The sequence below is a fragment of the Opisthocomus hoazin genome, chromosome 3, assembly GCF_030867145.1.
Source record: "Opisthocomus hoazin isolate bOpiHoa1 chromosome 3, bOpiHoa1.hap1, whole genome shotgun sequence".
NCBI classification, from domain to species: domain Eukaryota; kingdom Metazoa; phylum Chordata; class Aves; order Opisthocomiformes; family Opisthocomidae; genus Opisthocomus; species Opisthocomus hoazin.
This window is the reverse complement of record NC_134416.1, coordinates 86882025-87146467: the sequence shown is the minus strand read 5'-3', so window position 1 is coordinate 87146467 and position 264443 is coordinate 86882025. Positions and strand designations below refer to the sequence as shown.

The window sequence follows — 264443 nt, the reverse complement described above, 5'->3', positions numbered from 1 at the left end:
CTGAAATGATTCGTCCTTGTCTCTTCCTCTCAACTTTATCTTTGCTTCTGTTGTCCGGTACTCCAGGCGTTACTTTTTCTTTATGGCTGGTAGCGTGCTTAAAATTGTGCTATACAACATGAATGCATCTAAAAGTCAATATAAAAACTGCAAGCGCAGGTGAGGAAATCCAGAGCTGGAACACTTCTTTAAATGTTTAATTACTCTTTGTATGACTAGCAAAATACAACAAAAACACTAAAGACCGTGGTGTGAGGGGGGTGGTGGTATTGTGTGGTTGTGGGTTTTTATGTGAGTTAGACTTGTATATCCCATTCCTCCCACCACCAGAACTGTGAGATTCCTGTTTCAGATAGGGGATACTTGAGGAAGAAACACTTTGGTGCCGAGAGAGTCTTGCATTTTAATCCTGCAAAGGGCTTACTATGTGTTTGGTAGTCAGGGTAATTTCTTTGCAGACAGAGAGGATCCTGATCAATTAGTGCCTTGAGTGGCAGGTCTAAGGAAGGTCAGCCTTAAAACGACCAGATCAGTCAAAATTACATTAAAATACCAAAGTCAACTGTGAGAGAAACTTACCAGTTCTCACTGGAAGTAGAGCTATTTCGCAGGACCTTATCTCCCACGGGAAAGATTCCAAACTGTCCTGTAGTGAACTTCAACTCCACCAGCTGTTACAGTGGAGAAGGAAAGTGCCTGAAATTCCTGGTATAAACAGTAAAAAAATCCCTCATACTTTCACTTATCTGCCTAGACAGTCATATAATTGTAGTGATTGCATACGCCCAGGGCTGAGCCGCTTGTTTTCACATTTAAGATTTATGACTTCAAGTCTGACTCCACCTCCCAGAAGGCCTGTTGAAAACAGATATTTGAACCATTCACTTGGTGTGACTTGGACTTGATGATCATAATTTTTCTGCTTGGTGTTTTCCAGAGTGAGTGATCCTTTTGGCAGATTGGTTTCAGACAAACATGGTGATTTGAGGATGCAGTGCTGTAAAATATAGTTTTCTTTATATATACATTAAAAAAAAAAAAAAAAGGAGAAATACCCTATTTTGGAGCAGAAACACGAATGCTAGATGGCTGAATGCAGAAGGGACTTCTCTTCAAACAATTTTTTCTAATGTGGAAACCCAGTCTTTATTGAAAGTGTTTGCCACTATCGCAAGAAAAGTAGCAACACTTACATTGCCTTCTGTATCTGACAGCTTAAACCCTGACTGAGATGTATGCTATGATATAGTATTAACAAACACAGCAGACAAGTTCATGCTATTTTTATTTATTTTATGATAGTGTATTATCCTGCAATGAAACAGAGCGGAAGAAAGGACTTCAGTCTTTGGCGCTCCTCTGTGTTTAAAATTAACTCCTTTTTGGATCAGTAAGACAGTCATTCCTTTCCGTTTAACTTTGTTGGCTTCTGAGTACAGGTTCCAAGTAGGCCAATACAAAGATTTCTGAATTTATAAAATGTGGTTTTTTTGGTTTATTTTCAACCAGGCTAAACAGTCTTTGGAGAGTACTACTGCTAACTGAAGTCACCCAACTAGTTATTTCAACAGGGTGAACACTTAAATCTAAGCTATAAACAACTTTTGGATATCCTGTGGAAACTTCCAGTTGAAAAAATTAATGGCGAGTCCCTGTTGTAAACTTTCAACAACACCAATGACAGCAATATTCTGCCCTTTACCATCGGTCGGAGGGGTGAGTTTTCTAGATAGTTTGCAACGCAGTAGTTGAATGCTCTTGCCTTTGCTGTGGGGCCTCTGAGCATGTACAACGTAGTGTGTGGATCGTGTGTTTGAAAGGTACTTTAAATAAATTGTAAGGGAGAGATTTATTACTCCAGTAATTAAACAGAAAGAGTAAAGCAAGCATTTATTAAATGCCAGAGATTGCATGATGGGGCATTGTTCCTGCTGTCAAAATACTAACTTAGAAGTGGTACAAGATTAACTGAATAAGTTCAAACAGTTCCAGTGTTGACCCTGAAACTTGTAGAGCTGTGAGTTTTGAAGAAATAATGCCTTTGTTTAAAAGCAAAACAAGCAAACACACACACACACCTAAATAGCCTGATCGTTTGCAAAACAAGTCCATACCTAATGGTCAGACTGAGTCCTGGAAGTGCAGGAGGAATGAGTACAGATAGCCATGCTTTGAGACCAAACAGTCCAGTGTATCCCTCTGAAAACCCAGTACCCATCAGCTCTGCAATCAGTAGGAAGGTAGGCAGCTGTGGCTGGTCTAGAGATTGCTGCCCCTGACTTTGGATGTCGACATGAGAGGAGGAGACAATCTCCTTTAGTGAAGACCCAGTGTCAATACACAATGAACCCTATCCAACTGTAAAAATGTGCTTTTGAGGCTTTAAAGAGTATAGTTGCTGTTTGATAAAGTGGCTATTAGAAATCTTCAAATAAATGTCTGCAAGGTACAGCCTAGTATGAGGCTTCTTCAATCTTCTGCTGCTCTTCCTCCATGTGTTTGACACAGGTCTCCCTTGGTTCATAAAGGTTCACCCTACTAATTTCACCCTATACCTAAATTAGGGACTTAAGACTGAAGGCCTAATAGCCCCATGCCAAAAAAGAGCAGAAGCAGATGGTGCTGCACCTGTGTGGAAGTATGAGCGATTGTAACACTATCTGCCCAATTACTTCCTCTGAATAATAGATGGGTCATGACCAGGTTATATCAATTCATCTTTCCAGCTACTCTTCTATAATTGTTAGGAAATTTCCCTTTCCAGGCTCAGTTTCACAAACATGTAACTTAATAGGGGCATCGTTGAATTGCTTGGCTTGTATGGTTATAGGAAAATACAGGCTGGGAGTTCAAAAACAGAAGAGCGTGCACAATCTGGGGGGATGGGGTGGACATTTATTGCTAGTCTAGCAGAAAAGAGCCCTGCAAAATGTGAACTAGTTTTGGGTGCACCTTTCTACGGCAGTGAATATTCTGTGAAATCTCCCCAGCGCTTGCACGCTCTCTGCTCTGCTTTTGTATAAACAGCATAGGGAGTGGTAGTATGTCCTAAATGGCTGACCGAAGGTTGAGGTGTGAACAGCTTGAAGGGTGGCTTGCTTCTCAGTACTTTCAATTCATTCATAGGTGCTGCTTTATTGCCTGCTTGCTCACAGGTTCTTCGCGTGGTTTTTGCCACAGCACTCTTCTGCAAGGCGGTTATTACCTACTTGCGCTGGTCCCTGCTCCCTGCTGGGTCCCCTGGCCTCCTGTAACTCACTTTTTTCAGTGAGTATGAAATAAAGTAAAAGTGAGGTATATTATTTTCATTACTGTAGTTGGATGAGGTATTTTCATACAAAGCAAAAATCCTCTAGGTATGCCTTGTCTCATACATACACACATACATATTCCTATTACGATGATGCAAGCTGGAGTGAAGGAGTAACTCCTGGTGTGTATCACTCCTGCAACACACACGATGCTGTTCAATTCCTCTTAACAAGCTTTTAAGGGTTTCTAAATTTCAACAGTCTGCCATGCCAATCTTCAAAAAGGGCAAGAAGGAGGACCCAGGGAATTACAGGCCGGTCAGCCTCACCTCCATCCCAGGAAAGGTGATGGAGCAGCTTATCCTGGAGGTCATCAACAAGCAAGTGGAAGAAAAGAAGGTTATCAGGAGTAGTCAGCATGGATTCACCAAGGGGAAATCATGCCTGACCAATCTGATAGCTTTCTACGATGACATGACTGGCTGGGTAGATGAAGGGAGAGCCGTGGATGTTGTCTACCTAGACTTCAGCAAGGCTTTTGACACAGTCTCCCATAATATCCTCCTAGGGAAGCTGAGGAAGTGTGGGCTGGATGAGTGGTCGGTGGGGTGGATTGAGAACTGGCTGAATGGCAGAACTCAGAGGGTTGTCATCAGCGGCGCTGAGTCTAGTTGGAGGCCGGTAACTAGTGGTGTCCCCCAGGGGTCAGTACTGGGCCCAGTCTTGTTCCACTTCAACGACCTGGATGAAGAGTTAGAGTGTACCCTCAGCAAGTTTGCTGATGACACCAAACTGGGAGGTGTGGTGGATACACCAGAAGGCTGTGCTGCCATTCAGCGTGACCTGGACAGGCTGGAAAGTTGGGCAGAGAGGAACCTGATGAGGTTCAACAAAGGCAAATGCAGGGTCCTGCACCTGGGGAGGAACAACCCCATGCATCAGTACAGGCTTGGGGCAGACCTGCTGGAGAGCAGCTCTGTGGAGAGGGACCTGAGTGTCCCAGTGGACGACAGGTTAACCATGAGCCAGCAGTGTGCCCTGGCTGCCAAGAAGGCAAATGGCATTCTGGGATGCATTAGGAGGAGTGTGGCCAGCAGGTCGAGGGAGGTTCTCCTTCCCCTCTACACTGCCCTAGTGAGGCCCCATCTGGAGTACTCTGTCCAGTTCTGGGCTCCCCAGTTCAAGAAAGATGAAGAGCTACTGGAGAGAGTCCAGCGGAGGGCTACAAGGATGGTGAGGGGACTGGAACATGTCTCCTACGAGGAAAGGCTGAGGGAGCTGGGCTTGTTCAGCCTGAAGAAGAGAAGGCTGAGAGGGGACCTTATAAATGCTTACAAATATCTGAAGGGTGGGTGTCAGGAGGATGGGGCCAAGCTCTTTTCAGTGGTGCCCAGTGACAGGACAAGGGGCAATGGGCACAAACGAAAGCACAGGAAGTTCCGTCTGAACATGAGGAAGAACTTCTTCCCTCTGAGGGTGACGGAGCACTGGAACAGGCTGCCCAGAGAGGTTGTGGAGTCTCCTTCTCTGGAGATATTCAAGACCCGCCTGGACAAGGTCCTCTACAACCTACTGTAGGTGACCCTGCTTCAGCAGGAGGGTTGGACTAGATGACCCACAGAGGTCCCTTCCAACACCTACCATTCTGTGATTCTGTGATTCTGTGTATTCATGCTGTATGTTTGCTGGCACCTATGCTGACCATATGCCCCTTTTTCAGCGAGGATAATTTTCTTTCAAATACCTTTTAATTCCTGCTGGATGTTTCTCTCTGACTTCCAATTTTTTAATTAAGATTACACTTTTTTTAAATGTTTTGATTTATGTTCTGATATGAAGTTACAGCTGCTTTTGTATGTCCCTGCCTCATTGCCCCTTCTCCCCTAGTTCCAATAGAGCTTGCCTCAAAATATCCAAAATTATTTGTCTGGAACTGCCTGGGACAGTTCATATTACAAATATGATGTTATGCATAAGCACTGTCAAATATTCCTCTTCTCCAAGATTTGCTTTCGGCTGCGCTTTACTGGCTGGATTCCTTAAATGGACTGTGGAAAAGAGAAATTTTCATTCACGCAGCTTGAGGCAGAAATTAAGCAGCCTAAAAATAACTTTTAAAAATAAAATATATGAAAAGTATGAATTAAAGGAAAAAAGACTAGGGGCAAGCAAAATTACTGTTTTCTCCCCTACCCATGGGAATCTTTTTCCAGATGCTCTAAGGATGTGCAGTAGCTGTCTGAGTGCGTTTATGGCTCCTTTTAACTCTGTAAGAGAAATGTGATAACGGAGTTATGCCAGTCAAAAGGACATCAGTACAGAGAAAGTGGTTCTTGGGTTTTAGGAGCAAGGGGAATTGTACAGGCACACCGCAGTAAAATCTCCTCTCCTCTTTGCTCCTTGCTACTTTAGGAAAGGCAATCTGTGAGGGAGCAGTAGGGAAACTCAAGCTGAAGATGCGTAAGATTTGTGCAAGGGTGTCTACTCTACAGGACATTGTTGGTCCTTTGCTTTTCTGCCGTGAGGACTTTGTGTTGCAGCTGGACTGGAGGAAGGGGAAAAGGCATATTAATGTAATCTCACCTTTTATTCTGAGGTCTGGGGTTATTTTAGAAAAAAACAGTTCTAGGATAATAGCTGAAATTGACAAACTTCCTCAGCTAGATGAGCACTACCGCAGTTTTAGTTAGAGAATATATAGAGTTCAAAATTTACATTTGATGAGATGCATATCCTAAAATATCTGGAACATATTTCCTAAGTCAAAAGACACCTGAAAAGGAGAAAAAAAACAAACCAATCAACAACAAATAACCCAGACACTCATGCCATTTCAAAACTTTTCAATGATCCAGGATGTATCTTGAAATACATTAATGATTTCATCCTTTGCAGATGACTGTTCATGTTGCAAATGCCACCACAACAAGCTATTAGTATGTTCTGAAAGATGACGTGTATTGAACGGCCTTGGCAGCAGAACAATTTTCTTCCTGTAAGTATTTGTCATTTTCCCCGAGCAGTGGTATGGTGAGAGCAGGGCTGAAGGGGTAGGGGAGGAGAACATGAAGCAGTCCTACTGCGATTTTCTGTGTCATCTCTGATTTATGGGTAGAGAAAGTGTTCCCTGTCTCGGTACGGAGTAGTATTTGTAAGCCCTTCAGGAGAATTGCTGTTATTTTAAACATGCTTTGATTTATTTTCATAGAATAACTTTGGCTAGATGTTTCCTGCCACTGACTTCTGTAAGTAAGCATTCCATGTTTCGCTGAAGCAGCAGTAAAAGCAAACCGTACGTTAGTAAATGCATTTCACCCATAATTCTTTGTCACTGCACACTTCGTGGGTGCATTGATCCAGTGTCAAAAGAAGGGGTCAATTTAGTTTTAAATCATTAATCTGGTGATAGTGGTTTGGGCTCTGATGAAGGATAAAATATACCATGTGCAGTGGCTATGTAAACAAATTGCATACGGACAGGCACCTTCTCAAACTCTTCAAAATACAGCGAGGCTTGCAAGGCAAGACGTGTGGGGCCTGGCTTCCTATGGCTGCTTTCCATAACATGAAATTTAGGTGAAAGTATTAATTCTGAAGTAAGAAGGTCCACGAACACAGTGAGATGGGAATGGTTAACCTGGGCTATGTGTAGACAAGTGGTGTTAAAACCAGCCTCTAAAATTGGTGTGTTCAAGGTCAGCATGTGGAAGGCTTAACTGATGGTGCTTGTGTGGTGCTGACAGAACTATCGAAAGACCCAGATGCCTTCCAAAAAGTGCTTGATGATACCAATTACTGGCTAAAGCAGCAATGACGTAGTACTAAAACTTTTCGCCCCTCTCCCCTCCCCCGATCACAATATTTAAAGAATCCCGTGAAAGTGAAGTGGTGGTCATTCAGCACCCCGCCCTCCTGTGCCTGCCACGTGGACGTGCTGCACAGCCCTACCACCCTTCGTCTACACAGAGCAGCGCCTTCTCCTCCTCCAGAAGTGACTTCTGCTGCCAACAGCAGTATGCTGTGTCGATATCTGGAGAGAAAAATCTCCAACTGTCCATTAAGATATGTTTTTTTCTGGGCAAATGAACAACCGGTGAGAGGAAATGTCCTGTAGAAGAGGTTGCTGGGTGATGTTGGATGGCGAATGGAAGCAAAGGAGCAGTTGGTGATTTCGAGAGTGAGCAAGAAAGGTGTTACAGGTCAGTTATGGCAGAGAGAAACAAGGTATTTCCAGATAATTTGCTGAAAAATAATGACATGTTTTGATTTCCTGAACAATTAGGAGGAATAGAAATGTCTTCTGCTTTCTTTGGAAATTTTTTTTTTTTTGAGTACGTTGTGTTAGGGAAAGAATTAAGGATCTGCAATAACAGAAATGGGAAGTCTAATAATCAGCTAATTAAACCTAGACAATAGATCCAACCCTCATAAATAAGACCACTGTCTGTCTTCTTGTTGGCACTGAATGAAATCAAACCTTTTGCAAAACATGTTTTGAATGAAGGCTAATTCACTTCCACAGAGTGGCCGCTTATTTTCTTAGAAAAAAAAAAATTATAGTTAAACAAAGCACCAGGGCGTTAATCTTGTAAGCTGGAAAGGGATGTGTGAAACCTCAGCAGTGAATTTTTAACAGAGTGCCAGTGATCCTTGGGGGAGCAGTCTCCAGCTGGTACAAATAATCAGAGCTTCATTATTCAGCCTCATTTTGTAGGTGGCTTTACAGAAGCTGTAGGTTGCCCCTGGGCGACTTAGCTGCCTAGTCAAATCGCTTCACAAATTGCATAAATGGAGAAAATCTTTAGCTGGATGTTGAGGCTATGTGGAAGGGAAGCATCGCTTCCGTTCAGGATCGAGTGGCTCATCCCCCCTTTTTATTCTCAAGCCCCACAGCATCTTCGTGGCAACCTCATTATTACTCGCCTGGAAGTTAATCGTAAGTATAAGTGCGTGTTTTTAACTTTTTTTGGATATGATCAGCTTTCTGTGCTTGCAGGACTGTCAGCTCTATCACCGTAAAGCAAGTGGAAAGCAGAACGATGCGTGCGTCTCTCTGTGCCGTATCAGGACTACCGGCCCTGCTTGGAGGCCCCTGCACTGGGCCCTTTTGCTCTTCTTAAATTAATCATTTTAGGTTAGGCTTTGCCAGAGTGAGTTCCTGGGATAGATTTTGTTTTTCACCTCTGAACAAGAACAAAACTGGCGCACTACCAGGAAGGGCAGTGGCTAGGGTGGGTAGGAAGGAAAGAATCATATAGGAAATAATTGTGTAGGAGGTTTTGGAGTATGAAGAAGTAGAAACCAAGAGTCAGGTCTGCAACAGGTTTGTGAAGAATACACACGTTCAGCTACAAGCGGTATCTGCATAGAAAATTGACCTATCTTTTGTTTGCAGGCTGTGTATAACCGTTCTAACCTGCTGTTCTTGTTTTTCCCAAATGTATTCATCTCTGCGGGTAAGTCTGAACTGGAAAATTAAATGTGAGCAACTCTGAATGCTGGGGAAAATTCAGGCTGCAGATCCCAACTCGTGATTCATGCTCGTCTTTGGTGCGTGTGAGACTCTGAGGGAAGGAAGCACCTGGAGATTTGAACTTAGGTGGAAAACCAGCTGACCGCCCAGGAGCTGCGGAGTCAGCATGGGATGGAGGAAAGGAGACCCGTGATTCCTGCACGGCTCACGTACTCGCCAGGACCACGTGTTCTCTAGAGATGGAAGCAACAAAATGTCCCAAGTTCCCAAGCAGCCTTGTGCTCGTAATTGTTGGATGTCTAGGGAAGGGAACGGCTGACATTACAACTGCCCTTTATTTCTGTGTGTCTCTGTTTCCTCAGAAGCATGGAAGGGGGGCAGAGGAGAAGGGAAAGCTTTGTCAGGGTGTGGATTGCCAGTGAAGCAAAGGGCTGATTGTCTTAAACGTGCTTCTGAAAACAGAAAGGGAAATTAAAGGCAACCTTTGGGTTTTTCTTCAGAAGACAGTTACGCAGGCAAATTGCACTTGTTAAACAGCTTTTTAGCGCTTTCTCTGATGAGGTTGACACTTTCTGTATACTTAATTAGAAGCTGCTGGAGTGCTTGAGGATAATTTTCCATCCTTGCAAGATGAGAATGGCTAGTAACTTGTTAATCTTCATATAATTTTTAAAATACAGTGGTCTAAACAGTGCTTTCTGACGTCTGTGAGAGGTCATCACATAATTGAAGTTAGAAATGGAGCACTACATGCAAAGCAATACTGACAGCCAGGCAAAAAGATACCCTAAGAAACAGTGCCAGAAATGTAAATTATTGTCCAGGACACCTCCCTGAACCTTGATGGTTTTCTGGTCATATGGTGTTATCCCCTTGCACAGCTGACCCTTTTCTAGAGGGTCTCTTCGTAGCTGCTTGCGGCTGTGTCTCTGTGTTTCGTACTCACCCACGTGTAAATTCTGGATGCCTTCGAGAAATAAGGAGGTAGTGCCTACCTCAGCCTGCCTGAACAACTCTGCCGATGCTCGGGGGACCCTGTGGAAGACAGAGCCTTGATGCGGATAGCTCAGCTGCTGCCTTGGCACGCTTCCCAGCACTGTCCTTCTTGGGACACGGCTTTCCTACCGGGAACAGAATAATTTAGATGCTCTCTTCCAAAATGTTTTTTTCCTGCTTTTATGCTCTGCTTTTCTTTGTTGTTGTTTGTTACAACTCAGCAAATCCTCTCTGGCTTTAGCCCTTGGCATCAAGGCCTTTATCCCGCTGTTGGAGTGGTGTGTTGCGAGGCGCGCTGTCATACGCTGCTAGGGAGAAGTCATCGGTGATGATATCAAAGAATTTTTACAAAGCAGCACCACACAGACCCGTAGTGTTTGTACCGCTGTTGGCAGGAATGTCTAGAACAAAGCAGCAAATGGGCTCTCGGGTGCTTCAGATCTGAAGGAGCAGCAGCAAACCTCACGTCTGAAAGCAGGGTGAGGTAGTAAGCTCCATCTGGTTCGCAGAAGTGCAATTTAGTCGCTTTCTGAGTTGTGGGGCACTCTTGATCTTTCCTGTCTCAGTTCTGAGAAGGACACTGTGAGTTGTGCTCCTTCTGTGAAATCTCGTGCTGTGTCACATACTTTGCACGAGCAAGACAGAGTTTTGTCTGTCACCTTAGCAAGGTGTTTTGTTGGGTCTCCCATTCCTTCGCCCCCTCTCCTGCAGCCTGTGGGACTCCCCCAGTCAGGCATCATCAGTAACTAAGAGTGAATAACAAACACTCGCTGCAGTTGTTTGGTGATCTGTTTGTTTGCACAGACTAGTCACTGAACGATGGCAAATAGCAGGAGTAAGTATCTCGGACTGTTTATGATCAATTTACAAGCAGCGACGAAGTGACTACTTCTCTATGAAAGTAGCACGGTGCTTAAATGAAAAGGGTAAGGAAGCCAGTTTAAAGAGATGGGTCCAATCTTCCCAGCTGGTGGCTAACACTGCATTCAGACAGGTAGTTATTTGTAGTATACTATGGAAATATCCATTTACCACCTCCTTATGGTGGCATTTACTTTATTTTCAATACCTCGTGGGTACATACGCGTGTTTAATTTTTTAACATGTTAAAGATTAAGATTCTTACAACTACTTTCTGCTGTCACTTTCTTCAGGGTTAGTCCACCTCAAAACCCTGAACTGTTCTGTTTTGTTCGGAGAAAACAGCCAGAAGTGACCAAACTTGCCAAATCTTTCCTCTTCCTTGAAAGCGCAGATGTCTAAGGGAGCACCGCTGTGCAAGGGCTTTCACAGCCTTTGTTTTTGAGTCCTCTGGAATGTGACACATTGTTATCGCAGTTGCCTAAGAAGGCTTTGGTTGCAGGTTTATCATATACTCCAGGCTCATGAACTATTTCCCTGGGGACCACGCTGCATTCTTGATTTGCATGGCGTCTCGTGGCCAGCCAGCACCATTCAATTCCCGTCCTCTCAGCATCCTGTCTTAGAAAATGACCTGCTATTCTCCCTCAGTATCTCCAAGCTGCTATTGAAAAAGTGCCTGCTGTTCAGGAAGACCCACAGGAGTGTCTGGCAAGAGAAAACAGCGTTCAAGTCTAGGAAGTTTCAGCGATGCACATACATACGCATACACAGACGGTCATCTCAGGAAAAGCAGACATGTTTGTGTTCCTGTCTTTGAAATGATAAAGAATACAGAAAAATTCCAAATATGTGCAGTATGAGACAGGTGCAGAGGAGCCCAGTGACACACACAGGGCAAGGCTTAAAACCACAGCTTCCAAAACATGGGCTGAATTTGTGCTTTGCAAAGTGCGAGTTCGTAATTTATTTCCAACATACAGTTGGGCAGATGCCAGGAGTTTTTTTGTGTGCCTTTTTATTTTGTTTTTTTAGAGAATTCAGTTTTGAGAGGAAGAGAATAAATAATCTCTTTTTAAGAATTCTTTGCCAAACCATCTTGTGGTTCTTGAACGGTAATTGACATCAAGACATTTGTAGGCTTGGCAGGATCCTTATAGAACAACACTTTTAATCCAATATGCACTTAATTGATTATCTTCATAGAGGACACAAGTAAAGCTGTTATATTTTTGGGAACAGGTGCCCCCTATCTCCCCTACACAGAGGAATGACCATATAAAAATCACATTTTTGCTTACAGGAAACACTCCTATTTCCTTATCCATCTCAGAAAAAAATGTTCAAGTGTAATTTTTTTATCCATAAGAAATTTCGTAATGAAATAACATCAGAAAAATCCCAAACTGTAATTTTTGTTCTGTTCAGATATTTATCGTCAGCACTGACAAAGCTGATACGTAGAGCAGGAAGCATATGCCCCCAGGTAGGTGCTTTTCTGGTCTTCTTGGTCTTAGCAAGTTTTAGGGCTGAATGCAACGTTGATGGTGGTGGGCAGGTTTCGGGGTGGGAAAGACGTGAAAACTACAAAGTCTTTCCCTGATTTCAGGCTTAGAGGGCATCCTGTTGCTGCTCCATGTCAAGCTGAGGCCAGGGAGGCCTCCTCACCTTTCTCAATAGCTCCATTCTTGACATTATTCTCAGGTCTTTGCCTCGGATATTAAAAGCCGGTAATGTTGTATGCCTATGGTCTAATGTGGTAGTAGTCTCTTGTGCTGATTTTTATGTTAATCCTTTGATTTGGTTTAACCACATAGCTTTACACTGATTATACAACAAGCTTCTCAAGTAGGAACACTGAATCTAATTGCAGTCAACTATCACCACTTTAGTGCTGAGTAATGTTTGTTCTGACAAGTCCTCAGAACTTGATATTGAAACAAAGCAGTTGTGCCTTCTTATTAAAAATAAAGCAATAAAAATGTCAGTAATTCCTTTTCTCTCTCAGGAAATGTTTAATGGATGTGGTTCGAAGTTTGTTGTCATTTTTCTAATCTCTTATGACATTATTATGTGCCTGTTGAATATGAAGCTGTAAACAAACTTACATATAATGTTGCTGAAAATCTTTGGTAACAATTGTATATTTAAAAAAAAAATTTCTTTGTTATTTGAAAACCAAGCAAAAACGGAAGTATTTTTTCCAAAAGCTTTCTTCGCAGCTAAAAATTTTCCAGCAGACAGCATATAAATATTTATAATGCTGCTTGAAAATTTGTTTTTTGTTTAAGTAGTGTTAAAAATAGGAGTTCAATCAGCCCTAATTATTACTACAGTCATTGATTTTTGGAGGGCAGGCATACTCAGTGAAGAGAATATCTGAAATATGCTGTAATTTATTCCCAAAACAAGCTTTTTCTTATCTGGTAATGATATGAATTTTAAAAATTTGATTATAAAATACCACTGAATTAAACTGTTAATATGAACTTTAAAAAGATTTGAAATCTGGGAGGTTCATTGCTAACTGGGATAGAAAACCTAGTTGAAATCGATCACCTGTATTACACTGGGGCACCACTGACGGTAATTTTAAAAAAAAATTTTAAAAGACAAGAAATTGCCCAACTGGACAAATACTGGCTCTGTGTACAATATCTTTTCATTCCTGACTAGTTAGATGATGTTTCTTTGCTGGAGCAATTATGCATTCTCCTCCCCAGGGGCCCATGTCCTCACGTAAGTGTTAACACACATTCCTCTCTCAAAGTTTTTGGGCATGTCCAGCTGAGGTCATGGTAATTAGAGATAGAAAAGGCCCTTTGGATCACCATGTCTTTCCCCCTGCCAAGGCAATTCTGTTTTTTTTAGGAGGTGTATTTACAATTGATTTAACAAAGCTTTTGAAAAGTGATTCAAGATGAGGCAAACACTCTTTGCTAGTCAGATGGTTCCACATCCAATAGACCATAAGAATAGTCTTTTTTTTCTGATGTCTTATATTTTCCTTTGCTGCAAATACTTTTTCATCTGATAGGCACCTGAGAATCCCCAGTAACAATTCAATTTGAAGCTTGTCTGTCATTAGCAATTTCCTACTTCATCGTGTTGCGCATTATCTCACTCCCTGAGTAGACATTCGGTTCGGAGCTCAGCACATGATTCGGGCTTCCTTAGCCTTTTATGACTCTGTTGTTGAGCCACTTCCATTCCTGGAAACTCTTTAGATCTCCTGGGCTTAAAGTCAAGTTTGCTACGTGTGAACAACATCATGTCAAACGAAGTCAGACCTGCAAGTAAAGATTTTGGTTGGAGAGAGGTTTGGGTTGAGGGAGAAATGTTTTTCCTGAGTTCTTCTGCTACTTCTTGTTCATAATACTCTCTCAGCTAAGCTACAATTACTGGTCAACACTACCTCTCCCCAACACCTCTTCTGACTTGGTTTAAAAGATTGATTATGAGCTCACTTCATCTGGGCTTACGTCGTCACAATTCCATATGGTAAAACTCTAACTCTGTTGAAGGCAATGGCAGTTGTTACCTGTTTCCCTGGAGTTAATTGGTACAAGTCAGATGTCGACGTTTCCATTGTCACCGTATGTCCTCTCTTCTATGTGCTACTGTATCTGTTTACCAAGAGAGGTTTTTCTTTCCATGCCTTCTTCACTGGGTACTGGATAATGGGAAAGCTCCATGTTTTGTCATCTTTAAATAAATACTCTTGTATTTAAAAAAGGGGAAAAAAATAGGATGTAATTGTGTTCAAAAGCTTGATGAGCAAGAGGCTACTTTCCAGTTACAAGTGGTGTTTAACATATAGAAAAAAAAGAATTGGGAGCTTTCTTTTTCAAAACCCCCATGTTCATAGCTGACTGCTTTAGCGGGAGGGTGGGCTGGGTGATCTCCTTAGGTGCCCTCCAGTCTGGGTTAACCTGTGATCCTATGAACCTGTCTGCAGTGAGAATGGATAACCTAGGTACGTTGCTTGAGGGAATTTCAGTAAAAAATGATTCAGTGGATATTAATTGTCTGCTGCTTTCTTGCACAGCTTTTTTTCACAGAAAGAGCCACAGAACTTCAGAATTAGGTATTTTTAATAATTCTCAAAATTTATCACCATATTTTCTTTGCTCTTTTCTGGTATCAGATACTGTAAGAGACCAATGCTTTGTCACTGGTAAGCTAAATCGCTGCCCAAGCTCTGCTTTACAGTTGAACTGTTGCTTTTTCAGAGGAGATAAAAGCTAAAAAAAATTTTAAAAATTCCCACAAAACCACAGCAACTTTCAAATAACATGCAGGCAGCAGGGTGCCTTGTAGACATCCGTGTTTACGCAGTCACCTTTGGAAACACCAGCAATTATACTGCATGAGGCACTGTTGCTAATCATGTGCCAGTTGTTCCTTTTTAAAAGATGGCTATTAGTTATATTTCCTCCTTGCGAGACGCTATGAAGTTGCTTAGCATTTTGAGCGACCAAGCGTGTTTTCTAGAACACATGTGCCTTAAAAAAAAACCCAAAAAACAACAAAAAAACCCCCAAACAACTCAAAAAACCACAAATAACTTGGCATCTCCGAGTGGCAGAGGATACTTGTGGCATAAATAAAAGCTCACTTTCTGTTGTAGGAAAGGGTTCCTGTCCATACTGCCACTGCAACCACTTAAAGAGCACCATGAATGTGCGTGACTCATAGGAGATCATAAGGGAAGAAAGCAAAGGCAAGTTGTGGAATAAAAAGTAAGTCTACGTCACCAAATACAGTGCTAAATATTTTGTATCCATTACACAGAGTTCTGATTCTTGTCCTTACACCACAGTGGGTTTTTTAAGCACTTCTTAAAATATCAAGTAAGAAATGCTCTTTTGGGTTCACTGAACTCTTTCACACAAAGAGGAAGAAAAGAATTGAAAAACTGAATCAAAGGCTGTGAAGTAACATTGTGCTGTCTAGTCCCTTAGTCCTTGTGTTGTTCTCACCGTGTAATCACAGAAACTGGGAACTGAGATTTAGACTGGATGTTAGGAAAAATTTCTTTATTGAAAGAGCGGTCAGGCATTGGAGCAGGCTGCCCAGAAAAGTGGTGGAGTCACCATCCCTGGAGGAGTTCAAAAAATGTGTAGATGTGGCACTTCGGGACATGGTTTAGCAGGCATGGTGGTGTTGGGGTGATGGCTGGATTTGATGATCTTAGAAGTCTTTTCCAACCTTAATGATTCTATGGTTCTTGGGGGGGGGGGGAGAACAACAACCAGCAAACAAACAAACAAAAGAGCTTTCCAAAATATCAACCAAGGCTTTGAATTGTTGTCCCTTTCTTCTACTTGCAAAGCATGTAACAGCAAGCCAACTGAACAGAAAACAAACGGGACTTAGTCTCATAAAGGTCCTTGCCAGAAGGAGCAGAAGGTGGACGTGATCTTGTCACTGTCCGTGTTTCAGTTGCAGAGTGTCCTTGCACATTCTAGCTGGCTCAGTGACAGCGTCCTACCTCCTGCGTCACCTTTCCCTGCGCTGCACGGCCTTGCCACGACTGGATACCTCGCGGGAAGGCAGACCGAACCAGAGTCGGGAGTCATTAAGCAAATAGTACTCGTGCAATAACGAGCTCTTTTTGCTGTCCGCTGAGGAGCAGAAGAAGCCTGAAGCAGGAGTATCTGATGTTCTGGCCTTCCTCAGAGGCTCTGTGTTGTGTGAGCCCAATGTTAAGTAATTTCTTGTGCCTGTCAGATTTAATTACAAGCATTTCCTGAGCACAGCAATGAAATAGCTAGTGACAAATCTCCAGTGCAAAACTAATCTACACCACTCATTTTTCATTCTGATACGGATTTGATACAGTGACAGACCAATTGTATTAGAAATTATGCTCAGCAAGGAGCACTCATTTCTTTCCATTAGTGGCACCGGTTTTAACAAAACGCAAACTGTTCTGTGCTCTAAAAGAAACACAAAAGGTTGCTCAGGACAGGTAAACTACCCATGGCTTCTCTCACACGGAATCAAATGAAATATGGTTGATGTTTGCCACTGTGAATTGGTTCTGAATGTACTTGCTGTCTCCATCAGCTTCCCGGTTTAGATACCTGCAGTCTTTACTCGTATGAAAGTTAGGGAAGGAATTAAAAAAGCAGATAGTAAAGGGAGTACTAAAATTTGGTTTTTATTAAGAATAAATTATATGTTTTATTTTAACTTCTGAACTGTCAAATTCCAGGCACAAGTCATGATATGGTTTGATACCTACTGTTTTAAAAGAATATCGCTTCTTTTTCGCATTTGAGGGGGAAAAATCTTCATTGTTATAGGTGAGTAATCACAGGAAAGCTTGCATTAAACCAAGGCGAATCGACACTGTGCTTAAAAACACATTACCTGCGAAAACAAAAGGGATGCTTGAGAAGAAGGATATCAATTACCATTCGGTTTCCAAAGTAAGTTAGTTCTTGCATAAATTTTTTGTGGAATCCTGAAGAGATTGTCCCCCTTGTTTTTGAGAAAGAGCAAACAGACAGTTTTTGTTCTATCAGATCTGACCTCTCATCTCTTATCAGAGAATTGCCTGCATCTTTTTCCTTAATTTTTTGGGGGGTGATTACAAGAGTAGTTGCCTTGGAGAACTTGGTCTAAGATCTGTAGAAATCTAATTTCACCACCATATTTGAAACTCCTTTAGTTCTCTAGAAAAGGACAAATCTTGCCATTTAGTTAATCAGAATGTGATTTTTTTGTCTGTGGTTTCATTTACGAAAAAGAAGGTAATCCCTCTGCTACAGGCACAAAGTGTTTTGCTAACAATAGACTTGTGTGGCCCATGAATAACCCTTGTGTTAAACAGGTGTGGATGAAGGGATCACTGCTAGATATGAGGATAGCTGGCACCCTTTGCTTTCAGGCTAAAGAGCTCAAGAAAAGCTACTTAAGGTTCCTCTGTACGGAGAAGTTGTTGAGGAGTAAACTAGTGGGAGGAGTTAAAGAACAAAAGCTGGTCTCTGGGAAGAGGCTATTGCTCCAGGAAGACACCTGTGCTCACCGCATAGCACCTTTGGCTCACCTGGTTTGCTTCTCTTCCAGACATCCTTAAGGGCTTTAACAACTGCCCTGTGCCACCCCAGTACCTAGCCACGTGTGTAGTCTTAGCCTGCCACTGAACTAAGGTCAAATGTGGGCTTACGCATCCTTGACTCTCTGGGCATGAGACCTGATTGCGGGCTGTGTACCGGACTGGTTTTATGGAGTACAATAGCTGTGTTGCAGCCTTCTGCTTTTTTTGCTGTGAATCATGGTGGCAGCTTGGTTTAGGCTCTGCTGCTCTAGTGTCACTTGATGATTTTTCATAAATAGAGCACAAAATGCAGAAAAATAGATTCTAGTCTGCAATTTGCTTCTGAAAACAGCATAGGACTTTATGGGTCACTTGGCAGAATACAAACAAAAAAGCCCCAGTTGAAGTGCTCTTAATGTCATGTTTTTTCAACATGGCATTTAAGGTCAGGGAAAAGCAGAGCGTGGTGGCAAACTACGCTTACCTGTAAGCTGAATCCCTAAGAGGCATATCTAAACTGGACCAAGCAAGGCTTAAATAGGTAAGACTATCCTTACAAGAGTTTCCAGGTATTGAATTAAATCCATTAATAAGACATTTTATGTTAACCTATTGCAAATTTTTAATCTCAGCATTCATGGCAGTGATCTAAACATAACCACCCCGTGCTAATTCCTAAGCACCAAAAAATGACAGGCTGAATATATAAGTAAAATGGACTTGCTCATTGACACAGTCCAAGCTGGGCGAAATGTAAATAGGAAAGCAGCCACAAGGAGTGACGTGTCAGGTAATAATCACTTGATGTAGATCACCAGACATAACCCTTTTCACCAGTAGAAGATGAAACTTCTATTAAATTACAGGGGCCAAAATTTTGAAGTAGTTTAGTTTACACAAGACTATTGCCAGTGCAACTAAGAGCAGAATTTGTTCCACAATTTCAGCCTTCTCTGTGCACTTTTGTTTCAAAATGCCTGATGGCGTGCATGTGTGATGAAGCTGTTTGTTTCTTTAGAGTCTGGATGAGGGTGAAAGGGGAAGAAAGTCCAAATCCCTTTTTATCTCTCATTATTGTTTTGGTGTAGGAAGAGCTCTCAATCAATGACGGTATTTGAATCCACTGGCTAAGAGCAGGCTGGCTTGAGGTTGAACTCCATGCAGCACAGCTACAAACAATGAGCTTTGTCCATTCCAATGGTGTCTCCTTGCTGTAACATCATTCACCACCCCACCGTTGCCAAGGCACACCCATGTCGCCCCTGTCAAAATGTCAGTTTAGATCGGTACAGCGATAGGACTGAATTCAGCTGTCTCCATGATGCAGGGTCACCGCCCGCAACAAAGCAACAACACTGCTCCAAGCCGGTAAGTCAGCTGGCAGTACGGCTTGGGAGAAGGGAGGGCAGGGGAAGAAGGTGAGTGTGTGTGAATAAAACAAATAGGGAGCTGTAATTACAACAAGTACGCTTAGCTTGATTACTTGATAACCTCGGTTTTCAGCTCAGTATGACCACGTGAACTTTGTGGCCAAAACTTTACTGGAACAATAGATCTAGCTGTATAACCTTTACTAATTAATACCATAATAATGGCACGTGACTGTATGGGAATGCATAGTTGAGTGGATGGCCAAAGGTAAAGCCCAGTGCAGAGGAAACATTTTCTGCATGCATTGATCCAGAGCCCAGTAAAGACAAAGAGAATGAAATGAGGATCTTTTGCTGGGAGCCAGAAGACCCAGATCCTCTGTTGATAAGCCTGGCCAGGCTTTTTACTTTCACATGTTTTAAAAGTGGCTTTTGGTTTACACGCTTTTCTCTTTGAGGGTAATCCAGCATGGGACCCTTACAATCTGGCCATCAAAAGTACTGTCAGGCAACCATTTCCCCTGACTTCTGCCGTGCTGAGTTGTACTGAAAATCCAGACTAGACACACTTTCACATGCATCTAGCCAGAAGCACTGGGTATCGTGGAGTACCTGTGTCTTCTCTTTTCAAGACTCAGTTTCCCTGCTTGTAAATACGATATTAGAGTATTTATCCCATTTTTAGGCTTCATATTTTGGGGATATTTAGATTTTCTTGCAAGACAATACCATAATAGAGATTTATGTTCTGCCAGGTCAGCAGCTCCAGGCTTAAACTGACATGATGCCACTAACTTCAGATAAGAGCTATGCTGACACCGAAATGAAGTTCCTACCCAAAGAACCTGGAGATCTGTTCAAACAAAGAATTGTTTAATATGCTCTTAGGAGGAAGGTCAATCTGCTGACACAGAACTTCTCATCATTATTCTCTGACATTCGCTCTCGCTTAAAGCTGCAAGGAAGCCACAGCCTTGGGATACCCAAATCTCTGTTGATCTATGGCATACTATACACCTTTTTCTGCATAACATTTCATTAGCTAGGACTAATAACACTTTATAAAGTTTCCTTGTCTGCTTGGAGCAGAAGTTTGGAGAAGGAAGAGGGAAGGTGCTTCTGGGAGGTCCTAAGGGGAACGAGGGAAGGAAATTTTGAGAGGGAATATGTTTTTTTGTAGAGGGTGGGTGATTGGCATCTGCTAGGGAGTCAAGTCTAGGAGCAGACAGAGGAGGAAATAAGAGAAAAAGAGGTAGAAAGGCTTCCTGTTAACTCAGTCTAAGACAGACATGCAAAACTTGAATGACAGGAGAGAAGAGAGGTGGTTTTAACATTTCCAACCCCTCCAGCGGACAAGGCGATACCCCAGAACAGAAATTGAGAACCAGTTGCAAAGGCAAAACTTGGACTCCGATTGTAGTGCTTTCTTCAGTATTTTTTGGAATGCTTTCATGAATGGACAGAGGGGTAGATTGGATGGGAGAAGCTGAAGTGGAGATAGTGACCTGTCCTTGGATATCAGCATCCTTGTCACGAAAGAAATTGTAGTTTCTCTCATAGGAAGGCTGGGGAACAAAGTGAGGCAGCTGGAAGACAATTGTAATACTAATCGGTGATTACTCTGTGTTATATGAAATGTTGTCACACATTTTTGAAGCCTAGTTAGAAGTAAGAAAAAATGAAATCTTGGCAGGACATACTCTGGTACATATACGAGGGGGAAAACAGACGGAAATGTTTGAGAACAGGACAAAATTGTTTGGTTCTTTTTTTTAGGAGTGTGAGGATCAGAAAAAGATAAGAACAGGAGTCACCCTTGGTGTGGCCATATCCATCCAATCGAAAGGCAAAGACAACCTAGACGTATTCTTGCGGAACGGAACCAGAGCATCATCTGAGATGTCAGAGGCTTAGTGGCAGTGAACTGTTATGACAATCAGCTCTCCCGCAAAGACAGTTTGCAAAAGGAGTATTTCTCGCAAGCAGAAACCAAGGCCAGAGGAATGCTGTGTGAAATCAATATGAAGTATGCGCAGAAGTAAAAACTACATGCGAGCATGGCGAGGCATCATGACAGCCTGATAGCTGCGCTGTAGGAAAGTGCGATGCATTTCAGACTTCAAAATTTGAAGTAACAACAGATTCTTCCAAAAGCACAGGACATAAATGACGCTTGCTAAATTTGTAACACAAGCAAGTTCAAGCCAGGTGAAGAACTGCATCCTTCGTGTTATATTTTTCTCTCCCCTCAAGCAGCTGCTGCTGATGGAGTACACTGAGATGCACAGGTCAGCTCCCCATCGGATGGGTGAGCTGAAGCTCCTCAAAGCCACACACCAAACCAGGACTTGGGTGCATAGCAGCACCTTCCTGTCGCTTTGGCAGGGACAGAGCAAGCCACCCTCCTTCCACCCACCCCCCCGCCCTGACTCCATCCGCTCCTCACGCGGGAATACCCTAACCAGGGAAGTACGCGTGGGCTGTTAAGCGAAGGGGTCAAATCCATTTGGACGAGATTCCAGGGCTGCCGGGATAACAATGGCAGGAAGCGAGGTCCTTGAGCTGGCCCAGCTGCCTGCCCAGAGCAGCGCGTTGTTGGCAGAGGTGGCCCGCTGCCAGCCACCCCGTGCTGCCCACCCTTGGAAAGCCCTGCCTGCTCCCAGCACCACGGGGAGCCGCAAGTGGAGTTAAACGGCAGGAACCCCTCCGTTAGTTGTACCTAAATGTCCTCTTCAGCCTTTTGGGAGTTTTAGGTGTTTCATGGGATGGGATGTCAGCAAGCGGTGAATTCCCCTTTGCTCCTTGCTTCTTTCCCACAGGAAAACCCTCCCATACGAACCCCAGCGTGAGCACGCTTTGCATAACAAGCCCAGGTCTCGGGTATTTTCGGTCTGTCCAAGGGAAACTGTGCTTTACTGATTACTCCTCACAAGCATATGAGGCAAAACATAAATAAGACACAGCATGTGGGTTTTGCGAGCTTATTACTGATGTTTGATACATCAGCTTATTTTCCATTCCTTCAGCTACTGTTCTTTCTGCTTCGTTGAAACTCCCCATCAGTTAAGGTAGGTGTGCGAATGAACCAAACCCAGGGCACGAGGCCACATCTGGCACAGCCTGGGAGATGTTTCTCCGTCTGGCTCTGAGCCTGATACGGGGAGGGAGGAGGAACTGGAGGGCTCCTCCAGGTTAGAAAGAGCGTTAAGCACGTTTTTTTTTTTTCTAACATGTCATGCAGTGCTCCAGTTGCCTGAGGGTGACTGTATAGGAAAATTCCATCTTATCAATCTGTTAAAAATGTCTTTCTCATCGGGCAATAGGAGACAGCACTCACACGCACAGACAGAGAACGTAGGAGTGCTTTGTGCATGCTCTGATAATGGGGAAACTCCAAATCCTAGTAACTGAGCAAAACAGACCAGAGACTCCTAAAAGGCACCACCACCACTAAAAGGAAATGCATTTTTTCTGTCAGCCTAATGATCGGATCAACCTCATTCCTGTTGTGACTCTCTTGTTTGGGGTTTTTTCCAGCTGATGACAAGAGCACACTGGTGGAACGGCATCCCGCGCCTTTTCCTCCAGGTCGTTTCCTTTTCCTTCAGCTCTGGAGGTGGCTTGCAGCTTCTGGACTCGGGTGGTTGGACCCGGACCCATGTGCTTGTTCCCCTGGAGGTATGGATGCCGGCTCCCCCCAGGAGGAAGCCGCTCCAGCTGTACGTTCAGTGGAACATACTTTTACGATGAGCACATAGACACGTCACCGGGGACAGAGCTTGGGGGATGCATCCGAATGGTGCAGGCTATGCCTACGGAGCGTGCTTTACATTGGTAATGTTTTTCTCCTTTATAAGGGATGGTCATGTTTGAAGAGAGAGCATAACTGAGTCTCTCCCACAGTCTGGTCTTGCTGGCCACTGGGGGTTTGGGGTTTTTCTTTCTCCACCCCCCATGTTTCTCTACTGTTCTCCTGTGACCTTCTAACACTGCAGATCATTTATCAAATAGCCACTAATGGCTAAACAGAGGCCCATTATATCAGGCATTTGCAACATTTTCTTAGCAATAAGTATGCTGTGGTTAGTAAATCTGTTGTGATTGGATAGCATTACATGGAGAAATGAGCTTCAGTGTTTGCCAGAATTTCAAACTGGACCTAAAAAGACTTTTTAAAATTAGCTTTCATCTGAAATTGTTAAGGTGACTTTTGTTAGCCCATTTTTGTTTTCCTGCACCTTTGATTTGGGACTTTGGTCAAAGTTCAGCTCTAAATTTGTGTCAGGATCTAGAACTAAGACTTGGAGTGATTAAGCAGACTGATGACTGTGAGGGGAAATGTAAAAGAAAACTTGAAAAACAAACTTTCACATGAAGTACTGTGGATTTGTCCTTTCTTTAGGGACTTTCTTTATTGGTAAGATAAATGTATTACTGAAGGAAGATGAATGATCTTTATTTTATATCAGAAAATGTACACGCAGACAACAGTGAAGTTCCACTGGTTGACTGAGAGGCCTCTGCTGTGGTCTGGCCTATTGATAGCAGAAAAGCTAAGCTGATCCTTCACTGGTATTTTTTGAACTACAGGTAGGAAACAAATTTGGTAACTAAGGAGGTACTTTGGAACAACTCTGTTTTTTTCCTGTAGGCTTCTCTGTAAAGTTTTGAATTCAGTACAGAGCGCCTGTGAGCCACAGGCTGCGTATATTTAACTGTGTGTCTGTGATGCCTACAATTTCCAGATATTTCACCTTCAAATAACTTTTTTTATCTCTGCCAGGAGGGGTAGCAATTTTATGTTCCTTCATAAATTGTCATTCAAACTGATGTCTGTGTCTTGAGAACCAGCACTGGCAAAGTTGTAGTAAAAGATGAAGAAAGTGAGGAGGGCGGACAGGTAGAAGAGAAAACTACTTCAGCCTTCTGTATCTTTTCCCCTGTTTGCAGCTCATTTTTTTTCTGAAATCAGAGCCTCATAAAAGCACCATTTAAGCTGCAATCGCACGGCCACTCTGCTCAATAATCATGCGTCAAGTATTAATAATCAATAATATCAAGTTTTTGTGATATGAACACATGGACAGAATACTCAAATATTTGTCTATTATTTTCACTTACACAACAACATGGAAACAGCTGCTTCACTTAAACACTTCACTATCTTTTAATATAAACTCTTCCTCAGAATGTTTTTTTTCTCTTCCATCCCCACTTTCTTATTCCTACTCCATGCACTCCCAATGTTTCTCCATGCTTTTCAAGTTGTTCTGCTCCTTTTTGGTTTATTTGTGCTGTGCACCATCCATAAAGTCATCTCTGGAATTTAGAAGTGCTTTTGCAAAGACAACAGTAGGAAGGCAGTTGCACGTGGTGTTACTTTTGGCTAGATCCTCCAGGAACAACGGCTATTGTTTGGCAGCCAGCAGCAAGGAGGCTGCTTCGGCGATGTAATGGTTTAGAGCCTGGGGGTTGTTCCATAAAAAGGTTGTGAGCCTTTTTAAGGTATGTGTGATTCAAGGTCAGAACTATTTTGACAACATCTGTTTTAAAAGGAAAAAAAAAAAAAACAACAAACAAAATGAAAAATCCCAAAGCAAAACAACGCCAAACCTGAGACTGTGGATAAAAACAACGTGCTCTGCTAACTCTTGTTTCTTTCCCCTTGCACGTGGTTGTTACATGTTACGTGATCGTCTTTCTATTCTCCCTGGGATTTTAACTTGCCAGCGCAGCGTTGGCTGGCCATGGGATGGCACAGCGAGACGGAGCGTGGGTTTTCCTTTCCCCTGGGGCCGTTTGGTCTCCCAGATGTGCGGGTGACGCAATGCCCGGGCCCCAAGTCCCCGCCGGTGCCGGGGGACCAAACGCTGGCGCTCCTGGGGTAGGTTCAGGCCGCCTGCCTGCTAATGAGATATTAATTAACCCTGCACGTAGAGTCGAAGCCACCCCACGCTTGCAGCATCCCTGAACGCCGCCGTTAATGTTCAAACAACCCCCAGCTGCAGTTTTTTTGTTCCGCAGCCGCGTACAACGCGATAAGGACCGGGAACGGGGAGGGGTGGGGGGAAGCAGCCATATAACGCCGTAAGGACCGGCAAGGGGCGGGGGGTGGGGCAGCCATGTAAAGCCGGGGTGGGGAGACGACAGCCCTATAACGCTGTGTCGGGCCCCCCCTCAGGGCTCAGGGCCCGGCGACCAGCCCACCCGCGGGCGTTCGCCCGGGGGCTTCCACGGCGCTGTCCGCGCAGCCCCGCGGGAGAGCGGGCGGGCGGCGGCGCCCCAGCAGGTGGCGCTGCGGCGCCTCGGGAGTGGAGGGGGCCAGCCCCGCCCTCCGCTCCCCAGGCCCCGCCCCCTGCGGCCCCGCCCCCTGGGAATTCCCGCGTTGGGACCATCAAGATGCCGCACCCCGCCATGGGGCGAAGGAGCTGAGTTTCGGTCCCATTCTCGGGGTCTTGAGAGCCCAGCAGAAGCGACGCGCCCCCTCCCTGCTGAGCTTTGCACCCCGACGAGGAAGCAGAGCAGTGGCAGCCGGGGAAGCTGGCGTTCCCACGCCGCAGGCGCGAGCGGCAGCGGTGGCGTGGCAGGCGAACTTTCTGTCAGCCATCGCTGCCAGGTGGTACCACACCATGGGCTTGAACGAATGCCGCCAAACGAAGAGCAGGTGTCGTGCTGGCCTGCGTAGGGTTTTATTGTGAAACTGCGTGGGTCGGTTTCGCTGTGAAACGGTGACAGCGGGTCACCCGACGTACTCGGAGGAGGTAGCTCGGTGTGTCTCAGGTGTAGGAAAAAAGCGTCGTTTTTTTAGGTGTGCACTGCTTGCTGGGTAGCGAGGGAAGTCGTCCTCTCAAGGTGGAAGGAACTTGAAGGTTTGCTGGTTGTTTTGGGAGCGTTTGATAGACGGTGACATTGAAATACAAAGTATCATTGTTAAATGTTACAGTTCAGAACTATTGTTGGGCCCTATTCTAGAATTTTTACCATGTTTTTAAACACCAATGTCTGGCAGTGAAACTGAAGTGTGCTAACATCAAACACCTTCGGTATTTGGCTTGCTTTTCTGAAACACTGAACTCCTTGCAGGGTAGGGCCTCTGGAGACTTTAGGAAAGCAAAAATTTCACTTTCAGAGCTTTCAACCACTGCTCACGAGGTCTGACCCGTTGTCATTGCATTTGATTTTTACTTGCTGTTTTTCCCAAACAGTTAATCCGATCACAAACAGTTCTTAGCTGTAAGCAGTCGCTTCAGTTCAAGAGCAGAAGTTGATACTGGGGTTATTCACACAAATTCACACAGACAGTAACCTCTTCCTCTGAGGTAACCGGATAATCAGTAAGGTTAAGCATTAACAAAAATTATTATGAACCTATATATGAATGCAATGATTTTTTCCAATATTTACTGAATAACTTGCCTGGGAAATGGGTCTTGGTTTGGCTCTCATGGTTGACACTAAGCTTTCTCTCACCAATACCCCTGAGACTCTCTGGTTGATTTTGTGGCACAAAGTATTTAATTATGTGCTCTGCCAAGTGAATGCGAGGTCTCAAATTGAATTTTAGCTTCCCTGGGCAACTATTTTAGATGCTTTGGTAGAATGCAAATGCATATTTTCTGCATGCCAGATCCCGGCCCCATATCCATCAAAGTAAATCTTCAGTAGCTCCACTGAAAGCTTGGAACAATCCAGGGTTATGTTATTGAGGTCAGATTGTGACCCTGAAGCTCTGGCAAAGACCCAAACCCAGAAATTTGTGTGGCAAACTGGGGAGGGAATAAATTAGCACTTGCCTGTGCTTTTTGCAGGAGTAAACTGTTACAAAGGTGTGAGCTGAGATGAAGGCTCCTAACCATGGAGGATGTTGCTTTCCAGCTGTTTCTGCTGCAAGTAGCCCGCTCTGTATGGAATAGTCCTTATTTTCTGATGGCACTCTGTCTCAAAGAACAACCAATTTTACTTATACTTCCCCTGATTGTCCCTGTCCCCCTCACTCCCTCCAAATAAATAATCACTGTGTTGTGTAAAAAGAAAGTCCAGGAGTAGGTCCTAGTTTAGGATTTTTTTTCTCCAGGGAATTTCAGCCTTCATTTTCTGTCTCTGCCAAAAAAAAGCATCAGGTCTAAATAATATTAGGTAACTGTTGTTGTCATATTCCACAGCGTACTGCGGAAAAAATTAATTGTTGCTTTTTTGCCCGAGGGTTTAAGCAGCGGTCCCTGCGTCTGACTGGGAGCATCTCATTTCCCTCCTAATTGGGACTGCGTACCGTCGAGCAGCATGAAAGGATCCCTGTACAGCTGTGCTGGGTGAGTAGGCGGGCATCTCATTCAGTAATAACATCTAATTTATACAGCCATGAAAATCTCCAGCTATAAATAAACAGTTCTGACTGGCTTTGCGTACTTACTCAAAATAAAATCAGAGAGAGAAACAGACTGGAAAGAGAAATTTAGTGTAAATGTCGTAAAGGCCAGATCCTTACTCAGACTACCTCAGTAAAGCCTTCGTGAAATCGCAGGGAAAATGTCATTTTGCGAACAACGCTGCACGCTTTCTTCCCCGCAGAAAGAAGCAAAGCAAACCCAAGATACCAGCAGTTGTGTTTTGGGGACAGGCATGCCTGAACGCTTTCCAAACGCCGGACTGGGATCCAGCCTCTTGATGCAGGACACAGCAGAGAGGAGGGCTGCTTCTGAGCCCTTGTTAAAGGCAGACAGACACTCCTGACCCCGGTGCTCCTCAAACCCCTGCAAGTCCACCAGCACTGTCACTACACTGCATCCCGAAGGTAATCTCGGCGCGAGCAGGAGCCAGGGACGAGATCTGCCGTTCAGTTCCTCTGGCTGGATATGGAAAGAACTGCCCCTCCATGTTGGGGCCCAGGCTTCGTTTTGAGTTTCTGACATTTAAACTGTTTGCACTGAACTATCAGTGCAAAATAATTAAAATATATATATACGGAGAGAAAAATACCCAACAAACCTGTACAGGGAGTCTCCTGAGCTCTCTCCTCTTCCCTCATTCCCTTCATGGTTTTTCTTATGTCTGTCTCTGAACCGTTTCCTTTGACCAGCATCCTTCAGCTGAGTTCTTTCCATGTTCTCCTTTAGCTTCAGCACAAAAGGAGGGAGGGGGGGTGCATGCGCGCACAATGGCTTACGTTCCCCTTGCAAAGTTAGCTGGAGCGAGTTATCTGGATAAGCTGGGAATTATTGAATGCATGCACGCCTTTCGTGGAGTTAACGTAGTTTGCTGTCTAGCCCTAGTCTGTCAACTTCCCAGACTAGAATTTTATCAGGTGCTTAACATGAGAAGAACAATCTTATATATACACATTATTTTTTTTATTGCTCACAGGCAGCTTACAACATGCTTTGTTTTTACTAAGTTCCAGCAGCATTCAAAAGATGAAAATAACACCCTGGTGAACTGCCTGCACAGTAGCTCTGAGCTATGGGTTTTGGCAATGAAGATGGAGTTAGACTTAAAGTACTGCAACTAGTTGCAACTCCTCATTTTAATGCAAGGCTAGTAACAGAGATCTCTTTTTCATGTTGACCATTAAGGAACACTTCTGCTACTGTCGGTTTTGCCTGTTTATTGGAGTTTGCAAAGCAGATCTCCGGTGTTTTAAATGTTAACGAGATGTTGAGGCTAATAACAGAAATCAACTATATTGAGCAAGATTAGTAAACATGTGAATGGACTGTAATTATATGGCAGGCAACTTTATGTTAAACAGTGCTTTAAATTAACATGCTTTCTGTTAAAGCAATCATACAGTCAGTATAATTAGGTTACTTTTGCTGCAAGATTAACTGAAACCAAGAAAAAGGAAGAAAGTGTTGTGTTCAGATTTCCTGTTAAAATGGAGGGGAGATATTATGCATATTAATATTCCAGAATGTTTCTCGTTAGAGGAACTTGGCTTCATGGTGAACTTTCTGAGCAGACATTCCTAATTACAGTCCTTGTTAGCCCAATTTGTTATCTAGCTAGCTTGGAAGTCACAGAACTGTTAAAATTATCCCTCCTATTAATTTTTTCCAGACTTGACACAGGACAATCCAAACAAGAGCTGGCTTGCATTCACAGGTCTTTTACAGAGTGGTGCCAAGCTCATGAGGGAGTTCATTTACCAGTGACGAATTTTAACCATGGACACATCCTCAAGTACATTGTGCAAGAGAGAGGAGAAATCTGTGTAAACAAGTGAACACAATTTTCTTATTCATAGCAGTTGCAGAGTTATCATGTAAGAGGCAAACATTTCATATTTTCCACCAGTTTTCCGTATGTCTGATGACATAATGGCTTCACCAGAAGCTGCAATGCATTGGAGAAAGGATTTATCACAGCTGCATTTATTTTCCTCTACTTCATGGCTTCAGCGTTCATGGAGAGATTGTTTGGCTTGGAGAGGAGGATTCACTTGCCTTTCCGCCCGTAGTCCAGTATTACTATCGAATCTCCTGTTTGGAGGCAGAGGAGAAGACTATAAAAAAAAAAGCCACAGCAGAGAAGTCCTCTCGCAGCTCAAGCGCACTGCTGGGAGGAGGATGCGAACCCGGCCCCAGCCTCCCAACATCCCTGGGGATCCGAACCCGTCCAGGAGTGGCAATAAGCTGTGAGTGCATGGCTTGGGCCAGCTGCTGATGCCCAAGTGCTGCGCAAGTCGAATGAGCAGGGGGTGTCCCTAGCAAGTAAGGGATTACTCAACTGCTGAGGAATGATTTGAAATCAGTCATGGGCCACATCCCTTGAAATAATGGTTCTTTGTTGGTGGGGGGAAAAAGTATCTGCCACCAAACAAACTTAGCTTGGTGCAAGAATATGTGAAAAACTTTAAAAGCAAAGCTCCTCTGAAAAGGTAGCAGGTGATTAATCCTACAGCTAAGATATCTGGAGAATCCTCACGTGTCTGGCCAGGTTGGCAGAGGACCTATCAAAGACCCGCAGCTTTCTGAAGCATCAGCTAGAGACCAGATGTGCTATGGTGGGGCACCAAGTGTGGCAATAACCAAACGTATTTGGGTACCCTTGTCTAAAGCACTGTCTCAGCCTCTCCTTCCCTGTTGATGACCACTTACTCACGCAGAACCCTGTTTTAAAGGTGCTTTCCTTGTTATGGACCTCAGAGGCTCTGAAACACTAATTGCTGTATTTTATTTATCTCCATCCTGCACAGCATTTGCCAGATGACCTCATACAGAACAAAATGCTATAATTTCTTCCTTCCCAAATGGTCCTGTAAGTATTTTGTACTGACCGCATAGAAATTTTAAAGATGAGGGAGAACAAACTCCACCCACCCACGAAAAGGCTAGCCTGTTAGGCCAGGGAGAGCATTTTAACAAGCACCTGTTAATGTCTGGTCTCCAGTGATGAAATCGTAAGCCCTGGGTTGCCAGAGCTTCCGATCCGGTTTCCCTCCAGTGGATCATCAGATAAACTTGTCAGCAAGAGTAGGGCATGTGACAGATAGTGCAGTTTTCCTTTAAATAGCGAGACTCCTCTACCCAGGGGTAAACTGCAGCTTGGGGGAGCGACAAATATGAAGGATATAAATATGGCATCACAGGTTTGTGGCACGACTAGGATGAATGGATGAGGCAAAAGTAAATATTCGTATTTAGTTTGCGAACTCTGGGCTGTAAATCCTCTTAAATTTGAGTTCCATTTGTCGCTGGCAATATAGTGAAATTGTAGATATAAACATTGTTCACTGAAAGAAATAGATATACCCTGGACTCTTCTTTGTTTTTAAAGGCGTGATAGAACAGATGAAGATATCTACTGGAAAGGACGCTCAGTTTAAAACTCCCTCCTGGACACCGTAAGAACGAGGGGAGGAACCTGTGTCTGGATTGATAACTGCCTGCAGACCGTGAGTATTTTAACACTCATACCAAAACGGCTGTTCATAAGCCTGTACCAGCACAATGGTAGAATGACTTTGTACCCCACACAGTCGCCCTTTGCATCCCTGTATTGCCACTTGGATTTCGGCAATCTCAACAGCTGCTCAGAAGAATGACAGCATTGAGGATTCAGTCGTATTCTAGTGTTGCTTGGGCTGCAGATTCACGTGCTGTCACATAGGCTAGGTTTCCCAGTAGCTGACTACAGGGTGTTAAGGGAGCCTGGCTTCATAAGCGCATAAATACAAAATTAAAACCCAAGGAAAACAATTGGCTGCTGGAACTTGTTATATGTTTCTGGAAAATGCATTTAATGCAAAAGTACTCCAAAAAAGAAGAGGAAAAATACGTTGAAGAGAAGATTGCGGTCTAACTTTAGCTCAGCCTTAGGTGAATGGTTTTCCTCCATGTCTTTGCAAGATATTCGAGAGCTTGTAGAAGATCTGGAGGAGCACATCCATCCACACACTAGGCACGAGAAAGCTACTCCACCATGTTTCCTCTTTGTCCTGAGAGCAACCCCTATTACTTTTGTTGTACTGCCTTTTACTTTAGAGGAGTTCTGGCTTTGCCCCCTGCCCAGTGCTCCTGGCCAAAGCTTTGCCTTCTGGAGGACAGCGAGCATCAAGGCTGGAGCTGCTGCCCACTGCGGCAGCCAGCCTCCCTCTCTGCCCCAAAGGACAGTTCCACCCTTCGGGGGTGAGCAATTATCTGGAGTTGGTGGAGGCCTCGTGGCTGTAAAATCTCACAAGCGGCTTGCCCAATACTTTGAAATGCAGCAGCTGACTCATGTTGGTTTGGTTTTTTGGTTTGTTTTTTTTTTCAGGTTTGTTAGATGGAAGGCAAATGAATCTGCTCCATCTTCAAATGCTGGTGCCAGAGAAGAGACCTCACCTGAGATGTTGCTCTGTCTGATGTGGAGAACTTTGATCTGAATTTCTCCTGAGGATCTGGTTGTCTCACCATGAGCAAAACCCGAGGGAAAACGACTTTGCTTTATTTTTGAGGGTTCTGCTTTGACTGGCCAAAGTAACATGAGATCAGTTGCCTGCATGATGTTTTCTACACATCGAGAAAGGGAGAAGCTATCACACAGCTCATCTTTGGTACTCAGACCCTGCAGCCACATTCCTGGCTGAGGTAAATTTATGGCAGTAAAAGAATTGGCCTATTGTTTCCAATTATCCGCTTTGGAGTTTCTGTATTGCTTAACATTGTCTAGTCCTCTAGAAGCTCTGGGATTTAAAACAAAAAAAAGTCATTACTGGTACTATTTTCTGTGCCTCTCGGGTTGTGCAGCTGGGTTGCCGTAGTTACCACCAATCCAACTGTGCGAGGGGAGGGAGAGGCACAGGAGAGATAATACATTTTTAAAACCTCCAATACTGTCTGAAACAGTTCATCTATAAATAATAAAACAAATCTAGGGTCTGGCATCTTTTGATTGTTCTGAATAGGAAAAACAAGGTTATATTATTTGACAGCCTAGATTTTCCAGCTCTCAGAAATGATACTACATCTTTTTGGTCAAGCGCGGGTTATAGCTTTAAAAATTACTCGCTTGAAGCTGAAAGCTGCCATCCATAGACTTTGGAGTAAGTTGGAGCTGAATATACCTTTAAGGGTGAAAAAGAGTAAATATTTGTGTAGCTGCCTTTGGGAAAAGTGATAGTGGCCTGAAGCTACAGAGGGACATGGAAGAGAGCCCATAGGGTGCGTGGTGTGCTGGGGGACAAGCTTCGTTTGCAGCTCACAGACTGCCACAGGGTGCAAGTCCAGAAGGAGACCAGGCTTGCCACTCATGTGGAGCTGTTTGTTAATCGCTTCTTCCACCTTCGAATAAACACAACTTACCTGGGCACAAACTCAGCAAGCTTTCTTCCTTCAAGAGGAAAAGAAACAAAGAAGGAAAGAGAAGCAGCTGCCCCGGAGCCTTTCCCTTTGGGGTGAAGTCTGGTTGCAGCAGCCCAGGCAGGGCTCTCTGCCCTCAGCAGATGCCATCAGCACAAGGTCTAAATGCTTGGTGGCTACAGGTGGTACTGGAGGAGGTGTTTCCAGATGTGCCTATAGGAACCTAGTGGACAACTGCATTGCTCTGTAACTCAGACTGTGCCTTTGGGGGACTGAGCAGGAAGCAAACGAGAGGGCAGAAGTGCCCTTCCACGTATATGTTCTTTCGGAGGAGGAAGGAGGTGGGCAGGGTGGAGGGCACGGGGAGATGAAGAGGTGCATCCTCTACTACCACATATTGTTTTGCTTTGTTTGTGTTCTTCTTTCTGCAGGGTTTTTTTTTTTCATCACCTCCCTTACTGTGGTGGGAAGGTGAGACAGGAAAGGGTAGGATGAAAAAAAAGTACATGGAGTCATTCTGCGGTGAGAAGAAAGGTAGGTTGGAATTGCGCCTGTTCGGTTTGCAGCTGTTTTTACTCTGGCAATGCTGAGCCAAAGGTTTGTCTCGGTCAGGAACATATTAAGACTCTGGCACATTGCAATTTGGAATAGTTTCCCTCTGGCTATGTTTCGGTGCTTATTGGGACCTTGTTATCAATACCAGCTTCAGGAAGTCCTACCCTTCTCCTGGGTGGAGACGGCTGGGAAAGCGATCCGAGTTGATAACAGCCCCTGCTCGCAAGAAACAGGTGCGTGAGGTGGAGTAGGAAGGAGCGAGGGGTGGTGGGCAGGAGCTTATTGAGAAGTTCTTGCTGCCAAAGTCCCCGTGTTATCAAACTGCAGCCTCAGATACCGCAGAGCTGCCAGCTGTCGGGGCGCAGCTTGCAGCTTCTTTTGTCGGTGTACAGCAAATCCAGGGAATGCTGCCAGGCCTGGGGATGAGGAGCTGAGGATGCACGTGAAGCAGCAGGCATTTGCACAACACGGGGAACTCGGGGGGGAGCGTCCTGCACGTGGACGAAGACACCGTGTAATTGTTAAGGCCGTGATTTCGTGGCTCCTTTGAACAAGACCAAGTATGCAGGGAGAGGCAGACCCACTGCACGCAGGAGGCCTCCACGGTTTGCAAGAGCACACCAGATATCCACGGATTGCAAGAGGATATCGCGTATGCCGTGCTTATATATAGTCTGAGGTTACACTCCTGCTGTCATAGCTGGGGGTGCTTTTCGACCTTTCTGTGTGCGCAGAAAAGAAAGTTGAGTGCTTGCCCCCGTTTCGTTAGAAAACTCTTAAATTAACATCTCTTAAAATAATTGTATTTAGTCAGTATTTGAAACGCGTCTAATTTTTGCACTTATTTTGATCTCTGCTTGGGATGACCCTTTGTCCAGTCAATTAAAACCTTGGAAATCAAATTGCTTTAATTCTGATCATCTCCAAATTATGCATCAGGCATACTCTAGGCCTGAAATTGCCAATACGTACCCAGTGATGAAAAAACCTGATACCTAGATGTATCGAATGTCAGATTTCATATAGAGACCTTGTAGTGATGATGTGGTCTTTGGTTAGCAATAGTCACTATTTGTGTGATGCCTCTTACACTAGAGCAGAGAGGCTGCAGACCTGTTTTCATTTAGCAGCAGTCCCCATCTCATATCATGTTTATGCAGGAATAGAATTCAGCCAAAATTTCCAAACATGGACATGTAGAGCAAGCGTCTTATTTGCAAAAGTATCAAGCGGTGAAGTTGGTTATTCAGCACATTCAAAAGTCAGTCTGCTGCATTTAGGTAGCTGAGTACAGGTGGTGACAGACGAGCTACAGACACTCTACATTGGCTTGACAGGCATGTGAGACTTCACAAAATGGATCAGGCATCAAATGTTCCCTGAGAACAGAGGGAGGTTGTCTTATTTATTTTCAAATGTGTTTTTGCAGGATATTTTCTTTCATCAGAAAGCTTGTTTAAGGAATTGCAAATGTTCACACATTTGTCCTAAATAAAATACACACGTTTTCCTGACAGAAGCACTTTCATCCTCAAAAACTTGATCTTGAATGAAAAAGGAGAGAGGAAACCAGAAGGGCTAATAGTAATAATAATAATATCAATAATTTTCCATGCCAAATCCCCGAAGCTGCTGCATCAGTTCTTTCTTCCACCTGTTGTATGTTTCCTCCTAAACTACAATTTTTTTTTTCTAACTGCCCATTTGTCCAAAGAAGCTTTTCTTTAAACCACTACTGATTATACCACTACCAAGGCAGAAGGGAGATGTTCTCAACAGTTTGTAAAAGTTTCTGAAGTGCACTAGTGCCTTCCTAGAAAATGTCAGTAACCAGTACCATTCCCATGTCTGACAAACACCACATGATGCAGCTAGAAGAGTTTTAGCCAGAGAGACTTGGCTTCTCTGGACCCTTGTTTGAGAAGGAATTAGAAATCCAGGGATTATGCTGGTAAGAGGTGCTTCTTGAGCCACGTTAGAGAAACCTGGCCCAGCCTTTTATCTGGTGGGGTTGGGATTCTTGCTCTGATTTGTTCTCTGTCTGTTAGTAAGCGGTTAGGATCTGGCAATCTCTATCAGACACCCAAATGCCACCCCGCGGGGTACAAGGGCCCCCTTCCTCTCACCACCTGCCCAGGCAATCACAGGAATTCATTTCAGATACGTTTTGTTTCATATGGATAGAAGTGAAAAACAAAATTTGAACTGACCCCATATCATACGGTTGAGGAACTCCCCGAAGTTGTAGAAAGAGATGATGACGGCAAGGCTACCAGCGAAAAAGGCTGCTAGCCCGGCTGGGCTGAACAAAGCAAAGAGAGGATATACCCACTCTCCGGTTACCGAATAAATCCACAGGACCCTGGGCAAGGAGAGAAATGACCTTTGGTTAGGACCATTCAGTCAGAAGAACCACTTCATGTTTTCTAACGCCTGAAGGGCCAAGTTATTAAAACAGTCTTGATACGGAGAAAATTAACTCAGCTGTCTATACATCTCCTCAGCATTTGGGCTATTTGCTGTGAAGCACACTTGAGCCGCTGCTAAATTAGATGGGTTTCAGCAGAGGCTGAAATGCACACGGCGTTCTGCTGTCATCCTTGTGGCACTGACTGTTAACAGCAGTCAAATAACAGTAAAATAGCAAAATGCTCAGAAATCGGGATGTGCACTTGGCTATTCTAAGTGAAGCTTATTCAAAGAAGCTCTTATGTAGGTGTTTGCTCATTAGTTACAACAGCTTTTGAGCCCCTATCCAGATCTCAAGGGTCCGTGGAGACAAAGTGCAGTTTCTCAGTGTCTCTATCCTGCCACTGTTGACTGCTGTTTCGGGGAGTGGAAAGACATTTTCAGGAGGTGAGAGGGTAAGGGGAATCCTACAGCATGTTTTCTCTTGGTCTAAGAGGAGGAGCAGGTAGGTAGGAAAGACATGAAGCTCCTTTGCTCCTTTGTGCCACAACCATTTACAAAGCACTGTTTGGAAAAGGGAAAGAAGGAAAAGGATGAATATGCATGTTTTATAGGGCTTCTTTTCTTCTACTCAGGCCCTCTCTTTCTGCCTTTTTCTTCTCAAAAAACATCTTGTAGTGGCTGTCAGGTCACTGATACTGTTTTCATTGTTCATGGCTTGTAAGAGTGGCTGGTAGGAAATGCCTGGACTTAAGGATATAAAAATGGTCTTTATATATTAAATATAGGAGAAAATATATGTTTATGGATCAGATTATATATATTTGTATTGAATATGTAAAGAATATGAAAAATAGGGCAGGTGTCCAGTGATTGTGATGAGGATGTGCCATTCTAACGATGAACAGCACTTCCTTAAAAAAAACCTTTGGGTCCAAAGAGTCCTAAGGTTCAATTCTAGATCAAAAAAACCACATCTGAGGAGTATGCCATGCTTTCCACCACCAGTGCTAACATGGGAATGCAATCCCACTCTCTCTGATGGCACCCAGCCTGCCACCTTACACTGAGCATCGTGCCTCAAACAGAAGTGACAAACAGGCTGTGCCACCAGCCTGAAACTGTGTCACAAAACTGAGGAATGGGAGAGCACAAAGAAAAGAAAAAAAAGACTGAAAATATGATTTCTCCTTTCTCTAGTTAGAGAAGGAGGGGGTAGGCCATGAACGAGATGGGGTTTTACCTTGCCTGTAAAGGGAATTTCACTAACCCCCACCTAAGGGGTAGAGTGGAGAAGTGGAGGGGGTTGGTAGTGGAGCTGTCTGGTATGAGCGTGGAAATGTTAAGTGTAGAGACTCATTCTCATGATTTAAGGTTCTTTCATTGAGCCAACGGGGCTGTGAAACATCTAAGTAATTAAAATTAAAAAAAAGAAAGCCTGTGCAAATGCCAGCCTGTGTTCATTACTGCAGAGGGCTACTATTTTCTCAAAGTGTCTCAAACAGTAAACCAGAGAGTGACAATTGCCTTTATTTTATAGAATGAGGAGCTAGATTTTCTTGATGCAACTGGGCCAGCTGGCATGCCTCTCATGAAACACTCCAACCCCTATTTTTGAACCTAAACAAACGACTATGCAGGAGCACTAAAGCACTGTCAGCTTTCTGGCTTGGTGGGAGCTGGGTGTTTGCCAGGTGTTTCATCTTGGGGCATACCTCTAGATTCCTGAACTTACTAATTTTGAGCACAGAATGTTTGACATTTTTTGGTTTTAGTTTTCGGGTGGTTTTTTTGCTAGGGATTTCATTAAATGCACCCCACAACTTGCAAATACATATTGGTCATTTCTTATGAGTAATTACCTGCTAAATACACATGCAGGATTCAGAGGCTTATTATTCTGAAGATTTCATTTTACCAAGTTGTGATTTTTACCAAGATTTTACCTTGGATACCAGTTGAGTGAGTCAGAAGCAGGCAATGAATTATGGAGAGGACAGACTGAGATAACAGCCCCAGGTATAGCCAAAGTTGCCAAACTGCTACAGGGTAGAGGACAGCATATAGATACCAGAGAGAGGTGATGTGCTGTCATAGCATAGCTGAATGCAGCTGGGGGATTTATCCGGTCCTGTCATTACCTGTCCGTTAATGTCAATGGGACCACCACATTCATTGAAGAGAAAAAAAAAGTATCTCTATGGAATTACTAAATGGGAAGATCCAGAAAGGAGAAAAGAACATATTGGTGACATATGAGATCTCTGAGACTGTGGTTAATTCAAAATTAAAAGGTTGTGAACTGAAAATGCGCAGGCAGTGAAGGAAAAATATTTTGATTCCTAACACAGGTGGAATATGGTGATATATTACAAGACAGTCATCAGTCTCTAGATTTAATTTTGTTAGGGATTTTTTTTTGTATTTTAGTTTCATATACGGAGTACGATCTATAATGATTTGTATTCCCTCGCACAGGTAGTTTGAACTTTTCTCCAAAGACACATGCAAAAATGTGAAGATGAAGATTTATTTTATACTGATTTATTACCACTGAAATGGGAAAGGGAAATCTATTGTTACTTCCTTTTTAAGCCTTAAAATGCCACTTCTAAAATTTATATGTTCTTCACTGTTTTCAATGGGATGACTCCAGGAGTAAGGCATTGCTTAATGCAACTAGGAGATGCAAGATCCATCCTTGGAAGAGGGAAATAACATGCCTAACTGTTTTCTTAGCCCTGGTGTCCCAGAGCTGAAAGCCACCTTCCCTTTCCTTTGCAAACACTGTGGGTATTCAAAGCTATCGTGAAGCCCCGCTCAGTGGCAGGTACCTGGTGCAAGGCATCACCGGCTGCTCGGTTTCTCACCGCCTTGCAGGGACGTGTCAGTTCTCAGCCCATCGACGCTGGGGAAGGGGAAGAGCAGCGATGACAGTGACACTTCAAGGAGAGGCTTTTATGAAGGATTCTGTGTTGCTTGCGAAACACAGCATGCCCAAAAGGGGCTGTTAAATCACCAGGCTGCAGCACCGACAGTAAAATGCGTACACGAGTTAAGATTTCAGTGCACAAGCTAAAAAATCGTTCTCTTAGTTGAAATCTGTTGCCTGTGGTTGCAGGGAACCAAGACAAGAAGGCAAAAAAAAAAGTAGAAAGGAGGATCTTTGCTGCCTCAAAAGGAGAGAAAGCAACAGTACTGAAATCCTAATATCTTTTATCCAGTTATTGAGACCCTGGGACACAGGGGACAAGCGCTCTAAGGGACCACCTTCCACTCAGGACCCCCGCAGCCCCACGCGACATCGATGCAGAGAAGATACTGGGAGGGCTCAGCTGTGTTCCTGCTTGTGTTGATCCCCATCTTTTGATGGGGATTCAGGTTCTAGCATGAGCCGAGTCTCCTGTGGGGTGGAATTGCTCAGCTGGCAGGGGCTTTAGGGGAAAGCATGGAACACACGGCTGCGATAACTGCCTGGAGAGCCACCTGGTCTCAAAGACAGTAAAAAGCAAATGCTGTCAGAAGACAAGGGAACAAAAGCTGGCGTTAAGCAGCTGAGTGAAACAGAACATAGAAAAGGAATTTAGGAAGCCGTGGTCATAATCCTATTAGGCTTTGGGCTGGATTAGGATAGATGGTTCCTGACTTGGTTACCTAATGCAGCAGCGAAGTCCATTGCTTCCACAGCCGCTCCGATGGGTTTCAAGTCACAAGAGCGTTTCATCCATGCAGCTTATTTTCCATTCCAGATTTTTGTTCAGTGGGCTGAAGGTAGTCTGTAGCTGAGAGCAAGAACTGGTGCGTAGGATTGGGAATGATGGGCTCCCTTGTAGTCCCAGTGAATTCTCAGAATCTTTGCATGAGGACAAGCCCCCTCCCTGCTGACCAGTTGTTCTGTATCCTCCACTCTAGGGCCCAGGTGTTTCCTGAGCTCTGGAAAGTGATATCGCAGCACACCCTGAAACTTTCCAGACCCGTTCCTGAGCTGAGCCTCAACATAAGGCATCCTTAGAGCGGTCTGAGGTGTTGGCAGCTGCCCACAGTTAGAAGGAGCAGGCAGTGCCTCCAGACCCCGGCTCTGCAGCCAGTGTCCAATGAGCAGGAGCGGAAGCAAGCACAGCTCTGGGGGTGCTGGTGGGTGGGTGGCTGGGGCTAGTTGCATATGGTTTATCCTCTCAGGATCACCCTCCAATAGGTTGGAGGTCAATTGCGGCACATTGCTGGAAATGTAGGCGGTGTCCACCAGTGGAGTGGGAGGTGGTGGTGGGGCAGATGCCTGCTTGCTACCCATCAGTTTGCACCTGGCTCTGAGTATCATTTTCTATCTCAAGTTTCTAAACTCAGCCACGTGTCCCTGCCAAATACCAAACCAAGCTTTACTCCTCTTCTGCTCCTGTGACCCCAGACCTTTGAGATTTGGTGGTTTTGCAGTGAGCAAGACAACCAGCGGAGGTAAATTTGATGGTAGAAAGAAAAACTCCAGCCCAGCAAAAATAACTCGAAGTACTAGAGTTTACAGCAATTTGGTTACTTTTCTGTAAGAGGTCTCAGAAGAGCAGGAGGTACTACGTGTGGTCTCAGGATCTGTATTGTGTTTGAAGAAACCTGCTCTGCCGACGTGTGGAAATAGTTTTCATGGGTCTCAGCTGAAGTTTAAATGACTTCTGCACAGAACAGACTGCTGTCTCCCGTGTGCCTGGGAGGGAACTGAAGTCTAAAAGCACTGCGTTTGGCCTTGTTTCACAGAGTAGATCACTTGAAGAAAATGTTTTAAAGTACACAATTCTTACCAACTGATATACAGAAAAGTGACAAATCCTAATAGGATCAATCCCTTGTTCTTGGCTGGGTAACGGTGCGGTGTGGCAAGGATTTCCAGGACAGCAAATGGCAGTACAGCTGTGTGCTGAGGAGAGAAGAGAGCCCGTCACTGACCGGTCGCAGCCCCTCACCGATGGTCATTGCTGATCATGAAGCTCGAGAGCCTGCCCGTGAGCAAACGATTATTTAACAACACTGTATGTAATTATATACAAATACAAATACTTCATTGTTTTCTATAGTGAAGAAGTACCCCCGCAGTAACAAGCATGGGAATTTTCTTATCAGCCTGCTGTAAGAAGTACTGTAATGAAGACTGCCTGTAGAACAATCTGTGTTACTTTATAATAGGTGAGTTTTCCTTTTACATTTTATAATGCAATAATATTTTTGGTAATTCCTATTAGAGTACAAGAGATATTGAAGTCTACTGTTATGTGCTTTTGAGGACGTCAGAAGTCTGCTCCTTGAACTCATTAAGCAATTGCTGAATTGCCTTCATGTTCCCTTCATGTTGTTATGGTATTTTATATATTGTCATTTATTATTGACTTCAGTCCAGTTGCAGTATGTCATGCTTCTCTTTGTAAACTGAAAAAAGCAGTGGTAAACATACAGAGGACTTAAGTTAGCTGTGATTCAAGACGATGAAGGAACTTCAAACAAGCTTAACCAAAAACCAGTAAAGAGTTAGCTTGCTGCAGAAGCTCTTTTTTCTTCTCTCCTTTTTTTTTTTTTTTTTGGTCAAAGAGTTTGAATTGTATTAAGCAGGACAGCCAGCTTGGCGGCACTGACTTTTGTGGTGGGGAGCTGCCTCCAAGAAGGATGCTCCTTGCTGCGGGGAGGTTGGGAGCACAGCAGAAGTCCTTCTGGGCAAAAATGCAGGGCTCTTGGGATGCTCACACCTCAACCTGTTGGCTGATTTGTGGCAACTTCAGAAAATAATTTGTTGAGGTGAAATGTCCCCACTAAAAGTTTTGTAATACTCCCCATGCAAACAAACAATAGTTTTAAGTTGCAGTACCTAGGACAGAAAGCTTAAAAAACGCTGGGGAACAGCACAGCAAAAACAGTCAACGAGGTGCAAAGGGAGAAAACTACAGCAACAATTGTAGCTGGCTAGTTGGTTAAATTCCTATTAATTAAGCAAATGGTTTCACAGGTATATGAGGGAGGAAGGACAGTGGAGAAAGACAGATAGACAAACAGAAAAAAACACCAAACCAATGATTTTTGGTTTTTCTCTGAAGGCACAACCTGCTGCATGTATGGCATGAAGTTTCCTCTTGTCCCAAGGAAGTGGTTCTAGCACCTTCAATGCACATATTTGTTAGAAGCTGTGCTGAGTATCTAATACGGTAGTATGGCATCAAAGTTTTCTTGTTGTATATTTATAGTATAAGTTGCCACAAATCCACATGAAATTCTTTACATGCACATTGAGCTACATACAGCGTGCATGAAAATGTTCTTTACCTATTTGTTGAAGCGGCAGTCATCCATTTTTGTCTGCCTCTGCCAAGTGACAGCTCACTGGAAGCTCCATGTCCTCCCTCAGGCCCCCCGGCGCACCCCCAGGAGCTGCTACTCATACCTGGCTGTCCTACTACCAAAGTAACCCTTCCATCTTGGTTATCATTTTTCAGAGAAAAGAGACAGAAAAGATTCATTTGATGTTTCAGTTCCTCTCACTCGTTGGCACAGAGATTTTCCTCTGTTCTGTTTCACAAAGATATTCTTCACCTCTACAACCCGCTTGGTTGATAGTGGAGGTCTCGTTGTATCAGTACAAGTGATTCCTGGATCCATTTAACCAGAAAAATGTCTTTGGTACACTCAGTTTTCTTATACAATCCCTGTAACTGTCTTTTAGTCAGAAAACTGTGTTAAGCTGCTTTTAGAATGATTTTTTAAAAGTTTATTTTCTATAGGTGGTCAATAATTTGTCTTTGAATAAAACCAAAATGCCCATGCAAGACAGCAATAATAGGAAACTTGCACTTTGTCCTCACTTCTAGGCTTTAGCTTTTCGCAGTGGATTTGTCCATTATGCAAAGTGGATATAAGTCCTGGTTTTCATCTGACATCCAGTGGGCTACAAAATTCCTTTGGGATACATGAAATGTCCTTGCTAGTCTTTTAATTAATTTAAACACTTTTAACAACTATAAGCTGGTTGTTCCAGCTGTATTATTGCTGTCCTAAGAGGGATTTAGTAGGAGAGACCTGGTGAAATAATCCTTTGTTGAAGCTTTTTAGGTGGGGGTTATTCTATGTACTTATTTCCTTCGTTTAGGGCTTTTTGTTCTCAGAGTCAATGTTAAATAAGTAGAAGACAACAGTATGGTGCTGCTTTACTAGAAAAAGCGTGGGGCATTCCGGGATGGTATTGACAGGAATATTGTGTGTAAGAAAGACCTGGGAAGTAGCTATGCTGCTCCGCTTGGATTGATGATGTTTGGACTGGCACTCTGTCTTTGATTTAAGGCACCTCGTTTGGACAGGTGGAGATAATTTGGAGCATGTCCAGAGAAGGACAGGACAAACAGGAAGAAAGTACAAACAGCAAAGCAGTCCAAAGACAGGCATAGAAAGCAGGCCTGAATGCATTGTTGCATCTAGAGAGAAAAGGAAAATGAGGGAGGTTTCAACAGCTTGAGAGGCTGATACAGTGATGACGGCGATGGGTGAGTTCTCCACATCCGTTGCGGGTAGGACCAAGGGTGATTTAGCTCGGTTTACCTCAAGAGAGATGTAGCTTTATACTGGGAAATACGGAGCAAGGGCAAGCATGGAGATGACCACCTAAGGGAGCTGGGCCAGGCCTTTACAGGAGAAGCTAGGCAAGAATTTGAGTGTGATTCTGTCAAGCACCCTCTGGACACCTCTGACCCAGACTCAGTTTTCCTCTGAACTAGCTACCAAGGGCCGTGCAGACTCTAGAGCTGGTGCAAGGGCACACATCCAGAAGCAGAGGATGAAAGCATGGAGAAATGGGGGCTCTGCTTTTCTCACAGGAGCAAACTATCGTGACTAAGACCACCAACATCTCCACTCGCTTACCCAACTTCTCTTTCTCAGTACATACATCTCTGCATCTCCTAAACAATTTCTCATTTGCCTCAAGAGAGCGAGCGGCACTGCACAGGGACGATGGCTGGAGGCACCCTGCAGCAGCACACTAATGTGAGGACGGCATGATATGGTCACAGGGACCAAAAAGCTAGGGGTGGTGAGGGGGACCCCGCTGCTCTAACACATGTATTGGCACTGCAGATGAGTAGCAAACTGGTAGTGGTTGCGAAAGACAGCTGGGAGCTGCTTTTTTTATTCTGTGAGTACTTAGTTAAGGAAATCAGCGTTTTCTAGCCATTTCTTGGTGGGCTCCTCCTCTTATGGAGGAGTTAGAGAAAACACTCAGGGGCCCCTAAATCAGAAGAAGCTTGAAAGTCATTGACAAAGTTGAAAATTTCACTGCTTTTGGAAATAACCAAGAGTTTAGTGGAAGGGGTAGGTTCAACTTTCTGCTCTGTCTGATTCGCAGGGGCTTGAAGCTGAGCTTCCCACTGCCTGGAGGAGTGCTTCCAACTCCAAGAGCAGCAAAAGTGTTCAGGAGTGGAGCTGTCTGCCTCTTGTTTTGTGAACAGTTTGTTAAAGGTCTTGGATCTATCCTGATTTGGAAAAAAAAAAGGAAAAGAAATTATGCTGCTTTCCTCCCAAGTCCAGTGATGACAAAGGCATATGACTTATTAACATGTCTGATACCTTCTGTACAAATAATTGTATCTTTGTAAAAATATTTTGCCATCTATTAATCCAGTTTTGTTCATTAGTAGATTATTGGTTTATTCCTAGTTAGAGAAAATCACTGTGTATGTTAGCTAGGTGTGCTTTTTGTAGAGCCGTTTAAGCTTGCCATGAAAATGCTGTCTTGAGACAGATTTCTACAACAGTTCTCAGCTACTTCATGCATCCCCAGGATGAAAATTTTTTGGTTTAGCATTTTTCCTTTGTGGATATAAAGCTTCTTCCCTCCTCCTCCTTCTCATGTACACGTGCACCCCAGGCCCAATAAAGACATGGGATAATGTTCCCCTGGATTTTTGCTGTCCTGGAGTCTGCTGGTGACTTCATGTATTTCATCCAGCTCCAGTTTGTCCATTAATGGTAAAATTATGGTGGAATTTCTACTGAATAATAGAGCATATTTACGAGAGCAGATGCGTATTTACACAGCAGACACCAGAGGAACACGTGGTTGGCTATGGGATGCAAAGCCTGCCCTTTGCCTGCGATGTGCAGTTGGCTTTCCAAATGATTTCCCTCTCACAGCCGATAGACGTTGACTTTGGCAGCGCTGTTTGTGATAGACCATATATCATCGTTAATCATAGCTGCTGAAAGGCTTTAAAGACTGCTCGTATCCTTCTCAATAAAAAAGATGTATTTTCTCATTCGAGTTATTTTTGCCATAGGTCTCTAGTGCATGGTCATTAAATATACTTTCAACCCTGTTTATCTGCGCTTTATATCCTTAAACTGATGTATGTCTGAGGAGTGCAGTATTTGTATGGGGCCAAATTAAAATATACAGTTTTGCCTCTTGCTTTAAAGAAAACTTAATAATTAAGCTCAGATTGACGCAGATCAAAACATTGGCAAAAATTTCTGGAAACAGTGACTCATTTTTTATTTCAATTAGCAGTTTCTCAGTTTCACATATAAACAGTGAAACTGTCAAAAATAATTATCACAGAGGGAGAAAAAGCCCATTTCACTCCAAGGTAAGGAAAACAGGCTAAAACAATAGCTGTGTGTACTGATCAGGCCATCAATGAACCCAACTGATTCAGAGAGCTTTTTTTCTTCTCTTGGCAGGAATCCTGTTAGTACTTAGTTTTGTGTTCTTTGAAATAGTAATCTATTTACTTTTCTAATAACCTCTGTTTGTTGAGGAAAGTTTTCAGCTTACAAATTTTGTAAGGACAGAAGTATTTTAAACGCCCCTTTTTAAAAATTTATTTGTACAGTGAAAAGATGAAAGTTATGAGACTTTCAAAATTATCAGAGACATTTTTTTTTAACTAATCACACTTATAATCTGAATTCTGATGCCAAACATTCAATTTAAAAATCCCCTGTGGCTCTTTTTGGCACTTCTTATGACTTTTAACTTGGGTTTGGTTTCTTCACTTTTTCCTGAGAAACTCAAGTGAATCTGAACTAGCTATAAAATTGCAAAATTCTTTTCACTGCTTATAAACTCTGGCATATAAATGGGGGGAAGAAAGTTTCTGAAGTGTATGCTGAACTTCATCTGAAATATTGGCATGTTAACTCATGTCCTGTGGAGAAGAATGAAATTGTAACGTTCTCCTGCTTCTTTATTTTTAGTTTCCCACTGTATGTTGTATGTTTCTCAGGATATGTTTCAGGTTCATGAGTTTAAACTGAGTAAATAGTCCAATCTGGATATTATTTACTCAGTTTGGTAAGACCATGTTGAATTTTTACTTCCCATATTTTGAGTAATTTGAGTATTTATTCCACATTATATCCTCGTTTTGCTGTTGAAAATATAAGTAAAAGCAAGTTTCCTGGGACTGAGGAGACACAGTTGGGTAGAGTTTGTGTTCAGCTGCAGGCTTCAGCCTAGGCTATGCTTTAAGCCCATGAATAATCTCCCCAGAGCTGCTGAGATCACTCATACGTGCAATGCATGCATCTCAGTTTGACTCAGTTTGACCCTGTTTGACTCCAGAGTGAAGGAAATGATGCCTCAGTTGACCATGGCTGTTTGTTTCTAATTCGTCTGCATTTACATACCCTCCGTGTCTGCTTTCCATTAACATGGGAGAATTTAGCAGGGGATTTTTCAAAAGCAGTTACCACTGGCCAAGCTAAACTCCACTGGGCACAGTTGGACACCATCGAGTGCTTTTGAAAAACTGCCTGTGTTTCTCCTTTCAGACAAATTCCCTGCAGAGCCTGTGTGCTGACAACCACTTGTGGCTGATACTCATGCTCATATCTTCTCCGTCGGTAAGTTACTGCAAAGAAAAACTAAAAACCCACTTCGGTGCTGTCTTCTGAGCCTCGTGAAGCCAGTGTTCGTTGGTTGACCCTTGAGGTGTTTACCCAGTTACTCAGCTCTTTGTCGGGAAGCGTCCTCTTGTCTATGGAAATTTCCTTGGGTTGGATGCTTTTATAAACAATTACAGCCTGTGTTATCTGAGTGTAATAAAACTAAATGGCTTCCTGTCACCATAACCTCTATTTAGTTTTATACTCCTCATAATTTTCTGCATCTCTGTATGCTCTCTCCTTTCTCGGCTTCATTTTGGAACAAATTCCCTCTCTTGATTTATTTTGCTATGATACTGCCTTCATTCAAATGCTTCCTGTAAAATTTTCATTTGTAATCTGTCCTTATGCATTTTTTCCCACTCTTAACCTCTATTTTTTTAGGGTGGGAGGGGCTTAAGCATTATTGTTCATTCTATTTCTTTAACTAGTACATTGCCATATTTAGTAGAAGATATAATTCTCTCTTACAGTTACTACCTGTCTTTTATGTTCTCAGCCGTCAGCGCATTTTCAGGGAACCACAGATTTATTTTATGGATAGAGCGGGAGGCACAGGGAGTCCTGTTACTGAGCAGGTGTGGTGACAAATTGGCCAGGAAGCCGTAGCTCAGTTTAACCCCAGCAGCACTCCTCTCTGAACTGTCAGCTGCTAGCTGTTTCTGCCTTTTCCAGGTCCGTTCATGCTCATCTGAAAAGCAATATTATTTTTTTTTCTGCTTTTTCTGAGACGCGTAGGTAGTTTGGAGCGTTATTGTGAAAAACGGATGAAACATCAGACCAGTTGTAGGATCAAAGGTAAAAGAGCTTCAGAGATAACATTTCCTGCGTGCACGCATATGCCTTTTTGGGAGTAAGGCCCTGGCTGAATATCCTGTTGCTTACTAGCAAATGTGTTGTCTCCGTGTCAATGCCAGAATTTTAATTGCATTTCTCCCCGACACTAGATATGTAGTCTGAGAAACTGATGTTGCACCGCAGCTGGAAGCTGACATGAGACTGAAGCAACACATCCTTCGCTGTGGAATATTTGTCTCCAGCTGTTCCTTCGTGGGGTGGGTTATGGAGACGGCACCTGTGCACGCCGGGGTAGCAGCAGCCCAGGAGGATTCCCTGCCATAACATTTGTCTGTGAAACACATACTTTCTCCCTGAGGAAATGGGCTTATGTCAACAACAATGAGAACTTCAAAAAAATGTATGTGTAGTGCTGGGAAAAGCTGAGCATCTTTGCTCTGAAATGTGTCCGGTGATGAATTTCATGTGCCATAACTCTCACGTGCACATTCTTCTTTGCCAAAAGCTGAATATAATTGGAAGCCTATGAATGTCCATAGTTGCCAGACAGCTTAAAATTGAGATACTGTGAAATGCAAAGAAATGGAAGTGTTTCTCTCTCGTGTAAATATGCAAGAATTATTAAGCATTAAATACCAATTGCAAGGAGAATCACTTGAGACGGTCCAAGATGAACCTGAGGTGGTTCTTGTGTACATACCTGGAGCAATAGTCCAGTTAGAGTGGCCTGGACAAGCGGGTTCTGCTCCAGACATTCATTTTGCACCCCCTTAGGTGGTTAGTGTTGCAGCAGCTTCCTAAAATAGCTGTAAGAAGATATAATCCTTCACGTAAGTGCCCTCACATAGGAGTAAGAGTAATTTGTGTCCATATAACTTACTTTTTTTCCAGATGGAAGTAAGTCATGCTGCTTCAAAATATCATTTCTGTTGATTTAGTTGTGTCCACACTAAGGAAGGTAATTGTTTAGCTAGGTGGGTATAACGCAAGCAGCTTGTAGATACCAAGAAGCTCCATGATGAGAGGGGACATGGCAAGTCTTGCCTGTAATTTTACTGTCAGAGCGTCGGTGACTTGCTTCAATGAAGGAAAATTACTTGTATGCACCCAGGTTGTTCTTTCATTCCCCTGTATTTTCCTTTCACATTCAGATACTGCTTATCTACTCTTTACTGGGGCAAAGCGTGGAGGAGCTTCAGAGGCTCAGGCCATGTGGGGTCTGCTGTCATCTTTGATGGAAGTCTACCAGTTAAGTAATTTTTCTTCTGTGCCTCCATTTACCACTTCTTCATTATTCTTAGTTATTTAATTTACACGATCTTCAGAACATTCACAGTTCATAACTGTGCCTAGGACACTAAAACGTGGATTTTGTCAAGGCTAGAGGGTAACATAGCTACACAATAATTTAGGAAAAGAGATGGCTAAAGTAAACTTAATGCAGCCTGAAAATAAAGCAAATTGTGCTTTTTACAAGAAAATTTATGTTTACAAGAATTGTGCCTTACAGACTAAGAATACAAACCTCCTTTACAAAAAGACAATTGTACCATTACCTTTTTTGTGAAGGCATCTGCTCAACGTTGATGTGTATCTTTTCTTTTGTTATAGATTGAAACGTTTTTGAGCGATCTCTTCTGACCCACCATTGCCCCTTTTTGTCTAGCATTCAATTCTGTCAGCCCCTTCAAAATGTAATATTTCCCTATACTGCTGTTAAGTTGAATAATACATGTATATGATTTAATCCAAGCTGTCTCCAGGAGTTAGTTGCCTTCTGGAAAGTATCCAGATGTTGCTGGAAAAGAGATGACTGGGAAAGAAATAAACTATTTCACTTGACGAATGGGTCAGCATATCTTGTGTCTCAGCCATCTTGCACTTTGAAAATCTTGTTCAGATAAAGTGATTGTGCTTTAGACCTAAGTAGGTTTTTCTCTCTTTCATCCACGAAGCTCAAAGATTAGTATAAACATGGTAAAACATAATTATCCCAGACAAACAGAAGTGGAGACTGAGGCACGGCCCTTGGGTTAAACTCGATAGAAAGACAAAGAAAGAAACCCCAGTGGTCCAGAGTATTTGGCCTCCTTCAAATATTAGCAAGATTCTTTTCTGCATTAGCCATCCTTTCTGCAAAACAGAAAATGTTTCTGCTTAGAGTGCAAAAACATGCCTAAAATGTAATGTTCTTTGTACAGCTTTGAGCTACCAGGTGGGCAATGAGACTTTCCCACTGTAAGAGCAGAAAATGTGAGAAAAATAAGTGGCTAGTTCATTTTTGCAAGGAACGTGCTGCAGCATCACTGTGAACTCAAGGAGCTTGGTGCTCCTGACGCGTTTCTGCAGGATTGTTTTTTAGGTTCACTCTTCAGTTACATAACAACATATGCTTTCCCTATTTACAACGCTAAAATAGACCGACATAAAAAAAAAATACTCCCACTGCAAATGATATGGCACTGATGTCTACTACTGATACACCGATGCCTTTCTGCACCAAAGCCAGCTAGATGCTGCCTCAATCTGCCATGAAATATCTGTAATCTCAGAGCCATAAAGTATGGCCATGTGCGATGAAATGAACCCAAAGAAAAAGCGTCTGCTTGGCAATCAGAACTTGGAGACTGTCCCTTAAAGTGTTGGTAGCTCCCTGGATCTTCCTAGTGTTCCCAGCGGATATTTTGTGTTGGAAGAAAGAAATGCCTCAGCTAAGCCTGAAGGCACCTGTTGGAAGGTGTCCCGGAACGTGGGAATTGTCAACAGCAGGGATCGGTCTGTGCTGGTCGCAGATGTTTTGTGCTCCATAGTGACTGCAAGGAAAAATTCTCACCCAGGAACTGTCAAGCGCAAGATGTCTGCAGTGTATTAAGTGCTTTAGAAATAAAATACTAGGTTGTGATAGAGGTTTGCTTTATGTGAAGTTGCTCTCTCGTCAAAATAATTTTGAGGAAGAATTGTTTTCCTTTTTTAACGTCTTTTTTTGACAGTTCTGAAATGGAAAACCTTTTTGTTGTTGTCAGAATGATTCTGTTATGAAATGTAGATGTAGGTAGGGTAAGAAAGAAGTTAGAACGAATACGTCTGAGGGATGCCTGCAAAGAGTTCTTGCACATGAAATAAAAATGTACCTTCTAGCACCAATCAACCTTCCCATGTCATAAACAAATGTGGAAATGGAAAGGGCAAATTCTCAGCTGTGCGCTGGGATTAAAACCACCAGCAAAGCCCATCTCCTCTCGGCTCTACCCTGTGCCCTCCCTTTCCCCAGCACCTTTGCTACCATGAAGATTTTAAACTTCATCCAGTCGCTCATACCAAATCCCGGACCTGAAGCCAGCGTGATGCTGAGGACACAAGGAATCCTTCTCTTTGGTGGCCAAAGGTTTTGGGAGAGAGTGGTGCCCATCTGCGTCTGGGGGAGATTTGGGCAGCCGCGTAAGTTGGAGGTGGATCGGTGGGCAGAGAGCAGGTGATAAGGTTAAAAGTGCACGATGGCTGAAGTTCATTGCTCGGGTGTCAGTAATGCGGACATGCTTATGTGTGTTTGGATTCCAGGCACACGTATCTGAATGCGCCTGTCTAAATCAAGGGGCTGCTTAAAACCTTTAGCAAAGGTCCTCAGCCGGGAACCCCAAAGCCTCCCGCATTCGCCTTCAACGCCCATCGGGAACTGCTGCAGCGGGTTGCAAAGCGTTGTACTTAAGAAATGAAATCTGGAGAGAAATGAGTCTTCTGTGCAATTATTTCATACTTTTTGGCTTCTCTGATTCTGTCTAGCACTGAACCTCTCCCTTCTCTCCCCCTTCCCATTGGCCCCACGAGGCCTCCCTGACCTTACAATCCACCCACGGTTTCCATGTTACTGTCAACCTCCTTACACTTGACTGATGAGAAATACGTGATTATTCAACACATCATAAAAACAGCCAGAGCAAATGAAGGAGAAATCTGGAAAGTATTTATAGAAAATCTGTAAACAATCATTCCAATTCAGCTATTCAAAGCTGTGCACACATTAGCTTATTAGCTGTAGAGCTGTCAGATGTTTTTTGGTTCTTTCACCTTTTTTAAAAAAATTAGGAACTGCTTTGTTATATTCCCAACCATTTTGTATTTCACAGACTTCAGTTCGCAGAAACAATTTAATTTTCGAGCTACAATAACTGAGAATAGACTTTTTTTTTCCCCCTGTGACTACACTTCCTTTCATTGACTTCAGAGGTTTGACAAGCACTGATTCACTGACATTCCTGGTGTGCTAAAAGGCTCAACAGCTCAACATTAGGTTCAGATAAGTAGGAAGGAGGAGGTGAGAAAGAAGAAGCCGTGAAACTCTTCTGCAAAGTGACACAATGCAGCGGTGGGACACACGTTGCAATGTCTCTCTTCTCTACAAGAGGCAAGGGTGTTTCCTACTCACCATAGCGTGATTTAACCAAAGCGGGATGACTCCATCAAGACTTTTGGGGTAAACCAGCTCTCGATTGTAGGTATACAGTGTCCAAAAGGATATTGCCACAAACTGGAACCAAAATACAAAACGAAACAGTTGCAAAATAAAGGATAAATGTAATCGATAGGAATTGGCTTGTGCTTTCGTTTCTGAGAAGGTGAAACATCTCCTATATGAAAAATGGTGATGTGGCTGGATAAACTCATGTATGTCACATGTTACACCACAAAGGAAGGATTTTACACTGAGGTGCAGTGTTGATACTGTGAGAAAAACTTCCTTTAAAATTGCCAACGTTGACATTTTCTGTGGAATAGTAGATTAGCTTAAATTTTTTTTTTTTTTTTTTTTTTCTGCCTTTGCAGATGGGATCTTTTGATGGTCCACAAGCTCTCCTCAAGGGTCCGGCTGTCAAGCCACAGCATTTGTTCTGCTCAGTAACAAAGTGAAAACAGATCTTGGTAAGACAGTTCACCTAAAACTTAACCTTACCTTCACAATTCATAAACTAATGGTCCTAAACTGGATGTGCAACCTGCACTGTGGGCACCCCTTTTTTTCCCCGACAGAGGAGTATTTACAGTGGGAGAACTTAACTGGAGGAAATTAACCCTGGTATCGGTAACTGATACCTGGAAGCTGATCTGCACTTTCTTCACGTGGCTTTGTGTTTGAGCACACTTTGTGCCTGGGGTTGGAAATCCAGGGTCTGAGATGCTGGAAGAATGAGATGACCCTGTTCCTCTGACCTGCGGGCACGGCAAGGATGCCTGGGGGAGATATGACAGCAGCATTATGAATATTGCTGTGCAGGGAAGGTGAATTAGCCACAGTCTCTGTCTCCATCCCTGGCAGGACAGTTTTAGCTGGCTGAGCTGCTTGTGGACCAGATTTAAACAGCGCTTCTCAACCCTTTGAGATTCAGAGGTGGCTGCAGGCTTCACTCAGAGCAGTACTTGCATGTAACAGTAATCCATGGGTTCCCGTCCAGCCCACAGCAGCAGATGAACAGTGTTTCGATAAACAGCATTGTCTGTGAGGGAGTAGGTGATCTGTGGTGACTTGAATGTTAGCTACGACTATAATTATGGTCCTGTGAATCTGTTTCTCTCCAGCACTTATTTAGAGTCGCACTGGAGTCTGAGAAGGAGATGTGAGATTTTGCTGCCTCTTAGGTACTCTGTCATGTTCTCCTGGCCCATGCTGCCCTTTAGAGAAGTGCCCTAAGTCGATAAATCCACAGCTATTTGGAACATGAGATTAACAGAGAGGTCACACCTCATTCACCCTTTGGGATCAATCTGTGCTTACTTGGGGACAGCAACCCTGAAGTTTGTGCAAGAGGCTTTGCATTCAACCATGACGGGCGCAGCACTGTTTCTTCTTCTAAATTGTCCAAATCCATCTTCAAATCGTAAAGAAAGCCTACAGTTCTTCTCTATTTTATACAAGCGCATATTATGCTAGACACCCCTAATCACTTATGCAAACATTATTTTTGTGTACAGAGGTTACTTACTGTGGACACTGGGAAAGCCAGGACACTGAAAAGAAGGTCTCTGCTGGAAATTACGCACTTAGCACATCGCAGTTTCTTAATTAGTCTCAACACATCAGCCAGGAAGGACACCCCATAGAAGACAGCCTGCAAAACCTAAAGTAATTACATCTAATGAGGGAAACTCATCCAGCTTTAATTAGCACGTTCCTCAATGAACTCTGTTCTTGCTCTTCAGGGAGCTGTTTGTTCGCGAGTTGCAGGCACGCATGAGGGAAATAGCTGTTGGCTAAATCTTTTTTACTAACTGAAATTGATTAAATAAAGTTGTTCAGGAGATAACTTTAACAGTATCTTGTTTAATAGACTAAACAGAGGTGTGTGATGTGATTCAGATGGGAGTGGTGGAAGGACGTGTTGAAAGCCAGCTCCTTCACACTTTGCATGTTAATTGTTACGTTCAATGTATCTGAGCAGGAGCAGGAGAGAACAAAATATGTCAGGAAATATTTCCTGTAAAGAAATTGCTAGATAGCTTCTCCCACCATTTAGCCAACACAGGGTTTTCCTTCTGGGGATTCGTGGTGCAGCCAATTCTCAGTGTCAAGTAGCTCAAAAAGCTCTGACATAGGAGAGTTCGGTGCAGAAGTTATCAAAACCAGAACCTCTTTTGCTGAATTCGGAGCGATTCAGGAAAGGATTTCAAGTGCTTAGAAGCAGACTTCAGTAACTAAAACTAAGTCAAACTATTTCCAAATAATGAATTTTGGAGTAATATTTTCTCTCTTGTCTGTTCTTCTTTAGATCATTCACGAGTAATGAGGGTGGAGTTGTTTGGGGAGGATGCTAGGAGGATTTTGTACAGATCATGTAACTGCATTGTGACAAAACAGAATTTCAGAAATCGTGTATGAAATTGTCAGAATATTGTGGTTTAAGCCAATATTGTTTTTCCAATTACTTTGTTTTCTCTCCTAACGCTACACAGCAGATCACGCTGAACCAGATTTGTCAGATACACAAAAGCAAAGCCTAGCAGAAAAATACTTCTCCAACTACCTGGTATTTATCACTGAGTCTAGTTCCATTCTGTTAACTCCCTGGACGGCCTCTTCTTTTCAAGGTTGTCCCAGAGTGATGCCATATGGGAAATGCAGCCTACTGCAAACGCTGGACCAGCTAACGATGCTTAAATAGAAAGAGGCTGTGTTACAGCTTTCAAGATGAGATCTCTTTTGCCATGATCTTACTCTGAATCAGAAATTTATTTAGAGTGAAGTGTCTGAAGCTGTGGCTGATTACTTCATCAGTTTCTGAAAGAGCTGAGAAGGGTGGTGCTTGGGAGGGCACAGAATTAATGCAATGCTTTTCCATCACAAATTCTTCTATTATCAAAATATCTGAGGGAAGGACAGGACTATGATTTCACCATGCCCATTGTCAAACAAGGGTTTCTGCAAGCTTTAATTTGCTGTGGAGCAAAGTGAACATAGTTTGCACGGCCAAAGCATCCTTGCAGTTATCTGCAACTGTCTCCATCCATTCTGTGGCTTCCCAGCAAAGGGAGAAGATATATCTTTCCTTCCCTACTCTTTCTGCAGCCCAGATGGTCACCGCTCCCCACGCAGACCCATAGTGGTGGAGGTACGGTGGTGCTCACGCAGGCTGGGTGACTGGCCCAGGGTCACTCAGGACGAGGTATCAGAGGTCTTGCACCACCTGGTTCAGCAGCAAAGCCCCGCTTTTCCTCTCAAGAGCATGGGGTGAACAGCCACATTTTTACATTAAAAAACCCCAAGCAGCTTCATAAGAACCCACATATGGATTTGTTCAGTTCTGAGGCACCCAAACCAGCTCTTTTAAATGTGGGTTATTTCCTCTCTCTCTCCCCATTATCGCAATTACCCTCTGTAACCGCAGGCACAGTTTCAGTCAGTAAGGATTCAGCCCTCCAAGTCATGGGTCTAGCTCAGAAAAGTCTGTACCAGGGTGCAGCATACTTAGACCCAAGCACATGTTAAACCCAAATGTCTGCCCCAGTCCTTTGCCTCATGAGGACACCAAAACCAAGTCCCTGAAGAGCTAAGAAAAGCCTGGTAATAAAGAGATGCTCTTGTTACACCCTGTAGAGTTAGCAGCAACTTTCTGTAAAAAGCATGAAAAATGAACATGAGGGTGGTGAGAGTCTGGTGACACACAGTGACTAATTGCCAATAAAGCAATTAGGAAGAGGCCTGGTTCCCAGAGGATAGGGGTATTATTATCTTGTTCATGGTCAGCCTTTGATTAATCATGGGACAGGCTACTGCTTCCCCCACTTCAAGATTAACTAAAACAAACATTTCTGAAAAGGAACAGTCTGAAAACAGCCACATTCTCAGCCTGGTAAATATTCTGTCATATGCAGGGGAGGACAATGTTATCTTCCATACGGAAAATGCTTATCTGAGTATGTAACCTGACCCATTTGTCTGGCTGAACATGGAGAAGAACAACTTCTGAAGAAGTCCGAACTCAGTCTTAGCAGCTTGGTTTTACACTGCTCATAGCTCCACCCTTGTCTATCCCTGTGGGTTCAAAGGGGTTTCAGTCAGTCTGTGATCACCCTGTATTTCCAGCAGAAATGGAAGAACACACAAGCAATTTTTAATTCAGAAAACAGAACATAACTAGAACCATCCCTAGTAATGCTCAGCTTGGCAGGGTGCACCACCGGTAGACTTGAGTCAGAGCTCCAAACCCATGGTCTTCCAGGCTTATTCCTGTAAGAAAGGTGCATCCAAATCTCGCAGCCCTTCACTAATGGGAAAATGTTGACATAAAAAAAAAAGTTGACGTGAAAACAGCAAATTATTCCAGATGTCATGTGAATTTCCCAAACAGCAGTGCTGGCGCTCACAAATCCATTGCAGCCGCTCATGGAATATAAATCCACTGGCTGTAAATAAAGAGGATCCCCCAAAGTATTCCCACACGAACAGAAGGAAGACTGGAAGCATTCAGAAAGTGAATGATTAACCCAAAGAGGAGAATATGGATATGATTATCCCTGTTGGAGAGATGCTGCTTTCCTCGCTAGACCCCGCAGAGCTCCATGGCGCTAGGTGCTGTAGAAATGCTTAATTTGGCCAGATCAGTTTTCCAAATTGAGAGTGGTAGTGACAAAGACAAACCTTAATTTTTATCTGCTGTGGTGATCAAAGGGGTGTTTCTGTTTAACTAGCTTGACATGATTTACTTTCGTGTACAAGATCTGGCCATATGTATATATTGAAATGTCCAGCTAGTACAAATAAATCGGGCTTCAAGCTCTGCCCTTAAGGGGGGATAAATCCAATATTCTGAGTAGGCTATTAGACATAACAGTCAATGTTTAGCATAGACACACATCTATTCACATGATAGAAACCTGGAAATTATATATACTAAATAGTGGGTCTATTTTGAAATAAATAAAAAAGAGCTTTCAGGAGAACTGAGAAGTATTTCAATTATGAAAGACAAAATCATAAGGAATAAAATGGGGTACAAATGCAATTAATAGTTTTTAAAGGTGCAGTGTACTCATTATGCAAGGATTTACTAATAGATTTACAGCAGTGAGCAGATTTTTATGATTTTGGATATTTCAGGCAATGAATGATTTCGCTTGTACTGTTCTGTGTCACAGACAAATGAATACAGAACTGTTTTTATCTGTCATTTCTGCTTGTTCAATAATCAGTCAATGAACTCCTGTGATACAAAACCTACTTATCTTTTTTTCCCCCCCTACAAAAATATTTCCATTCTAAATCTTGATTGCTATGGTCATTAACTAGATAAATGAATCTGAAGTAACGTCAGAGCTGTAGGTCTCTTGGGAGAGCCGCATGACTAGCAAGGAATTGAATGAGGTGCTAAAAGAGGGTCATACCTAGAAGAAATTCTTCCAGCATCCCTCCAGCAGAGCTGGGAGCCAAGCTGCATTTCCAGTCCCGGAAAAAGTTATATTTCCCAGCATTTCCATTTCGGATCAGCGTGAGCCGGCCACAGCAGCTTTCCACAAAAGGAGATTTTTAAACGCAATTCCAAAGAGCTAAGAGGAATATTTAGGGGAAAATTTCAAGCGGTTCAGCCAGCCAGTGCCAGCAGCCAGGCAATTGCAGTCTGGCCGGTGACAGGCAGAGGAGCTGGGGAAGTGCTCTATGTGCCTGGGGCTGGGGAAGCCTCCAAGGCACGGCCCAGCCCTGCCCAGCGCCGCAGCAGAGCCCAGTGGCAAGCTTCTGTCTGTTCTTCTCCCCCGGGACTGTATCTCCTGGCATCCCAAGGCGTTTCCTGGGGCTACTTCCAAAAGCACAGAAATGTGATGCGTCAGGTGTGCATGTGATGGACATCCCTCTGGTTGACAGCCACCTCTTGTTCCTTGATGCCCCTCAGCAACAACAGGGAACGGTTTAATACCAAACCATGGGACAACTCTTCTAGGTCCTGTGGAGTTCCACGCCCTCCTGGACCACGTTGTCTTCTCACCCTCTTCCTCTCTTACACAGTGACTTGGGAAACTTTTGCCACCCAGAGATACCAACAAACACTGTCCAGAGCAATGGGAGAAGGGTGCGGGTGAGGGCATTTCTTTCCCCGGGGCCCTTTCCCGTTTTGGCAATCCTTTCTTGAAAAAAACCCACATCTTTGTAGAAGAAGTACTACTGTCCATGAAGGAGTAATTTTGCACACTCTGCCCCATTCCCAGATTCTCTGTGTGAGAGACAGGCAATGTCTTCAGCCCATATTGTCTCCCTGTTGACTGACAGCTCCATTTTAGCATTGTGATGGGATTAATAAGTGGTTAAATGATGGGAGACAAACAACTGGAGAAGTGGAGCAAGGGTCCTTGCTCACGGAGATTTAATGAGACCTGAGCTGTTCAGCAAATCCATAAATGAGCTGGGAAAGGGAGCAAACATGGAGGTGGTAAAGCTTTGTAAATCTTTTGTTGTTGTTGTTTTCACCTGTCAAAGTGAATCCTGACTGCAAAATTGCTGAAGACTCTCAGGATACTGAGTGCCTGAGAGATCAAATAGCAGTCAAAAATCGGCATTGGTAAATGCAATGTAATGCATTTCAGAAAAAAAAAGCAACTTCAGTTATATATTTTTCAACAGTGGGTTGTAAATTAATTATCATGATCCAGGAAAGAAATGTCGGACTCACTGTGGATAGCTCTCTTAAATTGCCGGCTCCTTGCTCATCGGTAATCAAAAAAGACAAATAGAGAGTTAGGAATTGTTAAGAAGAAATAAACAACAGGTGAAGAAACAGCTTTAGGCCACTGTATAAATCCATGCTGCGCTTATAGCTCGACCACTGTACCCTGCCCTACTTACCCCTTCCTGAAACTAGAAAAATTTCCGCAAAGGACGACAAGGATGCTTTAATGAAAGAAGCAGACCTTTGTGAAGAGAGATGAAAACAGCTCGGACTCCCAGCTCACACAAAAGAATAAACGAGGGGAAAAATCTGGTAGAGGTCTCTAACAAGTGGCAAAAGAAAAAGTGAACAGGGATGGATGATTAAATTCTAACACACAAGTACAGAGGCAGCCAATTCAGTTATCAGGAGGCAGGTTTACACCGACAAGATGAAGTGCTCTTTCACACAGGGCACACTTGCCTTGTGGCACTCATTGCCACAGGACAGGGCAGAAGGACAGACAGGTGTGTTTCTCCTTTAAATAGATGGAGGGAAGGCTTTGAATGGGTATCAGCTACCTTGGCCTGGATTTATTTTCTGGCTGGGTAAGTCGGTATGCCAGTTGAGGGCAGAGCCATGGAAAGTTCATTTCGTGCTTACGCATGCTCTTGTCTTGTGCAGCCTTTCCCTGAGCATCCACTGCTGGTCACTAAGGAAAGCTGGATGATAATTTCAATGAGTATTTCGTATTTGCTAAAATACTGGGAGATGAGTTACTTGCTTTCTCCTCTCGATCTCATGCTTTAAAGCTGTGTCATATACTGGGTGATAGATCTCATTGTAATGGTGCAAGGGGATGGGGGTGGAGATGCTGTTTTGCCTGAAAGTATGGCTGATACGTTAATCGGGCCAGCCTTCCCCAAAAAGCAAAGGAGAGGAGCTGGGCACACAGTCCTTGGCTGGTGGGGTTTTAGTCTACTAACGTCTGTCCCAAAAGGCCAAACTGAATATCCTTAAGGTTGCTGAATCCCGATCATTTGATAGCTGGCATTTCACAAAAATTGATTTTTAAAGCATCGCAAAAAGCCTAGATGTACCGGTACAAAGACAGCATAGAAAGAAAACTATACATATGCCATCCTGACTGCAGGGATATATGTGCTCTCATCCTTCCACAGACGACTTGGCCACTGAGAAGGGTGCTGTGGCTCCCTGAAGCCCGGGCTGTTGTAGCCACCTCATGTGCCATTCACTGCCTCTTGGTTGCAAATGTTTCAGAGTCACAGAGTGGCTTAGGTTGGAAGGGACCTAAATTTCCCTATCCCCTGGGGATCTCCAAAGGCCCCACTGGGAGCTGGGGAGCCTTTAGGCTTCCATTGAACTTCACCATGGGGTATCTCCTTCTGAAGAGTAGAAGTAGAGACAAACATATCCTGGGCCACACCTCCCACTGACATTTAGCTCTGATGTTCACACGGAATGAATGAAAGGCTACAGAGGTCCCGGCGGTCATCCTTCAGATTAGCAAGCGTCCCTGAAATTTGTCACGTGTAGGAACCCTCTCCACATGCCCGGTCTTTCCACCCCACTGCCACCACAAGTCACTGATGAACCGCTTGGCCTGTGAACAAGCCTTCTCCTCCAGGATATCTCACGTGGCTTCGTTTTGATTTCTGTCTTGTGAAATGTTGGTGTATTAGGAGAACCAGAACACGTTATGGTCTATGTTTTCCTGTGTGCTTTTAGGAAATGCAGCAAGCAGTTGCTAGTTGTAATAATGTCACAAGCACCTCTCTCCACAGGCTGGAGTTTCTTTCCCTCGTACTCTCAACTGATTGTCAAACTAAACATATACTGTGAATGGCTAAATTAGCACCATGCCATGCTTTGTTCTACCTTTTCTGTAATTCAAAGGACACAAAAGCCTATTAAAAAAGGGAAGTAAAACTCGAAACATCATTATAATGTGCATTGAATTAAGGGTTAGATAACACACACCAAACTTGCACGTGTCCTTGTGGGACATACATACCCTGTGCCTCTGTCCCTCTCCTCACTAATAGCTTGTCACTTTTGCAAGGAGACAGGTAGCTTCAGAGTACTTTCTGAAAGCCAAGCAGCTCGCCAGCTGATATTCTTTCCCCATAAAACCTGTGAACACATTTCACAGCACAAGCATGGATCTCTACTTAGCTTCCTTTGGGGTATAAGCCGTTAAAGGAAGCAGTTTAACAGCAGCAAGTGTACCAGCTGCATATGTCTTGAGGCACAGATGGCAGACAAACAAATAGACATATTGGTATCGCTGTACAACACGATTTGCTTACCAGATTGAGGACTGTCAAATATTTCCACTGCCCACCGTAAAGGAACACTTCAGATGGCCGCTCTGCTGTTCTTACGCGTGTGATTGAATAGGCGACAAAAAAATACCAGACAAAAGCAAGGCAATGGTACGTTGTGAGAGCAGAGATTTCCATGCTTTAGCTAAGAGCAAGTGATAATTGGTCCAAAAGCAGCTTTTCTCTGAAGGTCCTGGGTCGCTGTGCATGGGAAATGGCAGGGCAGGAGGGTTTACTTTGGAGCAGACTTGGGACACGTTGCCACTTTGCTCTCGTCGAAAGAAATATTCCCAAGGCTGTGAACTTTGCTTCTGTTTGTTTCCCTTTTCACTGTACAGAGAGGGTGGGGGTGGGGGGAGGGGGTGGCAAGAAGAATAGGCTTATTGCCTGGATTTAAATGCCTTGCTCAAGATTAGCAAAGATTAGTTGTGGAGTTACGTAAGTTTTTTGGGGTTTTCTTTTGCAAAAGTAGGGGGAGATTTGCCGCTGATTTTGTGTAGCGGGCTGTCGTGCTTTGGGTAGCAAGGAAAAACAAGCGGCATTTCCCTCACTTCTAGCTATGGGTGTAGCCGTGTCTCCAGCTCAGTTTGGGAAGCCTCTGCGACTGTTTTTGACTTGTGCCAAAGGAAGAAGTGGGAAACATAATGGCCTGTGAAAGAAAAACATGAGTTGATTTGTTGGTAGGCTACAGAGGTGGCAAGGAAGCTGAGAGGATTCGTAGGCAAAGGTCTTTGGGGTCGAAAATCACTGCAAGTGTTGACATTTTTTGCTAGCAAAAGGCTCTGCTGCCTTCACGCCGCTCTATGCAGCTGGGATCTGTCACAACCGCGCATGGCAGGTTGGCCAAACCCCGAGTCGCTTCGAAGTTCTGGCAGGGAAGGGGACACACAGGGCAACAGCCTTGGCTGACAAACCCTCAGCACTGAGCAGGGCGTCTTGCCTACCCGTTGCTTTACTTGCTGCAATTCACCACCGGACAGCCCCTCTCCCCCGGCGTGACGTTACCGCGCCGCCGGGGCTGGGGTAGCTAAGAGAAGAACTGATACTCACGCAATGACCCTCAAATGAAGCGATCAGAGAAGTTCCCATGGAAATGCTCCTTTTTCCCTCCCCTCCTGCCTCGCGCAGCAGCCCTAATTAGCACTGGAAAAATACACACGGCATTTCCTATTTGGGCCAAAGTCTCCGCAATTGCAGTGCTGTCAGCAGCAATTGCCACCTGACTGTTGGACGAGGGCCTTGGTGGGGAGCGGGTACCATGCCCCAACCCGCACCCAAACCCGGACCCAGACCCAGACCCGGACCTTCTCTATGTGGGATGGGGAGAGGGGTTGCTCTTCTCGCCCTTGCAAAGGCTGGTCCCGTGGGCACGGCTGGGCTTCAGCCAAGCAGACTGTATTAAGGGATCTCTTTTTTTTTTTTTCCCCCCTTTCTAACTGGCCTCCAGACAGCATTGAGCAATCTGCTGTGTTTTGTTTTGTTTTTGTTTTTTCTCTTGCATTTTTTTTCCCCCCTGATACCGTACATAGGGCTGCATGTGGGATGATTTCCTATGATCTCAGACAGCAATGCACATGCGTGTTGGGAAACAGCCCTAGCACTAAGGCACTTCCAGATCTCCTGTGTTTCGTTGACTTCTCTCCTAATTCAGATTCCCCGCACCCAGATTCCCCAGGCATTCCAGCCGTCGCAATCCCAGTGAAATATTTCTGCCTCAATTAGTAAAAATAAAAATGTAGTTCCTTTTGAGGTTGGTGGAGGTTGGAAGAGAAAACCTCTTATCAGGAAAAAAAAAAAAAGGAGAAAAAGATGGGAATATGTTTTTTGAACTCTGGCAATGTCGAGGGTCTTTTCCTAGGAAATCCAGCAGAAAAGAATTTTCAATTCCCTTTACAGACATTCTGGGGAGGGGGAGTGCTGTCATGAGCTGCTTTCTCTCCTCCTCCTAGTTGAGACTCATCCCTGTGACAAAAGGCAGAAGCCGAACAGGACTGTGGCAGGGAAGGGCCCTGCTTATTAGTGATTTACAAATCAAAGGCACCAGACAGTCAGCACTTAACAAGTTATCCTCACACCAGCTTTATGAGGTTTTGCTACAGTGCAACTTTAAAAATGGAAAAGTGCTTCTGCTCAGTAGGTGCCCAAATGCATGCAAATGAATGTAAATGTATGCAAAATGGCAAGGTATGTTTTTTCTTTTCTGGAAGATCTTGGCTAGCGTGGCTGGGAAGGTGTCAAGTACGGTGACAGTTTTCTGATGTGGACACCTGTCCCACAGACTGAGACCATCTGCTTTGTTTTCCCATATACAAGAAGCAAGATATGTATCCTCCAGCCTAGATAAGGGATGAAGTTCGGGTGTAGAAACATCTCAAGGAAAGACTGAGTGCCAGATAGGATCTGAAGTCTTAACACCCCACGCTTCACGGAGTTTTTCTGATTTCACTGCCAGTGTGATGCAGCAAGCGAATACACTGCAAAAGTGGTATCTTGTGTCTTGTCTCCATGGGTATGATCTTCTACTGAAGGTTTAATAGAACAGGAATTTCAGCTCAAAACCTTTTGCAGGGAGTGGAGGGGAGGAAGAAAGAAAGAGCATGCAGGGGCACAGGCAGATGTGCTGCTGCAGATCTTGCAGAATGGTTTAGGGAAATACCATTTTCCATCTGCTTGGTACCACACCCCAGCTCACATCTGCTGCTTCCATGCAGCTGAGCCACATTCATGCCCCCTGCCAATGCTCCTAGTCTGCTTCACAGGCTCATCTGGTTTGAGCAGCAGCAGCTGACTTCGTGCTGAAGTTTGCTGAAGCAAACTGGGAGGTCCCACTTAGTCCATTAGCTGAAGAATAGTAACAAGGAACAGGAGCTGCAAATCACCTTCTGTACACAAAATGTCCTCTGCTCGTGACCTCTTCTAGGGCAGCTTGCCAGCCTTTGTACCGACGTGGGCTTGACTCACTCATGTTATTACTATGGTTCAGGTACAGAGATGACATCAAACAGTGTAAGCTGGTAATGTGTTAGACCAACATGTCTGTTTGTAATGTCATCGTGCGTCCCCACTGACGAGCATGGTATTTCCAGGCTGTTGAATAGTACCCTGCTAAGCCCATCATCACCATACAGTTCTTGGCTACCACCTCAACCTGTCGCTGATGGGGCAGCTGGTAGAAACAAATATTCCTGCTTCTTCATGGGCTGACGATTTCTTTAGAGACCAGGTAGGCACCTTTCAAATATTCTTCAGCATTTTCACGCTGGCAAGTCTTGCTGCCTGCCACTGGCAGAACAAGGACCAGCAGGGCAGAAAACTGCTGGCAGGTGACAGCAGTTAAGGCCATTTGGGAGGAAAGGATTGAAAGCCAAGTAACACCCTAGTAAAGGTTTGGAGGCCTAAAAAGCCACACTGGGTCTTCTTGTCTAGTTCTCTTTTCTGGATGCAATCTAGTGACATGGGACTGATACATGAACAGGACTTGTCTCAGTCAGAAGGGTTTTAAAGGGTGAAGAAAACATGAGGAGCTGGGTTAAGCGTATTTTTCTTCTAGTTTTATGATACTTGTTTCTATCCTCAATGTAGTTCTGTTATCGTGTATGCGGATTTCATAGTTTATTTATTTTTTAATTTACTGCTGTGGTAAGCTGGCTTGTGTTAAGGGCGGCATTCCTTGAAAGCGAGACTTGGGCCCATTCTTGTACAATGTCACATGTGTTACGTGAGTGTGTCCTGAGTGAATAGACCCTCACCTCTGCTATGTCATGGCTTAGTTGCAGGTAATGTAGGGCTCTGTGTGGAATAAGCATTTTCAAGACAGCTTTTTGGCAAGTAGTGTGAGGCTGCCTGAGCTCCGTGTCCCCAGGGACACCTGTAATAATGATTCATTTGAAACATAATGAAATGAACCATAATTGATAAAATGACAAGCCTGGCATAGTCTGTTCCAGGCATCCTCAAATCCTGAGGTAAACTCCCCATAATCATGTGGTTAGTGTAATTCACAAAATTTAATTCTCTCTAGTTTTACTTGTCTTGGGCTTCAGTAGCTTCTAGGGGTCTGAATTTTCCAACTATTCTTCACAGCTGTGCAAGTAACAAGTGTAAAAATGTTTTAACTGCTATTAAAAGCTGAGGGCATTGCCCAGCAATGCCACAATGATAGAGACAACTAACACAAATCCAAGAGATATGAGCTATTTCACTAAAAGCCTGAAAATGGGCAATGCTGCAACATCTACCAGATGTGCATGGCAAGCAGGATAGGCAGAGAGTTGAAAGACATCATATGCATCCTCCTGCATAGGCCTCTCTTCTCTATCTTGTGTGAGGTTTGGGGTTTTTTTAATATATATTTTTAGGGAGAAGACAGGAAGGGGTTTATCTCATCTTGATGTTCTTGTTCTGAACTGTTTTTAAAAAGTTTTTCCAAGCTGCCAAAATCCAGAGGGATTTTTCAGTCGCAAGGTGGTGACTGGTATATAACTTAGTAGTTAGAAATACTCATTCAGATTTCAGAGTTTCTCCCTCCTGTTCAGTTCCATTGGCTTTTAAACTATACGTTTATTCAGACTGCTAAAGGAAATGGGAGAGCATTTTTTAGATCTTGGATGCACGAGGTGTGACTGGTTCTCATTAGACTCCTCCCTGCTAGATAAATGTGAGCAGGCAAAGAAATGCATTTATGTTAAGTTTTTTTCTTTGCCCTTCCTATTGGGGACCAAGGATGTATCAACTGGTCTTGTAAGATGTGTATTTGGTAACATAGTGCATATCAAAATGCTTTGATTTGTGTGGGATTTCTTCATCTACCACTGAAACTCAGCAACTTCTAGGGCAGGACACAATAACTCTTTGGCAGAAGAGTCCCATAAAGATATATGAGTGGATGCAGAGGGCACCTTGCTGGGCTAAAGGAAGAAGAATTACAGGTGGCAGGGTAGGAAAGCTAGGAAAGTCACTCTTCTTTCATGACTATAAGATGTCACTTGTGGCTTTTTCCACTTGCCGTTTGGAAGATCAGCAGATCCAGTGTACTCTTGACTTTCTCTGGTCTATGTGTAACTATAAATAACTATTCCATATAGAAGGCAATAGAGAATCATCCAACACTAACCCACCAGTCAGTGATTGCTGAGGTGATGTAGTTGATGTGCAAATCTACCTTAAAGAGCAGATACTGTTACAAATGGGTATCAGAGAACAAAATAGAGGCCTATCTATAGACCTTATTAGTGTAGTACCTAAATCTGTTGTCACAACCTGTGGTACTTAGATTGCAACAAATGCTGAGCAGAGGAAAGAACTGCTTATCCCCACTGCATGCATGGAGAAGTGCAACCCAAAGCAGTGGAATGGTGTGTCTGAAGTCACATTGGAAACCCCCATTGAAATGGAAATTAATGATCGTTCCCCTGAAGTCCTGATAATATCTGAAGTATGTTGGTGGAAAGGATGTAATTCTGCAAGAGAAGTTGAAGAGGTGCTGCCTCGCTGCCCACCAGTGGTATCAACCTAACAGATGACTCAACAGGTTATAAAACATACCACAATCCCAAGAGCCTCCCAAACCTGGTAGATGCTGGGGACCTTGCAAGTTGGCTGGAGTGGCAAGTACAAGGATCCCTTCTTCCTGGGGACTCTAATATCCTTTGAACACCAAACCCATGCCTAGTTCCTGCTCACTACCAGACACTGAAGAACAAAGTAAATTTTACAGCCTGTCAAAGGCAAGGTTAAAACAAAGATTGCAATATTTTAATGATGCCAACAACAACATAATGAATTTTGAACCAGTGGGTTGGTCAGAATGCCTGTCTAGCAATGGGGACAGAAAGGGGTTTCCTACCTAAGAGCAGGCATGCCATTGCTGTGGTCTTCACATGAGATGTCAGCAGGGTCTGACACGGCTTGTGGCTCTGGACCTCAGCTGTGTGAGGAGCAGCCAGCTGCTCATGGTTCCTCACTGGATTAGGGGCTGCTCGGAGGGCTGTGCAGGCTCAGGCGCAGACCTCAGGTTGAGGCATTGCCTTGGCAATCAGGCTCTAATGGGGCACTGTCAGCGGGTAAGTGTCCATCTTACCAAGTGAATGCCACTCTTCATCTCCTCCCTCTGAAAGAGTGAATGCAGCAGCAGGAGCTGTGTGGATACACCTGGTATCTCAGCATGTTAGCTACTTGTCTTCAGCAGCAGTGTATGACTACTCCTGCTACCATGAAGAGCTGGCAGATTGCTCCCTATTAGCCAGCCCCTTCACCTTGGGAAGGTGTCTCTGAATTTTCTTGCCTCTTTGTTGAAGATGAGGTGGAGAAGGGTCATGTTCAGAGCAAGCTTCTGTGTACATCATGCCCTGCTTCCCCAGGCTGAAGTGGCCTACTGCCGTTCCTCCATTTCTTCTTAGCCTGATCACCGGGACCGACCCCACATAAAGATGTTCCACAACATCAGCATCTTTGTGAGGGGGTCAGTTCACTTCCCCTAGCTTCCTCTTAGCTCTCACACATATACCTGCCCACTGTAGTTCTTAATTTGCACAGTCTTCCTCTCTGGGTGGCTTTTCCTACCTCCTCAAAGTGCTGTGGTAACGCATGTATTACCTGGACAGCTGTGATAGGTCGTACCCAGTTCTGACACGTAGCACCCAGCTGCAATCGGCATGTGCTGTAGCAGTACTGTAGGTGATGGGCATGGCCTGAAGAGCGCTTTCTTACCTGCTCCTCAGTTCTGCTCTCTTTGCAGGCTGCCCTCTGGGCACAGCTTCAGCTGACCCTCTGAGAGGGAGAGAGCTGCCTCAGGGAGCTGCAGCAGCTGTGGTTTACCTTTGTGTCTGCAGCCAGGACCCCTTGATGTAGCATGTCATGGTCTTACAGACTGGGTGGATTTAGTGGTGAATCCTCACAGAGTGCTTAGCTATGGGTGTTTATAAGGCAGGCTGTAACAAGAAGTTATCCCTGAATAGTTATCCTATATAGAAATGAACTTGGGGGGGAAAAGGAAAAAAAAACCAACACAAAAAACCCAACATTTTTTACACCCTTCTTGACAAAATCCACCTCAATTTTCTTTCTGCTCCTGTCAGTTCCATTACACTGGCAAGTTTCCTTTCCTTACAGCTATCTTCAGTAATGAGGAAAAGTGCCTCCAGCTTTTGAAACACTTCATTTGGCTATCAGTCAGATAATCAGATGTATTTGTGAGGAATTTGAGCTTGGAATAAGGCCATTTGCTACAAAGCTCTTGCACTGACCCCTTCTTCCTCACTGCCCTCTGAAAACATGTTGTGTTTCATTAACGCTAAATGCACTTGAGGGATCTGAACTTACTTGGCGATGAGCTTTAGCCGCTCAGCGAAAACATAGGCGGTTTGTATAGCTTTGTGTTTCTGGGACCAGCTGGTGAAGGGAGGCAGTGGTTGCTGTTCGCTTCCCCTTTTAAAGGCTTGGAGTTTTCTTGCATTCTCGCTGCCTAAAAGTAGGGGTGGAAAATAAACCTGCCCCTGCCAAATTCGAGATGCTGGTTATCAGCTAATCCTGCTGTTTACTGCTCACACAGCTAAACAACCGCTTGAGTTTGGCAGCGCACTCATCTGCAGCATAAGGGACAGAGCTGCCTGCTTGTTTTCATCAGAAGTTTCCTGCTGTTGTTTAATTGTAACACTCAGCAGAGATCTGCAGTGCTGCTTTGCACTCGCGTGTTTCAAGACACTTTAAAAAGAGGGGGTATCATTGCCCTTGCTTTGAAGAAGGAGGCCTGAGCTTCTAGAGAAGCTGTACCGGGGTGCTGGTCCCAATATATTAGATGGAAGTTAGTGACGAGACTAAGAACAGTTAGGAGCTCAGAGAGTCCTGTTTCTTCCCAAATTGTGTCCCACAATAATGGTGCTATAATAACATAACCAAAATAACGCTGATGCTGAGTGGTGCTGCTGCAGGTGGCTGCAAGGGGGAGTCGGACTTGCAAGGACTCTTTTCCGTGCTGGTGATCAAGGCAGGAAAATACATGGGGGGAAAGAGGTCAAGAGTGGAGAAATAATCAAAAGGAACCGCAGACCCGGATGAGCTTTTTCCTAGGTACCATCAGCACCAGCCTCGCGTAAGTCAAGCTGGGATGCTGGAGCTGAAGCTTTTCTTGCAGCCAAACGTACCCGGGGCTGCGTAGCGCTGCCTTCCAGCAGTGCCAGCCAGGCAGGGAGGGGAGTGCTGGTGCCGCTGAGTGAGGTGCCAGCGGCACCCCTCTCTGCACCCTGGGCTGCCAAGAGGAAATATCGTCCTCTGCGTTATTAGCGACAGCTTCATGTTGTTGAACTGCTCTTTGATCTCTTCCTCCTCTGCCAAACTGCGCAGTGGGTGGTAAATTAATCCCTGGAGCTCAGCCCAGCGTGTATGCAGAAAGCAAGGAGAAAAAGCAGGTGATCCTGCGCTGGTACCAAGACCCCAGAGCTTGTCCGTGCTCTTGGTTTTAGCTTGGTGTTATTCCACTGACTTTGGTGGCAGCAGCTCTCATTTGCACAGATGTACATAAGCCCAGTCTGTGTTCCTTTCCTCGGGTCTGCTGATGGGGTCGTGCAATAAGCATGAATCCAGATGCCACTGCTCTTCTAACTGAACGTGTAGTCACTGTGGAACAAAGTGACCTGGTTCAGCCTACCACGGCTGCGAGAAAAGGTGATGTTGTCAGCTGAGTGGGCTTACTGTTACGAAAGCAGACAGCATTGTATGCATGCTTCACAATGAAATGGAGAGCAGACCAGAGGAAAATCCACAGAATCACAGAATCACAGAATCACAGAATAGTAGGGGTTGGAAGGGACCTCTGTGGGTCATCTAGTCCAACCCCCCCGCCGAAGCAGGGTCACCTACAGCAGGCTGCACAGGACCTTGTCCAGGCGGGTCTTGAATATCTCCAGAGAAGGAGACTCCACAACCTCCCTGGGCAGCCTGTTCCAGTGCTCCGTCACCCTCAGAGAGAAGAAGTTCCTCCTCATGTTCAGACGGAACTTCCTGTGCCTCAGTTTGTGCCCATTACCCCTTGTCCTGTCACTGGGCACCACTGAAAAGAGCTTGGCCCCATCCTCCTGACACCCACCCTTCAGATATTTGTAGGCATTTATAAGGTCCCCTCGCAGCCTTCTCTTCTTCAGGCTGAACAAGCCCAGTTCCCTCAGCCTCTCCTCGTAGTGGAGATGCTCCAGTCCCCTCACCATCCTTGTAGCCCTCCGCTGGACTCTCTCCAGTAGCTCTTCATCCTTCTTGAACTGGGGAGCCCAGAACTGGACACAGTACTCCAGATGAGGCCTCACCAGGGCAGTGTAGAGGGGAAGGAGAACCTCCCTTGTCCTGCTGGCCACACTCTTCTTGATGCACCCCAGGATCCCATTGGCCTTCTTGGCAGCCAGGGCACACTGCTGGCTCATAGTTAACCTGTCGTCCACCAGGACACCCAGGTCCCTCTCAGCAGAGCTGCTCTCCAGCAGGTCCACCCCAAGCCTGTACTGGTGCATGAGGTTGTTCCTCCCCAGGTGCAGGACCCTGCACTTGCCCTTGTTGAACCTCATCAGGTTCCTCTCTGCCCAGCTCTCCAGCCTATCCAGGTCACGCTGAATGGCAGCACAGCCTTCTGGTGTATCTACCACACCTCCCAGTTTGGTGTCGTCAGCAAACTTGCTGAGGGTACATTCTAACTCTTCATCCAGGTCGTTGATGAAGAAGTTAAACAAGACTGGGCCCAGTACTGACCCCTGAGGGACACCACTTGTCACCAGCCTCCAACTAGACTCAGCGCCGCTGATGACAACCCTCTGAGTTCTGCCATTCAGCCAGTTCTCTATCCACTTCACCGACCACTCATCCAGCCCACACTTCCTCAGCTTCCCCAGGAGGATATCATGGGAGACTGTGTCGAAAGCCTTGCTGAAGTCAAGGTAGATAACATCCACAGCTCTCCCTTCGTCTACCCAGCCAGTCATGTCATCGTAGAAAGCTATCAGATTGGTCAGGCATGATTTCCCCTTGGTGAATCCATGCTGACTACTCCCAATAACCTTCTTTTCCTCCACTTGCTTTTTGATGATGGCCTCCAGGATAAGCTGCTCCATCACCTTTCCCAGGATGGAGGTGAGGCTGACCGGCCTGTAATTCCCTGGGTCCTCCTTCTTGCCCTTTTTGAAGATTGGAGTGACATTGGCCTTTCTCCAGTCCTCGGGCACCTCTCCTGTCCTCCAGGACCTCTCAAAGATGATGGAGAGTGGCTCAGCAATGACATCCGCCAGCTCCCTCAGCACTCGTGGGTGCATTCCATCGGGGCCCATGGATTTGTGGACATCCAGATCACTTAAGCGATCCCTCACACAGTCCTCCTCGACCAAGGGAAAGTCGTGCTCTTTGTAGGCTTCTTCTCTTACCTCCGGGGCCTGGGATTCCTGAGGGCCAGTCTTAGCACTGAAGACTGAAGCAAAGAAGGCATTCATTAGCTCTGCCTTCTCCGCATCCTCCATCACCAGGACACCCGCCTCATTCAGCAGCGGCCCCACGTTGTCCCTAGCCTTCCTTTTGCTGCTGATGTAGTTGAAGAAGCCCTTCTTGTTGTTTTTGACATCCCTTGCCAGCTTCAATTCCAGGTGAGCCTTGGCCTTCCTCGTCGCATCCCTGCATGCTCTCACTACGTTTCTATACTCTTCCCAAGTGGCCTGTCCCTCTTTCCACATGCTATGCACCTTTCTCTTCTGCCTGATCTCCGCTAGAAGCTCCTTGTTTAACCATGCAGGTCTCCTGCCTCCTTTGCTAAATTTCTTTCTCAGGGGGATGCATTGCTCCTGTGCATGGAAGAAGTGTTGTTTAAAAAGCGACCAGCACTCATGGACCCCCCTGCCTTCGAGAGCCCTGGCCCACGGGATTCCTCCCAGTAGCTCCTTGAAGAGGGCAAAGTCAGCCCTCCTGAGGTCCAGGGTTTTGATCCTGCTTATCGCCCTGCTTCCTCCACGCAGGATCCTGAACTCGACCATTTCATGGTCACTGCAGCCGAGTCTACCTCCAACCTTCACGTCCTCCACCAGTCCCTCCTTGTTTGTTAACACGAGGTCCAGCAGCGCGCCTTTCCTTGTTGGTTCCTCCACCACTTGCATCAGAAAGTTATCATCGATGCTCTGTAGGAACCTCCTGGATTGCACCTGCCTAGCTGTATGGTCTTCCCAGCTGATGTCAGGGTGGTTGAAGTCCCCCATGAGAACCAGGGCCTGTGACTGTGAGGCTGCTTGCAGCTGCCTGTAGAAGGCTTCATCAACCTCCTCCTCCTGGTCGGGTGGCCTGTAGTATACACCCACCGTAATGTCACCCGTGTGAGCCTGTCCCTTAATTCTAACCCACAAGCTTTCAACTCCTTCTTCACTTGCCCCCAGGCCAAGCTCAATGCATTCCAGTTGCTCCCTCACATATAGAGCAACTCCCCCACCTCTCCTTGTTGACCTGTCTTTCCTAAAGAGTCTGTAGCCATCTATGACAGCATGCCAGTCATGCGAGTTGTCCCACCACGTTTCTGTGATGGCGACCAAGTCGTAGCCGTCCTGCTGTATAATGGCTTCCAGCTCCTCCTGTTTATTGGCCATACTACGTGCATTGGTGTAAACACACTTGAGCTGGGCTGTCAATCTCACCCCTGGCCTTGGCACTCCAAGCCTAGGCTCATCCCTAGTGAGCTGGGCAATCCAGTCTGTCCGTAGTAATGAATGAAAACTAAGGAATAACCAAATAGCAGATGTAGTTAGTTGAAGGAAAGGACAGAAAGTTCACACCGGAATGGGGGGGACAGAGACTGCCATGTTAAAAGGACGATCATTCCCAGTTTCTCTTATTTTGCTCTCTTCTTATCCTTTTCCTTCTCTGTCTCGCTCTCCTCTCCATTGGGATGTAAATTTTCAAGCTCAAAAGCTAACGTTATTTTAGGACACCTAAAGGGGAGAGAAGTTTTGCTTTGTGTGGGGCTGGGAAACAGAAGAATATACTCTTACCGTATAAAAGGTTGCAAGTTTTGTGATCTGCTAGCCAGCTTGGCATTAGAGCTGAAGCACGCTGATGCTGTGCTGGAGAAAAGGCTTTGCTGAGAATCCCAGTGATTCGATCAAACTATTGTCTGCTGAAAATGACTGGTTCAGTCCCCTGAGCTTTAGCTGGGATGTGGCACATGACTGCAGCACATACTGAGGATGCTTTGAACTGCCTTTTTTCTTTTTTTCTTTTTTTTTTAATTGAGCTGTGAAGCATGCGGTTCAGGAAGGCGAAGTATCACGTGTGAATATTGCTGACTGTACAGCACAGCGCAGGTCTGTGCTGAGTGAAGTTGGGCCTCTCTGGTTCTTTGCAGATATTTAGTAACAACCTCAGCAGAGCATCTTTGCTTTCCACAACAGCTCTTCTAGTTCAGCAAACACATATTCCTCTCAAAGAGCAATCTATATACCCTGGCAGCTATTTTCGAGCAAAGCTGTATTTCACTTATCAAAGCATAAAACTTAGGCTGCGTACGTTTTTGGAGAGCCTTGTTCAAGGCAGAATAGCTACTCTAAAGACAATATGCATGGGATAATGAGTTCCAGACTGTCCAAAGCTGCATTCCTTCAAGCTTCTCCATCAGTGCAGTAATAAAGACTCTGTGAGCCACCTGGGCTGCATCTGTACTGTGTGGGAGGTAGAAGCCATGGTGACCCCACAGCCCTGCTCCCCTCGCTGTCCAGATGAGGCTTGCTGCTGAACTTCTCTCCGGCTGCATGCCTGAGTTTCCTTCCAGTGGAGCCAGGAAATGCAGCGTGATGGTGTGTGTGCACACGTGCAAAGCACACAGAAACCCTGTGGAAGTAGCAAGGGTTGGATCACGCAGGCAATGGTTTCCATGAGCAGAGCGAAAGTCAATTAAGAGAGGTCCCAAAATGGACTGGAAGGGCTCCTGCCCAGGACAGCTTTCAGGTTTCAGACCTGAGGCTGGCAGAAGGATTTACTAGCGCAGCTTTGTATTGCCTTGCTGGGTGCCAGTTGCAGAGGAGGTCTTCAGCAGAGTGAAATTAGTAAGTAAAATACTGAGCAGATCTGACTTGCATTTTCATGAAATTTTTTTTCCCAAAAACAGAAAAGTCAGGGCATGCAAGGGCTTTGCTATAGATTATTGAAAACATTATCTGTGGGGAGTAATCAGTTGATTATTTTTTTTAATTAAGCTGCATGGCATTAAAATATCAAATCTGTTTCTTCCACAAACCTAATTTTTGTAGCTCCCCAGTAACTCCACAGAACTCATGGCTATGCTGGACTTGCAGAAGCCATTCTGATACTTGCTTCAGCTTACAGGAGAGAGAAGGTAACAGATTTCATCAGCAAGCCTTATAAAGTGGGGAGAAGCAGACAAGCTCTGAGAACAAAAGCCCTTCTTTAGGTCTGCAACAGGAGCCTTGCACTTCAATGTACAGGGACTTTGAATATATCCAGTCAACAGAAAATGAGATATCTTGTTTAGTCTGCAGTCTTTTCTTCTAGATATATAACAAAAATATGAAACAATGCCAGAAACACCATGTGGAAACACGTAGGAGAATATAAATTTAAGCAAGCTCTTTGAACTGACTCACTGCAGTGGTTTGGGCATCCTTAAATGATGGGTTTGAGGATTGCTGTTGCAAATCTGAAGTTAGCCACATAATTCCATGCAACACATACAGACTCTTAAAAATTTGACATGTATTTCTGCAGTGCAGAAAAAAAGCCCTCCGTTCTCTGTAATTGGTCTCAGTGAGTGCACCTTCTCTTTCAGTGAGCCACAAAGGTTAACTTTGCATTTAGGCCTTGGCGAGAACTTTGGCAGACAAAAAAGGTGAAGTCAAGGAATGAAAAACATCCTGAGAGCTACAGGCAGAAAGTAGGAGGGCAAGGGGGAAAGTGGCATAAATGAATGGAAAGAGGAAACAGCAAACAGCTGCAAGGAAGAATTTTTTTCAAACTGTTTTGCTTTCAAATACAGAAGATCACCTGTTCGAGTAGGTAGCTATGCCAGGAGTGGCGTTTCCACATGGTCTTGTTACCTTTTGGGTACCGTTTCCTTAAAGGAGGATATACTGCTAAGGCTGTTGCTTTAGAATCAAAAAATCATTTGATGAAGCAGGAAGGGGGATTCTGGATTCCCTGTGGTTTTGTATATATGTGTGTGTGTATATATATATAAAATAATTGTGATAATATGCTGACATGAAGCAACCTACGTACCCATGTAAGCTGCTTAGTACCTGTAGCTGCAACTGGTAGCTCTTTGACATTAATGAAAATCTCACAGCATACAACACCCATCAGCCTCATACCCAAACCCAAGCCCCTAGGTGACTTCAGCAACTGGTGCAAACTAAGATGAAGGCACAAAGGATGAGCAGAGAAGCAGCGCACAAGAAATTGGGTTGCAGCTGCCCCTGTTGAGTTTCCACTGCCCCCAGCAGGTTCATACAGAACCAGCTGAAAGTCCCCATGGAGGCCTTAGTCCTCTTCTAGGCAGGGAAATGTGTGAAGTGAGCATGTTCTTGTTTGGAGAAAGCTGCATTTCTCTCCAGGGGTGATATACTAGCCTCATGGAAAAATCAATCTTCACCACCAGGCCGTCCCCTCCCTCTAGTCTTTTTCTTCTTCCTCAGGCGGCCATGGGCTCTGCGCCCAGCCAAGCACCCTCATTTCTGCCCATTTTGTCCCCTTCCCTGGGGTTGCTTTGGGCTGCGCCTCAGCTGTGGCCTGGAGAGGGCCGTCCCCAGAAGATGCTAGGCTTGGGCTGACATCTCCAGTTCACCTCTAGCACCCTGTGCCCCATTGCTGCCACCCGTCAGAGGAAACTCCTGGGGCTGCCCTAGGGAGCAGAACAGCCCCTGGGCTGGCAGCGTGGGCATTGAGATCACTCGGCAGCCTCAGAGCTACTTAATAAACGAGATTTCTCACCCCCAGCCTCTAAATACTTATTTTTCTTTTTCCACTTTCAGTGTTTTGGAGGCCAGAGTCCATGTAACCAGGTGCACACGTGGTCAGGAAACTATTTTATCTGAATGGGGGTAACCTGGGTTTGACAGCGCTTAACAGATGCTTTATGCTGGTTAGATGGAAGCAATGCGATGTCTTGCCATTTCTCTGGTAGCTCTGCTTTTTGGTGTTGCACAATTCTTGCACAAATGGCATGCTTCAAGGAAACCAGTGGAGGGGACTGAGTTCACACAGCCCAGCTCCACTGGAGCACAACATGTCCTCGGCAGCTGGGTGTCTGCCCACTGCCAGTGCCGGCTATTTTGTCAGAAAGTTGCGGGAGGTCATTAGCAAGCCTTCTGCTTCCTCTTACCTTGTTTATTTTCCACCCAGTTAGTTTTTTGGGGGTAGGAATGAGAAGGCATTTCCAATGCTGGTTGTCTTCTGTGAAGGAATGTAGGCATAGCCCAGCAACTTTACGTCCAAGTGAAACGTTGGAGGGAAGGGATGTGGGCTCCTTAGGGATGCCATATGGTGTGAAGGACTGCCATGCAAGTCACTGAACTGTCCTGTCACCTCCTGACCTGCCCCAAAAACCAGGTGATCCTAGCAGCAGCCTCTGTGGACACTTGCTCTGCATAAAGGTGTTCATTCCTTCTCCCTCGCCTGCAGCCATTTTGTCCCAGGGACCTTGTTGGAAGCTCTCTGGATGCTACTCCCCAGGACCTGCTAAGGTTGCTGTGTCCTCCACAGCAAAACTAACTCATTTCACTTCTTGTTCTCGATCAACTGTTGAGGTGAAATAGCAGCTTGTAGTAATCAGACTATTCCCTCCCTCTTAATAGAAATAACATTTTTTCCCCCCTTCCCCTAACGAAGGAGGCTTTGTTCTCTCAATGTCAACCCATCTCTCCTCCACTTCAGATGGAATCTTCCATCAGCGACAAACCTGTTTTATTTCTGTAGTGGGGTGGAAGCAGAAATCAGGTGTGCATTTTCACATGTGTTTTGTTTATGTTTCGGTAAGCCTTGTTTGAAAGTCACTTGAAGTTCACTGGCCCAACATGTTTATTTTGGAAAGATGATGTTCCCTATTAAGCTACAGTGGTAATTGTATGTAGTATGTGGGTTTTTTCAGTGGGTAAGTGATCCGCAAGTCCCAGATGATGATATGTCTTGCAGAGAAGATGCTGGAGTGGGCCAATATCGCCTTACAAAGCGAGAAAATGTCATCGGAGGGTGAACAAAATGGAAAAGTTTGCTCAGGGGAAAGAAACAACCATCTGACCTTGTCTCCATGCTCCTCTTCTTACTGTAGCTTTGAGCCCTTCTCAAGTATTTACTACAGGCTTCCCTCTGAGGCTTCAATGCATTTATTTTTCCACGTTTGTGGTGGGGAGCGTGAGCAGAGGCGAAGCGACACTACCTGCGTGCAGCAGAGCTGGTGCCTCGCCTGCCACCACCGCCTGCCCACATCCCAGCTGTGCCGCGCGGCGATGCTGCCCCATCCTGAGCTTCCCAGCTTGGGGTGGCTGAACTCAGGGTGCTCGAGTGATGGCGTTAGATTGAACGGTGCATGGAGAGGAGCTGTGCTTGGGCATGTTGCTGGGGTGTGGGGTGAAGTGCCTGCTGCACGAGGCTGTGCAGCCAGCAAAGGCGATGGCTGCAGCTGCCGCCTTAGGAAAGTGGTCTTTAAAATAGAGAGGGCAGAGTAGGGCTTCTCCTTCTGCTTTGGGTTTTTTGTTTGTCTTGGTTTATTTTTTCATTTGTTTCATGTGGGTTTTTTTAAGAAATACGAAGTTTTGAGAGTCTGCATCGTCCTGGAGTCTCTCCAAGTCATCATTTCTTGGGAGTTACCACTTTTGTTCTGGGAATGGTTGTTGCTGTTTTAATCCTGCTTCTTGTCCCTCCCAACCTCCCTGTTTTCTTGGTCTCTGCCATGTGCCTCTCCACTGCCTTCTCGTCACCCTTTCGGACGAACTGCAGTACAGCTCACCTCGGTTAAGAGAAGTTGGGCAAGGCTCCCGACTTGTCATATAAAGGGTGGTGAGGATGAAACGTGGCCGCAGCTGAGTCTGTTTTGGAAACAGCCAGCTCGTGCCCTGCCCTTTGCCCGGGCCCTGCCGCAGGCTCCAGCTCTGCTGGGGAGACCGGCAGCATCGAGGGGCTGGTCCTTGCGGAGGAAGGAAGAGCCTGGAAATCCCCAGTGCGAAAGAGCAAACGCATTATTTTATTTCAACCTGGGAAATGCAAGCTATGTGTTTTTTTTTTCTTTTCCTTCCCTATTTTTTATTCAAAGCAGAAGAGAATCTCCACATCCAATTAAAAAAACAGAAACATCTGCTTTCCTTTCGGATATTCCTGCCGTTCTAAAATGTGCACAAGCTGAGGAAAGCCAGCAACAACTGGGATGCTTCAGTGGGAGGACTGGATTTCCCAGAACCGTGCCTTCCTCGGGGCTTTCCTTTTCCCTTGCCCTCCCCTCTCCTCCGCGCTGTAAAGGGGCCGATGCCTTACAAGGTCAATGGTCTTGTGCAACAGCTGCAAATCATCTCGTAAACCCGTCCTCGGGAGCGCGTGGCTGGTTTCTGTTTTGTTTTCCCCAAGCTTTGCGCAGGCTGCGGTCTGTCGGCCAAGGTGCCGAGCCCCGGCAGCTTGTGAGTCAGGGTGCTGGTGATGCCCAGCCTGGCCGAGGAACCACGCTCCTGTGTCGACACCGAGCTCGGCGCTGGGGATGTTCCTCCTCCTGCCGTGAAGGAGCTGGGAAGCTCCCTGTCACCACTGACAGCGGTGAGGCGCGAGGCATACATATTGACAGAGGTCTTTGGGAATACAGCTGAAAAACAAACTGCCTTCCCTTTTTTTTTTCTTGGTGTTTGTTCTGTGTTTTTTGGGTTTTTTTGTGTTGGTTTCTTTTTTTTTTTCCCCTGCAACACTTAAAAGTCCCCTGGTGCTTCGCCCTCTGTGGTAACACTCCCACAGCTCCTCTGCCAGCATCTCCCTCAAAACCACAGCCGAGCAATTACCGCCGCTGCTCCCAGGGTGCTGGGTCCCGGGGGACAGTCCCGGCAAGGGGTCCCTTGGAAACTTCCCCACTTGCCTGCCAGTTAGGTTTAGCGAGGATGCTGCACCAGGGAAACCCCACGGGGCTCCTCTACAGGGGTAAATCAGCCAGGCGCTCTGTCAGCCTTCGGCTCAAAGGCACTATATATACACTCTGTGCGTGTGTGTATATATATATATGTGCGTGTATAGAAAAGATATTATTTAGCGGCATAAGCCCTCATTAACAGCAATGGGATTTGTGTGGCTTACAGCCCCTAGGAAGCTGTTTGATAGCTTACTCCTAATTTGCAAATCTTTGAAGCCAGTCGCTGTACCTGGTGATTAAGGCTTTTTTTTGCAATAATCCAGCGCAGAGAAAACAGAGGCCTCTCGATGGTTTGCGTGAAAAGGCTTCTGAGCCAGCCCTGTGATTCACGGGCCAAAAATAACATGCTCCGTTTAAACAACGTTAGCTCTGTGATACAAACTGACAAAAGCCAGTGAAACTTAAAGGGACCCTGTCAAAGCGGGTCTAAAAATAACTCCAGCCAGCTGTGTTTTGGTGAGTGGGTGTGTGTGCTCATGTGCTGCGCTCCCTCCACTCCCCCACTTTCGTCTTGGGCTGGGTTTTTTTTTCTGAAGAGGGCTAGCTCAAAGCTTGAACTTTGCCATCTGGTCACTCAGTTATGACCCCGTTCTGGGAAAGCGGACCCCTCTTCTCCCACCTCGCTAGCTTTTGGAGGCACCTCTCTTTCCCGGGGAGCGGTGTGAGTACCCCTTCCCTACAAGTGCCTGTGGGATGGGCTCCCTGTCCTAAGACAAGTGGGACAAGGCTCACTTCCAAACCGGGATTCCCCCTCGGAACTGCCAAAAATACCCTGCAGCAGCGTCAACAGGCACGGCTCTGCCAGCTTGCACCTTGCCTGACCTTGCCTGACTCTTCTCCAGGAAACAAATCTAGGCTTTGCATCTCTCTGAGAGGAACGCTTCCCCTCTTGCCCTGTTCTCCTCCTGGACACACGAAAAAAATGCATAAAAGATGTATACGAAGCGTGTGCATGTGAGGCAGCCGCTTTGAAGAGGAGAAGGGGCTTCAGTTCGTTTCCTCATCTGAAGCAGAAATGGCAGATAGAGAGTCGGGTATTTCTCAGTGCCGCTTGCCCATGTGCTGAATTTCCCGAAGTCCTGTTTTTTTTTAATCAGTCAGAAGCTGCAATAAATAGCTGCTGGGGAATTCCCTCCCGCAGAAACCTCAGTAAAGCACCTTTGCCTTATGCCCAGAAACAGCTGCCCTGATTGCCCTTCCCTCTCCCCCACACCCACCCACTTTCCTGCTACCCTTTCTGCCCTTTTGAGGCTTCTGTCGCGGAAGTCTCTGCCCCAAGGTTGCTCCGTGGTTGGTAGTGGGAGGTTGAGCATCTCCTTCCCCCTTGGGCAGGTGCTGAAAACCCAGAATATCCTCAGCCCTGCCCTGCCAGGCAAAGGAGAGAGCTTGGAGGCGCGCAGCATCTGAGCAGCTCTCCCCTTGCTGCCACACCAGGAGCTGGGTGCAGGACAGCGGTGTTCTTCCACCGTCACTTCTGAGTTTTTTCCCAGGTGTGATCTCCTGCTGATTCAAAATAACATCCCCAAATTGCACTCTTCTTGACCAAAATAACTGCCATAATAAAAATGACCCCAAATCCTTCTCTCAGCATGCTTCAGAGTAACTGAGGCATTTGCATCCCACCCTTTTTCTTCAGAGAGTATAGGTAGGGATTGTACCTGTTAGCTGATTGTACCTGATTGATTGACTGAAAACTGAAGCAAAGGTTAGTTAATGAAGTTAAACAACTTCCATACTGAAACTGGGAATGCTACTATCAGATGCCTTTTTGGTGTTGACAACGTTTACTTTTTGATGTTATTTCCAAAACAAAGTGTCAGTGAAACCTGAAGCCTTGGCATGACTTTGTGCTTCCCTGATTTTGCTGGGAGGCTGTTTTCCAAGGGAACTTGTGCTCTTCCCGCCGGGGTTTTGTTTTACTGGATACTTACCACTTCAGTTGTGTCTCACGTGTAGGTGATTTGTGTATTTTGCTGTAACAATATTATACAGTTGATTACAAACCCTGCTAGTAATAGGACATTTATAGTGATATTTGCATTCTAGTAGTTGATATTTTTGTTGTTGTTACAAAGCATTCTTCCTTGGCTCTGGGCTTATAAGCACAGTAAAGGGCAGGAGTGTCCAAGGATGAAGAGAACATCTGCCACGAGAGGAAACATGGCAGATATTCAAAATATCAGATAGCCTCTGATATTCTTCCAGGTGTATGCTGGGGGGAGGGGGAAGCAAGAAATGCTTCATTTTGATCTCATTACTGGCACTGAAGTGACAATGGAGTTCAAAAGGAATTTTCATCTTAAGAGAGAGAGAGAAGAAACTTTCAAGATGCTTTTCTGAAAACAGTTAAATGGAAGACCCCCAGTCTGGGGTCTTTCACATCCATTGATCTGATCCGAGGCAAGAGAGACAGAGCAGGAGGAAGAAAATCATTCTAAAGCACTTTGACTTGGTGTCAGCAGATTGTCCACTGTTCACCAGCATGAATTAATGATGTGTCTGAGAAATCAGGGGTCAGAGCAAGTGTTGCAGAAATCTTTTGTAAAAGTAAATTCCAAATTTCTACAAGAATCTCCTGGAATACATCCATCTTTTCTGTTTACTTTCTGTAAACGGGTTTACTGGTGAGACTGCAGTGGAATTAAAAAAAAAAAGGGGGGGGGGGGGGGCAAAACCCCAAGCAAATACCAGAGTAGTCCCAAAAAAGCAAATTCTGTGTTCATCATAAACGTGATTTTTTCCTCTCAAAATAATGGAGTTAATCATTCAAATACAGCAAGACATTGGCTGATTCATGTGTTCAATCAAGACTAATCACCACAGCTTGAATTTTGAATATTAAATGCTTGTGGAGTCTGCTCACAATTTATCTGCATAACTTTTGTCGTGTAGATTAAGTTATTTGATGAGTTATGTCAGACACCACATACGTCTAAAAGTTGGGATACGCTGGTGGACAATCTGCAAACAGAGGGAGGGGCGGGTATGAAGGAAGACACGATATAATTTCCTGTGAGTAGTTTATTCATTTCTGAGTTTTATTCCAAGATCTACAGGTTTTCATTCTTCAGCAACACCCACTGATGTGTGACTGAAATTTTACTGGGTAACGTTTGTAGGGGAGCCACCTCCCTTCGAAGCTAAGGCATCGGAAGCGCGTATCTCCCGCTACATTGTGGAGCTTCCTCCTAGGAGCTGTGTACCCACGGCATATTTGGTCTGCTTGTGCCTTGCATCTCCTTCTCGTGTTGCTGCCAGTTGCAGCCTGGTGACGTAGGCAGAGCTTGCAAAAACGCCTTTGGCACCTTCAGCCTACAGGAATAAACCCAACAGCCTTAACGGTGTAACACTGACGGTTAACAGAGTGGAACTAGGAATTAGAAACTGGCTCACAGAATCTGAGGGAAGCAATGGCCTGGGTTAAGAGATGGAGGTGACTCGGTAGGTGAGAGCCAGTAAAGCGCAGGGCTTAATCGACTTGGTTTCGCATGCTAATGAAGTAGTGAATTACTGGGCGAGTGTGGATACAGAAGACCTATGTAAGTCGTTGGGAAAAACGCAAACAGTATGGTGCTGCACCCAGGGCACGGGAGGGTTGGGTTGGAAAGTGCTTTTTTTTTTTTTTTTTTTTAAAGTGTGGCTGAGGTGCTCTCGCTGCGTTGCGTTTTAACGGAGTCTGTCTGCCCGGTGCCCTTCCCTGGCGTGTCCTGGCCTTGCCTCGAGGCAAAGCGTTTTTAGCACCCCTGAGGTTTGCCTGTAGGTAGTGTTTGCTCCCAGCAGTCGCGGGCAAAATCTGCGCCTGCCCCTTACTGAGATTCCCTTCGTGTTTGCCGTGCACGCATGGCTGTCGTCTTCTTCACTTGTGCCCCTCGGCTGGGTGGCATCGTGCCCGAGGGATATTTTGTCCACGATACTAAGGTATCGCAGCCGCAGCACATCTAGGGTGTGAGCTAGTTTGAAATATGTGAAGTTAGACTTTCTGATGCATTTTATAGGGTTAAGGGCATTCGTAATTCTGTATTTTGGACTTGGATTGCTTACACAATAGACTGCATGGTTAATTGAGAATTTACTATTTTGGCACGATTTGTGTTTGTGGAAAAAACCTAAAAACAACCTGACATAGCAATAAAATGTGTATGGTAGGAATGATAACATACACAATATCTTTGCCAAAACATTAATTTGAAGTAGTTTTGTTTTAAATTTCACCCTGGATTTCTGTTAAGGATAAATCCTAAAAAACTAAAAATAGCTTTTTTTTTTTTTTTGGGGGGGGGGGTACCCTGGGTCCTCCCACTGCCATCCACTTCTTCTGACCTCCAGAACAGCGAGGGTCTTCTGACACTGTCATCATCTGCATCCCTAAGAACGTGTTTGTGATTTGCCACAAGTCAGGCAACGATAAGCAAAGAAATGCAGAAAATGTCTCTCTCATTTTTTTTTTTTAATTCCAATGTCAACAGCTGGTTTTCATACAAGGCTGTGTCCCCTCCCTGCTTCAGCATTTGCAACTGACTCTACTAGTGAAACTTAACTGTAAATAAGAATGAAACCAACTTGATTATCCAATCTCAGATACCAAAAAAAAGTATAAGCTGACACAATCCAAATAGATCATGCTTTTTTTTTAATTAATAGGATTTTCAATTATCAACCTGAGCAAGTACATTTATTATTAGCCCATTCATTTGGGCTGTTAAAGTCACACCATCTTGCTAACGAATAATTAATTATGGTAACAACTGGGATAAACAAACCTGTAATACAAGACAAGGTTGTTTAAAAGGCACAGATGCTGGAGTGCCACAGTAGTAGATCTCCCTGCTACTAGAGGTAAGAGCAGGAGGCCTCAGTCCTGCAAGAAAAACTTGCAATTTCAGCCTCCTGCTGCCCCAGCCACCTTCTTGAATAAGGCTCGCTCACACCACAGGGCAGCTCGTTGTGGTACGCTATCACAAGAAGTCTCACACAGCAAATTGGAGGATTCATTCTCAGCCTGTTGAAGCCCAGGGACATCATTCCTAATTATTGCAGCTGGTGCTGGAGCAGGGGTATTACTGCACCTAACAGGAAAATGAGAAAGTTCTGGGGAATCTGTGCTAGCTTCCAAAAAGTACACTGCTGTGTGTACAGTGAAGAAGGTTTCCTACATAAGGAACAATTGCCTGCAAAGCTTGTTACCACCACATATCGGCAAAGTCCAAAAGTTAGTAAAATTCAATTTAAAAAAAAAAAAACAAAATAAACCCAACAAAAACATCACCACCCACAAAATACCAGCCACAGGTTTGTTAGCAAAATTCAGAAATGCATGCATCAGTGGCTGAAGGAATCCTCAAATATGGAAGATCGGGGAGAGATGTGGTCAGGTAACCCCATATTCAACTGCTTCTTAACTCATATGTGAGAGCTGTATTTCCCCAGGGGAAGGGCAGCAAGCTAGCTGAACTGAAACTTGCTTCGTCACTCCTTTGTCCACAGAACCACTCACCTAACCCATGTAAAATATCCAGGTTTGTCACCCCTGCTGCCCCGTGTGATGAGGTAAGGTGATTAGAAAGTTGGCTGTGCAGTTCTTGGGTGTCTCAGAAAAAGGATCCTTCTCTCTCGGTAACCCCCTTAACAGCAAAGTGTGGGTGTGTGAAGGGGCAAAAAGATCAAGGGCAGAGGGAGAAGAAAGTGGGATTAATTGTTTCTCACATAAGCAGTGAAAAGATTGGTTGGTGTCATGGGAGAAATCAATGCCAACCCTGACCGTGCAGTATCTGCAGGCTTGCTTGATCTTCCCTCACACTGGGACCTATCCATCATCTAAGGGATCTATTTCTTGTGGAAGGATGGTTTGGTTAAAACAAGCTGCTCTGTGCATTTACATTAGGAAAGCAAATGCTTTTAAGTGCACAAACTCCACTTTTAAAGATGCTCAGAGGTCTTCTGGATGTGGTGCTGGGCAACTACTTCTAGGTGACCCTGCTTGAGCAGGGGGATTTGACCAGACGATCTCCTCAGGTCCTTTCCCACCTCAACCGTGCTGATGTGGTCTACCTCCAGTGTTTTCACGGAAAGCTTGCAAGGCGTCCACGTCTTTATTAGGAAACAGTGGGTGACAGTTTCCAATAGCTTCATATCGGCGAGAGAGAGAATACTAATGAAGCGAAGAACGGCAGAGCCTTTTCAACGCCTCAAGGTAACGAAAAGTGAAGACCCTTTGTTTTAGCCCATGCTGTAGTCACTGTGTGTGTGCTTGCTCTATTGATAAATGTCTCCCTAACTCTGGCTGCAACTTCTCAGAACAGGAATATCAGTGAAAAAGATTAAATACATGTCTAGCAGCACAACTAAACTAACAAAAAGCCCCACGTTCAGTGCAGCCTTTTCCAACCCAAAGCTTGGAACACAAAAGGGGGAAACATGCCAGAATTCACTTTGTGCCTTTAAAAGCTGTCCTTTCTCTACGATTTCACCCACTCTGGAGCAACTACAGGAGGAAGAGGATTTTGACTTTTTTTTCAAAGCTCATTTTCAATGTCAGATACTGTCTGTCTAGGGTTTCTCTGACCCTTACGATGCACATGGTGTCCACCAAGTTAGAGAACATTGTGATGTTAGCCCCCCTTACACCTGATGAGTGATGGCTGAGGTAGGTAATGATCGGATACCTGCTGGTATCAGCTGCCTCTCTGTTTGCTGCTGAACCTGTTGCTGAAGGCCCGGGGGACATTAGCGTAGGCTTTCCCAGAGACAGTGCGGGGCAGGCACTTTGTTTTGGAGAGAAGTGACACGGTGAGCTGTGAGCTAGTTGGAGAAAGCATCAGAAGCGTGGATGAAAAGTTGAAACCCCACTAAAAGCAGAGCTTTCTTGGTTGGTTCTCTTAGTTCTGTAAAGAAGTGTTTTTGTGGAAGTCTAGAACTGCAACATCCCAACCTCTTCTGTAGCCCTGTACATGGCCCACTTCCTCCTCCACCTAAAAAAAAAAAAAAAAAGAAAAAAAGAAAATGTTTTTAAACATTTTTAATCTGTCACTTACGGATAGCAGGGAGTTTGATGGCATCTTTTCTTTCTTGCTGGGGAAGTATGGGATGTGGCAGCAGGGAATAATATTGTGGAGTGACTAATGGAAAGGGAGATACTGGAATATGGCATTTTCCATGGCACATCAGCAGTCATTTTAGAGATGCTTTTTCCATAGGGATGAATGTCAGCATTGCTAGCAGGCTTTTTTCATCTCTGGTTGTAATCAGCACTGTGAACAAGACCCAAAGCTATATTCGCAACCGACTATACGTACAAGCGCAGCATACAATACATGCGCAGGCTTGAAAGTGAAATTCAAAGAACAAATCATCTTTGTGATTGTTCTTGTTATAAAACAATTTTATGATGATTCCGGTATTTCACTGAAGGGATGATGTGTTGTTTCCAAAGCTGAAAAAAAAGCTGCTCCGTCACTGTTTCATTTCCCCTGGAAATTAAATGTAGAGTTTTCCACCTGGCAGATCAGTAGCTTTTGAACGTCTTCCTTTTTCTTGTGTTTCCCAAATGAATGCCTGTTATTTGGAAGCATAACAGAAATAAGACAGAAAATGACTGCAGGAAAATTTGAAGCTAAGGCTTTCATTTAAGCAACTGTAATACATGAAGAAGCAATGAAATACGATTTTTTCCTTTTTGATTTCCAGTGAACAATGCTGTATTATGCACAACACTCTTGATTTGTGGATGTTAGGCTGAGCAGGCCCTTTTCTAATGACAGGCCAATAGCTGAAGTCCATGTCTTGAGGAGCGTGCTCCAGACTGGTGTTTCCAAAACATTTTACATAGATATCCGCAACTTTTACTAGGTGCCTGGCACTGAATGCTTTGGGTAGGTTTCAGTGGTGTTTCTACATGGACACCTGAGTGCATGCAAAGACACCCCAGTAATGCTTGCCAAAAAAATTGCCAAAAAAAATAGGATTTACCTGTGGCTGCGGAGAAGTCTCCAGGAAAGTCTGAGTTCTGCTCAAAGGGAGGAAGAGAATCTTGGCCAAGTTGTTCAAGCAATAATGCAAGGGCATTTGTCAATTTAAAGCTTCAAAATCTGCCAGTGAACTTGATCCTTTTGGGGGAGTAGAGTTACCTAGACATCTTTTCTTTTTCCATCTTTCTAATAATCTGTGGCATTGCACTTTTAACCTGAAAAATTCAGTTACCTCCTGCAACCTCCTTGCTCGTGTGCAGCCCGGCTTTGCCAGTGATGCTCAGAAACATAGACATGAGCAGAAAAGCCTTGCACAAAAGTGCATCTGCCAGTGCCACTGAACAAGCACGTTAGGGCAGTATGTGAGTTAACAAAGCCATGTGGATGTGTGCTCGAACAGCAGCTGCTAGGGATCACTTAATGGGGCTACACAGAAGTGGAGACAAATTTAATAGAGTGGTCAAGCCCAACAGTCCTGTCCTACCAGGTCTTAGAGCAGCCATAGCTGGGTGGTTGCTTTGCTGAGCAGGTGGGAGGGAAGAAGGGAGGTTGTTGGATGCTCTAAATGTAGGTTTTGGAGTGAGAAGGTGACTCTGTCTGGCCTCACCTGCTGGCAGAGCGCTTGCAGTCCCAGCGAATGCATGCACATCAGGTCACCCTGCCCCGTCACTCGCTAGGCCTTTGGTAGGGGAGCGTTTGTGAGAAAGATGGATCTGGCCACCAAAGTGCGCATGGTGCAAGGGCAGCACCTCGGCACTGCTCATCTCCTGGGGCAAGTGGTTCATTTCCACGTGGAAGCAGGGATCAGTGGTTCATTTCCATATGCAAGCAGGGACCAGTGTCTAAGTCAGGGCTGCAAAAAGCTGCCAGATCCCTGGAAACCCCATCAGGTCATCAGGAAGTCTGGGTCTGTCCCTGAAGGCTGGATCTGTCCCTGACACCATGGGATAGAGACTGGCCATTGCATTAGTCACACTCAGCCTCTCTCTCTGGGAGAAGGGATTTGCTACCCAATAGCTGCCTTAACACTCACGCTGTGAGCGCTGGGACAGGACCCAAGCAGAAGACCTGGACAATTGACCAAGCACCAGCTGTAGCTGGCAGCTTCACCCCTCCCTGGCCAAATCCAAGAGAGCTGTTGCAGAGAGGTGCTGGTCCTGGAGGGTGTCCTTGGTGCAGGAGCAAAAGGAGCTGCTCACCAGGAAGCACGATTCCACAGCTGGCTGCCTGGACACGGTTTGCTTAGGGAAACGTCTGCTGCTTGGGAATGCCAGTGGTATTTTTACATTGCCTTTCCTCAGCACTTGCTCCGTGCTGACCCCACTGTCCAGAGGGGGAAGGAAAACAAATGAGCCAAGGGCTGGAGTGGGAAATGTGTGAGGACGGTATAGAAATCTGGGAAGGATGCTTGGGTGAGCACTGCAGAGCACAGATGGGCTGTGGCAGCATCCTCCGGTGGGTGGGGACCTCTTCCAGGGCCAGGTAAGACTGGTCTAGGGGGCAAACAGAACAGCTTCATGCAGACCCTACTTGACCCTTCAGGCTCCTTCCATAAGCTCTTCCCTTAACATTCCCTCAAGGCATAGTGATATCTGCCTGACCCTGGGGCAGAGGAGGGCTCAGACTGTCGATCAGTGCACCTATGCTCCGCTTATGGCCGCAGTCAGCTAGTGCACATTTGGTATTTGCACCCTCCTCTGATTTTATTTTAAGACCTCTGAGGAGCAACAAGTTTTGCTGTTCTCTGGTGGGTACTCTCCCAAAGCTGCAAAGGAGGGAGAGGAAACTGGTTTTGCAGGAAAAGCAATGGGTCTGGGTTTCTCAGACGTCTAGTGGGTGGTTTTGAGGACTCAAAAGGGAGTTGATTTAAGAAGCAATGGATTTCGGCAGAGTCTAGGCTACTTTGGCTATCTAAGGCTCATCAAGCAAGGCTTGAAGTGCTCCAAATCACTAAAGTTTGTATTTCCGATCTCACCTATGTTTTATACTAGCCATCACTCTGAATGGTGCCTTTTATTCAGGACAAGTTGTCTTTTTAGCAGTGTTTAAATGTATTCTTAATGTGCATGATCATGTTTTATGGCACGGCATCTGAAAAAGAAAGAGAGACTTTAAGAAAGCTTTTTGCTGGCAATAAATTAGATCCCAGTTTCTGTGATAAGCTGCAATAGCTCTTCAGAGCAGATGTATTTTATCAATTTAAGAACACAGACTGAGAAAACATGTACTGTGTTCAGGCTTTTAAAAGTGTGTTTACATGTTAGTGTATACACAGTCAACAATAAATCTACAGCAGCTATGATCGTCTTTCAGTTAAACGTGACGCAGCTTGCACTGTGTCTGTTATTTACACGTAGGATGACAGAGGCACTTTCCCAGCCACATGTTGCTTCTTAACACAAAGCTGGGCACTAGTGGAAACGGTGGGCTATCGGCCCAGGTTGGGGCAAGGGACATGGTGCACTCCAAGGCAGAAAACCCGCCCACGTGCTGTTTTATAGACCCACTGTACACGGGAGAAACCTCTCACAGTTACCAGCAACCCAGTTTCCTGGCAGGGGAGCCTTCTCAGCTGCTGCGGCTGCTGCTACACATGGTGTGAGACATGTCGCTGACACCACCTTCCTCCTCCTCCTCCCAAATGTCTCTGCTCTCAGCCCGGGGGAGGGAGGCTGGCGTTCGCCACCGGCTTGGGCTCTACTGGACCCGCAGCCATGTCTCTCATGCCAGCAACGCGTGTGCATCTCGCCTCACTCAGAGGGACAGCTCTGGGTGGAGAGAAGGCTGTGGGTGGTGTGGTGCCCTGTAGCACTGGTGTCCTGAAAATTTGGTGTGGTCTCCATCTCCCAGGTGCTTCTATGGCAGCTCACGTTTGTCTTAGGTCCTTCAGAGGAAGCAGGTCCACCTTCTCTGGGTGTTATATGGTAGGTAAGGAACATGGCCCTATCCCTTGCCTTGGCACCTTCCTATCTTTCACTACTTACAGTGTCAGTCTGTAAGTGAGCTGGTTTTGCTCATCCCAGCTACATAGGTTGATGAACACTGCCAACCAATGTTGTTCTTGCTTTTTAATTTTTTTTTTCTTGAGAAGAGAGTATTTTGAAGAGAAGGCTGCTCAGTTTTGCACAGATTTGTATCAGTTTTTCAACTGGGCTGTGAAAACAGTTGACAGAATTTGAACGATTTATTCTCATCAAAAAAAGCAGGCAAGCAGGGGAAGGTTTTGCTAACTGAAGGATGTATTTCCATATCTCTGTAGCACACAGGGCACCCGTAAATTGAGGCAGAGGCCTCGAATCCTTAGGATCCTACCAATACAGACAGTGTGGCATCAGTGAACAATAAGTTTTCCAGTCCTACTGGCAGACTAGTTTGCTAGAATTAGAGAATTCAGAGAACAGAAAAGCAACTACTTGAATTTTATTGTTTTCTAGCATGGTTTTCCTAAGGAAGAAAGTCTTATGCAATCATGTTGGCTGCCTGGCTTGGACCTCTCAACGTTTGAATCCTTTGGTCATTTTCAAGCACATTTTTCAGAGGGGAAAAAGTCTGAGACATTATTATATTCCATCAGTCATGTGAAAATTAGAGCCCCTTTAAAATAAAAAGACAAGATGTGTGCCCCAGTTCAGGGAACGTCTGCAACATGATTGCTTATGGTGGTAAGTGCTGGAACACCCACATGAGAGAGAGACTTTATGAATGTCCCAACCACAGGAAAAGCTTCCCTGGGAACTGAAGATCAACCACAAGACACAGATCTGCAAGGAGCCAGATTATGTTAAATTGGGGTGTGTGAGGGAGTAGCTTTCAAACGTCTACATTTGCCCTTGCCAGAACCATCCCTGTATCATTTGATTTGCTCTGCATCCCTGAAAAGTTTGCTAAGATCTCGAACATCTAAGAGAGTTCCCCCCAAGCAAGGTAACGGATGCTAATAGATGTGCACATTCAGAGCACAGAAGGAACTTTTCAGAAACCCTGCTGAGCTGAGGTCAGGAGGAGTGAGCAGACATTTTCTTTCTTTCTTCATTGCCTCATTCACTCTTCTCCCATGCACAGGCAGGCAGACCTGGCTTGTAAGATTTCCAGGCCAGCTCCACTGACGCGACATTATGCTGGCCATGCCGTTTCATCCCTCGATCACGTTTGTTTCCGTTTCACTCTGCGGTTGACGGAGATGTGTTGCCCAGGGTTTGGGCTTTCCACTTCAGTTCCTTCTTTCAGCATGGAGGAAATTTGCAACTTCTCCTTACGGCGTGACATGATGTGGATGATGACTATCTTCGTGAAAACCCTTTTCTTTCTAGTCCTATTCTGCCTTAAGCTTCATGAGAGCGACCGAACCAGATTTGTTCACGCTTAATTATTAGCACAGAGTGGAACAGCTCCAACTGGAAATGCTGAACCTTAAGGCACAACAGCCAGCAGCCCTCCGGTTTGGGCATTGCTGAGGAAGGCCCACATTAAAATCCCCCATCTTCCTGATTTGGCGTGGGAACTCGAAGCAGGTCTGTCTGCCGGAGTGCCCCTTTCTGCCAGGGTGAGGGCTGTTGTCCTCTGTGTTGAGGATGATAATCTTCAGATCAGGTTTGGATCAAGACCAGAAAAGCAGGTAAATGCCCATATAATGTGTAGGAGGAAAAGGCCATGCCAAAGAAAGGCACAAAACCCTAGCTTCGCCTTACCTCATCCCTACTCCATCCATGTCCGATCTGGCCGCTCTTTGGCTGCTGGGCTGAGTCATCGCGGGCACATTTCCTCACCAAGCTGGGCTTCTCTTTTCCTCTGGCTATTTAGGCTCTGATGCTCCTCAGGACAAGTGTTACTTCTTATTATGGGTTTCTGTAGAGCCTTCCACCATGGTCACTGTTGTGAGACCTCTGAACTTTATTCTAAAATGCAGAATAACAGCCCTCCATAGTCCCCATATAGCCCCTGTAGAGGCCTGGCAGGTGTCTGAATAGGCTTGGGAGGAGATATTGTAGGAGTTGCAGGAAAAGTTGTTTGCTTCTTCTGGGCTGAATAACCTTCCGGGTGGCTGGGAGCTTTGCTGGCAGGGAAACATAACATTTGCATTTTTCTCTTTACTGGAGTTGGCCCCAAGGGGCAAGAGCCGGAGGCTGTGGTTTCAGCAGTTGGTGACTAGTTTCCTAAATCACTGTCCCTGGCAGACAGGTATATCTACATATTTACTCTGAAATGTGATGAAGAAGTTCTGCTCTGTCAAGGTGCTCTCAAGGAGTAAAGATTTGAATAATTCCATTTTTCATTTGACATTAAGTTTGGAGCAGGTTTTTCATTTTCCTTTAGATGCAATCCCCGTTTAAAACAAAAACTGCTTGTACAAAAGAAATTCCTGACTTTGGATTACAGAAGGAAAGGAAAAAGTATAGTCACATAGTTATAGTTGTACAACACCATTAACTCTATTTTGTGCAGCAGCTGAAACTCTCCAAGGGACAGCAGTTGCAGAGCTCAGCCAGATAAACCTTCTCATTCTCAAGTGTTAGATATCTTCCAGGCCTGTTAGAGAGAAACTAGAGTTCAGACGTATAAGTCTGTGATCCGAGAGGAAGAGAATTAGAAGACTGTCCTTCCTTAGAAGTGCTAAACTTCATACATTGCTACACACACCCCACACCAGAGAAGGATGTTTGCTTGTTAAACACCTCCAGCATCGAGGGTGTTACTGTTGCTACTAAAAGGTTGAGACTTGCGTCAGACTTTTCATATAAACCCCTTGACTAAAGCAAGTGAAAAGGTAAATTCAAAATGGTCAAACAAAATTCTTGGCAAAGCCACAGGATACGATGTTGTTTGGGAAAATTCAAGGACACGCGACCTCAGGGTGAAGGGAGCTGGAATTCCTCTTGGAGAGAGGAGCAGACCTCTAAAAGCTCCCATCCCAAATACAGACAGCAGATGACTGAGCATCAAACAGCAGGAATAGTTTTCTGGACCTGTTTCTATTCACAAGCTCTCCCACAATTTTTTGTTTGTTCGTTTTTTAATTGAAAATCTCCTGAAAACCTGGATCACTCACTGGTGCTTAGCCTAAAACCGCTCTGCAGGTCTACGTACAACACGTCTGGCTCTGGGAAATCACAGCTTCGCACAGGCGAGGTCTGTCTCTGCCACCAGCGCCCTGCACGCAGGCGATGGAGGAGACCTGGCTGCTGCCGAGTTGCCGCCATCACACAAGCAGGTTCTGTGTTCTCACGGGTGGGTAAACATTCATCCCGGTGGTGTTTGGACTTTCTGTAGCTCCAAGGACGCTTGCAGTGCTATAAATAGCAGCGGTGGGGCTATTAAAGAGCGTAGGGCTGTGACTAATGCTCTGTTTGAATAGTGAATTCTCTGCAGCAGATTCGTGGTTTTATTTCCAGCACATGTCCAGCATTTATAATCTTCCCTTCCTGGAGTTCATGATGAATTTGGAAGCTTTGCTTTCTCCCTTTGTGAACTGGAATGATCCCGGTGTGTTGGGCCTGTTACAGATCTCAGCCCGAACGCACGCCACGGTGTAAAGCAGTGTACTTTATCCTCCTGCTCTTTTTTTGGTACCTTTAAAATGTGCATTTCACCAGACTAGCCCAAGCGTTAATTCTCTGCTGACTGTCTCTGAATCTTGCCCTCCTACATGTCATCTCCGGCAGTGTTTAGAGGAGCCTCCCTGCTCCTGAGGGCTGAGAAAGAGGGAAGCTGAATGGCTGAAGCTAAAGCACGCGCTGCCTGATCCGCAACACGCGGCAGGCCATGCTCGAGCACGGGGAGGTCTGGACCCAGCATAGGATGTGGTGAAGCTGTGGGTGTCTCCCACAGGCGCAGACAGCGTTGCCCGTGGCTGGGAGCCCTCCCTGCAGTGGCGTGCAGGGCTGCGCGGGAGAGGGAAGCGAGATCCAGGATTCCCCTGGGACACCAGTACCAGGCTGGCACTGCAGGCGTGAAGCACCAGGGACACGCCAGCTCTCTCCCTCCGCATGTGGCTGATGCTCAAGGTATCCCTTCTAACAATGAGCTCATTTGACGAGCAAAATGAAAAAAAAAATCCCACATAAGCCAATGCAGAGGAGCTGATGCAGGTTAGACCTCAGCATCAGGTAAAATATTCAGCAAGATTACCTCCTGCTGGGTTAGCTTAAAAAAAAAAAAAAAGGAACAAAAAACATGTGCAAAGGAAGAGTGCGGATTTCTAGATGTGGACGTGTGGACTTGAAAGACCTCTTTCTTAAAGTGAGAAGGACTCTAGGGTGAATACGTACGGATTAAAATATAATGTGGAATGTTACTCAGAAAGATATGCAGACGTTAAAATATATTTCAGCATTGGGCTTGCAGTGTTTTTTGTAAGTAAGTAGAGCTGAGAATCCTTACTGGCACAGACCTCATCTAGCAAGAAGTCGTCTAATGATTCCACAGGATTTAATAGCTTTAATGAAGTTCTCAAACCTCAGTAACAGGAGCAGAAATATCCATCGGAAAACATAATTCTTCATCCTCTCAAACTAACATAGAAATCCTCACTTCTTAGTGGGATCAAAGCTGGCCTTTAAGGGACAATTGGAAGCAAATAGAAGTATTAGAAATGTCTTTGAAAAAGGCAACAATGACATTTTTGCCCCAGCTTTTGCCACGTGCTTCAGGTAGCCACCGTTTTATTAATGCATATGAGTGTTACCAATTGCACCCTAAGAAAGCACGTCCAGTCAAGCAGAAACCTAGTTTACATACCTTCCCTTCACTTCTCTCTGATTATTTTGCTCTCTATTAAACGGTTGGTTGGATTACTAATTAAAAGGCAAAAAAAGGCTTTCCACTTGCAATACTTTCAGAGCCTTAATTTCCTCGGAGGTCTAACAGCATGTACTGTTGACACAGCTCAAACATTCGCATCTCGGTTATCCTGAAAAAGCACTGCAAATATGATAATGAACTTAACACGTGTATCAACATGGGAAGCCAGAGAGGTTGACTCCAACCTGTTGAGCTCCTCCAGAAGCGAATGGTGGGGGAACATGCCCAGCACGGATATATCTGTGCAGACAAACACCATGGCAGCTATCCAGACTCCCTGTCCTGCTCCAGCGCTGCGCTTTGTCACAGTGGGCTGTCACCAGCTCACAGCGTGGCCCGCAGCCCTGCAGGATGTGGAGCTCTGGGGACGTGTTGTAAGGTAGCAGATGTTTTTCCATGGACAAAACCATGTATGGGAGGAAAGGAAAGCTCTGCATTTAACCCAGTGAAACCAGCAGAAGATACTGGCAGGTGTGAGACCATCTGGTGGACATGGCCCAGAGGCTTCCTATCATGTTTGTCTTATTTTAAAGCATGTTAGCAGGTCTGTGTGTGTGTGCAAGCCCATACCTACTCAGGTCTCTTCTCAGCAAGCAGCTGTTGCCCAAAACACACCATCGCTCCTGTGGGACAATTTGTTTCCTTCTGCAGAGATTGTGATCCAGTGGCTGTGCCCACTTTGCAGACTTATAGGACTTCTAAAGCCTGACAGAGCTGGGCTTGTTTCAGAGGTGAGAAGTGAAATGAAATTGTAGGGGTGGGAAAGTGGAGTTCCCCAGAGGAAATTGCTCTCTGGTAAAAAATCAGAGCACTTAATTGGGCCCTTGCTGTAGCTCTGTCCTGGGGGGCCTCTGCCATTTCTCCAGGAGGCTCCAGTCAAGGTACGCCTGAGCTGGCAGCCCCTGTAGCAGAGGGACACCCCACCAGGGAGGCTCAGTGGCTCTCTGGGGGCAGAACACAGCGCTGAGGGATTTCTGACTGGCACCTGGCGGCCTCTGCACCCCTTGTGTCCTTATATGTTGGGAAGGGTCCTGAAGGGGATGGGGCATCTTTGCTAGTTCTTGATTGCAGTCCTCCAGCCTCTTCAGTGCAGCCCACATGTCTGACCCTAAGGCTGAAGAGAACAGATGTTTGCCCTCGTGACACAGGACAGCTGAGATCATTGCTTGGGGATTGCCAGTCGGTGCTGTGATAGTCTCACATGTTCATCTTCTGAACGTGCCAGTTTTGCTCAAGGTTCAGAAGACAACCTTGTTGTCACCGCCAAGGCGGTTTCTTTCTGGAGAAGCAGTTGCAAATGGCAATAAAATTTTCCCTCTGCTTTCTGGATAAAAAGTGATCCTTGGGTCAGCGCAGCACCCTATGGGCAGCCAGGCTCTGCAGTGCTGGGCTGTGATTTCTGGCTGGAGGGCTGCCTGGCTGCCATTGCCACCAGCTCTGCCCAAGGAGGGCTGGATAGCCATGAAGTAACCCAGCTGCATTCAGGAAACAACCCAAATCCAAACTGCTCGCATGCCTTCCCCACTCTCCAGCTTGGTAGGAGAAATGAAGGTGGATTATAAACACAAAGGGAACCCATTCTGCCTACCAGGCTGCCAGAGGAATGAGCATGGGGCAGGGATCATTACCCATGCTGTATGGGATAGTTGTTCACTGGCCTAGAGAACTTGCACACTGTGCAAGTGTATTCACTTTTACTGGAGAAAAATTAGTTTATAGTCAATATTCCAGTTTACGTCTCAGTATCCAGGCTTCAGAAGGGAAGGCAGAAAGACATGGTCACCTCTCGGCTGGTGGCTGTGGCTCCTGTGCAATGCTCACGCAGGTCCCCAAGGGCAGTGTGGGCGTCCAAATTCTCTAAGCCCCTGTGCAAACGAGGAGCAACAATGCTCCTCCCCTCTGTGCAAGGTTTAAGGGATGAGGAAGAGTAGGAGAGAAGACAGGATCTGCTGAAATGGCACCTGTTGATGGAAAAACGGTCATGAGGGACCACAGTGCTGATGTGGCCAAGCTTAGCTCAGGGTCCAAACCCTGTGGCTGGGTATCAGGCATGACAGATGATCATTTGTGAGTCCAGCCTCTACGGCGTGTGCTTGCATAAATGTACATGCTGCTCCCAGGTCACAGTACTGATTTCAACCAACTTTCTGAGAAAGAAGGCCCTAATCATACCCAGTTTACCACACATTGCTTGAGTTCTGTTTATTGTTGTTATTATTAGACTGAAGCAATTTCTTTCACTTTCTGCTTTTCCAAAACTAAGAGGGTCCTGACCAGATCATACATTATTCAGCAAATATTCTCAGTTTTGTTACATAATTTACCTTTTTTTTTCCTGCTGTTCAACCAGCTGTAAAATTTATATCAAGGAAATTAATTTCAAGGGCTTTTTTCTCCCTACCTTTGAACTATTGAATTCCAATACAACTGCAGATTTCTGTTTCAAAAAGAAGAGATTAAAGGTAACATGGAGCATAACCTCCTTTGTGCCCAACCAGAAGTTAATGGAATTTCATTGTTTCACTCTCCTATGATTATAAAAGTGCTGCCTTATATTGAAGTCTGAAAAAGCATAAATAAATCTGTGTTTTTTTACACATTGATGGCCACATAACTGTTTTAGAAGAAAGGATCTTCCAAGACTGCTCTGTCAGGGTACAGGAAAAAAGCTAATGAGTAATGCTCTGTGTGATGCAAAGTTAAAGAAGCAAAATAGCAATTCGAACTACCCTCCTCTAAAATATCAAATCCATGTTGTAACGCAGGCAAGAAAATAGGGTTTAATTGGTATTCACTCCACTGTCTCACAGTGGATAATGTTGTAGTATCTCAAAATATATGTCTCTGTTGGGATACATTTTATCATGGCACAAGCATGAGGAAATAGTGCAGTACAGGGGATATCTTATGCTGAACTGTCGGTAACCAGCTTTACTGGGTATTTGGATGTATGCGGCTTCTGCCAGTCACTGGTCAGTCAAAGGGTAAGCGTAAGAATAACACTGTAGTCCTTCTGTCTGAGCTGATTTACTGCACGAGTAAGTCTATCACTAATAATAGAGCAACTGAAGTCAAGGAGAACTGTAAGGCAAAGCAGGGATTTACAGCAACCAGAAAGCAAGCATTTAAAGCAGCCAGGAAGAGAGATAATTGCAAGTTGCAGCAAAATTAAACCTTAATGTCAGGTGCAAAGCATTAAGAAGCTAACCTAATGACATGTATCCACTCAGACTTGCACCAAACGTTTGCCTTTTTCTTAAGGGTTTTGTTGGCATCCACCTCAATCATCCCCAAATGCAGTCTGAGCAGAGATCTAATCCAGAAAGGCCCTGGCATCCCCAAGGACATACTTGGAGGCTGAGAGCTCTCAGCATCCTGCAGCGCCAATCTACCATTTAGGATTGATGTGACGACTCAGACTTCTGTTAAAAATGCTTTGTTAATAGATCCATTTGGATAGATGAGTTTTATTTACCGGGCAGAGACTCCTCCTGTCATATGCACTGTCTTAGTTTATGTGTGTAAGTTCTGCCGTCACTGGAGAAGACCACACTTGGTGTAGGATTTTAAAACAGAACAGTTATTAGTAATTTGTAAAAAAAAAAAAGCCATTTCAACAGCCATTTGTCTTTCAGGACTCCACTGTCACCACTCTCTGTTACTTTACATCGGGAAAGGACCCTCTTTGTAACTTTTATTTCTGTATTATGAGAGCTGAATGTCGGTTTCTGATCTCTGGTATGGCACTGCTTGAGGCTGCTGGTTTTGCTGCTCTGGGTGATCCACACTTCAGTTTTCTGCTGTTCTTGTAAAGAAAGAGCCTTTAAACACGCCCCCTTTTCTCCATCTACCTTTGGGTTTTCTCTGTTTATTAACTATGCTTGTATAAAGGTAATGGCTTTTAGCTTAGTCTTTTATTAAGAAAAAAAAGTTGTTGAGTTGTTGCTGTGCAAGAGCAACCTGGCTACTACAGATTAAGGCAAATTTCAAAAATATTCATGGGCAGCTTGCCTTTGAGAAGCATTCAGACAAAGAGTCAGAGAAAGAAAGAATGAAGACAGATTCTTTGCTTCTCTGCATGCATTGTTATTCTGCTATCTCCTTAAAAATGTCCGCCCCTTTTAGCACTAAAAAAATTGGTAAAATAACAACCCAGCCACTGTGCCGTGCCGTGCCATGCTGCACACTGGCCTCAGAGGATGGTGTGGAAGGTGATGTACATCATGGGGAAAGATGGGACACAGGACCAGGGCTCTCATCCCTGCTTGAATTCACTTCTGAACTCCTGTGGGTCAGTCAAGCCTAAATGTACAAACCTGCCTTAGGGTCAAGCCCCTGCAGCCACATGTGCGAGGTTGATCTCTAGAGGCGGTGAGTCTTTGCAGCTCCTGTGGAAATCTGCTTTGTTCTGGTGCAAGGCAATCCTGTATTCGCTCAGCAGGGCTGAAGTTACAGATCTATTTTTGTTGCTGCTTTGTGTCAATTTCCTATAAACCATTGACTAGGACAGAAAAATTTTCTCCTTGGAAAAAATACTCAGTTGCCTGTTTAGATGTGCAAGAGCTGTAACCTAATCTCTGATCCAGCATAGCCCTGTTTTCCTAATACCAGGTCTAGTCATAAAAGCCGCCAAACTGAAACTCTTTCTTGCTCAGATGTATCAGGCCACACATCAGCTGCTGATGCTCTCACCAAAACGTATTGAAATGATTCTCTCCGTGTCTCAGAAACAATTAATTTTGTGAAATTAACCCCTCGGGCAGTACGCCATGTCAGCCTTTCTGGCCACACAGGCTTTATCTAAGTACATTGGCAAACTGGTGCTGAAATCAGTGTTTCTATGCTAAATCTTCACCTGGTTTAAATAGACATGATTTTATCTGTTTTAAAGCTATGCTATTTTACACCAGCCAGAATAATGGCTCTTTCTCTCCAGCAAGCAGTCCTGAAGGCTTTGTTAGATTGAGCTTTCCGGGGATGTACGTCCCAGATGATTTTGCCAAATCATCCATGCTATCTTAATCCAGAAGCAAGGAGTTTTACTGTTACTGTATTAAGTTCTTTTGGTTTTATCTTCTTAGAGTGACTATTTCACTTGATTATCATAGAAGAATTTCATCTGACATTGAGTTTAGGTGTACCTGAATTCATTATACTGCCTAATTTATATTTGATATAAAATGACAATAGCTTGAAACTGTATTGACAGATCTTTATTGAAGACAATTACTCGACAGGAATCATTCTGAATGAATTAATCAGACTGAAAATTCACTTCAATTTTACAGCGCTCTAGTGATAAGAAACGTAACTATACACATTTCCTTTGCTAAATTGTAGATATAATTTTGTTTAAAACTCTTCGAGTTCTTTCAGGTAAATTTGAGGTCCCCAGAGAAGCCTGTAACACCTAAGCTCAACTTCTGAGATCTGATTAATTTGCAATTCAAGATGATATTGCTACAGGCAGATGTCTCACTCGTTTCCCCGGGATGGCAGGTTGTCACTTGTTTCAGTGAGACGGTTTAGTGGGAAGGGTGGGAGAAGCGACCACCTTTGTTGCTGTTATCAGAGAGAGGGTTTGTTCCCCACTTGTGGAGCAGATGCGAAACTGGCCACTCCCACATGGTTCTGGCTGTGTACCTTCCTCCACCCAACCCCAGGGAGGAACTGGAGGACCCAGGTTGCACCCCCAGCCCCTCTCCCCTGACGATTTCAGTCACTGACCTCCATGGGACCAGCTGTAGGTTCGTGGTTGAGCATCTGCATAACTTGCTTTGGGATTTCAGAGGCCTTATGTGCAGCACTTTGCAGAATCAATCTATAGAAATGAGAAATGTTTCTTCTAACTTCAGTGGCCACACACATTTTACCTTGATAGGTTCAAGTAATTCATTCTCTTAGTTTTGATCCATTTCCACTAATAAGTGTTGTTGTAAGGGAAGACCTAAAATATGGCTTCTATTTTCTTAATCTATTTAAATTCATTTGGAAACACGGGTCACGTTTGACACAACAGTTGTTCTCCATCTTGTATTCTTTGGCTGGAAACTGGTATGTATGGAACTGGCTTTCCAATAATTACCTTCTGGTGAATTTTCTAGAAGTGATATTCAGCCAGGATATAAAACAGCAGAAAGGAGAAAAAATTTAACAGTAAACCACGGGGAAGATTGAAGAAAGAGATGAAAAATCAGCAACGTATCTGAGATAAGGCTGTGCTGCATTCACACAGAGAAGGCATTCAGCGGCCACAATAGCTTATATATGCTTGACCTAGTAAGTGATCTAATTGCCACTCGGACATATTGAAGTACTATTTATTTCATGTCCTATTTAAAAATTAGTTGAGTCACAAAAGTGAGAAATGAAGACTAGTAAAGGCAGGAATATAGAGGTAGAAGACAGACAAAGAGGGAATGATTATGCTGAGAAATCATATTGAGAGTGAGTCTGCTATTGATAAGTTAATTCTTTCATAGACTATTAATTAAAAGTTTATTTCCATGTGTTGAAGCCTCATTGTCCTAAAGCATTTAGACAGAAATGAAGAAAAGGAAAGGATGGGGTGGATGTAACCCCCCATCAGCAGAGGAAAGCCACTGTATCTAATGCAGTGACCCCTTTCACGTATTCTGTCTCTCTCTCCTTTCACAGTAAAACATCTTTAGATTCTCCTCAGCATCTTGGAAATATTATTGTGCTTCAGCTGGTTTATTTGTATCCATTTTCCTCGTAGCCAAATGGTATTGTTCATTGGGAAGCATTACAGCATACCACTGTGTATTTGAATTATTTTATTTTGGCTGTGCTTGCTTCCTGCAGGTCTCAAAGGCTGCCAGCTGCTTGTTCTAAGGGTCTGAGCCAGCAAATTATCAGTATCCACCTTAACATTGATTGCTAGGACTTCATACGGCTCTTCACAGAAATGTGCACCAAAGGCTGCTTTGATTTTTAGGTTTCTATCCATCTCTCTTGTACTAGCCCTACCAAGCCCTTCATGAGGGACCCTATGTGCAAGGCACTATCTTTTGCAGGGAAGAGAAGGAGGTGGTCATTGCCTTACAGGCCATGCAAATGCCCTTTCCTTGTTCTTCCCCCCCAGGATGCTGATGTGACAGCTTCTCTGCTTCCCACCCTAGTGTTGGTCTGCTGGCTTAAGGGAGGTTCTCCTGATTTTTTCCATTGTGAGAGATGAGAGGAACACTGGTCTTTTGAATACACACTGGTACCAACCCCTCTCTTGCTAACACCACATTGACAGCTGTGTAATTCTATTAATTTCAGTAGAATAAGTTGATTGATGCTGATTTACATGAGAAGAGAATCAATCTTGCTACTGCAGAAGCTGGTAACAGAATTGCATTACCTTATATCAGATTCACATTCCTGAGTTGATATGGTTTTGCCAAATTTCCAGTACACCCTGATAAACCAGCTGAATATATTGTGTGAATTTGCTCAGTCTTTCCAGGAAAAGAAATAAAAATAGGATGTGTAGGATTATGTAAAGGAATTTTGCATATATTTAGGCTAAGCACAGGTGTAAAGAGGTAGAATCTGAAGTGGGAAGCTGGCTCCCTGCTTTCGCTCACTTTCACAACCCTAATTACAGATCTGTGAATTAGATGCAGGGGAAGCCAGATTTCTCAATTGCGCTGATGATCTCTGCCTCATGTTTTACTGTTAGTCAAGAATTTTCACACAGGAGTTATTATGTACAACTCCTAAACCTCCTAAAGGACATAGCAGAAACCTCACTGGAGAAAGGTGTATGTGTGTTGGCCAGCTGTTGTCCCACCAGGAACCAATTTGCTTCTAGTACCAATTCCCATTGTAAAAGCTAATTTGGAAAATGGTGAACTTTTGTCCATGTAGATTTTGCAAATAGAAGGTGGGGGCAAATGGCACACAGTTCAGCAGATGGACTTAGTGTACTCTGTGGAAGACAGGAGCTGGTGAAGAATCCTTAGATGACTTAAAGAATAAAGGTAATAGTCATAGTCTATTCAAATATTTGGTATTGCACTGGCACGGTGTAAATCTGGCTTCAGCAGAACTGCTGGACCATAAACTAATTGGATTCTACATCTTTAAGCAAGGAAATGTATCCTGGCCTAGCCCAGTAACACATTCTTTTAGAAGGATGTTTTAAAAAAATAAGATAAAAAGCAAAGAAATTTAAAAAATTTTTGGATGCTACAGAAGGGAAAAAAAAACCTGGCCACCCCAACACCACTCCCCGCCCCTGATTAGAACCTTAGAAAGCAGGAATGTCTTTGAATGAAAAAGGGAGCATGGACTCCAGGATGTCTAGTAAGCAAGGGCCAGGAGGCTGCTTCAACCAAACCATGGGAAAATGAAAATTCTTCTTTATTAATCCAATATAAAGGAATTAAACAACAGTGGGAGATGTTTAAGGATGAAATCAGAAGTGCTAAAATGAAAAGGGCAAACAGTACAGATATCTGGGGAGTGGAGGGGAAGAAGCACAAAACTGAAAAACAATAGCAAGAAACCCTTGAAGTGTATCAGGAGGACAGAACCTGGAAAAGAGTTGGATTATGGATAGTTAAAAGGAAAGATGGATGTCACCACCAACAAGGGTGGCACCTACTCAAGCATGATTTATTTTTCTTTTTTTCTGATGATGGCTAGAGATACTATTCAAAACTACACACAACAAAAGGTGTTGAATGAACAGGACAAACTGGAGAGTGGAAAATCTCTAGAACTCTTAAGCCTGGTGAAACATAAAAATGACAAAAGCGCTGAGTTAGCAGTAAGAGCATTCATCTGCCATCCAAACAGGCTTTATGCTGGGATGCTAGAAGGTGTCAAAAGGCCCAGTTTGAAAATTCTTTTCTGGGGAGTAAGATAACTGCAAACCATGAAACCTTATTTGTGAACTTGGTAAGCTAAACCACAACAGATCACAGAACAATTGGAAGATATGGTAATCGGATAATTTGACAAGCAAGTAATGAGATGGTATCGTAAGAGGTGTTCAACAGGAAAATCTTAACTGGCAGTAAAAGATAGGCAGGCAAAATGGTGGAGAAGAAATGGAGAGAATAAATGGATTTGTTCTTTGAGAAGACATTTGCAAAACAGTTATCTCTATCAGGGTCTAGAAGCCCAGCTTTTCAAGTTGTCTGTCTTTGCCTCTCTGTGTTTAAACCTTTGCTCATCTGCCCTTGTCAACCTCAAATGGTCTGGGGCAGAGAAGGCAAAGAAGGAATACGAAACTGTAGTGAAAGAGTATTTGCAGAAAAGCTGCAGAAAATCAGAACAGAGTTAAGGTGGCATTCACAGATGGTGAAACTGTGCTAGTGGCTTCCCTTGGGCTTGGCATTTGGTGAAAAGAAGCTCAAGAGAACCTAGAGTACTTCAAAAGATGGACAGGATATCTTTTTTTAAATAAATCTGTACTTGGAAGAGAAGACAGAATAGTAGATGACTGCGGCTCTAATTTTCCCCACGTCTTACATATTTGTAATATTGTGCTGTAAATTTAAATTTAAAAATTAAAGTGATTTTAGAACAATATGAGTGATGGATATGCCTTCACCTGGACATAACACTGAATTTTAGCTACCCCTTCTCTAAAAAGATACAGCACATAGATTTCAGGGAGAGAAGGAGAAAACAGCTGAGTTTTGGTAAGAATATGGATTCTTCTTTTTCTGGCTGTGAGGAAACATCTGACTGCTGAAGCATTAGAAAGAAATTTCTGTAGTGAGAAGGCATCCCTTAGCTGTCCATCACAGAATTTCTTGTCTGTCCTGTGATGCTACTCCTATGTCAATGCAACTTCCAGCAACGGAATTTTGATGGAAATTATTAACACTGCCTGTTCCCACTGAACTATAGTTTATGCTGCGAAGAAAGCACCACGTGACAAAACACAGAGTTTCGGATTTTGCCCTTTACTTTTCTTGCTCGGTCTGTTCTACAGCACTGCACAAGTCAAACTTGCAAGATTAGGCTCTGAGTTACTCACACATTATGATAAATCTGAGACTAGCTCTGAGGTTTAGGGCTTTCATCCTTTCGCTAACATTCTTATCTTTCAAGGTTTGTGATAGAGATGGACTTACCCAGGGTCCCTTGCATCGCTATCTGTGTTTGAGGCAAGTCATTCTTGGGAGTGCGGATATAATTCTACTTGACTTTGGTATGAGTTTGCCTCTTGTTTTTATTGGAAAGAGCGCTGGAATCAGCTTGCGTTCGGAAACATTTTATCTTGTGGTTGAAAACTGGACTTTTGAGTCATATATATAGCTTTTCTTAAACTCGTATCTCACTGTACATGGACCTTCTGAACTATTTTTCTGGAGATTCTGTAATTTACCACTTAAAGCAATTAACAGGCTAAATGCCTGAGATCCAAAAATATTTGAAATGTTGTCTCACAGATAAGGAAGCTCATACTGAAAGAACTAAAGGTAATTTGTCTGGTTTAATTCTAGAAAACCACACATGGCAACAAAGTCCCTGGGATTGATCTTGTAATGTGCTGGGCACACAGTATTTCTTGAGATTGTTGTGCAGGTACTTTTTCTCACCTTGACTTGTATATAGATATCGCAGGAATTGGAGGGCTGTAGACCAGATGCTGAGATTGGATAATATGAAGGACATGTATCTACTGCACAATAATGGCTTTCATATAAAACAAAGACCTATTAAGAAAGTGAAGAACATCTGCACTGGGAATGTCCTATGATCTGAGCTTTGTTTACATTACAGCATAACTGGTTAACCTGCGGCTTTTTTCAAATGCAACTATGCCAAATTTTCAAACTGAAGTATACTATTTAGTAGTAGTAGTCAAAGTACTGAAGATGTACCATCACTGGGGAGTGAGTGTAGTCCATATAAAAAAAAAACAACCAGACAATTTCTCACGGACAATCCCCTATGTTCCCTGAAGAACTGAAATCCTTTATTTTCCCTGACTGGACAAAGGGCAAACTGCCAATGGCAAACTGCCTAAGTAAGAAATACGGGGATGCGTTGTGTGTATGTTATCAATCTTCCCCCACCCTGCCTGAAATGATCCAGTATCTCAGCCCAGCTCATCTGGTAGCAGAAACTTCTGAGTCATTTTTGCACTACTTGACCCCAACACCAGCAAATAAATCGCTTGGGCTAGAAGGGACAGTTCGAGCGAGCAGCAGATCAAGAGAGGTGTTTGGTTTGTAATCTGAAGAAATACAGCTTCAGATTTTCCCTCTTGCTCTGAGAACACAGCTCTTAATCTTCCTACTGCCACGGAAAAGCTTGGTCACCCTTCTCAGATAAAGCAGTCTACTTATCTCATCAGTTCCCACTCACCCATTATTTATTTCACAAGTTAGAAAGCTGTCAGCATTGCGTAAGAACCATCAGCATGAATATTTGATGACCACAGCTCCCATAAGCATAACAAATCTGATATACTGCTAGCAGCCATTAAATATTCTGTTTACTCCATAAATGTATGTTTTTAGAAATCTATTGAGAGACACTGTCCAAGGAGATTTGAAGCTGGGTATTTATTATGAATCTTAGTTTTGAATATAAATAATACACTTCCCTGAGAGTCTAGTCAACATTTACATCCTCAATGCCTATTTCTACATTTAACAAATACTTATAACGCGACATCAGCTTCGCTCCTGACTATTGTGTGATGAAATGCAACAGCTTTTAGGCTTACATTCTACTGGGATGCATTTGAAAGCCACTTGAATGTGCCTGTGTTTCAATAGGCACCAGTATTGTAAAAAGTTGGAATAATTTAAAATTGTGTTTTATGCAATATTTGGTTGCAATTGCATATTTTTGCAATTTTCAATCCTGTTAAAATTTTAGAAGCTTTGCCTTTGTGCAAGAAAATCTCTCTGGATTTGTAAGTGGACTTCTTTGTGTTTCTCTATCTCTGTTTAATACAGCAGACATTTCGTTTATCGCTGCTGAAATGTACAGCCCCATTAACTTTACTGTGAATGGCACCAGCTCTTTCCGTGAAGTTTGGAGTTACTTTTAGATATAAAAAACAAAATTTGCAACCTGATTTGGATTATAATCTCTTTTTATTACAGAACTCAAAAATCTGTTAATGATTCCAACTAGAAAGCCAGTCAGGAGTGCTTATTAGGGACCAGTACTCAGCTTGTGGGATACTTAAGTGAAGGTGCCAAACTGGGGCAAAGCGGGAAGAAAGTTTGTCGCTCTGGAGTTCCCCCATGAAGAAGCTGTTGAGCTTTTCTGAAAACCCACCCATTCATTTTAGTAAAGATGTTGGGTACTAAGTATTTCTGAAAATATTTTCATTTTGGCCCCAGAATGAAAGTAGTTTGCACAGGAGTCTGGGAAAGCAGGGAATGAAAATGGAGAGTCTGCGGTCGGGGGGCCAGAGCAGGCAGAGGTGATTTTCCAGGAGTTACCAAAACGACCCCCGCACACAAGCTGGCAATTTAAAGTGATACCCTCCATTGCCATGCCCACGGAAAGGGCAATAGTGTTCTTGGATGTTTCAGCAGTTTTCCCCAAAGGCTACAAGACAGAAAGGAAAATCAGTCTGGTGATACTTAACTTGCAAGTCTTACCATAACAGACGAACCGCTCCTTCAACCAATGTTTTTGTATTTACAAATTCCCCAAATTGCCAAATTTTCCAGAAACTTCTGTAAATTTTTTAACCACCCTCATGGCTTTGCATATTTTTACAAACTGTTGTGGCAGTATTTATAATAGACATTCTTCATCTAATATCAGATTTTTTTGCATTACTTTTGTATGAAGTCTAGTTTGACTGACTTGCAATTAGATGTATATAATTTAAAAGCCCTGAGCAATCAGCAGAATTACCTGCACCTTATTCTCAGCACTCACAAAAAAGAAATAAAAAATTCCTTGGTTCAACTGGCAAAAAGCAGGGCAATGTTGGCAATCTGGATCCATCACACTGTGTCGCCTCTCAGGAACACAAGACTTTTCTTCTTTGCAAACAAAGACTATGGATCTGATTGAGCTGGATATTTTAAATATGCATATTTTAACAAAATATTATGTCGACACTAATTTAGTAGACCGGGAAAATAATGCAAAACATTCAGAAATGAAAGTGAATTGTCAGTTGTACCTTTTAAAATGTTTTTTCTCCTCCTTGCCAGTGTTTCTAACATCACTCTAGGAGTCTGAAATTAAGCCATTTCCCTGTTGATTTGGGTTGGCTTTTTCCAATTGGAAGGAAAGAAAAGAACATGCTTTCCCTTTTTCTTCTTTTCCTAGCACTGCAAAAGCCCCGCAAGGATTCCCTTCAAAGAAATCTGATCAGTGATTTAACACAATATAAAATGTTATGTAAAAGCACTAAGAAAGATTCTCACAGAAGCCATTTGGGAACAAAAAAGAGACAAAAACAAACGTTTTAGCCAACATTTCCAAAGGAAGATCTATCATTTTTATTATTATTATTTTTAGACTCAATTTTTTTCCTCATTCAAGCACATGAAGAATTGACTTTTCGTATGTGTCTTATGCCAGAGCCCAAGCTGGGAACAACGTGCCTGTCTGCTCTTCAGCATTTGATGTGGTGGATTTGAGGATCCTGAGGGGAGGGAACAAAGCTAAAAGCAAGATTACAACCCCAGGCTTCAGAAGAGCAGGCTTTGGACTCTTGAGCTATTTGCTTGCAAGAATCCCACAGGAAATGTCTCTGGAGAGAAGAGTGGTCAAGGAGAGCTGGTTGATTTTCAAGGATCACCTCCTCCCAGCTCCAGAATGGTCCACCCCAATGAGCAGGATATCAAGCAAAGGCAGCAGGAGGCCTGCATGGACAAACAAGGAGCTCCTGACAAAATTAAAATGGAAAAAGGAAGTTTGCAAGAGGTGTAAGTAGGTGCAGATGACTGAGGAGGAAGATAGAGAGACTGTCAGAGAGTCCAGGGATGGGGTAAGAAAAGTCAAAGCCCATCTGGAGTCAAATATGGTGACGGACATGAAGGGCAACAAGAAGAGCTTCTCCAAGTTCTTTAGTAGGAAAAGGAAGACTAGGGAAAATACAGGCTTGGTGCTGAATGAGGCAGGAGGCCTGGTGACAAAGGATATGGAAAAGGTCAAAGTTGTCAATGCCTTTTTCCCCTGGGTTTTTACTGTAAGACTGGACCTGAGCAATCCCAGGCCCCTGAGACCAGAGGGAAAGTCCAGAGCAGAGAAGACTTGCCCTCAGTGCAGGAGAACTGGCTTAGGAAGCACTTAAGTAAATTGGACGTGCTCAAGTCCACAGGATGCACTCAGGAGCACTGATGGAGCTGACTAATACAATTGTGAAGCCACTCTTGGTAATCTCTGAAAAGTCATGGCATTTGGGAGAAGTTCCTTTGGACTGGAGGAAAATTAATGTCACCCCCTGTCTTCATGAAGGAGGATCTGGGGAAATACAGGCCAGTCAGCCTCACTTAGACGTCTGGGAAGACAATGGAAAAAATCCTCCTGGAAATAATTTCCAGTCATAAAAAGAACAAGAAGGTGACTGGGAGTAGTCAGCATTAACTTAAGAAGGGAAAACTGTGCTCCATCAACCTGATAGCCTTCTACAATGAAATTACTGTATCAATGTGTTAGATTATGTGATAAAGATCATCTACACACCCACAAAGGAGCTCAGGGAGACAACAGTGGCTGGGGGGTGGGGGAAGCCTGAATAATTTCCTGCTGGGCTAAACCCAGGGCCATCAGCCCATCAAAGACCCATCTGCACAAGTCCAGAGGGCACAAGAGGCACAATGGCAGGTGGGAATCCAAACTGAGGACTCCTGAGGAACGATCATTTTGCCTGGGCCCCTCCTAGGGCTGTCCCAGCAGAGTCCAGGCATGAAAAGCATCACAATGAGTCATCAGGAGCAGCTCTCTGTCCACACTTCAGACTCAGGGCGATGCTATCTAGGGGTGGGACATTTTATGAGATACAGGGGAAAAGCAATTTGGGATCACACGGGACTTTTTATGGGATGTTTAGGGGAGGAACCAAAGGCAGGACAAGGAAGGGGTTTAGATGATTTTGGGAGGAAGAAGAGTGGGAAAATAGAGGGGTGAAAGTATGAAAAGGACTGGTTGCGTGCAAATATTTCACTGGTCAGTACAGTTGTCTGGTTGTGCCCTGCACCCGCATTTTGTCCTCTAGAGAGCATTTAGATGAACCTCTGTTTCACCTAGAGAAGGATCAAGGGGGATCTTACCAATGTGTATAAAAGCCTGAAGGAAAGGTGCAAAAAGCCTGGCTCTTTTCAGTGATGCCCAGTGACAGGACAACAGGCAATGGGCACAAATTTAAATACAGGAAATTCCATTTAAGCATAAGGAAAAGCTTTTTCACTCTGAGGGTGGCTGACCACTGGGACAGGTGCCCAAGGAGGTTGTGTGGTCTCCATCCTTGGAGACCGTTCAAAACGCATCTGGACATGGCTCTCAGAACCTGGCTGTATTTGCTCTTACTTTGAACAGAGAGGCTGGACTGGATGATCTCCAGAAGTCCCTGCCCACCTCAACAGCTTTGTAATTCGGTGGCATCGGTGTAGCTGGGGTGCAGCCCAGCACAAGTTGGGAATGCAAAGCATCCTCTCCTGTACTGTCACCTACAGCCACTCTGCTGTTGCCAAAGTAATGGGTGAGCACATGGCTCCAAAGGAAGGAGCAGAAGAGGTAACAGGGAAGAGCTGCAGCTTACTATGGCAGGGATGCTTCAGTGGCTTTCCCAGGGGGGCTGCTGCTCTGCGAGCACCGGTGGGCACCTTCCCGCTGCTGCACGGCCTCTGCCCCTCACCCTGCCCCAGCAACAGCCCTGAGGGATGGCTGTCGCTTGGCTTGCACGTCGATGTGAAGCCCCTTGCCCTTGGATGGCTTAGGATGTCCAGGGATGCTGCAGCAGAAATAAGACCCAGGCATGAGCAGCTTACCTGCTTTGCAGAAGGCGATGAAGCTGGGAGCATTTCGCAGACCACTGCCAGCCCGGCAGCCGCCTGTCCCTGGACACGCTACTGGCTCCGGAGGGGGAGCTCAGTCATGAGGGTCCAGCTGCCCTTCGCACCGCCTTCCCAGCCACAGGCAAGGCTCCTCTCTAGAGGCATCCCACTTTAGCACAGGGTAAATATTATTTAATCTAGCAAAATTCCTCCCGATAGCTCTAGACTGTCATTAAAAAAAAAAAAAAAAAGAAAGGCCGCCAGCTAATTTTGGGCAGTCTTTACTGAGAGAGTTAAAACCATGGGGAATTTTATTGGCCTGCTGTGATGCAAGTTAAATATAGGGGCACCAGGAATTTCCCTCCAGGCCAGATAAGTCCCACATAAAATATTTGAACTTTGCAGGCATGCACACCCCATAAGGCAATGCCGAGTATTTCGTCTGTGTAATAATCTAATGGGAGACCCCTCTCCAGCATTGCAGCAGCCATTTGCGAGAGGGTGGCTGATTCCTTTTGTCTGTGTTTGATTCTCATGCAGCTATGCACGAGGTCTGTATACCATCCTCCTTACTCCTGCGTGTGTACTTCTCTGCTCTGATCCTTCCCAGCACCATGGAACCTAATTCACATTTACCCCTTTGTGCAGAATTACTTCAATAATTTCACCTGGGTTACTCCAGCATTTTCACCAGCCCATCTGAGAGAATTATCAGTTTATTTACCTGTTTTTTAAAGCTCCTGAGTTTACTTTCTCATTCCTTAAAACTCCATGGGAAGTGTTTGTTTTGTTTGGGTCTCACTGCAAAATTAAATCCAAATAAAATTAAAAAAAAAAAAAAAGGAAGGAGAGAAGATAAGAGAATAAAAGAGAAAAAAAAAGACAAAAGAATGGCTAGCTACATTTCCTGCTCCTTAACAAAGCAGATAATTGTTCTGTCCTGGAAGTACTCCTCCTAGGATAAATCACAGACCTTCACTTCCCATGCAGACACCTAGAACTCCCTAGAGAAACGTTACTGTTCCAGTGTAAACTACTACTCACATGTAAGTACTCATGGATAACTTGCAGCCTGAAGAGGAAAGCAATAAAAGATGTCTGGTATGAAAGTGCAGGTCAGTGGAATTATTCCTAGAAACTTTTCAGATGTTTTTAAAATGAGCTCACTGTGTTAATTACTGCTTGTTTTTTTTATGGCTGTGTGTGCTAGTAGGGTAGAGGAGGAGCGTGCTACAGCCAAGCACTTGGCTTTTGCATGCCTTTCAGCCTTGGCCAAAGAGAAATCCTCTCCTGCTTTTTTTTATAGGTTATTTATGGGTTAACTGAGATCCCAGATTCCATTAAAAAGGGATGTACTGCTCCAAACAGTACCTGTCTTGGTAGCAAGATACTAAGTGGATTAAATATATAGTTTCCTGAAAGAATGATTATGCTTGTAACAAATATGACTCTTAAAACCTGATATTTCTGGGGGATAAAGGAAGAGAAACAGTTCCCGTAGCTTTCCTCCCTTCAACATGTACATGTCACCGTGAATGAAAGTTCCCCGGTAATTAGATACCAGAAGGATGAGGTGAAGTTCCCAGAGAATATAGATTTTTAGGTAGTGAACATATTTTCTTTCTTACATTATTCATTACAGATTTCCCCTTTTCTCATTGCAGAAAACCTCACTGCAAGCATATTTTTACTTGCCTTGGCCATACTGATGTGAGTAGGGTGACGAAGTAGAGAGGTCGATGCCTAATGCAAGTGCTCAATTAAAGGATAGGCTGCAGGGCTGGGACTCTAGCCATAAAACCGCATCCAAAAAAGGAGCATTTAGGGGGGACAGAGAAGGGGGGGGGTACTGTACTAATGAACACCTACGGACTGAAAGATTTTAAACAGTCTGGAACATTTTGTCATTTGGTGTCTCAAGCAGAATCTTAAAAGAATCTAAATTGTAGTGGGTTACTGAAAGAAAGCCTGTGGGAAATCTGTGCTTGCTGTGCTGGAGTAGCCGGCAGGAACGGGTTGTGCCCCAGTTCCCTCAGGTGGGGAACTCCTTCAAGGGGGACCCATTTCTGCGCTTCTTCTGGGGGAACGTTGTCCGCTTTGTTCTCCGTGCTGCAGGTAAATGAATAAATGACATGAACAAATAAGGAAAATCATTGCAAGCTAGCAACATCTACAACGAAAAGGACAACATATACATGTAGTTGAACTCGGGATTTCTTCCAGAGGTAAAAACATGAAAAAAGCTGTACACGTTTATTTCTTTGTTTTGTAAGCTGTATTTTTTTTGAAACACATCATTTAAAGTTTATGCTTATTCTCTTTTAATCTTCTTCCAGTAAAAGAAGAAGTAAAAATAAATTTTTTTAACCTCTCCTTGTGCCTCTGGCTTTTTGTACTTAAGAGAAGTGAGTTTAAAGCAATCATCTTGTACAACAAGCGAAAAGTTGTATTGTCTCAGTCATGTCTTGGAGCTTTTCTGTCTCAGAAATATTACTCTGCAGCATTCTTGTGTGCCTGCAGATATTAATAACACCATGTCATTCGGACCAGACTATCAAATGAATTTACCAAACTAACTGCAAAGTAGAATTAATTGAACCTTCCTCACAGTCGAGGATCTTATCATCCATGCCCAGTAGGTAAGTTGGGCAAATGCTGTAAAAGCTGAAGCTGTGTGCATGTGTTTAATGGTGATAAACAGAAATAATCAGTGTGCAAAAAATATTTGATGCAACATTCCTTCATCTACAGAATTCCTCCACCTTCAGTTTGTGTTTCCCCTCCACCTTAAATCAGATACCTTCACTGGTGGAAACACGATGATTAAAACAAATGAGCAGACCAGAACCAAGCCTGCTAGCTGCCTCGCAGCCGCCTTGCCTGCCTGCTCACAGATCGGCGCATGGGGACACGCTGCAAACCTCCTGCAAACGAAGTACGAAGTGATCGACTGCTCCGAGCCCAGCGGCACCACATGCTAACCGAAATTACCGTACTATTACTGGCTGCAGCATGAAGATCTCAGAGCTGAAGAACCTGGTAGGTGTGCACTCGTTCAAGAGCAGCGGGAAAGAGAATCTTGCCGCAGTGTAGTTAGACCAGGTGCAGCGAAAAGGGAAGGTGCAGCGTGTGAGCGTGACCTCTCCAGAGGAAGCGTCAGGTCAGCAGCAGCGCCCACCGCATCATACAGCGTTTCGCCGATGCTGTGCCCGATTCCTTTTCTTGCTGCCTTCCTGCGAAACTGCAGATGTCAGTTTTGCAGTTAATTGTGCTCTTGGAAGTGACAGACCAGGAAATTCTGATTGAAACACCCGTTTAGGGGGGCTCTTCTCGGTTATATGCAGTCTGCATCAATCAGTAAAGCTGTGCCATGAAAAGTCATTTCATTTCGCAGAGGATTTTGATACTGCAAAATCTGGTTTCATTCCAAATTGGAATGAAACCTAAATTTCCACATTTTCCATGGAAGCGAAAACCCTTGGGGTCACTGTATTTCTGGCAGGCTGCTGGAGAAGGGAGGGTGCTGGAAACCCTCAGTTTCTCACCCCAAGGCTTTCCATGAAACTGTCAGGACTGTGACCAGGGAGCCTGAAAACCCCAAGGTCTCCCACTTTCCTGGGGAGCTGCAAGGCTGCAAGCTGGTGATTCAGTCCATCGTTCCCCAGCAGTCTGCACGGTGAGCTCTGGAGACCTTAGTGCCGCAGCCCTAGCTCTGCTCCCTCTCCTCTGTGTGTGAGTTGGTCCAGTCTGCTGCATCTGTTTGCTTCATGGCTCTGGATTTCCAAACGCATTCCCAAAGTGCAGACCCTCTCCGAGCATCCCCTTGTGAGAACTGAGACCTTGGGATCCAGTTCTGTAGGGGTTTTGGAGTCGAGCGCCAAGTTTACGTGCAAAAACGTTGTTGCCGATTTGCCTTCAGTGCCAGCTCAAATCTTTGTCAGGGCTGAACTTGACCTCTATGAATTGGTTTGCTGTCACTGCTGCAGATCCTGAGACTGGTGTCAGGTCTCAGAGATTCCCTGATGGCTTAGTCAAATCCTTTCCCAGAGCACCAGTTCTGTGGGTATTCTGGCAGATTGCCTCCTCAGGGACACATGATCGCCAAAGTGCATTCTGCGGCCTTTGCAGGAGGTTTCCAACCACATCTCTGTCCCCCCCCTTACCACCCCCTTGACACTATTTATTTTAGGCAGCACAAGAGACATATAGATCTAGGCAAAACAATAACATGTCTACATGCCATATCACGCCTCAGTTTTCTCATCATACTGGACATTCCTTAGTGCTTTCTGGGGCCATGTTCTCGGGAGCGCAGAGCCTCTTCTCTCTGGACCTGACCCTACAACACAAACCACAGCAGTTTTCCTCTCCTTTTTGTGAGCTCTAACCCCTTCTTTCTTCCAGCATGAACATCAGACAGCCAAAATTATGCTACTTGACACTATTCTCTTTAGCACAGCTACTGCACTGTGTAAACCTATGTAAAATGTCAGCAACCCATCTAGTCCCTTACCAAAGACAGACCTTCACCTCTCTGTCACATATATACATGGACACTTCATCCGTCCATCCATCCGTTACATAAGCAGTGACCCTGGTAAAGGTCTCTGAAAGCCAGAGGTCACGTAGCAACTAACAACTGGACTTTTTCTGTAATCAGAGTCTCTTGAGAGGATTCAGAGTATATGAGTCAACATTCTCCAATGGGCAGAAAATACTTCCTCCAGACAGTTTCTGACCGCAGAGAACTATTAAATGCTGTTCTCGTGATTCACTCCGAGAATGAGCATGCCAAGTTGAAGTGAATAGAAGAGGAAAAAGGTTTCTGAGAATGGGAAATGTTGCCACTGTTCTCGATTTTAAATGTGCCCGAGGACATGAGGTGCCCCATTAGAATATCATGTGAACGTAGACACACTCTTCGCCTGTCTCAAGAGCCAAATCATGCTTTTAAGGGCCTTGTCTGAGCATCTTCAGCTCCACCCAAAGTCAATGAGGGTTGATGGTGCTTAACATTTCTGAAAAATAGGCCTAACATGCACAGGGTTGTGTTGGTGTTTAGCCAGGAGTTTAGGAAGCACAGCCTTTTCCCTCTCTCCGCAGCTTTGGGGCCAATCTGTTTTCTTGCAACAACTCAGAACAGTATGAACAATTTATATATTTGTTGAATGGTGGCAGACATTTGATGGAAACTTCCATATGTCAATCTGGATACAGGTCTGCTTTTCTTTTTCTTTTTTTTTTTTTTTTTTTCTGTTTGACCATCTAGAAATCTTCTATGGGAGAAGACCAGAAGAGATTAGCTTGTTTACCTTGTCAAAACCTAGGCTACAAGAGGTTATGGGAGTGGTGTATAAATACTGGGTAAACAGTAGAAAGATCATTGACACTAAAGGACAATGTTAACTAATAAAAGTGCAAGCTGGAAATGATGTTATTTCTAAATGGACAGTATCTTTTTAGGGGAAATAATAGAAAGAGTTATCTACCCTCTTTTTTTCAAAGACAGAGTTTATTATTTATTCAGACTCAGATACAGTCTGTCTAACAGCCACTGCAGGGAATAAATATCAGACACCCAGAAAACCTCCCCAGCTCTAAGGTCCTGTAAGTATCCTTTCTGCAAGAGCCTGTGCTATTGAACTGATAGAAAGCTGCCAAGAAAAGGAACGCTATTTGAGCCTAAGCCTGCTCGTGGTGAATTCATTTGAAAATTCAAGCAGATGATTTCAGGGTAATTATTATTATGTTGCTGCTTAGCTGCAGCTGTGATTTTCTTTTTGCATAGCGCAGACAGAGCTTTACAGAATGTTTCCCAGCACCTTCTGTGATAATTGACAGCTATATGTAAACCCTGCCTATTGTTTCAGATAGCACAACATGTTCTTAATTGCATGTTTCAGATTAGAAATGGATTGAAAAATGAAAAGACAAATAAAGCAATAAAATCTTTAGAATTTGTTTCACTCATTCACTTTTAATATATATCCTTGGGTATATTCTCCTCCTGTCACATGCATGTGAACCCAATTGGTGTTTAATATCAGCTTTGTGAAAAAGCTGAGAAAAGACCATACTTCTCCAAAATTCAAGCAGTACTTTGATGTCGGATTGTACCTGAGTATATGAGAGACTCTTACCATCCAAAGGAATATTTCTTACTTATTTCTGTCTTATTTCTTTTTCCCTATTATCTTTGGAGTTTATTTATGTTTAAGAAGCTGATGGCATCAACAAAATGCAGGGCTAGATTGCACTGCCTATGCAGAATGGTGCGTAGAAGTCTGATGACTGTTTTTCCTCAAAAAAAAGTCCCACAAGCATGCAACCTGCCCCCAGATGACTCTTGTCAAGATGAAGGCTTAAGACACACAAGACCTTTGCAGACGGTTTGCTGTAGGAATGAGAAGGGCACGTAGTTGCTGAAGACATTAAGCTCTAGGAGATAATGAAATCATGGTGTCTAGTGGAAGAGAGACTTACAAGACATAACAGCATTGTCAAGGCTCCATGCTCATGCTACACCACCTCAGCAGCAACTGTGTAAGCCTACCTCGCTGCCATGGCTAATCATCACCCCAATTAGCCACAATGGAGTCTTTGCTGAAGCAGGTTTGAGGAGGAGTGTATAGATGCATGGAAGTAACACAGTGAGGAGACATGAGGAGCAGGTGGAGGTGACAGAAAGAAAGATTTGGATGCAAAGTCCCTTCTTCCATTAAGGTAATTCTTGCAAGACAGGCTCAAATGGAGGGTTGAAGGACTTATTTTTTTTAAATTGGAAAATAAAATTTGAAACGCCATCACTAACCCAGTAGGCCAGCAATAATCAGAGAGGCAGAGAATACTGTATGACACTGGAAAGGATTTTATGCAGATGATGTCATTGTCTCTTTGAATGAATGCCATTAATCTGCATCTAAAGCATAAAACCATGAGGTAATGGAATACATTAATTACTGCAAGCTGCCAGCGTCTCTAAGCCAGTGGTTACCAACGTTTTTGGAGCTAGTCTCTTAGCACTTTTCCTCCGGGCCCTTGTCCCCAGGAGAGAACTTCCACCTTTGCCCACAGGTTCCCATTTCAGCTTTCCACCAGCCAGAGCCTTTGCTGCTACTTTCTCTCCTGTGTCCCAGCTCCCCGTGCTCCTGCTGCTTTCTCTTAATGTCAGCTCCAAGAACAGGACAACAGACCCCAGCAGAGCTTATTCACTTGGCCCCTGCACTCTGCTGAGCCTCACCTTCCATGTGGACATACCTCCCTGGCTGGGAAGTCCCAAGCTGTCTGAATTGTTCCCCTAGCTCAACAGCAGTGGTGAAAGGGAAGGTAAATGCAGAGCACCCGTGTCACATTTTTTCCATCACAAAGTAAGCAAGTGTGGGAGAGCTCTTTGGGTCAGGTGGGAGCTCATTACTGCGTTCTTCCAGGTTCTCGGCTTTTGCTCAGGAGGGAACCTTAGAGAATTTTCAGGGCATTGTGTAAATGACCTTGCAGAGCAAGCTATTAGCATTCACTGAGTAAGTCAAACAGTAGTAACTTATGCAAAGGCAATTGCACTTCCATTTGTGCTTGGAGTTTGTAGGGTTTTTTTGGTCTAATTAGATTGTACTTCCTTTGTAGCAGATTGTTCTATGTCTAATATAAGTACGGGCAGATAAGTGATACTCAATACAGGTATCATACTGATGTATTAGAAGAATAAAGATAGTCCTGGCTATTTTTAGAGTGGTGTAAGTGCCAGGTCTCTGACCCAAAGGTCTGGCCTGCCATTCCCTGAGGACCAGAGCTCAACACTGTATCTCAGGTTGTAAGCAAGCAAGAGAATTTTATTTGTGCAGCAGACATGCTAAGGAACTTAAGGTGTCTGAGATCAGGTTAAGATGTCTATTTTAATGGACGGAGAGAGCCAACAACAGCTCCCACTCAGACCTGGATGAAAGGGACAAAACTAGACTGCTTCTGTAGTTCCTGCTGCAGGCTTTTTTGACAGAACTAATTAACAAAATCTTCACAGCCTCCCCCCCCTTTCCATCACTGGTAATCCATCCACATGCTAGGAGCCAAGCAGTTTGGAGAGAGAAGTTGTGGAAGAGGAGACTGGGAGCCAGGTTTTAAGTGATGACTGAGACAGGTGAAGCTTAATAAGGAGATGGAGCCTAATGGGAAAGTAGGACAAAGATGGGAACTGGGAGAGGGGAGTCAGAACTGGTTCACCAGTGTGAGACTGACTGGAAAATCGCTCTGGCAGTGGAACAGGGAAAAGGAGTTAGGATGAGACAAGGCAGAAGACAGGAGCTGGATGAAGGGTCTACAGAGGACCTCTGGTGGGTTGGAGAGACTCTGTAGGAGGAGAGCTTTGTGGCAGACCTGGGACTGTCTGGGCAAGGAGGGAGAAGGCAGAGAATTCATCTGGGGCAGGGAGACTGTACAGTAAGGGGATGCTGGTGAAGAAGGACGACTGAGGGGAGGAAGAGACTCAGTGAGGGGAAAGTGTAGATGGGCAAGGAAGGAAGGGATTTGAAAGGCAAGGAGAAATGGATAGGGCTGAGGAGTACACCAACAGTGACAAGTCAAAACAGGAACATTGTAGTGGGGTGGCACAGAGTCAATCAAGCTTGGGAAGGAAAAGCAGAAAAGCGTGTACCTATTGTAGCACGTATTTCTTTGGTTCATGCTTTCCATTGTCAGCAAATAGCACTGAAACCCACTGGCAAAGTGTGTATGTGTGTGTGCGTGTATGTCTCACATATACACACAAGTGCACAAACCTGCACACAGAGAGAAATCCTGTCAGATATACAGGGCAGCGGTGAAGCACCGGTGGAAGTTGTCCTTTAGCTCATGTGGCAGATGTCTTCAAGACCATTATACAGGTTCCTGTGTGCTGGGATACTGGGAGACAACAGAAGCACATTTCTGGGCTTTGAATGTGCATTTATAAACCTAGTAAGTAACGGTCATGTAATTTTGTTTTTTTTCCTTTATTAACATTTAAAAAAATCAAGTCCTTAGTCACTGGACAATGCTGGAATTAAGGTTGCAAAATCCTCTCAGCCATGAGACTTACACCTTTAACTGCATCATCATACATACTTTTTCCCTCAAGACTCTTCTTTGCGGAAGGTGCAAGATGGATCTGCTCTGGGACAAGTCCAGGGTTTACAGGGTCCCCTGCTTTTTCGACAGAGAAATTGGCAAAAGTGTATTGCCTGAGGTGAAGGAAGGAGACTAGAGATTGTCAGAGCTGTATCTTGCCCTGGAAAATAAAAATCTATCCTTGGTTCTGCTCTAATTCCTATATGATGTTAATTAAGTTTTGACAGTTTGACAGCTTATTTAGGAAAGTGTGTTTCTTATATTCTTCATTCCAAATTTCAGGCAGACACTTAAGTTTGCAACAAAAGTCAATGTAAGTTATTCCCCGATCAAGTAAAGTGCTGTATAATGCTAAAGCTTCTGAAAAAAAAATCAAAGTAGGCATTTAAAATTAATGAACAAATGGGTATTTGTGATACTACAGTGGTGGGTGTTATAGATATTAGTAATTCTGTCTCCACCACAGGGTTGAATGGCACCATTACTAAGGCTTTGGTACCATGCCTTGAGCAATATGGTGAAAAAGAGATATTGAACAGGAGCTCATTAATGGTGCAAGCACACACAATGTTCTGGCTGCAGCAGATCCTGTCTCACGGGTTGCTGTCCCCTCAGATCTGCTGGCAGAATAGCACATCTCCATCTTCTCAGTTTTGCGAAAATGATCTGGCTTAATGGGGGCATTGTTTTGCCTGCCCTGTAAAATCGTATACACCCTACTCCTCCCCCCAAAAAACAGATCATCTGAGAGGATTTGAGTTAGGAAATGTCTACAGATGGAGCTGTGCTGGCAGATCAGAAAGTGTGATTATATCCCTGGCAGAGAAGGGGTGATGAATAGCTGGTGGTAGGGCCAGGGCAGCAGACTCTTACTTGGGATGAGCTGTGACTAAAACATGTCTGACCCTGCTCCTTTGGAGTCCCACCCTCAGCAGCACGCAGTGCATGGGGTGGCCTTCACCCAGAGCAAAGGAGCGTGACGTTGGTCTCCAATATGTGCTACACGGGAGTAAAGTCATGCTGCAAGGTAACCTTTCTTGTAGCATTTCCTAACTACTGAATGGTGAACTTTACAGTCTGAATAGTGTTTTCTGAGCATGTTTTCATGTGGAAGTACACACAGAGAGACAGGTGACATAAAATATATTTGTATCATGCATAGGTATGACTTCCCACTGAAATATGCATCTTTTTGCTACCATTTCTTTGCTGGGCACTAGGAAATACTCAAGGGGCAGATGAATCAATCCTACAGTATGGCCAAAATCACTATGAGCCTACCAAGTGGACCTCACAGGGAACATTTAAATCCTGTAGGTATTTTAAAGACACTTAGTAACTTCTGGTGCTCCTTAAATATTAACAGCTGCTCTGGACTGTTGGATGAATGATAGTTTGGAAAGCTTTCTGTGCAGATCCATGACATAACTGTGTCTCAGCTGAAGAGGAATGCTTCCTTTAATCAAATCATTGTGTAACATGTCTGATTCACCATGGAGCTGCTAAGTAGTGTGTCCCGAGTCTCTGCAGCAGATACAGGGCATAATTTGGAGGTGGAAGTGGAAAAGGGAGGTGTGGGTTTTTTAAGCCATACTCACACTCTGCACCTTGGGCCAGCAGTGGACAAAAGCAACTTCTTAATTTAAACTGGAGTCTGGAAGCTTCTTTGCTTTGTCCCAACTGCTGGTGGCCCCAAGAACATTTTGAAAGGAGAAGCAAATAGGCTGAGTGCAGCAACCAACCATCAACTGGCGGTGGGGATGTTCTAGTCTTAATCCTTATGCCATCCTCAGAGAAGATATAAGGATATATAAGGTGCTTTGCTAACTTTGTGATAGCGAGTTAGGCAACTGAATCCAAACTGAAGCTGGATGGCTTTCAGGACATTTTAGATTGTCTCTGCTATTCCAAAAGGCTGTGATGCAGATACGTGGGCTGAGCTGGGAAACCTGCCCCTCTACTGTGGTGTTCCTTGAGTGGTATTCATGTATAAAATGCTTCTGGTTTGATTGAGAAGGTTTAACCAGCTGAAAGGAGGTTTAACATTGGCAGAACTATCATTTCCACCAACTGGTATGGCTTTTCTGCACTGAAAGAAGGCTTGAAAGGTAGTTACAGCTCAAGATCCATTTTATGCAAGTTTAAAAGACAAGAAGTGCAACACTACAATGACATGGGTGTGGTGTGTGGGCCTTGAAATGGCTTACAAGACCAAGAGGTCCTGGGACACTACCAGCACCTAAACCTTCCCTGAGGGAAATGCTCTTGCCTGCTGGGAGAAAAACAATGTATTCTTTTTTGGAAGAGAAAAGAAGAGTATAAAAATGGAAATAGTCTCCTGATAAACGGTACCATAAAGCTGGAGAAAGCATCCTGTGGCATGCTGGATGTGATAACCTGAAATAAATGTCAGTTGGTTGAAGGGGCTATCCACACGGTAACCATTCGTGCTATGTACAAGTGGTGTGACTGATTTTCGTAATCCCAGAAAAAAGTAGACTCTTCTGAAGCATTGTCAGCCTGTGAAAAGCTTCCAAAGAACAAAGCTGCTGCTGAAAAGCCAACGGGGTGGATAGCTTCCAGCTTGGCATCGGCAGCTAATGTTCCATCTACCTAAAATTGCCATTATAACATAGTTAGAAAAGGCGTTTTTCATTTCCTGCTCCGCACTGATGTGTAGAAATACTGTGTGCTGCTAGCAACTAAGTGCTGGTTTTCACTTCAGAAACAGATGCCTTTTATTGAAGTCTGGATCCTGGCAGCCCCTCCATAGCTATGGAGATGGAAAAGGGTGTGAGAAGCTGCCTGGACACAAACGTGCATGTACGGTGCTCTTTCTGTCAAGCTTGGTTTTCTTTTTTCACTCTCCTCAGTTTTAGTTTCTCAGATGTGAGGCTTCTCTCCTGATGTGACCATGCTCATGCAGTGTGAAGAGGAGCACTCGCTGCATCTCTCCAGCATGTGAGAGTGCTCCTCGACATGCTTAGCTGCACTCCCTCCCTAGACCTCTTTCCTACGCGAAATTGTTGGTGTAAGAGCTATGGGCTGCTCTGTAGTTTCTAAAGTAATTCAGACCTCCTCCATTAAGGCACGCTATGCAGCCGCCAGTCTCTACAGATCAGAGCATCATGGCCACTCATGGTGGCCAGAACTCAGTCTGAATCCGATTCATTTTTCTCTGAAGCTGTTCCAGAAAATGAAACTGCCCTTGTCCTCTCCCTGGATAATCCCCTCCCGCCAGTGGTCATGAATCACCCTTGAATAACTCCTCCGTATAGATGGTTTTGAAGTTCTGTTGAGTCATCTGTGCAATCTGGGAGGGTTTGCTGTATTCTGGCTCCACACCTGCGTTTTCCAGAACAACCCAGAGGGAACTGCCCTGTTTGATTGCTCACAGTGTCCCACAACATTCCCATGAAGTACTGTGCACCGCTCTTCTTTGCTACCCCCATCTCTCTTTTCAAGACTTAATGCAGCTTTTGCAACATTCTTGCTTTCCAGGTTTTAGCTGAGTCAGGTCATAGGTGTGTGTTTACTTTGCGACTATCTCTGCTGGATGAAGATATTGCCACCCCAACATATTGGTTACTGTTCCTGTTCCAGAGGTCACCGTTCCCACCAATCAGCCAGCAGGTAGAAATATGTTTACATACACCATTTGCTTCTTTACAGAATTAGCTCAGTTGACTTAAACTGCCAAAAAAGGTAGTCTGAACTAGCCTACATGCAGTGAAGCAGCTTAGAGAGACGCAACCCCTTTTGCCTGCAGAGCAGGAACAGCGAACTCCATGTGGGACACTGATGCGCTCAATCACAGCTGAAAAAGTAGAGCTAGTAGAAGACATTTTTCCACAAAACTGAAATCCAGCTGACTTCAACCTGCACTATTGGAGGTGATGCTAGGGCATGGACATGATCTTAAATATTAAAAAATTCCAATGTAAACTAAATTAAAAACTAATCACACAAATTTGCAATGAAAAGGGGAGCATAAATGTAATATCTGAATTCTATTAAAGGATTTGCATGTGTATGAGAATATTTGCAAAATTAAATGTTTTAAAAACTGTTTCAGATAATTTGGCCAGGAATAATTATGGCACAAATCCAGACTGTAAATACAGAGAAAACCAAATTAAGCTGAGACATAAAGGAAGTTACTTGTAAGAATAATTGTTTTATATTTAATACACTATTTTTCAGCAGCTCTGAAAAGCCTTACTGCAGGATAATTAGAATACAACCTTGTCCCAGGAAACCCAACAGTTGCAAGCCTGATCCTGTGCGTGTGCATGTCTGCCTGTACACTGCTTGTAACGACCCGACCGACGGCAAGGGCGAGTCCTGGGAATGGAAATTTTTCTCAAATTTCAGGCTATTTCAGGATTCAGTGTGGGGTCCAGCCTGGTGCCAGATGCTCACTAGTACAAGTGGAGAAAAGGCAAACAGCACTTGAACTTATTTTTCAGTTGATTTTTAACTTAGGAAGGACTACAGGTGCCACCAAAGACCACAAATAACAGAGAGCAGCTTGGAAAGGCTATTGTTGTGGACTGGAAAAATCAAAGGGAGAATCAATTTGGCAAAAATAGTCCAAAAAGTGAACATAACAGGTAGTAGTGGGAGTAGGAAGTAGTAACGCAAATTAAAAGAAAGCATGTAGGAAGGATGTAAGAAATGCAAAAGAATACTTTCCAGATATATAATGATTTGTAGCCAGCCAAACTAAAACATCCTTGAAGATATCTTGAAGTAGACTGGATGTAAATTTGAATGCAGGCCATATTATTTGCAGCTTGGAGTTTTTGTTTAAAAGTACTTGCAATCCCCTTATTGCAGCTGTGGCTTTCTTTGAATTTTTAATCTTTTGCTTGCTATGTGGCATCAGATACACTTTTAGAGTTAAGGACTATTCCAAGCCTTAGAGGATCTAAAATCTGAAGTCAAGTGCTTGTAAATGAAGAGAGTGGAATTAAGAAACAGAATATTAACATAGTGACATGTATATGCTATACATATATTACATGTATGTATTATATATACACAAGTATGTTTTGCAGTTCCCTTTGCTCATTCTCTCTCGGGTCCCTGAGAGCACTAACAGTCCTTAATGGCCCTGACCAGCCCCACCTGGGACCTCCACCCACCTTAAAAGAGCCCAGCAAGGCTTTGAAGTTTAGCTGGAGACCATCAGCTCTTGCCTGAGTTGTTCAGAGCAATGCTGATCTCCAGCTCAGTCTGGCTATGGCTGTCTGTAGAGCCCTTTTTTCTGGAGCTCGACACATGGACTGGTTTCCCAGCCTGAACCTGGCTCTGTCTTGTTGCCTTGGCCCTACCTAGACATCACTGAACCTGACCTGTGAACTGGCTTCCTGGCTTGATCTTGGACCTGCCCTATCAACACGCTTTTGCCTTATGGGCTGGACCTGGCTGCCATCTCTGGACCTGTCCTTCTTGGCTTACTTGGGGCCATGGGGCAGGCCATGGGGTCACCTTGGCTCCTGGCTTGCCATATCTTGGAGAAAAACACCTGCTTTCTGACTCTTTCTTCAAGCATGTATGTGAGTGAGTGTCCAGAGGTGAGCTACTGTGGCCATTGCTACCAAAGTTACAGAAGATGGTGACTCCTGTCCACTCACGGAAGCACTCTAACTGAAGTCACCTTTTTGCCTGACGGAGAAGGAGCTGTCTCTAACTGGCTCTTCTTCTCCTTGAGCCAGGAAAGTAGCAACAGAAGGCAAAGGTAAGGAACAGAAGTCTCTGGCAGCATTGCTGTATTATCTCCAACACAGGAGAAAATCTAGATAACGCTTTTATTTTCCGATGTGAAGATCTGTGGTTCAGATTTGGCTAGAGAACTTTGCCCGCAAATAAAGATAATTCTCTGTTCGATGTTTCACCTCACTGGCTCGAGCCTGCGAAGCATTGCTGGTCTAGGTAAGAAATGTGCACTGATATGGTTCATGTGAGTGTTTCGAGAGCTCAGCGATTAGGTCATACTCGCTGTTTCTTATCAGACCAATGAACTTGCATTTTATAGGTCAAGGGGACTGAGGCTTTGCAGTTGATGGTATTTCTGCAGTAGGCTTCCAGATTCAGCTTTTGATCACTTTTTGTCACTGCATCCAGTCAACTCCCAATATCAAGGAATGTTTTCAGTCTCAGTAGTAACAGCACTGGGCAGCAGGTTCCAGATTTTAAAACAAGGAACAGTTGTTTGCACCTCCATGTCCTCTCTGTGCTCCTGTCGGGATCTGCTCGGGAGGCATACACCAAGTGGTCAGCCGAGAAGGAGAATGATAGAGAAATGAGTGAAAGAAGCTTCAGTCCTTCCTCTCCTAACCTGCAACATCTCAAAAGATGCATCCAGACTGGGGAAAATAAGGCAGAACACATAATGTCTCCTCATGCAACCTGGGTAGGGAAAAGGTGCTTTCAAGTTGGGAGAGATGTAGTGTGGAGAAGAACTGGATAAAGAGATAAAACACACAAGAGCGAGAAGGGCCATGAGAATGGGAGTAGGGAATGAAGGAGTAATTAAAAACTCTGTGGAAGTGGAAAGGGTATTAAAAAATAAAAAAAGCTTATAGGCAGCTTACAGGAAAAAGGGGACATGCAAAGGGTGGGTACCATGAGTCTGGCCTCCATAAACCAGACTGAAATTATTCTGCTTACTTCATTCTACAGCCCGTAGCAATGGAGTGAAGTGTTTCTGCATCTCTTGGTTTGTGTGATTAAAATGTTCTTGGCATCAGCTTTGTTTTAATGTGATTGGGTTTTATACATAATTAGAAGGGTTTTTACAGCTTTGTGTATTTCTATTTAACAGACAACAAAAGTAATGCACAGTTGTGTTTTTTACCAGAGAAGGCATTACACCAGAATGGCACTACTGTTTTGATAATAAGGTCATGTGTGGTAGAGCATGGCAGAACTGGCTCCGAGTTCTTGAAGTCAACGCCTCTGACTCAACAAAAAGCACAGCCTGTGGTTTGTTAGCCCCACTGATCTCGGTGCCTCGTTGTGCAAGTTGTTCACAGGATCAGATACACGAGATGGAACCTTAGATGGGGGGAGGAGGGGTTCAGTTACGTTTCAGTTCTCTGTGAACTCTTTTGATTCAGTAACATTCACTTTCTTTTTCCATTTGAAGTTTGCTGCAGAGGCTACAGTAAGATCAGCAGGGACTCTAGGCGTGAGTGGTCCCACTAAGCCAAGGGGATAATTCACGTGCTTGAATGATGTCTGTAAAACCTGATACAAGAAGCCCTTAAGCATGTGCTCTGGCTTTCTGAGGGGGTACTCATGGGACTTCAGAGACATGCAAATTCTTTCCTGAAGACAAGCATAGGAAAAATTACTTCACAAGGGAAATAGCTCTCTAGAGAGGGATTTACAGCTGTGCTCCATACTCTTCCCTCTCTCTGCTGTCTGGTGCCCGAAGCCTTCAGGGAGCTGAGCTGTTCTTTGCAAGCTCTTCTTCTATCTGTGCCCAGCATCTGCCTCATGTGGCCGGGTCTCTTTATCTCAGCAGGCCCAGCCTCCATGCTGGATTTTTTCTGGTCAAGTATTGACCTGGACTTATGTCACCCCTGACAAACTCCACATTCTTAAGAAGCGAATGCATGCCATGTTTGGGGTTTTACAGGCTGGCAAGCCACTTCTCCTGTAGGATTTCTATGGCAATAATATAATTTACATATCTCAGAGGAACCATGCCAATTTAAGCCAGTGGAGGATCCAGTGTCTTAACCTCTGCTTTTCCGTGTGTTGCCATAAGCTTATCTGCAAGCTTAATTGTGCACCAGCGTCAGAGTCTCCTCTCTGCAAACGTACGCATGTTTAATTCGTCAGTATGACTGTTCCACAGTCGTTCCACAGTTATTATTTGATCAAAATAAGATATATGTCATATTTTTGTGATGTAAAAAAGGCCTTAACACTTGCTGTAAAGACAGGGCTGGGGAATGATTCACCTCTGCAGGAAATAAAGCGTGCTTTTTTTGTCGTACCGCTTCCTAAGCCAACAGACCAAGAGCTTCGAGGCCTGCTGTTGCACCCTAGATCACATTTTGATGTTGCCTTTCAAGACATTACGGTGTTTAAACAGAAGATATAATCAGCTGTGAAATGTTTTATCCCTTCTTGCTAAAAAGGGGCTTCAACTGGGATGTGACGAGCCCATGGCACAGCTTTCTGGAAGGGGTGCAATGTGCAGCTGGACCTGAAGAAGCCGGAGCAGAGGCTGTCAAGCCAGCCTTGAGCAACAGCCCAGCTAGGTGTGAAGCGGGGCTGGATGTCGGCTCTCCTGGCTGTCTAGCAGCCTTCTGCCAATCCATGAAAAACCAGACCCAAAATATTTCTCTCCTTACTGCTGTGAGAAGCCAGCCTTGAACCAGGTCTCTTCTTCTATTGCTGTTGCTCTCCTATACCTAGTTTTCCTCTGTCTTGTTTATAAATGTGTGAAAATGGGTATGGGAGGCAGTCGTGCTGCTGTGATAGGATTTTGGAAAATGAGATCCACGGCTTTAACAGTGTCGGCCTTGTGAAATTTTGGGACAGCGGCAAGACTGCAAATGCTATGTTTTCAACTTGCATTCATTTCATAAAGTGTGTTTTGAAAATTTTCTATGTTCCTCAGTATCAGGTTCCAATAGTTCTTAGCCTTAGCTTAAAAAGATTGAACAAAATCACTGTCCATAGCTAGAGGAAATGATTTTTCAGGAGACCCTACAAATAGGGAAATTATGTAGCAGGATTATTAACAGAAAGGCACCAAGATTATTCAAAGCAAACCCATACACTTAGTTATTGTTGTAGCCACTTGTATTTAAGGAGGACTGAACGTCTTCATACAACAGAAACAGCACAGCTTCCAAAAGGTGCTATATGTCTGGCTTGTGATGCACCACTGCAAATACTCTGTATATTGTTTGAATGTCACTTCTTGGTCAGGGGAACAAGGCTAAAGGAACTCGAAGCTGTGCTGTTGATCTGTGCCTAATGATCCACAATAAGTCTGGGAAAGTAAACCTCCAAGTAATCAAAGAAATTTTAACTTGATATTTTTTCAATAGAATGTGGATTTTTTTTCCTCTTTGTGAATTTCTTATATTCACACTTGTACTGGGAAGGAGGCAAGGGAAAACATTTCTGGAGAAAACAGTAATGTTTTGATTATTTCCTTTTAACCCTGCAATCTTTGAGCTGCTGAGCTAACTTCATGTGCTCAGAATGTGATACTTAAAAGACCTCTCCCATGCATATCTGTGGCAAACATAATACTGGAGTGCTGTTGAACGGCAAAAAATTGAGGAAGAAGGCACAAGATAAAATGCTCTTTAATCATTCGGGTGTGTTAAAACCTTTACGGTCAAATCTAAAGAAAAAGCATATGACTGAAAGTATCTTGGCAAGGTGCACTTGTGTTAAGTGCACCTGTGTCTTCTGTTTCTTTAACAGATAAAATTAAAGGCTTAGCAAAAAACACTGGCAAATCGCACCATATTTAGATGAACAGTTCAGAACCTAGAGCTACTGAGAAAAAAAGATCAGAGCGAACTGGCAAGCTGAGGTAAAGGGGAGATGCAGTGGAAAATATGAGTAACCCCATGAAAAAGTTCAGAGATGGCTAGAAAACTGTCTAGCTCAGTTAGGAGTAAAAATACATGGGTGCAAGGGAGTAAAAGGGCTGTAAAAGTATAGAGCCTGCTAACCTACTGAGAAGTAGTTGTTTCTGAAAACACAGAAGCAGCTTTCAGTGGAAAGTCAAAAGCTCTGAGACTTGCTTTTCATGGCTACATCTACAGTAACTTCAGAGCACCGGCCCAAGCTCAAACTTGCCTTGTGTTTGGACACAAGACTGCTCAGGGCCTTGGGTGAGCTCCATCTCAGGGAGGAGGGAAGGGAGCACGAGCTGGCTCAGCTCTTTAATGTAACTCCAATGGTATCGTATCCCGCACTGCAGGTGAGTCTCTACTTTCTCCCAAATCCTCCATCCCAGGTCTCATAATTCTGTGTGGCAATTATCTCCCTCCCAGAAGGGCTTAATGTCACGTCCCACAAAGCCCTGGTAGATGCGTGGTGGTCCAGCCTGCTCCTCATAATGCTCAGCGCAGGTCAGCAGCAGCGCCGGCACAGTGTATGCCAGCCACTGGGGCTGCCTTTTGGAGAAAAAGGCAGCACTGGTTTAACCAGTCTGGGTTTAATGTCTTTCTTGTCTTTCTCCTTAGACTTTATTGTGCCATCACGGAGGGTTTGGCTGGGCAGGGAGTGCGGCCAGCCTGCAAAGCGCTGAGGATGACTCTCTTGCTCTTGGGTTCGCCGTGTTTCTCTGCAGAGAGGACGCTGCTCATGTATGTGGCGTGGGCACAGCACTGGTCCTGCCAGAGTCTGCAGTACAGAAGGACACCTCAGAGGGACTCTGTCAGAAGGTTCTCTCCTCAGCGGCAGGTCTCTTGTCTGGCCTCTTGTCCTGTGACCAGACACGTGAGGCCTCGTGTGCTGGGAGGAAAGCAGGCTGATGTCAGGCTGTGGTGGTGGCTTGGGGTAATGGGAGGATTGCTTCCCCTGCCTGGAGGAGCTGTTGTTGGGAAAGGTCTCCTGGGGGAGCACCACCGAGGCTGGGGCCCTTCCAAGACAAAGAGTCACCAAAACAGTTTTTAGCTTTCCAACGACAAAGAGTCACCAAAACAGTTTTTAGCGTAGCACCTCAAACACAGGTATTGTTGTCTGGGATGCTCTGATGTCATTAAGACAAACATGGTGTAAATAACTAGATATGGCATCGGTGAGCATGTAGTTCTTTGAAATGTCTGGTTAATATTGCTTGGAGAAAAGGTGAAGCTCTGTCAGTGACTTGTGCCCTATATCAGCTGATTAACCTGAAGCTGGACCAGTTTGGACCTTTCCCTGGCTGCAGGGGTCCATACCAGTGATCACCACACAGAGCTGCAGCATATATATGTAAGTGAAAAGTAAGGTTGGGCCAAAATTCTTCAGTGGAACATATTTCCATTATATAATGCCAGTTTCTCCAAATCAAAATGAACCGATTCAACTTATGGGACACCATAAAAGCAACATCTTATGAGGGGAGATACAGGACACCATCATGCAAAATGTCGCAACCAGGACCAGCTCCTTGCTCGGAGGAGCAGGCTGGGGGGAGCGGCTTGAGGCCAGGTCCCTGCTGTCATCTTCACATGCCTCCAGGAAAGCGCCTGGCCGTTGCTGACAAGGGAGGGCTGCGAGTATCTGGGGTGACAGTTACGGTTGGAGAAAAGTGGGAAAATGACCTCCCCTCGCAGCGGCGGTTGCTGCCCTATCTCTCCGGCCCTGCTGCAGGAGCGGCAAGCCCTGGAAACGCTCTGAGCACCGGCTTGTGCCAGGTAAGGCAAGAACCTCCGGCTTTCATCTGACAGTGCCAAACAAGGAACCTCGGAGCAGAAGCTAACAGACAGTGGTTCTCTTGGTGAAATCTTCATGTTAATTCAATACAGACTGCTTATGGAATTTCCCTTCTCTGAGAAAATCTCAACTTCTGTAGAGAAATAGCGCTCAGTCTTGTTTTTCCTTTTCAGAACTTCAGAAGTTCCCTCAAAAATTCCCTGAAGCCTTAATAATAAAGATTCTCAGTTGTGTGTCAGGTGTAATGTACAATATAAAATGTTCATGTTTAATGCTCAGCATAGTTAAATTTACTGCAGTGCTTCACATTCAATATATACCAAGAAATCTAGAAAAACCACATACTGTTCAACTAGAGACTTATCATGGGGTGCTTAACAATGAATAATTTAAAAGTACCTAAAGTATCATGGTTTCTCGAGAGCCTAATGTGTGTATGTGTATATATTTATACATAAAATACCTGCGAGCCATTACAGAACACCAGCTTCTGAGCGTAGGGGTTTCGAGCGTAAATCTAGAGGATGTTTAAAAATAGGTGTCCTCCTGAAAGTGCAGTGGAGTTTTAGAAAGAAAAAAAAGCCTTAATAATCTCCCCCGTTCAGATCTACACACAGTCATTCAAGGGGAATGTGTATCCCGTAGGGCTCCTTTCAGGTGAAATTTTAAAAGTATCTAAATTCTGCCATGAATGATTTTTTTTTTTTCTTCAGTGTGCATATTGATGTGGCATTTTAGATCTCGCTGAAAACTTGCAAAGAATTTCCCTCATCTGCAGGTTTGAGACGATTACCCTGTGCCTCCTACTAGCAACCATCCAAGCGCTTTCCCCGCAGTGCTTCGCTGAGTGGGTACGCGCTCCCTTTCCGCTGGTGGAAAAAAAGACAGAAAAAGGTGCAGCGGTCTGCCCAGGGCAAACAGCCCGCTGCTGCCGTCTCTTCCGAGCTTTCCCCGAGGCTGCCCTCTGGACTGTGTTTCCCACTCGCTGGAGAGGGTCGGGGAGCCTGCCGGAGGGACACAGAGCCGGGCTGGAGGGGGCTCTTTGGCCCTGACCTCTGCTTGTTCGAGGTGAGTTTTGTCCCCTGACCCAAACCGACTTCGAGATGACTGGTTTTCTGCTCAAGGGTGGATCAGCTGCCAGGGCCGGTGCCTCCCTGGGGACCTGTCTCCTCGACGCCTCGTTGAGTCATTCTTGTAAAAACAGCTTGTTTGTAGAGGAAGGGCACCTACTACATTCCCTGTGCCTATCCCCACTGTAAGAGGGCTGGATTTTCATGCTGCTGGGTGGGATGCATTTTGGCTTCTTTTAGTAGAACAGTTTCCTGCTGGCTCCAGGGGGGTTTGCTGTTGTCTTTCATTTCAACTTGCAGGTTGGAGAATCCATTTCGAGCTTATCCAGGCCCTTGCAAAGAGATGGGTGTGACCTAGGACTTCCAGCAGCAGCAGCGGCCGTGGTGGGTTCTTTTCTCCGAGGCACCTTGTGAGGAAGGTCCAGCATCTGACCCTTCCACCCCGATGACTCTGGTGACAACAACCTGACGTAGCAGAAGCAGGAGCCAGATGCTGTGTATCATACCTGCCAGCGGGCCAGGCTTTCAGGGACAGATGAACAGAACAAGCAGAGGTCCAGACCTAGAGGCTACTTGATCTCCGTTTTGTGACTGGTCAGACTCGGTACGTTCATTTTGGCTTACGGCACCTGCAGGATTGTGTTCATATTGAGGTGTTCAGGCAGTGAGCCAGAGCCCTACGGCTGGAAGCCAGCGGTGGAAGTCAAGCACGGTTTCTAATAAAACAACCACCACTTGCTTGACTAACTGGAGGAGCAGTGGAATATGACGTTTCTCTTTGAAGACACTCTTTGAGGGTCCGATTTTTTCCATAAATCTCTAATTTCGTGATGAATACCACCCCTCGCCCCAGCTGCCATGTTGCAGACCTGCCAGGCCGCGTGAAGGTGGGCTGCCCGCTCGCTTCTGCCTTCCGTGCAGCCAGCGCTCCTGGGCAGGAGGTAGGACAGCTGACCCGCAGCGGGGAACCTGCCACCATCGCAAGCTGTTAAATGTTTTGGAGGTGTAACTCGAGAGGAAAACCATCCCTGAGACAGCGCCCGTGGCCAAGAATCTCGGGCAGAAGCGGCCGTGTGCCTGCACGGAGCTCTGCCGTGCCATCCTCCTGCTGCGGATGGAAGGGGGGGGGGGGGGGGGGGGGGGTTAAACGTGGTGCAGAAGGGAGGCCCTGCGGAAAAACTCGAGGTGTTGTGGAAGGGGTGGTGGTCGCGTTCCCCTCAGGCAGGCCACGGTCTGGCAGGAGAAGCGGCCAAAGCGCTCACGGCTGGGCGCCAGGGGAGGAAGAGCGAGGCGCTGCGGGACACGTTTAATGGGGGGGGAGGGGGAGGTGACCCACCCCCCCGGAGCGCACACGCGGGCAGAGGACCCCCCGCCCCCCCCCCCCCCCCACCGCCACAACCGGGCCAAAAAAGGGGCGCCGCGGCGGAGCGCGCGCCGCGCCTCCTCCTCGTATTTCCTCCCCCGCCCACTTCCAGCGGCGGAGGGGGCTCGGGGCCGCCCGGCATGGAAAGTTAGCGGCGGCGGGATGCGCGGAGCGGCGGTGAGTTTCCCCGGGCGGCGGCGGAGGCGGCGGGGAAGCCCGGCCGGGCGCCGGGGAGGAACCTCCGGGATCTCCGCGTCAGCCCCGGCTCCCCCTCTGTGCGTGTGGTGTGTGGTGCGCGGCCGCCCGGCCGTGCCGGTGCCCCGGGGGCCGGGCCGCGGCAAGGGGGAGCGCGACGCGCACCGGTAACTTTTTGCCCCGGGGGGGAGGGGGGGGAGGCGCTGTTTTGTGGGGGGTGCGGCCGCCGCGCGGGATCCCCTGAGGAGACCCCGAGGGCCCCTGGGCGGCGGCTGAGGGACCGCGGGGTCCCGCCCGTGAGGCGGCGGCGTCTGAGGAGAAGCCGTCTGCTGTGCCTCGCGCCGCGCCGCCCGTCCCTCCCCCACCGGGCCGCGAGGAAACCCCCTCGGTGACCCCTCCCCCACCCCCGCCCGCCCCGGTTGGGGAAGGGGGCGGGGCCGGGAGACCCGGTGACGTCACTGCTCCCGGCCCCGCTTCCTGCAATAGAAAGTGAGAGAAGGTAAAACACCCCCCGCCCCCCGCCTCCCTCCCGTCCCCCCCCGCGCGGCCCCGCCAGTGACCGGGGCGCCGGGGGCGGGGCGGGGCGCGCGTCTCTCCCCGCGGGGAGCCCGGCGGATGCGCCCGGCCCGCCCCTCCCCTCCTCCCCCGCCGGGCCGCCCCGCCCCTCCCGCCCGTCAGGGGAGGCTCCCTCTCCCCCCTGTCGCCCCGCATTGTGCCCCCGGGGGGGGGGGGGCGGTGGTCGGCTCCCGTGCGGGACATGGGCGCCCGGAGGAGGGGTCTGCGGCGGGGGGCGGGCGCGGCCGGGCGGCGGGGGGCTGCGGAGGGGGGGGGGGCCGTGCCGGGGGGCGGCGCCTTGGCCGGCCCGGGGGGACGGTGCTGGGCTCCGTCGGGGTGTGTGTGCGTGCGCGGCGGCGCCGGGTCATGTTTGTGTTTGAGGTTGTCAAGTGAAGGAGGCTCCCGGCTCCCCCCCCCCCCCCCCCCCCCCCCCCCGCTTCCCCCCCCCTCCTTCTTCCCGCCGCCGCCGCCGCGCAGGGGTCGCCGCGCTCCCCGCCGCCGCCATCAGCCTCTCCCAGCCTCTGCCAGGTTTGCAGCGGGCCCCGCCGGGGGGGGGTGGGGGGGGCGGGAGGGGGGCTCGGGAGGCGCCGCCGGGAGGGAGGGGTGCGGGGCGGGACGGGCGCTCCCGGCCCCCCCAGCTCCCCCCCCGCGGCCGGCGCCCCGCGCTGCGCGGAGCTGCGGCAGCCACAACACAATGTGTCCTCCGCCGGGCGGGCGGGGACGGGGAGGACCGCAGGCCGCTCCCCCCGCGTTCCCTCCACCGCGGGGACTCCGCGCCCCGGGGGTCCGTCCGTGTGCCCCCCCCTCGGTGGTCGTGGGGGGGGAAGAGGGGGGGTGCGGCGCGGAGCCCCGGGCCCGGCCCCTCCCGCCCGCTGCCCCTGCCGCCGTCCCCGCCGGGCTGCGGCCCCCCCCGGGCATGTGTGCAGCGCTTTGTTCGGTGCGGCGTTGCGGAGGGGTTTTCCCAGGCTCCTCCCTCTTTATTCATTCATGTTTTTTTTTCCTTCCTTTTTTTTTTTTTCTCCTTTCCTCCCCCCCCCCCCTCCCCCCCCCCTCCCCTTCGCAACCCCTGCTCCCGCGTACCGGGGGCCCCGGGGATGGCCCCCCCCCTCCGCCCCGGTCCCTGATCGCATCGGCGGGGGGGGGGGTGGTGGGGGTTTTTTGGGGGCGGGGGGTGACCACTGCCATCCCTTCCCCCCCCGCGGAACGGGTCCTGCGGGGGGGGGATCGGCGGGTTTAAACCGTGAATAAGATGTCATTCGTGCTGCGGGGGGGGGGTGTCGGTTCGCTGGTCCCCGGGGGTGTTTCAAACTCCTGCTCCAGGTAACTTGCGTGAAGGAGCGGCCGTGTTCATGGTCGAGTGTCAAAACCCCAGCCCAGCAGCACCCTGGGTGCGGGGGGACTGGGGTTCGGGGGGAGCTGCTTGCTGCACGCCGGGCCCCCCCGTTTCCAGTTCGTGCCCAGGACCAGGAGAACGGACCTGGTTAGCATCGGGTTTTATTTCGCGCTAAACCTTTCTGCTACCCTTGCAGGTAAAGGGTGAACAGCTTGGCAGGCCGTGTGCTCTGCTTTGGATTCCTCCTCGCCTTTCCTCTAACGTGCACTGATACCCGAGTGGAGAACCATTAGTCAGGAAAAACATTTTCCAGCCTTCCTTTGTGTCAGTTGCAGTCAGTTTCTTCTCCTATTTGGGTCCTTTTAATGCAGCAACAGACAAAAGAAACATTAAAAATTAATGATTATATTCCTCAACAGTCTGTAGACTGAATGGGGTGGTTGCAAGTGGTCTCTTTTAAGAGACCATTTTTACAAAAATGTGGTTGACTTAAAAAAAAAAACCACAACCCAAACCCCTAAATTAATCCTTACAACAAACGCTAAAATTTCTATCTACTTCCTCCTTCGAGTAGCTGTCCTTAATCAACTTGTCCATCTTAGGGGCTGTTCTGAAGTTTATATAAATTTGAAAATTTTTTTACTAGTGTTTTCTGAAAAAAAAACTGTTAATTGCCATTAAAAGAAAAAGTGAGAAGTGGTTAATTTTTAATTTTGTGTAGCTGGAAGGATGGAATTACACCAGTTATTTTCTTTTTTTAAGTTCTTGGCGCGTAAATAGTTTGCCATAGCTCTGTGGGAGATTTCATATCCCGTAGGATTTCAGAAACTGAACAAAACACTCCTGAAACTGGAAGCAAATCATAAGAATATTTGAAAAGTAGGAAAAGTTTTGTTAATCCCGGAAAAGATGTAGGTTTGAGGATGCAAGCGTAGGTTTGTGCCAATTTAGCAGCAGCAGTTCTGTGTGCTAGGCTATGAAAAGAATTCCCTGCTCCGTGGGGTTTATCCGTGCTGGGGCTCTGCTGGCTGCAGCCTGCTGTAAATGCCGGCTGCTGCAGCCACGCAGGACCACACCAGGGCACAGACTTGCTCTGCAGCAGCGTGTGGGTGGGTCAGGAGCCGGCATGGTTCTCCGCGCTGTGCTGATATTTCGGCAGGAATATCCCACGGGGAGTTCTTCCGGAGTTGCACGCTCCACGTAAGGAACCTGGAGGCAGCTGATGTTACAAGGAGGGCAGATTGTTGCTGATGCAGTGCGTGTTCGCCCTCCGCTCTGCTCTCTCCCCCCCCACCCTGAGAGGAAGATCTGTATCTTAAAGCCCGATGTCAAATTTTGTTTAGTTTTCTGGATTTATTTGCATGGGACATGAGTTGTTGGAAGACGTTTTCTGGCTAGAAAACAGCTGACAAATGTGGAAAAGTATCTTAGTTTTCTCATGCTTCCTGAGTAATCCCAGAAGGAGTCTCACCCTTGTGTAGTTTTCGTAAGGTATTGGAACATTTCACTCTGTAAAAGGATAGGTACAGAAATACTTCTTGCTCATCACTAATTTCCACAGCCATTTGAGGAGGAAAGGGAGCAGATAGGTATCTTTGTTTTCCTTATTAATGCGTACAATCTCATAACTTTTCTTTCTCTTTTTTTAGCATATGGATTAAATGACCCCCTTGACAAGTTTATGGAGCTGCCATCTCTCTGCTTGCTGTACTTCCCATTTCTGAGAGGAGAAAGTGGTGTATGAGATTAGAGGAAAATGCCTCGGACAAAGCAGATACATCCCAGAAATCTGAGAGGTATGTAGCTCTCAGCTGAGAAAGAAAAGCTCCTGGGGAAGCTCGGTTGCAGTTTCAATTACGAGGTTAAAGGAATGTGTATTTAAGAAGTCTGGTTTGATCCAATAATAGTTTGCAAGGAAGTTTTAGGAGTCATCTGCGACACAGCTCTAATTTTGATAGAAATAAGTGGAATCTGGTCTTACTCCTGCAGTCTGTGTGCGTGACAGCATTCTTGATATCCTCCAGCTTACAGCAATAACCAGCATGAACTTTGAAAATGCAAAGGAAGACGTAGTTTCCTTACCAGAGAATTTACAGTTGAAGTATACAGGGAGGTGGGAAATGTGCGTAACGTAGAAGCAGCATGAGTAGTTGTTTTTCTTAATAGTGATCGGTTTGGCTTGCTTTGGATGGGATCAGACTCTCCTCCCGTGCATCCCTCCTCGCTGTCTATCATCTGTCACCCACGCTGCTGCGGGCATTGCTGGGTTTGACCTTGGTCTTCTCGCTGTCCTGCCTTCACCCAGCCAAGTGGTAGCTCGCTGGCTGTGGAAGGGAGCAAGCAGGCAAGTGAGCTGCTCCTCAGACTGGCCAGCTTACATGTCCAGGCGTTTCCTTGAACAAAATCCCAGTGTGCTTAACCGAGCCCAGGACTGGCAGGTGAACGCACGGAATCCGATCCTGTGGTTACTTGTTAATGTCTTGGTAGAGGTGGCCCTGGAGGAGTTAAATGAGGGGAAAAATACAGGTCAGCTGACAAGCAGACATGTATGTTGAGGGAGAACACAATTCCATCCCCACCCTTGTGCACAGCTTTCAGGTGAACAGGCTTCCACCTGCACCCTCACGTGTAGCTGTCATCGGCTTTTTTAATGTGCGTTTTACAGTTGCGGTGTCGAAGCATCTCTTCACAGAACAAAAGCGTTCACAGAACAGCAAGCATCAACATAAAGTTTTAGAGGGGGGGAGCAGCATTCGGTTCTGGTTTTTAATTTTTTGTGCCAAAACCCAACATCCACATGTGTTTCAGTGAGTTTACAGTTGGGAGGCTCTCAAGTGCTAGTGCGTATGGCTGTGTCCAAGACCGCGTGTTTGCAGACTGTTGCCACTGCTACTGTTAACAGTCTCTGCTGGAGAAGACATTTTTGTGGTGTCTTTATTCGGGAGGTGCTGAGTAGCGTTGTTCGGTGTGATGGATAAACCTCCAATCACAGATCAGGAATTTCACGTTTAGGTGATGCCGCTTCCCCTTCTTACTGAACGTGAAGCAATAAATCAGAGCCCAGTTTTTAATATTGCTGCTTACCAGATTGCTGGCATAGCTGAGCTTGTGTTTTCTGAGCTGATGTTTTCTGAGAGTGATCTAATTTTAGTACTCTGTCTGATATCTGCTCTTGTATGGCTCTGCTCTTGTATTGCTTGAAACTTAATAGGAGTTAAGTCTGCTGTAAGGCTTTCTATTCACTTAAAGAAACACATTTAAAATAAATAATCTAATTAAACTCTTAATTGTGTAAGAAATTAATTGCTTTTTTTGCCTCGCGTAATTTCCCCAGTAATTTAGCTTTTATCGCCCCCTGTAATAGCAGTTTTCATCAGTTCCTATTTTTCCACAACTAATGGAATTCTTGAATGAATTAAGATGGGTTAAATGTTGAGAAGGGAAATAGAGGTATATAGAAAGCCTGTAACTTGAAGTGATGTTGGAATGGTTAAATGATTGTTAAAACTATGCAGGTGCTGCAAACTTCAACACGTCGTGAGCATGTATTGCTACTATCGTGGGTTATTAGAGGCGAAGTGATTTGAAAAATCAGTTTACTTCTCATTAGTTATGCCCTATTTCCATATTTAGTCTACATAATGAGGAAAACTGGATTTCAATTTCTTTAGTCATTTTATCAATCTCTGAGAATATTGCAGAAAATATTTGCTGAAACCCTCGGGTTTTGATGGAGCTTGAGGAGGCTGAAAAATTTCACAGGTCTGTTTTCTGGTAGCTTATTTTTATGTATGCAAAGTTACACCCATCTGAAGTTGAGACTCTTAACCATTTTAATCCATGGTAATTAGTACTGGTGATAACTAAATCTGCAAAAAGAGTAAATGTCTGTGGTCGAAGGTGAAACTCAGCAAACTCTCATGTTTTGTAACTTTTGGAAGACAAAGATGTAAGGTTAAGTAACCTGTATTTTTAAGTTGTCTAAACCTGAGCGTCACCTTTTGTACTATGTACAAAGAACACTCCGTGGCCTTACCTGGCTTCTCCCTCCCTTGTCCCAACTCCTCTCGTTGCCCCACAGCAACCAAATCACCAACAGCTTTAACTAGAGTTGTCCAGAGCTCATCAATGTTTAACTTTTTTTGAGAGATCGCTGTTGAACAACCCTTGACATTCTCTAATCCTGTTGTGCATCAGATGAGTTACTTGGGTTGCACTTGCAGTCCAAGTCAGCCTGGAGATTAAACAGCCAAGTCCAAGAACCCAAGGTATTTTCCCCTAAAAAATCCCCAACCCAATCCCTGTCGTCTTCTCCCCTAAAACACACAGGAAAAAAACCCCACCATAAACACTCCCCACACATTCCCATTAGTTAAATTGAGGTTTGCTGCAGCATAGGAATAAGTTTTGAAGGTTTTAATATTGCCTCTGTTTACTGTAAGCAAGCTTATTGTCTGGGGAAAATAGAGCAGCATTGTTTTAATATAGAGGTAAATTTAAGATATTGTCGGGAAACCTTAAAGCTCTTCTTTTTGTGACATGGCTTGATTTTACTCATTTTGTATAGTTCTGAGAGAGCTGACAGCCTTTGCCAGATTAGCAGTGGCCCTGAAGTCTCAGGATCAGTAAAGATCAAGTTTATTTTTTTTATGGGTTTTTCTTGTGTGCTGAGGTCCTCTCCCCCTTCTTGGCTTTCACTGTCTGTTTATAGATGAGTCAATGTAGTGCTATACTAACCTGATTTTACATCAGGAAAAAAAACCCCTGCATCAGGAGGACAGGATATGGGAAGCATTATTTTGCAAATAAAAAGAAATAGTAAATTACTGGGCTGTTTGTTTTCATGACTATGTGCTAGTGACATGGTGTTAATGCCCAGCTGTGGCTGAATGAGCGTGATGCATCCGAAGGGTACCGATACGGCATCTGCTGTGCTGCGCTCGTTTCATGACGTTGTTTGGTCACATCAGCCTTCCCTGCTTCTCACTGCCAATACGTCTGTGGGTGAAAAATGTTACCGTCACCAGTGGACTGCTGTGGTAAGAGGAGCTGTGTGCAATATCAGGCTTAGCCTCCTGACTAACTTAACAGTTGTGGTCATCCCCAGCGGTAGGGATGAGTGGCTGAAATTTGAGAGAAATGACAGCTTTGCAGGTCTCGAAAGGCCATGGATCAGATATGTGCAAGTTCTGGAAAACCCCTAGGAGTTTCAAAGCAGAAGGCCAAAGGCATGCCTTGGAAAAGCCTGGTGTGTCTCACCTGTCACCTGTGTGACTGCGGCGGAGTTTGTAAGCAGGTGTTCCTGATGTTGTCGTAGTCTCTAAAATATTAAAGATGCATATCGTGTTGCTAATCAAAAGCGTTGTCACTCCCCCTCCAGAAAATGTGTGCTGCAAAAGAGGAAAAATATCCGTCTTGTTCAGACATCCAGAGGTCGTCTTTTCCTGGTTTACTTTGTCTGCTGTATGAAGTTTTAGCTCACGAAAACTAGTGAAAAGACTACTTTGCATGTGATTACACACTGATTTTACATGGCCACTTGATACACAGGTGTAACAAAGCATTTCTCAGAAGCTGTAATGTATTCCCAGAAGTGCAGCTACATTTGAGAATCATGCTGTTAGCAGGGCTGAGTGGGCTTGGTTTGTTGTCAGATGGTTGTGAGGGTAGAGAAGGAAAACCAACTCATGTTTTTGTTTACTTAGGAGTACCTGGTTGCAGAGTTTAAAATGAAAGCTTGTTTATTATGTGTACAGTGTTTAGCACAGTGATCTGATTCACCGATACAAAACTGTAACAGAAATATTTTGAACTTCGTCTCTTTCTGGATAAGCTTTCTGTTATTTTAAGAAGGCAAGTTGTTGCTGTTTTTGTTTTTTCTTCTTGGTCAAATATTTCTGTTTTAAACAAATGGCAGACGGGCCCATAAAGTTCAACAGCCGTCAACAAATCTTTTAACACTTTACATCTGATAAGGAAATGCGAGTATAATATGAATAGGTTTGCTCAGGCGCTTGATGGCTTTGCAGTAATCTGAAAAGTGTGCGTAAGTTTGCTGGAAAGCTGGATACATTGTGGGCCTTCCGATGCCCAGAAGAGCTGGGCATCTACTACGTCTAAGGTGTGGTTTAGCAAAGGCTTTTTGTGTTGGTTTAAAACTGTGATATGCTTTCAGTGCTGAAACAGGCCTGTCTACGCTGAAAGCTGACAGGTTGGTATTTCTTATCAGTGTTTGGCCGTGCAGTCTATAAAACCTGAGAATCGATTGGTGTGCTGTGCTTTAGCTCATGATTTGCATCAAACGACCTAAAAAAAAAAAGCTGAGATTTCTCAAGGATCACTCCTGCAACTTGTGCTTGCTTGGTTCAAGAGAAAAGTGCATGAAGTAGTGGTACATCAGAAGTGCTAGTGGTCTGCGCTCTGTGGCGTACCTGTGGACATCTGTAAAGATGCTGCATGCATGCCTTGCTTAAGTGTCCAGAGTGTGTGTGAGACAGGTGGAACAAGAAATCAGAGTTTTGACTCGGTGACTTTGTTGTAGAAATATCCCTTAATTTGGCAGCAGTTCTTGTTTCTGTGTATCAGATTGGTTAGTATAATTTCTTCTACAAATTACAGAATCACAGAATGTTAGGGGTTGGAAGGGATCTCTGTGGGTCATCTAGTCCAGACAACCTTCCTCATGAGCGTAGAGAGAATGCATGGCTCTGTTGGTGTATCGTCAGCTGGAATGCCAGCAGATCCACCTGTAATGCAATGAATAGGCCAGATCTCTTGTGGACAGTAGAAATACTGTCTCTGTCCCTTGTGTTTCTCATCTGGGATGTCAAATGATAAAGTTTATCTTTTTTGGTTTGTTTTTGTTTTACTTGTTAAGAGTTTAAGATACTCAGACTGCTTTTTATGGTGTGTATGATCCAACATCTTGCACTTTAGAGATCATCTTGGCTGCAGCCCTTACATTTTATTGTAATGTGAATAAAGTCTGTATTTACTTGTGAAAAACTGTCTAAAATATTCTGCAGTGTAAGAAAGGCTGTATTTGAAGCAGTAATTTACCACCCTTTCCCATCACCTGTCCTGTTGGTGTCTCATCGTTCCATGTCCCTAAATTTGGTTGTGTTTTTTCTACAGGGTTTAGTCCTATTCACTGCACAGGATGGTTTGGGCTTATGTCGGTGGCCACAGGTGATGGACAGAAGCCTACTGAGAGTGGATTGCAATAGGGAGAAGAATAGTAGGCTGGATAACACTGTTCAGTGTTGCCTTCAGGCAACTGCATTTAATTCCTGCCTCTGCCACTGAGTTTCTTGTGCAAGGTAGAATCATTAAGATTGGAAAAGACATCTAAGATCATCAGGTCCAGCCATCACCCCAACACCACCATGTCCCAACACATGGAGCAATTCTCTTGCACCAAACCTTTGCAGCCAGCCGTTAATTGCGTGTGCTGCATTTTGGCTGAGCAGAGATGCCCAGGCATAAATTCTGAGTTTTGCAACTGCAGTCAGTCCATTATGGCTACAGCTTGAATGAGAAACACTGCAAAAGTGCTAAGTACCTTTTAAAAAAAACCCAAACCATCAGGGTCTAGGTGACTTAAGTTAAAGGTCCAAGATTAGCCAACACTTTTGGCAAATCTTTTAATCTCTCTATGCCTCTGTTTTCTGCCTGTAAATTTGAGATACCAAGTACCACATCAGCTTCCAAGGGCTCAGAAGATAAAGTTGTTAGTGTTGTGAAGCAGACGCTCGGTGGCTAAATAATGGAAAAGATGATGAAGGAACTGGTAGTAAACAGAGCCAAGGCGTGAGCACAGCCCATTTTGCACACTGGCTTCTTTGGCGTAAACACCCTTGCTTTTTTGGCATTCTCCAACTTCTTGCTGCTTTGCTTCACAATCTTAACATTTAAAAGGTATTCTTAAAGGTTACTTCCTAGCTTTTAAAATACCAAACTGAAAACCCAAGAAACTCCATGGTGTTGAACCGCAGCGCTTCTCGTGTGAGTCACTGCTGCGTTGGGACTTTGTGGGGCAGCGCAGGCTTCTGCTGTGTGAGCCGAGCAGCGTTGCTGACGTACTCTGCGCGGACAGACGTACCCTGCCTGGACCGGGCACCGGAGCGTGGGGAAGGAAATCGCTCCCATCGGTGAGCCTGCATCATCGTGGTGAATGCAGGGTTTCGAGCTGCTGCTGAGAAAGCAGCCAGGAGGGTATACTCGCTGCGGGAGAAGTCTTCAGAGAGGAACATCTTTAATGTCATTGTTTCCCAGTTGGTTTTCTGAGACTGGCTTAAGTCATTGCTGGAGGAGGAGGAGGAAGCGAAGCAGCCCTGCCCTCCGCCACCTCAGATGCTCGTTCCCTGCGTTGCGTTGTGCTCCCCGCTCCTGCGTTCGCCATCCCTGCAGTGGAAGAAGTAGTGGTACCCAGGGCGAGTTACACTAACATCACGGGCTTTGGGTGGTTTTTGTGCTGGACTGGTTGGTTCCCTGATGCTGCACCCCCAGCACGGGGCAGCTGGGGAGGGACCCCACAGAGTCAGGGGTGTCCTGAGCCTCTGGCCTGAGCTCTTGTGTTGGAAATCTCCATTTGCCGTATGTAAGCAGCAGGCTTTTTGAGCTTCTTTAGTTGTCCAAAGACAGGTATAGGTTTTCATAAGGATAACAAAAGGTGTGTTCCATTTTCTGGTTTCTTTGCTTTTCCCTCCAGAACCCCTGTTCTATGGACAAGTTTCAAAACTGGGAAGCAGTGGAGATTCTTAATGGATGACTTTAAGAATTCTAGTGTGCTGGTAAACCAGCAGGAAACTGAACTGGTCTCAGTTGACACCTTAATTAAAAATAAAATAAACCACTCCCTGTAAAACTTGGCATGAACTTTCATTCAGAATGAACAAAATTTGGCTAAGATTTAAGCAATTAAAAAGAGGTCCAGAAAACCAAACCTGATTGTAGCTGGCACTGTCAACTTTGAATATGTATTTATAGATTTCTGCATATGTGTGCTTAATATTAGGAAAAGAAAATGGGGATAATGCAAAGAGCATCTGCTGGATACAGTGGCAAAAATAGGTGCTTTCAGAGCAAGCTAAAAGAACATGAAGAAGAGAGATGAAAGAACAGTATTCCAGCTAAGAGGATTACAAAGAAATACCTGCAAGAATGTTCATGAAAGAAAAAGAATGGAGGAAGGAGCTTAGTTCTGTTCTCTTGATAGTAGAAAACAGCAAATTTCATTTTTTTTAATGGAATATAAAATCATTGTAATTGCAGTTAGAATCAGGCGCGAGCTGGAAGAAATTGGTGGTGAAGTCTAAGGTTGAAAAAAATTTAATTCATACAGAAATGAGAAAAGCAGCAATGAACTACGGCTTAAAAGCTGTGTGTAAGCCAGTTAGATTTCTTTCAGAATACAGTGAAGTGGAAACGACGCAGATCTGTACTTCTGCCTCACCTTTATGTCCTGTATCTTCTTTATCGCTAATTGAGCGTGGAGTAAGAAATGCTACAGAATTTGGCATTTGCTGAAGCATGAACTCCAGTGTGTTAGGAGGGTCATGAAAAAAGTTGTAGCTGTGAAAAGGGAAACAAGTAGTAAGATTTTGGCAATTGCTCTTTCAAACATTTCTGTTAAAGCAGGCAGTTGGCTTTGGGATGAAACTGAGTCCAGTCTTTAGAGCCCAGGAACAATTACATTTTGCAAGAGTCCAGCTTTCTGACCAGCATTTAGAAGAATATGACTTTTTGTTTGTTTGTTTAAATGCTTGCATCTCAGAATAGATTTTGTTTTGCTGTGAGTGTGTATGAGGTAACTGTTTTGATGGGGGTGGGGGGTGTATGTGTCTGTGTATGTGAACTTACTGAACAAACAAACAAACAAAAGACCTAACAGCCTCTTCTAATACCTAACTATTAGAAAGTAGCATGTAAATAGCAAAATCCTGGATAGACTCCAGAAGCTTGGTTAAGAGAGCCTCCTTGCAGGTTTATGGTCATTTACATCTTAAAACGGCTGTTATGAAAAAGGCCATGGCTTATGGTCTCATGTTTTTCTTGATTGCCTTGTTAATGCTTTAAAACGATGTGTGTTTCTCTCTTGACACTCCTGTCGGTATTTTCAAGCTCTGAAGGCATTGGTCCACTAGACTTTGCAGCTGGGCTCTGGTTACTGCGCAGTCTCGTATCTAGCCCAAGAAACTTTCCAAGAGCATTTGTTACCGTTTGAAAATATCTTGCTGTGATGAATTCCCTTCAATAAAAAGGTACCCAAGGAGTCTGCACCATAGTACTGTTTCCTTCAGACCGTTCGCTGTGCCTGTGTTACGATGCTGGGAAGGGTTTGTGTGAGAAACCCTGACCCTCCAGGCCAGGATTCGTGGGGTTCTGGGGGAAGAATTCCCGGGCCTTGGCAGAGCGGACAGGCGTGCGGGACCTTGCTTGGGGAGCTCAGTAACAACAGACAGTTGTCTGTTGTCATGTCAGAGGGTAGTGTCTGTCTGACCTAATGCTTTGCAGAATTGCTGAAGAGGTGGAAACTGTTTCTTTTTCCTAACCACAGTCAGTTGTTACCACCAAAACAGTCACCCTGTAGCCCACCTGGATGTGCTCGGGAAGCTTAGAAAAAGACTGTGTTTTGGGGGTTGTGTTGGTTTGGTTTTTAATCCTGAAGTTATTCCCTTTTGTGGCATGTATTTGGGGTTTCTTCTTATGATCAGGCAATTTTGTTTCAAATTGTGAACTGTTGTAAATATTTATTGTGGAAAACGTAAAGGAGACCTCCTGGAGCTACACATTTTCAGAGAGCTGGTTATACCAGTCTGTATTTCCTAGACTTGTTCATTCTTTGGTGTGTTGGACTTCTGTGATAAGCATTTCAGTTCAGTAATGGCTTACGAGATTACGGAGAGAGGAACTCAGGCTCTTACTGAGTTGGAAAAGTAAGATTTTCCTTGCTATGTTAAAACAGATGAATAAACTGGACTTTAAATTTCCGAATTAGATGAGTTGGGCAAAGTGCATTCTTTCCCTCCACTTGTTTAAATATATCATAACTCAGAAAAATTACATCAAGAAGAAGGGGGGGGAACAACCCGCTACGGCACATGTTTGGAGCCTTCGGTGACGCATTCGTAGGGCAAGTGGGGAAGCTCTAGTTCAGTAGGCGGGGCAGTGCTGTTTGTTTCCGTACAAAAACTTCTTAAATGCCCTTAAAGCTTCTCTCAGAATAAGGTTGCTTGGCCAGTGTGCTGACTTGGCAATGACCTTTGGCGGCAGGCTGAAGAAGAAACGTCTTTGTGACGATCCACAGGTTGTGAGAAGCAGAGGGAGGACTTTTCTTAAGGCAAAGTTGGAAAAGTCTGTGTACACGAAAATGTCATCTTTGACTCAAGGCTTTGTTGGTACTTATATGATTGAATCTGGTTCGTGCAGCAAACCGGATTTAACATCTTTGATTACCAGCAGAAGCAGCGAGTAGGGAACGTATGTTTGTATGTTAAAACACCCTGTGGACTTTCTTCCCCCCAAATCCCCGTGTGCTTAGAAGAGGAGTTCCCACCAAGTCCCGTTCGTAGATCCCGGGGCGGCAAGGGCACAGGGTTTGGAGCGAGCTGCGGTGGGGAGAAGCGGTGGGTTCAGCAGGAGCCCGTAGTGCGACGTCGCTACGAAACAGCCGCACGTTTTCCTGGTCACCCGTGAGACACGCCGCTTGCGCCCTGCCGGTGGTGGGAGTCGTGGAACGTCCACAGCAGACCGCATGATTTCCTCCGAGTGCTGGCTGCATTTCGGGGGTCGCGAGGTGGGGTGAGATAGTGTCCAACAGTGTTGTTTTTAACCGCTGGAGCTCCGTTAAGTGCGATGGGAAGTTGCACACTGCTTCTTGCCCTAAAGGTTGCAATGCAGACACAATACGGAGCCAGGAAAAAGACAGAAGTATTTAGAAATGGCACTTAAAATAAGATTTCTGTGGTGGTTTTGCTATTCCATTACCTGTTATGAATCTCTGGCCTCAGTGCGTTTTGAAGAGGAGTACGTGGCACTTACACAGCAGATGTACAGATTTTACCTTTCTCCCTGCTTCAGGATTTCTTAGAGAAAGAAGTATTTCTGTCCCGGATCTATGAAGGAAACACAATGGTGTATGTATTAATTGTGTTTAAAATATTTCACTCTGTAATTTTTATTAGCAAAATACCTACTATGCCAAAATGTTCCTGTGATTCTTGGTTGTCAAGAGGCAGAGCTAAGTATGTGCGCTGTAATAGTTTAATGCCTTGAATCGTAAAACAGAATTGCCTCCTTCGATGTGAGGGCAATGCTTTTGTGGCTAAGAGGCAGATTAGGAACTACGAAATTCCTAAGCTTTATTACAGGGATGATTTAATAATTTTCAAACAATTCTTTATGTAGTGTACAGAGCGGGCGTGCTGAATTGTCTCTGGTATTGCGTGCATTTGTTGGGAGGTTGGGATAGTAGCCTTTTTGTGATAATTTATGGAACATTTAATTATGTTTTCACCTGGTGTTTTTTTCTTTCTTTTAAACAACGTGTATTTCTGTGCCAGTAAGATCCTAGGTTTGTTTTAGAGCGCTGTGTATGTATGCTATGTCCAGGTATGTGTGTCCATTAGCATGTTTCAAAACAGTGTTTTCTTTACATGCTTTTTCCTGCATTTTTCCTTAGAATTCTAGAATGTAACCTCAAACAGTGATGGAACTTCTGCAGATAGCAGAGGAATTGCTGTTTTTCTAGAGGATGATTTTACTTTTGTCGGACTTGCGAAATGCAGTTTGTCTCCAGTACCTCTTTGGCAAAGTTTGGTACCAGGGTTGCTGTAGGACCTGGCTGCTATCCCTGTTCGCATACATGAAGGCCATTGCCGTGGTGGTAGAAAGAAAACCAGTTTTTGTTGTTTGGCTGCTCAATGCAGATATGCTTCCCTGTAGAAACGGCCCATCTTCCCTCCCTTAGGCTTGTGAATTAGGCGGGTCCTTCGGCTGGCTCAGAAGCCCTGCAGTCTGAACAGTCTGTGGTTTTCTGACGCTTTCGGTTGTCTTGGTGCCTCATCTGCATATGCGAGAGTACTGTCAGGGCAAACTCTGAAATTCCCTGATGGAGCAGGTTGGGAGCTCCTGCTTGGGGCCTTTGCCGGAGGGATCCCATGTCGCAGAGTGAGCGGGCCCCGTAGGCACGTCGGGGCACGTCCCGGAGCTCGTGGGAAGTTTTCACAGGCATCCTGGCGGGGTATGGCCTCAGCACAAAACAGGCTTTAATTATTAATGTTTTTTCCAGTATCTTATGGCTGGCTTCTCTCTTGCCTTTTCAAAAATAAATGAATAGCACATTCCTCTTTATCATTGTAACATTTTTTTCTTCACAACTTTTTTTTTTTTGAAAGTGATGTTTCTCTATTTTTTTTTAATTCCTCACTGCTTTTTTTTTTCTGTCTTTCTTCAGAGTGACTTCCAGTTCTCACTATGGATATTGCTTCTCTACCATCCTGCCTGCTAATGCAAATATAACCAACAGTCTAGTGGGCATCTGGGAAACGGGCAAATTCATAGTGTCGTCTTATTCCTCCCTGATTCTTCTGCCTGTTCTTAAGCCTCACAAACCTTTGATATTGCTAACATCTTACATGCTTTGGTTTGCTCCCTGAACAAAGTTGTAGGTATAAAGACTTTTCTTCTGAAGTGACCCAGAGTTTACATGATGAGGCCTGAAAAAATGCAGTTAACAAAGTATGTTCCTTGGGAATAACATCTTCACAGTGCTTTGAGAAGGCAGAACAAGAAATTTGCTATGGAGAAGTAAGTTGTATTAAGAATCTGGGTTCAAAGGGTTGAAGAATGTGGTATCTGTCTGTAACACGCTCAGGAAGCATTGTCAAGTAATGGATTTTCAGTGTATCTGAAAACTGACCCCATTATTTTAGGCAGTTTTTCTACAAACAGTATCTCCAGGATGAAAAAGCAAGTGTGCTTGTGGTTGCATTTCTCATAGGTCTGTATAAACACATTTAGGACTATTTGGAAGTGCAGAAAATGAGTTAATACTGAAATATTTCATCAACTTTTGCAGTAATTTTTGTACTTTTTTTTTCTTGTTTTTTTGGGGGGGCAGGGTAAAAGTTCTTCATTTCCCCATTCTGTAGGAGATGCACATTCTGGCAGCTTTTCTTTTGAATGCTCGACCTCTGTGCTGACCAGATTTGCACAGTAGATCTCCCCTATTTATCGGTGTGATGAGCAGGCTGGTGTGCTCTGTGTGCCTTGCAGCATCCTTTCTGGTGTCTGTGTCAGTAGCATCAAGGGCAAAAGATGGACAGAACCTGTTGAAATCCTTTCTCGTGAACCTTAGTATGCTGCTTGCGGTCAGGCGTTAAAAGTTTATAGACAGAGCTTGCGAATTTCTGGTTTTCAATTTGGCTGGGAAATCACAATTTGCACAGCGTGGCTAGCGACAGTCCTAGCTCACTGAGGTTGGCCTTCTGTAGTTGGATCTATTAATTCCAAAAAGCTATTTAAAAATCCTTAGAAACAGGGAGGAATCTGAACATTAATGTCTTATTGGTGGAAAATAATAGCTTGAAAAGGATGTAGTGGTCAGTGTTTTCCAGAGCTGAAAGTTTCTGGTTAACCACTTATTTCTGCGAAGGCATTCAGAACCTTGAAATGCTTTAAGATCTACTGGTGCCAGGAAGAGAAACAGAGGAGACAAAGCCTGGTTTTAAGTGAACAGACTTAATGTAGATATGCAATTATATACTCGTTACCTGCAAGTTAATTTCAGTCCTGCATTTCTAGTAAACACTGACGTAAAACATGTCTCTTGAGCCAATGTTATAACTAATCAGCTTTTTCTACAAGATGCTTTGAAAACACAGTTTTGGCAACAGTAACTAAGATGATATTTTACAGAAGAACCCCCAGTAAATGGAAAGAAAGCTGGTAATCAGTTTTGATTAACGGATCTGCATTCTATTATTTAAATGTTTGCATCCTGATTAGCATGTAAGCTGAATTTAAATATGCAATTTTACTTAGCAAAATTTGAGGCATGGAGAATGGTGATAATCTTTCAGATGCCAAGGGCTGGGGATGTGAGGTAAAAAACGTGCAGGGGGTGCCCACCTCCCTCAGCTTGGTGAAGCGATAAACTGTGTGTTTGATATTCTCCCTTAGTTGTGGGATTATGGAGTTTCTTAATCAGATATGAGTAAAAGAAAAAGGGGGAGTTGTTTTATTTTGTTTTGTTTTTTTTTGCAAATTCAAATGAAGTTGTAACCGAAGTATTAAGGCTTTTGTTCATGAACTAGATGTCTCCTGCTCCTGGTTTTGCTGAAGATGAAGAAAGTTGAGCATATACCAAAGTCTGTGAGATTTTTCTGGTTTATTTTAAGAATTGCCAATTTATGATAGTATCTGATCATTTAAATCCGTATTTCCATTGTGATATTTGCTTCATATACGTGTGCAGAATAGTTGCTATTTTTTATGTTCAGGAAGTTTGTGTTTTTTTCACGCAAAAGCACTGATTCTGATAAGCGTTGTTAGGTACCAGAATGTAGTGGTTTGCTTTGCTGACTGACTTCTGCTTGCAAAGTTGAGACTTTTGGCCAAAAGAGCATGTGCATCTTTCTGGGTTGCAGATCCTGGCTTTGTGAGAAACTGACTGATTCAACAGAAAGGTTGGCCTGCCACGTAAGCACACCATAAAAAACGAGCATCTGACAGCTCTGTGGCTTAAAGTATTGGATCTGACACAGGCATATGGAAAATTCGTGCAACGAGGATACTGTATCAAAACAGAGAGGCAAAACCAAATCCTTTCCCCTCCCTTCCTCCCCTCCTTGCTTTCCCGGGACTCTCTGTTTCTACATTGTTTGGTTCTCACGTTTTGCCTTTTAAATAATTCCTGTTTAAAAATCAACATCAACATCTTACACAAGGATTGGAACAGTTCCTCGAAGAATTTTTAGGTAGAATGATTGAACTCTGAAGGGGAGTGTTCACCTGGAGACAACATCAGAGAAGTGGGACACTTTTGAAAAGCTGTGGTTCCTCTCCCATTTAACGTGGCTGTCCAGAAGGAGAGACAACGTTCTACGCTGATGCATTGGAAAGGGAATTCCTGCGTAGAGTAATTTGAGTCTTTCTTCCAAAGGAAGCTGTTTTGTTTTTGTGCCCTCTGATTACACAAACCTTTTCCACTTGCTATATTTTTGTTGCATTAGTTTTGGTATGCTGTGCAAGGTTTTGAATTAGTCTTCTACCTGGGCTTGTGAAGTGAAGTCTTCTGTTTACACAGATAGACTGCTATTGTTTTTGATGAACCGGCAGAGGTTTTGAGAACTGTCAAGGGATGGAAAGTAAACATTGGTGAGCAACAAATGAAACATTTGCCTTTCGCTCATAGCAAGCAAGTTTGTAGCTGATCTTGCTGACTTACTTTCTCTTTTTTCCTCCCCTCCTGCCTCAAATTTTTAAAAAACTGTTAGACATAAGCAGGATCAAACCCAAGTAATTCACAATTGTCAGTTTTTCTGCATCAGTAATATGTGAAACACTCGGTGCTCTGTGTTTTTGTTATTGCATTGGTGCTGGAGTGCCTTTCGGTGCAGCCCACTTTCTTCTCTCTGTGCTAGAAGAGAAATGGAGAAAATAGTTGGAACTGACTTAGACGTTCGTCCTGTCATTTTTCTCTATCCTCCTTGAGGTCGTCCGAAATCAAAACAATTCAATAGTAACATTTTTCACCAACTGTTGTGAGGGCCTCCGTGTTTTTTCGATGCACTTCTTTCAACAGACCTTTCAAAAGAAGGTACTGCTGTCACAACTACCACGAAATCAAGAAGCGGAGGCACAGGAGGAGTAAGAGACAGATTAACCAAGGTGTGTAGGCACCTGCTCCCCAGTAAAGCCTGAGGAGCTATTGCGCCCAAAGCCCTTGCTGGGTCAGCCCCTGGGGCTGACCCAGCAAGGGCTTTGGGTCATGCTGGGGGGTGAAGTCAGGTCTTTCCTGGCTGCCCCAGGTAGCAGTGGTCACTGCTGACCTGGTGTTTTTCCAGCACAACCCTCTCCTAAAAGTTCTGAGCTGTGTGGCTCGGTTCACAAGACTCCCTGTCTGTCCCGTCATGCTAAGCGCTGCGGGCTGTGGGTTAGCGAGCTGCAGATGTGTTTGTCCAGGGGCCCGAGCCTTGCTGTGCCCGCGGGACACAGCTCCGAGCAGCATCACTGATTCCTGGGGCTGCCCAGTCTGGTCTTCCCTCTGACGGGTTTCATCCGAGGGAAGCTCGCTGCGGTGAATGAATTATTGAAATGAAGTGCCTGAAGATACAGTTAGGCTGTCGTTCATCCTGAGAAGTAATTAACAGCTGGATGTCTCACCGCTGAGAATTAATTCTCTTTGGTGGTGGCCAAGTCCTCCCCTCTGTGTCCCTGCAATGACATTTGTGTGTCTCCAGTTCAGCTGGGCCATGGCAGTTGTTATGGCCGACTCTAAAGGTCTGAAGAGTCGTTTTCCATCACTGTTGCCATCTTTGTGCCCAGGAGTGCGGCGGAACTTGGCGTGATGCTGCGTGATGGATGCTGACGTGAGTTTATCCTTTATGTGTGCCCGCATGAGAAAAGTGCATTTGGTAACCAAATTTTAGAATGCTTGGTTTGCTCCTCCTGCTTCATATGTAAATCCCACCGTGGGAACTGCATATGTGCTGACTTAGCATTTTGAAGTTGTCAAAGGCTAGTGATGCTGCAGTGTGGGTGCGTGAAGCTACGCTGTGGCTTTTCATGTCGTATCGGTGACCCAGGTGTGTGCAAACCATCCAGGAGTCTGTGGACGGGGGGACGAAGGGGCCGTCGCTCTCCCGGCGCGGTGTTACCCCATTGCTCCCCTGGTAGAGCTCTGCCATCCGATACACGCATTGCTTTGCTGGTTTTGGTGCTCCTGGAAGCTGCACTAAGCAATCGTTACAACAACAGCGCAGACTTCTAAGTAAAAAGTCCGCTGGAAAAAAAGCTGATTTTTTTCCGGAGATGAATCCAGTCGCCCCACCCGTTTTCTCTCTTTGGAAACTGGAGTTCGGGAGTTGCTGCTGTAGTGCTCTTCCAAGTCGCGGTGGTTGCTTCATCCCCCTCCTAATAACTGCGCTTCTGGGGCAGTGGGCAGGGACAGCAATGCTCCCAGGCTCGGGGAACATACAAAATTCTCCGTACAGTCACAAGAAAAGTGTTAGTTTGCAGCTAAGTGGATAAATATATTCCCCAAGCAAAACTTTGCCCATACCTGTCTGTAACTGACACTAATGTTGGAGCATGCAGCTGAGAGGAAGAGGGGAGTAAATATTCTGGCTGAGTCATCTTGGCTTCTTCCTGATTTTCCATTTCCACTCATGCTTAATGCCCATGGAAATATTTTTTTCTTACAGGTTACTTTATTTGCTTTCTCCCCCCCCCCCCCCCCCCAAAAAAAAAATTATATACAGATTATATGAATTATGTACAGACGATCTTACCTTAACAACTAGATTAAAAGAACACATTTGTGCAACTAAGACAAGAACTGGGAATTAGAAGAGCAGATTTGTGGCTTTTCATTCAATATTGATTCATTTTATGTGTACTCCTGTATTGAACTGAGGCTTTTACTTTGCAGAAAAAGAGAAGCATGTACTCATGTCAAGAGCGTAATTCCTAGTTATTTTCAGCAGGTGCTTGAACACATTTGTAAATTCCAGCTTATAGCTGAGCAATTCACCCTCCAGGCCCTGTATGTAAATTCATAGCAGAGGACACAATGAGGGGTTTGAGTGTATAAATGATACCCTTTTTTTCGGTGTGGAATTCCCATTGAGAGGCCAGGCCTAAAAATACCAAATGTTTCCACAAACAATTCCTGCACACGGCATGTTGAGTAATACAGCTACGACCAAGGAGAGAGCTTCTACTGACAGCGTCCCAAATGAATGCAGGAGTCCAAGCTGAACGAGTTTATATATAGTTTTTATTATTGGTCATACGCTCTTACCAGAAATCCAGATGTGCTTGAATCATGCAGCAGATTAGTGACATGAAATGAGCGTGGCTGCAGGATGAAAGTTTCTTTTGTGTACCATAGAGCATGCAGTAACTTCCAGTTAATGACTTCAAAATATTTTGCAGAATGCAAATGAGCAAGTTAAGGCATGTAAACAAAAGTTGTCACACTTCTTTTCAAGCTAAGCGTGTGAATTACGTGCTATTGAAATGTGTATTTCAAGAAACAATTTTGTATCAGTGCTGTCCTTTTCCAGTGGAGTGTTTTGATAAATAAACATCTGAAAAAAAACCCAGCTCTTGTCGCCCAGCATGCCCCCATGAGTAGCAGTATTTTTTGCTCTGTATTTACAGTCTAAACTGTAAATTAAGCTTATTTCCAGCAATTTTTTGGTGGAGTATTTAGATTATTGTCATAGGCTGGGATGGGCTGCATGTTTCTTCTGTCTTGTGAAGCTTTCATATACCCATTTTTTCCTCACCTCAACTTCTGTAGAAATCCACTTCCAAGAAAAGCGTGGTGTTAACACCAAGTTCTCTGCTTCCTTTGAGGACACAGAAAAAGGAAAACTTTTTTTTTGTTGTTTTGTTTTCCCCCTAAATCCTCTATGTGCTTGGTCCTGGCAAGTATTTATCCTATTTGCCCACATTTCCTGTTAGTGGCTGGTCTCGTTTGTATTGCTGCTTGCACAAGATGATACCCTGAATTTACAGAGATTTGTTTTAGGGTCCTGTTAACCTGAGAACTCTTGGGTTTTTTTTTATTCCTGGTAGTAGAATTACATTCACTGTTTCTCCTATTTCAAATCTAATTTCTAAACATTACTGGAACTGTAATCGTCTCCATGAAATGTCAGGTTGCCATTCGTAAGAGGCACTCTTGGGTTTTTGGGGGTTGTTTTTTTAACCAGTGGCCTGTCTAGTCTAGGGATGAGCAGGGCTGTTGAGCAAGAGGCACTGCTGGCAACATAGGGGATGGTCAAGTACCCTTTAGCCTTTGATCGTTTTGGTAGTTACTGCTATTCTGTTTCATCCTGATAAAACTTACTGAGAAGAGTCAGATGTTTGCGCAGACTAGCATTACATTTTTTCTAAGAGTAATAAGGATACTGACAGGAATTTCTTTGTTCCTGAGGCAAGCACAGTATTGGTACAGAAGTGTTTTCTCTTGGGACATCAGAATCGAGTCTGCTCTGTGTTATTTCCGTATACATACCTATCCTTCTAGGCTTGTAATAGTCTGTGGAATTCCCACAGTTTTCTGCAAACAGCTTTATTATTAGATGTGTGCTTTCTGAAACCTCCACTTAGGTTATCTCCAATATTGCGGCGATACTGAGGTCACACCTAGCAGCAAGACAGCCCAGGCCATATATATGTGGGGGAAAGGGAGAGGCAGGCAGGGAAGACGGGGGCAGAACAAGGGGTTGTGGAGGAATCTGGACTGTATAATTTATTTACCCATGTGGGAAATGTCTACATCTACTTATAAATGAAACTTTCTTAGATCTTTTCCCAGACGATTTTTGTATTTGCCTGAAATAAAGATAGTGGAGGGAGATACGACATGACCAGAGACTGTGGAACAGATTCTTACAGGAGTGTAGATTATGCTGTTCTGGAGACGATTATTTTTTAAATTACAGCTATGCTTGAACAGCTGCTCTGAAAATGCGTAGAAGAAAAGGTAAGATCGATAGATGGTTGATGCGAAAACCAGCTGGCAAAATTGGATCCAGATAGAGAAAGTGGGATCTAGGTTCTTGACCTATGGAAAGGATCTCTCATATTTATCCCTGTTCCCGTTATTTTTGGTGCGAGAAACTCTATGCTGCGTTTATGTGTTGGAACTGAGAGTAAGAAGGTAGCAGCGAGTCTGTTGTCAGCGTGTTGTGCTTTCTTTAATTTACTGCATCGTCGCTGTGCTGTGCTGCGCTGCCACGAAGGACAGAATGTAGCCTTTGTCCCTGCTCCCCGTTAGCAGAACCAAGAGTGATGCGTGCAGTTGGCAGAGACTTTGACAACAGAGTCCCCATTCATTGCGGCAGAGTAGTTTGTTTTAGCTGTGTTACATAAGCCGTTTGTGGTATAACTCAGGACACTGCACAGAATAATATTGGGCGTGGATATCCATCTGTTGTACTAGATACTGAGAAGGGAAAAAAGACACCTTATTGCTGTCAGTTGCTGGGATAGGCCTTCAAAAGCTAGATGAATTGAAGTATTACGGCCCACTCCCTTAGTGACATTGTTATGACAAGCACTAGAAGCAGTATGGAGCACATGCAATTGATGTCCTACTGGCACAAAAATATTCTGTTTTACCCTTGATGAACCTAATGCCAACTGAGGTCTTTTCTGAGTTATGCACAGACTGACCTGGTAAGAGAAAGTTTTTCTGAAAATACTACACAAGTTACCAACCTCATGGTGTAACGGTGATGTTTTAGTCGGGCTGTAAGAACTTTAAAGCAGATAAGATGATATTTTTTTTTTTTTTTTTTTTTTTTTTTTGTGTGTGTCATTGAACTCTGCAAAGTTACTGCCATTAGGTATTGTGTGTCCTGAAAGTAAATCCACCTGGCTTTTGTAATTAACATTCTGCCCAAGAGTGTGCAAAATATTAAGTAGAATGTTTTTGCTTACAATGAATGGAAAGAAGGAAAAAGGAAAAAGAGCAGGTGAAATACGTCAGAAGTCAGTGATACTGAAAATATTGGCTTGCCATCCTGAATGTTGTCTGACAAAGAAGTAAAATGCTGTATAAAACTCTCTTCAGTTAAAGTGATGGATCTCTGCATTTGCATTTGGAGAGTTTTTAATAAATAAATAAATAGGTGAAAGCAGGCGTTTCCCAGAGTCGTGGATTGCCTTTGCCGTTGTTTTGTCTGCCCTTTGCCAGGGAGGCACTGGATATGGCCTGCTTGGCAAAACATCTTTCTCTTTCTTGGCATTTGATAACACTGCTCTTCAGTGTGACCTTGCAAAATGACTGGACATGCTGGAGAAACTTCAAGCAAAAACTAGTTTTATTTCAGCCAGGTGGTGGGTGAAGTTCTTGATTACTGAGTTAGCACAGACAAAAAATGTAAAGTGTAACAATAAGCTACGGGCCCAGAGGCTGTTGTCATATGCTCTGTTCGACCTGTTTCTTGAGGATTTTGTCCGGGGTGCTTTATAGCTACAGAGATCTGAGGATCCAGCTCTGCCTAGGTGCTCTTTGCCTTTACAATGCTCTCTTTTTAAGGGAAGGCCTTTCCTAGAATTAAAGGAAGAAAATTTCAGATCGTGTTTGTGTTGATTTTTTTTGAAGGTCCTTTTTTCTCTCTTCTTGTCTTTAGTTATGTGGCAACCAAGGTGCTGGTAGTATCATATTCTTTAAGCTTGTCTGGGAACAAGGCTTGCTGATGAGGAGGATCCTTAAAATTCCTGTGTTTTACCTCTTAATAGTTCAGTTACATCATGTACTAGAAGAGTTTTATTGAATCATATAGCAGGCTCGGCCTTCGGGGGGGATATTTCTGAATTGTCTGTAGCTACTCGCCGGTTCTGTTCGTCACTTTCGGGGGCTCTGGCCATCATCAAGTGAAGTATTGAAAACAATTTGAGAGTGCTTTGTAACTACGGATTTCGGTATTCGTAAGTATGTATGGGTGGGAAGTGCTGATAAAAATGCTAGGTCGTTTTTGATGGTTTTGGGGGCTTCTTTCAACTGGCTGTAAACTTGAAAATACCCAACTGAATCAGTTTATTAGAAGGCAGTATTCATTCCATATACGTGTAACGAAATCTTCTGTAGTTAGGCCATGCAAAAGAGAAAATGGGGGCCTTTTCGCATTTGGAAACTAATTTGAACTTAAAGGAAGTATAAATGTGAAATGCAGGGAATGTTCCACCTCCATGGACATACTTATTCTGGGACAAGATAAGTGCTCTGTGTCTGTTCAGCTTTACCCATTTTTTAAACGGAATACTTAATTGAGAATAGTTACTAGCTGTGCGCAGCTAGGCTTTTGATTGTACGAAATTTCTGTGTGCCTTATTTGGGCTCCTAAGGAGGCATTACCCAAGTATTATTTAAGTATCGGATTTCAGGCTGAATATTTTCAGTCTGCTTGTTTTGCAAGCACCTAGAATTACTGTAACTGAGAGAAAGAAAAAAAATGTAGTTTGGGCTTTTGATAACAATATGTATGTAATCAACACCTCCTGGTTAATGAATTAGTTGGCTGTTTCTTTCATACAGCAGTAGGAGGGAAAACTGCTGGGATAATCAGCAAGTATTGGCAGAGGGATTCAGCAATGTATGTATCAGTTAATATTTCCTTCAAATAGTTTTTGAGGAGACTAGATCAAAATTTTGAATGTTTCCCCCTATGTGTCTAATTATAGTCCAGAAGCTGAGGCAAATTAAATACTATAAACTGTACAGTATTTAATTACTTTCTTAAACCTCGAGGAAGCACACTGAATGGTTTTATTTCCCTTTTACAATGCAATCACAGTCCGTAGAAAAAACTTTTACTTTTGATTTTCAAAAATTGGAACATATTTGAAGGCTTTTTTTTTTTCCCAAAGAGTTCTCCTGTAATGTCAATATAAATATCGTTTTCTTAATAAATGGTAATACGAAGATGTTCTTTCTACAGATATTGGTTGCGATTGCAGCATAGTGAGTACTTTATGTCCAACCGCATGTACAGAAGCGTTGTTACAATTTAGCGTGCATTGCTTAGAGGCCGTGCAGAATTCAGATATTAAGAGGTAGATGCATCAGCAGAGAATAAATCTATCTTTGGTGATGGCTACCAAACCTGTGCCCTCAGCAGTTGTTACTCTCCAGCACCCAGACTTGTCTTTAAACGCCATCTCCTACCAACTGGACTGAAAAACAAGCCAAAGGGGGCACAGGGCCACTCCCTGGGCAACGAAGAGAGGATGACGCGTGGCTGGCCACCAAGTGATGGCCATCCCTTCCCCACAGCAAGAGGCGGAGCGGTTTTGAGAGGAAAAGTTGAGGCTGAGGGGAGGTGGTGCCGATGGCCTTGGTCCAGGGCTTGGCTCCCCAGCCCCGCTGGGCTCTGCAGCATGGGTCTGCTGGTGGTTAACCCCGCGTTTTCGCTAGTGGAGCTCGTGCTCCCGGAGCAGGAGAGGGAGGGAACCGGGCAGCTTCTGGGATGGGCTGGACTTTAGCGTTGGGGCAGGGGGGAGCAGCCCTCCACAGGGGACGCGCCTTTAGTGGGAGCTGCCTCTTCTTACCCACGTTCAGACAGAAACTCCTGCTGATGGCAGGGGCATGGGGGTCTGGTTTGGTGTTTTGTTGGGTTTTGGGGTTGTTTTTGTTTTGTTTTGTTTTGTTTTTTACAGCACCAACAGTGCATTTTTGTTTAAAAAGCCGCCATAGGGTTAAACTACGATTCTTTCATCTTGGCTATAAGAAAACTAAAGAGAAAGCCAGTAAGGCACTCAGAGCAGGTGTGTTTTTTCCCAATTAGCAAGCCTCATCGCTAGTGCAAGAGCTTCGTAGAGTTTCTTGTTTGTGGTACGTGGCCGTGCGGTGCAGATTCCTGGCTCTGTGGTGGCAGCTGTGACCCGGGGAGCGGGCCCTGCCCTGCCACGAGCACGCCTCGCGCCCGACCGAGCTGAGCTGCCCCGTCGGGAGGCCGGTGCCGGGCGCAGCAGGGGCTCGCGAGGCGCTGGAGGCTTTCGGGAGGACCCCCAGACCTCTCTGCTGCCCTGATGCGTGAAGGTAATTCCAGTCATTTCAGCATGGCCTCGGGGGGTCTCTGCCCCGCTTTCTGTTGGGTGGGAGAGACCAGGTCTCGGTCTGTTCCGGTGATCTGCTGTGACTGCTTTTCCCTCTCTGCTTCATCGGAAAGCCAGCGATAACTCACTGACTTTTTTCTGTTTACCAACCATACTGTCCTCCTGTAAGAGGTTTGGTAGCCACGTAGTGAATTCCAACAGTATTTTTATCAAACGTCCAGTAAAAGTAAGTTTCTGGAAGCACTCGGAGTTGCGGGGATGTGTTTTGCAAACGTCATTTTCTAGTACGATAGTGCTACAGCTAGAGGAAGTGGTGTTATGTATTTTTGTGTTAAAAAATAAGGACAGTTTAAGCTACAAATAACTGTAGAAGTGGGGGTCGCCAGTACAAATAAAAAAAAAAATGGCCCACGCAAACTACTTAAAATTTTGAGTCTGATGGTGTTTGCACTCTTCTCGTGTCTGAAGGCTGCCGAATTCTAGATGCCATCTTTCCTGGGAACTAACCAATGCTCTCTGGCATGATTTTCACTTCCCCTTATGTCTACATTTGAAAAAGCATATGTGTAGTCCCTAAATGAGTATAGTGGTTAACAAGCTATGGATTACAACCCACAAAACATATTTGCTAAAGTAAGTTTCATAATGCCTAATGGAAAACAAATACCAGAGCTACTAAAACAGGAATATAGCTAAACATGTATGAGAAAAGCTGACGGAAAGATCCTCTTCTGAGTTTTTCCTGAGCCCGCTTCTTCCTCTTGGATTTAAGTTGCTGGAACTCTGGGGACAGAACTTGGTTCTTTGGTACGTATTTATATTTTCCCTCGTAGGGCAGGACACTGCTGTATGGCAGGAACAGCTCGTTACTGTCATTACATGAGCCGTAGTGTCATCCTTCATGGTTACATCCTGAGGAAATCCAGCCAGCAGTGTTCCCCTAAAGAGACACCGTTCAGTTCTGTAGTCAGCAGCATCTCCGTTGTTCCTAAAATAAAAGACGCCGTGCAAAATTTTCAAGCTGCTATGAAGCATATTGTGTGCGAATGACGGGATGTGATGCTCGGGCAGCTCAGTAATGGACTGCAGCGTTTGGGGAAAAGCCCTGCCTTGCAGCTAGGGCATCATCCCCAGCTGATGTGTGTTCTCGGGGACGGGTGGGGAGCGGACCCCAGCTGGGAAGGAGTGTGCTGGGGCAGAGCAAGTTTTCCCCCAGTCTTCAACAGCAGATTGCCACGGGTGCATGCAGCCCTTGCTGCCCAGCTCGGGTAGAACTGAATTTGGGAGCTAATTCAGCTGGTAACTGCTAGCTTGAACACAGCACAAAATTAGAGGTTTGATTACAAAACACTAATGCTTAGTAGTGTTCTTAACCTCAGGTTCTCAGTCTTGAGCCAGAGCTCCCTAAAGTTGGCTTAAGCTATTAGATTTTTTTAAAATTGAAAAGGAACTTGAAATGTATTTACTTGCCTTTGTTCATCTGGTACTTTCACATTGGCTTCTTCCACATGATTGCACCGCTGTGAGGGTAAGGAACCTGAGAAGAAAAACTGAGATTTCTGTAACCTTTTGCTTCCTCTATCAAATCCCTTGAGAGATTATCAAACACTGCCAAGGTTCATGATGTAATTTAAGACTTACTAACACTTTTTGTAACTGCCTAATGCTCCGAGTAGAAGAAGAAACTCGGTTGAAGCATGTTGTGTAATGAAGCACACATCTTCAAAAACAGGATTTAAGGTGCTTTTTTTTCCCCAATGAACTTTTAGATGCCTGTATAAATATACTTAGTTCTGGTAAGATCAGTGGAAACTATTAGATGGGCAGTGCTTCTGATCTGAACTCTACCTTTGGTTTTGGTTTTTTTCCTTAATTTCGGTTATTAGTTTCTCAGTAGTTTGATGATACTAGCGCCCTTTGTATTTAGGAAACGGGAAGTAATTTCCATGTTAGCTGCCTGGTTTTGGTAGAGCAGCTGTTGCAGAGTGTCCGCCCTTCTGCCAGAGTTCAGCCCATGAAGTGCTCTATTTTGTGTTTAAGAAAACAGCTTTGTACGTGCATGCATATCTAAATATATATTTTTATTTTGTTTTATTCCCCTAAGAATATTTGCTAGTTACTGCTGTGGGAACTTTCTGTGGTTTTCTGATAACCTTTATACAAACCAGGAAGAAGCGGCCTTTCTTGTTTCAGAATGAGTCGAGGCATGGCTGCTAGGTACTTTCCAAATGAGTGCAGCGTGACATCCCGCACGGCTAGCCCATACGAACCTCGCTCGGTCCAGCTGTTGTTGCCCCTGCTCAAGTACATCTCGTGAAGCCAGAGCCCATATCTGCCATGCACTTGTGTAGGGTTTGGGGTACTCCAGAGAAAATGAGAATTGCTGTGACCAGTATAAATAAAAGTATGACCACAGCATAACTTTCTGTTTATTTTCCTTGGAGTTTGGAGCATACATGCGTGTGTGAGATAGATATACACATGTAGAAACTTTCCATCAAACAAAGCCCATTATTACAAGAGTCCTAGGGCACCTGCATGGAACAACAATAGGAAAGAAAATTTCGGTTTGGGCTCCTTTGGTCCTGGCTGTACAACAAAATAGTGAGTGCCTGCCCAGTAACGTTCTAATAAAGTGTTTGTCAAAAGCTGCTGTAGTTAAACTCAACAGTTGTTTTGCATGAGATACGACTTCAGAACAAGTTGCTGAAGCTTAGTTATGCATGTGCTGCAAACAAGGCTTTGCTAAGGAAAGAGTATGGTAGTAATGTAATTATCGAGGTGTTCTGCTCTGCCTCAGTTGTTTTCTCAGAGAGCTTCAGTTCTTAAAACACTGCCGCTTTCTGTGTTGCCAGTAAAAGGAAAAGCTGAAGCAATATGTATGTGCAGTGGCTGAGATCTTCAGCAGGACTGCATGCAGTCCTGTCAGTTTTCACCAAAAAAATCTAGAACGGTTTTAACGGGGTCACTGACATCTCCCTGGCTTGGAGAACCTGCTTCAGTCCTTGCAAGCTGTGTAGTGGCCGTCGGGAGGAGCGTGTCAGGGGGCTCCAGCCTTTAGGACAGGGCAGTTCGTACATGATGGTCAGCATCAACCAGGCAGGCTGCAGGCATCCAGATCGCGTCCGGGTCCCTCAGACCCCGGCAGCAGTCCAGAGGCAGGAGAACACAAAATGTTTTTGAAGCCTCCTGTGTTGTTCTACAACAAGTTGATTGGCATAAAAATCACAGTAATTTTTTACATCCTTACCCCCAGGGTGACTGCGTCGGTAACATTTCCATGGGTTCTTTTGTGTTGCCCACAAGACTAGCCCCAGTTGTGTACCTTTCTGCATCTTCAGTCAGTCCTTCAGGCTTTCTTTTTTTTCCGCCCTTTATGTGAAATATTTCTTGATTTAGTCAACCTTGATATGAGAGCAAAGTCTGATGTTGCCCTTGGTCTTTCAGTATTAGTCTGTACTGTTACTGCAGGTGGATCAGTGAGCGTTGGAGAGCTTTGCTTTTAAACGTTTGGAGAAGGAGATCACCAGGAGTGTCCCCGTTTTACTGGAGTTTAATGTGCTTGTCGCACTCCTTTTCTTCCACTGCTTTCCACCCTGTGGCGTGCTGTGGAGAAATTAGGAGCAGCAGTGGAGAAGAGCAGCTAGTGGAGAACAGAAGAGGTTAGAAGGAGGAAAGAGAGAGGAGGAGAATAAAGGGGAAAAGGACAGATTAAAAATCCACCCTGGAAACGTAAAAGAACGTTGTGAGAGAACAGGGAAAAACCCACTTCCTTAGAGTGAACCCAGACTTGTAGCTGTGGGTAAATCACAGTGAGGTGGGAGATGCAGCTCATTTGATGGACAGCTGATGGATGGTTGATGCTTATAATCAGCTGAGGGACAGCCCTGTTTTTGGAGGGATAGTGTAAATAAGTAAAATAGTTTTTACCCCAAACTACTAGTAATCTGTGTAGACAAAAAGCACATAGGAGAGGGAAGAGCCATGTACTTTAATTAGAAGCAGGGTGCAGGGAAGCTGATGTCTGCAAATAATATGCATCATCTGCTGCTACAGTATATAGAAGTGAAAGGTTGTTTTCCAGCAGCTTTTTGCTCTTTCCTATTTGTAGACCTCTCAGCATCTGGCTGCAAGCTCCTGCTTTAATTTTCTCTGTAGCTGATCTCATGGACTTTGGCTTTTTTGTGTAGTTCAGGGGACTTGCGGCACTCCACACAGCTACGTCATCATTTACCGTTCCTCCTTAGACTTGCTGTTGAGTGGCAGGTTGTACCTGACCTTTGCCCAGGACTACCAGGGATGGCAAAGCTAAAGCCTCGCTTCTTTCTGTGTTTTTGAAACAAAGGGATTGCTCCTCTCATAGGCCTCAATGGGCACTTGGTGCTGGGGAGAGGGCAAGGTGGTTTGTCTGCATGTGGAATCACAGGGCCGAACTGGGTCCCCAAGAAGTGATCTAACTAAGACAGTGTAGGCAAAGTCTTGGTCACTTATGACAGCAACTAGCATCTTTATATGTAGATATATGTTCTCATCCTCCTAAAAAGATACAATATGTACCATATATATGTATATATATGATGCGTATGTGTACATGTATATAATGTATAGTTTATTCAAGTGCTTTTCTTTCTTTCAGAAAGCTTTACTCACTGTCTTGGTAAAGTCTTTCTTCTTGTAATTTGAAAGTAAGTTCCTTTCCTCTTTGCATCATCCTTCTGAACAATTGAAGACTGTTCCCTTGTTTCCCTTCAGTTTCGTTTTGTTTAGATTAGATACATAATCCATCCTTTTTCTGCTCTTCGCTGAGTATCTTCCAACTTGTCCAAGTGTTACATGGAGTGCAGCAGTGAAACTTGACCAGAATTTTCCTGCTGACATCCCGGTAACGGTGAGTACAGCAGAAGGCTTTCCTCCCAGACCTCCGCTGCTCTCTGTCTGTTCCAGCGCAATGTTGGCTTTTTTGCAGAGTGCGTGTTGTTGATGCGTGTCGAGCGAGTAGCGCGCTGTAACCTCTAGCTCCCTTCCACAGAACTCCTCCTTAGCCAGGGGAGCGCAAGCTGGGCGATCGATGAAGGGTGGAAAATTGGTTGTGAGGCTAGCATGGGGTAATGAAATAGAAGAAGGGATAACAGTGCTTAGAGGAAAACTACTAAAGAAACTGTAAAAATATTGGGGGGGGGGGGCAGGGCGGATAAAGACAAAACTTGGAATTTTTTTTCCACAGTTACTAAATCTGACGCCAAAAGCATTTTGGCAATAAATGTGCTGAAGTTTAGTTGGGTGTCAAGGTTATAACCTGCTTGAGGCTAGGAGATAGCCAAAGGAATTGTGTTTTTGTGTATGTACAAGACAGTATGAGCAGTATTACTAATGCGAACATTTGCTTGCTTGCATTGGTGCTTGCTGAAACCTGTCACTTGGCAGCCCAAGTTGCTTTTTCTGTGTGACCTTTTCATATTCTTTGTGCAAAAAGTTTCAGTTCAAGTTATTTTTGCATAAAGCATTAGATAAATTCAGTTGTTTTTGTTTGTGTGTGTTTCCCTGTAACAACAGTAATTTTGTAAGTTTCACGAAGCGGCACTTCAAACTTTTCCGTAGTCTTTTTTCCCCCCCGTTTCGAATGGCAGGGTTACTTGCGCCGTGTCCGGGGTGGGTACCTATGGAGAACAACTCTCGTGATGCTTTTGGTTTTATTTAGGCTGTGCCACACATACACAGCGAGTTTCTCTGCTCTGAAAAGAGGGGAAATCCTCATTCACTGAAACAATTTGTCATCCAGATTGGACAAAAAACTGTGGGTCTTTGTAGTGGGCTATAATCCTGCAAAATTTCAGCACTGTATTTTTTCCAGTAATCCCAAGATTGTTTGTTCAGCTGTTTTTATTCAGTGTAGCACTTAACGTGAGTATTTAAAAAAAAAAAGAGAGAGGTGGTTAAAGCGTGGAACATTGCGGTTTGTTTCTTTTTAAGGTCTTTGACATCTACTTGTTGTTTCAAACTCCTTTCGATGTTCACGTTGTTGACTTTGTGTGCGTGGAAAGGAGTTTGCTGTGTGCGTGAGCAGTCCCAGGAGGGATGTCAGCCATTTGTACTCCTGAGTCAGCAGAAGTTGCTGGAAAAAGGGCAGAAGTGTGGTAATTACTGCGGCGAACGCCGCGCTTTGCGTTGTGTTGTCTGATCCCAATTATGGGCCTTAAGCCCCTACTGACAGCTGCAATCCCCTTGTTTATGAATCTGTTCCTAAATGCTTTCTTTCCAAGAGTCACACAGCTACGACTGCACCCTGCTTCGTTTCAACATTTCCTCATTAGGCTGAAGGGAACTCCCTTAAACCTGCTACCTGCGCTTCTTCCATCGCCAGCGTGACAGGGGCCGGGTTAACAGAACCGTCTGAGGACCGGGGGCTGGGCTGGATTTGGGAGCAGGAGGGAAGGGCTCTCCATGTGGGCTGGAAAACCATGTTGTCAAATATCAGCAGTGTTAGTTCATAGTACCTGACCCAACTATTACTGAAATTGGCCAAGGACAGGGCTGGAATCATACAGGAGCCCGTGAGCTTTGTTTCTCCTTTGATCTTTCACTTTGGGCTATTTGAAACCAGAACTTCAAAAATTGAATAGAAATACGTTGTTTAATTTAACATATTTTTTCCACGTATGCTGTGGTCTGCTTAGGAGTTTTGGGTTGGTGGTGCGTTTTGTGGGGTTTGTTTGGTGTTTTTTTTTTAAATCCACAAAGTAGTACACTTAGTAACCCTGCGATGCTTCTATCCTTGAGCAAGTGTACAGCTACGACGGGACAGTCAGCTGTGGAACTGACCTGTGCTTCCTCTTTCAAGGCCTGCCCATGGGCAACTACACTATTTGTTGTTTTGCATATTCCATGATCGGTGCTAAAATTTGAGTTGCACAGTTTGCAGAAATGCTGAGTAACTGCTGTTTCCCTTTTATTTTGTTTTAAATAATTCAAAAAGATGCTTATACAAAGCTGTGGGTGCCCTGCTGCATTATTAATACTACAACAAAACCACAGCAGTATTAAAATAATTAGTCAAAAAGGAGCTCTGCCTGTCAAAAAGGAGCTCTGCTACTGACAGAAAATTCCATCCTACCTTTTTATCGCTCTGGAAATGTAGATCCAGGTCTCTCCACAAACGGTTTAAAATAGATAGCTTTTGCTGAAGCCCCTCTGTTGAAATTTAAGGAGGGGTAAAAAGAGCAGGAGCAAAGAGCTGACATGCCCCCAGAGAGCTCAGAGGAGACCACTCCGAAAGGACCAGTGGATGCGTGGGGAAATCAGGTCTTGGATCTCAGGAAGACGGGATCTGTATCCATCAGTTTTAATAAAGGTACAGAAGGATTTGAGCTGCGGGTGGAGCAGGCTGCGATAAGGCCGGTGTTGGGTGTCACCCTGGCGAGCTACACAGCCACCATCTTTTCCCAAATTGTTTGCAAAAGAACCTGATGTGAGCTCCCAGTTGAGGCTTTGTGTATCAGTCCCTTTTGAAGCAGGGTGCCTTGTATCTACAAGAAAACATTGTACAGAGGGATAAATTCTGCTTTTAAGTCTGTATTTTATATATGTGTCTTATGAATCTTTTTAGCACAATATATATTAACACGAATATTTACATATGAAAAGGAAATAGGATTTTAAACTATTTAGTTGAGTATGTACATATGCCTGTCCTTGTTTGATATCCCCCCTCCCCCCCAAGTAATCGGCAGAGAACGCCAAGGTTTTGGCATTTCACTCCCTTCTCACAGTCATTTCAGTCCTTCTTGAGAGCTGATACTTGGTTTTCTGCCTTAGCTATGTGATACTGAGGTTTCTCAGAAAGCTTTTAGATCCATATCCACTGGTCAGCAACTGCTTGGCTGCTTGTTTGAAGTTCCCATCTTAATTTCTATCAGAACATTTCCTAAGCCATTTCACATCTCCTGTCTTCAGCTAGAACACTGGTGACGTTCTGAGCAGTGGCTGAAAGCCCTGGTGCCGTAGCCAGCATCCCCGAGGCGCTGCCGTGACCTGGTGAGCAGCTCTTCCCCAGGCTGGTCCGAGAACATCGGTAATGGTGGTGGTCGCCTTCCTGAACCCAGTTTAGTATGAGGGAACTACCTGGGCCGGGCAGCCTTCTCCAGCCCTTGGTGGGCTGCGTTGCCTCATGTCCTGCAATACTGTTGTTGGTTATTGAAGGCATCCTCTCCTGCTGGCAGCCTGCCGGACTACCTTCTCCCAGCTGAACCTCAAGGCTTATTCTACTAGAGCTCCAGGGAGACATGCCTGCCGCAACTGTGTGCTGACGCTGTCAGTCAGGCAGGGGTGATGTGGAGTAACAGGCCGCTCTTGATCACGTATTATGTGCCTGACTGAAAAGCCCTGGCAGATCCTAGTTCAGGAGAGTGATGTGTATGGCTACCGCTGGGCGAAACGATTGAAACCTCAGCCTGGTGGCAGGCAGAAGAAGTAGTGTTTGCTGGTTGCCTGCAGTTGGACCTGCGACAGTGATACCTGAAGGACTTGCAATGAATCCTGTGAGTCATGCCATTACTTCTTGTTGTATCGGTTTCCTTTAGCTTTGTGCTCGGAGGGGGCGCAAAAACAGCCCCAGAGAATCCTGCCTTCTTCACCTTCTCATGGAAGACACCTCTGTGTGGTCTGGGCAGGCAGGATGCTTGTTGTAGGACAGAGCCTTGATTCGGACCGCCTAAGGAGAAAGCACCATAGAAACCCATTCTGGAGAACCAGCATTAGCATGGGGTGAGCAGCTGTTCTGTTGTCATCTTCCATGAAGTAACTGGAAAGCTGGGTCATAAATACTTGTGGCTCTGATCGTCTCTGCAGACTACACTGTGTGACAGGACAGCCTTGCTTGAGGGTCTGTGTCTTACGGATTGCGTTGAGTCATACAGTTGATTATTTAAATGTAAATAATAATTGACACACATTAAAATCTGAATTTCATTAGGTGGAGTTTTTTAGACTTAGGCAAATAAATTTTTTTTCTTTTATACGTGACACTGTAACATGCTTACTAGCTTTGACAAAGAGGTTTTTTCCCCTGATGCAGAGATAGCAGATAATAATAAGCAAGCAGACAAGGTTACGCAACAAGGGGATATTTTAATCATCTTTGTTTTGGAGAAGACAGGCCAGAGTGAGGTACCTCTTAGAAACAATCTACTTCACTGATACTTTGCTTCAACAGACTGACAGCATCTCGGAAAAGAAAATAAGTGTTTACTATTCCTGTCATAGAGTTCTTTCAATCACTGCGACAGATGTTCCAAGCATGTTGTTCCTCTGTTAGGTTTCTTTAGTAGTAAAAATACTGTGGTCTAAATATAGTTTAAATTGGTTGAGGTAGCTTGTTTGAATATGATTCAAAATTGCACTATACCTGGTTTAAATCATAGTGTGACAGGACAAAACCGTTGGAAAGACTATTTAAGATTATTTCAAACCCAGGTAGGAATTTTTGTTCAATCATACGTAAAGCGGTTCCAAAGAAGTGCTATCTTTTCCTAACGTATCTTGCAATCTGACTTAGGATGAACACTAGATAGTGTAGTGAACTCTTCTCACGTTCATTGTTTGGAATTACCTTAAATAAAAATGGAAACAATACTTAAATAGTTCTTTTTTCCTGTATCTGCAGGACAGCTATCTATTACACATCAGGAATACACACATTTTGTTTTCCTTGTTTTTTTCAATTGAAGCGGAGTTTAGCATTCAGGAACAGTTGACGTGGCTGAGATTAGAGAGAGAACCGATGTGCATATGCAATCTCTGCCATCTCTGCTGCTCACTTGCTCCTGGAGACTGCCGGGAGAGCGAACAAGACGATTCAGGCTGAGTTCTGCTGAGCATGTGGATGGTAAACAGCTCCTCCTTTTTATTCTCCCCCCTCCCCCCCGCTTTGTATCCAAATGACTGCTTGCTGTTCGTGAGACACATTTTTGGAGACCTCTGGCTTGGGAGCACAGCTGCCTGCCTGGCATCGGGTGACGGTGCTGTGACAGCAACTGCGCTGGCATCCCTTGCAGCGGCAAGCCTGATCCCGGTCGGTGACACTGATGGGGGGAACACTCGCGTGTGGGTACTGGCTGGCTGGAGGCTTTCTGCTCCCGCTTTTTGACGTCTGGCATCAGGACATGTGTACAGATGAAGTTGCTAAATTGCAGTGTTTGGGACGAGGTGCCCTTTCGTTTCCAAAAATTACGAGTAGAGTAACACTAGAACACAGTTCAAGGTTTGTATTTCGTCACTTGGACTTTCACTCCAGTGGAAGAGATTGGGGTTTCAACTTTAGAAAATCAAGATCATCAGTTTGTAATCTATTTTTGTTTCATTACTAGTTATTTTTTTTCAGACTGTTAAAATACTCCTCCAAGAAGGAAGAGTGGGGAAATACAGGTGCTGCGATCTCCAGTCACTAATGACTGAAAACAGTTGGCATCCTTCATTTTGTGCCCCTTTTTGGGGGAGGAGAGAGAAGCTCGCGTGATGATCACATGCTGCCAGGTCGTTGCTGTGAACTGGGTGGCAGTAGGAGTCTCCTGAAGGTCCCACTTATGCAGGAAAACTCACTGGGAGTTGGCTTAAGCATCCAACTTGGAGCCTTCAAAGGAGAAAACAGTTCATGTACGCTGTGTCTTGAAGCCATCTGCGCCCTGCTATGATCTCATGTAAGGAGACATTTTCTTCTACGTTTGTTTTACAGATTTAGAGTTAGGATCATTCGTGTTGATCTTTCTTTGGTTTCAAGCTTCTCTGCGCAGCAGTGACGATTGTAGTTATTGACTTACTCACTTGTGCATGTTACTTGTGTTGATTTAGTGCCATAAGTATCTAAGCTGCAAGAACAGTGCGAAAGACTTAGAACATCTAATTTCTCCCCATTTTTGCAGCATTGCTCTTGTGAGTAAACAGAAGTCCTACAGCATTCACCCCAGGAGGTGCTTTATAAAGTTCATGGGTAATTTTACTACCCCGGGACAGCTGAATGCACTTTCTTTTTTTTTTTTTTTTTTTTTGCAGTGTGCTTGTGGCCTTCTCTTACTTGTTTTTATAAACAATTTTTTTTCTTTTAATGAAAGGTGGTCATTAACCTAATACTTGGGTTTGCTTTCCTGTGTGAAGAGACCAAAACCAGGACAGTGGGGCACAGCATCAGGACAGTTGTGGCACTGGGATTTCAAACTTCATCTCTTTTGTCCAGTTCCTGTGCCGAGGTATAGGAACATGGTGAGACCTGTATTTCCTGGAAGGTAAATTGGTCATTTAGGGACAGACACCTGAGATTCTTCTTTATTTCTTTGTCCTTACCCGTTCTTAACAACAAGGTTACCAGCAAGATGATGGTGCCTTTAGCTCAGGATTTAGCAGGGCAAATTACTGCACGTGAGGAGAAGAGGTAGAGTTTCTTGGAGGTTAGTAAAGATACATAAAGATACATGCCTGCCCATAGCATTTGGAGATGGCTGATAGGAATGGGAAACGCCTTGACCTTAACGTAACCTTCTTGCCCTGGTACTTTGCCATCAGTCTGAAGACCTGCAGTAGGAGATTTGACTGCCTCTCACAAGCTCTCTTACGAAGGCTGTCTCCCAAAAAGGGAAAGAGAAGAGTTGTATAAAAATGTTTTCCTTCAAAACTGTATGCTACAGAATTCGACCGAGACCCTGATTTTAGCTCCAGTAGAAGTCTGAAACTGGCACAAATCATTTTCCAAGGCCCATTCTTCTGCCTGTATAAAGTAAGTGAACCACTGGTTCAGTGTGTGGGGCAGAATCTTCCTGAACGACAGCAAGGAGAAAGGTTTTCGCGAAGAGCCACAGCCGTGTCGGTTCGCTAGTTAGAGAGGTTTCGTCCTCCAAAGGGGGGACACGGGTTGGTTGTGAGAAATGGCCAGCGGAGAGCTCTGAGGGGAGGTGGTGCGCTGCGAGACAGAAGCTGAAGCGGCTGCAGACGCCGTACCTCCCTGCTGAACGTTAATGAGCTGTGGTGTTTACGTGTAAGGTTTGTGGCTTGTTACCTATGCTCGGCTTGCCAAAAGTTTCTCGGGGCGTTAAGGGCGGGCGGTGTCATTTGTGCCACAGGCAAAGCCCCGAGCCTCTGGATGTAATGGCAACCTGACCTGGCCTGGCACATCGCGCTCTCACCCGCCACCTTCAGCGGCTGAAAGACGTTCGCAGCGTTTTAAGGCTTGCTTCAGAAGAGGCCAGCGTGTGTGCACGCGTGGCTCTGGGTGATCCTTTCTGGCTGGCAGCAGCACATCCAGGGGATTCCGGAGCCTGGGGAGCCGCAGCGCAATCGCTTCTCCGTGCGCCCGGCAAGGTGCTCGCTCGTAGGGATGGTGGCGGTGTGCAGCCCCCCGGCCTTAAAGGGGGGAAAAAAGACAGAATGTAAAGTTGGGTTTTATCCCCTTCATGCAAAATCAGGCCTATTTTCTGTTTGCATTCTCTGGTTTAATTTGAGAGAAGACGGAGGCGATATTGCACTACCCTGAGGGCAGTTCATTGCGTTGGTTGGCAGCGGCTCGCCGTTAGAAGGAAAAACCCCCTTAGCCCCCGCCGCCTTTGGCTTGCACCCGATCGGCGCGGGCTGCCCTCCGGGGGGGCTCCCCGCACCCCCCCGAACCAGCGCACCCCCCGCAGAGCACCGCCGCCAACCCCCCCGCCCCGCGGGGTCCTCCCGCCCCGCAGGGGGTGCGGCGCGGGGCTCGGCGGGGCCGCGGGCCTCTCCGGCCGGCCCCGGCGCGCGGCGCTTGCGTCAGCGGCGGCCCCTCTCCGCGGTCGCCGCCGTTGCCATGGCGAGGCCGCGGGGGAGGCCGGCCGCCGCCCGTCAGCCGGGGGAAGCGGGGTGACGGCCGAGGGGGCAGGGCGGCTGCGTGGCCTCCCGCCTCTGAGCCGGCAGCCCCGAGCTGCTGCGGGCACCGTTGCAAATCAAACGCAATAAAGCTGTGAGGGGAGGGCGGTCTGCGCGGGGGAGACCTCTCCGGGCCTGAGGGGAGGCGGGTTTGAGGTGCCGGCCGGGGAGGGCGTCTGGGGATATTGCTGCCGTCTGCCCAGAGCTGGCTGTCGTCTGCTAGAAGCGGGGGGTTTTCTCTTGAATTTTCACCTGCGTGTGTTGCTGGCGCAGTTGGTTGGTAGCGGTTTGATCGTAAACCGGGCGTGTAAACGTGCCCTGAAGAGCTGTGAGCAGTAAAGCAGGCGGCGAGTGCCGGTGTTAGCCCTCTGCTGATTCCTAGCCTGGATCAGCTCGTTGACAGATGTCTCTAACGTGAGTGGAAGGAATGACGGAAGAAGACATCAGTGTTTGCTTGGGTAAGTTTTCTTTCCATTACCTTTAATTACTAGCGTTTTACTCCATCTCTCGCCGAGTGTCGGAAGGGGAGCGGTTGCCGCTGATGGGGTCTTTTTGTGCTTTCCAGCTTTTTGCTGCTCTTTGCCTGCTTGAATTCCTAGAAGCGGGTGGGAATTTATCGAGTCCTGTCACTGTGGTCTTTTCTTTTGTAGCTGTGAGGGTATCACTAGGACAGGCAAAAACTTCATAAATGCTGATGTTTGGATTTAAGTTTGGAAAAAGATCATTTATGGTCTAGAAGAAAGCATGAAAAATACCATGCTGCAAAATGCTGTATTAAGAGAACAAACCCTACCTGGGTTAATAATAGTATTCGTTGCCAGAAAACAAATGTCTGTTGGGGAAAAAAAAATCTGAGTAAATTTAACATTCTTAAACTGTTTTACAGCAGTGGGGTGAGAAATGTGTTCGGATGTAAGAGAGTACACTACTGGGAAATGAGCTTGCATCACACCCACAGAGCATTTACTGTACATTAGTTATAACCCTGTTGTTTTTGTTGTCTGCAATTAATTGAGTAATTTCTTCCATGACTGAAACTGCAGGTTAAGCGTGTTTGCTTTGAAAGACAGTCTTCTGAATCGAGACAGCTTTTGCACTTACCATATTAACTAGCTCTCGCAAAGTGCGTTTTGTGAATTCCTGAAAGGTATCGGTGGGGGTTAATTCACCGTTATGTAAACAGCCAATAACAGCATTTTATTGTACTGGAATTGCTCTAAAATAGTTATTAGCTTCCAGGCTATTACAGGGAAAAAGGCTCTGTTTGGTCTACGTGAATAAAGACATTTTGCTTTTGCAAGTATTATTTGTATGAAAAAGACAGAAATGGACTACAAGAACTTTAAAGTATTAATGCAAGGATGCTGTTGTATAAATAGCAAAGCCTAACCTTGGGCTGTAGTGTAGCTTTAGCACTGGGTTTTACAGCTGTGGCAAGATCTTTGTCTCCAAGTTGTACTTGGGGGGCGGATGGGGGGGAACCCAACAAAATCGCAAACAAAACCTGTTTTCCAGAAGCCGAGTTTTTATTGTGTGGAGACATTTGAGAGGAGCATTGTTGCTTTAATTGGCAAAGCATCCCTGCTACCTGCATGTGTGCTCACAGAAGTTCTAAAAATGCTGATGTCCGGGCTGGCAACACCTGAGGCCCAAGGATGCGGCCGTGCCACGGTGTGCTAGCCCAGGGGCAGCACGGGGAGCCGGAGGATGGGATTTATGGCAGCAGGGCATGGTAGTCACAGCTCAGCACACTCCGGGCTGCGCGGGAAGGAGCTGAGAAACCCTGGTTTGCGGGAAGGAGCTGGGTGCCCCGGCCGGGAAGCAGAAGGGTGGCAGGTCCTCCTGCAGCAGTTGCTGGTGCCTTCTGGTTCTGAAACTTCCCGTCAGGAATCCAGAAGAGAATCGTGTCGCTGGAGAGCGTATTGTGCACAGCAGGCCCGCTACCTGTTGAAGGAGCCTGCGAAACTGGGACTGTCCCCTTTGGATGTGAGCAACTGTCGTTTGCTTGGGGAGCTTGAAGTGCTTGGGTACGAGAACGTTGCTTGCGTTCGGACATCCTCGGTTGTTCCCACACTAGCTCACAGCTGTTCTTTTTGGGAACTGGAAATATTGCGTCCGCTGCATTTCTATAAGTAAAGATTGCTGTCGGGGTTTTTTTGTGTGTATGTAATTCAGCTGTCTTTTGCATATGTCATTAATACTGACAGCTACTTTCCAAGAGATAAAGTAACTTCTGTTTTGGTTGTTTCAGCTATAGGGATTTGACTCTTGTTTATTTTACAGATGCAGTATTGTTCTGCATCACCAGCAGTTATTTATTTAGGCTTGTAAGGCAAAAACATGACTTTGCGTTAACCTCTCTTTCTCTTCTGTCTCCCCTGACCCCGAAGTAGTTCAGCCTGAAACTCGGTAAGTTTGTCGCAGTTGCCTTGGTGAAATTAAAAACAAATGAAGATGGATGAAGCTTGACCTTAAAATTATTTTGGATAGGCTGGGCATATGCAGCTGAAAGCATTAATTGCTGCTGTTTTGGCAGCTACCTTTGACAGTGTAGGGTTTCAGTAAATGCTTCCTCCTTGAGGGAAGTGAGACATGCCCTGCTGTCTGCTTCGCTTCTGGAGCCTTGCTGAAGCTCGCTGGATTTATGGGTTGTCTTAATCGGTGCTGTGTAGATATGCCTTTCAGATATTTTCACTTCCTGGACATGGAGCTGGTGTCAGTGTATCTTTGTATCTGTGTTTCAGTATACATGTGCTTGTCACAGGGAGTGAAGTGTTTGTGCACCATTTAAAAATGGCAGACTTTTAGTACAGTCAATATAACTACAATGGAATTAATGGCATTGCAAATTAAGAAGAATTTTTGCTCATTTGTCTCTTATGTACCATGATTTGATTATAAATCCCAGCAGTGCCAGTGGCCCTGGCGATGACAAATGACAGGACATACTAAGTAGCGGAGGATCGGCTATTAACATTGGTTCATCCAGTCCTGGCTTGTATTGTGAAAAGATATTGAGAAGGCGCCTGTAACTGAATCTTGGAACTTATTCAGAGGAAGACTCCAGAAGAAAAGCCAAGCACAAATCTTCCCATTAGTATATTTGGAAATCTTTTCGTGATGCTAAATGTGATGATGGAAGTTCATGTAGGATATTTTACCAGAAGTGATCCTAAACCTTTGCAAGTTGTCTTTCATCTGGACAGTGGGTAGTACAGGGAGACTGAGAAGCAGGGATAAGGCTTTTGGATCTTAACAAAGATCATTCTGCTAATCCAGCCGGAGGGCAAATGTCAGGTGGGAGGCTGAGCTAGTTTCAAAGTAGTGTATGGATTTCTTTCAGTGTGGTTTAAGTGTCCATTTGAGACACTGTATGGACGTACTGTGCTGTTTGGGTCTTGTATGTTATGAAGTGTATGGCCACAAACCAGTTCGTGCAGAGCACAGTAAGATTTTCTTCTGGTTGAACATATGTGCTTTATTACAGGTCTTTATTGTCATTGCAAGATAAATATCAGGTTTTTATTACTTCATAATAAGATTTATCTTTAACGATCATTTTCCAAAAGATTGAAACGTGTGTTACCTCACCCAGAAGTTATGAATGTGATTGTCAAGAGCACTTGGAAGTTGAGTTAGATGAACGCTCTTTGAATTGACGGGAGTTTTACCATCAGTTTCTGTGGGAAAATCAGTTAAAATCCATCACCAACGTCACAGTGGCTTCGAAAATTTTGAGGATTTTTGACTTTGGAGTTAATTGCTACAAGTTGGAAGAAGAGGCTAGTTTCTAACTACCCTAATTTTGTATTGTGTGTACCATAATTATTTTACACTGTATTTAGGAGATGCATGCAGAAGTCAGGTGTTTTTGCAGAAGGGTTTTAGGCAGTTCGCTTTGTGTGAGCCCAGTCTGAGACAATTTAATAGGGTCTGATTTTCAGAAAGTCCCTTGCTGAAAACCAGGCTGGTTTAAGAGAACTGTAGTTGGGTGCTTTGACTCTTTAGCTGCTTCTGAAGTTGCTGGTCTAACTATACAGTGTAACCTGTCAGAATGTATAAGGGCAGGAGGAGTTAGTGCCCCCACTTTGGATGCAGTTGTAATATGTGATGAAATAGCAACAAATCAAGCTGTCTTTGAATTCTGGTGCCCCTTTGGAAAAGGTACCCATAAACGAGAAGACATGCTCAGGAGGGCATCTAAGGGGTTAATTCAAGAGTACGCTCTATGTAAGAGGTATGCAATAAACTATCTAAATATCTCTGTAAGACTTGACGTATGCAGCAGCTGTGTTCTTTAGGAACAGAAGTTATCTCTCCAGTAAATCACTGGAGCATGGAAACGTTGTTTTGTGGACTAAGGCACGCAGGAATGTTGTGGTGGGTGCCGGTACCAAACTTGCATGCTCCACGACAAGTTGCTTAACCCTGAGACCCAGCTTTTCCCCCCAAGAAGTATTTCCCTGTGGCCTTTCACTCTCGCCTCCCCAGCATCGTCCCATGTTTTCTGCCTTCCCATCACTGAACCGTGCGGTGGAAAACAAGCGTCCCCTTCCACTCCCCTGCTCGCCACAGAAGAGGGAATTTGGCATTGCTGGTAGGCAGGCGCCTTGCTACCTGCTTTTTTTATTGCTCTGTGCCTGGACACTTTCCAAGGCAGCCAGTCCTCGCTCTCATCTACGCCCTGGGATTCCAGAGGAGCGATGAAGAAGCAAACCTTTGTGTGAGATTTGGCTGGTTTGCGGAGTCGCTTGCCACAAGGGAGTGGATGTCGTAGCAAGGGAGTTCCCACAGCTAGGTGGATGTCGTGGGGTTGTGCCAGGAAGTTTTGGTTTCCTAATAAAAATGTAAGATGAAATTCTGATTCTCTTAAAATCCTTGGGTGCCTCACCGTCGGCCTGAGCTCGCCTGAGTTTGGAGCGTGGGGTTGGGGAAGGCATTTCAACTTCATCTAATTTATTCCATGCAACAGAGAGGTACTCATCTGCATGCCATTCTGCCTGCATACCATTGTGAGGGATAGGTGTATGTGCGACAAAGGCCAGCGGTTTGAGATCCTTAATCAAGTTTGTAGCTTTACGGTGGATGTAGTGTTGTTTGTGCAAAAGGCAAAATGTATCCCTACTGAAATTACCTAAACGGGGAGTGTTTTCAGAATGAGTCCTCTGAACATCACTGAATTAATTAATTCATTTGAGTAGACAAGAGATGTTAAATCCACACTTGATAAGTGCATGCCAAGCCATTCCTTGAGGGTATGTCAGATGATCTTCAGAGTAGATTTGTATTCTGTTTGAACATCCATAATTAAAACTCATTGAAATTAGATTCATAGGTCATTGTTGACATTAAGAATTGTGCCTTTGTTTTCCTTTATTACTTGTATTTAAAATGAAAAAGCAACAAAAACTAAAATGTCAGAAAACTCAAAACTTGACACATTTCTGTAATTTTTCTGAAATGAAAATGCATATTAAATCAGAGTTTCATTGCTGTAAATTTTAAATACTTTGTTTTGACTTTGACTTTTCAAAGTCTGCGTGGCTTTTCTTAGTGTAAATTAGTAAGAAATTTGAAACAAAGCTTTGAAAAAGTTTTTTGGGGGTCTGGATTTGTTTTTTTTTTTTTGAGAAAAGATGAAACAGACCATTCTAGAAAATATTTCATAATGTAAAGCTTGCTGAAACTCATCCTTTTCACAAACACCTTAGATTTTGGTAACGAATTTTCTCACTGAAAAAGGGTTTGGGCAGATTCCCCCTAGCAGCATCCCCTTGTAGGCAAGGGAGCCTACAATTTTCGTGGGGAAGCTAGGCGTCAGCCCGACATAGGCCATTTTAAGCTATAAAAATTAATCAACTACTGCAGCCACACAGTGCTAACTATGCCCTGTGGTAGTGTTAGAATGGGAGAAATGGCCAGTAGGTCATTAAAAAAAAATTAATTCAGGGTTTCAAAACACCGAAACGTCTTATTGATAGTCCCAGCATTGACTCCGGTGTTAATACGATCTGTGCACCCTAACAGTGTATTTCCCAGCCATTACGTCTTTCAATTTATTTTGCTCTGATTTTATGGATATGGGTTACTTGCTTTGGGGATAATTGCGAGGATAATGTGCCAAATAATGCATTTTACTCTCCAACACTAAAATATAATTATGTCAACCTAATTTCTTAAAGCCTAGTTTATATATAGGGAATTTTAGAGGACAGTGTATGGTTTGATATGCTTCATCCACTTCTTACTACGCAGGATTTGCAGTATATTGCCTAAAGCCCCTGTGATAATACAGCACAGAGATTCTTGCTGGACTGCACCAGGTATTCACAAAATGTGTTTACTAGTGCGGTTTACTGCAGCCTTCTGGTTTTCTTTGGCATTATGCCTTAAGGAAGCTTTGCTGTTGCACTGTTTGGTTTTAAGTTTTACTTCCTCGATATAAATTAGATGTGATGTATTTATGAAATAAAAATTTGTAAATTAGTAGGGGCAGCCATCTCAAATCTGAACTAGAAATGGAATATTACAAATAAAATTTTGGTTTGCTTTGCTGAAGTATTATTGAATTGTATGAGATGGGAGGTATCATTTCCCACTGCGTATCTTCAGCAGTCAGCAGTGTAACAGCAGTCTGGTTGGTTATTTACCTTTGATTTTCTCTCCTGTAGATCTCATGTCAACTGCATTCAAGCGGAGTGTAGCATGGTTATTTTTAATGTATCTTTCTTGGTTGCATAGATCAAAACAGGTGTAGTTTTATGGAGGTTGCATTTTTACGTCCTGACAACTTCGTATTTGTTCATGTTCTTATTAAAACGTTTAATTTCCCTCAAGACAACCTTTTTCCTCCACTTAAAACAATGACAAAGACAAATAATGTTTGTCAACATCTCTTCAAACTGATGGTTTCATTGCTCCTTCTGTATCTTGGAGGTCTAGAAAAGCCTTTCCACCCCTTCCCTCAGTGGAGCGGGTGGCCGGCCAGAAGTGGGAATGTCTCTGTCTCTGCAGTAGCCGTGGTGGTGATGTGCAGCTGCTTGGAAGGCCACCTTGAGAGCTTTCCTTACCCACCCTCGCAAATCCCCAGCTGGCTGAGGGAGCGTGGCCAGGAGCAGGCTGCAGGTCAGTTACACGTTGCATCTTCCTTTCCCCCAGTGTGACACTGTCTTGCACCAGACCTGTCAGCTGTGACGAGGTGTAACAGCGATGAAGCGAGGAAATTTTACAGTACCTCCAAACACACTATGATTGTGAAGTTCCACCACTTTGCTTTTGGATAAAATGATTAGAAATAGTGGTTTGGGTGAAAGAATGAATGATACGTGAACAGCCGCAATGACTTTGTCAGGATGTTTAGGACCTCGAATAGAGGTATGGATTTTGGCAATCTGTAATGCTTGTGAAACAGAATCAGTATTTTTTAATAGTATATTTAAGTTAAACTTCTTGGTAGAAGGGGACTAACTTTTCCCCCCTTTTATATAAGTCTGTCACACTGTTTCGTAGATAGGGCCCTGATCCTTCACCAGCAGCAGACTGTGATATGAACACCAGTGAGTTCCCCATATCACCCTCAGACCTCTGGGTTTATAATTCCACACCAGCATCGGGGTGATTGGGATTCCTTCCTGCTTTTTAACTACTCAGGTTGCCAGTTAAAAAGGCGCATTTCCACTTACAAGTGATTGAAGATCTCTGTCACGCTCTGCCTGACACAGATCTACTGGTGATGGAGGTGACTGGTGCCTTCACGGTGTGTTGGTGCTGTGTCTTTGCCTGAACGTGTGCCCGAAGGGAAACTTTCCATGGTTTTCGAGTGGCTTTTAGCTGAAGACCTGTTCTGGAGGGAGAACGTATTTTAAGGAAACTGTGGTGGGTACAAATCCTTGTAATGGGTCCCTTGTGGTCTGTGTATGAGCGGCCTGGCAGCTCAGGGTTTGACTTCACTGATGGCTATTCAAATGCGGGTTCGATTTTCTAGATCTTACTGCAGTTGAGCAGGGGCTTGATTGGAGGTATCTCCCCACGCAGTGTCCGATTGCCTTTTCATGGGCAAATACTCCCCTAATTGTTTGTATCCTGCTCTTTGCCACCGTCTTTCTCTTGTAAAATGAGTTGGAAAAGTGTTTTGTTTAGGAAGAATACAGTCAAAGATGTCGTGCTGTGAAATGGCAGGAAGGGCATTTGTTTCTGGTCGTGGGGCTTGCTGGCGTAGGCAGCTGTCTTGTATGGCATTGGGAGGAATGTTCAGCAGATACTGGCTGACCTGCCGTAGGAGGAAAACGGTGCAGGGGTGAAAATGGAGGAGGTTCTTGTGAATGCTGAGGTCACTTGCAAGTCTGGAGCTCAGCCTACATTCCCGTCTCCCGTGTGGAGAAACTGATGTCGGCTTAGCTGGGATACTGAGGGTCTCGGCGCACCACATTCAGAGCGCTTCTGCGGCTTCACTTACAGACCTTAGTTTGGAAAAAAAAAAAAGTTCCAGCTGGAAAGAAACTAATTTTTCTTCAATAAAAAAAAAAAACCAACCTTGGAGTGCCTTGTGTATGTTGGGTAATTGTGTACTCAAGAAACGAAGTTACGTAAGTGAAGACACTCCTGTAACCCCTGGCTGCCAGGAAGAAAGGCGCTGCGGGAAACCCACTCATCGCAGAACTCCAGTAGGTGCAGAAGGAGAGAAGCTTTATCCTTTGCACTGTATTTATTCACAGAGAGAAGTTGTCTTTGGCATGTTGCTTTGGCACCAGAGGAGCCCCAGTTTTTATCCCGTGGAGCTGCTTTTTCTTGTCAGTGTTGTGGGTAGAAGTTTCCTTTTCCAGTGTGGGAGAGGTGGGTATTTTCCATAGTTCATCACAAGACTTCGCCACCGCCAGCTGATGAGAGTCCAGGTAAGCTCCTCCTGGAGACAGCGTGGGAGTCGCAAGGCAGACCCTGGGCAGTGGCTCTGGTGGGTTCCATCCCGGCGCTGTCTGATGAGAGAGGGAAGATGTGGAGGGGTGTTGAGGCGGCACGCAGCAGAGCACGGTGTGTAGGCTGTCAGTCTGGGTTTCCCAGTTCAGTGAGAAAGACCCACATAGATCCTAGACAGTGGCGAGTGACGTCCAGATCTACCTTTCAGGCTTACCAGTGCATGTTTTGGGGAATTTTTTTAAAAAAGGACGCTTTCTGAGCCAGACTAGGCTATACTGCACTTACTAAGTATGCACATTTTCAGTTAATGTAGTTTATGAAATGTATGAACAGGCCTCACTCTTTGCTTACACTTCCAGTGGTACAAATGTCAAATTCAAATGCATGCGAAACTTTATTTCAGATATTTCTTTCAATTGTAGTTTGATTTGACTGTGAAAACTTTTTGTGAGTTAAGTTCAGGCTGTGCAGCAGGACAGCAAAGATATTTAATACTTTGCTCAATTTAGAAAAATGACCTTTCAGAGGAAAACACCGTGCTTGTCAAAAATATACTGATGAATTAATTTCTTATGATGCCAATGTGTTAGCTGACTTCTGAGAGCTGCCTTGTAGATAATGAGTTTTATTTTTATCTTAGATCTGTCTGATTGTAGTGCCTCTCGCAATTAAGTCACTTTTCTGGCTTTTATGGTTATAAATACATAGCAAAATTTGGAAGAAAAAAACACAAAGAAAAAGACCAAGAATAAAACCAACCCAACCCAAAACTGTCTGACCAGTGTGGACACTTGGAATTTTAAACAATATTGCAGTTGTGAGATCAGTATCCCCTTTCACCCCCGCAGCTCCAACCCTCCCCAAACTACCCTACTGCCTAGAAATACCATACTTCTGATTTTAAAAGGCCCTAATAGAAACTATGGTGCATGTGATAGCAAGGTTGTGTTGCATTAGAAAAGACTAACTTTGTTTCCACAGACTAAGTCAATGACTTTCTATTTGTAAAAGTCTGCATGGAATTTGAAAGCAGCTTCAGTACTTCTTGTAGGTTTCTGACTGCTTAAATTGATTTATGTTTAGAACCTCATCTTGCTCACTTTCACAAAGCTGGCAGCTGCAGTGGGTTTATTTGTGCAGATAGAGTGAGAAAGATTCAGCTTTTGATATAAATACTTTAGCTTTCTGGTTTCTGAGAACTATTTTCTTACGGTTAATTATGCATCCTTAAAAATGTGTACATTCATACGCATATGCAGAGGGAGAGATGGCAGTTGAGTTTGCAAACTATTGAGCTTCGTTTTGCCTATCAATGTTTTCAATTTTAGTTTGAGTCAGAACAATCTCCAAAATGTTAAGACAGACTCAGATCAAGAGACTTATAAGTCAGGTCACATATATTGTCACGTGTAGCATCATATACTGTCTGTAGGTGGCTATCACCAGAACATGGGTATATTCCAATATATTGCTTTAAAAGTTATTGCTGGGTTGGTTCAAAGCGGTCCTTTGAACCAAGCCAGCAATAACTTTTCAAGTTGCTTCGGTTGGGCAGGGACAGATGTCAAAACAGGAGGTCTGTGTTCGTGGGAGCCATCGGCAGCTGTCGGGGCTCCGGGCAGAGAGCGGCGAGAGCGCAGGAGACGGCTCAGCACGGATGGGCTTGGGGACCGGTTTGTGGAAGCTAAAATACTGCAAAACAAAAAGCCCTTTCCGTGCTTGAATTCTAATGATCGAGATGGTTTTAGATGGAGTGGTGCCAGCTTTAAGGCAAACAGCTTACGAGTTTAAAAGTCTCTGTTGTTCAAAGGAAATATTGAAGGGTCAGTGGTCAGGTAAGCTCATGACTAGGACCAGAAGTGTCTATGTCAGCAAACAAGCGAGGTCTAAAAGGTTGTGATTTGAGTGAAGTGCAATAGTAAAGCTAAAAAGCAGGTTAAACTCGCACAGTTTTGACTTTATGATTAAATTATAGCAGCATTTTAATGTTCGTGTGTTACAAATGTCATCTTAATGATTTGGGTTGAGGGTTGCGTTTGCTGAAAATAGGGTTAGCTTCAACTTGCTGGTGAAAATAGGAAAGCCCTTATTTGGTATTTTACTTGCTGTGTTTTTGCTGGAGTTGGTGGGCAGTGAGTTACTGTCCTGTTTTGGTGGTTGCAGTCAGGTCACTCCGAACAAGACTCAGCTGGGTATTTTCGGTAATATTTGAGGATACTCCAGCTTTGCAACAGCAAACTTTCTGTAGATCTGTGGTGATCTCTTTTTGGGTGGTAGTTTCTTAGAACAGCTTTAGTTATTGTTGGAATAGTGGCAAGTTTAAAGGGTATTGCATGCCTGTGATGGTATTTCATCTCAACCAAAACAAAGGATGTCAGTTTCTAAAGCAACCAGGATTATTTTTAACTCTTTCCTCATTTCTTGAAAACAAACCCTGGGGTGATTCATCAGTATCCTGTCACAAAGCAGCCCCTGCACAGTATTTCAGAGGGAGAAGAACGAGTGGTTCTGTGGGCAACTTTGCAAGAACCGGCTGTGGACCACGGTGTTGTGTTTTGTGGGTTTTTTTAACCTTTGATGCAATGCAATTAGTAGTTGGGTGGTGTTCCGAAAATCACGTATGATCTCCATTGAGAACGTTATCTGTTCACCCTTAGCAGGGTGTGTTCTTCTTAATAACATGAGTGTTAGGTTGCCTGGTACACAGCTTCAGTATTTTATGACAAAAGCCTAAGAGCTAATATTTCATTTTCTTTAAAAGGGTTCCTCTTAAGTGTTTTCAAACAGAATTGGTCGATGAATTAATTTGCAGTGGGAAAGCTAAATCTCAAACACATATATTTCAAATATCTGCCTGGAATCAGGGAGGAAGTGAGAGCTGAGGTAAATTGGTAAAACAGAACTGGAGAGAAGTTCAGCTCCGAAGACCTACAGCTTGATACTGTAAGAGATAGTTAGGAGGTTTCAGTTTGGTCTGTTTTTCCAGTAGTGCTCAGTTTGACCTTACCTATAACACTTATTATTTTATATACTCGTGTTTTGTGAAATATTTTCCACCTCTCTGTAAATTAAGCTGCTGTAATCTTTTAGACTCTTCTAATACTGAATCATCTGCAGGCTCCTAAGTATTTGTATTGCCCTTTGAACTTTTTCTATTTCTGAAATAGTTGTATTATTACTGTCTGTATTTTTCCTCAAGCAACCCAACATTTTGTCTGCAAGTACCACCCCCTCCCACAAAGAATGAAAAAACTAAATCAGCGAATTGCCCAGGAATGAACCTTGTGCACTTTGTGGTTATTTTCAGAGAATCATCAAGACCTGCAGGTCAGTTCCTCAGTGCCGCACACAAGGTCGTAAATTGAACGTACGAGTAGTTTAAACAGATACAGGGATTCGACCTATTTATTTCTTTCTGTATTTTAGTGCTTTGATTGCGTCTCTTTGCCTGAGCATGCTTGTTGTAAGACAGCCTTCCAGGTAAAAACACTTTTCCGTAGTCCACGATGTAGGCTGCTAAGGTGCTGGTTGGGTTGCATTGCCCTCGCTGTCCTGTGAGGAGGTGACTCCTAAGGTGTCATCTGACAGACTGTAGTTAAGTTGTGGATTAAGCCGGGAATTTAAACTGTTTGCATGCTCAGAACTGTATCCTGGTAATAATTCTAAAATGGTATCGGTTTTTCCATATTTCAATCCCAATTTTACAAGGGATTTTAATGAGTGCTGTTGGGTTTGTCTCTGCTTTTGTGCTAGATTTGGGGTAACAGTTTCCAGACACTTTGTTTGCTGTAGCATGTGAGGTAATAAAATTGCAGCCACCAAAATTTTCGAAATTGACTACTAGGAGTGTGAATGTGTAAATTTTATCCAGTTGATAATTGATAATTAAGGTTAGATTCCATTAGTGAATCCTGGCTTGAGTTCTTAATGAATACTTGTTGAGTTTTCAATTTGAATAAAACTTAATTTCTGGAAATTTTTAGAAATACAACTGTCACAGCTTAATACAGTTGGAAGTAATTACTAAATATGATAAAACAAATCAGAGCTAAGATATTTAAATACCCAAACCATGAGCTTAACAGGAATGGGGGTGTTGTTGGCTTTTGGGGTGGAGTGGCTTTAGGGTTTTGTTTTGGTTTGATTTTTTTAGAGTATTATATGCTTAAAATTGATTGTAAGTTATGAAGCCAAAAGCCAAACACCTGACTACCTATAAGAAATTCAGTAATCCTGCCACAGGATTAACCTGAGGTTATTTGGTTTGTAATAATGAATTGTAATCACAGAAGATGAGGAGCTGGACAGAAAGACTGCCAAAGACATGAAAGCGGTAGGTTATCTGCTGTATGAGTGCATATTTTAGTTAAATTTAGTTACCAGTAAAATATTGTCCAATGTTTATTTAAAAGGCAAAAGAAGTGGGGAATCATGTGTTTAGTATTCTCCTACTTGCTGTGATTTCTCCTAAGTAGAGTCCTCAAAGTATGAACTGATCTGTCATCTTCTCGGGGAGGAGAAAGAAAAAGGAGAAGAAAATTGCTTCAGTGCGTCATTTCTACAGCGTAGACACTGCGTATCAGTTTTGTATTGTACTTCATCATTTTCTTCTTTTTTTCCCCGGAATGTCTTTTATCCTGCTTTTGTTCTCCTGTCTCCTTTCCTTCTCCCTCACCGGTTTCAACGTGGAGCAAAATATTTGCCCCTGTCTTTGAGAACCACAAAGAAAGAGAGAGAAATGCTGTCTGAGCTCAGTGCGCAAGTCAAGGTCTTCCCCAAGCTGGAGGCAGCAGAAGCCTTTGTGCTACTGCAGTTCACACGGGGAATACTGGATACGTGCGTTCAGTTGATGGATGCCGACCTCATCCTACTGCTCACAGCCATAAGTACCAGCACTTGGGCGAGTCTGGTGGCCATAGAGAGGAGCAGGAAGGTCTTGCTGATGTGATTCAGGTGCTCTGGTACCTCGCTGCGGGCCTGGCTTGGCTGTGCGCATCAGTGCATCAGCGAAAAATGACACGTCTTGGACTTCCATCACAGGTTGTCGTCGGGAGAATGTATCAGATGGACAGCTGTGGACTTTTTTTTCCTCTACCCCAACACCTTTTCACTTTCCTCATGTAATGCCACTTTGGTCTATATTAAGTTTGGGTGAAACATTCCTGGTGTTTTAAGTAGGGCTCTCGTAAGCTTTAGTGAGAAGTTGGTGGAGCCTTTTCCTTCAACAAAGCTTCAGGTGCCTAGGTCGGGGACACTCAGTGGTCTACTAGCTGCTGTGAACCTCCTCACAGAAGAGAAACTGAAGAGCGAGAGACGTTGTCCAGTTGGCCTGGTTCTTTCCTCTTTCCCTTCTTTGTGCATCCAAAGTTTCCGATGTTATTTTTCTTCCTATTAACCATGCACAATTTTTGTCTCAGTTACCCTTTCTCTGGCTGGAAATGTGGAAACTTTGAGCAGAAATGTATTTTAGCTGAGCTGTTGAAAAAAAATTGAGAAAAATACTTCTGTAAATAGGTAAGACATATTTAAAATGAAAATAAACAGATTAGGGTATTTATGGGGAAAATTCTATTTAAAATGTTAATAGTTTTGGAAATTTGGGGCTGATTCTGAAGTCATTAATTTTAGTGCTACCAAGAAAATGTCCAAACAGGCACGTTAAAAACAAAGCCAAAAAGCAGTTCCAGGACATTATACGGGGTTTGCATTTTCATTGTTTTAGTCAAGAAGCACATTCTAATAATTTCTTCTCCCACTCACCGTATTTTCCAGCAGTCGTTGTTCAAACACAAACCAAAAAAACCACAACTTACTGTAAATGAGTTAATAAAGTTGGATCCAAGTCTCTATACCCTGTTGTGCCACGGGGTCGATTTGCGTAAGATCTTTTTGTTAAAGGCCAAAGAAAAAAAATAAAATACCTGTCTGGGGACTCGAAGTCCCTGGATGCTCACTTCAGCACATCGCTGTTGAAGCGAGCTCCCTCCAGGCTTAATTGTTCGCTTCCAAATGCAGGATGGGCTGGTGTGTGCAGCAGCTTGCTGTGGCTTTCTCCCACGCGTTCCTCACCGCCCCCTCATCTTCAATCAGACGATGCAAAATTGAGCGTGAGTTCTAAATAAAAAAGGAAAAAACACCCGGGTGATGTTCAAATTGAAGACTGCCATCATTTTGTAGGTCTGTAAGAAGCAGCTAATCATCTCCCTAAGCTTGCAAGTAGGGAAAGAAAATTTTACCAGTGAACCTAGAAAAAGTGTGGGGGGGAAGAGGGCTAGGTTTTGACTTTGGTTTAGGTTTTACTTGGTTTTTTTTAAAGAAATCATAATAGTTTGCTATTCCACGGATGAGAATGTGGGATGAGGTCAGTGTGAGTGGATCTATATCATTTCTGCTTCATTTTTCAAAACACTGTTTAGCGTATTAATAATAAATTTAACTATCTGTATACTACCGTATTTGTTTCCTGTTCTTTATTTACTAAACAAAACCTCTCAGCTTCTTGTACTAACTGTATTTTGTATAAAAATAATGAACTAAATTTGCAACATCAACGTTGCAGGATATTTTTTCAAGAGCTTATTTGTTGTCTAAGGGTATCTTAGAGATAATCAAAAAACGCAGTGCCAGTAAGATACATCAGCCTACTTTATTTCTTGGGCAGAAATTTTTTTATTATATTTCACTGGGGGGGAAGAGAGAGAGAGAGAGGATTTAAATTATTTTCTTCAGATTTGATGCTGATTACCATCCAGGGCACAGAGCAAATATTTTAACAACAAGCCCCACCTCACCCAAAGAAAAAAAAGAAACAAATTTTGGTCAGGACTCTACTTTAGAGAAGTCGTTAAAAGATTTCACTGTTTCATTCCCTGTCTCTATAAATTCAGCCCCAGAAAACACCTTCTGGGGCTCTGTTGCAACACATTTTTGTTTGTCAGTGGTGCTGATAAATCATGCTGGGTTCTTCATCTCCGCTCCCCGTTGCCGGACTTGTATGATGTGAGCAATTCTGACTTTTTGCAGTGGTCAGGGCCAGGGCAGCGCTGTCCTTTGCGGGTGAGCTGGGGTGGGCAGGGTGCCTGCGGGTGGGACTGCCAGCCGTGTCCCCTGGGGCCAGCTGTGTCCCCAGGACCAGCCTTGGCTCCTGGGGCCAGCCGGAGGAGGCAGGCGGGAGGAGAGAGGCATGACGCGAGCTGGCTGCACTGGAGATGGGTTTTGACAAGTGCCTTGGGACTGGCACAGCCGTGCTCCGAGCTGAGACCTTCTTCATTTCACAGACTTGGGGAAGAGGAGCAAGGGAGCTTGGAAATGACTCGTGCGGTTTGCAGGGTGGCCAGGTAGGTGCTTAGAGCTGAGCATAGCCTTAGCAGGCCGGTGTGTGGTTGTGACCAGAAAATAATCCCTTCGTAATAATGTGGACACTTGTCACTTGGCCTCCCATGACAGAAAACTTCAAGTCTTCTTATTTTTCCTGAAAAAGTGGATACCTGTTTAGATGGGAGGTTACTAGCTGGCTGAATCATAGAATTATAGAATAGTTGGGTTGGACAGGACCTTTAAAGATCATTTAGTCCACCCCCCCTTCAATGAGCAGGGACATCTTTAACTAGACCAGGTAGCTCAGAGCTCCGTCAGCCTGCCCTTGAATGTCTCCAGGGATGGGACATCTCCCACCTCACTGGGCAACCTGTGCCAGTATTTCACCACCCTCATTGTAAAAAAAATTTCTTCCTTATATCTGGTCTAAATCTACCCTCTTTCATTTTAAATGAAATGAAATCTACCTCTTTCATTTTAAAGCCATTACCCCTTGTCCTATCACAGTCTGGCCCCCAGAATGTTTTCCTCTCTTCCACCCCCTTCCCCTGAAATAAAAAGCAGGTTTTTATATAGCCTTGTCTTTCAAGGAGTAGAACCTGTTGCTGTGTGCTGTGGGGTGCTCTGCAAGGTCACCTTGCAATTTCTGCTTCAACTAATGGTTAGCGATTTACTAACTCATGTCTAATAGTTCTTCCAAAGTAGTAAAATAAGAAAGCTGCAGCACTGCTTGCAATTTCAGCTCATTTGCTGGGAATATATTGGTGAATATAGGATACACTTTTATTTCCTTTCCGTACAGAACATCTCCCTTACATGTCTGATCTTCTCTTGTGTGCTTGCCAAATGGCCCCCTCCCTCCCAAAGTAGTACTTTGGGAAGTGTCTAGCAAATTTGGATGATTTAGGGTAATCGACCCACAGCTTCCCTGCTTTGTTTAGGGTCCGCCTAACCCTCTGTAGGGTTTGCGCCGTTTTTGGAGAGGTGGTTTATCCTTGCTCCCACCATCTTTGATGGGAGCAGCTCATGGACTGGAGAACACCAAAGGCTCAGTGGGATGCTTGACACTTGGTTTTCGTCTCAGGTTTTGGGGGAGGATGGGAGCATGTAGAGGAGAAAAGTGTAATAAATCACCAAAGTGAGGTATTGGCTTAATAAGTATATTTTCCACCCCCAATTTTGTGTTTGCCCTGAGAAGAGAATATGAATTGCCCAAAGTTGTTTTGTTTGTAAGCCTGGTAGAATGGCTAAGCCCCAGGTCATGGCTGGAGCACCCTGTTAACAGGAAAGTGTCTCATATTTGTGCTTTTCCTTAAGTTTTATGTTTCAGGTACACCTAGTCCTACATCAGCTTGTAGTGACTGGTTTTTCTAAGGTATTTTTCTTTTTGTCAATGCAATTTCTTTTGTTGTTTTTAAAGCTGCAGCTAGTAACATTTCATTCAGCACATAAAAAAACAGGGCAAAAATAGAAGATTGCTATGGAAAGATAAGCTTGCAAAGTCCACAGAGCAAGGTTTAGCAGAATAGGTTAATTGTGGATTTTTTAGTGTTTTGGGTTTTTAGCACTAAGACCCACTGGTGTCATTGCACTATTCGTATGTTGGACTGTATTCACACGCTTCAGCTTGCAGCTTCAAGACCTATTAAGTTATTACAAAAACAAGCAAGCAAAAACTGAGATATATGAGATGCATTAGTTAAATTAATGAAAAGCTTTAAGTTTGTCTTTAATGTGTAGTTACCCTGAAGAAGGATTTTGACTTTGAAGGCGAGTGTGATTTTGCAGCACTGTGTGAAGTGGATCTACCAAATAGCATAGAATTTAAAGTAGAGATGCTTTTTAGAGAAACAGATATTGGCATGTAGCTCTCAGAAAACACTGCAGAGAGTGGGAAGGAAGGGATGGAGCAGAGGCAGCTGACCTTTGGTCTGGAAGAAGTCTTAAGCTGTATTTGATTCGGTCCAGTACGATACATGAAGATGGTCCAGCGAGGACAGGAGTTTCTGAGGAAGGAGTGGGCAGGGTGGCTGGAGGTGATGACCCAGAGGCATGCTCTCTGAGCTATGTGGTGAGGGGTGAAGGAGTTTGGAGAGGCTGGGTTTTTAAAGACAGCCTGGAATTCAGGACAGGGTTTTAAAGAAGAAAGACAGACTATCAAGTTAATTCCCCCAACACACCCCAGAAAGAAAATCTCTGCTGTGTAGATTTATTGAGAGGCTGATATTTACACATTTTGCAGTCGATACTGGTTCCTTAGCAGACAAACACTGCCTGCTGTTTTACAGTTAATAAAAGGTGCCTCTGTTGATTCCCGTTCTTTTGAGTGATCCAGGAAAGAGCACACATGGTGAGGTGGCAGCGTTGGTGATCTGATGGAGCTATCCGCGGCGGTAAAGATGAAGATGCAAATGGAAATGCAGAGGGTTTCAAAATGACATTAGGTTGCTGTGCAACCATATTATAAAATGACAAATGAAATTCAGTGCAGATAAATGCAAAGTGAAGTCCACAGGAAAAATATTCTGACTTTTCATTGAAATTGAGTTGCTTCTTAACACTAGGGCATGAGATCTGGAGGTCATATATTTGTGTGGAGAAGTCAACTGTAAACTCATTAGCTGTCAAAAAAGCAAAACATTGGGAATGTTTCTGGCAGAAGTAGAGAAAAACGTATCTGTCGCAGTACGCATCTGTGGTGTGCCTTCATCTTGAACAGTGGGACCGATTCTGATGTCTTCCTCCTAATTCTCTTTCCCTTCCTTGCTTCCACCTCCAAAGAGGATAAAATAGTACTGCAAAATCTGCAGTGGTCATAAGTCTGTTGAACAGCTTTTCTATGAGGAATGACTAAGTAGATGAGGCCCTGCAGTGTGACAAAGAGAGATGTGAAAAGCTCACACTGATTCGAAGCACTCTTGGAGAAACTAAGGTAGGATTAATTGGTGGGACTCATGAGGTTCAAATAAAGCTTCTGGGGCTTGCTTCAGAGCCACATGGTTTTAGAGTCTGGGACTCACTGCATCTCCTTTTCTGCTTTTGCCTTGACTTCTGCTCTTCACTGCTGCTGGAGACAAGACATTGGGCTGGACTTTTGGTTTGGCTCTCAGGCTTTTGCTTTGCTTCGTTTTTTTGTTAGTGTTATCAAAAATACTTTTTTTCTCAGCCAGCAGTAGTATTTATTGTCTGTCTTAATATCAGGTAGTTACAAGAACTTTAGTGTCTAAAGTCCTGCTGAAGATTGAATAATTTAAACCACTTCTATCAAGATTTCAGGATCTCAGCAGAGATGTTTTTTAAGGTATGCTAAGCTTAAGAAAACTGATCTGTTTTTAAACAGGGCTGTTGGTGCTTTAGGTTCCTCACTGGTGAATTTATCTACTTACGTGATTTCTGCCTTGCAAACTCGGTATCGCTTGAGGAACTCCAGTAATAGAAGAAGAAATTGCAGAGCAGTTTGACCCCTCCGAGAACTTGAAGAAAGCCTCCGCGCTGTTGTCTCAGGTGATGAAACACCAGCTCTTGGGGTTGTTCTACCTGTTGAACCAGTTCTGTGCCTTGCCGCGTTGGGCAAGCCCTCCCTCAGCAGCCTCGCAGTTGAGGACAGGAAAGATGAATTGAAAGTTGTTTGGTTTTTTTTCCCCTGTTTGGCTGGGGAGTGGCTGGCTCGACTGTTTGCTGCTTGGTATAGGATCTGTATTTGAGAAAATACAGAAATAAATCTTTTGGGCACCCTGTGTTGTTATTTTTACATGTTACTGCTGAGTGGAAAAGTAGTTGTTGGGTTTTTTTTTTTCTTTGCAGGGGTTTCACTGGCGTTTATTTAATTTCTGTGTCAGGCTTAAAAAAAAAAAAAAAAGCCCACTTCCCAATTAGGGGACATCAGGTCAAAGGCCAGTAAACCTAGCAGGGGGAGGGAACCAGTCTCAGTGCAGGAGGTGTGAAGGTGCTCAGAGCAGCAGCTTGGAGAAGGTGGTGAGCTAGAGCGACTGGTGGCTTTACTATTTTGTTTTGACTTTTAGCCCTGCGACTGGGTTAGGTATAGAAAAAAAACCCCAGAACACGGAAGTTAAGCCTGGAACAGTGAATGCCCTAGAGGCTGTTAAGTAATTATTAAGCAGATTTTAGTGATAGCAATCGTCCTGTCCTAGGTACACACAGCTAGAATGTGGCAGTGGGAGCAGAACAGTGCTCCAGCATCAGTGTAGCAGTGGGGTGGTTGCTGTGCGAGGGGTCTGGTTAGGAGCCACGCAAATGGCACCGCAGTCGGTACCTGCCTTTGTGCTTTGGTGCAGGAGGGAAACAGTGCGTAAATGAATTATCTGTGGTGGCAGGGCTCAGGGCTCGCAGCGGTACACGTGGGATTGGGGCAGGTGGAAAAGGGACGAGCCCTGAGAAGTGCCGCCTTTGCGTGGTGGCTTGCACAGGGTGAAGAGGTGTCCAGCAGGAGATAGCTCTGAAGATGCTTCCCCTCCACCTTTGAATTTTTGTGCTTGGCAGCTACTGTGCCTCATGGTTCGATGTATCCTTCTCCCACTAACGCTGCAAGGCAACAGCCATCCAAAAATCCCCTCCCCCCATTACCCTCCTCTGCGCAATTTTTAATGAGTTTAGAAGCCTCATAATAAAAATCCAAATAATACAAACAAACAAAAAAAGTTGAAAGCTCCCCAGTCTCAAATTGATGACACAGGGACTGAGTTTGGGTTCATATGCAAAGTGCTGATTTAATTTATGCGCTTACACCTTGCCAGCCTCATCAGGAGCCCTTGCCGTGCCTGAGTGATACATGTGATGGCAAGGATAAACCTATTATATATTTAATTTATATGCAACCTCTCCGCTGACTGTTTTATTGTGTATACAGTATAGCTGTTGGTTGCTGATACTAATTTAATCTGCAGTTTACAGATTGTATTTTCAAATATGCAAGCCTATTTATTTTTAAATAAAGAATAATAAGAAAAGGATTTTTATCTTCTATTTTGAACAGGGTTATGTAAAGTATCTGTCATGGCTTCTTCGTTTTTAAATGCAGTTAATTATATATGGCAGGGAGTATGATGAGCATTCAAAGTTGACATTGAAATGAAAATGCATAAAATTTTCCTGGAAAACTGATCGAACGGGTCATTAGTCAAGGTTATAGTGACTAGCAGAACATTTTAAGATGTTTTAAATCTTGTTTAAGATGTTTAAAAAAGTAGTTGATGGTTTTTAAAATAACAGCTGCTCCTGCATCATTCTACTAGTTGCTAAGAGTTTTGAATTCATACAATTTTTAAGAGGTCTTTTATTTTTCCTTCCTCTCTTGCAGCTGTATGAGCAATCCTCAGACCTGGTAACATCTGACAACCAGATTTAATCTGTTGTGCCTTGCATTTTTGGTAGGCTGGGAACATCCGTGCAATGAGTTGCCAGGCTCAGTGTTTGGCAACCCGCTAAGCCACGGTGCCATGATTCTCTAAGCCCCAGAGTGGAAAGAAGAAACCACAAAACAAACAGTACACCAAAAGGTGTCAAGTTCCCACACTGTAAAATTACAGAGAGGATGTAGGAACTGTTTCTCCTCAGCTCATCTCTTCCTTTTAGTCTTGAACGTTCCTCATTAAATTAGAAAAGGGAAATATATGGGGACAGAAGAGTGGTTTTTAATTATAAGTAGATTTAAATTGGAGTGAGGAGAGTGCCTCATCCTACGGGTTCCATGAAAGGCCTTTTTGCTCCTGTTTGTCAACTTTGTAGGTGTTCATTTTGCAGTGGGAGCCCTGGGACATTGAAGGTGTCCGCAGGTGCCCAGCTCTGCCAGCCCCAGTGCCTTGGGGCTGCTGGGTCCCCTCCTCCCGCAGCGAGGGCCGGGGCTGCCGTCCCTCAGTGCCGCCACGAGTCCAGCGTGCCAAGGGACCCACTCCACTGCCCCTGCCGCTTGGGGCTGGAGCCTCCTGATTCACCTAACGGGCACCTTCTTCAGACAAGACTCTGGTGTCCCACCACACCCCCTCATCATCAGCTCCTTCGTGTGGCCCACCTTCCTGCCCGCGTCACTGCCTGTGCTGTGCGGGCACGGATGGTTGAAGCGTGAGGTTTCCCTCTGAGGGAGGCATGAGGGTGGCTCCAGTGGGACCGGGAGGTGCGTGCACATCCCTCCACATCAAATCTGAGCTCTTCTTCATGCGCCGAGCCGCTCTGCACTGCCCGACTGGTGCTCAGGGCTCCTTTTATTTTATTGTTTATACGTGGTGGTCTTCCAGTGCTTTCAGAAATGCTTCTCCAGTGACCTGCAAAGCACTTTGCTTCTGGTGCATTAGCCTGGTGGGTTTCAGTAGTCAGAAGATGGAGACTTGCGCACAGGGTCTCAGCCTTGTCTCACTTAGTCTCTGAATTCAAGTAGAGATGGGGAGCGCAGTGTTTTGAACTTTTGTCAGTGGTTGTCTTGAGCTGTGCCTTCCCCCCAAAAAAAGAAAACCTGCCTATGATGCCGTTTTGGGTAATACTGCCCAGTGCATATGAACTGATTGCATTAATGTGCTTCAGCTGAAGAATATTTTGTCACTGCAGTTCTCTGCGAGTGATCTAGATGATTAATGCAAGAAAAAATAATTAAAGTGCTGTCTTTCTTTGTGTCCATTGAAAAACATGCAAAGTGGTTTTTAAAATTACTTCTCAAATGTCTGCTGATGCAGTAAGGTATGGATGAGTGCATTTTTTTGAGAAAACACTAAGAAAAACTGTTGCCATCTGAAGCTGTTTTGCTGGCGGTATTTTTAGGATGACTGAGGCCTGAGAGGAGTTCTTGTCTTTTAACTGAAGGGGGGAAAAAAATGCTGATGTTTTCCTTCCAGCTGTTTTGGTTAAATATTTGAATATAAAAACCTAGCCTTTCAGACAAGATACAAATTTTTATTTTTTTAAAGTTGTGATAAAGTAGCCTGCTGTTAGTATCCAGCGTGGTGTAAGTCTGCTTGTTTTCCGTTTATCCATAGAGAAACAGGGTATGTGAGGTTAAAAGCAATAAAAACAACTCCACTTTTTTTTTGTTTTAGAGCAGAAGTTTTAAGTCTTCTTCAAGAAGCAGGAAAAAAAAACCCAACAAAAACTTTCTTTGTAGACACTTGCAAATATGTACAGTGAAAAAATAATAATGTTTGGGCTCTTTGCTGAAGTTTACTGAACATTTTCCACCCACCTCCCCCATGTAAGCTTTTCTGGTGGCTGATAAGTAGTCCTCCTCAGTGACTGCTGCTCTGTTCCTCTCCGTGTTGTCACTGTGCCGGGGCAACCTGTGCAGCAGGACAAAATCAGCTTACACTGGCATGGGGACTCTCTTCGGTGAGCAAAAAAGAGAGGAGTTTTCTTACATACTTTTTAAAAAAACAATAAAACCCACAAACAAGCCCACAAATGGAAGATTTCTTTTGCTCCAGCTTAAACTGCTGTCAGAAGTTCCTAGTTTCATATTTTGCAAACCTCACACTTTTCAGTATTTCTGCTTTCCTTGCTGAAATTCACAAATCTTTATTTTTCTTCCTGAACTGACCGTACAAATAAGGCCTTTAAAATTTTTCTTGAAAATTCCTGATGCATTTCTAAAACACATAAACATGTTCAAGTTTGTATATGTTGATACGCTGATGTCTTTAAAAAAAAAGTAAAGACCTTTATAAACTACACTTTATTTGTGGTGTAATTAAAATCTGTGAGGTTATATCTCTCAGTGAAGATCAAAAATACGAGAATATAAAGCTTGTGAAAAATCTGGTCTATTTTTTCATTTAAAAACCCACCACAGTACCACCTTATCTAACTCAGGCTATTGGTATCCATTTAATGATCTATCACAGCAGGAGGCATGTAAAACAAGAAGCATATTTTAATGCGTGCCAATCTCCTTCCTTCGCATTCTGAAAAGCACAGTTACGTTACATATTTAAAACTCCAAGGAATTTGATGATGTTTCCAAGCAGCAGATTACCTGCTGGGAGTGCTGTGTTGGATAGCAGTGTGAAAACATTTAATACTGGAGTGAGAAAAGCCATTGCACCCATGTTGTTTCATTTTATTTTACACACACACATACACATATATAAAACTGTATATGTGTAATATGGTCATATATTATATCATGTTACCTGTGCTTTGTTTTTTTGTGGTACGCAGCTGCCTGGGATAATGAAGAGCTGACTCTCTGGCTTGTGACGCTGCTATCATATGGAGTCTCCTCTCTATACAGCGGCGTATGTGATGATTTCCTCTGTTATTGCTGCTCTACTTTTTCCCCTCCAGTAAGCACTTAGTGAAATGTGTCCCATCTTAAATGAGAGTGTGTCTGTCACCGTCATCATTTGCTCCTAGCTATGTGCTGCTCCAGAAAGCTGTCTGCTGAAGGTTGGCGACGCCAGGATAGGTCTTACAATTATCCAGTTGTAAAGATATCTACTGTGCTGTCATTTTATGGGAAATAAAGAGGGTGCTGTGCCTGCCAGGTGTTAGAATTTTCTGCTAGTTAAATTGCTTTCTCTTATCCTAGTAAAAGTAAGTAAAACTCCAGTGATAAAAAATTGTTTCCTTTGTAAAATTTTCAAATTAGACAGTATCTTCAGTATCACAGGTTTAAATCTGAAATAATACTAAATCAAGTGAGTATTGGATCGGATAATATTATTTGTAATTAGTGGTGGACTTTGCAGTTTTCAGTTCCTCCTGGGTTTTGCAGATGATTTCTGTGTCATGTATGTTTGCTTATGAAGCGTTTTCAAAGGTGTGTACCATTAGAGAATCTATAATATAATTGTGAAAGAATATGGTATGCCTTAAAATGTTTCACATACGGCTGATATAATGAGACAAAGCAGAAGGAAATGCCGGGGTGATATGAGTTTGACGTTAGCACGTTATTGTTGGCTTGCGTGGGAGCTGTCAGAAGAAGCGGGGCAGCTGCGTTGCGGTGTCGCTGGCGTGAGTGGTTCCAGCCCGCTCATCCCGCCGGCTCCGCTGCAGTTCGGGGTAGCCCCGTCCTTCCTTCCAGCCTGGAACGCAGCCGGGCGTAAGGACGGGGTCGCCGGGACGGGATCTGGAGTTGTGAAACACAGCAGGCTGGGAAGTGGCGGCTGCCACAGGTTTCGTATGGTGGTGTCCAGTGTGCCTCGGTGCAGCAGCAAGAGCAGGTAGCCGTGTGAGCCGGGTCGTTACGAGGATGTATCCTCAATGAAATGATCAGCAGGGAGACCCGTGTTAATACCCATGCCTCGTTTACAGTCAGAATCGCTGATCTCTGGATTCCAGAACCAACACTGAATTTTGCTCGAAACTGCTCTGCACAGAAATAACCTCCAGAGGTATGAAGACATTTATGCAGCGAATGTAATTCATTGGAGAAAACATATCAGGAGAGGCGGGAAGTGTAGGAGACTTGCTGGCTGTCTACCAAGCACATGTGTACCTAGTTTATTATTTCTGTTATCTGTGGTTCTTTGTTTGGGATTACAGTCTGACAGAGAAGTGGTTGGGAATTTCTAATAGGAACTCTTTCTTTTTTTTCCCCCCAAACAAGAGACAATTCAGTTAAGGAGATCAAAGCATTTAATCTTTCTGGCAATCTAACGTAGCATGCTTCCGAAATATTTAAGTAATTTTTCTCTGTAAAATACGTTGATTGTGAATTTAGATGCATACATTTATTGTAGCATTTATGTGAAATACGCAGATAATTCTTTTAATAATGAAACTGCAGTTGTCTATGTTCTTAGGTACAAATTTTGGTGACAAATCTTTTACATCCTCTCAAGAGCTAAATAGCGTATCTGGTGTGTTAGATAGGGAAATGAGTTTGATAGCCAGTCTGTGGTTTTGATTGCTGCTTGCTTTTTGATAAATCTTACAGCTCCATTTACAGGGTTAATTTGTTGATGTTTATTTTTTTCCTGTGTGTTCGTGTGTTTCATCAGCTGTCATGCAAGTTTGTAAGGTGCTTATTCCATCACCTTTCCATAAAGCAATAATCTGTGGGAAAATGGTATAACATTTAGATACATTTCTCTCCAATAGCATTAGTGGCACATGTATATAAACTAAACTTTTTTTATGTTTCCTCTTATTTTTGTTAGAAATTGTTATTTACAGCCCTTTCCATGCAAAAATGTATAGATACATATAGTATTTCAGCTGTAGCTGAAATACAGGGAGAGGTTAAGCACCAAGTCTTCATTGTTTAAAATAAGCCTGCATAACTGGGTTGGTAGAGAGCTGGCGAAGGGTTCTGCTCTTTGAGTTGCTTGTGTTTGACTTCAGCAGCCAGCAAGTTAGTACAGAAGAGACTCTGTAGAAGACTTCACTTTAGATATTATGTGTGTGTGTGTGTGTGTGCGCGCGTGTGTGTGTGTGTGTCCCCGACTAACCTCAGAGGAAGAAGGAAGAGGTTTGGCTTTTAAAATGGTGGTGTCTTTCTCATTAGCAGCTTTATTCGCTCTGGCTCTGGGATTCTGCCTGACTGACATCCTTGTGACATGTTATGGTGCGTTCTCTGGGACAACATATAGGACAGAAATTATTGAGCTTCTGTGAGGAAGGGAACCTGGTACTAGTTTTGAAAGGCAGAAACGCAGAACTGGAGCAAGCTGAATAAAACTCGGTCTCAAAACCTGTGAGAAGGGTTTGTTTCAGTTATTTTTTTTTTTGTTGTTGTTTTACTGAGAAAATCATTGGAAAATTATTTTAGACTTCAACTGTGAACAAATGGTTCCAATGTGTTTGAGCAGTTCAGCTCATAAACATTAGAGAAGTGATGTAAACCCACCCATATAAAAGTCTGTGGAAGGAAGGACGGTTTTCTAGAAACCTTGTGTTGTATGGGAACAGTGAGTAAGTCAGACCAATTAATAGCCTTCATGATCGTGAAGAGAGAGGTGAGGACTTCGCAGAGTTGTCATCGTCCTCCTGCATACGGCTGCCATGAAGTCTCGTATTTCTTGAGTTGTACCAGTAGAGTCGGAGAGGTTTAGGATGAATCCAGTTACATTCTATTCTTTCAATTTAATTTTATAAAAAATGTGTGCCTGCACCCGGGGCAGGGGAGAAGAAAAACAACAAAAGAAAAGCTTTCACAGGTATTTTGGAAAATGAGCAGTTATATCTGAAAGCCATATTTCAAGCTCAGATCTTGGTTGGTGGGGCCATGGTGTGATGTGGAGCTCAAGCCTGTCCTAGTGCTGCTGCTTCTTATCAACACAACCTCTTATCCTGAAGCCACTCAAGGCCTCTTTTTGTTCCTGCTGCGTGTGTATGAATTCCAAGTAATTTCACAGAGGAATAGGCACGGGGCTGCTGCTCACCTCCAGCTGCTCCCGTGTGACAGTATTGGCTCTGTCGCTTCGCGTAGCAAATCCTGTTTGCTGTTTATGTCGCCGTGTTTAATGTTGCGTTGTCTTGTTCTAACAGCATTTTTCAAAAGCCTATTAAAATACTCTGTAATGCACCATAATATCTATTCCAAAGAGTCCCCTGACTGCATAAATTATTACAGATGGTACGAAACTACAGCGGGATTAGCTGTTGACTGCAAGTCCAGTGCCAGTGCTTTTCTTTCTGCAGTTCTGTGTAATTTAACATGTCAATAGCCTTGCTGGTAAAACATGATAAAATTTTATATGGCCATATTACTCATAATGTACTGCATATTTACGTGTGAATGGTATCGCTCCTGAAGATAAACAGATAGCTCAAGACACATTTCAGTAAATGACTTTCTAAAATCTTGCTTTTTTTATATACGTATTTTAATAATGACTTCTCTGCCTTGCAGACAAAATTGAAGAAGCACAAAAACAACTTAATGGAACAGAAGACCAACAGAGAGGTAATAAACAAACCCCCAAATGAAACAGAATCTCTAGAGGCTGATCCGAAGCCTTCCTGCATGAGTGAAAAGACTCCCCTGGGCTGGGTGCTGGATGAGGCCCCGGGCATGTCTATCTGCAAATCAGGGGCTGTGATCTGCAACGCCCCAGTTTTGCTGAGACACAAAGGCTTTGTCTGAACCACTTGAGTAGCTGCATTGACCTTGATGAGACTGCTGAAGCAATAGCGTTAGGGATATGCACAAGTTATGGACTACAGCCTGTGCTAAACGTTTGGTGCATTATATGATTTACCTGATCATTAATAGCCGTGTTTGGTTTATGGCAAGCAATATCAAATGATTTCTAACAGATGCTGAAAGGGGATTGATCATCACAGGTTGTTTTAAGAAACAGATGACCTGTGACAGATCAAATCTGTGTGTTAGAACTTGGAAAGCTGGTGAAAAGTAATTGCAGTTTGAGGCTGGCTGCCTGCAGGGGTATCCGCTCGGTTGTGTGTTAAAGCCCATCTGCACACCCACAGAGATGCCCAGAGAGGCGTTGGAGGGGGACCCCAAACAATACTTTGCCGGGCTACTACCAGGCCCATCACGGAAGAGCCATGAAAGGTCCATCCCCAAAAGCCCAGAGGAGCACAGGGGCATGCAGAAACCCAAATTAAGGACTCGGAGGAATGGAGACCATGTCCGGTCCCCTCCCAGGGCGGTCCCTGCAGAGCCTCAGCCCCAGCGTCCAGGCGTGAAACCCATCACCATGAGCTGTGGGGAGCACCTCTACAGGTTGCCTGTTGGACTAAGGGGGGTTGCTGGATTGAGGTGTGGGACACATAAGGGAATGCAGGGCAAGAGCTTCTGGGGATTGCGCAGGACTGGCCAGGACGCTTGTCTGGCAATGCCCTGCTCCTGACCAGCACGGTCTATCCTGTCTCCTTACTAAACTCCACCTTCAACTGTTCTCCTGTAAGGGGCCCTTTGCTCGCTGTGTGGATGGGGAGGTGTGTGTCTGTGGTGTGGCAGCTGGAGCGAGTGTGGGTCTGATGACTAACAAAGGTCATGAAGTGGGCTGGGGGCCAGGAGGGGCTTGGAGGGCTCTAAGGGCCACCTCTGGGTAGGAGAGCAGCTGCGTGTCTGTAGGGGTGAGAGCGCAGCGGGGCGGCTGTAGGGACCAGGGGAGTCCTGGAGAGCTCTGGCTGCGTGTGGCAGCTCCAGCAGCTGGAGAGGGGCTGCAGCCTTGGGGCTCATATGTCCAGGGGTAGCTATTGGACAGACTGAGCTTCTGAGTCCAGCTGCTGGTGGGGTCCACCTTGGGCATGCAAATATATTCCCAGTAATGGACCTTGGTCCTGCTCAGCCGGATCAGGGAGCAGGATGAGGTAGTTAGCATTGGTGTGAGTGCTCAGCATGTCTGTCTGGGATCTGAATGTCCAGCCATATATATGTGTATATATATGTATGTTTGTGGTGCATATGTGTGCTCTGTGTGCATGTGCCGGTTGGAAAAAGATGTTCAGCCTTGCTACTGGTTGGACCTGGAGGCATGGAGCAGCAGCAGCCTCTCCTCTCTCGGGCTGCTGGATTCAGCATGAGATGTTTTCTGCTAACAGCACCCTGTGTCAGTGCTTTGTCTTGTTCTGGGTAGGTACTCACCTTTGCTGTCCTTCTGGCCTGTAACACATCTGTGAACAGCCTTGTAAATTGTGGATGCTCTGTCCTGGAGCCAAAGTTCATTATCTTTTGAAATAATGAACTTCAAAACTTTTTGAAGATTAGAGAACGTTAGAAATAGCCGACTGGATCTCAGCAGGTTCCATATGGCCCAGCATTCTGCCTTCGACGGAGGCAATAGGACATGCTGTTTAAGGACAGCACATAAGCCCGGCCACTTTCTGCAGTCCATTCATCTCATGCTGTCCATTGGATTAGGGATGTCTGTCTCATCTCTTTGGTATCCAGACGTTTATGGAGCTGTTAGCCACGAATCCTTTTGACTAAATGCTATCTGCATCCAGCATTCTCTGGCAGCAAACTGCAGAAGTTCACTACCAGTCACATAAAAAAGTATGTTATTTTATCTTTTTTCTGAATTTCCAGTTTTTCTTTGATTTTCAACAGGTGTCCCACAGTTCAAGCATTGTGCGATTTGTGAAATAGCAGTTCTACATTCACCTCATCCACTGCCTTTTTGATTTTATAAATCTTGTCCATATCTCGCTCAGTTTTCTTTTCTCCAAACTCATGACTGGTTTAGTTTTTCAAGGAAAGGTTTGATACAAACTGTCTTGCACTGGCACCAGGACTGGGATGTTGCTCTATGTGTTTGTAAAAGGTGAAAGAGGAAAAAAAAATAAGTTACTAGATGGTAATAACAGTGCTTCAAACATTTACAAAGACTTTTCAACAGCGAGGCCTCCTACTAAATGGTTTGGACCTGTTTTTGTTAAGTGGATTGTAGATAAGTGGTATTGTCATCCAAACATAAAAAACTTGGCGTATAAAGTATTGCTGTCTGCTCTTGTTGCTATTGGTCTTGTAGAAGTCATGTTGCTCTGGATTATTTTTTGTGATGGACATGTTCAAGCTAAAGATGAGCTAACCACTGCTTTCAGGCGTTTGCTCTCACATGTGTAGCATGTGACACCTTTGCACAAAGGAAGACAACTTCTTTGGTGTAAAGATTTACATGATGCTAACACTTGGCTTTCAGCATCTCAGAAGTCGAAGAGATCAGTGCTTAGTTTTTGATTTCTAATCTGAATTCATACAGCTGGCAGTTGAAAAATAAATTTTTACATATAAAATTGATACAGAAATAGCGGCCACTCTTTTCAAATGAAAAATGTCTTCTGCCATTTTTTTTTTAGTTTCTTAAATGTCTGAATATATAAATTTCTTAGTAATATGAAGTGAGCAAAATAATTAATTTGAAGTTTTAGAGTCTGAAGGCCACTAAAAAAAAGAAAATACATGTTTTGAGCTAAACAAGTAAACAAAAATGTGCACATATTCACAGAAGTTATTTTAAATCACAACCCAGTGTATACAGATTCATATGAACTATGGATATATATTTTTCTTCTTTGTTCATTTATTTTGTTTTTCACTTTGTCTAGATTGCTTTAGATTTGTTTATTTCCTATCTGAAATGATTAGAGAATGTAATTTTGTGGAATTTATCGTAAGCTAACTACTGCTCTGTCAGTGTCGGAGTTGTCAGTGGCACAGCATATTTGCAGGGAGGAATTTTTCCTAAGTTTAATGATGCTGGCTTTCTGCTGACTGATCAGTCATAACTTTATACATGTGTGGTATTTAAGTTAAATTTAATTGACTACAAAAAGATATGTATTTAACACCTCATTTTGCCATTAGCTCTAGTAATCCAATTAAGTGCAAATTGGAGTAGGTCTCTATTAAGCACAGAGGAGACAGTAAGTGAGCAGACGTAGTTTTCAGGTTTGCAGACTTTGGTTATTTAATATAAAGTTGCAACTGGAAGACCTACTTTTTTTTTTTTTTTTTTTTTTTTTTGAGTAATAGTCCACATATCCATTCAGATTATGGATATTAACATGGCCTGCCACTTCAGACCAGAAACGCGTTCATTAGGGGCCATGCTCCCCTTGCCGCTCAGTGAGTATGTAAGGTGGATAATTCTTGTGTCATCTCATTTTCTCTCAACCTCCCAATTGCTACTATGAATTTTCAGTAGGAGAAGCTGTGCTTCTCTTTAGCTCTGATGATCTCTCCCAGGGCTGTTTTATACTCTGGTTGTACCCTTGCTTTGGGGTTGAGTTTCGTCTTCTGGCACACATACAGGGTTTCGTTAGTGTGACAGAGGTTTTTGGTCCCAGTGAGCTCTCTACGTGGTGTTCTTTAAAACCTGGAAGGGATGGTGAGCTTGAACTACAGAAAATTTCTGCTTGAGAAGGCAGTGAAAGCTTTCTCTGACGTGGGACCCAGTGGGTATCATGGGCTGTGGAAAGCAGTCAGCTGAATGCGACTACTTTGTCTTTGACCTGCTGCTAGCCATCCTACTCAGAAGGCCATCCCAAGAAAGTCTCTCTGTCTTCTCCCTTCCAGACTGGTAAAGTCAAGTCCTCTCAGATCCTTGTGATGACCACAGAGGCTTCTGATTTGGCCATCCCTAGAACGAGTTCAGCCACTGAAGGCCAATACAAAATGCTGTAAGCATTTGGTTTCTTCTTTATCTGTTGCAGCAGTTCTCTGCCGATGACGACAGCCTGGGTCCTAGGTACATCAGCTCCACCAATGTCATTGCATGTTTTAGGACTAGAGGAACTAACTTCGTTATCTCTGTATTTGGCACCAGTGATGCCAAGACTGCTGCCTAAATTTCTTATCTCTGCTTCTGAAACTGTTCAGGGAACTAAAGTTGGTGACAAACTCCAGCAACACCCAAGATCTGCCAGAAAGTGGATGGCAGATCTTCAAAGGACCATCTCATGGTCTGATGTACACTCTGCATTGCTCACTGATCCTGGGGTCTCTCTGGCTGTTAGGAGTACTGTTCTGGGCTCGGCTACATCATTTCAGATAACTGCTGCTTGCCGTGTCACAGACAAAAGGATGAATGATAAATGGCTAGATCAGATGGAAGATGGATTCCCTCATACTACTTCTCAGTCATAGTGATTGCTGTGTCCTCAGAGCATAAGGTGGTCCAGGATGGTCTGGGGACACGTGTGTGTTCCTCAGCCTCCTTGCACTTTGGACTTGCACACTGTTGTAGTTGTTTGTCAGGTATGAATTCATCCTGCCGAATAAGCTGCTGTTCTTGTTTGAATTCCTACTCAAGTTTTTGATTTTCTGCAGCCCAGAACCCCAGCCAGCAACTAAGCACCACACAGCTGCTCACTCACTTCCCCACAGTGGGATCGGGGAGAGAATTGGAAGGGTGAAAGTAAGAAAACCCATGTGTTGAGATAAAGGCAGTTTAATAGGTAAAGCAAAAGGTGTGCACGCAAGCAAAGCAAAATAAGGAATTCCTTCACTGCTTCCCACTGGCAGGCAGGTGCTCGGCTGTCTCCAGGAAAGCAGGGCTCCATCCTTCCTTCTTCCCCCAGCTTTTATTGCTGAGCATGGTGTCACATGGTATGGGACATCCCTTTGGTCGGCTGGGGTCAGCTGGCCCAGCTGTGTCCCCTCCCAGCTCCTTGCGCACCCCCAGCCTCCTCGCTGGTGGGGCAGCCTGCGGAGCAGAAAAGGCCCTGACTCTGTGTGAGTGCTGCTCAGCAACAACTGAAACATCCCCATGTTATCAACACTGTTTGCAGAACAGATGCAAAGCGTAGCCCCATACAAGCTACTATGAAGAAAATTAACTCTATCCTAGCCAAAACCAGCACATGCAGGAGAGGGGGAGATGTGTAGCCTGTCTGTACCTATTTCTTCAACAGGTAAAGTTTTAAATAGTTTACTGACTCTGACTGCAAGCTGTATGCAATAGAACAAATCCACCCTGAAGTGGGACTTCCAGTCCCTCTAATAGCACACATGCAACTGCCAGTCTCCTCTCCTGATCTCTCTCCAGGACTGGTGGGTATCTCTGTCTAGCTGCAAGGAGAAGCCTGTTTTCAACTTGTCTGATTAGGGATCAGAGGCTTTGTGTTATCCTGCTGCCTGAACAATTGCAGCTGACTTTACTCAAAGCATGGGAGGATTTACCTGTTAAACACCACCTTTCCTTCAAGGTCTATGGTCTATAGCATGGACCAAGATCCATGTTCCAGTGGCTGTCTTTGTTATAGCACTCCTGGTCTCTCCCCCAGAAAAGACAATGTCGTGAACAGCAGAAAGGAATAAACTGTCAGTTAAGTTTCAGGTCAGCATTTTACGTTGATAACATGATGTTACGTTTATCAGTTCTGACAGAGTGCTCATTTTGGAGTACCCACCTGAGCTGAAGGGATCAGGTCTGTCCTTAAACTGTGTTAAGGTCTATTTAGCACCTATTTGAGTCTGTCATTTGCCTATCAACCAAGTTGCTATACTTTCTCACTCTGTTGTTTTCACATTCCAGAAAGAGCATTTTCAGTTGCTTGCCTGCTGCTAGAGATGCTGCACGTGGAATTTGAAGGCAATGCTGTGTATTCTCCTGTATCCTCTGTTTCAGATCCTCAGCACAGCTGTTCACTGCTTGGTCTGTGAAGGTGGATTTCTAGGTTACTCTCACCTCTTCTAGAAGTCCAAGCTGTTGTGACAGATCTATCTTGAGTTGCCTTCCAGACGTAACACGAGTTTCTTCCTAAGACAGGATCATAATTTCACCCAGATCAGTTCTCTTTCCAGAGTCTGATGCTTCGATATTAGTAGTGCCTGTTTCATCTGCATCCTTAGATACAAAAACATTGTTGGCAGATCCACTGATTAAGTCAGACAAAACTCGTAGTTGTTTAAATGGCAGCAGACTCTGTCAGTATTTGCTGGGAAACCACCCAGACAGAGCCATTCAAAGCCCTTGTTTGGACTCCACTGGAGTCCAAACAACATTGGTGGTGCTGTTGAAAAATACTTTTATTTCCAGCGCCTGTCGTGGGGCTACCTAAAGGCTCCATCTGCAATTTCATTGGGTGCTGATCTGTCTCTGAAGCCTTCAGGTTGACAGGGCATTTGGTGGAGTGGCTCTGGAGTTACTGTTAGCATGCAGAACTGAGAGACTGTGCATTCGCTTGCTCAGGTCCACGTGGAAGTGTGTGGAACCACCGATTGTGTCAATGTACATTTGAGCTATCGTGGAAAGAAAGAATAAAGAAAGGAGAGATTATGTTCCAGCAGCAAATATTCTCTGAGATGCACAATCCACATGCACATATGTTCCCCTCCCACACTTGCAGTCCCTTCAAAGTAGTGTTGTTGGCATGGAGGAGAGGCAGCTGAGATTAAATGCCCTTTACCTTGTTTGCCCATCTGCTGTTTTTTTAACCGGAATATTATTTTTCTAGTAAATTGAACGGCACTGAGATTTAGGTGAGAAAATTTGTCTTTATAAATGGAAGCGTGAGACTTTAGTTCAGAAATGTATGTTCTGCAGATTCACGGCAGACACATTTTGTATCTTCAGAGTCCTTCCAAACCCTCCCTACCTTATCATCCCTCTTGCTAAATGAATGCACGTTACTGACAGAGTGAGCTTCAAATGCATTATTATAAATACAGCATCATTCTCCCTAGATAAACAAAATGTTTCATGTGTCTTACCTTGAAGATGGATGCCCTATTTGTGTTGCTGTGTCCCAGCTGACAGACGACTCGCATCGGCCCAACATCTGGCCCCGAAGGAGCGGCCGGATCCCTTCCCTGCTCTCCCGTCCCTGCAGGTGCCCCCAGTTCCGCTCGCTGCCCCTGCACCTCGCCCTGCCAAAAAGCCGGCGGGAGCACCGCGTGCTGGTGGTGTCCCCTGCTCCCAGGGCACCAGCTGTCGCCAGTGCTGCATGCGTTTGCTCAAGGGAGATAGGAAATTGAGTGAGAAGGGGGTAGATCAAACAGAAATCCGGAAATGCAGTGCTAAACTGCTGAAGCATTTTGATTTACCATCTTAAGGCGACCTCATCCTCCACAGATGTTTCCCTGAATTTTTCTTGTAGGTCTGCAAGCCTGTGAGCTTTCTGGATTCTTTCCTGCTCTGGTACCCATGTACTGTGACTAGTCCAAAACATTTTCTTTCTATCTTGTATTTGTAGGAAACTCTGCCTTACTTTTTGGTCAAGAAATGTAACCAAGATCCAAAGTTTCATTTGATTCTTTTCATCTTTCAGTCCTTATCTTCAGCAACCATATGGGCTAGAAATACAGTCGCTCTAAATGGAAGTGTATAATCTTCAAAAGTTGCAAGTTACAGTAGTGTCCCATTTGCTACTTCATGCTGGTGAGAGGATTAGCTTGCCTTGTTATTTTTCTGTTGACGTACACCAGAGCTACCTACCTTTTACTTTCTAAATGTTCAAAACTACAAGCTAGCAATGATATTTCATGCAATTTAGTTGTGCATTTTCCTGATGTCTGATTTCATAAAGTGTTTGTATCTACGTTAAAATATGTCAATACATGTGTCTGAGAGATAATTTATTTAAATTGTTCTGTGTACGTCAAACTACAAGGCTTTAAATCAAGACTGAATTATCTTCCTAAAATATTTACAGCAGCTCAGACAGCCGTGATGGGCTTAATGCAGGAACTATTCGTGTCTGTAGCTCACGTCATGCAAGATCTCACATTTTCATGAAGTCCCATCTATTCTTAAAATCCCTGGTGTTTTCACACTGAGGGAACATTGTATGCTGCTAGTAACAACAAAGATGACTTGAAAGGTCCTTTCTGTCTTCAGGCACATTCAATGCAGGATTTGTGCTCGCGAAGGACAGAGAACTCTCCTGACTTCTGTTGGGAGCAGGAATAGTCTCCCGTGTCATTTAACCTCATTTTGCATTGCTTTCGTCTCAATGGTTAAGTACATTTTAATGTCCTCATTTTACCAGTGAGGGCAAACTGATAAAAATGGAGATGTTTACATGGTTTTTTGCTCTGAGACTGAAACAACGTTAGAATACGGGCTTAACCCAGGGAAGCTTTCTGGCTCCTGTAAACCTCCTTGCATTGTGAGTCAATGTCTGTATCTGGTATTTCTATTTTAATTTTCTTTGGTTAGTACATTTAGTTTAGACCACTAGCAGCTGAAATCTGCTCAGTAAATCCACTGCTGGTGCTAGACACAGCAAGAACTGGTATTGTTTTGACAGGTAGACAAACAGATTTACAGCTTTGCATTGAACATTTTGTCTTTTGGAGCTATTATGAGAACTTGGTTAAAGCATTAATGGGATTTTAAAGTAATAGTATTTTGACTTTTCCTGACAAGTATAGCAGTTTTTTTGAGTGACAGTTTAGCAGAAGAGGTTTCAACCTGCAAATGTTATTTTCAATGGGGCATTATATAAATTAACATCATAAAAAAATTGTTGAAAAAGCATCTTACTGGTAGTAAATAGAAAGCAGCTACTTCAAATCACAGTATAGTACGTTGTGAAATCAGTGGCTATGTTTTCAGACGTAGCAAGTTTCAGCTTGACCCTGCTTTGGTGAATAGGATTTCTTGCGAGTTTCTGAAATCTGAGGCCAGAAAAAGCTTATTTTTGTGCTGGGAGGATGATGAGCTAACGAACTAGCTCATTCGAGAGGCATACCTACACGCATGTAGTAAATGCAATAGGTTGCTAATTTTAGCTGATGTGAGCTGGTAGCAAGCAAGTTGTGGAAATGCAAGATTTTTCACTCGTTCACTTCCCTGTAGTGTGCCTTGCATATGAGTAATGAGTGGGTTTTTCATACTTTCCAGATTCTCCTTTAGCTCAGGGAGTTGTTCATTTCCTTTGGTCTCCTTCTGAAGGGAAAACATAATATATAAATGGATGGCGAGTTAGATAGAGCGTACCACTCTTTGGTAGTTATGTGCTACTGGCTGACCTGGATGGAGTCTTTCATGGGAATGTCCTAAAAAGGTGCATGTGTGTATGCATGAGAGGGTAAAAAGGCTCTGCGCATCTGTGGAAAAGGACAGGCGAGGCTTGGGGAGAGAGGAGAGAGAGCTCCAAGTAGCTCGGAGGTCTCGGTGCTGAGGACCTCCCATGGATGCCAAAGCAAACCCACCCTGGGGAGGATCATCGTCCCCACCTCTAGCATGCCAGGCTGAGCTTCCACGCTGAGGACACTCCCGGTGTCTAGATTTCCATCAGATCAACTTCTCCTGCTTTTGTCATATTCACAATGCCATTTTGTCCTAAAAGAAAGACCTGCTGCGTAAGACTTTTCCTACTTGCTTTGCCAGGACTCCTATTCCTTTCTCTGTTTTTAAATAGTGCGGTTGTTAGGTCTGAGCTCTTTGCTGCTCTGCGTTTCTCTTCGGTTGCTACGGGCAGAATGGAAATTGCTCCATTTGATCCCTGCTTTTCAAATGGAAGATTATATTAAAGAAATGCAGAGAATATGACTAAGGAGCTCATTCTGTTTGAACATCGTTACGTGGAAAGAGAGTTTAGTTAACATCTTTTTCCTTTCATTTCTGTTTTTTTTTCCCCTCAGATGCATGTTTGGGGATTTTATGTTCAGTATCGCATCTGACCAGATAGCAATTGCTCGTTGCTGATAACCCTTCAACCGGTCGCTGTTCATGAGCTGTTCTCTAATTCTGTTTTAATGGCCTTTGTTCTTCTGTGTGTTAGGGGTAGAAGTTGTTCTAATGATTTATTAGCCAAATCCAAACTTTCCAGTAACAAGTAATAATCCTTAAGTTGCAAACAGATAATTTCATTGTGAAACTCTTCATAACACTGGCTGAAGTTTTAGGAAGATTTCCAGATGTCCATAAGTTATTTTAGTTAATTTCTGACAGCGGACCTTCTCTAACTGGTTATATTTAAGCATCTATATTCTTACATGGATAACTGGTTGGAACTGGCTTCTGACTGGGCTTTGACTGGGAGCTCGTTAATTGGCCTTTAGGGAGGCATCGTGTCTCTCTTCCTGTCTTTGGAGTGCCCAGTGAGGAAGGACTTCTCAGGCTGGGAGTGCTGGTGATGTTAACTGTCATAATGTTGTCTCTCCACCTGCTCATAATCCATGTGCTTTATCTTAACAGCACTTAAGCGGTGGTTACTTTTCTTGGTTTAGTATTAAGACTTCTGTGTAGATTATGAATATAGAGTTGTTAAATGGCTGTAACACAGAGACTGTAGATAAACTGCATAGAGCTACATAATATAGTAAATATTTTAAAATTTTTGAGTACGTTTAAAAAACTGTACTATATGCCTTTGCTGAATGTTCATATATTGACATTTTGTGTGCGTGGTTGGGCATTAACCATAGGTTGTGTGGCCAGCATCTGCCATTCTTATGTTGCCTTTCTTCTGTCTTTCACTGGAATGCTTAAGTCTTGTGGAGCTTTACAGTGGTTCAGCCTCTGCTGGTTTCGTATACACATAGTGGTGCGAAATCTCTTTCAGTATCGAATGTCATGTTTCATTTAATGCATTTCACGCTGGGCAGGATACTAACTCTTTTGGGGAAAAAAAGGTGATCCATTTCACTTTGTTCAGAAATTTTCAGATGTGCTGAAATGTTGTGTTTGGTTCCTGTTCACACGTGGATGTTGGCATTTCTCGGCTGAGGCTCTAGTGTTACCTCAGCAGTCAGATGTTTAGTGCTGTTTGGTCTTCATGGTCTTCCTCATTAAGCATGCTGTTTTTATGGCTAAAGATCTGCTGGTTATTACTTTCTTCACTCAAGCTAAATACACAAAATGAGACCAAGCTCTTACAGAGAAGATCTTTCTTGGCCTCACTGGCATAGGGTAGTTATGTCCTTCCCGCGCAGTCAAGGTTGTCTTGATGTGAGCAGCCGTGACTTGCAAAGCTGCCGTCGGAAAGACAACCCCAGATTGCAGCTTGTCATTTACTCTTTACCTATCCCACGGCCAGACAAGAGTTGGCAGGCTCTCACGTCTGGGATGAAACCCTGTCACGAGGGAGCTTCCTGAGAAGTCCAAGCTGTGTGCCTCGGGGCGAAGGTGTCTTGCTTACCTTATGCTAAAATGTTATTGCACAATTTATAAAGCTAATCCGCTCTGCCCTCGCTAATGGTGCTATGGTATTGCATCTCGTGCATGAGCAGTAGCCCAGAGTAGCGCGCCTTTCTCTGCAGCTGCACCTTTAAACCTGTGGTTTGCTTTATTTCACAGACTGGGTTCTCGGGAAAGAAACTTCTGTGTTTTGAGAATGTTGGGCTAGATAGTTTGTGGGAACACCATCTAGAAAAATAATCATGTGTTTATGGGCAGTGTGAAATCATGAAACCATACTTATCCGCACCTTATGAAATGGCCCAGTATTTGCTGATATGAACATGAGGACAAACATTCACGTAGACGAACACTTGATCCTTCATCCAAATCCTGTCAGACTGCTTTAGCCTTTGAATGTCAAAGCTTCCACCCCACATTTTAATTAATTAATGTCACATTGTGCTTTACGTACAGGTCGAGTGGTTTTTAAGGGTCCACTCTGTATATGTTTGAACTGGTGTCCTTAGCAATAAAAGCTGTTAAGCATACCCTGAGCCTACTGATAGAGGTTTTCAAACGTCACCACTGACTTGGAGTGCCCTAAGTTCTTTGAGTTGCCTCTTGACCTCTGTAATGGGGAGTGACCACCATGTGGCTGTCTCAGGAAGTCTGAAGTTAGGCATCTGAAGTCAAACTGTTACAATTGTTGGCGAAGGACTTTAAAATCCTCTGTATTTGTGTTTAAAATGAAGCACAGCACTTGGGTTAATCTTGTTCACATCTTTCTGTTGACTTTGAACATTTTCATAGTTGTGTGTGTGGTTTATGTAATCATGACTTTTTTTTTTTAAAGCTTTGGAAAAACTGTAATTTTAGGAAAAATATTTATGGCAGTACTTAACGTGTAGGAGGCAGTATGACATTAAAGAGGTAATTTAGTAAAAAATGAAAGTTTGGTTATGTCCTGCTGCGTTTAATGTAAGTTCTGGTGGCCTTACATTTGCCGACAAGATTTATTTCTTTATCTCATAATCATGTTCTTTACTTATTCATGGAAACAGACCCAGTGGGGTGATTCATGAGTGCTTTCGATAGTTTCACTGAACTCAAAATGAAATAAATATCAGATGTCAAGAATAAGAATATTCTGAATATCTAAAGACACCAGGAAGCTTAGCTTTAGTCAGAATAAGATCCCTAGTAATGGTCTCTCTCTTTTGAAAAGCCTTCCACCTTTGAGTCGCTACCATTGTTAGTTGTCAGAGTAACCTTTTAGCTATATGTTTAAGACATCAATTAGTATTTAAACACTTTCAGAAGAGGCTTGATCTTACTTGCAGTGCCCTGGCAGCAAAGAACTGATTTAGGAGCTGGAGATTAGGCACTTGGATTTGAAAATGTGGTCTCTTGTATGGAAGCCTACAGTGATTTTTAAAATTCTGCAAGATAAAGTGAGTGTGTGAGATGAAAATTGTGCTGTTCATTGGACTGTAGGGGCAGGTGGTGGTTGCTTAATCCAGGTTTCACAGAGTAGTGCTGAGGGAGAAGGGAGCTTGGTGCCTGGCTTCGGTTCCCTCTTATTCTCTCCCCTTTTTCTAAGTACAAGCACGTAGCTCTATTAGAAGGGAGAGAAAGAGAGTGGGTGTTATAATAACATGTAGGCTTTGAGACAGGCAGTTCTGAAAGTTACTTAAACAAAACCATTGAGATCATTTTGTCAAGACACTGTCTAGTTCACCAGTGAATGCTTCGGAAGAAGAAAATCAGATCGCTTATACCTTTCCTTTATTTGCTGCATGAGTTACTCTGCCAGATCACTATCTACACCATCACGCTTGTGTTCTTTTGCTCTATTTCCTGTGCATGGAGCAAAGTGCAGCAGAGAAATTAGAAATGAACAAAGCCATCCATGTTTAGAAACATCGGTTTTTCTTGTCGTGTTTTGAGTGCAGAATTCATACCGAAGCAAAAGAATTGAACAGAGAGTCTTGATAGCAAAGCAGTACAAAGCCAACCAGGCGAAGCGCCGAAGAGATGCTCCAGTGTCCCTGGGACGTGAAAAGCGAGGCTATGAGCACAATAGCATTGTTACCTCGTCTCTTCGGCTGGGCGACTTAATCCTATTAGATGTAATACAGCTTATGAAGAAGATACTTTTTAGACATCTGATTGATTGAGGTGACAGCACTTCTCAACACCACCGCTTCACCACCTGAGAGAAAGGGGATTTACCGATGAACGATGAGAAAGGCTTTGTGATTGCAGAGGGAGGCAAGCTGAGCGCTGGAGTGGCAGGGAGAGAAAGAAAAGCAGATCGATTTCATTATTTTTTTTTTCCCACATGAGGATGTTTTTACGTTCTCTTTGTTCAGTGTCGGCTTGTTGATAGGAGTACACGGCCCTGGCAAGTTATTGCGCTCCTGAAAGTTTGTGGCTCTGAAAGGCAGAGGAGTGTTCAGCGTTCTGGGACTGGTGCTTTTCACCAGTTTTGTTGTTGGCTCTGGAAATACTGACGCAGTTGATCTTTGTGCAAGCATGTAGCTGTAGATTAACAAACGTCTGATGGAATATCTTCAACATAAACCGGGAGTACAAAAAGAAGACTTATACAAAAGGAACGAAAAGCTAAAAAATAAGTGAAGTTATCAGGGATTTCTTCTTTCTGCAAATATGCTAGAAATTTGGTTGTTCACCAACATGAGTTGAATATTTCCATTAATAATAAGGATTTCTAAATTATCCAGGAGTAAAGTAGAGCACAGGACTTCAACTATTGTAATGCCTCGTAAAGCCATTGTCAAGAAAGTACATTTTACAAGGTTTTATACATGGGTACACCAAAGCAAATCTGCGACTCCGTCTCTGGAATGACAAAAGACGTAGAGTCAGAAATACAAATAAGAAACTAGTCCTCATGATTTCTGTATTTTATTGGTATAGAAGCAACACAGTTAGTGGTTGTGAAGACTATTTCTGTATGTAATGCAATGCATAACTTGCCTTTGTGTATCCTTTTTTCTTTCCTTTTCGACTTCTGAAACAATTTTTATGGTTTGGTATGTGTTGAACAACATTTTTAAGAAGTAAAGCGGTAAGTAGATTATGGAAAATTCTGATTTTGTATTTGTAATGAATTCGTATTTTTAATTGCTTAGTTGGTAGATTAAAGATACATTTTTACTTTTTTTAAGGCTTTCGTAAGCCACATTACATCTTTTATCTGTGTTCGTTTCCAGTTCACTAGCGTGATGCAAGAGTATGCTTGTTCCTCTGCACTCTGTGGTTGAAACCCAAGAATGGTAGTTATTTAATATTGTGAGGCATCAGGAAGCGGCACATCATTTGATTGTTCAGTTACTGCAGTATAAAACACCTTGGTCTTTCTGTGTACGTTTGTCTGCTTGGATGTTTGCAATTCCTAGCTATGTGTAATCTGCCCAGCTCTTCCCATAGCGCTCCGGTGCAAACACCGGCAGTGTGATCAGTGTGGAGGCGTGATTGTGACGGGATAAAAGCTGCAGTGTGTGCGTAAAAGGAACCAAATTACTTACGCTCAATTAACGTGGCCATGCCTCAGAGACATCATCAAACCGTGGCTAAAAGCACCCTTTTATATAATTACCTGGTTATTTTTGCATTGATTCATGTAAAATTGGTTTTTGTTGTTATTGAAGAAAAAACAGTTGCAATAGACTATGGATTTTAAAGAAATCACCATGAATAATATTGGTGATAACTTACGAGTGTAAGCCAGTCATTTAATCATGAAGCAATGAAAAGTACAAAACATCATGATGGAAGACTCTGTTCAGCTTTGAATATGTTAAATCCAGTCTAATATGAATAGATTTTGTTGATAAAGCAATAAAATGCGAAGTTTGCTTAAAAGTCAAGTGAACAATTACTGCAGACATTTTTTCTGGATGCACAAGAGGAGCACAAAGTCCCCATAACAAGGATTCGGACCCAGTAGTGTTGGCAAGGGATTCGAGTGTCTTTTTCACAGGACTGCTGAATGTGACAAAACAGTCTCTTACTCTTCACAGTCAAATGTCTGTAGTAGGGCTGAGAGAGGAATAGGTCAGGTTCTGCAGAACTTCCATGTTTGCAGTACGTTATGTATGATGTGTAGTCTTCAATCTTTCAGTTTGAAAGGAAATCTCCTGCATATACCTTCGCCCTAAATTAATATATGTGTGCATTAAGTTGGCATCGAGTTGGTAACAGGATTTTGAACTTACAAGTGTCTGGCATTAGCACACAGCCCAGTTGGGTTATGCTCTGGCACAGAGAAAACGTGACATCTTCTTACCTTTCTTTTCTTACTGTTCACTTTGCATTCTCTTCTGCTAGACAAGCTTAAGGCACTGCCTGGATTTCCTTTGCATGGAGCAGGAATTTCACCCTGGATTCATCAGCTCCAGTGTCTCTTGTCAGATGCACGCTGTGCATTGCCTTTCCTCCCACTGCTGTGCACAAGACAGCTGGTGTTTCTGCAAGAGGAGAGTCTTCATGCTGCTCAGTGGGGGCCGCAGGGGTGATGGGTACCGGGAAGCCTGAGCATTCCCCACTTGCCTCCTTGCGAAGTTGGTTGTGAGAATTTTGTCCTTTTATACCTTGTCTTAAGGCTGTTCTTTACCTAGAAGTGCACATAAACCTCTGCTCTCGAGTAGGTCTGAGCGGATGAGTATACTACATGGAGTTACCCAGTACTGCTTCCCAAAATGTGTATGCAGCTGAACCTTTGCAGAGACGTCAGCCCTCTAGTCACATCAGATTCTTCCTTTGCTTTGAATATTGGCAATCAGACGAATATGGTTGTGGCTAACAGCCTAATGAAGGAGTTGTAAAAGCTTAAGAAAATGGATTTATATCCATTTAATACTTGGCTTCCTCTGGACTACTGGTGATGGTAGCTGATGCAGTGGCTATGACTGAGTGGGTGTTAGGAAAGAAGTGAAAAAAATAATTAACGGATTAAATATCACGTTGTTGAGGTAAACAAAGGTGTGTAACATCAGGGATCTATAGAAAAAAGCTTGTAAGTATCAACACTGAAATTCCGTCTATATGTATTTTTTGTTACAGAGGCAATTGAATTCTGTACAAATACAAGTACTGCTTGCTACAAAATTATTCTGCTGAATAATATGGCAATTCGTTTGCTCTTCACTACACCTCTGAAACTCCACGTGCATACCTGCTTAAAAACAGCAAGAAGTGTAGCTAATAATGAAATATTCAAATTCCGTTTATTTTGTTACGTGATGCACAAATAGAATATCATTTAAGTGTGACTGATTTTATTCATCCACAGTAGTTGCTCGTCTGAAATGCTATTGAAGTTCAGTAATTGGAGCTCTGCAATACAGTGTTTGACAGGTGGTGTGGGTGGTTGTGCCATTTCCGTGATAAATCTACTTACCAGTATAACCATGAGGAAGTTGTCTTCATTCCTTGAGTACTGCAGCAGATAGATGGAAAAAGTGACAAACACAACATGAAAACGGATTTGTGTCTTGGTTCTTCATTCTTCTGCTACAATGATTGGAATTTTTAAACAGGTGCAAGAGAGAGGTTTCTTTTTACTTTTATCTGAAAAGGAGTTGCTATAAATGCTAAAATATGCTTTCAGTAACTTTTCTTACATTTTGTTTGAAGCCAAGTGTCTTACAGCATCAGTTGGAAAGCATTGCTCTTTTTAAATGAACACAAAATAGATCTTTGCTAAGATACATTTACTGTTAAAAAAAAAAAAAAATTGGAGGCTGGAGAAATGAACAGTCCTGTTGCCTCCGGGCTTACTGTTGAAACTTAGAGATGATAAAATGGTGTAATTAAAAATATACTGCATTATCCAGTTTTAATATTCTTTTTAATTCTCTTTGTGTTCTAACAGAAATCACTGATGCTGGTACTAGGGGAACCCAAGATACAATTAAGGGTGTGAAAAGAAAAAAGATTGTGACTGAAAACCATCTGAAAAAGATACCAAAATCGCCTTTGAGAAGCCCCGCTGAAGCCAAGGTTAAGCAAAATGTAGACTCTTCATCCCTAAAAGCTCTTCCGGATGCCTCTGAACACGCCACAGCACAGGATCACCTGCCCGTGCAAAATGGAAACCAGTGTACCCGGCAAAACGGGGGAGCACTTGGTAGTGAGATAAGCGTTGAAACAGCCAAATCTGAGACATCAGTGCGGACAAAGCTTTCATTGACGCATCAGCCCTTAGATTTGGGTAAACGGGCAGTGGAGGATGCTGATGCAAACCAGCTGAACTCACCAGAGAAGAAGTCTTTCTCAAACTCCTCATCAAGTAAAACAAAGACTGACGGCAATGAATGTATTAATTTTGTTGATTGCAGTACATCGTCCCCATGTACACGTACTGCATTCGATGTCTTATTAAAAGCTATGGAGCCTGAACTGAACACCTTAGCACAAGAGTGCCCCCCTTATGGGATGCAGATAGAGAAACTGAGACCAAATAAAACTGTAAGCACCTCTTCTAGCCTCACGTCCAATGCAGTGAGCGTCCAAAATCAGTCTGCTTTGTCACAGCATGAGTTTGCAGCTGGACCTCACTATTACCCGTGTACGTTAAACAATGTGCATGTAGCAGCAACAGTCAAGACTGGACAAGCACAAGGCCAATCAGCTTCTCATTCACAAGACCTTATTACTAAAACCAGTCAACAAAATCACCAGGTTGTTACGTGTCCTAGTTTTACTAGATCGGCAGTGCAACAGCAGAGTCAAGATAACTCCAGGCTCCAGCAGATATACAGCATAGCAGTAACTTCGTCTGTTGTTCACACCTCATCTTCCACTGTAACTCAGGTTTTTCCTCAAAACCAGTTAGTAGCTAGTTCATCTTCACCTTTGTCAGTTAGCACATCGAGTTCAGCACACTTGCCTATAGGTCCCGTGTATAATTCAGCCCAGATAGCATCAGTTGTAAACCATGGTGTAGAACAAATATGTAACCTCTTGAAAGACCAGAAGCCTAAAAAGCTAGGGAAATACGTCTGCGAGTATTGCAATCGGGCCTGTGCCAAGCCCAGTGTTCTCCAAAAGCACATCCGATCCCATACTGGAGAGCGACCGTATCCTTGTGTGACATGCGGGTTTTCGTTTAAAACCAAAAGCAATCTGTACAAGCACAAAAAATCTCATGCACATGCTATCAAACTTGGACTTGTCCTACAGCCAGATTCAGGTGGCCTCTTCTTATCTCATGACTCAGACAAAGCACTTAGCATTCACTCAGATGTGGAAGAAAGCGGTGAAAGTGAAGATGAAGGCACTGCTGATGAAAGACAAGATGATCAAGAACTGGAACCTGCGCAAATAGCGAAAGTCATTTCAAGTGCAGAAACGTCACGGAAAGGAAGCCCTATTCCATTAAGCAACCCAGATTGTATTCCAGGTGACTCTTCATTACACGATGCAGAACCTCAAGTAAGGGCAGCTTTACCAAAAGTGGTAGTTCATCCTGTAAATGTTTCTCCATTAAGGGCTGATAGCCCAAAAGTAACAGAACCAGCACCCGAGCTTGCTGCAGCACAGAGAAAAGGAGATATTAAAGTGACAACTCTTCAGTCAAATTTAACACATACAGCCTCATTCAAGGAGAATGACATAAAGCAACATCAGAAAGTAGAAATGGGCTTGTTAGAGGAACAGCTAGGATCCGCAGTAGGAGCGGGGCATGCTCAGCTCCAGAGACAGCAGGCAACGGATGGTTCCCAAGATCAGCAAGGAAAATGTCTTTTGAGCCCTAGGAGTTTAGGTAGTACTGATTCTGGTTATTTCTCTCGTTCTGAAAGTGCCGATCAAACGATGAGCCCACCAGCTCCTTTCGTAAGAGGATTGTTGGCCTCTGAGAAAGATCCAAATAAAAACCTGCCCTGCGTGCCACAAGCAGGTGGTGTAGCATCAGTGGTACAAACTGTTTGTGCAGAAAAAAATCTGATTCTCTCTGGCCAAATGCGACCTCCCATGGCAACAAAAACGCTGGAGGAGCGTATCTCAAAATTAATTTCTGATAATGAAGCCGTTGTGGATGACAAACAGTTAGATAGCGTGAAACCAAGAAGAACATCTCTTTCAAGAAGAGGAAGCATAGATTCACCAAAATCCTACATATTTAAGGATTCTTTCCAGTTTGATTTAAAGCCCATGGGAAGAAGAACCAGCTCAAGCTCTGACATACCAAAGTCTCCTTTCACACCCACTGAGAAATCAAAGCAAGTTTTTCTTCTTTCTGTACCGTCCCTTGACTGTTTACCTATAACACGAAGTAATTCCATGCCTACTACCAGTTACTCAGCGGTACCTCCCAATGTAATACCTCCCTCTCATCCCCTTCGAGGAAGTCAGTCATTTGATGATAAAATTGGCTCCTTATATGATGATGTTTTTGTATCGGGACCTGCTACGCCACTGAACCAAGGCGGACATCCTCGGACCCTTGTTAGACAGGCAGCGATAGAAGATTCTTCTACTGGTGAAAGCCAAGTTCTTGGACTGGTACGATCTGTAGAAGAAAGTTATCTGGGATGTAATTTATCAAATGAATCTTTGTTGCAAAGGAGCAAGTCCCTGGCACAGGGATCAAATTTAGAAAAGGCAAAGAAGTCCCCTCAGGTGCGAGGAACAATGTTTGAGTGCGAAACCTGCAGAAACAGATACAGAAAACTGGAAAATTTCGAAAACCACAAGAAATTTTATTGTTCAGAATTGCATGGACCTAAAACTAAAGCAGCAATCCGAGAGCCTGAGCATAAAACTGTTCCAAACAGTACACAGCCTCAAATTCTACACTACAGAGTCACTACTTCAACTGGCATCTGGGAGCAGACACCCCAGATAAGAAAAAGAAGGAAAATGAAAAGCGTTGGTGATGATGATGACCCTCAGCAAAACGAGACGAATATACCATCAAAGAACGCAGAAGGCCAAAGCAAGCCAGCAAATTCCTCCAGTCTGTCAAAACACAGTGCGACAGCAGCGGTAGGATCACAACAGCCAAGCAACCTTCTGCTTCAAAGCTCCCAAATTCAGCTTGTGGCTCGAGGCACAGATCAGACTACCGAGCCAAAGATGGCTCCGCTCACTGAAAAGCAGGCAAGTTCAGCTGTGCAAGAAAAGGTGGAGATGAAAAGACAAGGGACAGGCATTTCAGTAATACAGCACACCAATTCACTGAGCAGAAATAGCTCATTTGAGAAATCGGAGTCGTTTGAAAGAGTATCGCCAGTTTCTTCTCAAGACCCCAACAAGGCTGCAAAGCACCGCTCTTTGAATCCGGGTGTAATCCAAGAGGATAGACACTTGCATCTGAATGTTCCCCAGCATCATCAGCCGCTGTCATCAGAAGCACCAAGAGGGGAAGTTCAGGGAAGCCAGGTAGGTTCTAATGAGAGAAGCGCACAGCTTCAGCCATCGAGACTTGTTCGCCAGCATAACATCCAGGTTCCTGAAATACTGGTCACAGAAGAACCAGACAGGGACCAAGAAAACCAATGCAGCGATCAGGAAAAGACAGAAAGGTTTAACTGGCCACAGCGCAGCGAAACACTATCAAAATTGCCGACAGAAAAGCTTCCACCAAAGAAGAAAAGAATTCGCTTGGCTGAAATGGAGCATTCATCTGCCGAATCGAGCGTTGACTCCACGCTTTCCAGAAGCCTGAGTCGGGAGAGTAGCTTGTCTCATGCTTCAAGTTTCTCGGCTTCACTCGACAAAGATGAAGCTTTGAAGGCTGAGAACCCTTCCAAAGCAGAGCTTGTTAGTAAGTCGTCGGAGTTCCTCATGATTCCCACTGGCTCGCACGCACTGGCTGTGCCTGGGCCTCATTACCGGGAGATGAGACGTGCTGCCTCAGAGCAAATCAGCTGCACGCAGCCCTCAATGGAGGTTGTGGACTACAGGAGTAAGTCTTTCGACTGCGGAAGCATGTCTCCATCAAAACCTGCCTTGCTCGTAGAGATAGCTGCTCCAAAAGTGTCATCTGCAAATGGAGTTACTGGACATGTGCCTCTGCTAGAAAGGAGGAGGGGGCCGTTTGTAAGACAAATATCTTTAAATATTGCTCCAGAATGTCATCAACTTCAAGTTAAATCAACAACTTCATTTCAGACAGGTCACGCTATGGATGTGCCCACAGTGGCATTGCACAGTCTGCAGACCTCCGGCAAATCTTCTGTGGAGTTTCCTTCAAGTACTCAGCATTCACAGGCTCACTCCAGGCCTCACTCAGCAATTCAAAATTGTAATCCTGTTAGCCTGGCTTCGGTTCAGCAGCCTCTAGATCACATGTTGAATAATCAAGGACCGCCATCATCGACTCACCAGCCTTCCCAGACATCTACTAAAACATCAGCCCAAGGGGAACAGGTGAGCACATATGTGCTTTCTTGTCATCCCGATGAAAAAAAGGATTGTTTTGCTCCAAAGTATCAACTTCAAGTTAAAACGTTACATATAGGTCAGCCATACTCTTCTAAATTGCTAAAAAATACTTTATCAACTCACACAGTTCCAAGTCAAGTTGTGATGGACCAGAATACACCCTCCTTTGAACTGCAGACTAAACTGTCTGACATATCTAATCCATACTCTGTGCCTCCTCTAAAGCAAATTGTCCCTAATAATTGTAGCAGTCAAATACATCAGATTTCTCCTTTTGTGGTTCCCGTCCGTATTCACAGCACTATGCCATCCTATGGCTTTGCAACTGTTACACCCCTCCCTCACATTTTAGTGACCCAGGATCAGGTAAATCAATCGGTTTGCAAAACAAATGTTGTGACAGTGCCAACGGTGGAAGGCAAAACTCAGCTGCCAAAATCTCACAAAGATCATCAGGGGACTTTGCCAAATTCGTTTGAATTTGAAAATTCACTACCAGAAAGTGGAACCAGAAATTCGCTTTTGTCTAGCTCTTTGAATATTCTTCAGAAAGTGCCAGTTAGTGGACTTTTCCCTCAACAAGAAGCTACAGCTTCAAGTAAACGAATGCTTTCCCCAGCCAACAGCTTAGATATTGCCATGGAAAAACAGCAAAAACGTGTTAAAGATGAGAGTGGAGCTGCTTGCATGACAGATGCCAGACCATTGCATTCGCTGAACGTGAGATCTAATGACCCTGCTGGTAAGCAGAAGAAACCAGTCTTGGTAAGACAGGTTTGCACCACAGAGCCTATTGAAAATCACCTCTCAGATCCCGATGGTGTTGCTCAGCATGAAAAAAGCACCAAAGCTAGTACTTCAGACCTGCTGTTGCCTGACCGTCATTCATCTGACACTGGGGTTTCAGAAACCCTAAAGGAGTCACCAGAATCTGAAGACCTGAAGTCTTCAGCATCGCCAGTGTTTGGAGTTAGAAAACCATCTGAATTGTCTCCAGTGAATAACCAGAGTTCTCTTCTCAAGGCTGTAAGTAGCAGTCAAGAAAGGAGGTCCCCAAGTAATGGTAATGAGAGCAAGCACATCAATAGCCAGGGTCAAGCAAAGCCTGTAACTACACTGGCTGCGATGAATGCAGGAGAAATGCAGAGGTTGTCGTTTCCAAGTCTCAAGACGTCAACGAGTTTTACCTGGTGTTACCTCTTGAAGAGGAAACCATTGCATCTGCTACAAAATGATCAGAAAATCTCAGCCTATTCTACCTGGACCATTAGCGCCAACAATCCCAATCCGCTTGGTTTGTCGACGAAGGTAGCTCTCTCCCTCCTCAACTCAAAGCAAAAAGTTGAAAAACCACTGTACACTCAAGCAAGAACTACTCATCCCAGATCTGATATATTGGTCTATTCAAGCAAGTGGAAGAACAGCTTAACCAAGGTACTTAAGATATGCTTGATGTATACTGATCGTTTACAGAGGATTTGCTCTGGAAATTCATGCTTGTTCATATTTTAGAGAATGTAATATGCCTGACATCTGTAATGTATGTGCTTATTTATTTTAGTTATGCTGGATTAAACTGCTAAAAAGATCTTAAGTAATTCCATTAAGAAACCTGTTCATAAAGATTTATCGCTTTTCATGGAAATTAGTTCCTGGATTTAAATCTGCATGTGAAGTGCTTATTGTGGCAGGAATATGCTTGGTTATTTTTTAAATGCAAAAAGTAGAACAAAAATAGTTTTGATATCAATATTAGCTAAACAATTTTAACTTAAAAGAGGTTAATTTAAGATCATAATTGCGTATTTTGCCTTACGAGTCAGCGGGTATTTTCCGTTGTGAAAGAGTGCTCAGCCTGAACAGGTGTCCATGGATACGCTGCAAAAATATTTCTCACCATCGATGATCATCTTAACTGTGAGAGGAGCAGTGTACCGTTTCCCTTTCTCCCACCTAGATTAATCAGTGGTGTGAAATAATGTCAGAAATAGCGAAGTTTAAAATAAAATTACAGCTGCCATCAAAACACTGACAACTTCTTGGATCGATATGGCTCCAAAGACGACATTAAGTCTTGTGCAGCGGAATATACTCCAGACAGTGTTTGTGACCCACATAAAACACTGCGTCATTCCAGAGTCCGATGTGGCAGAGCAAAGCAGTCACTTGTTATTTCCTTAGCTGCCTCAGGGCTGCATGTGTGTGATCAGGGTTTCACTCACTGGACAGATGGTTTTGTTACGTAGAGGACCAAAGCTGTGTTGGTTTGCACTGGATTTGGCATTCCCTAGAAACCGAACCGCCTCTGTGAATGGGTGAAGGTGGCTCTTTGCCCTACAGTACGGGGCGAAGGTGGCTGTGTCGGTTTGATGGATGCGGTACTAGCTTTTATTGTCCCATCTAGTGAAGCTGTCAAGCCTTCTGAAGAAAGCCTCGGCGTACAGCACGGTTTCGCCCTCTTCTTTCCTCTTCGATGTATATGCCGTGTGTTTGACGCCAGACTTCACTTTGGAGCTGGCAAAAACGGGGTGTTAGCTATAGACCTCCCTTTCTTCAGAGTGCTTCAGCTGTCTAGGACGTAGAAACCTTCTTCTGGGGGGGTTAAAAGCAATCATAACTTGCCCTAATCCTGCAGTCTGCCATCAGCAAAACTTCCTGGGCATCGGGCTAGCAATCAGGGTCTGTAGGGCTGGCGGTCGCTCCAGAGGAGACAGACCACAGCCTTGGGAAAAGACATGTGTTCCTGTGGATGCTGGGTGACAGAGACTGTTGCTGTCAGAGGTCACCCTGGGATGCTTCTGTGTTTGCTTAATGTTGTGCCAAGATACAAAGTCATCAGTGGGGAAAAGAGCAATAGGATGAGAAACTCTGTGTAAGAGGAAGAAATAGTTTCAGAATTGCAGGGGAAGTCCAGAAGATATGCTGAAACTCCTCAGGCCAAACGAGCATTAGAGTTAAACTTGGTCTTCCTGAATCAGTGGGAAACTTTGCTAACATTTATATGGGAGGTCAGGACTTTGTCTGTCTTGTTTCGTACAGGCTGCTGAGTTTGTGTTGGTGCCGTAACTGAATTCAGTTGTTGGTTCCATATCAATGTGCCGCCTTTGAACGCGTATTACCTCTTTTAGCCTGCTCCCTCGTGCTCTTCATGAGATGTGGTACTTAAATAGTGCTAAATTTAAAAAAAAAAAAAAAAAAAAGAGAAAAAAGGATTCAAAGGTTTAGCTTTTTTCATTGTACGTGGTTGAGCGATTCTTTCTAAGGCAAGTCTCTCATCAGTTGTGTTGTTGACTCATGTTTGTTTTATTTTTAAAGAATTCTCTGATAACAAAGCTACTGCATACCTCTTGAAGAAATTTTGTCTACAAACAATTTCTGTTTAGAATATAAATAATGGATAATAATATTAAAATATTTTGACAGCACCCTTTTAAACACTCTAGGAGTACTTAAATGCTGTAATAGGCAGCTGTCAGGTACGTTTACAGTGTTTCTGCCACAAAAGAACCACAGTTACTAATCTTTCTTCAGTCTTTCTCGATGACATTTTGAATGAAGCGCACGAGCATGGTGGAAATGAAGAGTTCTCAAGCTCTGCTTGCGGCTGATTCGTGGGTTTTACTCAGAGCCATTATGAAGGAAGAAAGTGCAGCGCGAAAGCACCAATTAAAGTTAATTGGCATCTCAGATTGTATGAGCAAGGGACAGGATGGGAGAAATTAAAAATTTCAAAGATCTGACAGGTCCTATGACCTAACACCTCCAGATTTGTCTGCTTTCCCTTTTAATGACTCGGGCTGCGGGATTTCAGCTGCTTTCTGGGACGATGATGCTGCTGTTACAATATACCTTTGTATTACCAGTCCCCAGTTCTTCTTCCTCACAGGAGCCATGTTCAAAGAACGCAAAAACGAAATTCTTCATTTGATTCAGGCTCAGTAATTCTACTGTTTTTTCTGGTTGAGACTGAGGATGGGAAACATTGGAGGCCCTTTTGGAAATTAATGTTGCATTAAAAAAAAAACAACTCGTAGCAAAACTAAACCCGGCAAACAGATTAGCAAATAATTCTCAAAAGAAAGGTGATTGATTTCCTGCTTAAAAGCTTGGCGGTGTCCTTAGTTCCTTCAGGAACCACAGTTTAGATTGCAAGTCTCTGGAGGTTGTGTTTGCTCAAGTGGTTTGCACGTTTTAACCCCGACCTGACGGAGATCTTTAAGTGCTACTATAATCCAAGTTATAAATAATAATAAAGATACAGTGCTGCTGTGCCTCAGCTCCGCTCTCACAGTTGTAGCCCTTTCCAGAGCGATTTGGCATATTCTGCTCCTGAGGCTTTAGCTGCCAATCTTCTCACCAAGACAAAGCGACTTGCTGAGCTTCTCCTGGGTTTGCCCCATGAAAGAAGTCATGTTTACAGAGATCTCGTGCTGCTGCGTGACTGCTGCTAATCACTGCCACAAAAAAAGGCAATTCTTTCAACAATAGATGCCACGGGAAATGAAGAGCCATGTGAACAAAATGCAAACAATAAGGAACCCCGAGACTTTGTTTGCTCTTCACAACTCGCTGCTCAGAGGCAATAGGTGAAGTTGCCATGTTCCGGTGATCCAGAGAGCAAACCACAAAATGGTATTGTGAAAGAAGCTCCTGGAATGAGTACAGCACGTTAAAATGTAACAGGAGGCTCACCTGTATGAAAAAGGCTTGGTTTATCTCCCTACTCTTTTTATTTTATTGTTCTATATTTTTGCCGGTTTTCATCACCTGAAGTCATTAGGAGCCCTTTCTCAAGCCCCCACACTGATCTTGGCTCCCTGCTCTGAAGCGAGTCAGTAGTGTGTGCAGTATTCAAGGGTGAAGAGTTTTGGGCAAGAATAGGCTGAAGAATGGAAAGTTTCTCCTAACTGGAAAGCTTTCCTTTCTTGGATGATGTGCCACAACAGTCCAGCTCACCACTGGAAAGTAGTTAAGTGCAGAAGATTTTTACGTGTAAACTAGTAAAAGTTTAAAGATATTAAAAACATTTTCCTCAAGTGGCTGTGTGCCAATGGGAAAAACGTTTAATGAATGTTCTAATCTGAAATTTAGAACTTTGATGATTCAGGCTGGGAGCTTTTTTTTTTTTCCAAGGATGTTGTAAAGTACCAGAAGTATCTATTGAATTCTGGTCTCTGGGCAGCCCTAAGAGCAGGTTTTTTTCCAGTTTTATACCAGTAATTGAAGACAGTGGAGTTAAATTGGAGCAAAACGGGTAAAGTAGAAGTGAATCATGGTCCTTGTCTCTGTGGGAGAAGAGAGACAAGACTGTGTTGAAAACGGAAGGCATAAGTAATCGTGGAGAGGAACATTTTCTAGCGCTGCCGTTTGTCTACCCTTTCCACCAGGACGTGTGGGGTTTGGGGGGGATTTGGGTGAGGTACGTTAAAGGATTTCAACACAAGAAACCTGTGCTCCTTAGAGACTGGCTGCTCTTGAAAATTTATAGAGGACCCAAGTCCCTTTCAGCATCAATTTGGAATTTTCCATAAAAGCTAAAAAGATATCTTTTTTCATTGTAAGTGAGCATTTCTGTAGATTTCTGTGACAGAAACTCGGTGTTTCTATTAGAGCATCTCTGTGACAGCAGCAGTTTGCGTGTTTAAGACACTGAAACAACTGCTAAAATAGCATATAACCAGTAAATTAAAGTACATCAGTGGGAGGTAAATAGTAATTTGAGCACCCATGTTAGGCTGTCTTATGTCAGTGCACAAACATGTGTGTTAAAAAAAAGAAAGGGTGGGAGGAGAATCCAGAGGTATTTGGCCTTGTGTTAGTTTTTGCACTCTAGGTGGTTTTGTGAACATAGAATTTATTGTAATGCTGTTTCACTGTAGTTTGGATAACAAAGTGGGCCAAATACTTCTGGAATCTTTCTTCTTGCTTTGTCTTTTCACTCCTGAAAATTAAATGTGGAAAGAATACTTAGTATTTAGGACTGAAAGATCAAGCACGTCAAGATTGCATTATTCCAGCTGCTGGGAATATTTATGTCATATTTGGTTTATTGCATGTGTTCTGTATTTTCCACTACTCTCTTCTTGTTAAATTACAAATGTCACCTTGTTACTCTTTGTTTGCAGTGGAAACAAAAGCAATTCATGTGTCAGGTAGTGTATAGGAACTACAACGAGGCTGAGTTGCAATTACTGGAGTAGGCTCCGCTTCTGATACTTCTCATCCAGAACATCATCTCCTTTCACCTTGTGTGAATGCTGTTAAAACATGCAGGGTGAAATTTCTTTCTTCCTACATGCAGTCGGAGCTGTCATGTATGCTTTGGTAGAACTGCTCAGATATTTGGAAATCCAGCCCAAATCAATCGGAGGGCTGCATGGAAGTATACGGATTGTAGTAGTACTTGCAGCCTCTGCAGATTCCTGCGGCTTTGACTTGAATAGGGAGATGCTTTTTCTCAGATCTGTGTTAATTCCTCATCAGCCATATTACTCACCAGGTGGGAAGTAAGGGCGGTGGCGGAGACTGCAGGGAGGACGGTGGGCAAGGGCCGGGTGCCAGAATGATGTCACCCTTCAGTATATGTAACGACCAGTGTCATTCATCAGTCATTTTAAGTCAGCCACTGAAGTCATTCCTCTTGCCAAGAATTTGCAAGCTTACAGCATTATATTTTATAATGAATAGAAAACATAAGGCCAAACTTTCTTTTTTCCTCTCATCATTTTATTCGCTTATCAATATGAGCAAATGTGGTAAGTGTGCCAGCTATGTGGGTAGCACAGTTTATAAATACAGCAGTAATAATTGCTGGCTAATTGGATCATTCCTTCGTTGTTGCCCATTTTATAAATATCCTAGACTTGGAAGGAGTAGATTTTAATTGGCAAATGTTGGGGGAACTCATCCTCCTTAAAAAAAAAAAAGTTCCTTAATTAATAATCAGGGGAAATGGAGAAACGTATTTTTGTTCTGCTAGACAACTGGTACACTTTCACTTGTAATTTCGTCTGGCAGTGGGAATTTTAACTGTGGAGTCCAGCTTTGGAAGGGTTCCCGAGCCCCAGTTAATAACCTCACCAAACTGGGAATGGTCAATTTCCATGCTGAAACAGGTGTATTTTTTGAGAAATATTAGCAATCAGAAATGTTACCTGTTCCTATCTTCCCTCAGTACACCCCTCCTTCCCACCCTTCTCCTCTTCACTGTGCCGTGGGAAGCCACGAGGCACTGCTGGTGAGTGAGTCGGCGGGTGAGACCCGAGCCCTGCGGCCATGCGATGGAGAGCCGTCAGGGAAGCCCTCCCCTGCCCTGCTGTGGTAGGCACCGGGCAGCTAGAGCTGGGGGTGTCCTGCTAAAACATCAAGACTTGAGCAGCGGGGAAAAAGCACGGAGATGGGTATCTGGCTGTGCACTAAAGTTTCCTCCACTTTGTCGGATTGTGGGGTGCAGTGTATTGTACAACTGCACAGCCCCGCGTCTCTGCGGTCCAGGTGCCACATCGAGGGCAGAGGAGCAAAGCTGTAGCTGTTCAGGAACCAGCTGGGTTTTCCTGTAAGCATCTTTTCTCTGTAGAAGGCTGCCTGTGAGCTGGGACGTGTCACCTTCACCTTCCCTGAAGAAGGAAGAGGCATCTCCTACTGCAGATTCAAAGCACTCCTGGTTTCCTACAGTGTCATAATCTCCATCTCGACTTGCCAGTCCACAAATAGTCAATGCATAGCAGAGAAGTTTCGCAAAAGATCTTTTTTGTTTCATCTATCTTAACATTTTTTAAAAATCCGTTATTATAATTGTGGCTTTTATGATGCTTTTATTCATCATAACTTACAGGTTTGAATGGCATATAAAAGGTACTAATTTTAATGATATGCATATCTTATTTTCTTTCAGCGAGCATTAAATAGAAAAAAAATGAATGCAACTGAATTCAGCAATAAGGAAAACTCTGAATCAAGCACCGAGCAGGATAAAGAAAATTCCTTTGTCAAAACTGAACCAAGAAGAGTTAAAATATTTGACGGAGGGCAAGTATTGTGCTTTGTATATTTGATATCATTGGGAAGATATTTTTTCGTTGATTCTAGACTTTGCAAAGATGTTGCTTCCTGCTTGATTTATTTTAAACAACAGTTTCCATACTGTGGTCTGTGAATGTTGGTTTACGTTTCCAAGAAAAATGGAAAGTCATCAGAAACATGGAGCCATGAGAGTTTTTTTTCCAAAGGCCAAACATTAATCAGCAGTAAGGCAGCTAGATACAGCCATAGATGTAAATTATTTTCCTACATTTCTCTTACGTGATAAATAATGCCTATTCTACAATAAAGTCATATAACTGTAGCCAGAGAGGATGCAGTCCAGGGGCTAAGCAGCAGTCTGCCATACAGTCTCTGCCTGGCAGTTTGCTGTGGTACACACAGCCTGGAGAACTCCTGATTTGAAAAGTGCCATGGAAATATTTACTGAGAGTCCTCGTCCGTGCACTGCAATACTGTAAATTGGTTGCCTGGTATGAGTAACAGTTGCTTCAGCCACCGTGTTGTGCCATGAACAACATCTTACAAAACAGATTTTTTTAGTAGGAAAGTGCCAGTGACACTTCTAAAAATTTTGAGGACAAATGGTGCATATTTTACTATTCCAGTAATTGGCTGTGGGCTCTAGGACTTTCCATTTATTGGTTCTCGGTTTGAGTCCAGTCTAGGCCAGCCGTTAAGCCATTACCAGCTGCCCAGGTAAAACGCTGCTACGTGTCTGTGCTGGGATCCAAACGCTGCGGGGACAGGGCCACAAAAGCCAAGCACAGCCTTTGGCGTCCTTGAGCAGAGACACGAAGGGCGTAATTGAATCTGAATGACTTTTTCCATCTAGAGACAGCCCCAGTCAGCCGAGTCCAGAGCACACTGATAGGGAATTTTAAAGGCTTGCCCATTGTCGTAACTAATGTTGTTCCTTTTCTGCATCCAACGCAGAGCCTCCAAGATGCTCTTTTAGAGCTTCCTCATGGTGCCCAAACCCGCTTCCAAGAACTGACACTTTTAAAAAGTATGTTCCTGTGTTGCGAAGAGGAAATTTGAAATCTCTAAATGCTTAGTATCGAACGGTACCTTTATTAAAAAAGATAAGGCCATTATTCCTAAACAAGTCCGTGATTACCTAGTGAAAAATCTAGACATGAGTTTAACAAATAAATGCAGAAGTTGAGCAGAAAAAGAGCATGATTGGTTTTGTCAGTCATTCATTTTCACCTATTATGTTATTTTTAAAATACTGGAATTAGGGTTCCTAACTAGAATCATTTTCCCGTTACAACTAATTGCCTTACTCTTATGGTACCGTTACTAGGTACAAGTCAAATGAGGACTATGTGTATGTTCGGGGGAGAGGGAGAGGGAAGTATATCTGTGAAGAATGTGGAATACGTTGCAAGAAGCCCAGCATGCTGAAGAAGCATATTCGCACACATACAGATGTCCGTCCTTACCACTGCAACTACTGCAACTTTTCCTTCAAAACAAAAGGTAGGGGTACTTCCCTGGGTACATTTCTCACCTTTTTTCTTTCTGCTCTAAAGTATAATTCTTTTCTTCTCACATGTGGCTGTTCATAAGCTAATGAACTTGCCTCTCTCTGGAGTGGTATTGTCTAATGCTTTGAATATTTGTAGTTTCTGATTTCCTTCTTTTCCTTTGTGTTCTGTGTGTTTATTCAAATAATCACATCTTTATATGAATGAACTGGGTGGCATACCACGGTAGGTGAGAAGTTGGCCTGGGAGAGGGAAGTCAGAACACGGGGAACACAGAATTTCAAGTCCCTAGTTGTGATCTTTTGGAGGTGTGACATTGACATACATTGTAGTCCTATTGGCACTCAACTAATTGCTCCAGGAAAGAAAGGGACCTTATTAAATTGCTATATTAAAATGGTTTTTATACCCTTGAAGGACAGGAATCACTTTCCATTTGACCTTTTAAGACCCAAAGATGGATGCCTACATTTAAAGCCTGTTGACAGCAGATACTTAAATGCATTCTAGTTTAAGCAGGCAATATATTAAACAGTGGTAGATCCAGGACGCAAAAGAAGTGAAACAGACTGGAGAAGTTCACAACCAAAATACTGTCAGCGAAAAAATTCTAAGCAGTAAAATCTTTCTTGGCTTTGAACATCATTTTGCAATGATCCCCCCCAGCGGTAAACTCAGAAACATTTGTGGTTTTAGTGGGTTCGGGACTACTCAGCAGTTTTGTGGAAAACTTCCAGGAAATAACCTAGTGCTGCAGAAAATAGGATGGATAGTCTTGACGTGTCAAAACCTGTCGCAGCATCCTGACACACTAGGTCATCATGTTGCCTGTAAGAAGAAATGCCGGAGTGTGAACCCAATGAATTCTGATGCTGGTTTTTACAGAGTAGGCGTGCTGGGCAAGTTCAAGTAATTGAGTTCTGCCCGGTGGAAGTTCTCCCTGGTTTCAGTTATGGCAGATATTTGTATTCGCTTCCTCTTCTGCAGCTGCTATGCCCGGCTGTTGCCATCACTGCTGGCAGTCAGTCACGCAGTTGGGTGCTTGATGTTTGCTGAACCACTCTTCATGGCAGGACAGCATAGCGAGTAACTTCGTGCAGTATGTAAAGTTGGGAAATTTGCTCTTTGCAAGTCAATATAGTCATGTGGCTTTGTAAAAATTATTTCAAAATTTGGGGTGAGTTCCTAGCTTCGTTTTGAATAAAGTACTCCATAAAGTACTCCATAACCATAGAAGAGTCACCATTTCCCCCACTGTAGTTTCTCCCATTGAAATATCTCAAAGCAAGTTTCTGAGAGACAACAGGAGGTTTAAGTATAAAGTAAGCAGTTACTTGTAATAAGATACATTTCATAGATACCATAATTTACAGAATATGTTTGTGCTCTGATTTTGAATAAAATTAATCTGTTTGTTTAGGTTGACAGTCAGAATGATTACACTAAAAGTAGAATCCATCAAATACTGAAAGAGCTGCAAGATATGAACTTCGCTTTCACGTGATAGGTTTCTGTCAACATGACTTTGGAGACTGAATCAGCCTTTTTTATACTTCACCATAAACAAAAGAGGGATCTTCTACACCAATGCAAAAATACGTAATCATCTAGAATTTCCATCCTATTCTGTCTTACCTCAATAAAGAACTTCATTAAATGTAGCCAGGGAGCTGGTAGCATTCAGGTTGGTGAATGTGCCACAGCCCTTGACAGCTTGCATTGAGGGGCAAGGTTTTACTAAGTGTGAAATCAAATTATACAGATGGTTATAAATGTAGCTGAATAAGACATAGACGTGTTGAGTGTATATTTGTATAGATTTGTATAGTCACAGAGCAGTTAATTTTTTTCTTTTTTTCTTAAGGAAATTTAACAAAACATATGAAGTCAAAGGCACATAGCAAGAAATGCATGGACTTGGGAGTCTCAGTAGGCTTAATAGATGACCAGGACGGAGAAGAAGAATTTGGTAAGAAATTAAAATCATCTTTCTTTACTGCACTTTTGTATTCATTTTGTCATCCCACTTTCTTATGCTTTCTTTTCCAAAGCTTTTAAATTATTCTACAGGGAAACGATACAGAAATAAAAATCTTAGAAGCTAGTCCAATCGAGTAAGAAATACTGGAAAAACCTTCACTAAAAGAAAAGATAAGCATATGTTAAAGACAAATCGCTGCTGAATTCTTCACAAAGTGTTACGCAGTTTAACTTTACCGATTTCACAGATAAATATGACAAGACTGAAAATACCAGAAAAACAGCTATTTGCCATAAAAAAAAGATAGTCAAATGTCGTGTTTCTTTGAGAATAGTTGTGTGTGAAATTGTCAAAAGTTTTGAGATTCACATTTCATAAAGTTTGTGTCACTAACATGCCACCCAAATCACAAATATGTTGCTGAGTGCTTTGTGAGGAGGCTAATCAAGCGGCTAATCATCTTCCAGTGTAGAGTTCTGTCCTCCTTCACAAATAATTGGGCATAAATCAGCAGATAGAGATCTGAAATTACGAACATTATTCATCTTGACCTGCTCTGCTTCTCCATTAGTGATGAGAGTGTTATCAAAATGAATGTATTTGCTAACAATTGGAATTCTGCACTTCCCACATCCCGAGACGGCTCGGCTGAAGAGAAGAGGTCGAGGACAGTCAAAGAGGGCCATACTGGGTTTGTGTGGGTTTGCTCAGCTTGATGAGAAAGATGTAACTGCACCAGACACAGTGAGACAGAGGACAGGATTGCGCAGTAGGACTGTTCCAGATCTCGATGTGTCTCAGTGCAGTGGTAGCGTTTTCTCCTTGCTCCCATTTCTCAGCAGGGAGATGAGTCCTGTTGCCTCGCCTTGTTGTATTTTTCTTCTTTCAGTGGAATAGTTTATTAGATTGCGGATGGGGTTCTGAGAAAAGAAAGCAGTGGGGATCTTTATTTAAACAGTAAAGGGCAAGAAAGATGAATGCACCTGCTCCCATATGACAACCGCTAGCAGAATAAGCGAATCAGCTTGAATCTAATTCTAAATAATGCTGGGAATATGACTCAGCTGGTATGATTCAGTAGTGCGCTAGGTGCAAAGAAACCTGCCTTTTGCCTTTTTTGGCATTCTGAGATACATTTCTTTTTGGTAACCTAAAAACATGTCCCCCTTTGCAATGGAGGTACCAAACAAGTAACACAGAAGATAAGCAGCAGCACAGATTACCGTCCCTTTCTCACAGAGGAACAGTTTTCATCAACACTCTCAGCCTTCACATGACAGAAAAATCATCACTACTTTTTTAAGCAATGATCTGTAGCTTTTGACATTTAGTTTTATAAATGACAGCTGAACGGGTATTTCCATTTACTAGGAACTGAAAACATTTTATTGATTGATAAATCGATATTCACAGTTGCATACATTAAAAACTGCATTTGTGGTCATATTATAAAGGGAAATGTTTCAATTGCTAACAGAATTATCAGTAACACCCAGTAGAAGAAAGTCATTTCAAACATTTGTTGAAAGATAGCTTTTCTTTGGCTCTAAGACTATTTAACAGAGAGAGAGAGAGAGAGTCTCTTTCTACATATCATCTACAGGTGTATGTAACCATAGTATATTATATATTCCCTGAAATACGTCCTTTGTTTCAGCACAGTAATTATTTAACAAAATAAAAACTCTATTCTGGAAAAAAAGCAAGACAAACATTCAGCAGGATTTGCCACGTAATCCATGAAATTGTTGCAGAAATTTAATTCTAAGACTGCATTGGTTTTTTTGTGTGGTTGCCTCACACACACACACACACACCCTCCCCCCAAATAGAGCAGCTAACACTTCTTTATTGAAGTAAGAACCCCAAAACAAAAAAAACAACTTGGTGATAAAATCCTTGTCTTCTCTAAATGATCTGGCTCAGGTACCCTTCGCAAAGCCAGCTGTGCATCACAAAGCTCAGCACAGAAGTCCCATCCAAGAAGCAGGGTAATTAAGCTGGTGATAAACACGAGTTTGCTGCAGCTGAACCAGTCCAGCCTCTCGGGTGACTCCAGAACACAGGGCATTTAAAATTATCCATGTAAACTCCATTAGTAACTGTACACTTTAAAAATGCGATTTCTTCTCTCGGCTCACCTAGCCACACTTGAAGGTATTTCTCATGATAATTCAGAAACTTGCTTGTTGGTGCATTTTTAAGGCAAAGAGTCAGGAGGGGAAAAAAAAGTATGAAGTATTTGCATATGTGCTTTTTCAAATGTAGGCTGTTCTATTGCCCTCTCTAAAATCCTGTACATGCTAATTTTTTGGCGATATTTGAATGTGATTGAATATATTTCTTTTTGTGAGGTGTCTAGGCAGTCTCCGTTACCAAAGTGGCTTCGACCAGCTCTTGGCTGCCCTTTCCCAGGGCGGTGCAGCAGAGCTCGCGCTGGGGGCAGCACCCCTTGTGCCGGGTCTGGGCTCTGGGGACAGCCAACACGTCACCCACAAAGGACGGCCTGATGGGCCTGGGGTGTTGAGCTGCGCTCGAGGTGTTACGTCTTTGACCCTTTTGTCCCTCCTCCGTCTGGTGTGCAGTGGTGGTGGATTTGCGTTGCGTATCCTTGTGGTGCTTTAAAAAAAGTCGTCTTCAAACGTGTGCGTTTTTTACTTCAGGAGTTGCGTGGTTGTTAAAAATGACCTCTCTCATGGAGCCAGTGGTCTGCCCAGTCCCGTCTCTTTCCTCAGTTGGAAGGCAAGCTGATATGCTGTAGAGGCAGGTGTGGAAAATCTGATAAGAAATAATTATGGCCTGAGAAAAAAATTTCTTTGTCCGTAGGCCATGCGAGATTGGCCTGGTTCCTGACCCATAGAATGTCTATCTGTCTCTGACTAATTTGTTATCTGAACATTTGGAATACTGATTACTCTTACAGAAATAAAAACATCTACACCTTCGCTTAAAATGACTAAGCTGTATGTCTTCCATCGGAATTTGAATCAGAGAATTAGCCAGAAATTTAAGAAACCCACCAACTTTTTCTTTACTAAGGAATTTGCTGCTTCTATTTTTTTGTATTATTTTAGAGCGTAGACAATCACAATTACACGACTATATCATTTATTTTTAAAATTCATAGGACAAGTCAGCTTTGACCTAATAGCAGTACAGATTAATAGTACACGCAGATGGAATAAGGACTGCAAAATTGTGCACAATCCTGAATGCAGGCACACGCGCGTGCACAGGCATGCACACACAGCGCCTGTTTTTTCAGTAATCTGAGAAGCTGAAATTTTGTTGTGCTGTAGCATCTAGGGAAAAAAGAAAGAGATGCTCTCTGGCTGACTGAGACTGTATGGGATCAGAGCTTTTAACAGCATTCTTTGTATTGGGACATGTCATCATTTGGGTATTAGTAAATACTTTCTGGCCTGGCTTTTTGTATTCAAAACCATTCTCTCATCCATTTATCTTTCATCTTCTGCACTGTGGAATGTTCTTGTCACCAAAATACAGGGTTACAATGTAAGGAATGTTAATATCTGACTTAAATTGTCAGGCGAGGTGAACTGTTTAGTGTGACAGACTGCAACTGGGGATATCCTCTTTAGCCAAGTTAACCCAACATTTTGCTATGCAGTCTTAAAAACAATGATAATATGTCTTCAAATTAAAACAGTTATCAGCTTAAACCTGTAATATTTCATATGTAATCTAATGTATGAATGGAATGGTACGCCTGAGTCAACTTGCACAAGATAGTTATTTAATAATGAAATCAGCAGATGGGCAGAACTTATTTAAATGGTCTCTGCGGAGAAATTTTATCCCAAAATAATCATTACGTTACCAGCGAAAAGACCTAATTGTAAGTTTCAGATATGTATTTTTATATATAACTGTGCACACACAGATATATAGAAAACCACTTTCATTTTCTGCAGTATTATAAAAACTCTTCTACAGATACAATCGTTCTAAGTTAATTAACTATATATTACTTATAGCAGATATTAAGTGAGTTTCCATGTCTCTTCATTAGCTTAATCATGACTCAGTCTGTGTTTTCACTGCACCTATATTTAAGGAGTAAAAATAAATGCAAATCCTTGCAATAATATCCTCCTTTTGCAAATGAAGTGGAAGGCTGGTTCTGTATAACTTATGTGAAATACATTTTCTTTTTTTTCATATTTTTTTTTTAGTATCAGTGTCTGATCTTCAACCAGATGCATATTCAGCATGCTGGAGCCCTACACCTACAGCCTGGGAATGGAGTAGCTAATGCTAGGGTTCATTTACAATGCCCAGGTTATCCAGGAAGGCTTAGGTGTACATAATCTCTTTACAGAAACAGATGTTACGCTTCCTTTTTTGGTTAGTTTTATTTTGTTACTTTCCATACTCTTAGGAATGACATTCAAAAGCCCACAGGTTTTTTTTCTCGTTTCTGAGGAGCACTGGCTATTACCAGTCTGAATTTAACCCAGTAGATGTCACTGTGAGTCCTGTTTGATGGTGATGAACAGTGGACAGTAGCTGAAGCAAGAATGAAATCAGTCAAGTAAAGCCCATGGACAGACTTAGAAAGACAAGGAGGCAGCAAGTTTGGGTATGGATGCTGGCATTGTTTCACAGTACTATGTTTACCCTTACTTTCTGAAATTTGTTCCAAGACTAATACAACAGGTAAAAGGCAAGTCAAAGCTTGTAGTTGTTGAGAAAAATACAGAGTGCATTGATGACTTGATTACTTTCAAGTTTATGATAATATGGTGACATATTGAAAAATTCTTCCACCTCTGTTGCTGTAGTATATAGCTTTTTCTGCAGTTTGGTGGAAGAATATATAATATAGAACACACACTTTATTATTAAATGCTTTTGTGTAGATACTAATCCATAACTGAAGATAATTCCACAGTTTGAGGTGAGAAACGCTGCTTTGAATTACTCAGGTGGTAAAAGCCAATAAATTTAGTAAGTTCAAATTTAGGTGGGAATAGTGAGCATACCAACAGATACTTAGTAAGATATGTCTTTAATCTGTATAAGTAGAGCTAATAGCAATACCCGTAGTTATCTGTGTAACTGTCCATTTGCTTAGGGATGTGTAAAACTTCAGCAGTCTGGACTTACATTTTGAAGTCTTTGTTGTCTTCCTGCCAGTGAAAGAATGAAAATGAACATTTTGCTCTTTATGTGAAAATCTACCTAAATATGATTCAGTTATAAGCAAATACCATTCAGTTATAAGCCATTGAACTTGATCCCTGGGTGTGGTGCAGAAATTGCTATCTGTAGCGGGGCCTGGTAAGTCCGGTCATGTGATGGACTAATTTGGTGATAATGTCCCAGTTAAAAGCTGTAAGTTGAGATTCTGAAGAACCTTTCTTTTGGTACTTTGCAGTATGACGATAATTAGATAACCATTGTTAAAACCATGTACAGTAAGGATTCCTGTAGGAAAAAAACTTTAAAAGAACTTTAAAATACACAGAGAGACCTGTTTCAGTTACTTAATTCATAGCATCCAAACTGGAAAAAGCAGTTCATGGACTTACCAGCCCCAGGCGCTTCACTAATGGACATATTAGCGTGCTGAGAAGTCCAGCTAATACTATTGTGCTAAAGAATTTGAAGCTTTTTCTTTCCCTGCTCTGGGGTAAAATGTCAGTACCACAGAGCCTTCCCCAACAAGTTCATCAACACCACAAATGTGAGACAGAGCTCATTAACTAAGGACTGACAACAAAATAAATGAAGGACCAAGATGTTTTTCGCCTATGATTTGTATAAACTTCCTTCAATACATAGGATTAAACCCTTAATTTTATTAAATATAAGTATAGCTGGCATGCAAGCAAAATCCCCAATAAAAAGTTGTGTCCATATTTCTGTTACGCCTTTATTTCCAGCTGTTCCTGATTTTTGCGGAGTTCATAATCTGTAGCCAAAAGTTCCACGTTCTCCCGTAAAGTCCAGGAAGAAGAAAGAGTCTTGCTAAGGGTTTAAAAGAAAAGATGACAGCAGTTGAGAGAGGATGAGAGACATTCCTTACTCTTCCAAAAACACTCTTTATCAACAATTGAGGCAGTAATTTCTTTTTCTCAAGCAGTCTTTCTGTTGAAACGGTGAGAGTTACAAATTTGAAAGAGAAGTAGCATTCATAAAGCAGAACAGCCTTCACTTAGTAGTGTGAAACTTTGTTCCTGTTTTCTTTTTTCTCAAAACCTGTGAACTTTTATGCCAAAAGCCATTTCCCCATATGCTAGTGGCCTTTAAATTTATGACGCATCCTTCATTCTAAAATATCCCACACTGCTTTACAACCTCATACGAAGTTAAAACACAGAAGTCATTTTGTTCCCTTTGGAAATTGAGTCGGTTCTAGTTATATATATCAGCTACATAAGCATATGGTTATAATTGTGCATGTTTTAAGATAGGAAGCGAAGAATTAATTTTTCCCCAATTAAAACTGTAAGGGAACTTGAGTAGGCAGCGTGCCATTACTAAGATGGATTGGGGCCAATACTACTTGGTTAACCAGACGGTGCTTGGAAAAAGAGTCTTTCACCGCAAGGAGTGGTCAGAGCCTCAGCTCGGTGCCCCGTTCGGAGAAGACCCGTAACCTGCCTGGGCCTTCCACCGCTCAGAACTCCCACATCAGGTCCTCTCACAGCTCCGCTGATGCGTTAGGCATCGCTCGTTATGAAAGCTCAGGCTCCTCTTCTTTCAGGAAACACGGGCGCAGGTGTAAAAGCCAGAGCAGAGCGTTCCTTTTGTGCGCTGCCAGAGCAAGCACGTCAGCGAGTGGGGGGTTTTTTCATCTGATGCTTCGAAGCAGTGTGGGAGTAAGGGAACTACATTCATCGCTGTCGCCTCGCCTACACTGCAGGCTCTGGCTCCAGGTAACCACACTTAAATAAAAGCTGGCAAACTCACAAGGGGTGGAGGCAAACAGGGAAACAATAGAGGGAAATGATAGCCCACGGACCCCTGACTGTAAGGAATCGGTGTCCCACACACGGTTCCCCTTTCGCTTTCCCTGCTTTTATGCTAGAAAGCTGAGATGTATGCAGAAAATTTCTACATAAGCAGCATTTGCTAGTAAATCCTGTAGCGTTTTGAAATATTGATTTGAAAGAAGATAGTTTCTTCTTATAAATCAGGGCATTGTTGGAGCATATGTTTTCCTTGCATTACAAATGTGACAAGTCAGTCTAATCACTTCAAGTAGTTTCTCCTGCCAGTGGAGAGTCATTTGTGATTGACGTCAGCTTTCATAGGAAATGTGGCTCATGTGGAGAGAGGGAGAAGAAAAGAAAAGAAACCGTAGGATTTCCAAGAGAATAGTGATGTGATGTCGGTAAACAGACCAGAGTTAAGAGAGAGTCCGGACTCAAACCAGAGACTGTGCGATGCCCCATGCATTACTTAGAGATGCAGGAGATGCACGGGTCACCCTGAAGGTGTAACACATGGAGAAGTCTCTCAGATCTGTTACAGAGGCACTGAGGGAAGTGATTTCCATTCTGAAATGAAACATATGTAGAGGTTCTAACATTTTAGGTTTGTTTGCTTTGCAAATTAATGATGAAGAAACACTGTGTGAAGAAATGACAGAAGTATAGAGGGAAAAAAAATGTTGAATAACTCCATGTGGTTTTGTTAATAATATTTTTAACAATCCAACTTGCCATATTTTTGGAATGGACCTCACTGAATTAATTTTTCCACTAAAATGTAATTTCTTTTCTAAACAGCTTTGTCTGTGGATGAGAATTATAAATGAAGACTATTTAAAATTCTAAACCATATATTTGTTAGCATTGTTCCAATGACCTGGAGGATTTGGGGTATTTTTAATAACATTTCAGTTTCGTGCCTGCTGTAGTAAATGTAGAAAATCTATAGTTTCTATATTTAGTTAATGTACAAATTAGCATATAGGCAAAGAGGGGCAAAATCATTACAGAGGTTTTTTTTCAAAGAAGCTATTAGTCTCGTTCCTAATTGCACTGCTCATTTGAAACCATAAAGGCTTATAATGGTGGGTAACTTATTGAGAGGTAGCTCAATTAAACCCATTTATTTCACCTGGAGCTCAAGATGCTTATTTTGGTTTTGGTAATGTAGCAGCCTAAAGCATTGGTAGTACATTCAAATTATTTTAAGGGTCTGATTTTTTTCAGAATCATTTATTCTGATGGTGGGTTGCTGTGTAGATTTCCTTAGAACAGGATCTCTCAGATTTTAACTAACCGGCCATTATTGGTTTTGCAGAGCCAAATGATTTTTATGCTGATACTTTTTTTTGAGAGCTCAGCAGACAGACCTTTAAATTAATATAAAATATTAGTGCATCCAAAGCATTTTGTCTTTTATAAAATATGATCCCAGACAGTCTGGCTTGGAATCAGATACAGCAGATGGGGTTTTCTGTCTCTTTACTAAAGATGATTCTTTCTTTCCAAGTTAGGATATAAAAGAAGGTGAAAAGCTGCAGTAGGGCTGTACTTTGTAGAGAAATTTACCACTAGACACCAGTCTGGCTTTAAGACTTGAAGTCAGGAGGGCTTCTTCATGTGGACAAATTATGATGCGTAGGTGAGGGTGGTGAAACACTGGAACGGGTTGCCTAAAGAGGTAGTGGAGGCCTCATCCCTGGAAACATTCAAGGCCAGGTTGAACAGGCTCTGAGCAACCTGATCGAGTTGAAGATGTCCCTGCTCATTGCAGGGGGGTTGGGCTAGATGACCTCTAAAGGTCTCTTCCAACCCAAAGCATTCTATGATTCTGTAGGTCTTGATAGGATTAGGACTTTCTTGCCTCCTAGGATATCTTGAGGTGGTTTGTTAATAAACGCTTCAAAACATTAGCAAAGTGAAGAAATCTGCTAAGGTCTAATTTTGGTCTCTTTTGCCTGTTAACGAGACAGATTCCTGACTAACAGCCTCCAGTCTTTCTGTTTGCATCCTTCAAAAACCTTTGCAGCAATGATTCATATTAGGTACCAGGACACCCACTTATGAGTCAGAACCAGCTAGAGAATATCCCGCTGCTAAGATTGGCAGACCAGCTTCATATGTCGTCACTGGGAACTTAATGAACCAGAAGTCTGCTCACTTCTCCCCAAGCGACAGAGTCCAGGGTGACTTTGGTCAATGGTTATAAGTGGCTGAAAAGGAAACAGCCAAATCTACAACACAGAAGCAGAAGATGAAAGATTGTGTAGCTCTATAATTAATAAATACCCTAGAAAAATAAAACAAAAATGAAAATCATTCTTGTTCCTGTGATGCAATGGGATGTGACTGAAGAATGCACATGCTGTGTTTTTTTGGTGTTTCTGATTACTCCCTCCCATCTCCTTTGCAATCAGCCCGGGACCTTCATTGGCTTACCTTCTGATTCCCACTTTTGCAGGTGAGAAGCAAAGATTTGGCTATGACCGGTCAGGATATGACGTGGAGGAGTCCGATGGTGCAGATGAAGATGAAAACGACAATGAAGAAGATGATGAAGACAGCCAGGCCGAGTCAGTCCTATCCACAACCCCCTCGGTGACAGCCAGCCCCCAACATCACCCCTCTCGACACAGCCTGCAGGACACGGCTGGTGCTGACGAAGACAGCCGACTTCCAGACTGTTTTGCTGGGGTTCACACGGACTCTATGGATGGTCTGCCAAAAGCGCTGCTGACCAAGATGACCGTCCTTAGCTCAATGCAGTTGGTTAGCAGGACCTCCAGGTCACCAGCAGAATTCGCCCATCAGGAAGCCCACGAGGATACAGCCCAGGAGAGAGGAGCGGGTCCCCGCAGTGCTGGTGCAGCAGTGACAGACATCGCTCCTACATCTCCCGGTCGCCAGATGTCTGTGGATTACCCCGATCCAGACACAGCCTTGGGCCACCCCTTAATATCGACTGCAGCGCTTACAAAGGTAGGAGTGTCTGACTCTGGGGAGAAAGCGTGATTAAATCCTCCTTTTAAGGGTCTTTTTGGACATTTTTCAAAGATCAAAATGTTTGTCTTTCCCTTCATTCTTAGAGCTGTTGGCTGATGAGTCTTTAAGAAGAGTTGAAAGTAATCGAAGCACAGATGTGTAGGACTCTGGAAATAACAATGTCATAGGAGCACTGCTTTTCAAAGTCTTGGTTTTGATTGTGTTCTCTGTGAAAGGATTAATTGTAATTTGGTTGTTTCAGCTGAAGTTTGGAGCTGGTAGATTGTATTACAAATAAGAAGGATATAACAGATATGTAGAATGAACATGTGGTGGTTGTGAAGTTTTCGGAGGAAAGTGATAGAATTCAGAAGTCATTTCGCTCTGAAATACGACAATAGAATCACTGGTAATTCCCAGGAGAAATTAATCCAGTCCCAAAGGTTTTTGCCTTGTAACTATAAAAAAACCTGTGCAATTGCTTATCTCTCCTCCAAATATGCTTAGTAGTAGAATTAGAAAGAGCACCAGATGTTCAAGGAAACTAGGAGATTGCCCTTGCACAATAACAAAAGGAGGAACGAGCGCAGAACTGAGACCCGAGTTCCCCGTGCTCTCAGGTTTTTCTCCAAGCTGAAAGAACATTTAAAGCAGAAAGCGGATCAATTTTGCCGATGCCTGTTCTAGACACACAGCTCTTCCAAGCAGTGTGCAGAAAGATGAGGTCAGGCTGTGCCCAAGGCTGCAGGAGCATTCAGTGATTTTGGCAGCTATTGTCTTTAAAATTCTGCTGAGGAAACCGCAGAGGGGAGCCGGCGGATGTTGAGCCTTTTACAATTCAGCAATATTTTAAGGGACTGTAATGGGGAGGGTGCGAGTCACATACCTGATTGACCCTAAGGAGGTCTCTTGAAAGATTTGAGTTCTTACTGCAGACCATGAAGGCATTAGAGCTTTCCAGAATAATGCTCAGAAAAACGTGATGCAAAATGTGGTTTAAATAAAGGAGTAATGACTGCCTTCTCTGTGATGAGTGTGATATTTGCAGATAGTATATGCATGCAGTTATAGAAAAATAAGCAGCAGGACATTTTCAAATGTATAAACAGTAAGTAAAAATTTCATTCTGGTTTAAGTATGTATTGGCTCATTTTTTCTTTGAAAATCTGTGCTACTGGATTTATTTTTTACAACATTTAAGATAGTGAACTGTTGACAAGGAGGAACAGAAAGAAGGTCATGCCCCTTTTGCAGCAGGTACACACCTGCCGCAAAAGGGGTAGGATCTTAATATTTGGATTTTGGGTTTCAGTTGTTGCCAATAGATACCAGAAGGACATCTGACTGCGTTTACTCCCTCATTGAACAGAACCACTGAAGCCTCAAGAAAATATTCACACAATTAAAAATGTCGAAAGGTCTTCATTAATACAGATCTAATAATTGTCTACATTAATATATTTTTTTAAAAAGGCATGTAAGTAATACAAGGCAGTAACTCCTTTCCAGACTATCTCCTCCTTTCCCAGGCCAAAAGAGGTGGCAGCCGCATGTCTGATGGTTAATCTGCAGTCTGTTGCTATGGTGGATGGTTGTCAATCCCACTGGATGGTTGTGGATCCTGCTCCTTGCAATCGAGACAAGGGGTTGAGACAGCTCAGGAAGGCTGTTGTACGTTCCTTCGAAAGCATCCGTACCAGTTTATCAGGATTTCTTGTGAGGTGTCAGACAGGACTTCATTCTGAGAAAGGTGTTGGCTTCCTTCTCGCACCCGCCTTCCCATTTACCCTGGTCAGCACTGCGTAGTCAGTAATTCATGTTCCTCTTTAACCAACATGTTTACTGCCAGCGTTTTTCAAAAGCATTTCAGTTAGTGCTTCTGTTTCATGATGGCTCTCGAAATTTCTGAAGAGTTTGGCCAAAGCCGCAGAATGACAGTTTAGGACTATATAAAATACATAAGGTTGCACCATTCTTTATGTGTTATGAATATGCCTAAAACTAAAAGATGCTGCAAGATTGCAATTGCAGTTTAAGACTTCTCAGTTTAGGTATTTTTAGGAGAGGAGTTGCCAGCCTTGGTCGGTAACACAGGCTATAGGAGACTCAAAAGGAATATATGGATAGCAATTGTTGGTCCAGGTGTGTGCGGACCAAATCAGGGCGAGCTGAGGCAGCAGTGGGATGTGGGTCCCATGTCTGACCCCAGTGGGTGTGGGTCCCACGTCTCATGCCCGTCACCTGCGCCTCTGCGGGCGCTGTAGTTGCCGTCCGTCCCTTGTCATTGCGTATCGCCTGTCTTCCACATCAGAAGCACCTACAGACAGATGTGCCACGGTGCTGCCTCTGCCTGCCGGAGGCTGTCGTGCCTCCAGGACAGGAACCCGGCACATCAGAAATGCCAGCTTACGCTTATTTAACCTGCTTGCCTGAGGTGATTTCCACAGAAAACAGTTCCCCAAAGCCTGCTTGCTGCTTAGGAAACACATACAAAGGATATTCAGCGATGTTTTTGATTACTAGCGTTCGAGAGGGGTAATTGGGAGAGGAAAATTCAATTAGTGGGCGAGGAAGGAGTTGGAGAAAGGAAGGAAATTAGTTCATTGTTCAAGCTGGGCAGTATATGCTGTGAACCAGTTTGTTGTTGTTACTCCCCAAAAGGGCGTGAGGGAAGCCCTCCCAGCCACGACGCGTTTTTGTTCCTTGAGGATAGGGGTAGCCACCGCGTTAACACGCCTGTCTTGTTCTCTCCCAGAGCACGCCCTCCGTCAGCTCTCCCTCCTCGCCAGCGGACCGCATCCCGCAGATGACGGTGCCGTCGCCCTACGCTGAGATCCCAGAGGAGAAGCTGGCCGGGTGCCCGCAGCACGCCGCCGAGCAGAGGGCTCCCCAGACTCACCTCTTCAGCCACCTCCCCCTGCACTCGCAGCAGCAAGCCAAGGCGCCCCACGGCACGGTACCAGTTGGGGGCATCCAGGTGGTCCCCGCCGGCCTGGCCACCTACTCCACCTTCGTTCCCATCCAGGCGGGGCCAGTGCAGCTCACCATCCCCGCCGTGAGCGTGATTCACAGAACTACCAGCGCCCTCGGTGAGACGGGTGGCATGGCCACCGCCAACCCCGTGGGAGTCGCCGAGGTCAACGGCATGGTGCCGTGCATCCCCATAGGCCAGGTGAGCGTGCCGAGCATCCAGGGTCTCGGCACGCCCAGCCTGCAGCCCCTGCCGCCGCTGGGCGTGGAGGCAGTGAACATCTTGGGCCTGGCAAACACGAATGTCGCCCCGCAGATGCGCCCTTCGGGAATCACCCTCAATGCCCTGGGCCTCCAGGTTTTGGCCGCCGGCACGGCCCCGCAGAGCAGCCCCAGCCCGCAGGCCCACCTTCCCGGCTTGCAGATACTGAACATCGCCCTGCCGACCCTCATCCCCTCCGTTGGCCCCACCGGCGCCGAGGGGCAGGGAGCCGCCGAGGCGCCCGCCTCGGGTACCAAAGCCCGTGGGGCCCAGCCGGAGCAGGCTCCTGCCGGCTTCCCCACCGCCGAGGCCGGCCGGGCCACTTCTCCTCCGGCGGCAGCCAGCGGCCAGCGGTACGGCGGGAAGAGCCAGCCCGAGCCCGGCATGCTGACTGACCACGAGCAGACCGGCAGCCCAGGGAAAGCAGATCCCGAGAAGAAGTCCGACCTCACGAGCCCTGCCAAGCCAAAGCGCGACGTCCCTTCCCTCCAGGCAAAGAGGGCCACCCTGGCAGAGCCCCGCTCCAAGGCGAATCCGGATGCGTTCACCAAGTCCCCGGTCCACCGAACTGTCTCCCCGGACAGACAGGTACACAGGCCCGCTGCCTTGCCCCGGCGGCAAAACACGGTGCAGTTTAGCGATGGCAGCAGTGACGATGAGGATAGGCTTGTAATAGCCACCTAGTTTTTGTTTTTCATTGTGTTTTTTATTTTTGGGATTTTTTTTTTTTATAACACTTACAGGTTTCTTTGCAAACCTTTCTTTCCTTAAAGCACATTTTTCTGACACAAACCCATTACTAATCTTCGTGCAATCATGAACTCTTGACCAATAATTGTTGTTTCTTGTCAGCTCCAGCCATTTTTGTACATGTTGTATAGACAATTGTGCCTTTTTGGAGTTTTATGTTTAGAAACCTGTACAGATTGTTGAATATATATATATAAAATATATATATATAAAATATGTATATTAAAACCAGGTAGTTGCTTGTGTTTAGTAAGTAAACATCTTATGTCAGATAAATAAAGGATTAAATTATATGTTGCACTGTTAAATGTAAATTTTTATGGCTGTGGGACAAAGTTTCTGTGTACAGATCTAGTATGTAAAACTCCATATTTATTGTATCCATATTAGTCTTGGAAAAAGGGTCTGTCCATCTTTCTTGTGTAAGACGGTAGCTTTACACTTAAAAGAGAAATACAGTATCTGTGTTATGAAATATTACAGTAAAATTTTGTTTACTGACTTTACCATTGCTTATGTTGTGCCTTCTTGATGCAGCCCCGGTAGTTGGAGAGGCGCTTGACTCGTCCCTTTTAGTACCCTTCCAGCTGTGTTGAGCTTGGTGGTGTATGCCCCCGTGGTGTCACCTGCCCCGAGAGGGAGAGGGAGAGAGAACCTTCTTCTCAAGGCTCTCTTGGAGCCAAAGCTTCCATCTCAAAACGTCCGGCGATCGCAAACTGGGGAGGGAGTCCTTCAGCTTCTTGCAGAGCGAGCATCCATTCACCTCGTGTTTTTAACACTTCCTAACTAAAATTTGAAGACTTCCCTGAGGGAAAATAGCAAAAGGGTCAAGATGAAATATTTTTTTATTTGTAATCTTGAACTATAAAACCACTTTTTATTAAAACGTTGTTACGCAAGAAAGGAATAATTCTTTGTGTGTTCTTAATTGCAAAATTTGCCATCAACTGCTTACAAGACTGCATTTCAGGTGGTCATCATCTACAGGTAGACAAAGCCAATTTCTCCCTAAATATGGGAGTCTTATATGGCTTTGTCTTATTCATGCAGGGGGAAAAAAGGGACTAGAGATTCTTACACGTGCAACTAGTGTGCCCTTATATCAACAAACTCGTCATTGTGGGTATACAAGACATGGATGGGTCCCAGAATAACGAAATCTAATAAAATTCTGTTTGCACGTAGTGAATACAAGTTAAAGCTACCAAGAAGTTTTTAAGGTGTTCAACTACTGCAGGAGACAAGTCTCACAGGGCTACACATTCCTGAAAATTCCAAATTGACCTCGGATTTGTGCTGCAATTTTTAAATAGAGTTGATTTTCTGATGTGTCCTTGTATGACATTCTTTAATAAGTTTATAAAACCGTTTTAACAAGCAAATTCCAGTAGAAAACTGGAAGATGTAGATGAAAAGCATGATTACCTTTACAGAAATAACAAGGATGAGCACATATTAAAAAAAAAAAAAGAAAAGGGTGGGAAGCAAATCTTGATAAAAAAATGGGCGTGAACCTGAGTGTGAGCTGGGCTGCGCTGTTCACAGATCAGCTCCTGTACCCAGCTCGAGGAAGTAATTCTTACGTAGTTCTGTTTTTCTTCAAGAGCAGCACTATCCTAGATCCATTTTTAACTTCACATCGGCTTTTGTACTATACTCACATTGTACTCGTTACATTATTCCATTACGGTGTGTTGTAAAACTGTAGGCGATGTTGAGTGAGCTTTATTAACTTTCAGAAAGAGCACTTCAGTACCAGAAAATCATTTCTAGTACTGTGATTATCAGCCAATTGTAGTCATCCAGCAATTAGAAACGCACCTACTAGAAAAGAGAAATTCCTCTCGGCTCAAACGTGAACGCTGGTTCAATTCCTGAGGGTGCAGAGCCGCGCTGAGGGCCTGAGCACTTGAACCGTGAGGCACTCTCAACTCGCATTGAACTTCATGAGAGTTAAGAGTCCTCGGCACCCCACAGCATCGGACTTCGAATTTGTGAGTGTCTTACGTGCAACCACTCTGTAAAATGTCGCTGTGCATTTGTATGTTCTTTTTATAAACATGTAGTGATGTCAACGCGTCTTAGATCATCATCATTTATACCAAACCCGTGAAATGACCTGAGCCAGCCAAAGTTAAAAAAAACACATTGCTGCATTGCATCTGCTTTGAGAGCCTGAAACTTTTGCCAGTAGAATCACGTGCAGGTTTGTGGTTGATGAACTCGAGGAACTTTGCATCCATTTTAGCTTCTTTAAAATGCCCACTAACACTTACCAGTGAACTAGAACTATGCTAATTAATTTGGGCATATTTGTCTACAGCATGACAAAAATAAAGATGACTGCATCAAATAGGTTTACAGCAAAGTAAAACTATCTCCGAAATTTTGAATGCCATCACAAGTATTACTGTTTCTCTGAGTTTTATAAGGAAACAGTAGGTAAGAAATTGCCATTCTACATGCCCCAAAGTCCTGATCTTACTAACCATTTAGAAACTCCAGAGATTTACTATATGTACATCTTAAATGTTTACTTGACAGGCAACTTGTGGTGTGCTCGTGATGTAGGGATTAATTCCAGGAAGTCACTTATTGAACAGAAAATGCAGCCTGGTGAACCAGGTGACCTACATGTGTCTCTCTTCTCTTCTAGGTGTTTTGGAGACATCAAGGTCAAGAGACTGAAGCAGTATCTTGAAGAATAAGAATGACGTGACAACAGATATGTCATGAAGAGGAATGTAAAGACGTGTCATTTGGTAAGTTAACAGTAGGACAATAGAGAGGAAGAACCAAGAGAATGGGTACTAATTGATACTGAGCAATAATCACACAGCCAGGCAAAGCCGATGAGCCTGACTGGAAGCAGGATCTCCACCAACATTGAAAAGATGAGCAGGTAGTTGCAGATACATCTAACATTGTTCAAATGGAATTGGGAGGAAATCGCACTTTTCTAGAAGATAGATGTTTGTGGTCCTGAACATTACACTGTTGCTCTTCCATCTAGCAGGTTTCCAGATGGATACTCCATGAGATGCCTCTACAACTTGTGTAACAGGAAAAAAAAACCGCAAACTAGGAGTGTGACCAGACCTGAGAGAAGGTTAAACTCCAAACCTCTCCTCTGTTGGTGTGTAGCAGTTTCGTTTTAATCACGGACGTAAACAATATCTATACTGTATGTTAGTGTACATGGGTGTCCTGCATTGACACGAGGCTGTGACCACTGTCTTAGCAATTATGTTTTCATTCTGAATTAATTCCTTTTATTTTAAATTGTGTTATATCTTTATTCTCTTGTCCAGAGTCTTTAGCGACGGGGAAATTGAACTCCCCTTGCCACAAAGATCCTTCTGTTCAAGCCAGTAGCAAGTATCTCGGAGATTTTCCAGTGCAGAGTGCGGCTGCTCGTCAGATGGTGTAGGTTATCGCAGCTGAACTGGAGTAAATAGCACCGGGGCTGTTTACTCAGGGATCAATTTTTAATGACTCTGTCAGACACCCTTTGGCAAATCCAGCACAGCTGTTTAAACATTAAAGGGCCAGGGCAATTGTTGCCCCTCGGTGCACCCAGACACAGTCTGGCATCTTCACACCACCTCAGCAAGAGGGTGCAAGCAGGTGCTAGCTAAAGGCTGGGTGCAAACACAGCTACAGTAAGGACGTGGGGCACGGTCAGCTTCTGTGAGACCTACGCAGATGCTTCCCTGTTATCTGCCAAAAGCCCTCACTAGAAAACGAATCGACCAGTAGCCTGTAGCTTTTCTCTTTCAACTCGGACCTCGATTGATTTCTCATTGCAATACCCAGTGTTTGCTGATGACGTGGGTGTCTGATTTTGAAGGCGGCGTGTTCCCCTGCTGTCCATGTAACAACATTGAGTTTGGAATGTGGACTCGATTAAATGTGTCTACGTTCCCCATCTGGGCTTTAATAAGCTACAGCATGACCTACCTGTCACTGCTTGGGATGAGACCTGAACCAGAGACAGCCACTTTCGCCATAACTGGCCGCAGATCTCTTGATCTGTAGCATTACATCCTCAGACGCAGCTCCCAACTTCTGGGCCGCAGCTGAAATGGAACAAACTTACTAGGTTCAGGGGTGCGCTGCCCGGCATTGACTACTGCTGCTGCTCACGCTTCTGCTCCTTTCACTTCTCAATTAACTTGCTCTAGCTTCAGGTTGCTGGAAATTATGCCCTGAGGCGAGAGCAGCCTGCAGTTGGTCCGTGTCAGGCAGTCCCCTGTCAGAAAGTCTGACAGCAGGGTTTTGCATACAAGCAAATTCACATGTGTTTCGTCTCAGACAACATACTTAGGCTGAACAAAGCCTGGCCCACCCCAAAACCAAAGATATACCATAAGACAAAGACATACCATGCTTTACGCTTAGCTAAACATTCTGTATGTGTTCATACTAAACAGATTTACTTCACCTTGAGTTCACTGACACGTATGTTAAACAGAATATAAAATGAATTTCTCACTATACAGCTTATTCCAGAAGGCCTCATTTTTTGCAAGATAATCGTCATGAAGGTTTTGTAAACACTATCGTCTAAACCTGTAAACTGCCTTTCAAACATGTATTTAACACAGGGATGGTTTCATTAAAGCAGAATAAAAAAATAGTTTTAGCATGAGTGACTTGCCAAAAGCCAGGGAAATCAAACAATACGCAAGTACAAGTGCTTGCTCAAGATAGCCTTCAGCTGATTTATCTGTCAGGCTGCTGCTTCTGTTGCTTTTGAAAGATCCTTGGAGACCAGTTACATCTGATAGCAGGGAATCCTCACCTTGCTTTCACGGTTTGCAGTACGAACAAGAGGTGTCATCCATCTTGGTGACTGTTGTGGTCAGTCTCTAGTTGTGAATGTTAACTTACGAATTTCTTAAAAAAACGTGGCTAGAATTGTCTTACCACGTCATCAGGAATTTTCATTTGCTTGTAAGGGGCCTCAGCACCTACAGATGACTGTTTTCAGCGATACGTAAAGCACCAGAGACTTACACCACATAGAAACCATTTATGGCTTGTATCTTTGAGGCCAAGACCACTGTCTTAGGTCTAGATACTGGATTACTAACTCCATTGATGGCTCAGGATAAAAACAAGCCACTTTAAAATACTTCATATTGATTATTAGGTAATTTTGTGTGGAATGTCCGTGGCTGGATGAGCAAACAGCAACAAGGTTGTAACAGCATGTAATTAAGTGATTTGATGTTCATGTTTAGTTCCACAAATGCTGAATCAAAAAAAAAAACAAACCCTTATGGCAAAGATGTTGCTGGTGTTACATTTATCCGTCCACTTCTCCTCTCTACACTGGCCAGACTACTCGAAATATTAGGAGGTGGCTGGTGATTTCCAGATACTCCATGTGAGATCCAAGGAAACCATGCTGGCTGAAAGATGGCAAGGCTTTACATTCCTAAGGTTCACTCATGGAAAAAAAACTGGTCCTAAGATGAGTCAATTAGCCAGGCACGCTTAGCTTTCTTTGGTAATAGTAGGCTTGTTTTCCCCAGTAAGGTCAAATGTTAAGGCCTGTTTGGTTTTGCGGCTGTACTCCTTAGTGTATTTGGAATCCATTACCATGCGTGAGGCATTCATGCTGGAAAGAGGCTGTTTGTAAGGTCAAATACCCCTAGCATTGCCTCTTTTTGTTGAGTTACATGGTTGTAACTTCTTTCTTGGGCTTCAGAAGTTCTATCAAAACCAGTTGCAGGTCCTTCAGTTCTACGGTGCTTTGGTGTCAGCACCTGAATACCTTACAACTGGGTTCCTCCTTCTGAGAAACAAAGCATTATTTGACATAGGTGACAGCTGCATCTCACGTGTAGAAGCTCTCTAATAGAATCATTGACTGTGAAGAGTTGTTCCCCACCCCGTCACCTCGCTGCTCCAGAAGCAGCCATGGAAGTCAGTTTGCAGCCCCCTCGTTGACGCGGGGCCTGTCCCCATTGCAGCAGCAGCAGCTGCCTGCTTTCATGAGGAGCTTTCCACAGGATGCCCGAGGGAGGCAGGAGTGACCGCTGGATGTGCGCGTGCAGTGAGGGACCAGCACGGTGGGAGCATCACCATGAGCATCCACCCACATCCCGGGGCCACGGCGTGCCAGCAGGGACTTTGTTCAGTGCTGGACCTCACGCAGGTGCAGATTTTGAAAAAGGAGCCAGGCACCATCGACAGGACCTACCAAGACCTGAAGCGGCTCAGCAGAAAGCCACCATCTTGAGACTTTCCTCCTTCCCACCCCTTAGGGTCAAGGCCTATCAAGTCAAAACGAAGGATTAAAAGGCACCTTTTGACAGAAATTTTTGACAAATCGGAAGTAATTTTCACATGAAGCCAGAATTCTCTGTTTGAAGAGAAAATTGCTGCAGCCCTGTTCCTGCTAATACTCAAAAACTCCGCAGCCTGAGCTGTTGCCCTTCTGGCACCGGCTCTCCTCCACAGGACCCAGCAACAAGGTAGTTTGCGTCTGTGAGGCTCTCCATGCCTCGGGCACGCGGTGTGCAGAGGCCATATCCTTTACACCATGCAGTCGCAAGGGCTTCGTTCTGAAAAACGTGAGTGCGAGGAAAAGGAGGCAGACGGTGATGCCCACTTCTTGCGCACTCGGCCACCGATACTGGAGCGGTCGCAGCCTCTGCCACCCAGCCCGCGAGGTGCAAGGAAGGATGCAGTCGCCGTCCTCTCGTGGGAGGCTGAAGCCCGCTAGTGCTGCACCAGCTCTCGCCTCATCAGCCAGCGACTACGTCGCAAGGGAGATGATGCCCCTCAGCCCCGCCGCTCAGCAGGCACCTCCGTGGGTTACGTCTCCTTCCCAGGAGGCCGCTCCAGGCTCCCTGCGAGATGCAGCAAGCTGGGCAGGGCAGCGCAGTGTAACCAGGCTGTCCAGGCACAAGACGGCAGCGTCCTGTATTTCAGCCCCGTTACCCAGCGTTAGCTGCGTCCCTGGTTTGCAGAAACAGTCTAGGAGCCAGGACGGACGCAAATGTGGAAACTGCTTCTCTGCAAAGCAGAAGCCGTGTTGGCATCTGGACACCAGCCAGCTGTGCTCCACCACCAAATCAAGTGGGTGGTTCAGAAACCATTTTTGACGCTTAAGAGGTCTAAATTGTGTTTCTCTCTTTCTTTGTTTATCCCCATACCTATAATCTTCTGTGACTCTTTCTTGCTTACTGTGTTTCAGAGCAAGAGCTCACTCACCTAATGCTGATTAATTCTGCTGGACTGGGTAGCTGGCTCCCCTGTGGATATCCTGTTTTCCTGTGAATCATCGTTCCTCCTTGAGACATTCTCCAACTCAGATCAAAGATTCAGAATGTATCAGATATGAAGACATCAGACAGCTCAAACAGATTAGAAAAGCCACACACAAAGAAGTGCATCCCAGCTTCTCCCTCCCATCCTGATGAAGATTGCCATGGGGACACAATCCTAAGCACTTGTAAAAGAAGCGGTAGAAAGAAAAAAAGGGGGGAGGGGGGGAGGAAAGAGAGACTTCGAAATTTAGTTTGCCCAGAGTCTTCTACAGATTGCTCTTTCAAAGTATTTGCACTTTTGTACTTACTTAGTTCTCCCTCGCAGTTGGAAACTCTTCAAGCTAGATCCTCATCTGACGGAAAATGACGTCCGCAAGCTTCAGCAAGCGCTCCAGTATCTTCATCAGCGGAGGACGAGGTATTATCCATTGAAGTATTGAGCCTTGCCTACAAACACACAAATTAAAGGAACATGAAAACACGTGGTCTGTTTTTTCAAGTTTATGCAGTCTGTTGTGTTCTTGATGGTTTTATTCAGTTTTCCATTTAGCCATAGGAACAACTGAAAAGATTCTGGAGCAGGGAAATGCCAGTACCTAAGGTCATGAGGTCAGACTAGGTTATCTTAATAGTCTCTTCTTCCCTTGCAATCTTTGACCACAGGTTTTATCTGATAAAGCAGTTAAAGTCTTTATTTCAGGAACGTTTGATCTTGAAGACTGCACAAATAATTAGTCCTTTAAGATTCTGAACTTTTCTTTTTTAAATAGAATTTTTAACTCTCCTTTTAATGGATGCCTTTTAATCCTTATGTTTAAGAATAAGAGCTGTGTTTGATCTAAGACAACGGACAATGTGTTTGGATAGTCGGAGAGGCCATTTTTATGGGAGCGTTTGAACAGTATGTTGTATTTTTTCAAGAAGTTGTTCCTCCAGTCAGTGGAAATAACTGAATGAAGGACCAAAGGACTGTGCTTTTTCTGTCGTTAAGCTCATATAAAATGAAGATAAAATGTGCTTGTTCTTACATCTTAGAGCAGACTGTATTGGGCTTTTAGTCCTAGACTTTTAACTTTACTATTAGCTGCCTGCACTTGGAGGGGAAAAGAAACGCTTTTAACCTTACGCGCTGTCGACACTCACTTGAAGGCAATGGAGGACAGAATACCCGGCAGGAATACGCTCTGCGAGTACTCAGCAAAATCATTAGATCTCCATATTCCTAACCAATGAAGTTTTGGCAGAATTAAGTGTGGTTTTTTCACTATAGTTTGTCCAAGTGTATAGTTTAGGCTATGGTTTATCCAGGTTGCTGGGTGGGGTTCAGCTGTTTAGGTTTTCTTTGAGCAAAAACTTCAGCAAGGGCTGGAGTTGTTCAAACAGATCGCAACGTGGGAGTTTCGGCCCCAGTCATGAGAGGCACGTGAGCTGAGCCCAGAGTCCGCCCCAGCCGCACCTTCCCCACTGGGGCAGCCATCAGGGCCACCGCAACCATCCGAGGGAGGTGGGGCCGGGTTTGGAGGAGTGAGGGCCAAACAACATGAAAAAGATTCACCTTCTGCATAGAGACAGAAACCTCATTGCCCAGTCCCAAGGACAAATGGATAACCTTTTTCAGAATCCGTAGTATTTCTGTTGTTTTTGTGACCTTCCACCTTTATTTGGACCCATGTGTGCGATGCAGTGGAAACGACGACTGAAAAGATGGCTTTCCAGCCTTTGAGGGGGCAGCTGTTGGTCTGTCGGATCTGGAACACGGTCTGCAGGTGCGGGGTGGGACTGCCAGAGGACACGCTCAGACCTTCGCTGGGCACGTGGGATATTGCACCCGGTGCTTCGCCTCCCCCCGGTGCCCCCCCGTCAGCGCGTCCGGGGCGGTGGTGAGGGAGCTGAGGACTGAGGGCTTTCTAGGCAGGTGCTAGCCGAGCACCTCAGAAGAGTTCAGGCTCCTGCTTCATCCTGCTAGGGACCTTTTACCGAGCGTGGTTTGAGTTTTGTGTGTGTGCGATAACGCTGGAGTACAGACCAGGCGACAAAGCTGTCTGTGTAACGATGGTGCCGAACGAGGAGCTGGTGGGGGATCGAGCTCGAGCTGGGTTTGCGCATGTGCCTCTAGAAATTATCTTCTGAGTTTCTGGCGCCAGCGTCAAAAAGGGAGTTGTCAGGGAAGGGCTTGGACTTCAATGCTTTAGAGGGTGAGGGAGAATACTGTGAAAATAACTGTTTCATCCAGAGAATTAAGGCAACACCTGGAGTCAGAGTTGTCAGGAGCAGTCTCCTACGGCCATCAGGAGGGCCTGGATTTTACTCACAGTTTTTTAAGGCTGAAGCACGCAGGATGTCTGAAAACAGAACATGGATATTTCTGGCACAAGGAGGACTGCTGTCAATGACACCGGAAAGTGATTTTTTTTATTTTTTATTTCTTAACTTGGCATTGTTCCTTCAAGCAAATTAATGCCTCATACATTTGCATTTCTGCGTGTCATTAACCCAGATGCCTACTGCAGGGCTTAAAGCTCGTGTCTGCTGGCAAGACTAAAGCCTACTAATGCACTTTTCCTAACGCACTGAGGGAATCTGGAGTCTCTCTCTTTTTGAAGCTGACTTGCTATTTTGACTAATTGCTTCTGGTAACAGTTAATAGCATTTTGCAAAGGCACTTCATCTGCTGACAGCAGATTGATGTAAGGAAGGGACACAGTTCACTTTTCCAAAGGGAGCATCGGGAAACCCATTACCAGCTTCATTAATCTGTTAATAATAAAATTAAAGTACAAATAAAATGTGACAAATTGGGTTATGTTGTGAAAGTCACTTTAACAGGAGGCTCTGAATAAAGGTCAAAACACACTCCGATTTCTGCTGTGTTTTAACAGTAGAATCAGAGGAGAGCATTGTAAAAACACTGTAATTAATCTGGCGATACTGTAATTGTCCCCAAACGATACAGAAAGAGTTTGACAAGTGATTTTTTTTTTCCTTGAGAGCATTTATAAAACCTGGAACATGAAGCTTTGTCACACAGTGTGTAAGCGCTAATCCAGTTTCAGAGGAAGCTTTCACCAGCGTAGGTACAGTAGACGGGCTTGCTTTCACTGCCTGCATACTTGCAGCTGCTAACTCAGTCGAAACTCAAGTTTACCCAGCGCAGGGGCAAAAGGAAGAAGACAAGGCCTGAAGTTGCACGTCTTTTGGCAGCAGACCCAGAAACGTGCCTGACATTGGAAACAGGCTTCATCGAAGAGTCAAGAAACCAGCTCAGACATCTCTTTTCTGTAAGGACGGGGCCGGCTTGCCAGGAGCCCTTCTTTAAAACGAAAACTACGTAAAATCAGCTTGCTGTCCACCCCATCCTTCTTTTAAGGTTATCCCCCAGACTGTGAGGCCCCCCTGCCTCTCTAACATCAGCCCTCCTAGCCGCATCCCAGGTTAGCAGGAGAACGTAGTCTAGCCTCTGCGCTTCAATAACCCTCCTGCTGGGATCTCCAGCTCACACCGCGAAACAAAACTGCTCAGAATGAGAGCCATTCCAGCCTCTCTGAGGCACGGTGTTAACGGATTCCCTAGAAGGACGTCCAATTTATCCAAGTTCCTGCTCATTACGGTTGAGCAATTGCTCCAAAAGGGATGGGTCGCAGAGTATCACTCGGGGTCTCACCTGGGGCGAAGGGTGGGCGTCCTGCAGCCCGGCGGAGCGCGGTCGGTCGGCAGGGAGCACCTCAACCGAAGGCACGCTTGTTAAAGAGCCCAGCCAGGCAAACAAATATATAAATGTGTTAATGTGAAGTCTTTGAAGAGAATGGCTCATTAAGTCAGGCGGGATGACTATGTGGAAAAGAGATAGCTCTATTTTAAAAATCAGCAGGGGGAAAAGGAGAAGGCTGTCCTTTCAGTCTGTGCAAGCCAAGAGGAGTCTGCACAGCCTTCCCCTCTTCCGGTTGCCTTAGGGATAATCTCAGCCCCCCAAGGGACCAGTTTCCAGTTTGTGAAGCACCACATGGAGTTAGTTACGTGAGGAATGAAGCAAGGGGAGGGTGAGGATGAAGAGGAGGGGAAGGAAGACACACTTTTCACCTGGTCTCCGAGAGGAGCTCGCGGTTACCCATTGGAGGGGTGGGCAGTGTGGTGAGGAACTGCCCCAGTGCTGGTGGGCTGGGGGCCTGGGGCAGGCAAGAAGCCTGGAGCAGATGCCCATCAGTGTGAAAACTCTGGTAGGCTGGAAATTGGATATAAACTGGACTTAGAGGCCAGCAACCGTGTGGGTTAAGAGACAAGCTATTAAGCAGAGAGACAGAGCATCGGAGGGAGGAGAGCAAGAAAGCAGCCTGCTCTAGATGGAGTCCCCTCTCATCAGTGCAGCACTCGCCCAGAGGAAGGGGCAGAGCAGAGGCTCACACAGATGAGCAGATTTTTTGCCACAACACGTAGCGAGAGTCCTTCTCGTGCTCAGCCTGACTTTAGCTGCTTGCTTTACACTCCACTTCATGTTTAAGATCTATCGGTTATTAACCTGAAGTCAGATCACTATTCTAGTGACTTGAGCTCGAGAAGTGCAGCTATCAATCCAGTTTAGTTTGGGTTCGTGGAGAGCTAAATTGTGCATGCCTGGGGGAAGATTTTGGGCAAAGCGATGACAGGTGGGTCTAGGATTGCAGATGCCTTGGGAGCTGGCAGTTGCCTGATTTGAGTTTAGTTAGTTGAGGGCTGTCTGCCGCCTTTCGTCTGCTCAGCCAGAGCTCACGGAGCACTGCTCCTGCTAACAGAGTGCTGTTTCCTACCTCCTTGTTCCCACTTCCTATCGCTGTCCCTTTTCCTGTCCTTCTGAAATGGGTCTCTCTCATGCAGAGTTTGCAAAGGGAGGGCTGAATAAGAAGGGCAATCTCCACTTGGTTTGTCTCTTTCCTCCTGCTTGCCTTTCTTTACAGGCTGCCCAGGGAAGTAGTGGAGTCCCCATCCCTGGAGGTGCTCAAAAACAGGTAGATATGGCACTTCAGGACATGGTTTAGCAGGCGTGGTGGTGATGGGTTGATGGTTGGACTTGATGATCTTAGAGGTCTTTTCCAAACTTAATGCTTCTATGATCTTCTATGATTCTATGATCTTCTGTCTAGCAGAAATTTGTGCATACTTGGCCCAGCGTGAGCCTGAGGAAGATGGTCAGAACAATTGTAAAAGACCATCTTCAGGGTTGTTTCCTACCACGTTGCCGAGTCTTTCTCGAAGACTCTGCTAGCCACATCTGCTGCATCACAAGGAGAGGAGCTTCATACTGCTATCGCTTGTGTGTAGGATCCTGCAGCTGCCTGTTGTAAAGGCAGTCATGCCCCAGGCTTTTCTTCTGTTCCTTTCTCTATAGTATATTCATCTTTCTCGTAATTGCTTTCTCTTTCTCCTTCCCAAAGAGTTCTGTCCTGTAAAATATTAGAGAGAACAATTCTATGCAGAGACTTAATGTCAAGTAGCGATGACCTCGGGCCTGAATGCCCAAACACGGCTCCTGTAGTCCAGTCAGTACAGTATAACTCCAGGATCAGCATTTGCCCTAGGTAATTCCCGCTCTGCATTTTTCTTCTTCAAAGGCAGCAATTGCAAAAGCAAAATCCTAGCCTTGATTTTTGGGGTGCCTCTACTCTTCCGATCGGATCTGTCAGAAAGCCAAGAACACACAGAATGAGCGATGACAAACCCAAGAGAAATCCAGCACCTATTGCTTTAACAGTTTCATTGCCACCTTCTTTCTCTTCCTCTTTGGACTGTAAATGTTGACTAAAAGGCATTTTTAATCAAGATTTATGTATCCTATCACCCTCTAAAATACGTTTCTCTATAAAGGTAAAAGAAAATGCCAGGGAAAAACTCTGCCTTTGTGTTCAAATCCTCGTTGCCCATGACCAGTAGCACTGAACTTCATTTTTTATTGTTTCTGCAGACAGTGAGTAACAGAGCACATGCACCATTCTGCACAGAGGATGGGGATTAGTACAAATAAAGCAGAGGAATTTATTCTATATTGAAAAATTTGGGATCGCAGTGTCTATTTAGAGAGTTAATTGTGGTTTTTTGTGTTTTCTTTGTTTTATTTAGCGGTGGCAGTACCTCAGCACTGTGCCCATAATGCACTTACAGTTTCTCTCTGCCACTCCACACATACACTCTACATAAAAACCAGATGCCTCCTGTTCTACAGATTTTTCTTTTAAGAAGAGCAAGGGATGGCAAGGCGAGCGTGACATCAGGGGTCAGGGCTTCACGAATGCACAAGTGCAGTCCCACAGCCCCAAGCACGGAGAGCAGGGCAGGCCGAGTTCAAAAGTCCAAGTCAAACCAAGACATCAGCCGATGGACTGGGGTCAAGGTCGAAATGGTCCATGGCCAGGCAGGAGCATGGCTGCAACCGGTGCAGGTGGGGCCAAGCACCAGAGCCTCAGCTGAAGATCGATGTTCAAGCTAAGCATCTACATGCATATGTGTTGTGCCAGGCTCATCTACAGGAACAACCATCACAAAACTGCCCACGCAGTCTAAGTGGCTGCTGTCTCTTCGAGAGGCTCTTTTTTACCTCTCCGGGGCGTCTCACAATGAAATGAAACAGTAGGATATAGAAAATAAATAAGCTTTTTGCAACAAAAAAGTAGCTTGCCCAAGGAAGAGCAGAGAGAAGTATAGCTGTTGGTAGTTTGGAAAACCAAGCTATTACAGGAAGAGCCCAAATGAGGGATTTTTGGGAGGGTGGGGAGGAAAGGGCTATTCAATCTGGCAAAAAATAAAGCAACAGCACAAAGCAAAAGCTGGAAGCTGAAGTGAGACATGTGCGTTAGTACAAAGATTGAAGGCAAAGGAGGATACATAGCCAATATGAGAACAGTTTGATATGGGGTGTTTCCCATTCCTTTTAGTCTTACGTCAATATTTGGGTAACTTTCTCCACAGCTCAATCAGAACTTCTGAGCTTGACGCTGAATTTGTTGAATGAGCCTGTATTAAACAAGAGATAGAGGTCCTAATGCTCCCCATGGCTGTAAAATTTATGACCATATGAATTTATGAGACTGGAGTTTACTTTCAAGATCCCAGTTTCTGGCTAGTTGCCTGGCTGGGGGAAAGGATGTACCACCTGAAGGCATATGCATTGGGCACTGAGCCATTACTGGTTTCAAGGCACTTAAGTCACGAGTATCCTCAGCTGAGAACTGGACCCAGCTGAGTAGTTTGAACACACTTTCGAAGGAAGAGTTTCTATCCTAAAGTCCAAGCCTGAAACCTGCCATGATTTATGTGCTTGACACGCTACGAGTAGTGCCATGGAGAGGCTGGGGGGATGGTCACCAAGTCAATCGCAAACCATAAAATCAGGTGTATATCAAGTCAAAGGCATGACTCACTAGACTAAAATTCAGCAACATGAGTGAGTCTTTGAAGTTTCAGGACCCGGAAGGATCAAAACAAGTGCAGATGAGAAAATAGCATTGAGCCCTGTTTTGTAGTCGTGGGCACTGCAGTCTCCTAATCAGTTTAAAAATATAAATTATAGCTTGATGCTGAAGGCGTAAGGGAAGCTCTATTGTGAGAAAAGCTACTGATAACTGCTGGGTGGGGTTCCCTCCTCGCCAGTGGAAGGTAGCATGTCCCAGGCTTGGCAGGAGCCCCAGTCGAACTCCCCTGCGCAACAACGCGAGGTTGTCAGCTGGGGCACGGGGACAGGCCTGCGAGGAGAGGAGGGGACCGCCGGTGGCAGGCAGAGTCCTGAAACGCCGGCGTCCTGGTGCCTGGAAGAAGGAAGGTGTCACCAGAGCCAGGAGTGTGGCCAGAGGATGGGAAGAAAGGTGGGACCGCCTGGGGCAGGAGCTCGAGGCTTAGCGAGCCGGGGCATCTCACAGCTTCAGGGAAGCAGGGCTTTGTAACCTTTCTCCTCTCTGTAAGCAAGGTCATGCCAGAGACATATGTGTATTTGCATGCTGGGGGGTTGGACTAGATGATCCCCAGAGGTCCCTTCCAACCCCTGCCATTCTGTGACTCTGTGTATTTCTACTTACGGGTCTCTGCCTCAACTGTCTCCCTCTCAGGAGGAAGAAAGCCAGTCAGGCCCCCAGATTAGCAAGTGGTTTGGCAGTCCAGCATCTGCAAGAAACATACGGCTGGGATCCAACTATTAAGTCTTCATCAGGACCATAAGACCATCCCCAATGGGATTCTCTCCCCTCTCCCT

General features: G+C 44.2%; 2 protein-coding genes across 10 annotated transcripts; one reads left to right on the top strand and one right to left on the bottom strand.

Moving 5' to 3' along the window:
- Positions 1-28427: 28427 nt before the first annotated feature.
- On the bottom strand, positions 28428-61121 carry ADTRP (androgen dependent TFPI regulating protein). Its single transcript, XM_009944843.2, has 6 exons — positions 60895-61121; positions 53417-53551; positions 51865-51966; positions 40529-40644; positions 35540-35691; positions 28428-29474 (listed from the first exon to the last, which is right to left on the bottom strand). The coding sequence occupies exons 1-6, from the start codon at positions 61045-61047 to the stop codon at positions 29431-29433; spliced, it is 702 nt and encodes a 233-aa protein (XP_009943145.1). The 5' UTR covers positions 61048-61121; the 3' UTR covers positions 28428-29430.
- A 72673-nt stretch (positions 61122-133794) lies between these two features.
- Positions 133795-256696, top strand: HIVEP1 (HIVEP zinc finger 1). 9 transcript variants are annotated; one of them, XR_012763512.1, is made up of 12 exons: positions 134894-134957; positions 137412-137558; positions 201464-201517; positions 218995-224945; positions 231406-231539; positions 232861-233036; positions 234909-235013; positions 244449-244966; positions 247725-248789; positions 251608-251713; positions 251968-252087; positions 252263-252469. XR_012763512.1 is itself a non-coding variant. In XM_075416928.1 (10 exons), the coding sequence occupies exons 2-10, from the start codon at positions 137519-137521 to the stop codon at positions 251650-251652; spliced, it is 8088 nt and encodes a 2695-aa protein (XP_075273043.1). In that variant the 5' UTR covers positions 134894-134957; positions 137412-137518; the 3' UTR covers positions 251653-251934. The 9 variants fall into 9 exon arrangements, 6 of the variants coding, with proteins under 6 accessions (XP_075273040.1, XP_075273043.1, XP_075273039.1 ...); XR_012763511.1 differs by having other exon boundaries at positions 251965-252087; XR_012763510.1 differs by lacking the exons at positions 251968-252087; positions 252263-252469 and adding an exon at positions 256162-256696.
- Positions 256697-264443: the final 7747 nt, after the last annotated feature.

Coding starts and splice junctions, on each gene's coding strand:
- ADTRP (XM_009944843.2), bottom strand. CDS start 61,047: ATGGAAATCTCTGCTCTCACAACGTACCATTGCCTTGCTTTTGTCTGG. Junction 51,967..53,416: donor TGGCTTTCCCAGTGTCCACA/GTAAGTAACCTC, acceptor TTTTGGTTCCAG/TTTGTGGCAATATCCTTTTG. Junction 40,645..51,864: donor TTTGGTTAAATCACGCTATG/GTGAGTAGGAAA, acceptor TTCTCTCCTCAG/CACACAGCTGTACTGCCATT.
- HIVEP1 (XM_075416925.1), top strand. CDS start 137,519: ATGCCTCGGACAAAGCAGATACATCCCAGAAATCTGAGAG. Junction 231,540..232,860: donor GTTAAAATATTTGACGGAGG/GCAAGTATTGTG, acceptor TACCGTTACTAG/GTACAAGTCAAATGAGGACT. Junction 235,014..244,448: donor GGACGGAGAAGAAGAATTTG/GTAAGAAATTAA, acceptor CCACTTTTGCAG/GTGAGAAGCAAAGATTTGGC.